We start from the raw sequence: 251,634 nt of genomic DNA on the forward strand, positions 1-251,634 counted from the left end.
TAAATCAATAGTTTAATATTTGGATTTGATGAGGATTAAATTCTATTAGTTCAGGTCACTTAAGCAACTTCGTAAGGGCATACTAATGATTAATGATTGCTAGAGCAGAGGTTAGAACAGAGTAAACCTGGAAATAATAAATTTTCTCTTTTATTTATCATTCCATGATGAACTTCCGTGACATTTCTTATTATATTAAATATATATTTGAAATGTATGCTGCTGTTATACTCGTATACATGTTTCGTTGCTCATGCAGACGAGTCAAAATACCTATTTTCTACTCAGCCATCCATAGAAGTGGCTGGAGCTCATTATCTGATATTTGATATAGCACGTATCATGCATCGAAACTATTTCAGTGTATTGACAACTTCGTTGGCATATGTGGTTAGAACATCCGCCTCGGATGCGAGAGGTCGCGAGTTCGAACATCGGCCAAATCATACCAATGACTTATAAAAATGGTACACGCTTGGCGCTCGGCATTAAGACGGTTGTTTTATGACTGGTCGTCCTGGTGTCAGGGTAATGTGCTGGTTGGGACATGATGCCACGTGTCTGCGGCATGACGATGCAATGCTAAAACTGTCACACTGCAGACTTTTTTCATAGCGATATGACTCAGATTGTTAAAGCTACGTTATAAATCCAAAACAGACACACACTTCAGTGTATCTCATATATAACACTTGTCAAAGATCAATAGAAAATCGTAGAGCCATTGAACAGACCTGAATACTACAAATAATTTTGTACCGTGGTATACGGCCGTATTTCTGGACATACCGCGATACGGAATATCCCATTTAGATTAGGGAACGACACTTTCTTTCAGAAGGGCAGGGTCCTGACACTTGTCTGTCAATAGGTGGAATAAATATCTAGCTCTGATTTCTATCAAAATAACACCGTATTGAACCCATTAAATTATTCCAAGAAAAATGAATTATCTTGCGATAAAAGAAAATAAAACACCTCAGCTCAAACGAAAATAGACCCATCTTCTCCCCCTCCCCCATTAAATGTTCAGATCCAAATAGTATTTTTTTCTTGGTAAGCCTATGTTAATTGAATTGTTGTAGAGGTTGTGATTTAAAAGTTGCAGGTAAGGTAGGATGTGTGACCTTGCACTAGAAAACTGTGCTGACATTTGAGAGCTTGTTGATAAAAACAAGAAATGTTGCAACTGAAGCGTATAATTTATTAGCTACGTTATAATTATATATGCAGGGAAATTGGATACCAACACCATGGCTAGATACGTATCAGAGACAGCCAGTACATAGAAACACACTCAACAAACGAGAGAAGAAAAAACAGAATATATATATATAGAGAGAGAGAGAGAGATAGGGGGTCCTTTCCTATGACAATACCGACTTTCTTGCATCGTGAATTAACAAATAAACGTGATATTTGAGCTTATATATACATATATCATTTTTTTTTAAATCCGCAGGATAAAATACTGATATATTGTTTATTGTCATGGGTCTCAAGTTTCGAGGTTTTGAAATAAATAAAAACAAAACATTATTCTGGGTATTTAAATTTATGGTTTTAAGCCTGTCAAACTTTGTATTATTTGTGGATATTTATTTTCATGGAATAATCTATACTAAATTCCCAAAATATAAAATAAATAAATAAAACGAACAAAACTTTGCCGACAGAGATAGTCGGTCTCTTCAGTGATTAGTACCGTCTGTATGAGCTTAAGTCAAACCTTTCCGGATCAATCAACATCAAAAAGGCAGCCGAAGCAACGAACGCTAAGGTAATCAGCTATTAAAGTACATTTGTATCATCTCTACCGTTAAAAACTGTCCATAAAATTGCACCATCAATTACGCTCTAGCGGCTACGGAGGGGGCTGACCTGAATACGCACTACTGTAGGTAGGGACAAACGAAACATATACATAGATACATACACATATACACATACACACACAAGCAAACGAACACACAAACCTACGAACAAAATATGGCAATATAACAGATCTTTTCAAGGCAATGGAGTGTCCCTGAAAAGGGCCTTTGGGGGCGGGTACTTTGTGAGCAGCTGCTACTGCGGCTAAAGAGGAGGAGGGTGTCACCGCTGGAGGAGAAGTTTTTGGAGACGACGGTTTCCATTGTTTCATCATTTGAGGAAGGAGTGTCAAATTGGGTTTGGCTGGCATCACCAACAACGGAGAAGTGGAAGACCCTGATGATACTGGAGACGCGATCACTGTGGCTGCAGGTCGTGGTTTGCGAATATAAGATTGCGTCCTGGCCGAAGTATCTCTCTTGCGGGTAGAAGCTGTTTTCTGAGGGATTTTCATTCTCTTGGGCCTTTTCTTTTTCTTTTTCTGTGGACTTTTCGTTTTCTGGGTTTGTGACCTGGTCGTAACACCCTTGCTTTTTATTTTCTTTTAAATTCGTTGGACTTTTTTGGGAGTGTTTTCTTTTCTTGGGGAGAACTTTAGGGCATTAGGATCCCATTTTAAGAGGGCGCGAATGATGACATCTCCTAGAGAACCGCTACCTCCAGGTTTCAAAATGATTTCCTTTTTGGTTTGAGTGTCAATGCGGGGATGGTCCAGTTGCGTTTTCATCTGAATACTTCTCGGCCTCTACGGGAAACAAGATTCGTCAACTTTTAGCTACTGAAGATGTGTATGACGATGTGCGTGTAGCTTGTGACTTACAGCATTACTGGACAGATGTACGTCACTGGAAAAATTGAGGTTTGGACCAAAGAAGTGGCAAATTATGCCCAAGAGTTCTGATCCTCAATTTAAACGTCCAGGAGAAAAAGTAACTTTTAAACCTGTGTTAGTGACAGTGCTAGAAAAAAACCGTCACCAAGGACAACCACTCCCTTCAGGCCAGGACAGTCATGGACATTCCCGAAAGGCCATTCCGGGAGGACACCTGTGTGACCGTACCCAATGTAGAGACTTTAAGAACATTACACACTGTCCCTAGGACACATTGGTTACCAAAATCTTAATGTACGGTCGCTTGTTTATATTCCACTTTGAATGCAATGCTTTTGACAAAATGAGTTTCTCGTGGACATTAAATGGATCACTTTCATGTTTTATTTGGTGACAAGTACTGTTCGTAAAGAGCCCACAATGAATCGGCTGGTAAACGAAATCTCAGAAGGGAAGTCACAAAGACACACATCTCACGTCGACCCCAATTCATGGGACACAGTTCATGTAATAAGTGTTGGCAATCTTTCACCGTCTGAATACTCTCATGGATTTCCTTCCACGGAACATTTGAATCGCGAGTGATAAAGATTGTGGCATGGTAGCCCGTTTTTATACTATATTTTGTCGGAGGTAATAAATGTACTTTCAGCACAGAACTGATCATATGATCAGAGATGATTCAGTGGCTAATCTAAATGGTTTAGGCACTAACTTGCACGTTACACATCGTTCAGAAGTTTCCTATTGAACTAAATTTACGTTGTGTGAAAGAATTTGGTAACCCTCTAACTCTTCTTCTGGAATCCGTTGCAGTAAGTCCACCTTGTAGCAAATAGAATCAGCAGTAACAAACCAATCCTTGGTGCCAATGGGTAGTTGATCACTGTCTGACCGCTGGAACACTCTCTTCTGAATCAGTCCTCTTCTAACATTCAGGTACCAGTGGTTTAAACACCGATGACGTCACGGATGCAATTGTTCTTTGCGTTTCACTTGTATTTTGACCAGCTCTCGGTAAATACGTTCTCTCAACTCCACAGACAAACCACGAATGTTCTCTTGTAAAGTATCAATGATCATATAAGTCAGTATTATTTTATTTAAAATCTTCTCTAGAGCGAAAGTAATGGGCATAGTGAGTAATTTCTGACCACTGCCATTCAGGGTAACGGTCACGAAAGTCAATAACGTCGTCTGATGTAATCGGTCTAAAGCGAAATAATAGGATAAACGCACACTTGATCCAGAGAAATCTGACGCGTTTATTCACTTTTTCACTTTCCTCTTGTGAATTTCCCGATACAAACATTCTACAGTCACCAACTGAGATTTTGCTCTGGCAAGTTCCTGCCAAGCATCCTTGTAGATCTTCTCTTGCAGTTAGTTTGGTAATCCTTGAATATTATTTTTAAATGGGTTTTAAATACTTGTCTAGGTGTTATCCAACGTTTGACTTCTATCCAGGCTGGTTTCTTAAACCATATGGTATACCACTTCAATGACGAGGTCCCACTAAAGGTAGGTAGTGATAGTCCGTAGACCATCGAGCACGTTCCAGGTAAGCCGAATATTTCTGCTACCACTAGTGAAGTGATATAGCAACTAAAGCACTTGACTTTATACCCTTCGCCCAAGTAAAAACATCTGGCTCTGGGCAATTCTTCTGGGGTAGGTCGTTCCAGATATTTAGGTCATTTTCCTTGGAAGTTTTATAATCGACTTTCGCAGTTGCAGTATTCAGGCAAACGCACAGGGAACGAATATTCGTCTTTCACGGGTTCATTTCGATGAGGGTAGAGTGCAATCTGCAGCATTTGGATGACATCCGTAGGGTGATTGCTGCATGGTGTCACGTGGAAGATGACATCCACCATAAAAACCGGTAAAAACTCCACGATAACGAGTGGCATCGCTTTCGCATCCGTCAGGTTCGACACATACACCGTATCTTTCCATGGTAGGTATTGTTGTAGTAGTAGTAGTAGTTATTGCGAAGTTCCCGTGATGTGGTACTGCATCATTGAGGTCACAACGTACGGCATTGCTCTCATCGCAAGGTACAGCATCGTATTCCACTTGAGAATCCCCAAACTTGAATGATGTCTGTTTAAAACGATTCATCTTTCTCGCTTGGTCTTGGTAGTTGCAATGAACTATCGGTCTTGGAAGGTGTCCCTTTTTATATGCTGTCCAATATCAAAGTGACCGTACGATAATGTGAAGTGATTGGGAAGCCGCACTCCCCGCTAGTATACGATTTGATACACTTTTTCTAAAGGCCGACTAACAATTTGGTGTGTGGGAAAAACGTGCAATCTTATGCGGTTCGTAGTTGGTCACTCTAAAATTTCCATCCTTTCCAGTCTTCAAAGCTTCTTTCAATATCCCAAAGCTCACAACTCAGCTGGTGAGATAACTGAGAGTCAATCATTTCACTTTACACTCAGTGTGCACTTCTCCTGGTTGGTCTCGGTATTTCTTATTCGTAATTTTTAGGACCACCAACAGTAAAAGTTAGAATCTTGTCGTCGGGGTGTTCATCTGTCCAGGCTCCTAAACGGTCTCCTTCGATGTGAGGATGACGTTGACCCGGGCGATCGATGTCGATGCAACTGTCCGTGTCAAAGTACAGGACACACTCTCGTAACAGTTCTAAAACTTCATAAAATTTTAAGCGAGAACGGGCTGTCGCGTAAGCCACAATGATGACATTTCCAAATTTGTCAGCTTGTACAAAGCCCAGTTTTTCTTCGTAATTGACTAAGATCAAGTCCTCACGAACGACGCCCACGTGTTTCATGTATTTAGTTTTGTCGTGAATCATCTGGAAGTATCGGGAAGGTTCTGTCAAATACTCTCTCTTAGGTAAACACGGTCGTTGTGCCACGTTGCCCCACAAGCAATTTAACATCGCCTTCCTTCGTTTTTCTCGACGTGGTCTAAAGTGATGCCTTCCTGCTCCCAGTATTTCTCTTTCAATTTCTTTTGGTCTTCGGGAGTTTGGCACCAGGAAGGATAGTCGCTATCTTCTTGTTTCAGTTTCAAAAAGGCATCCGCGTAGTCTGGGAAAATACCTTTTTGAGTCTCTTCGCCCTTGTGGTATTTTTGTGTCTTAGGAAAGTGGTAAATTTCGTACACTTCTAACAGTTGTTATCCCAGATCAAGAGCTTTGAACAATTCCACGCTGACCCTCGTTCTCGTCAAGGCACTTTCTTGCTGGGTGTGCTGACAAGGTCTGTCTTGGTTGCACGTTTCGGCACGAGTACGGCACAAGGGAAACATCAGTTTTTATTGGCAATGGCGATCAATCTTCGTATTGTCGAATGTTATCCAGGTCAATGTGTTCCGTCAGCAATTGTGGATGCCCTGCGGCAATGTGACAATATTTGCACACGTAAAGATACTGCGAACACACGTCCAAGTATTTGATTTCTTCTCCACTTTTCTCGTCGACTTGGTAGAGCAAACAGGTGGCATTTTCCCGTCCTCGGTACAAACTTTCCACGATCCGTTTAAACTCGGGATCGGTTTTCAAACGGTAATCGTATTCGTGTTCCTACATTTCCACCACATGGTATCCTTGCTGTTCTAACTTCAATCGCCGCTGACAAGTGGCCTGGTACAAGTCTTCCATGGTCCGTTGTAAAAACTGACTTTTGATGTCACGTTCAGGGTAACAGAGGGGGCATTCGTGAAATAAGCAACCGTTAAATTCTTACAGGATCTTGGGGTTTTCTAAGTCCCAATCATCCACAAATACGTTCCGATGGTCTTTTCGCCTCCTCTGCTGCGGGCATATTGAATCCATTTGTCTTCCTTGTCACACAAGTAATGTAGTTAGCGTAGGGCTTTGACCGAGTATTGACGTTTGGCAAAGTTTATTCGTTTGAGGGCTTGATGACAGCCAGTGTGTTTTCGAGCAAGAATCGTTGGCAGTACACTAAGGAACACGCTTTCGCAATGGTGTAGGCTTCTTTCGAAGGATAGACTCCTCCGTGTTCCAAGAATAGTTCTCGAAATTTTTCCACGGCAACGCGTCTGGTACCAAGCGTAGAAAGCTTCTCGTGCGGTACGCATGTTGTCAGGGTCGTAGTCGTGAGCCTCAGGCAAATGGGATATAATGACATGTTGATTGGTTTCGGTATTGAAAAAGTGCGGGAAAATAACAGTATGTCATTTCTGTCATTCCAAACGTTTTAGGCATTTGACTCAAAGGCATGGCCAAGTAACTCATCGAATCTTTAAACTGTACTTGACCCACTTGCATTGAAATGATTTTGGCTCCGTTCAAAGTCACTTTCAGACGCTCGGTGCTTTGCTTCGTATAACATCTCATAAGAAATTGCCCATCGTATCCCGAGAAATTGTGAGCAATCACCGTGGCATGGCTATGACAATCTCCGTAACGTTCGATGTCCTATTGGGTCCACATTTCGTCGATGGGGTCTAACATCCATTGGGCGAAATCGGCTAGCGTGTTCGGTTCCCGAAAGATTTGTTCACGCTCTCCAGTAATCTTGCTGCAGTGAGGACAGTGACTAAACATAGGCTCTTGGATGCACTTATTGCACGCTCGATGAGCCGGTCTGTTGCGTGCATTAGAAATCGAAAAAGATGAAATTCCCTTTCTTTTTATCATCTTCCTCCTCTAGTTTGGAATCGTATTTTTGAATGTAGCATTTGTGTTACAAGTCCGCCATTTGGCGACGAATATAGCATGGTTTCTTTTTAAGGCAAACGTGTAACTTGGCACTATTGGTACGTATGCTTTGTCCACAAGTGGGGCACAATATCAGGAGTTGACAAGCACTTTTCGTCTGTGAATCTTGCGTCTTCAGATGTTGTTGTACCTGGCAGGGCTGACAAAAGTGCGCTGACAAGCAGGACAATTCTTCTTTTTGTCTCTATTTAAAATCTCCGACGTGTTGTAAAGAAGGAGAAGGTGGCGAAGGTACTGTTTCCGGAACAAATTATTGCGAAGAAGAAAAAAGATCGACTAAATCCCAATTAAAATCGACCTCTTCTGGAAGTAGGCCTGTGTTGACTTTTGTAGCCGCTGATATACCATTGCTTCTCGTCTCCACGGCCGGTACACCCCAATTCATTGTCTTCTTAGTTTGCGTCATGTTTGAAAATTGTGTCGTATGGAATGACTGCGCACAGACGCTAGCACATCTATACATGGAATGTGACATCACAGGCTGCTCTCTTCGGATTGGAAGACAGACTCCGTGCTGTGACTGAATTTGTAACGCGTGTTCGGATTGGTGAAAAACTCAATTCGTTTCGATCCGCTCTTCCACTATAAATAACCACAGTTCACTGCATTCCCTTCACCTGTTCTCGTCACAAGATGTGGACAAACTTAGAATCATCTACCCTCGTATCGTCGATGCTGTTCCGTACGGACTTACCCCTTATGTTAGATCATCATGGACAATTATCCGGATCACCGATACGAGTGTTTTGAAAAGAAGAGTCTATGTGGAGTGACAAGGCTGTTTGAACAGAGTTCTCATCTACGGTCCAGAAGTCAGAAGAAGTTTGACGAAGAGAAGTCATATGCGTTGCCCTCTATGTTAGTGGAATGAGTTTAACAAAAAACCAAAGGTCCTTTTCAGGGCCACTCATATGTCTTGAAAAGCATTGATTTCTTGCCTAACATTTTTGCTAGTCAGTTGTATAATTGTTTATATTTGTATGTTTTATGTGTTATATATTTCTCACCCATGAGACAGAGAAATCTACTTGTTTTGCTAACCTTACTCTTCTTATCTCAGTCTAGTCATCTCAGACCAGTCGTCTCAGTCAAGGTGTCCACGCGTTCAGAACCACTTTTTAAAAAAAAGAAACCCTTGCTGTCTTCTGCTGTGCCTGACGTAGTTGTACTAAAATTAAACAACAGCAACAAATATATAACAAAAACATAGTAACTTAAGGTAAATCCATCTTTGAGAACACCATAAAAACATTTCGAGAGAGAGACAAAGACACAAACGCATACAATGCCGAGCTTTTTTGGTATTATGCTAGTTCGTTCCACACAGCATGGTCAATTTTATCCTATATGCAGGCCTAGCTCAGTACATTTTCAGGTCAGCGTCATTAAATGTACATAAAGCTACCCAACTAGTTTTAAATACTTAGTGTGAAACAAATTATATACTGTTAGCTACATTTAATGACGCTGACCTGAAAATATTGTTAAGCATCACCATTGTGCCCCGGTTGAATAAAAAATATACCTACAATATTTAATGACAAATAATGCACGTACCAGCCAGAAGGAATCATTTATCCGTCAACACATTAATCCATAAGCAAATTTCACTGTAGCACTTGCAATATTTCCAGGACAGAAAAATAAATGTTTAAAGAATCCGTGAACTTGAAAGTTTATCACATGGTTATCCGCTAGAGTCCGTTTTTTGAGGGTCTATTATACACGGGAGTAATTTTACAATCAATATTAAGGACAACACTAGTATGTCACACGCAGTTTTACCTCCTCCAAAGGAAAGAATAGTTATATACGATAGTGACACATATTTATAATTACCCATGAATACTCTTAAGAAACATGTTACTCTTCGTTGCAGCTTGTACTAAGTATGACTACAGTAGAGCCGAGTGGCCAATATCGTTTATTATTTACAATATAACTTTTCAAAATTGGAACTGATGAAAATAAAACAGTTTCTTGTAATAAATATGAATTATTTATTGTCAACATTCATATAACATCCATATATTAAATGTGATAATATCTCATTATTATGAGACGTTTCATGTTGTTATTTTTGTTTGCTCACGCGTATAAACTGTGTACGTCGGACGCAACGGTCACACAACAGCCCTCATTAATATATTTATATTCATGCGCCGCATGTAAACATCGGACGTGAACACTAGTGAAGAATTCTTTTTACTTTATAGGAAAATATTGGGTGAGAAAAATAATCAACGATGGGGTTTGGACCGAGACACGTAAATCCCAGTCGTGGGTTTATATTATGTCTCTCCACTCAGGCAAGCCTCGTGGAGAGACAAATAATATAAACCCTTGACTGGGATTTCCTTGTCTCGGTCCAAACCCCAAGATAAATTCTATATGTCTATGTCCTGCTAGGCGTTTTATGTTTTTTCCCGCTCTTTGGTCCGAATGACCTCAGCTCCTTGCAACACTGTTACCAATCTTTAGTACCGTGACGTCACCTCACCTATTCCATTCTTATTGTCCCTATATTAATGATAAATACCATTGTAACTATACAGGCCCACGACCTTTTTGACTGGATTTTCCATTGTCCCTATAAATCTTGTCCCTAAACAGGCCCACGACCTTTTTGACTGGATTTTCCATTGTCCCAAAAGCACTCCCTATTTCTACTTACCAGCCCCCTTAGACAAGAAAAATAACAAAATTTAATCAACAACAGTTAATAGCAGCAACTCCAATTCAATCTAAGTTATGCCAACATAATTTAATAACAGTCTAATTTGGATTTATTTTATCATAATAATGAGTGGTGAAAAAAGCTAAATGTTCGCGACTGATAGCACCACCTTCCTCCCTTGACCGGATATCAACGTTTTCAGTTCTTTCTGGACTTCCGAGTCCATTATTCTGAACTTGTCTCTTTTGTCTTTCTTTTTTTTTTTTTTTTTTTTGACTTACGTCTTCGGACTGTCCCGTCTCTTCCCAGAAAGCTGTTCCTTAATGCTGTTCTCTTTCAGAAATTGTGCGTCTTAGCACGAAACCCTGTCTTTTCTTACAAGACAGCCACCTGTCCCATTTTCTTGTTCAACGAGGAAACCACTATTCTTTTCAGGCTTCCCCGAGTCAGACTTCTCCTCTCTCGGGATGTTTAAGACTAAAGAATTTCGACCAGGGTGTCACTTTAAATTCACATTACTTTCAAAGTGTACGCCTTAATTTACTCTGGCCAATGGTAAGCAGCGGTTCCAAAATGTTTCCCAAGATAATGATTTCTTTCGTCAGATTTAGAGAGCATATAATCTGTGAACTACGGTGCATATCAATTTCCCTTTGAAAATGATACTTTGACATGGATTCCTATCAAGCAGTTATGGTTGGTACCTCAAATGTTTACTTTTTCCGGACAGCGTAGCAATGCCCTGTCGAATCTCACATAGTCATAAATGCTAGCCTTTCAAGTTTTAACACTGACTAGGGGGGAGAAAAGAAGAAAGGTCGAAGTCACCCTGCACAAAGACTTTTCTGGCTTAAATGTGATAAAATTGTAATGCTCGATGCATTCAATTTGAAGGTTCAGTACAATTCCAAATTCGGCACTTTACAGTGTACAATCGAGACAACTCCTTTGTGCCTTCCCGATCCCGAGCCCGCTTATTGTTACGAGTCTATGCTCTTAAAATAAGGAAGAGAAAGGGTGAAATGCAACAAGCTTTGTAAAATTTAACAAATATATTTATTTCCCTAGAATACAAAGTGAAAATGAGAAGAAAACCAACTTACGGTACTGCAAATTAAATCCCAGAATTATCCAAGAATTACAGACACAAGTCTTAGTAATTTAAAGTCCTAAAAATAGTCCGTTAAAGTCCAGAAAATATCCAACACCTGCAGTCGACGGTGTGTCTGTGGTAGCTATTTTAGTGTTGATGTGTCAACGGAGTTTTGTTGAATCATATAAATATAATTCCAGGTTCGAATTCAGTGTAAATTCCAGTAAATGTCTCCATCCAACAATTTTATCAGAGCATTTTTGTATTTCCAAAGAAAATAATCACTTGAATTCAATAATGTGAAGAAATTAAAATTCATCCCAAACTGGTCACAACATAATACAATTGAAAGTGCTAAATGTTAAAGCACGAGTGACAAAGTCCTTCCAATTACAAGATTATATAGTTCTCTACTTGACCTCGGGTCACAATTAGCATTTTCTATAATTTAAAAAAAAAACATTACCTAATGGAAAATAGCCTTCTAGAATAATCTAATGTTTACAAAACAATAAACTAGATCATATAAAATTCGCTTAGGAAACTCCAAAACCCTGACCCAAATAAACATATATACTTCTTCTACTAATAAAGATCCTGATATTAAGCTTATAAACATCGGAAATAATTTAGCTTCGTATTAATTTTTGACACAAAATGAAATTTAAAATTTTTTAAAAGGTCAGCCAGAAATGAACTCAATTTTGGACAAGGTCAAGTCCAGCATACAATGTTACATTACAGTAGCATGTAATGAAATAAAAATTGGAAAAAAATGTAAAGCAACAAACAAACAATTAAATTAATTATACATAATATTATCATCAGAGAATCCTCTATGTGTCTTCTCTTCGTTCGGGTTTCACATATTTTCAGACCCCGTTCGTTCCTTGGACAATTTATTTAACGAGAAGAGTACTTTCTACTGATCTCTTAGCCAGCTTTCCCTTTCGGCAGAAAAACTCGGACTGACTAATATCGCAAAGGGGTTAGTTTACCAGCCTGAATTCCGTCTGAGAACAAACCCCCTCGTTCAGCTTAGCAAATCAGGATTACCTCATTAACCACCAACACTTTTAATCACTCCCATCGAAGGCAGAATATTCCTCTCTAGACCGCCTTTATTTATAAATATTCTGGAAAATATAATTTAATGACACCTGTTTCAAATGGGCCACGAGTTCCTAAAATTGTCCCTAGTTCGTCTCAAACTCATATCATTTACCGCTATTAATCATGCGTTAGCATTGCATAATATCTAGCTCTAACAGTTAACCGAGCGAGTCCTAATTAAAATTCAATTCATGGCCCAAACAGCAGATTTTATTTCTCAGAGTCAACACTTTACGGCGAGTCTAACCCATATGTCAAACTTAATGTTTACGTGTCACGCTGACTACGACATAACGCACTGTGAAATATTCTACAAAATTTTGAACCATTACACTTCAGGCCAAAATTATGAGGCAAAATTAACAAATGAAAGGATGACTTTGCTCTACACTTCTTGCACCGGTTTTGGATATAAAAGTTTACTTATTTTATTTTTTATATTGACCACAATCTGTTGCTAAATTGCTTTTAAAATACTTTATCTCCGAAAAATGTGCCAAGCTCATGGCTATGAGTTTACAAAGTTTAAAATATTCGATTAAGGTATTCATATGATTATCGTTTTGCAATGGGGAGAAGAAAAAAAAACAAATCGATAGGTAACATAACTAGATTGACGGATATTCAACCTATAAAAGTTTCACCTTTCTGGAAAATTGATAGCTGAAGATAAAAATAAAATAAAACAAGTAGGACTACAAATTAAATTTCTCTTCATTGTATTGACATTGAAAATGGGAAGAAAAGAAAAACGAAAACAAGTGATTTATTTTAAAACCTGCTGTCAGTGGATTTAGTTAAAGTATTACTGTCTTTCTCTCTTCTTTTCTTTGTTTTGCTTTGTTTTTATTTTTATTTTGAGGGGTTGGGTATGGGAGGAACTATAGATAAAATGATCAATTGGGAAATTACAGATGACAAGAATAAACCACCATACAATTATGTAATACTTTACCTCTCCCTCGTGTTAAAACTCATGCACACATGTATGACGATTGTTCCAATCCTAGCGTATAATCAAAGACAAACTTTATTTCGAGTCGAAATTGCATTTACATAATAATTATAGGTTACTGCATTTGTATGGGAAAACATAAACGAGTTTTTCGGATGTAAATACTGCACGAGCTTGGGAGTGCAGTATAAGTAGTAAATGGGGTCACCCTAGCGACAATGGGAATTAGCATTACAGAGACCCCTGGGTCACTCTAGCGACAATGGAAATTTAACATGGAGAAAAATCGTGGGTCACTCTGGCGACAAGGGAAATTTAACATAGAGAAAAATCGTGGGTCACTCTGGCGACAAGGGGAATTGAACATGGAGAAAAATCGTGGGTCACTCTAGGGACAAGGGGAATTGAACATGGGGAATAGAGTTTGGGTCTGTCTAGGGACAAGGGGAATTGAATATGGGATTTTTTTTTTATTGATTTTTTTAAATTTAAATTTAAATTTAAATTTTAAAAAAAGGGGTAGGCAATTGAAAGGCTATCTCTTTTCGAGAAATATGGCTGGCCCTGAAAAGGGCCTTTGGGTTTATGTTAATATTAACATAGATGGCATCTGTCACATCTTCTTCTTCTTCTTCTTAAACTCCTTCTAACTGCCGGTCCATACACAAGTACCCTCTTGAGACATCCTTGTCTTTCTATGTAAACTCTCCTCATCCATTGACTAGTATCTGTCCTATCAACAACAGTCCACTTGGACCTGACATACATGAGCATGTCCGTCCTAAACATCATGGAAGACACAAGGGTGGATGACTCAACTGTGGTCCACATCTTGAAGCGACGAGAATAGGTGAATCAATGCAGTGAACTGCGCTTATTTATAGGTACAGGAAGGATTAAAACGGATTGAATTCATTCACCAATCCAAACACGCGTTACAAAATTCAGTCAGCTCGCATCCAATCCGAAGAGAGCAGTCTGTGACGTCACGTGGTCTATATAGATTCGTTAGCGCTTGTGTGCAGTCAATCTATGCGACAGTGATTCAACATGACGGAAACTCAGAAAACGATCCATTGGGGTGCACCAGCAGGGGAGACTGCCCAAGGGAACCCGGACTTACTTTCAGAAGATGTACATTGGGATTTTGTGGATTTTCTTACCTCGCAAGAATTTGTTCCGGAACCTTCGTTACCTTCTTCATTACCGCAAGTGGAGAATTTTAGACAGAGACAGAAAGAAGAATTGGAGAAATTTATGCAACGACAAAAGGAAGCGGAACAAGCTTTTCTCCTACAGCAACAGCAACAAGAAGAGGTAAGAAAAAAACAACAGCAACAACAGCAAGAAGAAGTAGCAGCAAAGAAACAAGAGGGTGAAAATCAAACGGCTACGGTACTGTTGGACATTTTAGCGGAGTTAAGAAGTCTGAAACAAATGTATCAGACTTCTTTATCACGACCGAAGAGAATACGACCTTCCCGAGCTAAACACGCCAACCCTGTGACTAAGCCTATCGTACCACCCTTAGTGATTTCAACCCAATCATCAGAAGTAGGCCTTGGCCGTGGCAAAGGCTTAAGGCAGTTAAAGTTGATTGCTTAAACTCACCCCTACACCAAAAAAAGGCCCTTTTCAGGGCCACCCACATTTCTCGAAAAGAAATACAATTTCAATTTGCCAATAACTCAAAAATAAACCCCACCCATTTTACCCTTATAGTACGTGTCTGTGTATGAGTGCGTGAGTGTAGCTTCTTATTTTAAAATCAAAACTCAAAGACACTTACCTTATATCATTCATGTATTCTTTTCTCCATTTTTTACAATCCAATTCACAATTCACAACACAACACTTTAATAAAAAGTTCATTGACTTCTTCTTTCTCCTTATTTAGTCTCTCTGTTTTTTTAATTTCTTCACCGTCTTTTCCTCTTCTTTCTCCTCATTTTCTTCCCTTCTTCTTTTCTTCTCCTGTTTCTTTGCCTCTTGTAAATAGAATTGTCTTTTTTCTTCCTCTTCTTCCTCTGAAGAATCCCTCTCTTCTTTCGAAGAATCCCTCTCTTCTTCTGAAGAATCCTTCTTTTCTTCTGACTCCTCTTGTTTCTTTTTTGGGCAATCTGGAGACCCATGTCCTTTTTCTTTACAATAATAACAGGTATCTTGACTTTTGTCTTTTTTAGCCCCTGTTTTTTTTTTTTTTGACGGTCTGGACACTCTGAAGACCAATGCCCTTTCTTCTGACAGATATAGCAAGTATCTTGACTTTTATCTCGAAAGGAAGGAGAGTAGTCCGTCGGCTGGTCTGAAGAGAATTTTCTAATGACCCCTCGCAAAGCTCTGACGAAACGTTCCATCTGGGTAGTCTCTTCCATCGTTCTCCTCGGTTTGAGAGTGAAATGAATAGTGAAAGGACAAGACACAGCCTTTTTATATACGCTGGTTTGCCATGACTATAAATTAGTCTATGGTGTTTGAACTTGAGTCATTTGACGTTTTGCACTCAAGATGAAACGATCCTATTCATTCGAGAAGAAAGAAGAAGAAGAAAGTAAGAGGCAGAAACGTGATCTATCGCCTCGTACCAGGGCTGAAATCTTGGCACAAATTCATGCCAGTGATTTTGAAGAGGACATGAGTGAACCAGAATCCGAACCCTCTAAACCAAGTTCACCACCCTTAGTCAACCCTGAAAAGTACTATTCCATTCGAGAGACGGAAAAGCGCTCCTCTAGAAAATTTAGAACCACGGCTTACACCTACACGGTGAAGTTTAAAGATTTCAAGGCCGACGTACCCTTGGAGAAAGCAGAAGGGTTTATCACCGAGATGTGGGATTCTTTGCTCACCGCACTCAAGCGACAATGTCAACCCAAAGAAGACGATCGCTTGACACTATCCATAGATCACGACGGTTTGAAATCCCCTGTTTGGATCGAGTTTAGCAGACCCGCAGAACTAACCCCTTCCAAAATCATGGACAAGATTCAACACGTACAACAATCTAATGACCAGTTTGACATCACCGATGGTAAAGCCACACTGGATATGGCCCACGTCTCTCTTCCTCAAGGGACAGGACGCAAAAAGATGTTATTGGTGGACGACCTTCGCAACACCAAAACAAGTCTCGTCCGAATTCACAACCCTCAAGACCAGATGTGTTTAGCCCGTGCCATCGTGGTGGGACGAACCTATGCTAACAAGAACGACACGGTAGAATGGAAAAGAACCTGGAAAACTATTCAACGATCGGACCGAGCCAAACAACGAAACGAAGCAGAACTCCTGTTACAACAAGCCGGACTGTCCAAAGACACACCCTGTGGCATTCCTGAGATGCAAAAATTGCAAGATGCCCTAGCTCCACGCTACACCTTGAAAGTGCACCCTCAAGAAATGCGTGGGTCTCTGTTGTTTCGAGGCCAAGATTTTAAGGACGGAAAATACATTCATGTCTATCATCACGATGAACATTTCGATACCATTACCAGTATCACCGGATTCCTGGGATATGTTTATTATTGTGAGAAATGTGACTATGGTTATAACAATCGAGAGCAACACAAACATTGTGGATGGAAATGCCCAGGATGTTTAGCCTCTCCACCCTGTCTGAGCGAAGAACCAGTGCCTTGTTCAACTTGTCTGCGCACGTTTGTCAGTCCTACCTGTTACCAACAACATTTGAAAACACAAGGTTCACAGAAGAAATGTGCTTGTCAACTGCTGAGAATGTGCCCTACCTGTGGACAAGGCATACGTACCAATAGTACCAAGGCACACGTATGTCGAGGAAAGAAAAAAATGTCACATTTGTCACCACATCGTGGACTTGGAACACGAATGCTACGTGCAAAAATACCAACCCCCACCAGAGAAAGAGGACAGTCACAAGAAGAAAGGCAATTTTATCTTTTTCGATTTCGAATGCATGCAAGAGACTGGCATTCACATTCCTAATTTCTGCGTGGCTCATCGAGCGTGCGAGAAGTGCATTCAAGAACATATCTTCAGTCATTGCCCTCACTGCAGCAAGATTCCTGGAGGGCGTGAAAAAAATCTTTCGGGGACCGAACACGTTAGCTGATTTTGCCAAATGGGTCTTAGACCCCATCGACAAGACGTGGAGCCAAGAGGACATCGAACGTTACGGAGATTGTCATCGTCATGCCACGGTGATGGCTCACAATTTCTCCGGATACGATGGACAGTTTCTTTTGAGATACTATACGGAACAAGGCACCGAGCGTCCTAAAGTGACTTTGAACGGAGCCAAAATCATTTTCATGCAAGTGGGACAAGTACAGTTTAAAGATTCGATGAGCTATTTGGCCATGCCTTTGAGCCGAATGCCTAAAACGTTTGGAATGACAGAAATGGCTAAAGGGTACTTTCCACACTTTTTCAATACGGAAGCCAATCAACACGCCGTTCTACCCCATTTGCCTGAGGCTCACTATTACGACCCCGACAACATGCGTACCGAACAACGAGAAGCTTTCTACGCTTGGTACCAGGCTCACGCCTCGGACCCTTTCGACTTTCAGGAAGAAATGCTAAAGTATTGTCGTTCCGACGTGGACATTTTACGACGTTGCTGTGGAAAATTTCGAGAACTGTTCATGGAACACGGAGGGGTCGATCCTTTGAAAGAAGCTTGCACCATTGCCAAAGCGTGTTCCTTAGTGTACCGCCAACGATTCATGCCTGAAAACACCGTGGTTGTCATCAGTCCTCAAACGACCCACTTTGTCAAACGTCAATACTCGGTCAAAGCCCTACGTTGGTTACATTACTTGTGCGACAAGGAAGACAAATGGATTCAGCATGCCCGCAACGGAGGAGGCGTAAAGACCATCGGAACGTATTCGGTCGATGGCTGGGACTTAGAAAACCCCAAGATCGTGTACGAGTTTAACGGTTGCTTATTTCACGGATGTCCCGTCTGTTACCCTGACCGTGACACTAAAAATCAGTTTTTACAACGAACCATGGAAGACTTGTACCAGGACACTTGTCAGCGGCGCCTAAAGTTAGAACAGGAAGGATACCAAGTGGTGGAAATGTGGGAACACGAGTACGATCACCGTATGAAAACCGATCCCGAGTTTAAACGCCTCATGGAAAGTTACCAGTTCATGGACCCGTTGAACCCGAGGGATAGTTTGTACGGAGGAAGGACCAATGCCACCTGTTTGCTGTACCAAGCCGACGAAGAGAAAGGAGAAGAAATCAAATACTTGGACGTGTGTTCGCTGTATCCCTACGTGTGCAAATATTGTCGCTTTCCCGTAGGGCACCCGCAATTGCTGACGGAACACATCGACCTGAAAAACATTCGACAATACGAAGGCTTGATCAAGTGCAAAGTTTTGCCTCCCACGAACCTATACCATCCCGTCTTACCTCACCATTGTCAAGGCAAACTGATGTTTCCCTTGTGCCGTACTTGTGCCGAAACGTGCAACCAGGACCAACCTTGCCATCACAGCCAGGAAGAACGTGCCTTGACGGGAACCTGGGTCAGCGTGGAATTGTTCAAAGCTCTGGACATGTGATACCAACTGTTAGAAGTGTACGAAATTTGCCACTTTCCCAAGACACAACAGTACCACAAGGGTGACCCTACTCAGAAAGGCATTTTCGCCGACTACGTGGATGCCTTTTTGAAACTGAAACAAGAAGCCAGCGGCTATCCTTCCTGGTGTCACACTCCCGAAGACCAAATACAATTCAAAGAGAAATACTACGAACAAGAAGGCATCTCTTTAGACCACATCGAAAAAAACGAAGGCAGGCGATCGTTTGCCAAAGTGATGTTAAATTGCTTGTGGGGTAAAATGGCACAACGACCGTGTTTACCCAAGACGGAATATTTGACAGAACCTTCCCGCTACTTCCAGATGATTCACGACAAAACCAAATACATGAAACACGTGGACGTCGTTCGAGAGGATTTGATCTTGGTCAATTACGAAGAAGATCTGGACTTTGTACAAGACGACCCTTTTGGAAATGTCATCATTGCGGCTTACGTGACAGCTCATGCTCGCTTAAAATTGTACGAAGCTTTAGAACTGTTAGAAGAACACGTCCTGTACTTTGACACGGACAGTTGCATTTACATCCATCACCCGAGTCAACATCACCCTGACATCGAAGGAGACCGTTTAGGAGCCTGGACAGACGAGCATCCCGACGACAAGATTCTAAGTTTCGTCAGTGGCGGCCCCAAAAATTACGGCTACGAATACCGGGACAAACAAGGAGAAGTGCACACGACGTGCAAAGTGAAAGGACTGACTCTGAATCATCGTACCAGTCGAGTGGTCAACTTTGGGGTATTGAAAGAAGCCTTGCAATCGGGAGAGGATGGAAACTTTAAAGTGACCACCTATCAACCGAACAAGATTGTACGTTTACCCACTCACCACATCGTCAGTCGACCCTTGGAAAAGGTCTATCAAATTGTATACCAGAAGCGAGTGCGACTTCCCAATCACTTTACGTTGCCGTACGGTCACGTCGGTATTGGTCTGTATATGAAAAGGAACCCTAGGCAAGATCGATAGTTCATTGTTCATTGAAGTAACTTACCATGTCGTTGACGAAGAAGAAACCAGATTGGTTAGGAGTCAAATGTTGGACATCACCGAGACCAGGGTTTTGAGGCTTGGACACAAGAGGTGGCCCAGTATGCACGAGAGTTATTCAAGGAAAAAAGTTACTTTTCAACCCGTGTTAGTGACGGTGCCAGAAGAACCCGTCACCCAGGACGGGACTGTCGTGGACAGGCCTGAAAGACCCTTTCGGGAGGACACTTGTGTGACCTTACCCCCTACTATAGAACTGGTTAGAACTTTACCCAAAACATGTGGTTGTTGTACAGACACTTGTGTTTATTCCACGTTCATGGTTATCATGTGCCTTTTATTCTTGTACTTAAGCCTTTGGCTTATATGTATTTTTGTCTTTCGTATTCATGTTTGAAAAAAAACATTCAATAAACGTGTTCTGAAAAAGTATATAAACTCTTGTCTTGTTTGTTTTTTCGTGTCACAAGTGACATTTCTCACACCATGGCTACCTCTGCTGTCTCTGCTCCCTCTTCCTCTACTGTCAAAGTCATCGACGAACACTTAGATCGTGCCAGTTGGGAGGCTTTGTATCTTCGCCATCCCTTTAACATGCTCATTGCTGGACCTAGCGGTTCAGGCAAAACCGAATTCGTCAAACGTTTGATCGAACATAAACATCATTTGATCGATCGGCCCCCTCAACGGATCGTGTGGTGTTACAAAGAGTGGCAATCGTCGTACAACCTCTTGCGAGAAAGTCAAGGCGATTCCATCGTGTTTGTGGAAGGCATTCCTAAAGAAGACGACGGCATCGTCTCTGACTCCCGTCAAACCCATTTGGTCATTTTCGACGACATGTTAGGAGAAGACGAAGAAGAAATTAAACTGTGGTTCACTCGCAAAGGGCATCACCGTAATGCCAGTGTCGTTTACATCACCCAAAATTTGTTTCAACAAAGTAAAGCCCATCGCACCATCAGTCTCAATGCGCATTACGTGGTCTTGTTTAAAAGCCCTCGAGATAAATCGCAAGTGCAAGTCTTAGCCAAACAGTTAGGAACGCCTTGGCTGACTCAGGCGTACGACGATGCCACTCAAAGGCCACACGCCTATTTACTCGTCGATTTGAAACCTACGACTCCCGAGGATTTGCGATTTCGTACCCACTTGTTTCACCACTGGTGCCAAGACGGAGGGCCTGTCCTGTACACGTCTCCGTCCTCGACTTCATTTCACTCCCCATAAAAAAATCTATAAAAACCTCAGACCCTTTTTCGTCTGTCTCACTCTCAGTGCGAACATGACGTCCCTTCAGTCGCATCTTCCCGTCAAATTGATTCGTGCCTTGTATGGCATCAGTCGAGAAAAAGATCCACAAACACGAGCTCGTGTCTTAGAAGCTAGTCTCAAAGAAGTCTTACGATGGTTCACGGTGACGGCACGTCAATTACTCCAAGGAATCATTCAGATTCCTCATCAAACCAAACGCTTTTTCGATCGAAACAAAGTCGCTTTGGTCCAACTGGCCGATCCCCGCATCGACACTCAAACCAAAAATCAAATCATTTTGAAACCTGGAGGGAGCGGTACTCTAGGAGGGGTCATCATTCGCTCACTCTTAAGATGGGATCCTAATGCCCCCAAAGTTATACCCAAGACAAAAGTCCAACGAAGCCCCAAGAAGAAAAAGACCAGGTCCCCAAGGAGAACTTCTCCAGTGGCAGGACCCTCCTCTTACCAGACACCACCACCACCCCGGAAAAAGAAAAGAAGCCCCCAGAAAAAGAAACAGAGAAAAAGTCCCCAGAAAAAGAAAAGTCCACAGAAGAAAACTAGTCGCAAGAGAGGCACTTCGGCCAGGACGCAACCTTACACTCGCAAACCACGATCTGCCACGGCAGTGACTGCGTCTCCGGCATCCTCACGTTTGTCCACTTCTCCGTTAATGACACCAGGAACTGAAGAGTACTTGGAGACGTTGATCACACCAAGAACTTCTCCGTTGATGACCCCCAAAAGAACTTCCCCAGTGGCAGGACCCTCCAATTTAGTGGCAGTGGCTGCTGCTCACAAAGTACCTTCTCCCAAAATCAAAGTTCAAGAAAGATCGGGCATGTTACAAAGTTTACTGGATTTGTCCAAGCACGAACTGGCTCGATTTAGTCCGTTACGTACCCCTGCACGACGTGTCATGCCTGTCCTCAAACTGATACGACGTCAAGACAATCAGTGGCGACGCGTTCCAGTATAAAAAAGGCCTGTGACCAAGTCGGGTATCAGTGTTTTTTTGGTGCTCCTGAAGACTCAAAGATGTCACCCTCCAGAAAACCCCAAGGAAAGAAAAGGAAAGGACTGTCACCACGTTTAGCCAAACATGGGGACATGTTATCTGTCCTGTCCAAAGCTTCTCCACCCCTACGAAAAAAACTCATTCAAACAGCCTCCAAAGAGGTCATCGATACCGTGTGCGAATGTTGTTTGAACGTTTTGAAAGGCACGATCCTTTTGTCCAAACACCAGAAACAATGCTTAGGCAAACATCGTCACGTTCTTCGCCAAATGGTTCAAAAGAAAATTCCCATTCGTCAAAAAAAGAAGATGTTGGTCCAACGTGGAGGTATTTTACCTCTCTTGTTAGGCCCCATACTGAAAGGAGTCTTGGGAACCATGTTGGGAGGACTGGTGGGAGCAAGATAAAAAGGCCCTCGGAAGTCCCAAGATCTCAGAATCGACCCCTGACAACCCCATGGAAGGACGAAAACTAGCTTTAGTGCCTTACAAACGATGGATGGAATACCATCGGTGGCAAGAACAACACACCCCGCATTTACCTCCCAATCCCAATTTGAGCGAGATGTCCCAGTTACAACACGAATTGCAGTCCTTGATGGATCGCCAAGATTTGTCCGAAACAGAAAAATCGCAAAAGTACGGTCAACTCTTGCAACGACTGCAACTCTTTCACCAGAAAGCTTTAGACGAAACAGCTCTACCCACTCTGAAAGATTTTAAGACCTTGATGAAAAGTCCAGCACCATCACCAGCACCAGTACCAGTACCAGTACCACCAGTACCAGTGACCAAGACAGAAAAAGGAGAAGAAGAAAAGGAAGGGTTTCAAACTCCACCAGAAAAAGTACGCAAGTTAACAACACCACCTACCTCCAGAATTGGATGGATTAAAAAGATGATGGCCACCCCTTCTTCATCACAAGAGAAAAAGAAAGTGAAGACAGAAGTGAAACAAGAACCGATATCCCCCGCTCAGACATCCTCCTCCTCTTCAACACCTATTGCCGGTCGCACACGCAAAGCATTGCAATCCAAGAAAATACCCCAAGAGAAAAAGAGTAGCCTCTTCCAAGAGTGGGTGCCTTATTAAGACACCAACCAACATAAAAAAATGGAAAAAGTCTTAGCCAGCATTTACTACGATCCCTCGCATCCTGCAGGTTACGCAGGAGTTCAAAAATTGTATCGTGCTGCCAAAACTCGACTGAAAAGTCTCCGTTTACCTCAAGTGCAACGATGGTTACAAGAACAAGCTACCTACACTTTACACAAACCCATTCGACGCAAGTTTGCCAGAAGTCGCACCCGAGTGGAAGGCATCGATCATCAATGGCAAGCCGATTTAGCCGATGTCTCTCATTTGGCCAGCTACAATCGTGGCTACAAATATTTGTTTTGTGTCATCGACGTCTTTTCCAAATTTGCCTGGGTCGTGCCCTTGACTTCCAAATCGAGCAGCGAGTTAGTGCGAGCCCTGCAACGGGTGTTGAAACAAAGCGGTCGTCACCCTCTTCGATGGCAAACGGACAAAGGCACCGAATTTCTGAACCAAGCTTTCCAAAAAGAATTAAAGAAACGTGACATTCATTTTTTTACCACCGAGAATCCCGAAACCAAAGCCAGCATCGTGGAACGTTTTCAACGCACTTTGAAAGAACGCATGTGGAAATATTTTACGCATCACCACACTCTGAAGTACATCGACATCTTACCGCACCTGGTGCAAGCGTACAACCAATCTTACCATCGAAGCATCGGACGTGCCCCGCAAGACGTGACTCCCGACAACGAAGTGCTGGTGTTTGAGCGTCTGTTTGGTACGTCCCCAAGAAAAGTGGAGAGTTGGCCGTAGGAGATTGGGTGCGCATTGGCAAAACCAAATGCACTTTTGACAAAGGTTACTTACCTAACTGGACGACCGAATTGTTTCGCGTCACTGGACGAGTGCATGGCCGTCATCCTGCCGTCTATAAATTGGAAGACATGAACGGAGAAGTGCTCAAAGGAACGTTTTATTTGCCCGAGTTACAACGTGTCACCAAAAAAGAAGACGACGTGTACGACATCGAAAGCATTCTCGAACGCAGAACCCGTAAAGTGGGTAAACGACGTGTCAAAGAAGTCAAAGTACGTTGGAAAGGATATCCGCCCAGTTTTGATTCTTGGATCGACGCTTCGCAAGTCATCGACTATAAAAAGAAGTGACCATCATGCCTTTTCACACAGACGCAGCTACGTCGACCACTCCTCCTTCACCCAGTTCTTCTGTGCAAGATTTACAAAAACAACCCTTGTGGGTGTGGTGTGGAGAACGTGTGCCTAAAACGCAAATCGTCTTTTTCTGCCAAACCTTCGTGGTGTATTGTGTCATCGTAGCAGCCATCGCCAATTTGAGTTTGCAACAAGGAGACAAACAATTGTGGACCATTTTATTGAGCAGTTGCATCGGTTACCTGCTTCCTAATCCCTCCCTGAAATTCACCTCGAACGGGAACCCCGGGAACCTTGTGTCCAGTGCCAGTGCCAGTCACCACTCCAATAACAACCAGAACCCCATTTTGGGCGGAGACACGCCTCTGACGTCCACTAACCCCTCGGACAGCCACAGAACTCTGGAATTATGAGTCACCAAAACCAATTTTACTTAACTTTACCCAGTGACAGTTCCATGGAGGTGTTTCCCAAGAACACGTTGTGCTGTTACACGGCCAAATTACCTCAAGCCATCCAGTTAGATCACGAAGCCCATTGGGAAGTGGCTTTAGTAGAAATGATTCACCCGACCCAAGTCCTCAATGTCCTTCCCAATCAAAATTTTTTTGATGTGGAAGTTCATGACGAGCAAATGCAACAGTGGATGGATAGCAATGTCAAATATGACAAGAAAACCCGTACACAAAAGTACACCACCTATCACTTGTTCATTTCCCCAGGCTATTATTTTAGTGGTCAACATTTGGTCAGCACCATAAGCTCTAGGTTTAATGTCGTGTTTCTGAAAGCTTTGGAGCATGTCAACAAAAGTGTCACCATGGAGTACCACAAAGCAGCTCGTCACTTCTTGATGAAATTTGAACGAAGCAAAATCATGTCCATTTTATTTTGTCCTGAATTGTTTGACATGTTGGGCGGAGACATGGACATGAGAAAGGCCATGCTCAAGAAAAACGAATTACCCATCGTTTACGACAACGAGTCTTTTAGCAAGTTATTTCGTGCCCCGGTAGAACTGAACCAAGGACTGAATTTGATGTTTGTGTACTCCGATGTGGTGGAGTACAACGTGGTGGGACACACCTCCGTACCGTTACTGCGTGTCATTCCTTTCAAAGTGGATTCTGCCACGAACGCTGACGAGGAAGGTGGAAACACTTACCACGTCCACCGCGAATTTGTCCATCCTCACTATTTGCATGTCAGTAAGTCGTATTTGGACACGGTCAACATTGCTATAAAAGGAGATCTGGGACAAAATATTCCATTCACCAAAGGAAAAGTCACGGTGAAACCCCATTTTCGAAAACGGTTCTCTCACGACTCGTAAGTAAGTCATGTATCCAGTGTACCGAGGGGTTGCTCGACAGCGAGGACACGGTTTAGGAGACATGTTAAAATCGGCCTTTCGTTCGGTGGCCCCGGTGTTGAAACCGATGGTGACACGCGGATTGCACGCCTTGAAAGATGCGGCACTGACGCAAGGCAAAGAATTTCTCCAAAATGTCATCATCGACAAACAAAACCCTAAAGAAGCCTTCATGAGGGCAGGCAAAAATGTCTTGCTGCAAACGGGCAAAGACATTTTAGGCCAACGAGAAACACCTATAAATGCCCTGCACGCTACCGAGTCAGGCATTCAGCAAGGACAAGGCAGAAAGAGACGACGAAGAAAACACCCTTTCACCAGACTTCAAGCGAGAAAGGCCAAGAAAAGAAGAACCGTTCGAGACTTAGACGTTTTCGATTATTGAGAAAAGAGACAAAAAAATGATGCACCGAGAATCTTGCGCTTGTTCCAAGACGGAACTGGATCTGTTTGCCATGCCCCCCACGATGATGACGATGCAAGAATCCCAGTGGGTGGAATTTCACCCCGTCTCCTCACTGACCGATTCCGCTCCCATCGAGTTTGAAATCAAAGGACAGCCCGAAGATTACATCGATCTGAATAGCAGTTACTTGTACCTGAAAGTCAAAATTCTAGATAAGACTGGAGGTGCTATAGACGATGAAGCAGTAGCTCCCGTCAACAATTTCATGCATTCCTTGTTCAGTGGAGTGGACTTGTACTTGAATAACAAACTGGTCAGTAGCAGCATGGATACTTACCCTTATCGTGCCTACCTGGAAAATCTCTTGACGTACGGAATAGATGCCAAGAACACTCATCTCAATGCCTGTGTGGTATGGGAAGCTGACGAACCTACCAAGTTTGAAATATTGGAAACTGATGAAAAGAAAGACAACAATGATGGATTTCTAGAACGAAGAAAGAGAATCACGGGAGCCGACACAAGTTTAGAACTGATGGATCGTTTGCATTTGGACATGTGGTTGCAAGAAAAGTATTTGCTGAACGGGGTGGATGTCCGCCTGAGACTGAATCGTAGCAGTGCCGCTTTCCATTTGATGGCTGATAGTGACGGTTACAAAACCAAAATCCTAGAAGCCAGACTCTACGTACGCCGTGTGGAAGTGTTACCTAAAGTGGGAAACGACATCAGTCAAACGTTGAGCAGAACGACTGCCAAGTATCCCATACGACGCGTGGAAGTGAAAACCTTCACCATTCCCAAGGGACAGCGATCCATGATCGAAGATCATCTGTTCCAAGGACAGTTACCCAAACGTTTGATCGTTGGTATCGTCGAGAATACAGCCTTCAACGGAGCTGCCGAAAAAAATCCTTTCTACTTTCAACACTTTGGCGTGTCCAAAATCGAAGTCAGTCTCGATGGCAAGACCTTGTGTACCCGACCTTTCGAACCTGACTTTACCAAGAAGAATTACTTGAGATCGTACTTGTCCCTGTACGAAGCCACCGGACAGTTAGGAACCAATACCAGTCACGGTATTACGTACGAGGATTATGCAGGAGGCTACGCTTTGTGGGCTTTCGATTTCACTCCAGACCAAGGCAGCGACGAGGGACATTTCCACCCTATAAAATCCGGCCAGATTCGTGTGGAAATTCAGTTTAAAGACCGAGACCCTGATGAAACGGTGAACGTCATCCTGTATGCAGAATTCGATAATACCATAGAAATCAACAGTTTGAGAGAAGTCATCCTAGATTACTAGAAACCATGGAAGACTGTTATCCCTCTTTACCTAGTGGAGAAACTTTTAGTGTTGGATTATTGTTAAAAATGTTAGAGTTGTTGTTGTTTAGTGTTAAGTGATTTTTGAATAAAAAATGTTGTGTTTTGAAAAAAATTGTTTGATGTTATATTGTTGGATTATTGTTAAAAATGTTAGAGTTGTTGTTTAGTGTTAAGTGATTTTTGAATAAAAAATGTTGTGTTTTGAAAAAAATGCCTTTGTCTTTTGTTTAGCTATAAGAATGTTGGATTGATGCTCTTTCATTTCTTACTATCCCTCTCATGACACTCACTAAACGTTGCGACTCAAAAACCGTGTGGGGGATGTTTTCCTTCACGTCCGCGCTTTGACTTTAAGAACCGGGTTGTTTCCAGTCTAACCATCCATTGTCGACTCATCCTCCTAAGAAGATGTGCTCCAAACTAGCTAAACTCAACGAAGCCTACGTGAATTTGCATAGGGTCAGACACAGTCTGATACCGAAGCCAGAAGAAATAGAGAATGTGAGAATGTTAAAAATCACTGAAGACCTGATAGAAGAGCTCTTCAGAGAAGAAATGAACAGGGAAAAAGAAGAATGGACAGAGAAGTACAGACTTCAGAGACAGCAGCAACAACAACAACAAGAGCAGCAGCAGCAACCTGAAGCTGACAGAGGCTTTGTCGATTGTCGTATCGACACCAAAGAGTTCTTCTTCTCTTTCCGAAGAAGCAGACCTATCGCCAGAAAGTCTATCCTCAGAGGACATCGCATTCTTAGAAACTAAAAAGAATGCCATAGCAAACAAACAAAACAGCCCTTTTCAGGGCTACCCAATACTCTAGAAAAGAAATAACAATCGATTTGCCAATGTGTGTAGGTAGAGTAGTGTGAAAATAAACACTAACTCTTTTTTAAAAAATGTGAGGGTATGTGTTTGTGTGTTTGTGTTTGTAAGTGGTTATGTAAGTTGGTATGGATAGTAGATTAAAATGATGTCTTTTTTTGGTGTTTGAGGTGTATATTTGGAGTTAGATTGGATTGCTTTGCGTATGTGGATAGTCTATTGAAGTGATTTATAAAAAAATTTAAAATAGTGATGGGTAGCATAAAAAAGTGAGTGAGTGTTTCTTTTAGGTCGGCGCGTTGTTTTATGGTCATGATCTAGGTAAGATCAATTTTATGTTTTTAGGGGATGTTTTCGTTCACGTCCGCGCTTTCACTATAAATTGAAACTCGTTCGGCAGTCCAGCTACCCTTGTTGATTGATCAACACCAAAAATGAACACGAGACTGGAGAAACTGTTGGAACTTCATGTGCATCTGGAATATGCCAGGCGCATATTAAATGAAGCCATTGTGGAGGATGGAAGGATAAGAGAGGAGGAGGAAAGAAGAAACAAAGAAGAGGAGGAGAGAAGATATAAAGAAGAAGAGGAAAGAAGATACAAAGAGGAGGAGAGAAGATACAAAGAAGAGGAGGAGGAGGAGGAAAAGGAGAGAAGAAGAAGAAATTTCAGAATCCCAGAGAGCGAAAATTGGGATTCTGAAGCGACATATCCTGCCTCTGCTCTCTCCCCCCAAAAGGTAAAAAGTAACTGGGGGATAAGATGTGTATGCGGCGCCAGGCCTGGAAGGTGCCACCATTAACCAGGTGTCCATGAAGTTCCAAACAAAAAAACAGCCCTTTTCAGGGCTACCCAATACTCTAGAAAAGAAATAACCATCGATTTGCCAATGTGTAGGTAGAGTAGTGTGAATATAAACACTAACTCTTTTTTAAGATAGTGTGAGGGTATGTGTTTGTGTGTTGGTGCTTGTAAGAGCTAAGGTATGTTTGTGTGAATAGTAGATTATGGGTTTCTTTATTGTTTCTTAGCGTAGGTGAAGAGTATAGTTAGGGTTCTGTAAGCGCTCACGTACGATTGTGTGGATAGTAGATTATGGATTTTGTTTATTGTTTCTTAGCGTATGTGGAGAGTATAGTTAGGGTTTTGTAAGCGCTCACGTACGATTGTGTGGATAGTAGATTATGGATTTTGTTTATTGTTTCTTAGCGTATGTGGAGAGTATAGTTAGGGTTTTGTAAGCGCTCACGTACGATTGTGTGGATAGTAGATTGTGGATTTTGTTTATTGTTTCTTAGCGTATGTGGAGAGTATAGTTAGGGTTTTGTAAGCGCTCACGTAAGATTGTGTGGATAGTAGATTATGGATTTTGTTAATTGTTTCTTAGCGTATGTGAAGAGTATAGTTAGGGTTCTGTAAGCGCTCACGTACGATTGTGTGGATAGTAGATTATGGATTTTGTTAATTGTTTCTTAGCATATGTGGAGAGTATAGTTTGGGTTTTATTATATGAAATGAAAAAGTAGGGGATGTTTTCCTTCACGTCCGCGCTTTTCGTATAAGAACCCACAGTATTCGTCGTTCAAACCATTCTACAAAGAATAATCTAGACAAGATGACGCAAGTGACTGATTTATTTCATCAATTGAGGCATATCTATTTCTGGATAATAGATGCAGAATATGCTATAGAAAGGATACAAAAGGAATGGGAGTATGAAGATAAAGAACACTTGGTAACCAGTCAAGTCGAACGTATAAAGGCCGCCAGACATATAATAGAAGGAATGATAGAAGATGAAGTCAACAAATCAAGAGGATTTATTGACCCACCTTATGTAAGAGTGGGGAGTTTGAAGGAAGCACTGGATTATGTCATCCAAGTCCGGTGCTTCCTAGAACATATAGTGTATTGGACGGAGTTGTCATATATGAAGAGGGGACTGAACAGGTTGAAAAAAGGAGAAGAAACAATGAAACAAGTGATGACCCAAGACGTAGAAAACATAAAGGAAAGGTGGACTAAAGAAAGAAAGGAAGAACAGAATAAGAAGAAGAAATTAGAATTCGACCAACTGAATAACAACTGGATGAAAATACAGGCGAAGTTCCGAGCCATGGGTCACCAGGACTGGATACCAGAAACAGAAAAGAAAAAGAAGAAAAGAATGATGGACAAAATAAGAGGATGGTGGAAAAAGTTAAGAAGTTAAAAGAAGAAGAAGAAGAAAAAACCCAAAGGCCCTTTTCAGGGCCAGCCATATTTCTCGAAAAGAGATAGCCTTTCAATTGCCTACCCCTTTTTTTTAATTTAAATTTAAATTTAAATTTAAAAAAATTAAAAAAAAACATCCCATATTCAATTCCCCTTGTCCCTAGACAGACCCAAACTCTATTCCCCATGTTCAATTCCCCTTGTCCCTAGAGTGACCCACGATTTTTCTCCATGTTCAATTCCCCTTGTCGCCAGAGTGACCCACGATTTTTCTCTATGTTAAATTTCCCTTGTCGCCAGAGTGACCCACGATTTTTCTCCATGTTAAATTTCCATTGTCGCTAGAGTGACCCAGGGGTCTCTGTAATGCTAATTCCCATTGTCGCTAGTGTGACCCCATTTACTACTAGTATATCCATCCGACAAAACTAGTACATTTTGAAGACATTCAGGATGTAAAACTGTAAGTATATATTTTTGTTTGCCATTTTTACTACCAGCTAAAGAAGACAGTATTTGTAAGGACCCTTTCTGGCGTCTACTGTATAAGCTAGCCTAAATCCGAAACATTGTTTACAAAGCAAAAGTGCTCGCGTCTGCCTCCATTGTTTGCTTACAATAGAAAGTAGTTCCTTTATGCACGTGGATGCAATATGAAGGTGTGCAATATCGTAAAACACTGAACGATTCTGACAATGTAAAGTTAACGGAGAAAAAAAAATGAGCATATAATAAATACCATTTTGCATGTCTTGTATCAATAATGATGCACACAGGTATAACGGCTGTACCAAAAATATAGCAGATCAATTACAGTTGTAGAGACATTAAAGCGTCTAAATTAAAGGCCAACAAAACAATTGAGGAGAATTTCTTCATTCACATGCGTACAAATACTTTTTTTAACTGCCGTTTAAGTACTATTTCTTTGGATTATCTGGTATGAATACCCCCACACACACACACACATTTTGTATATGCACTCTGTCGGCAATGACATTTCTGAGTTGATAAAGATTCCTTATTAATTCAATCGTTGGTACATTGATACATTCAAAACGTGTATAGGGTTTATAGATTGATAGGAGAGAGAGAGAGAGAGAAAGAGAGAGAGAGAGAGAGAGAGAGAGAGAGAGAGAGAATATTCCTTTCGCAAGTTTCATTTGAACCCAACCACAAAAAATGTAAGTTTATATTAACAAAGGACCTGAATATTTGTTCAGAACAGAGTTCCGTCTACTAATATTGTAATATTTGTAAAATTAAATATTTCGGAGGATTTCAGAGTTTGTTCTTCGTGTATTGTGTTTTGTTGCCGTCTGTGATAGCAAGAATTTTATAAGTGATTGCATATCATATATTTTCCATCTGAGTGAATTGTCATAGGGAATGTGAATGATGTAAGGGGTGCTGAACGATTTTTCACTTATCATGGTTTTGCATATTGAAGCGAAACTAATAATTCTTTTTGATGGAACTTAAGCAATTTTATCAGAGATAAGTATTTGGTTTATGCTAGACTTATGATAAAAATTGTAAAATATACTGTAAAGACCAAGTCCAATTTGTGAGGAATGATAACATCCTTGATATATATAAGCCTTGTAATCACTTTGTATAAGACTATTTTATCAAAAGTTGGCAACAAAAACCATTAAAAGGGCATCATTCAGTGATTGCACTCAGAGATGAAGGGGTTTACCATTCACCAATCCTATCAGAGAGAGAGAGAGACAACAAAGCATTTATTTTAATTATTATATTAAACAAGGCTGTATATAAAATAAAAACAATAGATCAGATTTGATTCTGACAGTTTGATTAGGGTCAAACCATTTTATATTTTTTTAAATGGTGGGGGGGGGGCTAATTTTGGTTAACACGCCCCCAAGTAGGTTAAGAATGTTCTTGCTTTGATTTGAAGAAATCGAAATGAAATTTTTTTTAAGATCCATTATACTAATCATGTCAATTGAAAAATGTACCTTGATGTTAAAGAAACATAAAATACCTTTGTTTGCAAGAAAATCTCATAAATATCCGCTGTTTGCTTTTGTCAGAAATATTGTACTGCACTAGACGGAATTGATTAGATGGAAATAAAGGAACCAGTCTAGTAATGGGTGGACGTAAAATAGAGTATATATCGGTTTCACTGGCCCGGATTGGTTGATAACGAAAGTTAACTTTTACTAAAAATAAGCTTTTGATAGATTATCTTTCTTGTAGCCGAAAAAAAGTAGCGAATGTTTTATTCATGGAAATTCAGTCATTTTACAGACCTGAGTTTGGAAAACTAATTAAAGAAATTAGCACCTGTGTTTTTACGTGTGGAATTAAACACACATGTAAGTTAAAAAAATGCCGCTGCCCATATTTTTCTCTACACAGAAGTTTGCATCAAGGATATATATATATATATATATACTGATAAAAATTGCTTTGATCATGAGCATTCACAAATTCAAAATGATTGCAATTTTAATATCAATTTATTTGTGGGCATCCTTTGACATTTAGCTATAAGCTATGAGCCTCTGGTGTATCACCCACCCACCCCCACCTCCAGCTCTTCCGAACATTTAAAGGATTTTATGTTTTCATGCATTCCCCACCGATGTAGTATGTTGTTTTCTAGTAAAAATAAATCAAAAATAATTATCAGATTAATATTTATTTACATAGCTGTTTTAGTTACAGGGGTTTCTCTGATGTATTATTATTATTATCATTATTATTATCATCATCATCATCATCATTATTATTATCATTATTATTATTAACATTACTATTATTATTATTATTATTATTATTATTATTCAATTATTATTCATTTGGGTGGGTCGTACTCCCGGATCCCCGAATAAGCAGATCACATGTTTCCTTCCCTACACCAATAAATTATAAATTATTATATGACATGTACTCCCACACACTGACATATAGGTAGGTCATTGTTGGTTTCCATGACATAATCTCTAATTCCCAATGACCGTAGCCAACGATCTTCCTAATGTCCAGTGTGTGCTTGGTATGTAGTTTTGTTGTATGGACCGGCCTTTTGTCCAGTCAATTTTTTTTATAGTAATTTAATGATTATATGTCCCTACAAAAGAAAATATTCCTATATGCATATTTTTCCAAGTATTAGATTATTTTATTAGATATATATGCATACATAGTTGCATTTCGCTTTATTTATCCAATGTATGCACACATATATACTGTCCCCCTTCTCGTATTTCTCCTCCGTTTCTTATTTTATTCATTTTTGAAATATAGAAACGAGCCGCATTTGTAAGGGTATTTGCAAAAAATTAAAATTAACTTTTAAAATATACGTTGTGTTTGTGTTATGTTTGTATGAATTGCGATTGGGTACAAATGCGTTTCTTATCTGCTCGTAGCTTATTTAATAAAAATGAAAAAACCTAATAAACACACAATTAAAAATATTACTAGTCTTACTATCCTAATATTTCTAGACAATAAAAAGAATATATTCTTGTTCCCTTGTATTGGTGTAATGTTTGTCCATAATGACTCCACGTTGGCGATTTTCGTTGGCTGCTTCACATGCCTTCGCACCTCGCTTATAGCCTCTTAGCATAGCCCCGTAAGATCAACGCCTTTTGACCATTCCGGTGGCCTAGTGGTCAGAGATTCCGCCTCGGATGCGAGAGGTCGCGGGTTCGAACCCCGGCTAAGTCATACCAAAGATTTATAAAAATGGTAATAATAGCTGCCTCGCTAGGCGCTCAGTATTAAGAGGTTAGTGTTAGGACTGGTCGGCCTGGTGGCAGAATAATGTGACTGGGTGGGACATCATGCTACATGTCTGCGGAATGATGCCCCAGTGCTAGACATCACTATTTACTGCCACATTTTAAATTGTTATTTATAGTAGCTGCAGCCGAGAACCTATTAAAATATTCTCCTCAATTTTTTCATTATAAAGCCAGGTTTTCCAATCCATTTCTAAATTCAACAGTTGTAACATGGCCACATTTTACCATTACATTTATTATAAAGTCCATGGCCTTATTTTTGTATGGTTTTATTCGTCAGCTTATCTAGATACAATACAGCTTTTTCATGAAAATGTCCGCCTTGTATTTTGTTTATACTCCTCTCTCTATTATATTAGACACACAGTATAGTATCACATGTATTTTGGTGGAATAACCCTTCTTACATAACGGGCACTTAGGTAAAAATACGTATTATTAGCATGGCCACTTTCATCCCGATATTCTTCTTTTCTCTATAATGAACAATTATATTACGTATATAAAGTAATTTTCCAGGCGATGCGGTAAGCTTGGTTTTATTATTGTTCCTAAATAGAATCATTATGTGCGAAGCCGAACAAATACCCACCATTTTGGCCAATTCTGCGCGTCGGGTATTTCTGCGCAACGATACGACATTCATGTAAACATTGGATCATGTGTTGCTTTTGGTGGGATATCCAATTTGTATCAAGAAAGAACTATCGTCCTTTAATTGAGGAAGTGATATTCAAAAGTTGACAAAAAATATCCCACATTTCTACCCTAAATGCATATGAAAATGTGATTTCTAAATGCCAACATGAAGACCCACTCCATGACCTTCTTGAACTTGTAACCCAGAAAATTATATTTACTATGTCTCTTTCAGAATCATACAAATAAATACATTATATAAAAGATGGAAATATATACCTTAAAACGATACTACATTTTAATCCGAGTTTCCAATTTTGCAAGTTGTCCCACACGTACAAAATCGTCTGCTAACCAAAATGTCAACTTGCCGCTAGTATTATTCAGTAATTTGTTTCCCCCATAAACGAAGTATTGTAAACACATTACATCCTAATCTGTGTTGTTTCTCTTCAACATAATATCATTTTTATTATAAAATATTGAACTTTACTAATTTGTTTGCAAGATCTGTTTAGTTTGCTTAATATATCGTGCCATTTATTTGTATTCTTACGTTAAATTTTGTAAAACCAGCTATAAACCTGACCGAATTACTCGAATGAATTGCTGACAGGATCAATCCAAAGTGATGGATTTCATTTCCATAGCCCGAAAGATAAATACATGTTTTTAATTCGATATGCGTTTTGCTTGAGTATTGGCAGGGCCGGTTTATCCATAGGGCAAAGTGCCCAGGGTCCCCGAGGCTCCGTATATTATCGTCTGATTTCACAGGGAGTGTTGTTAATAATAATGTAACCATATCTATGGACAAGGCAGGATAGCTATGGCTCCCAAAAGCCTTAATCCGGCCCTAAGTATTTGTGATGGAATCTTATGTACACAATAATGCCCGACAGCAGTGTATATATGACGAGCTTCCCAGACGTAAGTCGGTCGGTCATTTATATTCCTTAACTTGTTTAGTTGCTATCTTTTAGTATTCTAACGAAGGCATATTGTTATATCATGTTGTATCTAAATATTTTAATATTTAATACCATCCTTCTTCACCTGTAATTTTCTTTTGCTTCTTCGCTCAGTCCCATCATATGGGTTTCAAAAATTGCACCCTGACCTACACTTACGCGTAAGCGGTGCGTTTTTCAGTACTTGACTGTGTTGTCAGCAGTCTTGCTCTCACTATGCGATCCTTGAGCAAGCTCGCAACCCAAGATAAGGACGGTTAAATTTGTCTAACCATGTTTATATCCTTAAGTGTAAAAAAAATAATTTTTTAAAGAGTGTGTTTTAATTATATGTCAAAATCTTAAAATTACTTTAGTACTTTTCATTATTATTGAAAGAAACTTTTTAACTTCATATTATCCTTCCTTTATATTTTGAAGATTTTTATATTTGAAGCCTATTTTGAAATTTGATAATTACCTTACTACAGCGAATTTCCAGTTTCACTGTTTTAATATTACCAAGGGAATTAATTGTTGAAGAAGTAAATGCTTATGTAAAAAAAAATAGTTGTCTCCCATATATGAAATGGTGCATGCTCCACAAAATTGCAGTTACTCCTAGGGCAGTTTTAAAAGGAACCGAACATTACATTTAGACACGTATCGGTTCTAGTCGCTCTTGCATAGCGATTAAGTTCCCTTCCATAATTCCACTGCAATCCATGGACTTTTAAACTTTCTGTTTTAAGTCTCTATCCCCCACCCTCTCTCTCTCTCTCTCTGGAATTTCACGATTTCACGCTATGTAATCACGACATCCGTAATATGAATATGTTAGGCCTGCTTAAATTTTGTTGTTGTTGTTATTGTTGTTGTTGTTGTGGGCTCAACGCTATTGTCAGCACATGATATGATACACGTGGCGGCCAGTATATCTAGTGGAGGAAAAATCGAGGGAAGATCCACCAAACCACCCTGCTTCAATGTAGCTAGTGTTTTCCCTTTGTGCCACCTGCGAGTGACCTCAAAAAAATTGCATTGATAAAGTTGTGTTGTGCTAAGTTCTATTTGGAACTGTTTAAGCTCGTTTTTATTTCTTTTGAAATTGTGTTTGGAAAACAAAGTTTATGGTGCAAATAGAAGTTTACGTGTTCCACTTAATAAGCTCTCTTTCCTAATTTTCGATGCCATTTAGTTCTGTTCAATCCGCAATGCTAGGGATAATGGATGCCCAACTGTCCATAAAACTTTTTTAATTATTATTTTATCGGTTGATTGTGACCAAATACATTCGTTTCGTTAAAGACAACGCATTCTCTCTTCAGTACAGAATAACTGCAAGATTTGTTTTAAGATAAAGATCGACATGTACACATACTTCATCGCGTTAACATATCTGCCTATCCATGTATCGTCCATCTATTGACCTATCTAATTATATGACTGAACCAAGGAACAACATAATAAACAAACCTTGTTTTGTCACTGCCTTGTTTGACTTTCGTCACATCCTAAACGCTGACTGTTACGGGTGTGATTTATTCACTATCAGTGTCAAATGGCGGTAATATGGGGATTCTTATCTTACGTATTTAGGGTTGAATAAACAGTAAGACAAGAAAGAATGAAAACAAGATTTGAAAAATATAATAATTTATTTTCCTGGAAAAATTCTGTAAAAATTAAAAAAATATGAACTTACGGTTTTAAGATTCAAATCCAAAAATAATCCAAGAATAATCCACGAATAAATTTTGTTTAAGTCCTAATAACAGAATGTACTACTGATTTCAAGCTCGAATCACGACGAAGAATCCATGATGGAAGACGATGATATATGCTGTAATATGTAGCGTTGAAGTCTATAGTTCCTTGTAGAAACGAGAATTCTCACTCCGTTTTGGAAATCTGAACAACTTTTTATAAAAGTTGTCCTTGTTCAACAATTTCACATTAGCACACGTAATTTCCAGGAAAAAAGAATTAATCCTTTTTGAATTCAAGTAATCTGAAATAACCCTAATCCAAGTAATTTGAAATAACTCCAAACAACACAGTGTACGAAAACGCCCAGCTTCTACCGAGAATATCTCTCCAAAACGAAGGTTGTATCGTATTCCAAAACGCAAAAAGGAGGTTACGTGATCATGTTCCAGAACCTCGTAGAAATTAGGTACTTGTTAAAGATCACGTACACCCAGGGTGGCCCTGACAAAACCAATCATTTTACTCTAAGAAATAAAAAATTAAAAAATTTGTTTACATCTTAAACACGTAGTCCATCGTGACCTCGACAACAACCAATCATTTTAAAATAAAAAATAGAACTTATTTACGTGGTTTCTACTAATTTTCAATCAAGGTCAGGATCTAGATGAACACCTGGTGTTTATGAAACGAACGATCAAGGTCAAACTATTTTCTGGAAAAAGTATCATCTCCAGTGAATAAATTTACATTACAATAGCATGTAATAAAAAATATTGTAAAAAATTAAAACTGACAAACAATTATATTGAAATAAATATATATTAAATCAGATATGATTAAATCAAATATACATAACAGGATAATTAACTTAAATTACCCAAGGTCAATCAAACTCCAGTATATGCTACCCATGGCCCTCCGACCAGTAATGGTGCAAGCAAAGGCGTGATACCTTACGTAACATTAGACTGTCGGCCTGTCAGTCATTCTGGCACCACCCCAAAACTGTATTTAACACTTTTAGTAACAAGTGTTACTCAGCATTTGGAATACTTTTAACTGACAAATGTAGTCTTTTTATTAGTCAGAAAATTTTCTATTAAGATTTGAAGTCGAGTAAAGTTGTATTATTGGATGGACGTTGGCGTGGAGCTCTACCCGTGACACAGTTGACTATTATGTATAAATCCTATACGAATTCAAACAGACATGACTTCAACATTTTTCAACGATTTTGCATAAATCCTTCAGTATTTACCCTGACTTCATACTAATTCCTATAGAAGTAATGCTGTCAAAATTAATTTTAAAAAAAATACGTGACATGATATTCTAATTGATAGGCGTGGTTATCCCCGTCCTGGTAATAAATAGGTCACTTAGTTTCTAACCCCAAACACCAAAGTGACACCTGAAGACACCATTGACTCCAAGTGGTCCCATATCCGTGACTCTGTGTACAATTCAGCCATCACAGCTTACGGGAAGAGGGAGCGAAAGAATGTCGACTGGTATGAGGCAAACTGGGAGGAGATGGAGCCCGTGACTGAGGCAAAGAGGAAAGCCCTCCTGGCATACAAGGCTGCACCTAGCCCCAGAACACTACAAGCCCTCTCGATTGCAAGGAACAACACCCAGAAGACCGCCCGCCGATGTGCTAGCACCTACTGGCTGAACCTTTGCAACAGTATACAGACAGCTGCCAACACCGGGGATGCAAGAGGAATGTATGAGGGTATCAAGAAGGCGAGAAAGCTATATGCAACCCAAAACAATGTCACTGGAACTGCCCTGGACGCCATTCCAGACCTGCCTGTCATGGAGGAGTTAGACACACATCCCAGCCTGGAAGAGCTCGGAAAAGCCATCGATTGCCTTGCCTGTAGAAAGGCTCCTGGAAGCGACGGCATTCCGCCTGAAGTCATCAAGAGCGGAAAACCAGCACGCTCCAGCCCCTACACATACTCCTCTGCCTTTGCTGGGAACAGAGATACATCCCACAGGACATGTGTGACGGCAACATCGTCACTTTGTACAAAAACAAAGGAGACCGTAGCGACTGCAAAACTACCAGGGCATCTCACTCCTCAGCATCGTCGGAAAGGCTTTCTCCCGTGTTGCCTTGGCGCGCTTGCAGATCTTAGCCTCCCGCGTCTACTCATAGTCCCAGTGTGGATTTCGAGCCGGCAGGTCAACTGTAGACATGATCTTCTCACTACGTCAGCTGCAGGAGAAGTGTCGCGATTAGCAGATGCCCCTCTACATTGCCTTCATAGACCTGCCGCAAGCGTTTATTTGGTTAGTATGAGTGGACTCTTCAGACTCCTGCATAAGATCGGCTGCCCCCCACATCTGCTTGCTGTCATCATGTCGTTCCACGAGAACATGCACAGCACAGTGTGCTTCAATGGCGCAACACCTGAAGCCTTCCCAGTCATCAGAGGAGTTAAACAAGGCTGTGTCCTTGCGCATACGCTCTTTGCCATCTTCTTCTCCATGCTTCTCCAGTACGCATTCAAGGACTGCAGCGAGGGAGTGACGGCAAGCTATTCAACATCGCCCGTCTCTGTGCTAAGACTAAAGTCACAGAGGTACTCATCCGTGAATTGCTCTTCGCCGACTATGCAGCCTTGACATCACACACGGAAGATGGACTTCAGCAGCTGGTATGCCGCCTCTCCCATGCTTGTAAGGAATTTGTGACTGACCATCAGTTTGAAGAAAACGAACGTCATGGCGCAGGACGCAGACTCCCCTCCCTCTGTCACCATTGATGGGTACAACTTGGACGTTGTCGAGAACTTCACATACCTCGGGTCTAACATCTCCAGCTCACTCTCCATTGACTCTGAGGTGAATGGCAGGATTGCCAAGGCAGCAGCAGTGATGGCCAGACTTAACCAGAGAGTCTGGAACAACTCCAACCTCACCGAGAAGACCAAACTGCGTGTCTACCAAGCCTGCGTACTCAGCTCACTACAGCAGCAAAACATGGACCAGCTATGCAAGACACGAGAGGAAACTCAACAGCTTCCACCTGAGATGTCTGCGGCGCATTCTGCACATCCAGTGGCAGGACAAAGTACCCAACAAAGAGGTTCTAGAACGCGCCAACATGAACAGGATGTTCTCCATTCTCAGCGAGAGGCGCCTTCGCTGGCTGGCCATGTCAAGAGAATGGACCCAGGCCGCATTCCCAAGGACCTGTTATATGGGGAGTTAGCAGAAGGTACACCACCAACTGGACGACCACATCCGCGCTACAAAGATGTTTGCAAGAAGGATATGAAGACGGCAAACATCAGTGTCAACGACTGGGAGAGCTGTGCAAACAACCGTTCCAGCTGGCGTCTAGCTGTCAGGCAGGGTGTTCAAAACGCAGAGGAAGAGAGAAAAACAAAACAAACTGAAAAGAGAGCTAGAAAGAAGGATAAACAAAAGCGTACTTTGGAGCTACGGCATGTCTCCAGTAGACGGACGGATGCCAAGAAAGGAATGAGTTTATAACGTCATGTACCAAAAGAGCAAACAATAAATTAGCTTTAAGTTTTTTTACACCTTGATTGATACATGCAGAAAACTAAATGTCACCTACCTAGAACGGAGTGACATGCTACCTCATCTCACCTGTTCAGAAACTCGGCCTTCCAGCTAGTCTTTGTCACATTGTGTTAGAATATTTGTTAACAATTCCTGCTTCATGTTATAAATGTCTTTTGATAGAATTCGTAATTCAAAGTACTTTGAGTAATGTCAATCCGTGTTATATAATATTACGATTTTAGTTGGATTCTGCAACAAAGAAACTACCTGGCCGTGAATTACCCATTTCGTTACGGTTGAATTCACGGTTACTTCCTTTGAAGAACCTTGCCGCGGGTCGAGAAACGGTTTGTTTGCAATTAGCTGTGATGTCACCGGTCGGCTTAGGCTTAGTGGCCGGAAACCCGACATTGTAACACCTCATTGATACTACCCTCAGACTGTTTTCAAAGAGACCACCGATATCCAGTCAGAAGTAAGATAATCAAATTTTCGGCGGGTTTTTCACGCAGTCAGACATTATTCTAGTACATCTATTTGTGAACAGGTCAGTACACGTCTGGACACTGGCGAGAGCAGGTCATAGGGAAGTTGGAGACTAAACTGCGCTCTGAGTGCCGAAGTTGCATGCTCGTTAAAAGGGCGGGAAAGGGAGTTCAAGAAACTTCAGACGAAATTGAAACAAAGGCTTCTGAGGTAAAATATCTTCGCCCGAATCTGTCTCCCTTCCTAGCTAGGTGTCGTAAGATTTATGCGTCATTATGTGCATTTAATTTAGTAGAAATTTAATCTTACATGTATAGATGAATTATTAACGTGTCGTAATGTAGCGTATAGCGAACTAGTAATATTCAAGATTAATGTATGTAGTTGTTATGATAAAATCGAAGTGGATGGTTTAATCTGCTACGATGTTGCATCGTGATGCAGAATTGAATTCAATAGGGAGTAGTGTTAGACCTTGTAGTTGTCTGTATTTGAATATATAGTGTGGATTGTGCAGAGTTAGGCGTTATTGTCCTTGTGCACGTATAATTAGGCATTTATATTTGTATATGTCTTTTATAATTTGTAAGGTAGGAAGTGCGTAAGAATATTGTTGATATTGATAGTTTGTTATATATAGAATTACTGATATGTGTGTATGTATCAGAAGTTGTGATAGTATTGTTGTTGTTGTAGCCTTCATTATACAACAAGCTTTGTGGAATATTTGGATGTGGGTGTATGAGATGACCTAATGATTTAATTGCCATTATGCTCATGAAAGGTCTGTGAGAGTGTACATTATCCTGTGTTCGAACAAGGAGGCACCATTGTACGTTCCTTCTAATCCACAGAAAGCTCTCCTGGTGGGAACGGACGCCATCCGAAATTTAGAGGAGAAGACGTGGAGAGCACGTAGAGAGAGAGGCAATTATGCGAGGAAGAAGGGCCCGAGTCGGAAACTAGGATACCGGAAGTATTGACAAGGAGGCCGAGAGAACGGAAACGAGCGTACCGGAAGTACCAACAAGGAGAGCCCGGAAACGGAAAAGGGTACTGGAAGTATCGAAAGGAATACAAGGCGGAAGTTACAGATTAGTAACATAGAAGCGACACGGGAAGGAAACCCTCTCACCTTTAATTTCGCGGGATGGAAGAATTGTCGATATGGATAGGTCGTGTAGTGATTGGAAGCAATTGTTAAAAATTGTTCTGTGATTGTGGAATACCGTGATATAGTTTATTAAATTGTAATACCTTTCACCTTATTAATTTTATATTATAACACCTAGACCATCGGCTTTGCTGACTGGGAGCTCTGAGCTATTTAACCTTTAAATTGTCCATCCTTCTCCGGGGCTAGTAATAATTCCGTAGGGGCACGTTACAGTCTTTTAATCGTCTAAAATGATGACATTCACTGTTGTTTTCTGTAATGCCTACCTTACTTTTTCACATTCATTTGCTGCTTGAACATTATTTTGTTGTCTTACTACCCCCCCCCCCAATCAAGTACCATCATCCTACCCCCATTTATGTGCATCCATATGCTTCCTCGAGACTAATGCAAGAGGCTCTCAGAAAGATACACAGTTATTTTCTACTAGACGACAGAATGGGTAGATGATACTGCAGTTGACACTACCTGAAGCGAGCACAAAATGGCACAAACGGGCTACGAAACATGTACGAGTAATTCGACGTATGTCTAACATTATGTCACAATACGCAAAGTATGTTTACTTGTGCATGTGTCGGTGTTCTCAAGTCACATCAAGTAAATTGGGCAGTTATAGAAACTTTTCCTATGAAAGTTCCTAACTTTATATACATTCAAACCATAAGAAACGATCGGTTATATTTATAAACCTAACGTCGTTATTTTCAATGTCTCTGTATTGTCTCTGAAATGAAAAAAATGAAATCACCCTTTTCAATTTTTATACGACCACAAAGTTCATACTTTCATATACATATATCAGTGAAGCTTCTCGTTGCACAATGAGCACCAGTTATTTAATATATGCAAGCTTCGCTATGGACCTGTCAATATTAGGCAGTCAAATCAATGAACTGTATTATCGATCTATCTTCGTTTGAATTCGTTAAAGCTGTTAGTAGGCACACAATTTCTGTCATTGTGTGAAGATACCTGGTTATAATACAAATGAAGGAATATGTATACAATAGCAGAACTGTGTTATCTGTTTGACAAGGTGAGGATAAAATAATTGGAATCCACCTGTTCAGTTTAGGAAGACTGAACTACTTTTGTTATGGGACTGTTCAGTACATGTCTGAGTAATTCGAAACTGCGTGTTTGACATTGTTATACAACATACAAAATCTCTATATATGTGCCTGAGTTCTCAATTCAGATAGAGTAAACAAGCCAGTTTTAGAGGCTTGATCAATGCTAATTCATTTGGGAGACGTGTGTTTCAAAAACGCCAGTTGAAAGAGTTCGAAGGAGTCGGTTGATTCTGATAATGTATATGCCGATTGTTGCAACAACAGGAACGCCGGACGATCGCGAGAAATGAAACCTGGCCTAGCAGAAGAGCCTTTCATTGTAATACAGTAACGAAACAGCAAGACTGTTTTTGGATTACCGTGAGTGACTATTAAACCAAAGTGCAACTTAAGAAATTTCAGCAGCGGATGAAAAATACCACAGGATTATAATCGTGGTAATAGTTACAGGTAAAACATATCTGTGTTCAAAATAAAGGTAGCAACACTGTAATTGCCGACATCCCGAAACTGAGGAGTTTATTTCAGCAAAGACTGGGAACACAGATTGGTTGACGTGATAAGTTTAAACGTTCAATGCGTTAAATACAACTTTACGAGCTCATTGGATCTGTTATGAATCTTTTCATTCTGTTCAACATGTTTTTCAGACCAGTCTAGAAGTAGCTGATCCTTGAACCCCTAACGTCATGTGGACTATTCCTGCATGTGCCAATATACACATTTTATCTGGAACTGTTATACAGAAACGTTTATTTATGTTCACTAGTCCGTGAATTGTGTCCTATTTGGGTATAGCTTTAGAAAGACATTGTTCATACTTTGTCTAATATAACAATAAAAACAAGCAAGATTTAGATATGAAATAAGAAAATGATGCATGGACTACTGAAATTGAACGCAGACATGAATCACAGACTGTAGAATAAATGCACCTGACAAGAAGCCAGTCCAAACCACTGATAATTTAATATTGTGGAATAAAGCTTAAGTCTAAATTATGCTTTGATTTCACATGCAGTAGAAAAGAGTGGTAGTAACCTAATTATCTTTTGTTTGAGGAGCGCATACCATTTGTATTCTTTGCCGGTGAAGCACAAATTTAAAACTGAACAGAATCATCTTCAGTAATGGTAAGCATTGGCAGAGATAAAGAAAAGGCAGATTTAGCAATGGAGCTTTTCTCTGCAATACTGCAAGACGACGATAAAAAGGTTCTCGAACTACTGAATATGAAGGCAGATCCAAATTACACGGTAAACGATCTAGTAAACGGACGAACCACAGCAATCCATTCTGCGGTCCTCCGAAATAACCTCGGTATTGTAAAGCACCTGTTGGAATTTGGAGCTGATGTAAATATGGCGGACGAAGATGGAGATACCCCGTTGTTTTCGTCACTGACTGAGAACTGCAGCCAGAGTATACGAGAGATCTTGTACAAATATGGCGCGGATAGGAACATACTAAATATAGCGGGGAAATCACCGCTTATGAAGATGTTTGAGAATCGTCAGCTGTATAATTATAAATTTCAGTATACCACCTTGGTTGACCTTCTGAATCACTGCGATGATCTTCATCAAACAGACGCTCACGGTCAGTCATTGGTCCATCTTGTAGCCCTCGTTCATCCTGATGAGAAAGGTGACTTTATAGAAGCAGATAGACATCACTGTCGAGATTACCTTCAATGGCTGTCTGCGCGAGGTGTTCCAGTCGGTTTGTTGGATTCTGTTGGTCAAACGCCGCTCCATAAAGCCGCCTCATCTTGCTGTTTTGAAGCTGTTCAATTCTTAATTGATTCTGGTTGCGACGCCACAACAAGGGATTTGCAGGGTAAAACTTGCCTCCACTTATTGGGCTTGAATCCTCATCGCTTTGGTTTCAAGAAAATTCTTGAGCTCCTGTTGCGTGAAGGATGTAAAATTGATGAAGCAGACTGCATGGGGAGAACCTTGCTTCACTATGTGACGACATCAAACGAAACGTGCAAATCAGCTGTGGATGCAGTGCTTCTAATGGAAGCTAACCCGAGTCTTCAAGATAAATGCGGTCTGAATTCTCTCCACTTTTGCGTGTTGCCGTCATTTTTCTCCGAATACAGTGAGGAAGAGGAAGACGATACGAAGAAAACGTCGGTGTCGGACATTGTGGAAACGTTAGTAAGACATGGTGTTGATATCAGTTCACGCGATTATGATGGATTCACGCCATTGCATTATGCTGTCAGACAAAAAAAGCTGAAAGTAATAGAAACATTAATTTTGTTAGGGAGTGACCCAAATATCAGAACAAAAACCGGCGAAACAGCCATACATAGGTCAACAATTAATGCAGAAATACTAGAAGTTGTGTTGCAGACTATACATGGTCTGGGTAAAACAGTCGATTTAAATGCAAAAGATATGTTTGGATCTACTCCATTGCATTGGGCAGTTAATTTTGTTATGACTGGTTCTGTACGTATATTGCTGAAAAACAATTGTGAACAGTGTGTTGACGGATGTGGAAGGACACCAGCAGATTTAGCGTGTTTCTTGCGTTTAACTTCCTTGTATGAGGATCTAGGCATAATCTATCAGCGAAGTGTTTATCCCATGCAGGATGATGCCTGTGCCTCTTTTAGACGAGAACAAGTGATAAATGTTGCGTTTGATGGAAGTGAGAAGGAAACTGTAATCTCTTTAATGTGTGATTTTATGAAAAGTTCAATGGACATACCTATTGGGTTAGATTCACCCGAACCAGAATCAACTTTCACAACAGACGAAGCTGAAGAAGAACCCTCAACGATGCATTCAAATAGCAACGAGGATGGTTTTGAAACAGAGGACACTGAAAGGAGCTCTAGCACGTGTGGGAATGCCTCTAACTTTGCAAAAGAGGATGAAACAACAAGGTATACCCTTTTTAACGGCAATCAAAGTAACCTTGAAATTGAAGATGGCAAAACTGTAGAAAGATCATCCCATTCCGTTAGTGATCAGGATATATTCGATAGTACTGAGTTAGAACAGGGCATGGATAAAGAAAGCAAGTGTGAGGATCACTTTGATTTAGATCAAAGGAATGAAGGATCAGTTTACTTTGTATATACAGAGTCCGACATATGTCCGGGAAAAGATGACATGTTTGTTGATTGTCCCCTTCTTCAAACAATTTACAACGAAAACAAAGAGATATTGCTGCTTCCTTGGCAGATGCATTTAGTATATCATCAAGAATCACTTTCAAAATATGTCCATATGATCCTAGATTCTTGTGATATGGGCTTGGAGAATGAAACACAAGAAAACGTGGATATAGCATCCCAAATTTCAAACCTAATAACAACAACTGCTGAGGAAGTTGGGAGGCGTCATCCCCTATTGAAGTGCGAGGTACGACCAGCTGGAAGCAGGAATGAAGGAACAAAGGTTGGATATCAAAATGAGTTTGATTTTAGCTGGAATTTAATCAACTTTAATGACGCATTTATTCCAAAAGAATCATCACTGTTTCCACCAGAATATGTCCGCCTACATTTGAGAGACGGAGCTGAGAACAGGTCTTTCATGCAGTTTGTTGACTCTGATAAAATTCTCGATGGGAGAAAGGTTATTCGAGCTCTGTACGCTGCTATCAATAACGTATTGCTTGAGCAGAAAAATGGATGTTCAACAAGGTACATCTATCTAAGAAAATTTCTGAACATTGATAAAGGTTCCATCGACAGACTCTCAGTTCGCTGGGTAGGTGGTTATTTGTTCAAGGACGTTTTAATAGATATAGATATTGTCCCGGTAATCACTCCACCAGACTGGACCCCAACTCAAATAAAAGTGAATTCCAGACTCCTTGAGGAACTCGAACAGAAGCCTTCATTCTCCATCGTTTTAAAAACGCCAGATGCTAGATTTGTACGTGACTGGCATACGTTTCTTCGTATTGATGTCGCACATCTGGAAGCTTTGATTATTAAAAATGTACCAGGACCTTTTCGCAAGGGGTACATCTTAGTGAAGGCCTTGGTGGATACTGCTTACATGCCTCAAATATATGACAAAGACAAAACAGATTACTACATAAAAAGTTTTCTGACAACTTACATGCTAAAGACTTGTTTCTTGCACGAGCTAGAGGAAGCCAATATTGTCAAAGATGCCAGTATTTCAAACGACGAGGATCCAAAGAGAGTTGCCGTTGACTGGGCAACTAGGATTATCGGTCGTCTTGAGAAATCGCTGGATGAGTGCATCCTTCCTTCATTCTTTGCACCAGATGTTAACCTTCTGGTAAATAACAGTGGAATGATTGTCAATGATTCATACATGATAGAGGCTGAATGTTGTTGCCTAAAGCACTTGCTGAAAGTAGGGGCTTTTGACATAATAAATGAATGAAACAATTTGCGTTTCAACTCAGTCGTCAGTAATGCAGTAGGTACATATGCATATATGAGGTGGGAACTCCTAGAAAATATACGCTTTAAAGTTGAACTGTTCTGAGGACTCTACGAACTTGGCCTGACATGTTTATTTGCTTTTGTTTATTAATTTAAATATATGTACAAAATTAGTTTCATATTACATTTTTATTTCTAATTTTTCAAATACAAAATGTCCAATCTATTCAATATTAACTAATACTGATGTAGAATCAGTCTCATTGTTTTGGCTAGATTAATTTATTTAAAACATTCACTGGAAATCACTATTATCCCTGGACTAAAACATTAATTTTTAATTATAGTGAATTCAGAAAAGTACATTTTGATTATATTAATGTGATGATCAAATAATTTAGCACATCATCGCATCGCATTCTAGTCCGTTGGCACATTAGCATATTCGAAACTACATACACAACAATACATTTGAACTGAATTTTTGGACACACTGTGCGTGGACCATTGAAGTTATTGAAAGAGAAACTTCTTTCTAATGAAGATTCTTAAATTAATCTTCTTGATTATATTTCTAATTTTAAATATAAGTTGTCAAAGGCTTATAAGGTCGTAAGAGAAAATCTGCACTCTACGCAATCCAAAATGAAGTCAAAATATGGTAAAAACTCGGAGGAAAGGAGTTTTCAGCCTGGTGATAGAATCCTGGCTCTCTTGCCCATACCACAAAATCCTCTTCCGGCCAAGAATTATGGTCCCTACACAGTTGACAGGAAAATAAATGATTTAAATTACATCATAAATACTCCTCGGAGTCGTAATCAAAATCAACTTTGTCACATAAACATGCTAAAAGAGTATATTGAAAAAGATATACAGGTTAAACATGCAATTAATTTAGGTGTACCTGCCCCATTCAGCGAAGATTTATTTGAAAGAATATCATCGGAGTCTACTGATATTTGAGTGATAAATCTTCACAATTCAGAACTTATGAAAGATCTGGACCAGAAACTTTCACAGTTGCAAGAGCAAGAAAGAAATGAACTTAAACAGTTATTATTTGAATATGAGCACTTATTTTCAGATGTTCCTACAAGAACCGACATAATTTTCCATGACTTGAAACCTGTCAAACAACACCCGTACATGATGAGGAATAACTGAGGGGAAAAAATCAATATTTGCTGGAGAATGATTTTATAGAGCCCAGTGAAAGTGACTGGAGTTCACCATGCATACTTGTTCCAAAACCAGATAAACTTTCCGTATGTGTACTGATTATAGGAAGGTGAATAGTGTGACAAAAACAGATTCATTCCCATTGCCAAAAATCGATGACTATATTGATAAGATCGGGAATGCCAAGTATGTCACCGAATTTGACCTTCTGAAAGGATTTTGGCAGATTCCACTAATGGAAAGAGCAAAGGAAATTTCGACATTAGTTACTCCAGATGGACTTTACCAATGTAAAGTAATGTCGTTTGGGATGAAAGGGTCGCCAAGTACATTTCTACGCCTCATGGATATGATTACCTCTGGTCTAGACAATTGTGATGTTTACATTGATGATGTCAGTATTTACAATTACACCTGGAAAGAACATTTAGCAACAATTCGGAAATTCTTTGACAGACTCACAGATGCATGTTTGACAATTTGTCTAAAAGTAATTTCTGCCGTGCTAGTGTTATATTTCTGGGACACATCGTGGGACATGGACAAGCTAAACCTATAGATGCTAAGGTCAAGGCTATCTCTGAATTCCTCATGCCTGTTAATAAAAAGCAACTGATGCGATTTTTGGGTATGGCCGGATACTACTGAACATTTTATTTGCTGAACCCCTGACAAATTTATTGAGTAAGAAAAACAAGTTCCTTTTGACAAGTTGAAAGCCATACTTAAAAGCGCGCCAGTTCTTACACCTCCAAATTTCAGCCAATCATTTAAACTGTCTGTAGATGCAAGCGATGCTGTGGTTGGGGCAGTTTTGATTCAAGAAGATGAAAATAGTATTGATCATCGAGTGTGCTATTTTTTCTATAAAAAAAAATTAAATAAGCTCCAAAGAAATTATTCAGCAATCGAAAAGGAATGTTTGGCTTTGATATTAACATTGCAACATTTTGAAGTTTACCCAAGTTCAGCTCCTTCTTCGATTATTGTATTTAGTGACCACAACCCCCTTACTTTCATCGGCAAGATGAAAAGTAAAAGTCAAAGACTACTAAGGTAGAGTTTATTATTACATGAATATAATCTTGACATCGGGCACATCAAGGGAAAAGATAATTTAATAGTAGACGCACTTTCCCGTGTAAAACAATGTATTATTTCCTGTACACTGTGTAATTTATACGAGTTCGTTTAAAACTCAAGTATAATTAGTCTGTGGTAACAAGAAAGCTTTATGTAGACATCTTTTTTTCCTTTATGGGGGAATTGTTATGTATATTTTATTTAATTATATCTGATTTAATATATATTTATTTAAATTTAATTGTTTCGAGTTTTAATTATTTTTCATAACATGATATAGTAATGTATATTTATTCACTAGACATGATACTTTCTTCAGAAAAAAGTTTGACCTTGAATGTTTGTTTTATAAACACCAGGTGTTTATCTAAATTCAGACCTTGTTTCAAATTTGTAGCAAACATAGTAAACAAGTTCATGATGGGACTTCGCGTTTAAGATGTAAACACATTTGATTTTCTTAGAGTAAAATGATGGTTTTCGTAAGGGTCACACTAGGTGTACGTGACCTTTAACAAGTACGTAGTTTCTATAAGCTTCCAGAAGATGATCACGTGACCCCTCGTTTACGTTTTAGGATACGATATAACCTCTATTTTAGGGAATTATTCTAAGTAGAAGTAGAAGTTGGGCTGTAAAATTAGAAGTTGTATGTTGTGCTGTTTTGGAGTTATTTCAAATTACTTGGATTCAAAAGGAATAATTGTGCTATTTTTTTGGGAAAATAGATGTGCTTATGCAAGTTTCTTAATCAAAGACAGTTCTTATAAGAAATTTATTTTGACTTCCAAAACCGGAGTGATAATTCTTGTTTCTACAAGGAACTGTAGACTTCAACACTACATATTGCAGCATACGCCATCGTCTTCCATCTTGGATTCTTCGTCGGAATTTGAACTTGAAATTAGTAGAACATTGTGTTATTAGGACTACTAACATTTTATTCTTGGATTATTCTTGCATTTGATTATTAAACAGTAAGTTCATATTTTTTAATTTTTACAGAATTTTTCGAGGGAAATAAATTATTGTATGGCCAGCATCGCAGCCGTCATGGTCAACTTCTGTGGTCAGCTCTATAGCTGGTACCCCATCAATCCTGACCATCATGGTCAGCTCCACAGCTGCGAAGGTCAGCTTTGATCACCATGGATCAGTTCCACAGCTGCCGCGGTCAGCTCTGATCAGCTGAAAATAAATCTAACACAGTGTACTAAGAATGACACGGGTATATACGATAACACGTAATAACGTTATATACGGTAAACTATACATATTGCATTATCGGCACAACATTACAAAACAATAAACAGGTTCAGAACCTACTGGTGTCCGATAAGAATCCTATGGTACTAAACGTTTCTTAATCAAAATGCAACTTTATTGCTAATTTTAAAAAAAAAATCCTCTTAAGTCACATATGAGAATAGAAAATATTTGCATTATACTACGCAAGCCGAGTTACATTGAAAATATACAAAACATAATATATATATAAGAAATTAATAAATAACTCACATACCTCTACAGCTGAAGATTTGTAAGTCCTTAAGTAGACTGCTCACTTACAAGACGTTCAGTAACGTAATATTTCATCCTACGGTGATGTATTTATATACACAGACGATATAGCCCTATATCGTCTGTGCCCTCCATGAATATCGGTTTTTCCAATAGAAAGCACTTCGCACGTGCGGCATAGGATGAACCGAACTCACAGTTTCGAAATATTTGTACAATATACATAAATCACCCTCGGGTATCGTTGTACACAAGAAAAAAAACCCGAGTATATTTATTTAATATAAAGAGATTTATACAATTCCGTAACAACATTGATATATAAATCTTGTGTAATATGAGCATGTCCGTAATATAAACAGACGATCGGAGTGTGCTCAGTTTTAATATTAAGCATATCTCTGATGAAGAGTAACGAATCTCCTCGAACTCCTGCCTCAACCCTTCACCCGTGAAGCCAGCCAGCAGATTTAAAATCGCCAGATAGCTTAGAAACAAAACTGACAAATCTTATTACAATTCATTCTAATTTGCCATCTAAAATGGTGGGCTGAAAACCTGACATGTTTATGTTATTTCTATCTGATTTCCATATATTAATAGCCTCCATAAAGGAATGCATATACACTCAATTTTGACTAAGTACCAAGCGTTAGGGACCGACTATTTAGTGATCAGACGATGATATTGTGTTTTTCCGTTATCTTAAGATAAACAATATTCGTAAATGACTGGTTTAGATGTTTTAGAAACCAAAGCAAGAATACCTTTTCTCAAACTTTTTGATGGTCACATTCCCCCCCACCCCAATAAAATGACAAAAAAAAACCCCCCCCAAAAAAAATAACAACAACATAAAACCATAGGAAAAGTGAATGATCAGTTCTGACAGTACTGATATTTTGCTTCAGCAACATCATTATAATGATGATGGTTATGACAATGATAATAATGATGATGATAGCAAAATCAAATTGATATTAGGTTATGCTGATTATTCTGTCGACTCGTTGTCCTTCGATATTTTCGCAACGCCGTGTGGTCTCCGCTATACTGATTGTTGACTTGTACCTCTCGTGGATACACGGATGTAATGCGATGACGACACATCTTTTCCTAAAGCGCCCATTATATTTCCCGTTCCAATGAACGAAAAGTTGGTAGTTGCACCACACAAAATAATATCTTGCCGATTCATTTTATTAACCTTGTGTCAAATTGCGTTTATTCAATAGTTTATCAAAGCTTAACTTTGGTTCTAAAATGTGTTGGTTGTTAAAATAGCGTAACTACATACTGTTTGAAATAAATATTCAAAGGATATCTACGTTTTATTGAGCTAGATATAAGGAAATATCTAATATGTAAGGTGGAAACTTTCTGCTGACCAAATCAAATGTTTACACGAGTGAAACGTGTTTGGTTTTTCGATTACATGCTGTCGAAGGCAAAATCCGGCGATTTCACGTTTCCACCCGACCCACACCCACACACTTCTAAGTCAATGAGGTTAACGACTGCAATGCTACAACACCTGAGAGGAGGAGTTCAGAGATTTTAGAATAAAGATGCAGGACAGTGACTTTTTACAAGTTTATTCTCTGCAATGTCTTAAAGTGTGTACATTGTCAAATTAATATCTGTTGTCAAAAGACTTTATTTTCGTTGTTACATTTCTTGTGCGGATTGATCCAGAGAACATTGTTTTGGTGATGGTAATGAAGAATCATTACAGAGCGGTTGTATCCGACAGAGTGAAACATCTTAAGACAAACGACTTTAATGATTGTGAGTCTACCAATTAGGATTTTGGAATGTCGACCTTTCACTGGGGTAACAGACGCTGCACCCATATTTCTATATGCTTCAAATTTATGTCAGCGCAGTAATTTACAGTTAACACATATTATTTTAATCGCCGGAAATTTCTCCAAAAGAAAGAAACAATATATTTCGGACCAACATACTATTTCTACTTTTTGATTCACTGTAGATGGACTGCGAGGTTACGAGTGAAATAGTTCAGTAATTCACGACTTCACGGTTAATATTACATTTTTAATGCTATTTATGCATCTAAGACATATACAATTGTAGCTAGAACGCTTTAGAACGATTCACGCTATGACGTAAGTTGATCGGGCATGAAGGGGCATTATGCATTACAAACACATTATACTCTGATGAAGGGACATTATGTATTGCAAACACATTATACTCTGATGAAGGGACATTATGTATTGCAAACACATTATACTCTGATGAAGGCACATTATGTATTAAAAACACATTATACTCTGATGAAGGGGCATTATGTATTACAACCACATTATACTCTGATGAAGGGGCATTATGTATTACAACCATATTATACTCTGATGAAGGGGCATTATGTATTACAAACACATTATACTCTGATGAAGGTCATTATGTATTACAACCACATTATACTCTGATGAAGGGGCATTATGTATTACAACCATATTATACTCTGATGAAGGGGCATTATGTATTACAAACACATTATACTCTGATGAAAGTCATTATGTATTACTACCACATTATACTCTGATGAAGGGACATTATGTATTGCAAACACATTATACTCTGATGAAGGGACATTATGTATTACAAACACATTATACTCTGATGAAGGGGCATTATGTATTACAACCACATTATACTCTGATGAAGGGACATTATGTATTACAACCATATTATACTCTGATGAAGGGGCATTATGTATTACAAACACATTATACTCTGATGAAAGTCATTATGTATTACTACCACATTATACTCTGATGAAGGGACATTATGTATTGCCAACACATTATACTCTGATGAAGGGACATTATTTATTAAAAACACATTATACTCTGATGAAGGTGCATTATGTATTACAACCACATTATACTCTGATGAAGGGGCATTATGTATTACAACCATATTATACTCTGATGAAGGGGCATTATGTATTACAAACACATTATACTCTGATGAAGTGGCATTATGTATTACAACCATATTATACTCTGGTGAAGGGGCATTATGCATTACAAACACATTATACTCTGATGAAGTGGCATTATGTATTACAACCACATTGTACTCTTAATGTACGTACATCAAGCTATAAACCGTGCACTGGAATTAAAACACAGTATACTCTGTAATGTACGTACATCAAGCTATAAACCGTGCACTGGAATGAAAACACAGTATGCTCTGTAATGTACGTACATCAAGCTATAAACCGTGCACTGGAATTAAAACACAGTATACTCTGTAATGTACGTACATCAAGCTATAAACCGTGCATTGGAATTAAAACTCATTGTTCTTATTTTCTGAAGGAATAATGGCTCCCATTGTTCCCAATTCAACATAAATTTTACTTTCTTTTCAAATTAGATTGCGATATATTTTTCCATATTATAGTTGTCAGTAAGAAAAACTTTCGACCCCTCCAATCCAAGCACATTCCTTTTCATTTTACATATGCAGATGTAGCATTTGGTCCGAAGAAAACAATTAATACAAAGATTGCTCTCATATTCCAACTGTCCTTATATCTCCCACTTTTACAGTCTTTGCTCTTGGTACAATATATATGTTCTCTTTATTCAGCAGAACACACCATTCCACGGTCTGATTATCACATTAAGTCCAAAACAAATTCATTATTGTTTCCGGGATATTTTTATATACAAAAAATACATTTATCGGTATCAGAAATTATTTTATTCAAAACTGAATTCCTTGGTAAAATTCTGTGAGTAACACGAAATTGAAACCATTTTATTTTTGAGTTTCTTGTTATTGCAACAACGTTAACATGTATGTTAGGCCACACATTCCTATTCAAATTGAAATTTTTATTCAATTTTTTTTCACTACTGGGTATAACATCCGTTTTCAAAGTGGTTTGCGAAGATCCTTACATCCTTTATTATTACGAAATATAATTTCCAAATGGAAAGGGATAAATGATCTATCCGGTGTAGTCACATGTAACTGTAAAATTTTAGATAAGAACTTTACACATTGAATTATACCTTTAAAAGTACGGAAATTCACGTTGAGACCATATCTAGCTTTAAAACTATCAAAATAAGTAATAGTTCCCAGATCTGTTACCGTGTCAACAATACAGATTACATTATATTCAAATCATTTCTTAAAAAGAACTGTTACCTTGTTACCCTTATCAGTGAATTCATCCATAAATTTGTTCTCATAAGATTATTTCCTGTCCGGTGGGTATATAGGTAGAAGAACTCGACGAATCCATTGTATCTGCAAAGCTAATATAAATGTTTCAATGTATCATCGCCAAGCCTGAAATAAGGTTTGATACATAACATCTCTTTTAACGTTGTCCACATCTGACTGCCATATAAAAATGAAAAGTACTTAATTTAATTTACGGATAAAAATTTTGCAGAGGATACAGTAACGTGATGAACAACTGATTACACTGGAATAATTCAAGTTTTCAGTAATGTTATTTTACCAATTGGTGTTTAAATCCTGTGTATGTGAAGGCAGTGGTTCTAAATTTTCTGAAAGTAACTTTTTCGGTCTCTCGAATGTGAAAATAATCTTCAGGAGCTAACGAACGACATTCTTTCTTGGTGAATATTTACTCTCTAGGTCTTGTGGTTGAAATTACTGGCATGCACTTGTGCTATTAGCGTACGAGGCACAACCTAAGTCATGATCTATTGGTTTCTTCCAGTTTCTTCGATTCAAAACTGTGTTTGACTTTTGTTTTCTATACCCTGTACTTAATTAGAGAGGGCTCGCCCTAGAAGAATATATTCATTCAACTTTCAGCCTGTTAAGAAGATGGAAGACTCTAAAAAGCTCGCCTTTCTTGTCTGAGATTTATGGAATCATTCAAAAGTACACTTCAGATATGACTATGGACTGCTCTACTGTAGAAATAAGTAAAGATACTTGCTATATCGATCAGGAAAAGGACACAGTCTATAACATCAAAAAAGACAAAAGAAGGAAATCACGAAGAAAAAAACAATCCAAAATTTAAAAAATGTGTTAACATCGTCAAGAAATGGGATATTGGTCTTCAGTATCCCAAACGGAAAGAGAACAAACAGGAAGAATAAAAAGAAACAGGAAGAATAAAATGACGTGTTCTTTAGAAACAGGAAGAACCTCCAATTCCAGTCAAGAAATGTAGGAAGGCATGGCCAATATAACACAATGAAACTGATGAGGAAGAACAAATGCCAGTCAAGAATGTTTTCTTTCAAAAGAGACAGACAGTGAAACAAACCAATAAGAAAACTGACTTTGTGTGTTAATAAATTTGTCTCCATGCTTTTCCATTAACAAGTCTTACTCCTCCTGCTGATGTTGTTTTGGTAGCAGTAACTACTTAGATGTAGTTGTATCAGATCGTTTGCACGTATTGGCCTATGAAAATCTCTTTCTCTCGTGTTGAGCCAAAGAAGTCGGTTACATTTTTCTCAGATACTTGAACTATCTAAAATCTTATTTTGCCCACTGAGCATTTCGTTTAAACTTGATTGCTTGTGCAGTTCATTGTTTAAAGTTTTCTTCTCGCTTTTTTTTCTTCTCTCGTTCTAGAATTCTTTTGCTTCTTTCCGTCAATGCAAAAAAAAAAAAATGTTCTTCAATTCCTCATGTTGTTTCTTTCTTAAATCATCATGAACAGGCATTGATGGAGGAGGTGAAAATATTACTATTGTCACATGCAAATATTTTTGCGGAGAGTATAGGTAATCCCCCAAAGCTAAATTGAAGCCATCCTCTTCTGGATGGATACTAGCTACAGATGCAGTAGTATTCATAGTTACGGTTCCATCACTGAGTGTGCAAGGTATTCACGGCAGGCACACCCAATGCTTTTTGTTCTTGTTGTTGTGGGGTTTAAAACCATTTTTCAGCACACGATAGGCTATACATGGCGGCCAGTATCAATGGTGGAGGAAGAACCCCGGAAAGAACCACCGACCCACGAGAAGCTACTGGCAAGCTTTCTCACATACCCACACTGGCTGAATCCGAGAGTCGAACCGGCGCAGAGGTGAGATGGACGTGATCAGTAACGGAGAGCGCTGTAGACCACTCGGCCCCCCCCCCCCCCATGCATTGTCTTCATATTATCAGCCATATGTACTGTACTTGAACTGTTCTGCAATGGTAAACTGGTATAAAATTTCAGCCCATTTTGATCTCGTCTCAGATTATTTATACACGTGCATTATCCCATGGTTTCACCAATTCTCAAGACAACGCAAGATGTGGGCAAGTGTAGTCATCAACCATCGTTCCGGGCATGCTGCTTAACCTGAACTACCATATGTCTGTGAAGTGTCATGTATAAGTGATATGAGAAAAGGGTGTACGAGGCAAGGGTTTCTGGACCAGGTATAAGTTTATGAACCAGCAAAGGGACGAATTTTGCGAATTAGATGCCACTCGTCGTAACCCTTTGCGAGGTCACAAGATGTCCAGGAAAAAAGAGACATACTAATAATTTGCCAAAATTGTTTTTGTTTGTGCACATGTCTCCCACAAATATAAAACTTAAAACCCCTTCCCCATCTTTAGTGTTTCTATGTACAAGAGTGGTGTCTATAAATACTTCTTACCCTTGTGTGACAGCATGTTTGTATGGAAATGTCTCTTTCATCCAGCTTTAATATTCTGCTCCCACTTGTGTGAGCTAGTTTGTCTACAAGTCAGCATGATGTTAGCGTGTATAAACACTCTTACACTTTTTGTTAAGAGTGTTGGGATGCATGTTTAGATAGTAATCAAGAACCGGTTGCTTGACAGTATATATTGTGTTGGACTGTAGCTAAATATTTTTAATATTACCATTCCTGTCGATTCCAGAGTGCCTCACGACATCTCTAACTGTTATCATATTTATATTATTTAATATCCTTGAACTGTGCCAACAGTTTTCTTGCAACTTTCACGTTGCAACAATATAACTTCAGGAAGTTAATTTTTCCTGATATTGTACTTCAGATGAAATCCACAAAGTGCAAACAGGAAATTGGGATAATTTTGCATGTAATATAAAAAAAAAAAACCTTAAATTTATTATTCTAGTATCAAACAGGCCAAAGATAGCCCCACCCCCACCCCCGGCCTGAAAGTAAATAAATGCCATATTTGAACAACTCCTGACCCAAGGATGGATGGTTGGACAAGGGTTACACTATACTAAATGCAAAACTAGAACTCCTGAACCAAGTATGGATGGTTGGACAAGGGTTACACTATACTTATCGTTTACATGGTAAGGCATAAAATGACTAAAGAAAAAGGTAACACAGTGTTGATGAACATGAACTTTACTGATGGTTCAGATGTTTTGTGTACATTTCAATGCATGGTACAGTATATCTACAAGGTCAAAGGTCACTAAGCATAAGGACAAAGGAGAAACACACTTTTAAAGAGGATACAGAATAAAATCTACATAACAATTTCAAGGATCATTGCTAGGCAATGAGCAAACTTATATAAAGTTATAACCCTGGTATTTGTTTCTTATACCCCTCCCCCTTTACAACTGATGAAAGATTGAAGGCTATTATCAAACCTACTTTCCCGTCCAGTATATAAACTGGACAGATTTTTGTAAAACATCTCTTGAAAGTAAACTTTTTCATTTATGGGATCAAAACATGGGGAAATCAAGGTCTGAGCATTTTACACGCAAACACACACACTGAAGAAAATGATCACAGCTATCCTTCTATGGAAACTGTAGGTGCATTACAGCCACAGGCAGTTTCTTTTCACACATGAATACCATATCCTGTATTTTTTTTTTAAATTTTGGGGTTAACCACAGCTAGTCTTAAATGCTCACATCAACAAAGGCAATCCAAAGCTTCCTGATTATACTGATTGGAACATAACACTTCAGTCACCATAACTGCTAAAACAAATGATAGTGACAGTTCTCTCCCTTTCCTTCCAACCACATTTAATATAATTTAGGATTTGTATATAATTTATAACACTATCATTGCAGGTCCAACTGTTCAACATAGGTTTATAATTCTTCTGCAATGTACATTCCGAGGTACAATTCAGACCTATATCCAGATGAATATCTTTGCAGTTTTAAAACAATTATAAGCAGCTTCATGACCACATGAACTTCTTACGAACATAAGCAAATTACATATATGATAATGTATGTTTAGAGCAACAACCAAAAAAAAAAAGTGTTTTCCTTCTCATCTTCTGATAATTGAACAATTATCTTCTTCAATATAAGAAATTACAGACTTAAAATTATACCAACATATGTGTACCCTTATCAATACATGCATGTTTGTTTCCCTCAATGTCTCTGAGTAATTCAATAAAAATAAAAAAGGGCACAAAAAGAGGGTAAAACTGCATATGAAACAAATAAATTATAAATTCTGGTTAAAATTATGGAACATGCTTGATAATATTGAAGTGTCAAAATTTTGGCATGATTTCTTAACTTAATCATAATATTTACATCTTTTATAAAAATTTCATCACTTGTCCTAACAGCACATATTAAATTACAAACTAGAATGCAAGTGTCCCTTACTACAACAAAGCCTGCCATTATCTTTTGTTCTATGACCAGTTTCTTTACCTTTTAAACCTAAATATTGCTTTCCAAAAATACAAATACATACCAAGGATAATTTATTATTATCATCCCTTTCATTTTCAGATTGCAAAATTTTGCATTTCAAACATTTACACTTTAAGAACATAAATTACAGTTTAGTATTTATTTCAACAATTACATGAACAGGACCGAGATTTTCTTAATGCAAGTTTGCAGAATACTGCAGGAATATAATTACACTGGATCCATAATAAGCGAACTAAAATTGACAAATTTTATGGTGTCACTTCAAATGAAACGGACTATAACCTTTTTGGAATGCAATATACACCTCCTTTAATCTATAGGGAGGAAATAAAATTGTAAATTTGCAAGGGCTCTCCAGATCAAGCAAGAATAAATCCGTCAACTTCAATCCCTGTCAATTCTAGTCACATGTGGTAATTGCTTCTAGACCAAACAAGGTTCAATTTTCTTTTGAGGTCCATTTTAATACAGCATATTTAATGCAACACGAAATGCTTAGAATTGGGATCCCACAAAGAATGGATATAGCCTTACTCAACCAACCACTCATTTCAATTCCCCCACCCCCACCCCTGTAACTGTTGTGTAATTTTTTTGAATAGGAATGACCAAAACTCAAGTCATTTTTGCTTGCAGAAGAAATTGAAAAATTGATACCCACAAAAGAATTGAATTTGAAAGAAAAGAATCCTCAGTATCTATTTTGGCATCACAAAAATGCCTTCACTTGTACCTTTAATGGCATTTGTGATGTGAAATTTCCTCCCACTTGCAAATCTGGGCATCCAAATTCTACACCGCTTGCTAGCTTTCCTGAATTAACTTTATCCCACCCCACCCTGTGAAAGAAAAATGAAACAAGGGAATTAAGGTGTCTGCTTCAAAAGATACCAAAATGCTTATTTGTTCCTACTCCCCTATTTTTGCACTGTGTCATAAACTCCTGTTGTATCTTCTTTCATTGAAGGTTATGCATCCATTAATGAATTGTCACACGATTTATGATGATAGATGAAGTTAACCTAACTAAATTCAATTCAAAGCAGTATGATAATGTCTGTACTCATGGTGTGGTTATGATAAAATAACGTGAAGATAATAAGGTTACTGATCGGAACTATCATATTATTATCATCTCAGTGGAATTCCCTAGTGTACATATATATCATGCATGCTAATTGGATCAGAAATCAAACAGTACACTTAAAAACTTCAACAAAAAAAATAAATACAACTTTTGTAATGGCCAAGGAGATGAAAAACATTTTGTTCACAATTAGCACGTGTGAGTACAGATCAACTTCTCCCACCACATCCAATTTTGACTCACATTTATAAGAGAGTTCCAATTTTCTTCCCTGCTGTTGTGACCAGATATGGTAGATAATGTCGTCCTTTGTAACTATAATATTAAAACAAGTTTATGATTATTATATCCTGAGAAATGACACCAACATCATGTAAAAATTTTAATGTATATATTAGTTTAAAAATTTTGGGGTTATAAAAATTTTTCATGCTTGTTCCAACATCTATATATTTATACACGAGATTAAAATTTTACAACCAGGTTTGTATTAAAATTCACTCTTGTCCTATGCAAATTAGAAAAGAACATGAACAAAATATTGTATTCATTATTTTAACCATTCCATCTTTAAATTTTTTTTAAAAACCCACCCAAAACAATGAAGGACAAAAACATTTGGTGCTTAATGCTGTATATTCTCTGTAACCTATTACAGGGTACTGGTCTGTTTCAATTACAAAGACGAACCGTTACAGCACTAATGTAAATTAAAACCCTTCCAGATGGTGGTTATGCAAGCAACAGTATTTTGGTTCATTTAAACCAAATTGTTAATGCATGAAGAATTTTACTCTTTCAGAAAGAAAAAAAAAAAACCATTCAATGGAGTTTAGTTTCCACTTTTTGAACAAGATAAATGACTTAGCTGATCAGCACAAACTGTATTAGTCTCTTGTATTTTCATACAGACTATTTCTACTACACAAAGGGGTGTCCTTTCTGTTTCTTCAAGGTAAGAGAATTAGGAGACCATTAACAGGAAATGTCATTGATGGAACAAATGCTAGACTTCACCAACAGAACTAAATTCTAGTCTTGTTAAAATTGACTGATCAAAATATTGCATGTATGTACTTTACTTAAAACTTATGTTAGTGAAATTGAAGCAAGAATTCTTCAGAAACTTAATATCATAACCAATTAAAATGTAAATGAACAACAAAAAAAACCCAACAAAACAAAAAGAGGGTCCCTTGAAGGGATTTACGCACTACTGGGCAAAAAGAAGTTCCAGAAATTTAATACAAGGCCTTTTCTTCCTGCCAGCTGTTGAAACCATTTTTGATACTCTTCAGCAAATAACAATATTTTCAAATTAGCTGCTGTGGTACACACAGTGGAAGCCAGCTTTGTACCATTTTCATTTCAGACAAAGTGTACATCAATTAGAAGTCTTGGTGAAACCCCATGTTATGATCATCATCCATTTAGGGAGAATAGTGACCAGAAGATTTTAAAGACCAACATCCTGGCAGCATTATTGGATGCACAACTGGCACCATTTTCACTTAGGAACTAGGCATCATAAGAAGTTTCTTGGTGAAAACCCCATCTGGGAGAAGAGATAGTAGTTTCAAGAAATGATTTTCCATTCAGCTGGAGTACCATGAACAAGATTTTCAAGATGGCTGTTGTGCTATCCATATTGGACATCTGATCAGTACAAGTGTGACTTAGGACCAACTAGACATTATAAGAAGTCTTTCAGTGAAAACCATATGTTGATATGACCATCCATTCCAGGCAATTGTCAATAACAAGATTTTCTAGATGGCTATTGTTGCAGATATAATGGACGTTAGATGGGTACCATTTTCATTTATGACAAACTAATCATTATAAGAAGTCTTTAAGGGAAAATGTCATCTTGACACCATTTTCATTTAGGACCAACTAGACAAAATAAGTCTTTTTTTTAATGAAAGCCGAATGTTCATATCACCATCCATTCAAAAAGAAATGTGATAAGATTACCAAGATGGTCACTGTGGTGGCCATACTGGATATCCAAGCAGCAACAGTACACTATGGGATGAATGTGAATATAAAATTTCATCACAATTTACCACGTAGTTTAGAATTGGCGATAACAAACCGGTGTAACCATATATTCAGAAGGAGTATCAATAATATTTTCAAGCTGTAGTGTCCATACTGTAATTCAGATTGGCACAGTTTACATTTTGGACAAACAAGGCATCATAAGGAACTTTTAGTAAAAATGCCATCTTAATATGATCATTCTCTGCCAAGTGGCACCCCAATTTTCAAGAGGGATACTATGGTGGCCATACTGGATGTCCAATAGGTACTTTTTCATTTAGGACCAACCTGCATGTTGATATGACCAGCCATGTAGCAGTAATAACAAGATTTTCCAGATGACTTTGGTGTCAGCCATACTGGATGTCAGATCAGCACCAATTCCATTTTGGATCAGTTATAACATTTCCAAGATAGCCACTGTGGTGCCTGGCTGTGTGAGTGCCACCATTTACATTAAAAACCATGGTATATAAATAAAGTTCAACCTTCCAAGTAGTTTCAGAATAGCTTTACAAAACTTATGCTAACAGATGAAAAGACAACAGACCAACCCATAAGCCCTTCTCGTCTATGACCAGTAAAGCTAAAAATCCTTTGTGAAAAATTGCAGCATTTTTTGAAGGGGTCAAACTAATACAATGTCCATTTTGTCTCTAAGCAGCTTCAAATTTCCAGCTGCACTGAAACAATGACAAAGTTTCTCTGTGCTATTATTCCCAGTGAAAGTTGTCTCCCCTTGTCAACAAAGCCATAACATCTTTAAAATTTGTCTCTATTGTCTCTAACAATGACTACAGACTTTTTCTACACTGAAGGCCTATGACACATTTGCCCAGGAAAACTGGCTGTATAATATTTATCAACAATTTCAATAAATAATTTCACAAAATATTCAACAGTAATGTACAAATGCAATTTACAAATACATTCATTAGCATTGTAGAGTAACCTACAAACATGTACACAACATTTTCATCTCTTGTCCACATTTACATGTCTAACAAGATTTCATACCAAATGCAACCAGCAGCAAATATCCAACATTACTAATAAAAACTTCTCTCCCATAATCCTTCCAGCGAGCAAAACGTTTCTTTTTTCACAATCAGACTGCCATACCACAGCAAATCGTTATTGAAGTCTGAAAACTTTTTCATTTATTGATAGATAAACAAGACTGACAGCAAATCTAAATTAATTTTGATTGTTTTAAAGTCAAAAGGCTTCTTGTGCCGACTGTGAAGTATCTTATTCTCATTATGTAGTTTACAGCTGTGCCTTAAAATAAATCCAGAGTTGAAGAAGCAAGGAACTGTTTGATCAAACTTATCTCCTACTGAAGTTGCTATATGAATATATCACATTTTTATGCCAGTTGATAAACTGAGGTTAATTGTTGCATAACATCCAATGTGTATTCTGAATCAACAAGATGCATGATTTACTATTTTATTTTCCCAAAACAGGAGAATTTATGCATGTAGTTGCAAATTTAAGATCAACGTACAAGAAGCTACATTTCCTGATTTTCACATTATATCATTTTGTACATACACAGAGATGCTGCCATGTGCTTAGATGCCGAGGTGCCTCCAAGACTACAGATTAATGGACCAATTTGTTACACCCCTCTTAGGACAATTCAATCTGACCTCTAGAAAGTTTCTGCATAAACAACATCAGATCTCAATTACACGCACATAAACATGTCTACCTGATCAATCCAGACCAATGACATGAAGGTCATAAACACATTAGATTAGAAACTTTCTTTTTAATATTAAAAGTTTTCTTTTAAAAATCAATTGGTAAAGCAAACTGTGAGAGACACCGGTATTTTGCACCATCTTTCCCCCAACTGACTTTTAAAAGCTGCATGACCATCAATCGTATTTTTTAAGAATTCTGTCCAGGCAATATCCCTGTATGTAAGAATAGTTAACTAAATCTAATACACTTTGCAGCTATTTTGCTTTTCAGATTAAGTTATGTATTACTGCTTCAAATAAAGCAATATCGGCAAAATCACAAGCACCTGAAACTCATCAGTGTATGTACATTTCACTGCAAATAATGAGTAAAGCATCGTGAAAAATGTAATAAACTTCATTGAATCTAGTCAAGAATCTTTACCGTCTTTCATTAAAAGTTTGTACAAACAATAAATATTTAAATGAAATATTACCCAACTTGTATTTTTTTGTATGTACCTGACAAACATTACAAAATAAATGTAGTTTGTGCCCAATGTACAGGCTCCAATAAAACTCAACATTAATACATGACATCTGATCTTGATTAATTGCAATAACAATATATTAGGCAACTGTAAAGTTAGAATTACAAATTAAAGATTCATTAAATCCATATTTTCTTGCATACATTCTATTAGAATTTTTATCGTAGATCCTGTTAATACTTTAACACAGCCAAAATGCAAATATATGCTCGTGCCAATAGGTATTTTTTCCTCAAATTGATGATCAACACACTTTAGGCTGACTTTCAATACATTTTCAATAGCAGAGACTTAATAGCTTTGTGACTTTGTAAATGGGGAGCATAATTAACAAACTAGCTCATCTTTACTGCTACTAAAGTTTTTGTTTTCAAGGTAAAAAACATTTCCAGTTATTCAAGCTACATATTAATACCAATGTGTTCCCTCGACTTCTTCACCCCTTACAGCTTTCCATAAACAAATGCAAATGGTCTCCCTTGAACTGTTATGTGTTATTTAATCTTGAAACATGTACCATTTCTGTGCAGAGCACAATTTTATCTGCTCCCAAATATGTAAGAAACATTAAATATATACTACTTAAGAAGTACGAGGGGGGGGGGTATTTTCAATTTGTTCTGGATGTTTCTGTTTAAGTATATAATTAGACATTTTTATAATTAATTTATGTCCTTTTATATGTACAATACTTGTTTAAATGTTGAATATACTGTTAATTAATATCTATTACACTTTTTAATATCATGGCAAGAAATTCCATTTGCATTTCCCAAATAATTCATTCTATTCCTTCAGTAGATAAGTTTATTTTCCTTGCAATAACAGTTCCATCCAGGTTACAAAACTTTTCCATGGTTGTTTATCATTTATCAAGAGCATAAAGGTTAACTAGTTCAATATTCCTATTTTGTTATACAATGAGAATTTACATATCTCTGATTCATGGGCAGAAATATTGTCTTAGAAAGCCTAATTTTAACAAGTATGAATCTTATTTCAGATAGTAATTTTATCTAAAACATTTATTAAGTTGTAAGTCGTATTTCATTCTTGCTATGTTCTGTTTCAATCCAGGTTGCTGGAGTTACATCCCCTTTCTCGCGGCTTGCTAGCCTCTCTACTCGTTTCCATTGTGTCCCTAAAGCAATCCATCCTACACCTACTCCTCTATCTTGTATATATTTACAATCAGATGCAGTTCCACCTCATCAAAGCTCGACTGCTTTATGAATCTCCCACTGGAACGCAAGTACAATCTATCTGTTGCACTCGAAAGGCATTCATCTGCTCAGGACTTCAGGAAATTATCTGATGATTAACTGGCTATTAGCATGATGGCAACACATTCATCTGGAAATTTTACAGATTCCTGTCCATTCATCGACTACACTGATGAGACAAGAGCTCACAAATCACATGCATATAGAATATCCTGTTGCTTGTCTCATGTGCAAGTCCAACAGAGAACATTTCCATTGCTGTCCTGAGCTAAATTGTGTTGTCCCTGTACTGAACATATTCATCATGACCCAACTACAACACAACTGACATACAGCTGCAAACAACGAGCCATCATAGATAATATGATGAAACTTGACAGAGCTACATCGAACACGTGCAGTGAGCAATATTTTTTTCCACTATAGCAGAACTTTAACAAAAGCTTTGAGGAGTTAGGTGCATGTAAACTTTGGCCAATAGCTTCCATGGATACTGGTACTATTGAACAGACAATTTCTGTAGTGGAATTATGTTACCATCAACTCACTTGCCATGGGCATACATAAATAATGCGCCTAATCTTTCCACCGACGTTAATGGCTTGCAACTGGACTCTGCTGTACACAGACCCCGACCATTGGAGACTCTTCACCCCTATCTGCTGAAGGAGCAGCAGTCCTACTGTGCTGGGGCCGAATATCATGTCCCACAAGTGTTGCTGTTGTTGTAGTTGCAAGGGCAAATGGGAATGCAGAGCCCTGCCAAGTCTGTTGTGAATATTGTCCATACTGAGATGAGTACCCTGGGAGTGGCACATTCATTGCAGCACCTACTTGTCCAGAATCTATACTGCCTTGTATAAGTGCTGGCCCTGCGATAGTTGGAGGAACATTGGTCATGTCTACTGGTAAGCCCATATTGGGCATTGTCATTGCACCCCCAAGCCCAGTTGCTTGAAAACTATGCCCTAACAATATATTCTGTGAACTTCCATGACCCATAGTCTGTGCCTGTCCTTGTGCCGAGGGTGGCGACTGGTGTCGGTGGTGTGAAATGTGAGGTCGGTGTGACTGGGAATGTGAGTGGGATGATCCAAGTCCACTATCGTTGCTATGACGACTATGATGTGATTGGTGTGTCTCCCCACCATCAGGCCACCTCTGCAATGGTGCAACAACATAACCTTGCTGATGACTATGGGCACTTGATCCTAATGACTGGCCAAGGCCTCGAAGCTGGCCATGAGTAGATTGTGGACTCTCACACTCCATTGCTGTGTATGCAATTCCATGGCCTTGATGGGCTGAATGCGAGTGTACATGTAGGTTGGAGTGATGCTGGTGGGTTGGATCTGACCGGGCTCGTCCACTACTTGAAGATCCTACTGGGGGAGAAAAAAAGAAAACCAATAACAATTTAATCTCACTTAATGGAACAAAACTTGTCATGTCAGCTGAGATAAGTTACTGTATACTTAGGGTCTCATTATTGCACTCGTCGTTTTTCTTTTCCTTCTTGAAATCCAGGAGTCCTTTCCTATTTTCACTTTACTAACTTTACAACCAAAAACATTCCATTTTATTTAAAGTATGGCAAATTTGCAGGTATCTTTGCTTAATAAGGTACAAACATAATGAAATATAGTATTAAACTTGCTACTTTATATTCTTCTAAATACACTTCAATTACAGAAAATGTGCTTTTCCAGTAACTCATGAATATGTTCTCCATTGATGTATTTACACATTTGCTGTTTAACTATCAAATGAAAAAGGAAACCTTCCTAAATATGAATCCATGGCCAAGAAAACAAAACCACAGATTACACTGTCTTGCTCCACCATGTTCCTGCAGCCATCATATATATGAGAAGTGCTGCTCAAAATGTCCATTTCAGAGGCAGTTCTCCCAAAGGGAAGTGGGAAGAGTGAAAACATGTAAACATGTAAAGTATTTTTGTGCTTTCTTGTCGGCCTGAACAATGGATCTTTATGCATCAGCACTGATGTCTTTATGAACTTGCCTATATTAAGTTCTGATGACTCATGGCTGCTTATGATCTTACATTGTCCAGAAATTACTTTTATAGCAATCCATAGATCAATTTACTATACCTCTCCAAGAGACAATTCAATAGAAATCCTTGCATAGTTTCTGCGTAAACCACACCAAATCTCATTCAGGCAAGTGCCTCCATGCAAACAGTATGTTTACATCAAAATGCAGATTAACTGTATTTTGGACAAAGGACATAAACATGATAATTTGATCAACATTCACTCTGAATGAAAATAAGAGGAATTCACAATGTCACTGTAAATCACAGAAATGTTTACTTACGACCGATTTTTTTAAATTGAAAAAGCTTCAACTTGTTGCTCAAACAGATCTAAATTCACTTTAAACAGTGACATCTGCCTAGTAGCTGAATGCAAACTTTGCAAAGAAATCAGAATCAGAAGTATGGTTTTCATGAAAATTTCTTCCAATGCTGTTGATGACTGTGTCAAGAAAACAACTGTTCCAAGATTTCTTCATTTCTTATTTTTTCATTTCAGCAAAGTTGTCAATACTGAACAGCCTTTAAGCTAAGATGCTTTCTGTTTACATTGTTCAAAGGTGTTTTTGAGAGATATTTGAAGGTTTTTCCTATGTTTATTAATGGCTGCCATGTGTGTTGGTGGATTGGCAGCATTTATACAGATCTGAAAGTCCTACAGGCCAGGTTGCCTTCTGTCCTAAAGGTTTTCCTATTTTAAGTAATCACAGCCACATCTGAAGGTGGTTTGGTATCATTTATAAAAACTTAAAATGTGCTCAAGCAATGATGCTTTGATTTCAAATTTTGTCACTTTTTCAGTGTTTTCCGAGTTATTTCAAGATTCCTAATTTTAGTAACAACAGCCACAGCTGATGGTGGGTAAAGATAACATGTACCATTTATTTAACGCTTTCTGTAAATAGGTCAAATTTTGTTTAGTGTTAAAATTTTTTAGTTTTAAATAAATTTGAAGTTTTTTTTAATAACAACTGCCAACTTTGATTGTGGATCATCAAGTGTTCAATTTTTAAATCCCTCATGCTAGGATGCTTTCAGGTTCTTTTTAGCAGGTTTTGAAAACGATTTTTCTAATTTTAGTAATGGTGGCCATATTGGATGATGGATCATCATCAGTATAACAAAATATTAGAAGTCATGTCAGAATGCCTCCTGTAATCTTATCTGCAAACTGGACAAGAATCTTTTGAGAAGCAGTTAATGACAGCAAAAGACTTAAAACAATTCCCTTAAAGGGACTAGTCAAACAGAATTTCCAGCAATTCAAGATAAGACCAATTCTTCCTGTTAACTGTCAAGTTGTTGTTGTTGAGTTTAATTATAGTGGCGTGCACACAACTGTGCATGTGCCACTTTTTTCTGACTGCACTGCAGCCTGCTAGTTGTTCCTGGGGAAGGGAATGGTGCCATCTCCCCCAGGCTTTTATGGATTCAAGGAACCCTGATAGTTTGGCCTCAATATGTGGGTCCATTAAGGTCCCTTACAGTTGAATGGTTGGCTGTCATTAGTGGGAAGGAAAGCTCGGGAACGGTCCTGCTTGCTTTACATCGCTGGTTTCTTGTTGCATTTGCCTGGTGTTTCTTGCGATTTTTTTTCCAATTTTTTTCTTCTTCAAAATGTTCTTAAAAGGTGGGGGGGGGGGGGGGATGTTCTATGCTGTTTATAGAGGTTCTAAGTAGAAATCATGTATGAAGAGAGATTTTCAAGGTTATTATAGTATTACTAGTCGAGGTGTTTAGGGTGTGCTTCCTACGTTATGTTATTTATACGTTTTTAGATATTGCCCCTTCAAGTTATTTATTCATTAATGTTTTTAGAGTCTGAATGTTATTTATACTTTATTTAGCAAGAGACGGAGTCCTAGCCGATTATACGGTTCGTTAAGGACATCTAGGATTGGAGTCCAAGCTGATTACTCGGTTCGTTAAGGACATCTAGGACATTCAATTTTGCGGTTTCCTTAGCTTTTTATAGGTGCTTCGTAAGTGAATTATTTATTAATACTTTTATAAAATTGAATGATATGTTATGGGTTTTTATGTGGTGGCTTCTAAATTTATTTAGCTAGTTACTGGGTCTTTTGGTTTTGTGGGGATAGTAATTATATTTTGTTCCTAAGTCCTGCTGAGTCAATGAATTGATTCATATTTTTATATGCTGATTGTTTATTTTTATTAGAGTCCATAAGTAACTCTGGGTATGTGTGTGGTGATCCAATCTCCTTTTGGTTTTTGATAAATATTTTCCAAGCGGGTTGATATTTTGGGCATGTATTGAATACATGGTGTAGATCTTCGGTGGTGTGGCAGTTAAAGCAGTTAATGGTTGCTGGTTTGGGTCCTATAAACCTTCCAAAAACTGCTTGCTAGTTTAGTTTTTCCAGTTATTATCCTGTTTATGGTTTTCGGTTTGTTCTAAATAGGGACCCTTAGGTAGCTGTATGTTCCTATCTACGGGTTTTGGGGTTTCATGGTGCTTTTTACCTTTTGTGGAGGAGTTCCAAAAATCTTGCCATGTTTGGTCTATATATGTTTGTGCAAAGCTTAGTGCTTGTGTAGAGCTATAGTTGAGCTTGATAGAGTTAACTGTCAAGTGCTGAAAACATCTCCAATATTCTTCAGTCATAAGAAAATTATCTACCGTGGTAGACATATTCAAGTCACATTATAGCCATTTTTACTTGCAACCAACACAAGATAAGAAGTCTTCTGGTGGATTGGTTTGGTTTTGCAGGTTTAGCGACTTTTTTCAGGACATGATAGGCTTTACATGGCGGCCAGTGGTGGAGGAAGAACCTATGAAAATCCACTGGAAGCTACTGGCAAGCTTTCTCGCATATTCAAGTGGACAGCGGTGAAATGTCAGTGTAAAGACAAGCACATGAGACTACCTGGCCACAAAAACAAGATTTTCAAGATGTCTTCCATGTTGGCCAAATTAGACATGACATTTGCACCATTTCTATTTAGGACAAAGTTGACATCATGAGAAGTCTCGGTGAAAGCAAAACGTCAATATGGCCCGCCATCTAGAAGTAGAGATAAAAACATTTTCAAAAATGGCCCTTGTTGCAGCCATATTGGAAGTCACATTAGCACCATTTTCATTTATGACCAACTCCACATCGTAAGTCTTGTAGTCAAACCCTATGCTGATATAACCAGCCATTCAGGACAATCAGTGATAACAATATTTTCAAGATGGCCATCGTGGCGGTCACACTGGATGTGCGAGCAGCATAATTTTCATTCTGGTCCACCAAGACATCATAAGATGATTGCTGTGACAGCCATATTAGACATCAGACCAACTTAGGACCAACCAGATATCATAAAAAGTCATTATAGTGCCAAATTAGCAACCCAAATTGTGTATTAGAATCCTTCTTATCATTCAGCCATGGTAAGTTACAGTGGTCCAATGACACTGACAACAAATGCCCTATTTGTGTTGCCACGATGTAAAACACTAAACCAAACTAAATTTTTAGGAAAAACCAATGATGATATGGCAATAATTTAATAGAGATTGCAACTGCTTTAGTGACCTTTATGGACATCAGATCGGCACAATTTTCATGCAAACCAGACATCATAATAAGTTGTCAAGTGAAAACCCTGTCTCAATATGACTTTCCAGTCAGGAGAAGTGATAAAGAGACTTTCAAGATGGCTGCTGTGGTGACAAACTACCATGTGATTAATGTAATATGTAAAAGTTTCATAGCGCTGAAGTAGCAATAACAAATTTGTGTGAATGGATGGATCGACAGTGGATGACAGATAACAGACAATACCGTAAGCTCTCTGGGTCTATATCCAATCTAGATAATAAAACTAATTTGTAAATAAGTCGAAATAATAGAAAGAAATGTTACCAACTGAATTGATCTGCTCAATAATAATGACGAAGCTATTGTCACAAAAATGATACCCATCTCTTCATTCATTGGCGAGAGACAAAAATCTCTTACCCTACTCACCTGATGGACTCGCCACGTTGTGTTGCTCCATTGCAGGACTCGTAGATGTGCTGTTTGATGTATTTGTGCTTTCATCTGTTGTCTTTTTGAAAAAATTATGCTGCAAAGCATAATACGGTGTTATCCTGGTCTTTGGGTCAAAATCTAACATTCTAAGAATCAAGTCCTTGAATTTAAGATAGTCTGCAACAGTGTGGCCAGGTTCACCTGCTCGCCTTCCGCCAGGTCCTCCAGTCTCTGCCCCAATAACATCGTGAAGCTTCCGTGTCCCTGGATGCTTGTACTGCAAGGTAACACATTGTAATATTATGTTGAATGTGTTATTAATAACATCAGATGCATGTTTTATTTAACCTTTAATACAAAATCAAAGATAATCATATATTATTAGGTCATAAATTCCTCTTCAAACTCTAGTTGTTTCCCCTCTTTTCAGTATTGGCAACATTCTGATTGTTGTAATATTTTCAACTATCAAAAAAATCTGGCTATTATCAATGTACACTAGCATATATGATATTCTGAATACAAAATACTATTAGCAGTAAACTTCCTAGTTCATTTTTCATTTTCCAGCAAGCAATTGACTGGCATATCAGAACTGTAACTACTCCATCTACTTGCTTTCAAGTTGAACTGTAAATGTATGGCATCCCACCTGCTGTCAAATTAAGTTCAAGATGAAGTTTAGTTTTATAGTCTTCAAAATTACACACAAATACAGGACAAGTAAAATATTTGCAGGAAGCGTAAAAGTTCCAAGCTACATGCCCTTTAGGGCAAGTGGCTCAATGAAAATTAGTAGAACTGGCAAATGCACATTTCCAAAATATGAAATGAAGCTGATTTTGGCATCAATTCCTTTACTGTGCTGTTTAGGTCATGCCTAACATTATGGTCATAATATGCCTACTGATAATACACTGAGGCACAAACATGGCTTTTTATGGGAAGCAGGATACCACATCTGCACCCTACCATTTTATTCATGAATATATTATATTCTTAAGTATTTCTCTCCAATATTATCTTTACTCTGGTATAATCTCCGACTATGCATCCTCTGCCGTCTTGCTGTTAGTATTTTTTTTTAGCATGTTGACATATCAGATTAGAGCTACTTGTACATATAATCACACAATATTCCCTAAAAACAGAACCATTGTTGCCAAGTTGCATATCAGTGAAACACTTCATTACACCCATTTTTAATATCTGTTTGATATTTACTTTTGATACTTAGTGTATCATTTAATTATGTTCTTCCAAGATACTTGGTGATGCTGTGTTAAGTCAGTGATGTAGAGCAATATAATTTATTTACATAACAGTGTAGACTTTTTCTGCCCAAAAGTGGCAAAAAAGTGAAAATTAGCAGGCTTTGATGATGCTTCAGATGTGAGGAACTAAACAGATGCTTCAAGTTTGGTAAAATTCAACCTACATTGTCTTAATGTATAAAGCTTCACACAAAACATTGCTTTAAAAAAACAGTATTTTGGTTGGAAGCGGTTAGTACTTATAATCCTCCTGTGAAAAGTGGCCTTCAAGCATACCTGTTTCAAGCATCCCACACCGCTCCAGTAGCCTAGTGGTTAGTGTGTCTGTCTCAGAAGCGGGAGGTCGTGGGTTTGAACCCCTGCAGTCAAACTAAAGACTTACAAAAATGGTACTAACAGCTGCCTCGCTTGGCACTTTGCATTAAGAGCTATTGTTAGAACTGGTCGGCCTGGTGCCAGGATAATGTGACTTGGTGGGACATCATGCTACGTGTCTGCGGCATGATGCCCCAGTGCTAGACATCACGATAAACTGCCACGCGGCAGACATTGTAGTGACATGACTGAAAAATTGTTAAAGCTACGTTACAAATCCTAATCACACACATAAACATCCCACTGAATTGAAGTTTAATTATGACACCTATAGTAAAATCTGGGACACTAAAATTGTTAAAGGACAGTTGTTGTCGTTCTAGGGTTTAACGTCATTTTTCAGCACAAGATAGGCTATACATGGCGGCCAGTATAACTGGTGGAGGAAGAACCCTGGAAAACCCAGAGAAGAACCACCGACCCACGAGAAGCTACTGGCAGGCTTTCCCACGCTAGCCGAGCCTTGGACTTGAACCCACGCAGACAGAGGTGAGATGGCAGTGATCCGTAACGGTGAGCGCTTTAGACCACTCGGGGCCCCTTAAAGGACAATAAATCTTAAATAAATTAACAGCAAATCTTTCATGAAAACATTCATCTCCACCCACCTCTGCCCTAACTTAACACAATTAAATAACTTGCATGTATGCATTGAGTTTAACAGTATTTCAGCATAATCTGGCATTATAATACCGATGAAAAGTTGACAACTTTTGAAAGAATGCAGTCAGTATAACAGATCTGATTCTACATTATAAGGACTGTTTTAAATTAAAAGTTCAAATTTAAAAATGCAAAGGATGCATTTGCAAAATAACTTTAATATAATAAGATAAACCTTTCCAAATTAACATAAGCATTTAGTGGTACAAGATGAAAGAACAAAAAAATACTATCCTGAAAATACAAAATCAAATCTGTTATGCTGACTGCATTCTTTTCAAGATCTCTGGTGATGCATCAACAAAACGATTTTCGATTTAGGTCACATTAAAAATGTTTCATCTCACAGAAAGAAGATATACAATTGCCAAAGAATGTGTTCTGCTGTCAAAGGACACAGGTAAGGCATGCACTCTGGTCAAGGTTCAAAGGATATATGTAAGGCATGCACTCTGGTTGAGGTTCAATGGACACGTGTATGATATGCACTCTGCTGAAGGTTTAAAGGACACAGGTAAAGTATCCACTCTCTTCAAGATTCACCTGTTAGGGGTGTCCTGTAAGCAAGCAGCACAATACAGCCTCATCAAAGCAATTAGTTCTCTAAGACAAGTGCCCTTCTCTAATGATGGGCTTGATGTTCCAAAGCTTACCTGTAGTTTCATTCCACACATTTTCCAAGTATACACAGAAAATACCAATTCAAAAACACCAAAATTTAACTTGTGTTTTACTTTTGGTAAAATTTTATTACATAAACTGTGTGTGGTCAAATGGTCAAGTGACATTCAAATTCAACTCCAGGGATTCTATATTTGTGAAGTATAAAACTGAGTTGTCAATAGCAATAATGAGCTACATTTCCCATAGTTGTGGGAGTGTAGTAATCACTACTTACCTTTTTCCCATCCTTTGGTTTTTTACATACATAGGCTCCATCTGGTAACTGGTCAAAATATTTCCTTGCCTTAGGAGCCTGGTCTAAGAGTTGTTTTGGAGGTATGCCTAAGACTTCAACAATTTTCATCATCTGATCAAACTGAAAGCATAAATGTTAGTGGTCTTTGAAATTAACAAGTAAAATAATGGAGAATGTTTCGATAACAAACAGTTTATAGCATAACCTCATTTTAAGTCAATACTGTCCCAAAAACTAAATATCTTGCATATCAAGGAATTCATGCACTAGTCTGAGGTAAGGCAAAACTTTTGGGCTGTTCCATTTAAACGCACATGGTATCAAGGTTAGGGTAAGGTCTAATTTTCCTTATATTTTGATTTGGCAATTCTCCTATATCCAGTTAAATGTACAAGATCCAAAATATCCCATATAAAAAAAGATCACAAGGAAACAAGAAGAATCAAAATAAGAACAAAATTATTGACCAGCCAAGACAAAGGAATGGACTGTTTCTGCCATGCTATGACTAGACAATTCCACTTTAACAAAGTTAAGTGGATATCTATGTTAGGAATGCAATGTCCTACAATACCCCTGTAAATAATGAATTTTACTAATTGCCCCTGGACAATTCTGTTATTCAAACTGGCTTCCACTTTCTCTACAGCAGACCCCACACAAGCTGGGATTTAACCATTTGTATTTGAAAAATCCTGGGTGTGTGGGAGAAATACAATGTGCATACATTTGTATAAATTATTCTACTAATGATTCTGACCATTACAAAATGATGATGAAATTAATTTAAAATCTTCAATGGCTCATTACATTTATACCAATCTTCTAAATAATAATAATAATAATAATAATAATAATCCTTTGAACAAGTTGTCATAAATCCAGTCCGTTCTGAGAAACTGCATCTTAATCCTAAAAAAGCGACTTATTATTTATCAGCAATTGCTTTTTGTTGTTCAACACCATTTTTAACACAAGAGGCATTGAAAACATTATGGCTATCCAACACAGTAAATTTGACATTACACAATACATTCACTCATACGCCAGTGAATCTCGATATTGTGACTAAAATCAACAAATTTTCCCTCAACAAATTTTCAAATATTTTTCATTTGAGCCTAAAATAGTACACATTTCTAAACAACTACCTCAACTGAATCTGCAAAAAGTGGATATTTCTAAAACAACTACCACATTGGAACAGGCAAAAAAGTGGTAGTTTCAAAACACCTACCTCATTTGAGCCTGCAAAAAGTGGTTCTCCAGTGTGCATTTCTACAAGGATACAGCCTAGACTCCACATGTCTATAGCCAGATCGTATGGAATGCCAAGCAGCACCTCTGGAGAACGGTAAAATCGACTCTGAATGTATTGGTATATCTGAAAAGCAAAACAATTTATTTTCATTTATTCTCCAAATTCTCTTCATAAATAACCAGTCTGAAAAACTCATGCAATCAAACTCTGCATCAATCAACAACAAAAAAATTCTTTAAAAAATCTAGAACAAATCTCACTCATCTTTGAAATTTAAAGACAAATAGGTCTGATGATTTATAATACAATGTTTCCTAAAAAAAAAAAAAAACAGCACAATAGTGTTCTGCTCATTTCCTTACATACCAAATATTACTCATTTTCTAAGTCTCATCTTTACAACGCAATTCCTGAAAATAATGAATCCTCACATTTATAGGGCTCCCATTAACAATGTATTTATCTGAAAAGAATAATTATTGTACATTAAAATAGGCTACTTTTACTTGAAAATGCTTTATCTTGTCTCTTAATTCCCTTGGAAAACTATTTAACAAATCTAATGTAGAATATAATTATAAGATCTAAAGACTTGTACAAATACCACTTAGTAGATGGTCTTCATAGCTAAACATTTACAACTGCATTTTATTCAAATAGATTTTTCTTTAAAATAGCATAAATTCAGATTCAACAAGCAAAATTAATTGTACAAAAAAAATGGATACCAGTCAACTGAATAAGCATAAGAAACACAGACTCCAAAAGAATACTGTATGTACTCGTGTCCATGCATGGTCCAACTCCAAGCAAGACTGATTCACCAGTACATTATGAGATGTGTGGTTTAGCATGTGATAGGCCATACATAATGGCCAGTATATTTGGTGGAGGAAGAGCTCAGGAAAAACTACCAACCCACACTGATCAAGCAGAGATTTTAAGCCACATGGGCTGAAATGAGATCATAGTGACCTGTAAGGGAAGTACCTCACACCACATGGCCACCCTGAGCTTACCACATAATGGAAACCACTCCCAGTGAAATGATCTGGACGCCCAACTTTACATTTTGCTATTTATTACTAGTCCTATCAAGCCAAGAATTTCACAGATTCAATGGAATGTGAACAATCAAATTTTAAAAAAAAGACTTAAAAATCTAGATTTTTGACCAAATTAGTCACCTTTTTTACTCTAATTGAAATAAATTATCATCTTCATACCATTATACACGAAGTAATGAACAGCTGTTATTTATAATGCCCGACTTAATGAAGAAAAGCATAAAGATGGTAAAAGACAAGAGTACTCACCCTTTGCCCTAGCTGGCATGAACTTCCAAAATCCACTATCTTGATTGCACTTCGTTTAGGATTACACAATAATATATTTTCTGGCTTTAAGTCACAGTGAATTATATTTAGTTCTGGTGTGGCTAAAAATAGTAGCGCTGTACACAGCTGCTGAGCAAATTTTCTAGTCAAATTCAACGAAACTCCTCGAAAGTTTGTGTTCCGTAACAAATCATACAAATTATATGATAATATTTCAAACACTAAACACAAGTGGTTCCTGAACATGAAATGTCTCTTCAATTTCACTGAAAATAAAAAAAAGCATAATTTATTAATGACACCAAATTAATAAATAAACTGACAGTACAGCTTGAGAAAGGTACTGCAGCAAGGAATATGTGGATCAATAAACAAAAGAGCTAAATTTCAGGCTTATCAAAACAAATTATTTTAACACACATCGTAATTATCAAAATAATGTGTTCTGTCTGTAAGGCAGTATGGAAAAATTACTACTGACAGGTTTGATGACAATCTGAAATAGACTCCTACTTTCTACAGAAATAGCTGGAACTTTTTCATATGCTTATACTGTACTGATCCATATCATATCCATGACATTTCACACTTTTTTTTAGGGGGGAGGGGGCAGTTATTGATAAGCAAAGCTTGAGCACATGATAGATTAAATATGAACTTAAACTGGCTGCAGAAGAAAGCTAGTTTGCTTATAACAAGGAGATCAACGAAAGCAACAAAAATGCAAGGGTTTTCGCACCTTACTTTGATAAAGGTAGAGAAGTTCACACACCTGAAGGAAACCCAAGCTCCTGTGAAGTATATGTTACCTACCTTTACTTACCTGAAAAATTTATATGCAACTTCTTACCACAAGTTTACATTAAAATCATGATGATACCAAACCTGACCTGATACACCATTTTAAAAAACTTTTTTCATCATAACTGAACAAATATAATTACTTAAATGCAAAGAATGAATGAACATGTGAATAAACTAAACAATCATCAGATAATTATCAGTTTGCAAAGAGCTGCATCTTTCAGTGTGCTGAAACTTTGGTACAACTTGTCGTATGTATGAACACATCGGGTTGAAACGCAAACATAAACCCTGATCTGCCATTCCACAAGACATTGGCAGATCAGGGTCAACATCTTCTTTCTACTACCGATTAGTCGTAACAAACTTCATGGAGCTCTGCCACCAATCTAGACGATAGCAATTATGGGGTCTATGCAGTTAGCGGTTAGAGGTGAGTGGTGAGTATATACAATAAGCTGTTTTCATGTCTGCATATCATACAATTTTACAAAACATGTTACCTATATAATATTTGTTTTCAGCATCGTGTTTATTCATAAGCTCCAGGAGTTTAACCTCTATCTGGGCCTGGTTCAGGAAAGGTTTTTTGTTCTTGATGATCTTAATTGCAACCTGTTCCTGGTCCCCATGATCATAGGCCTTTACAACCTGCATTAAGACAGAAAAATAATTACATACACAATGAAGCAGATGTAATAGCTGTTTTCTTCTTACGTTGTCTCCCTGAACGACTGACACATCACTCCATTTGAAGCAAAGCCCCTCAAAGAGGGGCATCATCTAGATAAAAGGTCTGACCCCTCTTAAGACAGGCCATCCCTATTTTGAGACCAACTTTCCACTGCCTGAAAGGTCAGCTTTAAATATCTTAGAAATGTAGTCCAAACGTATGCACTTAGTGATACAACTGAAGATCTCATCGCAACAAAACAAATCCATGTTGCAGAAATCTGTAATTAAATCAATAATTTACATGTAAACTAGAAAAGGTTTGCACTGAACAAGAATACCAATCCCAAAAAACTAGGAAGACGTATCTGTAGATATCTGGCAGATTGGAACACAATATCCCCATCCAACATTCATACAGGAAAAAAATATAACAGAAAGTCTTCTACCTTTAAACATGCCAGAGGTACGTGGAAATAAACAAAATGTAGGATATATTCTAGAATTATCTTTTAAATACAAATTAAACTGAAACAAAACTGGCTGAAAATTAGTGTTTCCCTTTACCCTCATTTATGCTTCAAGAACACCCAAATTTTGTATTTGACCCCCAGTTTTGATGCCAAGTTCATTTTTTTTACTCAGTCTGACCCCCTAGTTCTGACAACAAGGGGAATTTTGACTACCAATTTTGCATCCCTAAGGGATTCACTGAAAATAATGTATTAGTTGCAATCCCTACCTTTATTTGTTCAATAAATACCTCCTATATTTAGAATATTCCCCCCACACACACACACACAGAGTTTTTGTCAGATGCTCAGGGGGTTGGGGGTTGTTTTTGTTGCAGCTTCAATATCATTGCTAACAACAGACCCTGTAAAGGACTTAAAATCTGTATTGACGTTCTTGAAAATCAAAATGTAAATGCTCTCCCTTTGTAAAAAGGATTTATATTAGAATCCATATAATTCCACATCAGTGACATGCATATTATCCAGGGTCATGATTATAAAAAAAATAATTGTTGCTTTCTTCTAAAACTTGTTGAGCTAATAAAAAGAATTTCCATTGTAAAGGAATCTCATACATTGCCCACTGACAAGAAATTACATTTTAGGACAAAGAGATGACTGTGTATACAGACAGCTGCTGTACAAAGAACTACCTGATGCCACTATAATATAATCATAGACCAGACTGTTTTAATACTACCCTGAATCTGTTTGATCTGAACTTATCAAAATCATTCAAAGCCAAAATAATAATTGAGAAAATATCAAGAAAACTGGAGCTAAGGAAGCTATTCTTACAAATCCTACCAACAAACAAGACATGCATTTTTTTTAAAATTGCAATAAGAAGCAATATGCACCTAATTTAAATCTGGAATACAATGTTCATCTGTAAAAAACGATTACTTTCTTGATTCAAACTGTAAGATTTTTAAACTGGACATATTATCTCTTTTACTTCATCAAAAGCGGGAGTAATCGTAAATATCTCACAAAGTAGGTGATATTTATGTTGAGATCCACAGGTCGATCAGTTGAAGACCATCTCCAGATTGAAAAAATCTTTTGCTAAATTTGTTGAACAAGCACTAATTCATCAACAGCCCTTTGAAGTTGGTCTGCGTTTTTTGTCAAATCAAAATGTTATGGTTATTATTATGTCCCTTTTCATTATGTTTACTGTAGCACTATAAACTCTTAGAGTGAATGGACATGATACGATTGCAACAAATTTCTCTGATTAAATAATGAAAAAGAATAAGTCTTAATTTTAGTAATTGCAACAGAAATCCTCTGAAATTACAAAACACCAACAAGAATTATACAAGGCCTTTTGTAATCTTTTTTAATTAACGGCCTTGCTGTTGTGGAAACAAATGTGATCTCAAGCACAATGCACCCACAGATTAGAGTGTATGTTGTTTCTTCTATTATTACTCCTAATATATTGCACAGACCCAGATCTGCAGGTGCATTATGTGACAACAGATCTATGTCTGTGCAGTTTGCAGTTGGTCTGGACTTATAAGTATAGATGGTACTTCAGGAATAATTTTTCTGAAATTTATTAATAATTTACAGTTCAAAAGCCGACAAGTCTTAAAAGTTAACTTTTCAATTCTTTGTAATAGAATTGCTACAAGATCTAGTCTGCACAAAATACCCACAATTTTTTTTCTCAGCAAATTATAGTTTCTAAAATTTCGCATCTTTTAAAAATACCACAAAACTTCTACAAGTTTCATGCAAGAATGAAATCTAATTTTATACTTTAATCCTTTTTTTTGTCCATCAAGAGCGATTAATTAGTACAGGCATGTTTTAAAAAGGTCGATTATACATCACTTTCACGTCAAAGGGATCCGTGTATATTGTACCTCAATAGAAACAGCTTGTATTGTACACCATTGCAATTGGCATGTATTTCTTTTACACCAAATCAGTCTGCATATAATGTGTAAATTTACCAGCCTGTATAGTATCTATATATAATTATCTCTAACTGTAGCTATGAAACTACCACTGATAATTAAAGCCAAGAATTTCCTGCACTAGCCTAAAAATACAACATTAAAAAGAAGAAATAACATATCTACCGTAAGCAGAACTTTTTTTGTACCTCTGTAAAATGCAAATGTCTTGTCCCAACGTCATCCCTTTTTATTACCCCCCCCCAGGTGCATTGTTAATTATTTCAACAAGATCACATCTTGTCATATTTTTGTGATATTCATATAAAGGTGTAATAAATAATATTTTCGCACCTGTCCAAAGGAACCTTTCCCTATTAAGGAGTCAATTTCATATCTTTCCATCCACTTCTCTCCTGGATTAACTATGTAGTCATGATTAGCATCATCATAACCATCGTTATAGACATGCACATTGACTTTTCCCTTCTTGTGACCGCTCTCATCACCCTGGGCACCACCAGGAGCAGCTCTACGCTTCTTTTTTGCATAGTAAACCTACAAATAAAAACATGGTAATCTTTTAAGTAGCCTGTATATTCTTTAAAGTAGCCGAAGTATGCATTCTATTTGGGTTTAACCCTTTACCTCAAAGAGCATAGTGACAAAGTGCAGCTTGCTATACATAGAACACAGGTTACCTAGTCGACCGCATACGCATAGCTTGCCTGTGAACTATTAAGCAATGTAGTGTATGTTACGTTTAACAGCAATTTTAACCATTTTACATTTTTGGTACACATCTATTACATGTGGAACAATTTAAGAGTAAAGTCCGATTGTTATAGCTGTGTAATTATTTATCACGGAAGAATCTGTTATGTGCTTTAAAATCTGGAGAGAATTCGTTCACTGTCATGTCAGTGAGGCCGTGTGACCAACCGTAGAGCTGCCCTTTCTCATACTCGAAATTTACAAGTTTTTCATCTGTGTCTACATCACTAAGTCATCTAAATTTGATAATTTATAAAAACTAATTGCAGCCTATATCAATATCAGAGCCTTTACCTAGGTTATTGAATCTTTCATAGTTGTGATTCTAATCATGAAAACTTCGTAAGTACTGAATGAAATCCGCGACCGCCATTTTGGAGAGTGAAGATTACGACCCAGTTACTTTAAATAGCAGATATCGACCAGTACATAAACAGTGACCACGTGATCTGACGTAATTGTCATTCACAGAAATGAATGTAGTATCTAATAAGGGGTTTTCCCCGAAGGTGGCACTACGAAAACCGGCTTAAAATAGCTGATGTTTACAGCAGATGTCAAAAGGCGCTTCTATGGGACTTTTGTAGAAGCGTCAAAAGTCACTTAGATGCGACTTTTGTAGAGGCGTACAAAGACAGTTGTATGAGGTAAAGGGTTAAAGGCAATCATATGTGGGATTAGATGGCTTAAATGATACTTTTTTACACTAAACCTGCACTGAGAAACCACCTGTCTTGCCAGACCAAGTTCAGATGCAGATTTATTGATTATACATAGCTGCCAACCTTCCAGGCTCACAATTAGTGAAAGTAGGGATAAAAAGTCGTGAATTTAGACAAGAATTCGTGAAAAATACCATGACAATAACTCCATCCACTCTGACCACTCCGACCGTCAATACTACACTATATCAAGTTCGCAATATAAAACTAAAACACTACATATATGCAGAAATATTTATTTATCAAGACATGATACTGTGACAGACTTAAACTTCCTCAACTGCTTGATCGTAAATTTGTTTTCTAAACAGTTCAGACTTCTTGCTGGCTAAAGTCTTATTTTTCCTCACATGAGAAAATACACTTCGCTTGCACTGTTACTGTGAGGAATGCACAGGGGCTGCAGCACTTTTGGTCCTTCCACAGGAAAATTTGGAATCGATTTTCAAGTCTGGGTTCATTTGTCAGAACAAATGTTTAGCATGGTCTCCAGCTGATAAAGGTAGATTGTGTTCGACAAGAAAACTCACAAATAATGCTTCAGTGTTGGTAGCCTGCATTTCCTCTGCCAACTGTTTAAAATATTCCGGAGCTGAAATCTGCGAATTCTTAATTTTCCCAACTTCTATGTGTTTTATGCAACCGACGTGCTTCCTCACATCGTCTTTGCGATGGCGCACTGATTGCAAAAAGCATGATGAATATCAATGTTTAATGGCAGAATGCACGGCCAATTTTTGATTTATTCCAAATTAAACTTCACTTTTTGAGTAATAGAGTTCTTTTTTCTTAGTGGTGAAGACGTTTTCAAAATCGTACATGCAATGCTGAACCGTAACTCAAATCAGTGTTAGTGACGCTTGCGCGGAGCAAAATTCCGGTTAGGCCCTGGTTTCTCTCAAAAGCATTTGTAAAACTACTCTTATACATACAGATTAAAATAGGCTAAAATGCTTGCTACCGGGCCAACTGTACTAATCGGCTGTAGATCTACTAATATCGCGTCCAGCAGTACCAGACCGTTTCGGCAACTGCAAATATCACGACTAGCGCTTAACGGGAAATCGGTTATTTTATTAAAGATTTAAAATAATTGAGGATTGGAGAATTCGTGAATTTTTGGCTTGCAGCGTGAATCCGTGAATTGCTGAAAAAGTCGTGAAATTCACACCAAATTCGTGAGGGTTGGCAGCTATGATTATATTGTGCAAAGACATTTCACAAGACATCCTGTCCGGAGATCATCAATATTTTTTTGCAGAAGGACGGGTCTTTCAAGGCATGTTCTACTGTATACTGAAAAGCCAATTTCGTTTGACCAAGATAGAGTGAGGCCTCAAGAAAGGTTTCTGAAGGAAAACTTCTAAACCGTGTCTGTGATTTGGAGTTTTATCATAGCTTTAGAAAACTGTCAGTCATATCGCTATATCTGCAGCATGGCCATTTATAGTGATGTCTTCCACATGGGCATCATGTCCCACACAGACATGTTATTCTGACACCAGAATGACCAGTCCTAACACTAACCTCTTAATGCTGAGTGCCTAGAGAATGGTTTCCATGCTTTTCCAAAGATAAATTTGCAGTTCATTGCCAGGGTTTTTCCAGGATGAAATTCATTTTTTCAAGGTTCAAATGTGATCATTACTGAATGGAATTAAAGAACATTTTAGATTGTGAAATATGCATTTTCTAAATCTGAATGTTTCTCTCTCAAGACTCTCCAAATCATCTAAGTCGGAAAATATGATCATCTACAAACCCACAAAATATATCACACAAAAGTTTGATTATATTCCTATAAAATGGTATGTAAAGTCATTTCAATGTACAGAATAAAAATTCTAACATTATTTTGCTGACCTGCATTATGTTGCCAAGTGGGAACAACATAATGAACATAAATTAGTTTCGCTTCCTCTCAAACCTTTAATTCTAAAGAATTCTATAGCTCTGTAGTGTGACAGTTAATAGTGATGTCTAGCACTTAGGCATCATGTCGCAGACATGTAGCATGATGTCCCACCCAGTAATATTATCCTGACACAAGGCCGACCACTCCTAACACTAACCTCTTAATGCTGAGCGCCAAGCGAGGCAGCTGTTAGTACCATTTTTGTAAGTCTTTGGTATGACTTGGCTAGGGATCGAACCCACGACCGCCCGCATCTGAGGTGGACACACTAACCATTAGGCCACCGGAGTGGTCAGCGAAGTTTGAAAATAAAAGTCTACTAAATGAATCTAATCCATGGAGCATTTATGTTTATTGCAAGCACCCAAAATATCCATACTGCACCCTCTGAATATTCTGGTTAGAACTTAACAAATTTAATTCACTATCAGTTTAGATATTCCTCAATGACGTGATTGTTTTGGGCATCAAGTAGTGGCAGAAAATTCCCAGGTTTTCCCAGACTTTCGTCAATATTTGCAAAATTCAAGGACTCTCCCCCAGTCAGGAAAAAATTACCATTTCTCCCAACTTTTTCCCGGAAGCATGGGAACCCTGCAAGAGAGGCAGCTGCCACTACTAATTTTATAAGTCTTTGGTACAACTTGGACGGGGATTAGAACCCACGACCTCCAGCATCTGCATTCGAGTAAAAAGACAGTCTCTTTTCTACGACATGGTAGTGATAGCAGTTTTTTGGCAGATCTTGCTTAATTGTTAGCAAGTGTTCTGTTAAACCCAACAACTCAGCTACATTCATGTGTCAACGCATAAGGTAAAGGGGGAAATTTTTTTTTTCTTTCTGGTAACCCAACCAACCTTCTGATCCATGTCAAATCATATTCTAAAGCAATCATTACTTTATCAAGCTGTCACATCTGTCCTTCGCCAGATCTGTTGTCTTTTCAATATACAGTATTGGCCACTAGAGATAGTTCCTTAGTCTGAGCTAATGGAGAACAGACAAAACATATTAAATAAAATTGTTACTGACAAACCAGTGGGAAAAAAACAACCTACTATAAACATTTTTCAAGCCCATACATAACAAACAACAAAGATTTATTTTATAACTGACAGAAGCAGTAGCTCACCCCTGCCAACTGAGATATCTAGTTTATTTACTATGCTTTCATTTCCACATCTCAGGTTGTCCTTCACACCATCCACAAATTTAATTTTTAATTGTTAGCATAGTCATTATTGTTTGACGGTGGCAACTGAAGTTAAAACATACACACTACTCAATGGACATTTTTGTCAATTTCATCGGGGGAATGCAAAGTATGCAAAAAAAGTCAGGTGCATATATACATGTCACAGGACTGCACGTATAAATTTCAAGGTGACTGCTTACCAATCCCCACTATCACTGAATAATGTTTTTCCTTGTATAGTACTACCACATAATTAAGAGTAGCACATTCACTTTTATATAGTGATGAAATCTGATGGGAGTGTTCACCTTTGAAATTACCACAGGCAAAAGGTACATGTAGGTAGAAGTGACATGCAGTTGCTTTCCCATTATCTAGTAAATATTATCATTCTGTTAATTATATGTACCCAGTTTTGTTGTTGACTGCTGCATGTGTGCTATCACTATCATCACCACCAATGTCAGTATCAATAAACAGTAAATTGTAGTTGTAATTACCAGTTTTTTCCGCTAAAATGATTTTGGGGATTATGTACCATTAACCATGGGAAACCGCATTCCACAGAATTTCTTGCTGGTTCATTTATAGTACAGATCTCCAACTCTTATCAATTATAAGCATGAAAGATGAGAGAAATCTTTAATCTGGATCAATTTTATACATAGGAAACACCCGCAACGACTGTTTGACCAGTCTCACTCCTGTCCTTTAATGGTACTTTTCTTTAGTACCAATGTTATTGTTCTAGTTATGGTACTCGTCCAAAAAGCACCAGTGTTATTCTAGTTTTTAAATAATCATGCAGCCAAAGTCGCCCAGGGGCAAACGGAAATGCCTTTGGAATGCCATTGTTAGTGTTAAGGATAAATATATAAATTTTGACTACGAAGTTGTTTAATTAAAAACAAAGCATTAACTGTAAACAGGACCACCTAAACCTGAACAAATCAGTCCCAGTTCATTAACTTAACACAATTAGGTCAATGCTATTTAGTCATATTATATGGTGAATGAAAGTCCTTCTTGGAGCATCATACATTGATCACATGCCACATAACATCATTATACAAAATCCAAAAAGCCTGCCACAAAATTAGCAGTCACTCTAACCTCAGCTATTATCACAGACTACTGACACTGAAAGGAGTGTTTTGACAATGCACCAATTCAGTGACAAGGCTGTCGGACACCATGGAATTCTGTGACTTGGATGCTCTCAACTCAAGGATGTAAGAATGAAATAGGTGATACTAAAATAATCTTAAGTAAAGGTTTATGATTCACAGCAAAGCATTAGATATGCATTACTCCATCAGCCATCTTCCATACAGAGAAAAAAAAAATCAGTCATGTCTATAATTTTGTTATAAGTCCAATTGCTAACTACACAGATCTGCCACCACATAATATGCCAGCAGATCTGGGTCTATGCAGTTTGTTACAAGATATCAGTAGAAAGAAAAAAATTCACTTTTTAAGATCTTAATGGCTAAATCACGAGAATGAAATGATAGCTAAGTGCCATTCCCAAGGACACCAAGGCTTGTCCATCTGGACTGTCTCTCCTGGTCAGGAGTTGAACTCATGATGCTTGGATTACAAGCCCAATGCCCTACAAACTAAGCAAATGTGGTTCCCTTTACAAGGTAACAAGCAGAAAATGATCATGGATGTAAAAATAAAAAAGTACAACTACATTCAACAGTAATCAACCCAATACCAACATAAAATTGTGCACCTTGATTTCTGGATATTCCTTTCAAAAGGAATTTACTTTTTTTAAAATAAAAATTATACACTGTATTGCTGTGAACTGGTGGTTGAAGTATCAAGGACTGGTTCATAAAAACAAAACCATTCAACCAACCCTTGCAGTAATTTCCCCCATGGTATTTTTTCATTTAAAAAAAGCAACCTGCCTACCCTAATTTTAAAATGAGCACACTAGGAAAGACACATTCCCATTTTTTGTGATAAAAATATTGCAAAATTACTTAATTTTATGCATTTATCCAAAGTTTTCAATGTGTGTTACTCCCGTCAAAGGGACTGCCCATGGTTTATGAGGTCAGGTTCAATCGATATAAACCATGCAATAGGTACAAGTTTTGGATATTTGTGTATGTTTGAATAGTACTTGATCATTCTAAGAACACTTATTCAAAAAGAGCCATAAAATGAAATGCACCTTGAATTCTGGTGATCTTCATTACTAAACAATGACACATTCAGAAAGGCATCATTATACACCCCACCCCACTATGACTTTTTTTTATTATATACAATTAAAGAAATAAAATACTGAACATGTCATTTAGCATTTTCCACTTTGATTAAATGTCATTATATAGTACCCCACTAATACAGTGATAGAAAGACCTAAATTCTGGTGCAAAATAAAATATGTTTACCTGACAAAACTCTTATTAAATGAATGCTAACACATATAAAGTATTATCATTATCATTGATACAAAGAAAAGCAAGGGCTCTTATCTCATGAAGCAATCTGCACAGACAAATCCAAATTTGCACAGTGATGGCATTTGATGTGTTCAGTCCTGCAATTTGTCAGGGCAAGGTTTATCAGCAAACAAGTTATTACACGATGAAGATTTAAGAGTCAAAACCCCAGAGGAAACTACCTGAAAAAAATAATCTCAAGTAGGAACACCATTTTGATACAGTGTATACTTTCTTACTAAGGTCCAGAACAATAAAATTATCCAACTCCATTCAGAAACAGGTCCCTTTTCCATTACAAGGGAAATATAATTAGCATTATGTCAGTTCTTTAATTTCCTAGTTTGCTTTTTACTTTTATATCTAGGATTTTTAAATGTTTTTAAATTTAAAAACAATGCAAGTCCTTGTGAATAAATTTAGAATAATATGTTTGAAAGTACCTTATGAAATTTAGACTTTTAATATTTGATAAAATTAGGAGTCTCAAGATAAAAATTGTTTTAACTAGGTATTGTACTCCCTGGTTTGGAACTAACCACATCTTTGATGGTCCAAGACATTTTGTAAACACCACAAAATGTATGTGTGCATGTTATTTTTAACATAGCTTTAACAATTTTTCAGTCATATCACTTTGATGTCTGCAGTGTAACAGTTTATAGTGATGTCTAGCACTGGGGCATCATGTCGCAGACATGTAGCATATGTCTCACCCAGTCACATTATCCTGACACCATGCCGACCAGTTCTAACACTAACCTCTTAATGCTGAGCACCAAGCAAGGCACCTGTTAGTACCATTTTTTCAAACCTTTTGGTATTACTTGGTCAGGGATCGAACCCACGACCTCCCGCATCCAAGGCGGATGCTCTAACCACTAGGCCACCAGAGCAGTTCACAAAACTTGTTATGTTTTACAGGACATGTAGACAGTTATCTTGCCTTTTTTAACGCACCCAAATTGTTCAGGATGCGCTTGTTTATGTGGCTCTGCCAAAGCAAGTGTCTCTATAGTGACAAAGTAAGATCGATTCAAACATGGAAGAGGCATTTGAATAAGGACCAAAAACAGTTTATATCTATCAAATGTGCAGTACTACAACATGGACAAATTGAAAGTACTAAAAGCTGATAAATCTGGATCAAATGTTTCAAATGGAATTGTTTTGTTTAATCTTCAAATAGTCAAATTGCCTGTGTAAAATACAATGCTTGTGAAATGTTATCTAAAATTTGATAATTAAATGCTGATTAATCAATATAAATATTGGTAACACTGCTACAAATTAAAAAAAATTTAAATGACAAAACTCGTCCGCTGTTTTCAGAGAGGCTAGTATCATTCTAATTTTTTGTTTACATGGTCAACATACTTTGAAATTCAAGGATCTGTCACAGAATTGATAATAAAAAATCTTTATCATCCCAAAAAATGCATGATACAAGAAAAATAACATTACAAGAAATCAAACAATCAGCACATAACTCTGCTGTCTTATTCTGGTTTTAAAAATATTAAAAACTTCTGATTATAAAAAATTAAACTTGTGTACCTAATGGACAAACCTGCACACTTTTAATAAACGTAAACAACACATAAACATGGTCTTATTCAAGGCAAATTATTTTATTTCCCCCCTCCCCTACAAACCTGACTATAGCTGGCCACAAGTAAAAACCTGTGAGGTTACTGACACAGCATTCCCAATTCAGCCCCCCCCCCACCAGTTAAGCTCCCTATGAAGAAGATAAGCCTGTCATCACACTTCATCCTGATGTTCAGAACTATTATGTGGTATGCCTAGACTGATTCTGCCCTCTGTGTCAGTGACCTTAATCAGCTGACAAGAAAAACAATCTTGGCCAAGGGAGCAAGCAGACTCTCTCTCATGAAGTAGAATTCTATTAAGAATATGAGCACACACATTTTAATTCAATGAAGGAAAATTTCAGACCGAGATCATTCTTCCAAACAAGTGATGTTTTTTTATCTTTTTCTTACTCCATTCAGTTCATGGAGCCAGTTCTACACAAGTTGACTTACTTAACATTAGCTAGTTACTGATGCCTGGCCTCAATCCCAAGGACTGTTGACTCCTAACTGGCATGTCTGAATCTCTTGGCACTATAGACATTTGATGAAATAAAATTCCTAATCTGCAGCCAAGGAGTGTATTTTGGGGTGGGGTGGGAGCAAGGGGTTAACAGCACAAGTTCGTTGCTGACTTCATTAGATGATATTCAGTATTGTAAAAGGTTACATCATGAATCATGCACATATAATATTACCAGAACTCAACTATATGTACTACTGCATTCTCACACCATCCAGTCTTCTTGTAACCCCTACCGATTTAATAAACAGAAGGCATCAAAGATATAAAGTATGCACAAAACTTGGTCAATTCATTTACTGATTAACAAGTTTTATCCTGTGTATTGCCGGGGGGGTCCCAAACGCCGTTACTTGTTGGGGTTTGAAATTAAACATTTTTTTTTTAGCAACATGGTTGACGTATTTGGTTGGGCCAGTCTATGTTTGTAAGCAACAGATGTGATGTAGTTCAACATCTTTAAAAATCTCAATAATTATTTAAATTATGGATTTAGATCTCTTTGAATATGTGTAAACACGAGTCTGTCCTATTTATTTCATAAATATTAAAACTAGACATTGCAAACATTGGATGCAGACGACACAGTTGTTACTGAAACAGACTATTACAGACTATTCTAGAAGCCAAAAAATGGACATTGACATTGTTTGTTTACATCGGAAGAGTTCATCTGCATCAAAACTCCATTGATTTGTTAGTGATATGAACCCTTTGGTGACAATCAGGTTAGTAATTATATATCAAGGAATGAAATTACCAAGTTTTGTCCATTTTTTAAAATCTTTTGTTAAAATTGGAAGGAGGGTTCAAACAAAATGGAGGATGTGTGAATAGTGGGGAGAAACAAGAAAACGGAATGCTCTATCATAATGACCTTTTTTTTTTATGTAACATTCAGGTACTCACTAAGAGGCATCAAAACAATGTTGCAAAAACTATGTTCCAAATCTTGACCTAAATTAAAGGAAGGCCACACCACACCTTAGAATGATTGAACGCTATTTACATCTAGCTCTGAATGATACAAGTATATGAAGGAATGGACTGCCCTGGCATACATCCTGCTGGTACTAATGATACAGTAGTGTGGTTCCAAGTATATGAATGAATGGACTGCCCTGGTATACATCCTGCTTGTACTTATGATACAGTAGTGTGGTTCCGAGTATATGAAGGAATGGACTGCCCTGGCATACATCCTGCTGGTACTAATGATATAGTAGTGTGTTTCCAAGTATATGAAGGAATGGACTGCCCTGGCATACATCCTGCTGGTACTAATGCACTATTAATACAATGAAGCTATTCCAATAATAATGGCATCCTCACTGTTTCCCTATACAGCTGGACTCGCCCAGCCAGCAGCAGATTTCTGACATAATACATGTGTACCAGAATCATCTACACTCTCTGGACTCAGCAAAATATCTAACATAACGACATGGGAGATGCTCAATATTTTTAAGTTATGGCAGGAAAATAAAAAAGAGATATTCTACTCTATTAAAAACACGCATGCACCACAAAAAATCCCCACATTTATGGTGTATGTTTGGAGAATACCAAGTGATTAGCTTCTCCAAACACAAACCATCAGATAACATATGGCTATTTCCTATCTCATAAAACTTACTCCTTTCCTGAAATATATTTTAGATCTCATTCCACTTCATGACCCCAAGAAAGTAAAGCTAAAAGATTTCCACACATATGGTGTTTGTCCTTTTACAGTATAGCATCACAAGTAGGTTATTTAGTGCCAAGTTAACTGACACAACAGTGTCTTGCTAAAGGACACATCAAAGCATTCAATTCAGGCTGATTCCTGGTCTCTTAGGTGGGCTCCAACCAACACACACATGTTTGTATTGTGCTTCCATTTGCTTACCCACCCTCACCCCCATTTTATGCTGGTAATTATGTGGTGGGGGGGTGAAGAAGAGTTGAGGCTGACAGTAACCATCGTGATGAGAAGTTAATTGCACATCATTGATAATGTCTTTTAACTGCAGTTGCAAGTCCACCTCGGATAAACTTTCTGGGCTCACAACTATGGTTGAAAGATGTAAAATGTAGAAACTAAAATAGGATAGTAAGGTTGGAACTCTACATCCAGTTGCTGTTTGTTAACATCACATCATTTTATGAAATATATAATAAAGTTTAAAGAGTCACTCAAACAGGGTAAGTCAGGTTACCAAACCACACATTTTTTTTATTTTTATAATACCTTAAAATGATGATGAACCACCACAGATGTAGTGGTCACTGCAGTTCTGAATTACACAGTGGATATCAACTAAGGGACTAATGTACTACGGACACATTCACCACAAAACCAGCAGTATACAGGAGCGCTTTATATGGTAAATTTTATGTCCACCCAATTCTTAACAGTCCTCTGTGTAGATAAATGAAATTTTTATGTAGAAAGTTTTAGAATTTCAGTCCCAATGTTCCTTGAAATCTGAAAACAAGATTTGTAGGCTTCTTAATGCAAATGTAAGCAATCCAAAATGTTTGGAAACTCTAAATGGCAGAGAAATTGAGTTATTGTGCAGAAACTGTTTCTTCTTTCTGTCAGTGACCTTGACCATTAAGCTGTCGACCCCCAAATTAATAGGGTTCTTGCATAACTCAAAAAGAAGCCATCCACATGGTCTAGTAAATGGTGGAGAACTAAAATTATTGTGCATAAACCATTTTCTCTTCTTTCTGTTAACTGACCTTTAACCTTTTGAACCAGAAATTGATAGGGTTCTTCTTGAAGCAAGTACAAGCAATCCACAGTGTTTGGTAAACGCAGGAACTCAAGTTATTGCGTGGAAAACATGTCTCTTCCTTCAGCAATTGCCTCAACCACTGACCGTTAGACCCAAAAATCAACAGTATTCCTTCTTAACCATGTGCATGGCATCTGCAAAGTTTGGTGATGTTGATGGCGGGAAGTAGAGTCATTTAAAAGAAACCATATTTCTTTTTCCAGTCAGTCATACACACAGCGACATGGACCTTTAAACTTTGGAACCTGAAATCACTAGGGTTCTTCCTTACCACAAGTGCAGGTCAGTCACAAAGTTTGGTAACTGCTGATGGTGGAAAACGAGAGTTATTGTGCAGAAACCAAGCTGGTAACAGATGGAAAGACAACATATCATCAGTATGCAACTATGGCGGGCATATAAAAAGAAATATATTAAAATACATATCAAACTTCGTAGAAAACCCCCCAAAAAACTGAAAGAATAGACAAATGTGACATTGCAGTGCACGAAAGTGGTAGTCTGCTAGCCTGAGACTGAACAAGTTACTGCCAGTCAGTGTTTATTTATGCCATCTCAGGTAATTTTTGAAAATCAGAAGGATTGAATAGACCAATGTTCTGTCAGAGCCAACTGCATAAATCCCAAGACTGTTTTCCTGCAAACGGTTAGAAAAAATTGGATTACATTTTTTCTACTTCACTTTTAATGTTGCCAAATTAAACTTTTTATAAAGTTTATTCTTAATTCCCCAAAGATATTTAAGAAATAAAAGTGTTATTAACCTCTACGTGTCTAACCTTGTTTTGTGGGAAGAACTAGTAAATTCTTACATCTACCAGTCCTTAAGGCTACAAAGACATTAATGTTAAATTCTAGGCCTGCAAGCAAAATATAAAGTTCAAGGAAGAGTTCAAAGGAAGATATTTTGTTTTGTCCCCTTTCATTTCCACACTAAAGTGATAACAGATGTACATAGCAGGTGTAGGACAGAAGAACTCCACCAGATGCATTTAGTCATTTATGTTTCTGGTCTGAACTTGTTGCCTTGACTTTTTGTATACTATGTTGTCTGCCCAAGGCAAAATCCTTGCACAGATAAACAGACTCATCCTGCCATATTGTAGAAAATGGCAGAAAAACAACCAAGAGAATGAGCATCATTACTTGCAAGAGGCACATTCTCTGAAATATCTGTACTCTGCCCTTTAATATAAAACATAAGAATTTTTTTAAAATAAATATAATTTGCATGCTGAAATATATTGCAACATATGTTCATGAGTGACATGACTGTCCCAATTTTTTATTCATGTCTGCAAGACCAAAAGTGTGATTGCTTACACAGGTAGAACTTTGCTGAACTGCTTGCAAATTCTGGGATATTACACAAGCAAAACTGATCAATTTATGAAATCAAAATGAATTCCAGTTCTCTCAAGTAAACAATGTCTGCACCTGATATCTGCATTTTTGCAGAGAAACAGCTGTGCATGGCCAAGTGACAAGTTTACATCATCAACAATTCAAAAGGCCTCCTGAGGAAAGGCATTATTTTATTATCTAGACTACAATCATCATCAAAATTCATAGAATACGCCAAGGAATAACTTAGACACCTAACTCCAGTCTGAAGTCTGGTTACTATGGAAATGAAGAAAAATTATTCCCCTTATTGATCAAGTTGGAGAATATGTTTCAGCACAGTACTCTTGTAATATGTGCACTTTACATGGTGGTCCACATTTTTAAAAAAATTGATGCTGTGAATCAAGTAAAATTCAAATTCAAAGGTAATAAATGTTAGCAAATATATTTTGAAAAGGAAATTAAACAAGACACGGGCATATCATTCAATATTTATGTACAATATACATGAAACAAGAAAAGCTCTAAACTGATCTAACCAGTTTCAATGTGAAATTCCATAAATTGAGAAATAACCTAAGAAAACAGCAGCACGATAGTTCTCAGTAAAAATCAAAAGGGTGCAAACTAACATCAGTACCCTATCATAAAAATGTCTAGATCATCTGCCATCTAGTGAGCTATCCAGACTATTATTCATAAGCACAGTCATCAAGACCCATGATTATCATTCAAAGTGGCAAACTTCTCATTGGTCAAGATTACTTCATGATTTGACAGAGCTCAAATTAAATTGTATGGTGGCGCTATACAGTTTTATATTTTGCATAGGGTTAGAAGGGTTTTTTTAAAAAGATTTTCACCAGCTTTCCTCACTGGTTATACTAGCTATTAACTAAAAGAAAGACCATATATATCTTGGGTACAGTTTGAAGAACTCCCTTTATTTTGGTGTATAATTGATGGGTGTAATATGGGTTATAGAGTATACAGCTTGGCCTTACTCCAGATGTACATCTTTCAAAAAATATGCTAGCTCCACTTGGTCATTTTCACTTCCTGAACTGAGGTAAACTGCATAAAAAAGAGCCCATAATGTTTTTTTTTTTATATTTTATATATTTGGCAATTCATTCATTGCACTTTCAAAAGCTGGTTTCGTCTAGTCTGGCAAAATTCATTTTCCCAATTTTAATAGCTACTATGGATTGTGTACTTTAGACTAATTCATGCTGATTTTGTTAGCACAAGGGAGCAGTCATTTTAGTTAACAGCGTGCTTATTTGATCATGTACAATTTTTTAAAGTACAATATCCAAAGAAATACCATCAAAAACATTCTTTTAAATGCAAACAACTTCACCTTACATATGTCACTCTCTCAAAAGTACATGATAACTGGTGAGCTCCCCCTGAGGAATTAAAGACTGTATAACTTTTTTCACACTGAATACTCAAGTCACTGAAGATGGAAGTGACAGAATCTGATATCAATTACAATGAAGTTAGAGTCAATAGGAAATGACTAGTGCTATTATTAGTTATGGCAGTTCTGTCACTGAAGTGTAAAGAATACACAAAAAAAAATGTAACAATTACGCTACTTGTATCCCAAATAAAAGATTGGCTTAAAAAGGACAAAGTTTAAAATAAAATTTCATTTGTGCAATAAAACGACACTGGACAGAGCTACTGTACCTGTGTCATACACATTTTTATATTCAATATGAACATGAACAGCAATAATAACAATTTTGTGTCAAAAAGAACTGGCATGAATTTACAACAAAAAAGGAAGAAACTTCATGCAATGTTCGAAACTATGGTGATATTATTAATAATGAATAAAAAATAAATAAATGATCAAATAAACTCTGGATAACGGGACCTAATAATGAACACATGTCCACTGAAGTTCTACAAAGCAAAAAAAATTCCAGCAATTCACGAAACAACTATTTCTTGCTACCAACTGTTGAGTACTGAAACCACCTCTGATATTCGTCAGCAATAACAGGATTTTCAAATCAGCTGCTGTGTTCATTCAGGGTAAAGTAGCGACAAGAAGATTTTTAAGACAGACATCATGGCAGCCTTAACAGACGTACACTTGCAACTTTTTAATTTAGGACCAACTAGGTATCATAAGAAGTCTATTGGTGAAAACATTGATTGATTCAGCCATCCATTTGGTGATAAGTAGGGATAAAAAGACTTGCAGGATACGACTTTCTCACCCAAGCGACAAAGAAATCTAGCTGTTTTGCTAACCTTACTCTTCTTATCTCAGTCTAGTCATCTCAGTCAATGTGTCCACGCGCTCAGAACTACTTTTAAAAAAAAAGAAACCCATGTTGTCTTCTGCTGTGCCTGACGTAGTTGTACTAAAATCAAACAACAACAGCAACAAATCTATAACCAAAAACATAGTAACTTAGGTAAATCCATCTTTGAGAATGCACCATAAAAAAATCATTTCGAGAGAGACAAAGACACAAATGCATACGAAGTCGAACTTTTTGGTTTTATGCTATTTCATTCCACACAGCATGGTCAATTTTATCTATATGCAGGTTAGCTATGTACATTTTTCAGGTCAGCGTCATCAAATGTAGCTGAAGCTACCCGACTAGTTTTAAATACCTTGTGTGAAACAAAGTATATACTGTTAGCTACATTTAATGACACTGACCTGAAAATGACTGTGCTACAGATAGGATAAAATTCTAAAGACTATAGACCTATACATTTCATAGCCTCCCAACTCTCTTAACAACTATGGAACACTTAGTAACAGCCAGAAATGTGTTAAGCCAGAAGGAATCATCTATCCGTCACTACCTTAATCCATAAGCAAATTTTACTGTAGCACTTGCTATATTTCCAGGACAGAAAAATAAATGTTCAAAGAATCCGTGAACTTGAAAGTTTAAGTTTAGCACATGGTTATCCGCTGGAGTCCGTTTTTGGAGGGTCTATTATACACGGGGGTAATTTTACAATCAATATTAAGGAAAACAAAAGAACATCACATACAGTTTCACCTCCTCCAAAAAAAAAGGACTATTTATATAAGATAGTGACACAGAACTCTAATTACCCATGAATAATCTAAAGAAAGTTGTTATTCTTCGTTACAGATTGTACAAAGTATAACTACAGTAGAGCTGAGTAGCCAATATCGTTTTATTATTTACAACATAACTTTTCAAAATTGGAACTGATGCGTATAAACTGTGTACTTCGGATGCAAATGGTCACACCACAGCCCTCATTAACATATTTATATTCATGTGCCGCATGTAAACATTGGATGTGAACACTAGTGCAGAATTCTTTTTACTTTAAAGAAAAATATTGGGTCAGAAAAATAATCTACGTTGGGGTTTGGACTGAGACAAGGAAATCTCAGTCGCAGGTGTATATTATATGTCTCCCCACGAGGCTTGCCCAAGTGGGGAGACAAATAATATAAACCCTTGACTGAGACTTCCTTGTCTCCGTCCAAACCCCAACATAAATTCTATATTTCCATTTAGAAGGATTAGCAATAAAAAATATTTAAGATGGTGGCCATGATAAATATACTGGATCATAAGACATTTTCTGCTTTAAAAAAATAACTAATGGATTGATGTACAGCAAGCCAACCAATAAGCTATTCTGGTTTGTAACCAGCAAAACTGAAACTTGAGTCTGGAAATGCCATGTATGGTTTGTCTTTATTTGTCTTACCTCATTTATGTGTTTGTAGGTTTTAATAAGATCAACACTAAGTTTGCGAAGTGGGGCCTGACACGGGTCACGAAAGTTTATGGGAATTCGGTTTTGCATGACAGCCATCTCCTGCTGCTGCAGGCTATCCGCCATGATCACAAACTGCTCTGCCTCACCTAGTCGCCCGTAAACCATCGGTACATGTCGGCTCTTTGACAGCTGACCTGAAATTAGAGAAGAATCGATACACCAAAAAATCTGGCATTTGATGTCTCATTAACAAATCATAAATAAAATAAACCACAAATGTTAAACTGTATCCACTTGCTACTGAATATATATATATATATATATATATATATATATATATATATATATATATATATATATATATATCCCCCGTTATACTGCAGTATTAAAGTGGCTTTTATATCACACTTCTATAGACTATACTATTCTTAATATCATGTGTTCCCAAAATAACACGGTTCAGTACATGACACAATCAGTAGCAATGGACCGAGACTATCACAATACAATGGGGAGAGCTAGCTTGTTTAGTAAACTAAACACTCGCCTGAAAATGAAAATCACAATTCACTATACATGAGATTATCATTGTTCACTGTGATCAAGGATTTGCGTATGTCTCTAAGAATTTTATCAGTTCTAAAATTGTTATGATTTTATCATCCGTAATCGTTGCAGCTGCCACTGTGGTTAGCATATTGAGCATTGTGACCAAATGGGTGTAGATACAAATTCCAACATCTGATCAATGATGGACATCTGCACCTGAAATCTTTGCCCACCCATCATCGGACAAACTGCCTGATGGGTCAGTCTTCAAATGCACTGGAACAGCTGAGGCTGACAACCGTGACAAGTCCTTGGACAAGTCACTTTGCTCCAATTGCCTCATATCTAAATAACATGCTTGTATTGATGTGCCATTAAACTCCAAACAAAACCAAATTATTTATAGCCAATATGTCTCCTTCATGTACAAGTAAATTTGTCTTGTACAAGTCATCAAATCTAATGGCATCAGTTTGGCAAACTATTACTAATACAGTGCCTGCCTGCAGACAACCTAGAAGTAACTACAACTTAATGCAATGTAGTGACAAAGTTACCAAGTGCAATTTTGTAGAAAAGTTTTGCAATTTTTTAAATAATTTAACAGAAAATATACTGGTAAACAATGTCAAGGCATCTCACATGTAGACTTTCTGATACATCTACAGTAGAACTATGATGATATGTCACCCTATTAACTGTCAGGGCATTGTATGTCATTATTAATGTACAAATTCTAATCTCTGTCATGGCCTCCTTCCTGCACCCTGACGGATAATCGAAGTCCTACTGTACTTGCAATGAGAGGGTTCAACAGCATTTCAAGTACCTTTCAAACTTGGGAAATCATGACGGAACCTAGGCTGCCAGAACTTAATAATTTGGTTACAATAGAAATTAAGAACAGAAATCAGCTCAGTGGTGAATGAATGGAAGAAGATGACAAAAAGAGGTTCTTGTTTAAAGCAAATTAAAGAACAATTCTGACAAAAGAATAATCTCAACTTCAATAACACATACACTGCATACCAAATCACTTTCTATTCAAAACTGCATAAAAGTCCAGTCATACTGCAAACAACACAGGTCCTGATTTGCTATTGTAAAACGTTTCCAAGCAATAAGTCCATGTTGTTTGCTCTAGATATTACTCTTAACAAACAGGGTAGACAAAAGATCTGCCAGTGCATTATGTGATAGCAGATTGAGGTCTGTGCAGTTTGCAGCTGGATTTGGCTTTTAAGCAAGTACAGTACAGTAAATTGTCAATGACTGGGAGGGTAAACCAATGGGGCGTGGAGCTTGCAGCATGATACAACTTACAAACATAGGCTAAAATCTCTGTCACTGATTATCTCTTCCATCTCTTCCTCAATCACATCTAATGCAAATTAATATGTTGAGTGCATAAAGAGAACTGTACACAGTCACAGTCTGATTCATCTTCAGGCAAGCCACAGAAACTCACTCACCATTCTGGCCGTATTCAGTAATAAAGGACATTTACCTCCATTTAAACTTCATTTTTCAGGAGTGCAAATAAATGGTATACAGAAGAAAAACTACATCACACACACACACAATACAATTTGCCATGAAAGACCAGTGCATTGTGAATACCTGTCCCAGGAGACCATGATCTTTTGGGAGAAGAGGTTGTCTTTCAAGACAGGTTGTACTGTATGTGTGCATGTGTGTATTTGTACACACTTAGCAGAACTAGCGTAAGCATTAATATCAGTTATGATGTAATTTTATATATGATCAGCAGCTACACATTCAGCTGATTTGATGAAATGACCTACCATTGCTTGCATGCTTGATTTATGTTCTATATAATCAACTTGACCTTAATATTATACTAGGAAAAATGACAAGTGAAGATCTTGGTAAAAACATTATTATTGGGGGTGGATGTGGGCATAGTAACTATCCATATCAAAACAAGTATATGATTGACCTGCTACTTGATACCCTTTAATCCATTATTATACAGCAACAATTCTAATATTGACCAGAAACTCAGTAAGGTATTGAAGTTGCCCCCAAAACACATCAGATATATATAAAAAATGCAGCTAACTGAAAATTTACTAGATCTAACCAATGATAAGGTTAGTTGGGCATAGAAGCCACCCCACCCCTACTGTGGTTAACCTGTAGCTCCTTGAAGTAATGATGGGTGTTCCCTCATAAATTAAAGTGCTACTGATTACATTACAGGAAGGAAGAACCTACTTGTGATGTAAATGGGACAACCCATTTCTCATCCCTGCAATACCTGTGTCCTCTATCTTTTTAGGCTGTGAATAAAACATTGTACATAAACATGAATGGGCAAGTGTAACTGTTCGGGGCTGATTGATTTCAAGTTGTGGCACAGTACATGTATCAGTCGACTATCTGGACTATAGACACAATTAAAGACTTATCAGGTATCCATACTTTACCTGCATATATGAATATGCCAATCCAACTCCATACGAAAAGTAAGGAAAAAATACCCTGTCCTACCCACCCACTCACCAAAAACTGCATATAGCATGCTAATGTCCACAGTCCCGTAATGTTTAAAGATCCATATGTACTAGGGATAAAAAATTCATTCCTTTTAATTAAAAAGGACGTACCATTTCTTTTGTCAACTATGTATACATTGTGCCATCTATCTATATTACCTGTTCATGGAAAGCAATTAATAAACAAAAGTTTGATATCCAAAACTGAGCCATGCAATGTGAACCATAGTCCAACAGGCAAGACTGGACTTGCTAGCAAGTAGGCAGGGAGACTTCCTCCCAACACAGTGTATTATTTACAATGTAATCAATGATGCATTGTAAATGTTTAATCTTACTGGAAACCATTGGAAATAAAGATATCTTAACTTCCTTATTATTAAATGTTTCACATGGAGTTTAAAGTTGGGCAAAATTAGAACAAAAGGATCGTGGGATAAGAGCAATATATATGATACCATCCTTTCAATTCTATCAATCTATAAATGGTACAGTAAAAATGTACTTTCAAATACAGGTAAAAACTGTAAAAGAATTCCTAGGTATTTGAATCAGTTAATTTTTAAAAAAATCTATTATTTTAAAACAGCTCCTAAAGTATCTATTAAAAAACTTCCTTAATTGTAGGGTAAACTACCTTCAAAATTGAAAAGGTCATTGCACTTGTCATTTCAAATTTTACATCATCAAGCCATAGTAATTTGGTTACATGCATATAGAGAGCTGAAATTAGTTGGGTGGGGAATTAACTATAGATGACATAAAGTGAAAGAAGGATTCAATTTAAGCAGCCCACTTACACTAGAAATCTCAACTTTCTTCCCAGGTGTAACAAGTCCCATCTATGGATCTAGGTCTGTGCAGTTTGTAAGGAATAATCAGTAGATCAAACAACACAGACCCTGATCTGCATGTGCACTGTACTATGCCATCAGGACCTTGTTTGTATCAAAATACAATTTTCAGTAACTATGTAGTCCATTTGAATATGCTTAAAAAAATATGCAAAAATCAATCTTAAAGGCTTCCTTAATGCAGATTAGCATTTGAAATATAAACTTAAAAGGGATCATTCCATGGATGCTCTTTGTTCAATTAGTAAAAACAGATATTACAGTCTGTCAAGATGACATTCTAACACACCTTCAAATGTCCCACACATTCCGATTGGATGAACATCAAAATACGTGTCAGTAAAATCCATGATGTTCTCTCTGAAATTTTCACACCATTGTGATGTCACGACTCTCCATGTAACGTCCTGCCAAAGAGAATTACATTTTCTGCTATATTTTGAGCAAAATTTTCAATTTAAAGTTTGCATTAATGGGGAGGTCTTGTGTGTCTGAATATGAAGAGACTAATGATGACCTTACTCTTATAGCTACCGTTTATACTCTGTCAAGTTGAGTCCAGCTGTAAACTGCACAGACCTAGACTTGCCATGTGTTGGCAGATCTGATCTATTCAGTCATCAGTAGAACTAATAGTTTATTTCAACTTTTAAGCGAGTATATACAGTATATTTTACAAGCATCAAATGGCCTTGGTGGTAAAACTCAATTTCTGACAATAAAACCAGCACTAACATTTTCACATTCTTCAAACCAAGACCTTTATTTGAAAATGTATACATTTTAATGCTTTCAGCAATAAAAGCTGACAAGATGAGATCAAGAGAAAGAAAAAAAAATATCTTTCGGAAAATTGTTTTCAGTGCCTATAAAATTGCTACTTTAGGGAGAAGGCCACATGTTCAGTTGTATTAGAAGCCAGAATAATAAATGTGTTCACGGAATATGGAAGCCCCATCACAAAGCATGAAATGACCCAAACATAAAACGTATTATGACATACAGACTGAGAAATCACATACACTCACTAGTCGGGTCCAACTAAACAATGCATAGACCCAGATCTAATGTTGCAAACTCCATCTGCAGAATTGGGTCTATACAAGTTAGGAATATTCAACATATACCCTTACTTGATCTGTTTCTAGCTGAACCAAACTTACGAGTATACAAAAAGATGCAAACTAACAAGGTTGGTTTGTGGTATTACCAACATTTTTTGGCACAGGATAGGCTATCCATTTTGGCCAGTAAATTTGGAAAACACGAAGAACCACCAACCCAAAGGAAGCTACTGGCAAGCTTTCTCACACTCACATTAGCTAAGCTGAAACTCAAACCCAAGAAATAATAATAATGAGGACTTTGTATGGCGCCTAATCTTTAGAAGCTCCAAGCGCTTTACAACATTGTCCAAGTAGACAGAGGTGAAATGCCAGTGATCTGTAAAAGCAAGAGCCTTAAGCCTCTTGGTTACCCGGATATCCCTACAAACAATGGTTATACTATCACTGTTCTTACAAGGGTGGGGAGTTGTTAGATTTACCCAATTCACACAGTACTTACCTAAATCATATCAAATATTAAAATTCTGTCAACTTTTATTTTGTTAATTGTTCATATTTTGACATCACTAAATCAGCATCTGAATCTGTAATGGTTGCTTTGTTTGCAATTAAAAGAAATTTTTAAGAAGAAAAGAGGAAAATAATCTTGGAAATATATGTGGACAAGGGTAATCATATTTACAGGCCAGTAATAATCTTTTTGATTTGTTCAGGAAGGTCTTAATGACTACATGATTTCATATACAAATAATTAAGAGCTACCAAGCTGTCTTTGAAATGCAACCAACTGCGAGATCTACAACCACTGGTGCAGCTGCTAGGACTCAATGTGAGAGAGCCTGGACTCCTGGTTGTAAAGGTGTGGGTTTAGAACTTGAAAATAAAAATTCCCACACCTGCAAACTTTAAGTATTTACTAATGTTCTAGCATTAAAATTAATGGAGTTAATTCTTCTGCATAATGTCATAAACTTGCATGCTACCGGAAAGTCACAGCAACCCTGACTACACGCTGGCACGGAATAATAGTTTATGCTGTTCTTGTATAAAATTGTCCAAAATGTGTTTGGAATGAAAACAACAATCTAACAGCCGAGAAGTTCTCACTTGAAAACTAGTGCCAGCACAAGACTAGTATTCAATGCCATCGACAAAAATGGTCTTTAATTGTATGGTTAGTTTAGTGGTCAAAATGTCTGTCTGTTCTTAATATATTAGCATTATGGTGACGGTAAATCCAAAAGAAAAGGTCCTCTTAGTCCCTACTTTTCTCAAGGACTTGGCACTGGACCCAGGGTTCTCAACATAAATCAAAGCTGATGAGTCATTTGACCCATTACACCAAAGTTACGAGTCAAAATGAAAACTGGGTTGAAAGTGAAATCCTGAGGGTCATTCTTTTACAAGTCACAAGTTCTTAGCTGGGATTGTTCCTTATCAGTGGTGTAAAACAATGCTAAGGATTTCTTCCAACATTAAGGAGATTTAATCTTGAAAATGTTATTAGCTTCCAGCATTTTTGGCATCCGAAAGTAGAAATGATCACTGCTGGCAGGTCATGTCTGCGACTGACACAGAAGAAAATGTTCTTAGTTGAGTTGTTGTGATTACTATGAGCTGGTGAAAAGAATTAAAAGCTATTGCCACACGAGTCTCTTGACATACAATCAAACACGAATACTTGATCAAACATTAATCCAATCATGTTAGAATTCTTCCCAGGGTTGTCATACACTAAAAATATTAGCTGCCAATAATAACCCATCATATGCTGAAAGATGGTGTTAAATCCATGAAGAAAAAAAAGGCAGCCATATTTGCAGTCAGATAGGCACCATTTTTGTCCAGACCCAACTAAACGTCATAACCAGTCTTCACATTAAAAGCCCATGCTGGTAAGACTTGACATTTAGGAGGAATAATCAAAATGGTCACTCTGGAGGCCATACTGAATGTAAGATATTCACTATTTCCATTAGTAGCAACCGGAGATGCCAGATCAGTACTATTTTCATTTCGTACCAATTAGACATAAAAAGTCTTCTGGTAAAATCCAAACACTTATGAACTTCCATCAAGAAGGAATAGCAACATGGACTTTGTGGCCGCATTATTAGACATCTGATAGGTTGATATGACCATCCAGTCAAGCAGTAGCAATAACTAGGTTGTCAAGCTGGCTAATGTGCAGCCATATTGGCCAAGCAGGTAGTATTTCGTCTAAAGTCAACTGGACACAGATTAATACCCATTTCATGGCAATCCTCCAGGCAAGTTTAGGAGAAGCAAGACAGTTTGCATTCACAAGATTTTTGTTGTATGCTGCATTCAGCTGCTCACTAACCTGACATGCCAGCACTAACAAGATCGTCTCAGTAAGGCTGTTGATTATTTTTGCCCAAGTTTGACCACTTTTCAGTAATGTGTAACAAATACCATGCACTGCTATTGTAAAGTTGGAAAACATGTAATTTAATATATTTCATGTTCTAAATTGATGCAGCAACAGTAAACACTGTTCAACTGCAAAGGCTGTAAAGCATATGTACAACTTCAGTTCCAAACCCAATACAGCTCAATGGCTTTTTGCTATCTTGCAACTTTAGGTAATAACTGGAAACAATTTCAATTTCACATGATGGCAATCATATCTCCTGCCACAAAACACAGTCAAATCAATATGTAATGTCCAATGAACATAACTGTATCTCATCTTGTTTTTCTTCACAAGAATCTAAATATTCCTTTTTATTATTCTGTATTGAATATTAACTCCTTTTACGTGCCTATATTTCCCTATTGTGTTCTTATTGGATGCCATTTTTGTTCAATAAATTATTTTATCATTAACAGTTTTGCAATGAAGTTTAGCATGAAACGATGCATGAAGTTTAAAAGGTCTTAAGTACTTCTGTAAAGTTAGTTTGGTTCCCTGATCAACTCTGCCAAATCTAATACGAAACCCAGATCCAAATAAAGCAAGGAAGATGAGCCAATTATTTAGATTTAACCACAACAACCATAGTTCCAAAATTTCTGCTTATATTTCCCAAGTCCATATTTTAAGGGTCATTTTTGTAAGACTTGCAGCAAAATCCTAAGAGCAGGCAGGTCTAAAGGGTGACAACTCTAAAACAAAAACAGCAGAAGCCAAGAGAACCCACTGATATAAGCATCTTTAGGCCATGACAATAATATATACCAAACTTCACCAACAGCAATCAAAACATGCAGCATTAGTTACACTTGTTAAAATCTTGTGCTCCAAGTTAAAAAAACGTCCAACTCGCACAAACAATTGTGGGAGAAAATTGTGAACATGCACTTCTTCAGGTGATACTATTAACCAACTTTCACGAAAGTCACTCAAAAACTGATGCACTCGTGCAACGAAATTGTGACAGATGGACGAACAAGCACATCCATTACTATATCGTAGCAGAATAAAAAATTTCAAAAAGCCTTATCTAAAGGTACTGAAACCGTCTGCTAGTATCCACGCTGATACTAAGAAGGATAAAGGCTTTTTTTTTATTCCACTTTATCCACAAAAACAATCCTACACTTAAAAGTTAAAAAATAAAAGAACCAACAAAAACTGGGGGGGGGGGGCACAATAAAAAAAAATTGGCATATAACTTGGATCTCTGATAAGAAAAATTGATTTGTCTTAACCAGATATACCAAATATTATCACCAACATATATGTCCAAAATTTAACTAAAATGGAAGATATCAATATTTTTTTTTCTTTTACAAAAATCATAAACTTTGTTCATGTTGTTGGTGTTGACGCTATTTTTTACAATGCTGCCAGAAGATAATGATGGTAACTAACACAATCTCATTGTTGACAGAATCTAGTGAGGACATGTTCGAAGCAAGTGCTTATTCTCATTAATATTCCCCCACATACACACACACACGTCAATAGCTAGCATCATCAATGCAAACGGAAATATTTTTTTGTTGTAATTAAATCTTCACAAAGGAAAAATACAACTCCGCCCCCACGATTCCCTTTGTTTACAGTTCTTCGAGACCTGATCGGAACTTCAATAATTTATAAATAGAACAGTCAGTTCATTGATGAATGAGAATTTGAATTGGTTATTTGCACACGCGTCAAAATGAAAATCAACTACCTAAACAGTACAAACATTAATAACATCTACAAACAGTGTTAACATTAGTTTACAACAAGTAAAATAAACGACATTAAATATGTGAAAAAAATGACAAACCTTGAAAAGATACATGGATAACCATGTTTGACTCGGCCAGCTGTGTTTGGTCACATGACTTAATCAACGTACATGCTTTGTCATGTTTGTAACATGTGATTCACTCCAGTAAACCTTGAACTAGCCAACAGCCAATAAGAGTTTTGGAAGGGTGATCTTAATCTGTCTGTTGCTGTGCAGCCAAGCTAAAAATAGCACAACCTATAAATACAACCATGTGATCGCCTGCGAGTGTACATAGGCTCTGTTTGTATCACGTGAACACGGGTCAAAGGAGAAATGATGGTAGAGGTCACTGGGAGAAAAAAATCTTCAATATGATAGGAATTTTCTGGTTTATCAAGGAAGGGGAATACACTAGCAGTGCATCACAGGATACCTTAAGCAATATACATTTTTTTTCAGCCCAAATTAACAGTGACACGACATTCAAATATTTTGCAAAAATGAACTGTAACTAAAAAAGATGTTTTTATCATGTGATGATCTACACGTGAATAATAATAATAATAATAATAATAACAATAATGATAATGAGATTTTGCTAGAGAATAACCATAATGCTAATATGGGTAGGGATTTGCATCAAAAGTGTGCATTCTGTTATATTTGTCTATGACAGCCTTCAGTTTCAAATCAATAATATGTGTGTGTGTGTGTGTGTGTGTACTGTGTGTATGTGTCCTTTTGAATAATGTTTTTTTTTAACTGGTTTTTAGCACCATACAATGCCACAGATAATTGGCAAAACTGTACCTGAACCCATGCTGAACTATGGAGATCTTAAATAACTGAAAACACCCATGTACAGTTTCATTGATGTGTACCTTTCGAACAAAAAAAAAATATGTAACTATTGGATATGATTTTTTAAAAATCAAGTTTGAGTAAGAACAAAAGAGAACTGGTATCACAAGTCAAATAAATATATGCAAATAATAGGGGAATATAAACAAAATATTTTAAATATCATAAGTTTTGTACTTAAAGTAAAATGTTTCAATCAAAATGTCCGAAAAAGTACTGAAATAAAAATAATTTAAAAAATAGCAACTATGTCACATCCTGAAAACTAAATTGGACTTGCTGATGTCCATCAAATATTGTGTAAAACTGTAATTATGTTGAACAGTTATTTGGGATAGGCACCTGGTCACACCCATGGACAGCAGCAAAACAATATGCTAATACCTGACAAGCTACATTCAGTAAGTATTTAATGAGTTACTGGACCATGGTTACTTAATCCCAGTAAAGGCCATCTGTGACATTCTTCAGATGCCACACATTCCTATAAACCAGTATGTCATGAAGACAGCCTGCGGCAAACATCAGGTATGAGTGGTACACTGTAGGCAATGTAGGTAAAAGTTATCCCAATACAATGTATATAATGTAACAATATAGGTAATGAAAGGTTTTCTCTCTTGTTACACCTGACTAAGCCTAAACCCCAAGCTGTCACAGAAATTACCTTGTTTCCAGGTAACTTCTCTATCTATAGCTCTATGTGTCCAGCCTAATAGGTAACTATGGCTTTCAGATGCCATTATATTTACATACACATAAAAAATACATTACATATAAATAAAACAATAAAATCCACTTTCCATACCGGTATTAAAAGAATGTATAATTAAGTTCAACAACATTACACATCACTGCTACAAACACAGCAATATACTAACCTGTGCGTATTTTAATTATGTACCAAAATTTCATCCACAAATATCGTGGCTCAAAAATGACATTAGCAAACCAGAAATTTACTTGTTACAATTCTGTAATTTATTGCTGAAGAAGAAAAAATAGATTTTAAGTTTTTTCCTGCTTGTGATATTTTGTACATTTTATTTCACAATATGAAATACACTAGTAGACATTGAAATTGGCTACATTTTTGTTGTTGTTGTTGTTGTTGTAGTGTTTAACGCCATTTTTCAGCACACGATAGGCTATACATGGCGGCCAGTATTAATGGTGGAGGAAGAACCCTGAAAAACCCAGGGAAGAACCACCGACCCATGAGAAGCTACTGGCAGGCTTTCCCACGTACCATTTTTGTTGTTGAAAATATTAATCCAAATGCTGCTAGTACTGAAAAATGTTACCTTTAAGACATGAATATTAATACTGTATAACATGCGTATTATTCAATACAGACATACTGCCACTATCATCAAATGAAAAGTGTTACCTTTACTGTGTATTCTCCATATTCCTCAATTGAGCAAATCCCACAAAATAATCAAATGGAGAAAAATTTCACTTGACTTTCCGTGAGCATAACAAAACACATAACATCCATCAATATTAACACAGTTCACCCTGATCATTAAAGTGCTTGATTTCTAGATCAACCAATATAATCATGTGCTTACTGACTTTTTGCATAACTGATGATTACCAAAGCTATTAAAAGCATTTTCTAAACTTCCCCTGATGAGTTAATGTCTCTGATTTACATACAGTTATACTGTTTTCATAACATAGTTTGACTGAAATGGCCAATGCACCTTTAACGAAGATAAAGCTCCATTAATTTAAAGTCACTTTCTGTTACAGAACCACAAGCTACATGTATAACATCATCCATTCATAGATAATGCCCCTTTCATCCCACCTCCAAATTTACTCAAAAATTAACACAAAAATCTCACAAATTTCAGCATCATTTTCTCTGCTTCATTGAGAAACCTTAGCAGCTCAGTTGCAGAGCATTAAAAACCATCCTTGGTCTAATGTGTCAAAACTGGAAGTGTCACCCAATAAAACCACACAAATGACATAGTCAGGTCTGCTTTTAATTGGTCACAACAATACAACAAATATAACCCCAAATCAGAAATCAAAATACAGTTGGCAGTTAATTAGGTTCTAAAAGAAACAGCCTGCAGACATAGCTGTAATGGTAGATTGACATTTTTTGAACAAGTACGAGAGGGCATATCACAATTATGATGACTACACTGAAACCAAATTAAAACAGACAACTAAAACACAGATTTCGCTTGACAAAACTTGTTTCATTGCTATTTATTTCTTCAAGTGCTGCCGTCCGTAGGCATTACTGACATTTTCACTGATCAAAAGTTTATTAAAGATTAACTGCGTAATGAGAATTTTTGGAGGTAAAGAAAATGTAAAACAAGTAGAGGACTTGTTATTAGAAGTTAAGAATTTCATAATGTTGATTAAAATTTCTGGACACTAACAGCGATTTCAATGACAAAAAGAGCAGTATATCAGGTTTTGTTTGACCATTTTTATCATGATTCTCTTCTTGTTCAACAAATAAGGTCGATTCTTTTGACATTTTCTAAGAAGAATAAAAGGGGATCCATTCCTGCCTCCATGTATAAGCAGGTTCATGAGTTATTATGGCTTGAGTTATTAAGGGATTTGGTAATGTGTGTGTGTGTGTTTTGGATTTTTAATGTAAAAATTTAGCAATTTTTCAGTCATATCGCTATGATGTCTACAGTGTGGCATGTACCACAGACACGTAGCATCATGTCCAACCAGTTACATTATACCGACACCGGGTCGACCAGTCCTAACACTAACCTCGTAAAGCTGAGTGCCAAGTTTTGCAACTATCAGTACCATTTTTATAAATTTTTGGTACAACTTGGCCAGGGTTCACACCCGTGACCTCCCACAGCTGAGGCAGACACTCTAACCACTAGACCAACACTGTGGTTGCTGTTGAGGGACTGGTATATCTTTTTATATTTATTAGTAAGGTAGCCATACAGATCACTCAAAATGAACACTTGAATGTTTACATATAAACTTTATGACTGCAGTACACAGATCAATCACTTGTTGGCACCCTATTTTTGTGTCATGTGTATGACCAAAGACAACTGAGTTTTGAATGACTTCTATTTGCAATTATGACACCTGCAAACCTGGAAAAATGGACAATATTTTGTATTAGGAAAAGTGTCAAACTTAGGCCTGCAAGAGGTGCCAATCATCTTTTTCTCCATATTAGCACTGTTCTGTTTGTTGTATAATTTCAACTCGTTAAAATATATAAAATTACTAGTGAGGAACTTTTATTTAATGAGGGCTAGGGGAGCTACAGGCCACTTACTGACATATCAGAACTGTAACACGCATGTATCAACTACATTACATAACTAAGTTCTGAGTAAACTACATTTTATGTAAATGAATGACTAAACAATTAGGAACAAATTTTCAAACACATTCCAGTTACACACAAAAAAATTTGAACAAAAGAATATGGTCAGCCACAAAAGAAGTAACCTTGCTAGTAAAATCGATTTATATATAACATTTGTAGAATAGTTTCATTTGTTTTCAGAAAAAACAACAGGAAATATGATCTAAGCATTTCTAAGAAGAAGAAAAAAAAGGGAAAAATGCAGTCTATTTCGGTCTACAGGTTAGTAAAAAATAAATGCTTCAATGCAAGAAGTCATCCACTCTTAGAAATCTGATAAAGAAAGACCATATTAAATGAAATTTATCCCCTTCCCTCAAAAAAAAAAATGAAATTGTAAATAAAGGCTACAATGAATCTTTGTACATTCAATTAAAGATATCTGTATAATGAAGGGCTTCATGGAAGACAAGTCTTTTTTTAAACTAAATGTTACCCTGTGAAAATAAAGGCATTATTATTAATGTTACTATTTTTATTATTATTTATACAGATTGGGGTGTATTTCTACAAATACTCAGTACAGAATAAACAAAACCTCAGCCTTTTCTGGGTTGCATTTCAACATCTGCATTAATTTTCTAAGGACTCTTGGTACTCACTTATCTTAATCATATTTACGATCAAAATCTTTATTAATATCTAATTTCTGATATTTCAGTCACCTCACAATGCACATTAATCATTAATGACCTAAAAATATTATGGAATTTTGTTAAAGTTCTGCTTTATTCGTTAAATCAGCCAACACAACCATGTCTGATCGGCCAGGTTTTGACACAAGTCGATCTTTATCTGGATCAGAGTTGCATGTTTGCAAAATTCACCATGTTTGACTGGCTCCAATGCAATACCTTACATAACTGTATACCACTAGTACTGAATTCAGTGCAAAGGTCCAATGTACAAGGCATGACTGGTGTGTTGTCTGACTGTTTCACAATTATCTCCCTTATTTACTTGATGAGTGGAAGACAACAAGGCCATTTCTGCCATGGACATTCATTGTAATTCTTCAAGTGTAGTCTTGGCAGTTACTCATTTAACACAAATTTATACATATCAATTAAACACGAAAAAGGCATGCCTCTCAATCTTTCATTTCATACCCATACATTGTACACAACACCACTTGTTAACTCAGAATGGCAGCTGGTAGAGATCTTAACTGATGCAACAATTTTTGTGAGGACTTGGGTTTTCCCATTCTCGAATTAGGAGACTGGCATTAATTTGGACCTTTGTGATGTCTGGTTACCACATTAATGGGTCAAATACCCCCCCCCCTTACATACAGTTTTATTCACCATGACAATGTTGCTGGGATCGATTTAACACTTATTTTTCTATTGGTGAGCAGGGCCAGTAAACTAGCCCTGCATAAAATCAACTCTCCCTGCCCCATACAATCACATAAAAATAATTCATTAACATGTTAAAATTGCAGTAATCTTAAATATACTGCATCTCAAAGTGAAGACCTCCCAACAGACGATTTATTCTTTCTTTGTCCTCTTTAATGGTCTTAATGGCATTTTCAACACATTATTGGATACAACATACAGAGGGTATGAGAGGCAAGTGATATCCCCCCCTCCCCAAGACACCAAGACAGCCAACCCTGGATGGCCTAGATGGGTACTGAACCTGTGACCTTTTGATTATCAGACTCCTGCTCTACCACCTGAGCTTACCATGGGTACCCTAACAAAGAATATAAAGTTAAATCTTCTAACATGTACATACATGTGATGGAGTCATTGTATTTGAAAGAATGCTTGCATTAGGTTAGATGGGAACACTGTAAAAAGATGTGGAACTAGGCATCAATATACAGTCAAATGTGTTTATAAAGACCAGTCAGGAATTCCTTAAACCTGTTTTATGAGGAGGATGCTATTACATACATATGAAAACTGCACAGATGTCTGTTTAAATAGAATCAATTTGTATACACAGTAGATCCTTCAATGAAGGTGATAGTTTGAGTTTGCATGTCACTCACCTGAAATAATAACACTCAAATTTTCACTTCAATATGGATCAAGAAAGTTCATAACATGATAGCAATTTAATTTGCTCCATATACTATATAATACTGTACATAATAAGTATAATGGAGAGCTACAGTAACAATTTTTAAGGCATCCCTCGCATTACACACCACTAATCCATCTCACATGTTTCAACAACAACAACCAAAAAAAAAACATGCAAGCTCTGGGATGTAGAACTGACTTTATGCCAGAAGGTAGATCGCTCCACCTACCAAACACGTGACTTGACACCTCTTAACCTCCGACAAACATTGTGAAAATGGTGGGCGTGAAAAGATTAAAAGATATACCAGCCGATATTGGTGAGCAATATTTGCCAAATGAAACAAAATTGAGAAAGAGACAGAAAGCGAGAGCATCTATCCATCGCTTGCACTTCTCTAAGTTACTTTGGTATGCGGAGAACTCGCCCCCATGTACCTGGAGAAGCTGCCCCAGAGTGGTTGGAGAAGTCGCCCCAATTGGTTGGAGAAGTCATCCCAAAACTTGTCACCCAAATAACCTTTTTATAACACAATTAAGTCATCTTTTATGTGATTCATATTTATAGTTTTATATTTATTTGATCACAAAAGAGATATTAACTAAATTAAAGCAATATCATAGTAATATTTATAAGGACGAAATTAAGTCTGTATATAATCTAATAAATGACGACAGTATAGTGATTAAAAAGGATGATATGTCCAACACTATTATTATTGTGAATCAAGATGATTATGTTAAAGAAGTTGAACGTCAATTAGAAATTAAATAAAAAATTTCAACATGCATTAATGAGATCGCTAAAAATAATAATTCTGTATGTGAGGAATTTGATACTTTCCCTCTTAACATACGTACACCTCAAAAATAATTCTGTATATATGAGGAATTTGACACTTTCCCTCTTAACATACGTATACCTCAATTCTACATATTACCCAAAACTCATACAAATCCTGACCATAACCCTTTGCCTCATGCAAGCGCCTTTGGACACTCCTACTCCATTCGCATGGAAGCGCCTTTTGACATCTCTACTCCATTCGCATGGAAGTGCCTTTTGACGTCTGCTGTAAACATCAGCCATTTTAAGCCGGCTTAACAGTTATCAGGCAGGCCTATGCGTATGGAGTCGAATAGGTAACAGGTGTTCTATTTATAGCGCGCTGCACTTTGTAACTATGCTCTATGAGGTAAAGGGATAATTTACCTTTCAATTTTCCAGGACGACCCATTATATCAGGTTGTAATTCATATACTGAAAGCCTATCCAAATTTATTGATAGTGGTTAACAACCTTTAATGAAATCACTTCCATCACACATTAAAGATAAAACTACTTTCATTAAAAAGTCGAAGTCTATTCCACATCTATCTAATAATTTCAAGCGTGCTATCATTATATGTAACATCACTATATACCAACATTCCGCATGCAGATGATATTGAAGCATGCACATATTTTCTTGACAACAATCCTAATAATAGCACACTATTTAGCGAAGATATTTGTAAAATAATAAAAACTTATCTTGCAAAATATTTTTTTTCAATTTAATAATACGAAAAACATACAAATAATGAGTATTAATATGGCTCCTATATACTTTTCCCTTTCATGGGTGAATTAGAGAAGGATTTTATTCAAAACAAAAAGTTTAACCCATCTCTTTGGTTCAGATTTTTAGATGACATATTTATGATCTGGAAGCATTCAACTGAAGAACTGAAAAAACTTGATCGCCTAAATCATTTTCACCCGACGATTAAATTTACTTATATTGCATCTGGTATGCATGTTTCATTTTTAGATCTAAATGTAATAAAAAAATATTGACAACACTATCTCAACAAATATTATTAAAATGCATCTAATATACTGAAGAGCAGAGCAAAACAGACAGATAACACTTATTTTTCGTTAAGTACAGAAATTGAGTTGATCAAATGGAAAAGTTGAAAAATTGCAAATTTATAAATTGTATAAGTTACTAAGCTGAAGAAAAACAACAATAAATAAAGCCATGTGGCAACATCTCAGAATTACTAAATATGATCCTTGGGGCGACTTCTCCAGGCGAAGTGGGGCGACTTTTCCAAACCATTGCGAAATGTGTAAATATATACAATAGCCGAGTCGATATCGACAGAACCAGCTTGTCAGAGGAAAATGGCGAACAATAACAGTGCCTGGAGGTGTGTATAATAGCGCTCACTGATTGGTCAATTGAGCAGAATGATTGACAACTGGCGATAGGTCAATTGGCCAAATAGATTCTCCTGCAAGTCACAAGAGGCAACTGATGGTGTATGAGCTGCAGTGGCTTAGTGGTTTGCATGTCAAAAAGAGTGACACATATTCGAATCATACTCAGATCAGTGTGTGTTTTGAATTTTTAATGTAGCTTTAACAATTTTTCAGTCATATTGCTACGATGTCTGCAGTGTGGCAGTTTATAGAGATGTCTAGCACTGGGGCATCATGCCGCAGACGTAGCATGATGTCCCACCCAGTCACATTATCCTGACACCAGGCTGACCAGTCCTAACATGAACCTTTTAATGCCGAGCACCTAGCTGTTAGTACCATTTTTGTTAGTCTGTGGTATGACTGTCAGGGTTACTCAGATCAGAGTGGATTGGCCATTATTGTCTCAGCACTTAATAACATACTTGTGTTGCTGTACTGTAAATTCTAAAGCCAATGGGGAAAAGAAGAAAACCAGATGAAGAAAAAAATTCCACTGCACAACTCAAGTAAACTAAACAGATTGTGCACAATGAACTTCAGCCATAAAATGCATAACAGCTAACCCCGCTGGCCCTCACTAGATCAAATGTAAGTAAGGAATTTGATACTTAGTGTACAACACTGCAACAAAACAAAAAAAAAACAGAAGTAAACCACTGATAGATCCAGAACTGTCTCTCACACAGCCCACCCCCCCCTCTTTTTCCCAATCTATGTTGCAAAATGAAGGGCAAATATTGGAACATTCCTTATGCAGAGTAATGGAAACTACATCCCACAATATGCTAGCTGCCCAGGCTACATCTAGTGGAAGTGAGGCAGTTTGTGAAGAAGCACTGTCAGCTGCCTTTTGTTAATGCTACATTTTCTGGTCATGCTACTATTGCTGCTGCTGCTTTAGCTGCAACATAAAAATCAATTGGTCTAGACATCCAGGACTTCAGGGTCTGGCCTTGATGTTTGATTGTGTGTGTGTGTGTGTGTGTGTGTGGAGAGAGTGTGTATTTCCATCCAGTGTCATATTTTTATCTTGTGTGCCTAAAGAATTTGCATGTTAACTCCTTCCACACTCCCCAGGTATTATTTTCATTTTCACCTGAAACGGGGGAGTGGGAAGACTTTCGTCAGTCACCTTTGATTGCTTGCACATCCATTTCAGAGATTTTGGTTCTGATAGATGCTTAGATGTTTAACAGATATTTATTTAAATTAGATCTTTCACACATTATTTTTGTTGCTTTTGTTTCATAGCTAACAGCATCAATGATTTTTATGTCCAGGCCCCACTTTATTTTAAATCTCAGAAATATTTTATTTTTTACAAAGGTTCAATTGTCATTGTACTGTTCTGACCTGATCTGCTTTGGATCTAACACAGTGTATAAAATTTTGAATGGAAACTCCAGTTTTGACTCCAGTTATGGAAACAGTAATGTTTGACATAAAAAAAAGTATCTAAAACATGATATTTAGTCATATTTAACAGGAGTAGGAAATACCCTGTATCATCGCAGAGTTACATCTTTCCCCTTTTCTGTAATACTTGTGGCTTTGCTGTATCATAAATCATGCCACAAGTCAGAACATGGGTTGTTCCTTTTCATATAAAAATATGACTGCTGGGATAACTAAAATACTTACAATAACTAGTTCTCTACCAATTTGCAAGTTGTCATTCGAACTAATAAGCGCCGCCATATAATATTACATACACATCTATTTAACATTAAGATTTTTTTCTTCATATTTTATGTTAAGTGATCACAATGGGCCAAATAAAAATGTATACTGGCTTATAATTAGATTTCCAGTCAGCAAAGGTAACTAAGTCCCTCAAAGTGACTGAAACAATGTTGGCAAAAACGAATTTCTGGGAATAAACAATATGCCCTGAACTGTCCCTTGAAGGGATCAACGCTCTACTGGCCAGATGAATGACCATAAAAGCATGATAAGATCCTTACTTCTAAACTTTCACGAGTTGAAATGATCTCATATTCTTGAGTGATAACAGAAATTTTAAGATATGGCCAAGTTAGATTTAGAATGAAATGGATATCAAAGAAGTGTCATGCTGAAACCTCATTCAGTTAGCAGTAGCTCTGAGCAAGAGATTTGCACAATCGCCCTAAGCAGCCATAATTTGATGTCCAATTGTCAGTTTTTATTTAACACATTAAATTCTAGCGACGACAAGGGCAGGAGGTAGTAGCCTACTGCTGAGCTCTGTAGCATCATGGTCATGCATGATACACTAAAGTGGGTGTTTTATAGAAAGGCAGACTGATGTAGCTCTACAATGATACCAAATAATCTGGAATATCTAGTTACAAAATACAGATATAAAAAAAACTCACTTTTTGAACCAGACATTTTTTTTTACCCAAAATTTGACCGTGGTCAGAATTCGATTATGTGCCCGGATTTTAGACTTTTTGGTCTCAGATCTAAGGCAAACAGGCATGAACTGCAAACAGACAGATGAGCCTTTGCAAAAAGTAAGATAAGATGGGCATTTGGAATACAAAAATAATGGCTCCATTTAGCAAAAAAAATTCATAAAACCACAAAAACTTTTACCCTTCTGCTCATGAGCAAGTCAAATAGCCAATGAAAAATGATGTTTCTAACACAACTAGGCAGTATGTTATTGAAAGATGACCGGGGATTTGGTGTTTTCGAGTATTTAGAAATAGCTTTCAACATGTGTTTCCTACTCGATTTTCAGGCGAAAATGACAAAAAGCTCTAGGGGTTAATGTGTTAACCCATTACCTCATACAGCATAGTTACAAAGTGCAGCGTGCTATTCAACCCCATACGCATAGGCCTGCCTGTGAACTGTTAACCCTTTACCTCATAGAACATAGTGACAAAGTGCAGCGCGCTATAAATAGAACACCTGTTACCTAGTCTACCACATACGCATAGGCATGCCTGTGAACTGTGCAGCAATGTAGTGTATGTTACATTTAACAGCAATTTTAACCATTTTACATTTTTGGTACACATCTATTACATGTGGAAATATTTAAGATTAAAGTCCGATTTTTATAGCTGTGTAATTATTTTTCACAGAAGAATTTTTATGTACTTTAAAATCTTGAAAACTCATTCACCGTCATGTCAGTGAGGCCGCATGACCAACTGTAGCTGTCATTTCTCATACTCGAAATTTACAAGTTTTTTGTCTGTCTACATCACTAACTCATCTGAATTTGATAATTGATAAGAAGTAATTGCTGCCTACATCAATATCAGAGCCTTTACCTCAGTTATTGAATCTTTCATAGTTGTGATTCTAATTGTGAAAACTTCTAAGTACTGAATGAAACCTGCGAACGCCATTTTGGAAAGTGGAGATTATGACCCAGTTACTTTAAATAGCAGATATCGACCAGTGCATAAACAGTAACCACGTCATCAGAATAATTGTCATTCGCAGAAATGAATGTAGTATCTAATAGGATTTTTTTCCCCGAAAGTGGCACTATGAAAACCAGCTAAAAATAGCTGATGTTTACAGCAGGCATCAAAAGGCACTTCCATGCGAATGGAGTAGAGGCGTCCAAAGACGCTTGCATGAAGTAAAGGGTTAAGCAATGTAGTGTATGTTACGTCAGCAATTTTAACCATTTTACATTTTTGGTACACATTATACGTGGAAATTTTTTAGAGTAAAGTCCAATTGTGTAATTATTTTTCACGGACAAATTTTTTATGTGCTTTAAAATCTTGAGAGAACTTGTTCACCGTCATGTCAGTGAGGCCGCGTGACCAACCATAGCTGTCATTTCTCATACTCGTAATTGTCATTCGCAGAAATGAATGTAGTATCTAATAGTGGGTTTTCCCCAAAGGTGGCTCAACGAAAACTGGCTTAAAATGGCTAATGTTTACAGCCGACGTCAAAAGATGCTTGCATGAGGTAAAGGGTTAAGACCAACAAGAGCTTAGAATGTGTGCAATGTTTCATGGTAAACAAGTGGCATGAGTGTCCTAAGTAGCCTACATCTCCTTGTGACATATTGAAAGGCTGAGAAAAAGGAAAAAAACATGAGACCAGAACATATTTATGGCATGTAACTCCTACTTTAACACTGGTAGACATGTAAAAATTTTAGGAAACTTCTACCAGTACCCATGAATCCTAAAGATCAGCCACCTGCATAACTGATCAAAGGGAAATTGAATTAAATGTGAACGTGAACTACTTTATTGTAGGTTCATACATGCCAACCCCCAAGTAAGACAAAAGCAGAATAATTATTAATATAAATGGCAATAAAGCGTCCTCTGAGTATAAAAAGAGTGATCTGTATATTTCACGTCATACTTACAGAAAACCGCTGAAGAAATAATTTTCTTCATCCCTTTCTTCTATTAGCACATGAAAATTATATCAGTACAATTAATGCAAACTAGATAATTTATTATCCATTTCTGTCATTCTTACAGATAAACTATTACCATTCATGTTCTTTTTAAGTGTATCAATCCATGAACAGCAAAGTTTTGAAATTATCCTTAAACCAGTAACAGTAAGTTTTATTTTACCTTTTAAACGTAATGTGTCGGTAACGATGTTCATGAAACTGGACATAGAGCATGAACAGAGACTGCAAAGTCTCCAGTACTTGAAAATTACACTCGATCGGCTAATGGATGGTAATTCTCACCCTGAAGTACGTATGATTTTCATAGTGACTTAAGAATCAGCTTTATTGCACATTACAGGCTGATTTATCTATAAATGCCAATCAAATTTTGTTTTCAAATAAATTTGATAAACACTTTTGTTAATAGAGCTTTGTTAATAGAACCTTGCCTAAGTTGTGGCTTTAATGCCATTTCTCAGCACAAGATAGGCTATATATGACAGGAAGAACCCTGGAAACATCCAGTAACAAACACCAGCTTATCGAAAGCTAATGGAATGCTTAGAAACTTAGCAATTTAAAGTTGAAAAAAAATCAAGATTTTAAGCCACCTTTCAGTTCTGTAGTCATTGCAGAATCTATGAAATCTTCCTTTCATTTTTTTATTTAATTTATTTACGATCAATTAAATAGATATTAATGTAAATTCTATTGTTCTGTTCATAAATGACAGTCACCAATCTAAATGAAGATTTATTTGTAAAAATTAGCATTATATGGATGCAAAATTGGGAGTAAAAATTCCTTTGGTGTCAGAACTAGGGTTCAGCCTGAGTAAAAACATGAACTTTGGTATCAAAACTGGGGGTCAAATAAAAACATTTGGGGGTCTCTGAAGCATAAATGAAGGTCAAGGGAAACACTGAATTAGATCTTACGGCCACTTACAAGATCAATGTTATAATGACCTCTGGAATTCACAATTGACTTAAATTTAGCATCCAATCAGACCCAGCAGTGTACTTCGTGTTAAGGAAAGTTATTGTTAGAAATATTCCATATTACCTTTTACACTCAAAAATGTGAAAGATGCAATTTGATTGGTTAAATGAAAGATCAACAGAACACAATCTTGTATCAGTCTGTCAGACTTCTATCATGTTGAGGATCTCAATTTTGATCAGATTGAAGACCTGTCAACACTAACAAGACCTCAGTAATAGCCTCAATTTTTTTCTCTCACAAGATTTACCAGTTTTCAGCAAAATGTAACAAAACAGCATGCACTGCTATTGTAAAGATGGAAAATATGCAATTAAAATGTTCAGAAAGTATATCTGAGACTGATGCAGAGATGGTAAGCTATGGTCATGTGAAGCTGACATGGACCTTAATTACCTCTTGCGAACTGCAGTTCCAAACCCAATGGAGCTCAATTACTTTTTGCTAACTCTGAACCTGAGGCAATTCTTGGGGTGGGATTCCAATTACACATAAAATGAGCAATCATATTTCCTGCCAAGAGACACACTCAAATCAACACATGTCCAATAATAAACATAACTGGTACCCTTCCTGCTTCCCCCCTCTCCCCGACTATCTGAATATTCATTTATTTCTTCTTTTTATCAACACTTTTTAACTTGTTTATTTTTCGTTTTGTCTTGAACATGTACAGTGCAACCCCGCTACAACGCGCCACGCTGTAATGCAAATTCGGAAATAATGTAGTTCTGGCGTGGCTCCCGAAATTTCGTATATTCATTTGCATGAAATAATGTTTACAAAATGTATTATCATTATGGGGAAGAGATTGTGCATGAATTTGAATTTAATATGATCATGGACTGATTCCTGAAATTTTAAATACATGTGTATTTTTCTCGTACCGGGATTACATTTTTTTAAGAACGAGAAATAATGTGTAAAACGTTTATTATCATTTTTGTGAAGAGTTTGTGTATGAATTTTAATATAATACAGTCGTGGCATAGCTTCTGAAATTTAACAACATCACAAGGTTCTTGAAGTGTTATGCCAAAATAAACATTATCGGAAATGTTACTTATTACTGGTCCATGAGTAAAGCCAGTAAGTCGTCCTTGTGATTGTCTTCAATTAATTCTGTTTATAATCGTTGCTCAAACAATAGCCAACATGTGTTTCTTCTTTAACTGCATACACAACCAAGAAGCAGACAATTCGATGGTTGATAAAAGATTCTCACAATTTAATAAACATCAAAAAACAAAAGCCACCAACATGTTTGCTGGGCTTGGCAGTGTTATTAGAAGCAATTAGTTGACCAGTAAATAATGTCCACTTTATTAGCTGGAAATTGAAATGATATGAAATTGTACATGCATTCAGCTTTAAATTTTTTTTATAAAAGTGACTCATGACCATTGCAGGCCTACTGCACTTAGTTCTCGGGTTTTACACGTGTATGGGGTTTACTTATGAACTCGTTATTAGTTTCCTAATTTTTTATAAAAATATCTTACCATTATGGAAAAGCGAGTTCACAAATGCAGGTCGTTCTCTGCACTTTGCACAACTATTACTATATTAGTTTTAACACGTTTCTTTCTATATTCACAAAATCTGAAGTAAATGTTATATGCATGCTGAAAGCACATGTTGATTGGTGGTTCTTCTTGCTGTAGTCGTTCAAAATGAATAGGCGTACAAGCATTAATTATTGGAAATTTGCAATGGATAAATGTACACGGAAACACATATGAGAATTTTAGCAGTATGAAATTTGTACAGAAACCGTTCATAGACCCTGGAACGTAATGAACCATACACATGCTGCATCTTTCTTAACCTAAATTTGCTGTTAATTTTCCCAATCAATTCATACACATAATGACCTGTGACAAAATTATTGAATAGTTTAAATATGTATGCAATTTTTGCAATGGAATTACATATTTTATGGATTAATTTTAAGCCCCGACGGTACGATATCAGATGGCAAGTAAACGGTGTTGATACCCTATTCATCATATACATTAGACGTTAATACTGTACATGTATATGTGCCAATGAGTTGTTCTCTGAAAAAAGTAAAATACTGTAAAATCCTGCATTAATGTAACCCAATTTTTTGGACCCCAATTATCGCATTATAGCGGGGTTCCACTGTATCATTTGCTGAATGCAATTTTTCCAAATTCTCTATGCAACAGCTTGTTCATGCACACATTTTGCATGAAAAATTTGTCCAGTTTAATGCATCTGAAGTACTCCTGTAAAGTTAGTCTGGTTCCCTCAACAACTCCACTAAATCTAATAAGAAATCTTTGAATGAAAATCAAAACTAAGTCATCTTTCCAGATTTTTTTTAGTGCAACAATCATATTTCTGTAATTTTTGCTTTTATTTTGTAAGTCAGTATTTTTCTGGTCATTTTCATAAGACTTGTGGTTAAATCTTATGGGCTGGCAGGTTTGAGAATGCAGTCATCAGCTCTTTTGCTATTTCTGGAAACATAACATTTTTATAATATAGAATTCTGTGCCATATTATATAATATTTATTTGGAAACAGTGTGCAAGGTTGCCATTTATGAAGTCATGTTTACTATTAATGTCCAGCAGGAACTTAAAAATACTGTCAGAAATATTAAGCATTTTCACGAGTGCAATGTTTTAATACTTTTTACTTATGAACAAAATGAACTCCTAACTGGTCAAAACATTCAGAAAATCCAAAATTCATAGTTAGTTCACCTGGTGAAAGGTCAGTTTAGCCTATGGTGTGGCTTGTTCTATAAATAAAGATCCCAATGGGTACCCGGTTATGCAGGTACCCACCTGTTGATAATACCCCTGGTAATAAAATGGACACTTGGGTACCCCTTTTAAAAACAATAATAACCCAGGTAATAAAATAGACAACTAGGTACCCTTTTAAAAACAATAATAACCCAGGTAATAAAATGGACAAATAGGTACCCCTTTTAAAAACAATAATAACCCAGGTAATAAAATGGACAACTAGGTACCCCTTTTAAAAACAATAACCCTGGTAATAAAATAGACATCTATGTACCCCTTTTAAAAACAATAATAACCCAGGTAATAAAATGGACAAGAGGGTGTCCCTTTTAAAAACAATAATAACCCAGGTAATAAAATGGAAAACTAGGTACCCCTTTTAAAAACAATAATAACCCAGGTAATAAAATAGACAACTAGGTACCCTTTTAAAAACAATAATATACCAGGTAATAAAATGGACAAGTGGGTACCCCTTTTAAAAACAATAATAACTAAGGTAATAAAATGGACAACTAGGTACCCCTTTTAAAAACAATAACCCTGGTAATAAAATAGACATCTATGTACCCCTTTTAAAAACAATAATAACCCAGGTAATAAAATGGACAAGAGGGTGTCCCTTTTAAAAACAATAATAACCCAGGTAATAAAATGGAAAACTAGGTACCCCTTTAAAAACAATAATAACTAAGGTAATAAAATGGACAACTAGGTACCCCTTTTAAAAACAAAAATAACCCAGGTAATAAAATGATCAACTAGATACCCCTTTTAAAAACAATAACCTAGGTAATAAAATGGACAACTAGGTACCCCTTTTAAAAACAATAATAACCCAGGTAATAAAATGGACAACTAGGTACCCCGTTTAAAAACAATAATAACCCAGGTAATAAAATAGACAACTAGGTACCCCTTTTAAAAATAATAATAACCCAGGTAATAAAATGGACAACTGGGTACTTCTTTTAAAAACAATAATAACCCAGGTAATAAAAAAGGCATCTAGATACCCCTTTTAAAAACAATAATAACCCAGGTAATAAAATGGACAACTGGGTACCCCTTTTAAAAACAATAATAACCCAGGTAATAAAATGGACAACTAGGTACCCCTTTTAAAAACAATAGTTTCCAAGTTCAGATCGAGATACAGAATAATGACTACAGTTCAAGGCTCGTGTCATATGTGCATTTATTCATCGTCACAGGGGCTTGCATCACTGCTTAGAATTTACTTGTCATACATGTACTATGTAACAATGCAAGGGAGGACACCTCTCCTTTCTCGCATGACCTATTTAAGAATCAACGCCGACATTTCACGCTAGATCTTGCATAGCATAATAAATCTGGTACCGATGCTTAGTTCGGGCATTCAACTTTGTATGCCTGTCCAAAGTTTGCCTTACTATCATACCTTAAAGGAATGGCAGACCTTTTATACCACCCTACCGTTCGACATGACTATTATCGCCACCGCTTAATATGCAAGTGCAAGTTTATGAATGGAATACTGCCCTCTCACTGGCCAAAATAAACTGACATACTTCACCTATTTAAAACTAAGTTTTGTTTTATTACATAGTATATATGACTAATTGTTAAATTGGAAACAAAATGAGCCCCAGTGTAACTGGTTAGACCTCAGTCAAATTTCATTATTTTCTAATTATCAAGAGATTCATTCTATTTTGATACCGTATACATAGAAGACCGTCAAAACTGAAAATAAATGGCGCCAGGTATCACAATAAGCAGTCTTTATCAATGCGACTGACGGAGGTTATATGACTGAAAAATGTTAACAAAGATATTTTGTTAAACTTAAAAACATACTGCACTGGAAAAGGACAAATCAATAGCACTTTAAAAATTTTGAAAAAAGAAATACAACAGTCATCATTTGTGGACTTGACGACTGCTTGCAAAAATTACTGTAGACATATGGATTAATTCAAGTGAGTGTTATGCATAAATAATTTATCAATTTCTTTTGTTTGAAAATCCAGGTAAGTAGCAAAAATAACTATGAACATTTTTCATATAGTTTTCTGTCATTATGGCATGTTATATATAGATTGCTCCTTTACGCTGAGATTACACTTTTTGTGCCACTTATATTAGTAATTATGCTTATACCTCTCTTAGGGGTTGGCATGTGTGAACCTTCAACAAAGTAGTTCAGGTTCACATTTAATATAATTTCCCTTTGATCGGGTACCTGGGTAACCGATCATTAGGACCAACGGGTACCCGGTAAATGTTTTGCTAAGGTTTTGGCATCTGTATCAGCAACACTTGCTTATGAACTCTCTAGGCTTCATTGCTGGTATGATTTAAATCAGATCTGGTAAATATGCTTACATCACTGAGATCCTGATAATGAACAATATCCCCTCACATTAATGAGGTAACCTTACATCTGATTGGCTGAACTTGTGAAGTCCCAAGGCCATACTTTTTATAAGATTTTTATCACATCTGGAATGTAAGCTAGTTCCAGTGAGATGTCAGATGGTTTCAATCATAAGCAACAGTATTAATAAGGTAATCGCAAGAGGCCATATTTCAAGTCAGATTTTTACCAGTTTCAAATAACTTTGTTTCTTTCTTCAACCCCCCCCAAAAAAATTCAAATATTTTTCAAAATACTGTATTCTGTAGTAGCTAAACCATATATATTCATGTCTAAGTTGACATTCAATCACAAGTACAGAATATGCAAAAGACAATGAACAACCATTCAAGGAACACAAGTTACAGCCCTTAAAGTCTGTAAGGTCAAAACAAAAAATGTTTCTTGTTGGCCAAACATGCTTTTGTTGCTGACTGTAGCACTTTTTTCCTCCAATAGTAAAAGAAAAAAAAAACCAGAAAACAATTTTTTTCTTCCTGAAATTGATTTGTGCATCTAATGGGGCCCGATTAACCCGTTGCTGTAGGCATTATACGTACTAGTCATTATATATATATATATATATATATATATATATATATATATATATATATATATATATATTGATGGTAGAGATAATCTGATTACTTATAAATATAATGTTCAACAAACAAAAAAACTACCTACCCTAACTTTACAACTAGTGCAATGGGAAACAGATTTTTTTGGGCCAAAATAAATGTTCACAAAGCTCTTTGGACTTTGGTTATTTATTCGAGTAAATCATCTAATGTCCACTAAGACAATCACCTGTTGAAATTTTAACCTGCTTAGAATATCAAGAAATATATCCCTGTTCATTCTTCTTGTTGCTGAAGAATGGGACTCATATCATATTACAGTAGAACCTGTCTTGAAAGACCACCCCTTCTGCCAAAAAATAATGGTCTCTCATAACAGGTCATAACTTTATATAAACAATAAATTTGGGCATGGAGATCCTGGTCTCTCAAAACAGGTGGTCTCTCATAGCAGTGGTCTCTCAAGACAGGTTTTACTGTAAAATAAAAAAATCAGATTGGAAAAAATCCCAAAGCCGCAACCAGCAAATAAGTTCCAATTGGTAATGTGTGACAGCTTCCACTTACTCATGCAGCTGATACCAACAGTTTGCTCCATTTGTTTTCTGATCTGCATAAAGATTTATTTGATCTATGATCAAATGCATGAAATCATTATTTTAAAAAAGGGCCTGAAATCATTAGTTAAAAGAAAGGCCTGAAATGGTATACAGGCTTGGTATTCTCCATGTCTACGTGATTTCTGAAACATCTGAATAGGGCTGTTATTGACTGGCATGCATTCTGTTTTTGTCAACCCAGCATGTAACTCACATTCAAAATCATTTCTAGGTTCAAAATAACTCATTTGTTGGTATTTCTAGTAAGACTTTTTCAGCCCTAATAATCAGATATACTTTAAAACTTTCGAAATCATCTTCCTCATTGATATCATCTGATGATGAGCCACAGAGGGAGTCAACCATTTCAGGTTTTTTTGTAGTGCAGTGGTTCTTAACCGATAGATTTGACACAAAACTGCTTTGAGTGGTTCACCAAGATAAAATAAAAATGAAATAAATGTAACAAGTATTTCCAAAATTTGAAGATCCAAATACAGTCAACACATGGTTAGTTTCACAAGCATCACAGTGATAGTCGATTGATACACATTTCAGTATAAATGGGAATAACATACAGTAAGCCCCCTCTTATATGGCAACCCCTTCTGCACCGGGTAAGTGGCCTTATAAGACGTGTGGCCTTACCAGCGGACAATTTTTTTTGTTAGAAGTATATGCAATATATGTAGTAAGAAAGCTACATACCTCAAAGTATTTAATATCTTAGTTTAAAAGTAACATTAGTTATTAAATGGTTCTTCTTGTCTTAAGAATAGACTATTTCAACTGAATATACATTAACTCATTAACCCCTGGTGCCGCGTTTATGTGGCAGGTGGTAGTAGCCTACTGCCGAGCTCTGTAGCATCAAGGTTATGTAAAATACACTAAAGTGGATGGTACTATAGAAAGGTAGACAGATGTAATTCTACAATGATACTAAATAATCTGAACGTTTTAGTTGCACTACAAAAATACTGAGGGAAAAAACTAACTTTTGGACCCTTTTTTTCACCTCAAAATTTGCCTGTGGTCGGAATCCAATTTTGTGTCTGGATTTTAGACTATTTGGCCTCAGATCTAAGGCAGACCGGTCTGAACTGCACACAGACAGGTGAACCTCTGCAAAAAGAAGGATAATGTGGGCATTTGGAATAAAGAGTGGTCTCTATACGAAAATGATGGGTCCGTTAAGCAACCAAAAAGACTCCAACTTTTAACTTTTACCCTTCCACTCATGCGCGAGCAAAATAACCAATAGAAAACAATGTTTCTAACACAAAATAACCATGGGTCAATGAGTTAATAGTTCTCATTTATGACATAAGTGTGATATGCAAGCGGGTATTGTTGTCATGCACATTGCAAAACCATTCAAAAATGTCACTTAAATCTTGGTACATACTTAATTCTCTTTCCACTTGCTCCATTTTACCACTGCTGCTGAATAATCCCCTTATCGGTTAAGACATTATTTATTTGAGTCTTTGCAGCATAAAAGTGCTTTATTTGAATCTTTTTTTAAAAATAAAATTGTTTGCCAAGCCCCCCGCCCAATGTTGACGAGTAGAATAAACGACTTTCTTCTAAAGTAATATGTCTCCATTTACATGATGACATGTTAACATTTGGTAATGATTTATTTGGATGTTACTAACTGTATGAGATTTAATTAGGCAGAAGAAACTTCTGTCGAGTGTACAAAATGTCTTCTTCATAAAGGAAGACGTATTGTCACATGATTTTTCTATCTTTTTCTGGTACCCTGTTTTGTTCAAGTTTAATTTCTCTGTGCGCGTTAATCCACAAAAATCTATATTTAACCTATGCTGACCATGTTTTGATACTGACAATTACATCTGGTTGTAATCATCAAAGAGAAGAACTTGACATATGTGTGAAGCCCAAAACTCTATCACAACACTGTTGGGCCCGTTTCCTATAAACGTCAGCTTTTACAGAAAATGATATAATATTAATCTTAGTGTTACGTGCACATTAGCCAACACTTCTTTCAGGGAGACAGGTATTGATGGTAGAGATAATCTGATTACTTACCTTACGATATGAATTAATTATTGGTTCTGGACACATTTGAAATAAAAAGTGTCCGCTTGTGAGGGGAACATTTTATACTTTTGCATTAATATGCTGGCCACTGGTCGTGTTAGAAGGGTGGCCATTCTTGAAGAGTACTTTCGAACACAAACTATGTGCCAAGGGATTCAGGCAGTAAGAAGCAGGTGGACGCTGGACTGGGGGGCCGTTCAAGAGGGGGAACTACTGTATAATGATATGCTGATTCAACTGGACTGAATTAAAAGGTAAAAGTGAAACATGACTTTCATTTGTCAAGACTTAACTTAATTGGCATTTATTTTTTGACTTGTTGCAATAAGCAGGTATCATCAATATTTTAACTTACTGAGTGCTTTTTGTGCCACTTTTCAGCACATGATAGGCTCTATATGGCAGACAGTATATTTGGTGGAGGAGGGTCCCAGTAAAAACCATCAACCCATAGGAAGCTAGTGGCAAGTTTTCTCACATACCCATGTTGTCTGAGCCAAGACTAGAACCCAAGCAGACATGGATGAGATGTGAATGACTTGTTAATGCAAGTGCCTTTGACCACTAATTGCCCATTTTAATATTGTACATACTTTGTGTATTTTTATGGACTGAATAATAAAAAAATAATTATACAACTTCTAAAGATGCAAATTCATTATATAAATTTAACTTTGTTCAATGACCTCCATTTCAACAATAAAATAAGTAATAACATGGTTTCAGTTATCAAAATTAATGATTCTGTGCATCTTCAGCAAATAGGTCTATTTTGGGGGTATTCCTTAGAAAATAGGATCCATGCCTGTTTCAATGAGATGACCTTTAGAGCTAGTTATTTGTGAGTTGATATGGCTAGCTACAAAATCTTTAACATTGTACTTCCTGCAAATATAGAATATTTGGTGTGACCAGACACTCGTTCCTGTCAGTGAAAAAGGAAATTACTGACAACAACCACTTCCTGTCCATATCTTTTGACATACTCTTCCCCCATTACCTTAAATCTGCTAATATTTTTTTATCCCATTAGTATATTTAGCAACTAATAACATAAAACAGAGTAAATGGCGACATTCCAAACTTGTTCCCCAAGCTTCTCTCAAGTTTGTTATCTATTTGGTTTGAGTTTGCATGCAAATACTTCTGGTGTGTCTCAATGAATAAGCCACAGTTCTAATTGGTGGTTATTGTTTTGTTCAAGCCATGAATAAATAACAACCAATCAGATCTGAATGTAACACTTTTTCACAGCATGAGATTGCAAGTATAAATCTCAAATTCAATCAGGCAAGGTGCAAAATAAACTGTGCTTAAATGTGGTTATTTAACTGTCAGTCAGGTACTTCAATCATACATTGGGGAAAAAAGCTGTAAAGTCTGATTTACATTCATATATGTTATCAGTGACAAAGCATACAGACAGGATAAAAATAATCCATATGGACTTGGTGAGGGTGGGGTGAGATTTCAAACCTCATGAGTTAGTCACCTTGTTTGTTAATTGAATGAGTGTAGTCAAAGTTTTTCTTTGTTACTGACAAACATACATTCATGTGCCTGCCAGAGATGTTTTATGACTTAGATGAATTCACAATTTAAAGAATAGTAAGGCAAACAAATATATATATTCAAGACTGCAGATGATTAAAGTACTTTGCATTGGGTAAGTATTGTTTTGTATCATTTTGTCATCTTTTGTATCGATATGGAAAAAGTATCGATACATCAATTAATCATTTTTAATTTTCTCCATTAATAAAAACAAAACAAAAAAAAAACCAAGTTACTTTCATATGCATGATGCCTAGCCATGTTGACAATTATACAACAATTGATTTACCTTTGAATCATACCATCCATTCACATACAGAAAATTATTCTGTGTACTTTAACAATTATACATAATGTAGTCAAAAGAAATATGCACAATACATGTATTCGTATTTGTAAGGAATCCAGCCGAAAAAAATTCAAAATACGCATAACAATGCATGGAACTCGACTTTCAATCAAATACTAAATATACAATCATTGTATTTTCACCATTTCTTGTTGAACTCATTATGCCCCGAGTTTCACTCACACTGGTGCAGAAGGGTAAACAACTTTTACTTGTCTTTTTGGGCATACTGGACCCACGATTTTAGTATCCTGACCACAGTTTACTCCTACGTTTTTGCAAAGCTTCAACTGTCAGTGTAAAATTAAGACCCAATGGCTTTAGATCTCGGACCAGAGTCTAACATATGGACTCAAAACTCCAATTCGAAAAACTTAGGTTTTCCCCGCTGTATTTTATATTGTGAGTAGAAAGTTTGTTTTACCTGGTGTCATTGTAGAACTACAGCTGCCAACCACCCACTTTAGTATATCATAGATGATGTTGACAGTCTAGAGCTCATAAGTAGAGCAAAAACTCCTGACGCGTAACTGTGGCATGCGAGGTTAATGAGTTCATGTGTGTTTCACATTGTAGTTGTACTACTAAAACATAATCTTGGCATAATTTCTTGTTATGCCAAAGGTCAGTGAAGCAGTGTATCTCCTACAGGTGCAAGACTGAGAGTAAAAAATCTCCTTGGTGTCAAAACAGGGTCAGACTGAGTAAAAAACTTTGGTATCAAAACTGTGGTCAAATTAAAAATGGGAGGGGGGGTCTCTGAAGCGCAAATGAGGGTAATGGGGAAACAATGCTGAAGAGATTAAATTGGGCATCATCAAACGCACATGTTCACTAAAGGTTGAGAGAAACAGCAAAAAGAAGGTGAAATTTTTAGCAAAACCACTGCCACATTTATTCCGGAAGCAGCATCCCCAGAGGAAAAAAATGGAGACTTGAAATGTCCAAAATGAACTCAGGACAGGAATGCTTACTCAAGGACCATAACTTCGATATGGAATGCTCTCTACTTTAAAGAGCGATAATGATTGTCACACAAACCCATCAAATTAATTGTGCAAGGATAACGTTACCAAGAATGATTACAGAATATGTTCAATAAGCAATACTGATATTACCATTTTAAAGCACAAAAAAATGTTCTTGTTAGACACCGGTGCCATGCGGAAAGCATATCATACATATGTTGAGGTGTTTTGGGAATATAAAGCAGTGTAGGTTCAAATTTAAAATGGGCTTGGGAAAAGTACAGATGTACAAACATTGCCGAGTGATTTGCCAGTGAAGGGGAGATTTGAAATGTGAGCAGGAAATGCAAAGATATAGTGTTGTATTCTGCAACAATGATTAATACTGAATCGTGACCAAATTTAAATGTCAATCTGTAGAGAAGGGGAGTTCGTGACAGTGAAAACAGGTCCACAGGTTGTGGATTTATTCATTCATGCAATAATTATTCACTTTTCCAGCATTACATATTTTGATTAGTTGCTATTGAGTCGGACTATATATATCATATTTTGCTACTTTCCTTGCCCACTAAAAACAACTGTCATAAAATGTGGAGGGTCGTTTAAGCTAACAAGAACACACAGAAAACTGTCCCAATCATCATGCAAATTCAAGGGGTACCATACCTATATACTGGATTACAGACCTGCCAACCCTGATGAGTCGTCTCAGTAAGGCAGTTGATTTTTTTCCATAAGATTGACCAATTTTCAGTAAGGTGTAACAAAATATCAATAAATGCTTTTGTAAAGCCGGAAAACGTAAAAAATGTTTGACACATTGACGATAAACATTATGTTCAACTGAAAAGCTTGTAAAGTAAACGGAGACTTTATTTACCACTAGTACAGTTGCACAAAACTCTAGTTCTAAACCCAATCAGTTCAATGGCTTGTTGCCATCTCTCAACTTGACACAATCCTTGGAAATTCTTTTCCATTTCACATGACGACGGCAGTCATATCTCCCACCATGAAACATTCTCAAACTGGCATGTGATGTCCAATAAACGTAATTGTGTCCTTTCCAGCTTTTATTCAAAAGAATCTAAATAATTCTTTTTTATTCTTCTGTTTTGATTATTAATACTTTTCTAGAATCTTATTTTCCCTTGCGTCTTAAACATGGTTCGTTTTCTGGATGCCATTTTTAAAAGTCTATAATCAACAGTTTGATCATACAGATGCTTCGCATGAACAAATAGGTGCAGTTTAAAGCATCTGGGGTGCTGCTGTAAAGTTAGTCTGGTTCCCTGACTAATTTCACTAATTCTAAGATGAAATCCGGATCCAAATAAAACATGAATGAATTATCCAGATTTTTCTACCACTTTCATTTTCCTGTAGTCTTTGGCTTATATGCCTTAAGTCCGTATTTTAAGGTGATTTTCATAAGACTTATGGCAAAATCATAAGAGTTGGCAGGTCTGGGATTGTAAGTCCAGTTCAGCTGAAAATAATAAAGACCCTGTCACTAGGATCCATGTTATTTGTTCCACATATTACTCCAAACCTGCATTGATCCAGATCCGATAGCTCATTATGCAATGGTACATTTGGCTTTCTATAGAGCTTGCAGCTGCACAGAACTTGAAAGTATGTGTGGTATTTTTAAAGCACCCTGTGTTTATAACTTGACTACATGGTTCAAATAAGTGATCTTCACCTACTTATTCTAAGGATGCAGATCAAAGGATACTGCCTTCATCCAGGTTGGCCTATTTCACCTTACTTAAACCTAAGTGGTTTTCTGTGTCAGTTTATTGTATAAACTCTTAATCACTTGTGAGGCAAACTGCAAACAATAACTGACCTGATCTGCCAATGTATAATATGTATGCAGATCACGGTCAAACTTGTTTGTTCTGGTGACTGCTCCCAAGAAACTGCACAGACCCACATCTGAAAGCATATTATGTGACAGTAGATCTGGATTTGTGCAACTTGCAGTTGGAGTCATCTGATAAGCATGTATATATGGTAATCATCAATGAAGTAGCAAAATCTCTGATGCATGTAAATTGTCCTTATCCCAAAATATATGACAAGTATTAAGCTGTTCACTGAATGTATTTTCTTTTTCTTTCAGAAATTCTGAGCATGGTCTTTGTAAGTAGAACTTTACAAATTGGCATTAAAGTCTTTGAAAAACTCTTTGAATTCCAATTGTTGTTCTAAGCATTCTTCGAATATTATGATTCCTTTCTTTCAAAGACTGCAGCAAAACAAGATCATTTCAATGTGAGCCCTGGTTTGGGTTGGTGTTTATGGTATGGCAGCACAAACAGGTTATTTAGTGCCAAGGCCAGTATACTATCCACTGAGCCATTGAGGTTGCAATGCGGAAGAGTCATTGGGGCCAACTCTTGCTGCCCAACAAATTAGTCAAGTATGGGTCAGCTAATTGTTAGGAAAGATGTCCCAAGTAAACACAAACATCCTTAAGCAACAACCTGGATACTAAGGCCACCTGCTCAAAAAGTTGTTGTAGGGTTTAATGCCATTTTTCAGCACACGATAGGCTATACATGGCAGCCAGTATTATTGGTGGAGGTAGAACCCAGGACCCCCCCCCCCCGGCCTGGAAAGAACCAACGACCCATGGGAAGCTTTCTCATATACCCACATTGACCGAATCCGAGACTCGAACCCACGCTGACAGAGGTGAGATGTCAGTGATCTGTAACGAAGAGCATGTTAGACCACTCGTCCCCCTGCTTAAAAAGAACTTTTCATATGTAAATCAGGGTAAAATCAGGGTCAACTTGTTTGAAGATCAAGTATTAAATATATATATATATATATATATATATATATATATATATATATATATCCTGAAGGATTGTTGGGTGGCATATTTTTGTCTTTCTGTATACATATATCATGATATGTGTTTACACATAAGATTGATGCAAGACCTGAAAAGTGCATTTCATGTTTATATCTATATGGAATAGTCAATTTAAATTAAGCCAATTACACCCATCCTTAAAATGTTCCTGCTTGGGTAATGATACACCAAGGGCAAGTTGAATGGGCAATAAAAAATAGAAAACTTAATAGGAGGCAAGAGTGGTGCCAATGGTCAGGAATTTTTTAAAATGGCTTAATGTGGTTTTAGTTAAATAAAGATTCAGTTAAATATTTACAATCCCCATAAACAAAATGAACTGAATTAACTAAAATTATAACTAATATGTACCAAGTAACAGCTACACTTGCATGCCATGACATGACACTAATTGGTGTCAACTGGTACTATTAAACAAAATATAGGCCATTTTTAAACAAGTGGAGGGGGGGGGGGGTTGCGCACGTTTTATCTCAGTCTATTTATAGCTAAGCTATGGACTACCCCAGCTTGACAATGCATGGCACCATTCATAAACATCGTCAAAACATAAATGTAATACTACTACTTTGGGACCACCTATTCCCATGCAAGCTGGTTCAAAATTGAACAAATTGAAAAAAAAAACAAAAGGCAAAAGAAAAATCACTGACGTTTCAGCCGCACGGTCTGCATATATGATTCCTGCTCATGCTTCAACCAAAGGGTCCGGTTTGTGATCGGCAGTGGTTCTTCTATTCCACCACCTGATGTTTCCATGTCAACCATATTTCCGTTGCTCTCAGTTTCCTTCCCGCAAACCATTAGCATAGGTGATCATTTGGATTAGTCAAATCTTCATGAATTCTTCAAACAGATTAATCTGTCACATTAATGAATTCCCTTAATGCAAAATAAACTTCACAACATTCTTGTTCACTTCCTTAATCATCCATGTAGTAATTTACTCGCCAATTATCCCTGCTCAGACAAAATGAAAGATGAAACATAGATCAACAGGTCGATAAAATGCAAGTTCATTAAGTAGAGTATCTCATCATCTTATTCATTTACAAGTCCTATAACCTGTAACTGAAACATATAGCTGCACAAAAGCAATAAGTAGTAAAACCATTATCACTTTTTCACTGATTTCCTCTAAATGGGTAATGGGTACTTCCTGTTGTACACAGCACACTATTTCCTCAAAGGAAATGACACATCCTGCAAAATCTTTTGATACAATAAGATAACAAGCACTTATACATGGATTGTGAATGAATTCCTTGTACTGTCTAGATACTGGTCCACTGCTGCCCTCCAGGCTTGCTGAAAAGTAGTTGGAAGATGGCCCCTGTATTTCCTTATAGCCTAGTCTTTGTGATTTAACACACTTGGCAGCTAGGACAATGTTATTGTCTTCAGGTGGATGATAAAACACATCACAACAGTTGAATATTCCACTCGATGACCCCAATCAGCTGATGGTGATAGTTCCTCATTGCACTCAGTATGAGTAACCAGACAGAAATCTGCCTCCCAGACAGCAGACTGGTCTACATCAACCTGAGGTAATTGGATATTTACTTTACACTCCCTACATGTATCTAGTCAGCTGTAAGTAATAGCAACAGTTTCAGAAGTACCTTAACTTTCATTTACTCAACTGTATAATAAACAGAGAATGGTCTTTTGCACAAGTAAAATCTGCCGTCCATTCAATAACAAGCACAGTGAATAAACTAGAGGATTCAGAGTAGACCACAAGAAAATGTGGAAATACCTAAAATATGAAAGCAGGTAAAAAAATATTCAAGTATTAGATTCCCATGTATTGAAATGGATATCTAAAACATAGGCATCAAATATGATTGAGCATCTTAAACAGGAAAGTGTCCCACTCAGCTGTCCATGGAATTTCACAAAATTGGTAAAATTTCAAAATATATATATTCTTTTTCCATCTGAATAATCAATCCTGTACTTTACAGCATCACTGTATCTGCACTACATCCAGTCAAACTACAGTTCTGTTGTGGAAAAGTCCCTGATAGGTCTACAGTTACAGAGTTAATTAGGAACTTTATTCCCAACTATCTAATCCATAAAGCAAATCCAAATGTACTACACTGTCTCAAGTGCCTAAATGTCACCATCAATGAAATAGCTGGTTCCTATTCAACACAGTGCTGTGGGGTTTCCACATCAGCGAGTCCATTCAGAAGACAGATATCCTTGGGGGTGCTTTCCCTGTCAACTGTGGTATGTCTGGCAGGTCAAATTGGATGAGCAGACCACATGTTTATGTGAGGAAGTGTTCATTCCGCCATACATCTAAGCACACATAGCCAATGAAATAGTAGCATCATATGAAAGAATAGCGAGGGTTATGATTACAGCTCAAATATGTTCCAACATGAAAATTCCACTCTACTTGTTCAGTCTTAACACTAAGTGCTGGTGTCCCACTTTTCATCTATTTGTGCCATATCTCCATTACAAAGAAAACCTGTGAAAGTAGGCCCTTCACTTGTAACAAAGGGATCCAAATTCCATCATGGAAAAAAGGGGTTGCCCTTGGGATGTGCTGCAAGTGCACATATTCAGACCCCTTTTATAGATCAATGCAAAAGTGCCAATGGCTACTTATCCCTTTGCATAAGAAGAGATTTTCTCAGGCTCCATAATTGGTCCACCAACAGTAGACATTTTAGATAATACAACAGTCTGCCAATCAGATTGCAGCTAACAGCTACATTTGGGTGTGTACTGTCTGTCTAGTCAATATGTAATGAAGTGCTTCAAGTTATTTAGGGGGCTCCAAGTGGGGAACTAGCTGCATGTATACAAAGGCAACAGGCTGGATTGACAGTTAAAAGCTACAACTATACAGTGCATTAGAAAGAAATTATAAGAGAGCAGAAGCTGACCCAGCAATACAGATGAGATTATGGCAAGTTAGTTAATATGCAATGTCAAGGGTTTTAAAAATCTGACACTCTTCAAACTTTCTTATTTTCTGCTAATTACATAAATAACAGTTTTGTGGATTAAACCACACTCTTTGCCTTGCTCCAATATTTTTTTAATGCTAAACAATCACCTACTTAAGAACTGTATCACTCAGTTATTTTCATATTCCACCTGCACATTCTCGCTGTAAAAATAGGTAACAGTCATTAAATTTACAGCAAGAAACATCTTCATTCACATCTGGGTAATTGTCATAATATGTTCCCACAAGCACACCCCACCCCAACACCAAATTTTAATGGCATTGACCCTATTAGGTATTGTCAGGTTTCAAAAATAGCAGCACCAACCATGCCCATGTTTTCACCTCCAAACCAGCAACTTAGAATGGAAATTGTCATAAGCTAACACAAGTTCAGGGCTTTCTGACAGGAGCCAGGTGATTTATCAGGCCACTTTTACTTAGGTGGCAGGGTCCAGTTCCGTAAATTGACCCCTAGCAAATTTCTTAACTTAAGACTATGGTGTGACTTTTTCAGCTATTATTGTTTACTATTTATAGATATGTATATATTTGTGAACTAGGTATTTCTGGCTTGTGTTGTTCTTTAAATTGATGTCAGGCATGTACACCTTCCACAGTTGCTCTGCAGTATGTTGATAGTGAAATACCAATAGTCGGCCGCAGCCCCCTTACACACAGGTACTTCAAAAAACTATATACCCTGTGGAGTAGGTCCCCCAACCCTGCCTACTTAGGCAACTCATCTCCAATTTTAAATCTAATGGAAGGCCCTGCAAGATAGATAATATATATATATATATATACACACAATACACACCAACCAAATTTTTTCACAGCAGAAATAAAAATCCACTTTTTTGGAGGGCCTAAGCAAAAATGTCATAAAACTGAGCACATAAACTGAATTTCAAATTCAAATCTACAAAATTGGCAAGAGTATGGCCAAAAGCGCAGTATAAATCCATCCACGCTGAATGGTCTTTTATGCAGAACTAGAATAAGGCGCAGATGACTGGCAATTATTGACCAATGCATCTCAACGTATATGGTTTTGAAGTTACTCTGCAGAAACCATCATTTTTGCACAGATCTTACCATGACTTCTAACCTATGGACTCAAAATCTCTGTTTACTTTATAAACACAAGTGCAAGGCATGCACAAAGTCGAATTAAGAAACCTATTCCAACATAAAAAGTTAAATCTGCAATCCAATTTTTCTTTGAACCATATCACCGTTAACTTTTTACTGTATTGCTAAAAACTAAATAGGCCTTCTCCGGGGCTGGTGCTGGCTTTAAAAAGTTGTCACTAAAAAAATCACCAACCTCAATATTTTGCTGCCAATTTTTACAATTTGTCGCCATTTTCATAATCCAGTACTATCTGTTTATGTCAACATCCTCAGGAACAAAGTAATACTGTTGACATAAGTGGATGTTTAGAAATTGAACTTTCACATGCAAGTGAAATTTTTGAGGTAACCTGTCGTCAGCAACTAAGATTTTGACAGAAGAAGAAAAACACACAAAAGGCATGGAAGTTTTGATTAAATGAAGACAACTAGTCTGAAATGGACTTGTATTTTGCAGTACACCCCCCCAATGCATTAAATAAGGTCCATGTATATGAAAAATCCACGAATTCGATTATTAGATCATGTAAGAAATTCATGTATCTGTCAAATCCTATACAACTAAAACATAAATATATACAAGTGCAAGGCATGCACAAAATCGAATTAAGAAACCTATTCCAACATAAAAAGTTAAATCTGCAATCCAATTTTTCTTTGAACCATATCACCGTTAACGTTTTTACTGTATTGCTAAAAACTAAATAGGCCTTCTCTGGGGCTGGTGCTGGCTTTAAAAAGTTGTCACTAAAAAAATCACCAACCAATTTTTACAATTTGTCGCCATTTTCATAATCCAGTACTATCTGTTTATGTCAACATCCTCAGGAACAAAGTAATACTGTTGACATAAGTGGATGTTTAGAAACTGAACTTTCACATGCAAGTGAAATTTTTGAGGTAACCTGTCGTCAGCAACTAAGATTTAGACGGAAGAAGAAAAACACACAAAAGGCATGGAAGTTTTGATTAAATGAAGACAACTAGTCTGAAATGGACTTGTATTTTGCAGTACACCCCCCCCCAATGCATTAAATAAGGTACATGTATATGAAAAATCCATGAATTCGATTATTAGATCATGTTAGAAATTCATGTATCTGTCAAATCCTATACAACTAAAACATAAATATATACATATATATAGATATAAATAAAATGGTAGTCCTTGTTTAATCTATATCCCATTGTCAAGAAACAAGTTTCACAAAACTATTCCCTCTATTATTCATTATCCTAGTAGCTGTCTTGTTGTTTATATGATAGATGTACATATAATTAAATTGGCCTAAATTTTGGTCAGCTGTAGACAACTACCATGACGCCAAGGCTACCAAAGGGGATGAGACTATTCAAATGGAAATGAAAATGAGAAGAAATTAAAAAGCTAAACAAACATTCAAACATGTCCAACCTTCAATTAACTTGAGGGCCAGATATCTATTGTTTCAAAATATTAGAGCTTTAATTTGGGTTTAACAGCCAAAAAATGTTGTTGCCCATGAATTTGCTAGATGGTATATTTTATCACAAATAAGGAAAAAAATTGCAATTTGCTACATTGGCAAAGCTCTCCAATACTCCTCGCTGCAAAGATTATATTTATATTTCTTAGCTTGTGAATGAAATTAAAAAAACTTGTGGATTTTATTTTTAAAATATCTTGGCAGTGAACAAGGTATCAACCTTTTCCTTCCTGATTGAATTATCCTCCACTGGCTCATATTAATTAATCACAATAGCTCAAGAAGCATATTTTTGTTTTTGCCTCAGTCTCAGAAATTACCTGCCAGTGACGATCATTCCTAATCTCCGGCTTCAAAGAAACAGCAAGTTAGTAAGTATTGTGAGGAGAATAAATCTCCTGAAGTTAGACATCTTGAGCATCAGTTACAAAATAATGTAAAATTGTTTCCCTTTAACAGTGTATCCCCTAAGGCATTGGTTCTTAACCCAATGGATTGCCACCGTTTTGAGTGGGTTGCCAAGATCAACCTTATTAATATGAAATTTCATACCCAAATGGGTTTTCTTTGCATTTAATACGTCACAAGGCTAATACCACAAACCTAATCTGGCCGATCACATAAAGGTTACAATCTGATTAAAATCAGATCTCCACAGTTCTACATGAAGATCTGACAGCAACAGCTTAGGGGTCATGTTATGGTAACCTGTTATAACCATAATTGTATCAACCAATCAGTTTGTAAGGATGCAGATTTCTGTCTATGAAGGGTACATTAATATGAGCCAGAGAACAATTAATGAGATTTACATGGACAGGTGTTAAATCGATATACTGCAATGATTTCTAATGTCTGTGTCAGAAGAGAAAGTACTTCTTAATTAAGCCATCATTTACTTAACTGTTAGACAAATTGAAAAGGAAAGGGTGCCTTCAATTTTATACAGAAACTGTCAGATTTGAAATTTTCCAGATCTGTTGCTGGAATTATTTAAACCTTTACCTCATGCAAGCGTCATTGGATGCCTCTATACCATTCACATGGAAGCGCCTTTTGACGCCTCTACTCCAGTCGCATAGAAGCACCTTTTTACATTCATTTCTGCGAATGACAATTATATCAGATCACGTGGTCACTGTTTATGCACTGGTCGATATCTGCTATTTAAAGTAACTGGGTCGTAATCTCCACTCTCCAAAATGGTGCTCGGGGATTTCATTCAGTACTTACAAAGTTTTCATGAGTAGAATCACAACTATGAAAGATTCAATAACTTAGGTAAAGGCTCTGATATTGATGTAGGCAGCAATTACTCTTTATAAATTATCAAATTCAGATGACTTAGTGATGTAGACACAGACAAAAAACTTGTAAATTTCAAGTATGAGAAATGGCAGCTACAGTTGGTCACACCGCCTCACTGACATGACGGTGAACTAGTTCTCTCATGATTTTAAAGCACATAAAAAATTCTTCTGTGAAAAATAATTACACAGCTATAACAATCGGACTTTACTCTTTAATTTTTTCACATATAATAGATGTGTACCAAAAATGTAAAATGGTTAAAATTGCTGTTAAACATAACATACACTACATTGCTGCACAGTTCACAGGCATGCCTATGCGTATGTGGTAGACTAGGTAACAGGTGTTCTATTTATAGCATGCTGCACTTTGTAACTATGCTCTGAGGTAAAGGGTTAAGTCATGTAATTTTGGCACCTAGTTATAAAAAGGCAGTAAATATATTCAATCCTGATTGGTTACACTAAATAAGAGCATGGTTCCCACACGAAAAATCCTTGGGGTTAAATTGCCCTCATTGAAAAATCTAATCAGCCTGTAATTTGCCTGAAGAGTGAAAATATAAGGGACTCGAGACTGAATTTGGAATAAATTCTCTTGTAAAACATTGGTCAAAGTGACCAGATGTCTGGAAAGTCAACAGACACAAATTTGGCGGTAGAAGCAAACAAAGCTCAAAAGCACAAGGGATTTGCATCAATTTCATGAAGTACGTTGATACCAATATAAAGATTTGTTTGAACTTAATTGTTTATATTTGCATGAATTTATTTGTTTAAATTCGTAGATCAATATTCTTGATATGTGTATAACTGTGGTGGGTTCAGATATCTGAATTCATACAATGAACTTCTTTATATAAGTTGATGATTTGTTTGAATTTTGTCGTCTTTATTGTCATAGGAATCTAAGAAATTCATACATGACTTTAGTTGATATGAGTTACGAGAATCTGTGTGAATTCACCAATCTTAGATGATTTCATGCATAATAAAGATCTGAATGTGTGTATTCACTGAAAATAATGTACCGTATATAATCGCATATAAGCTGAATAATTTAGGAAAAAATAAAATCCTGGAAGAAAGGGGGTTGGCTTATCCGTAGATCAATGTCTAAACAGTTTTAGGCCTTTTTCTTTACTACTGTAATGACTGTAAATCTTGGGACACGAAACATTAATATTTTGTGTGTCCTAAGACATAGGCATGTAAAAAAAAGTAACTTTCGGTGACCCGACAATTATTAAACTATTATAAAGTACTATGATTGATTTTGTTATTATTTTGCATGTGCATATTTTCTATTTCTCCAACATGAATTTAAATAAAGGTAAATACAGACCTCAAGATTTAAAGCACATAAAAATTTCTTCCGTGAAAAACAATTACACAACTATAACAATCGGACTTTACTCTTAAATTTTTCCACATATAATATATGTATACCAAAAATGTAAAATGGTTAAAATTTCTGTTAAACGTAGCATACACTACATTGCTTAACAGTTTACAGGCAGGTCTATGCGTATGGGTTGGCTAGGTAACAGGTGTTCTATTTATAGCACGCTGTACTTTGTAACTATGCTCTATGAGGCAAAGGGTTAATATGGATGTATGGATATGTCCGAGCATGGATATTTGAATATTTGTGTACTTGTTCGAGTTATAATGGAAAGAAATGCATATGACTGCTGTGATATTGGTTAGTATAATGGGATTATGAATATGTACTGATGTGATGCAATTTATTGATGTATGTATGAGAAGTAATTGGTACTGTGCTTTTATTATGATTTTTTTTACCATACAAGAATGTATGTGTATTTTGATGTGAATGAATGCATGACCAAAGAAATTTAATAGCTGTTATCTGATGGTAGGCTGGGTGTAGTGTAGAGATGAGAGGCTAAGGATAATATTGTACTGTCCTTGTGTTTTCACAGGAAGTTTTGGGGGAAAAAACTTCCGATTCAGTAAAGTCCTGAGTCTCTAAAAGCAGAGACAGAAGAGAGACTAGCAGAGCAGTCAGAGCTGACAAGTCTAGTCAGTGGAGAGAGTAGAGGAAGAGGAAAGTACTTGAGGAGAGATGAGAAGAATACACTGATGAGTAGAATACAATGACATGTGGAAAGGTATCTCACACTACTAATCAAACGATGCAATAGGCTATCACAGGGTCAAGCAGAAGGAAAGTACTTGGGAAATTTTAATCATTTGACTACTGAATTCTCATTAAATTGTTATCCGATGAATTTCACTTTTTTTTATATTCAGTTATTTAATTGTTGGCATTGGTGACTGGGAGCTCGGAGCTTTACATCTATCTTTCACAAATTTAACTTCTATAATAATTTAGATAGAATATTGGAAGTACCCCACCCCAACCATAGTGGTGGCATAGCAACCCATCACATCACGTATGTCCAGATGAAATGTAATAAGGAATAATGCAATTTGGTAAAAACAATCAATAAAACAAAATCAGCATCAAAATATTTCAGGGAATAAACAAGGATATAAGTGCTACTAAGTACGATTCACACTAAAAGTACTGTACATTATAGTAAAGCCTGGTCTCCTGGGTAACTCCCCCATGAATTATAACATCATTATTTACCTTTACTTCAAGCTGGACAAATCAGAAAATATGCATACACCAAGAAAAAACAAAAATAGTAGCTTATAACAATTTATTGACATTGTTAATGAAAGAACTGACCATTGCTGTGTGACCCATGATTTATAGCTATTATGGTACAAAGTGAAATTTTGTAAGAGGCACTTTTATTTGCCATCTAATTAAAATCTTTTTTCAAACTGCACATGGCAATGTTGATCAATGATAGACATGCAGCCTTTGGTATTTGATGTAATGTTTGTGCCATTATGCAATACTAATGCACACAAAGTGATACTGCTGAAACACATGAGGATGAAAATATTAGCTGTGAGTTCTATACTTATTCATTACAAAGTCGTTAGCAAACACACCTGCCAACGCATATTATACGGACAGTGCTCAAAGAAAATCTTTTTTAGACACAGGCCCAGTACATGACTTCAAAAAATCCATAAAGCCATGGCTCAAATTTCCACAAGCCTAGACTCCACTTTACATAAGCCCAAAATGTCCATAATTTAATAGTATCTTTTGTCATACAATGTTGCACTGTTGTACTTCAAATGTGAAAAGAAACACAAAAATCATATTAAAAAAATGTTTTACTCCAGGTCTCGATGTCAGCCATTGTATAATTGTTCTATCAATACCTCCCGTGTTCACTGGATCAGCAGAGTTTATGTTCATTAGCATCTGAAGTGTCTTGCTTTATACTGTATCTCTTTACACTTTTGATGTTATTATGCCACCTAACATGTTTAACCAGTGTTGCATTACACTAGTGTAAGAATGAGAATGGGATAACTCACTCAATCATTCATTAAAATTTTACTTGAAGCATTTTGAACAAAACAGCAATTGAACAAGACAATAAAAAGTGTCACAATGTGAAGACAACCCTCGTTTACACAACTTACCTTGGGTGGAGAACGTCGCCATGACATTGGTGACTGACCTTTGTTGCGCAAGATTGCGGCTTGAATCGGCACTGGATAGATAGACCTGCCAACCCTGACGGGTCCATCTCAGTAAGGCAGTTGAGTTTTTTTCTCCGTAAGATTGACATTTTTTCAGTAAGGTGTATCAAAAGATCAATAACTGCTATTGTGAAGCTGGAAAACGTAATTAAAAGTTTGACGCATCGATGATAAATATTATGTTCAACTGAAAAATTTGTAAAGTACGTGTGGACTTTATTGACTACTAGTACAGTCGCACAAACTCTAGTTCCAAACCCTATGCAGCTCAGTGGCTTGTTGCTATCTCTCAACTTGACATAATTCTTGGAAATTATTTTCCATTTCACATGACGACATCAATCATATCTCCTGCCATGATACATACTCAAATTGACATGTGATGTCCAATTTTTGTAATTGTTTCCTTTTCCAGCTTTTATTCACAAGAATCTGAATACTCCTTTTTATTCTTCTGTGTTAATTAGTAAAACTCGTCTAGAAGCTTATTTTCCCCTTAAACATGCATCGTTTTCTGGACGTCATTAAAAAAAATTCTATAATCAACAGTTTGATCATGCAGACGCTTCACACGAGCAAATAGGTGCAATTTAAAGTGGGTGCTTTTGTAAAGTTAGTCTTGTTCCCTGACTCATTTTACTAACTCTAAGACGAAACCCTGATCCAAATAAAACACAGATGAACCAATTATCCAGACTTTTCAGCAGCAATGATTTTTTCATAGTTTTTGCTAGTATGCAGCAATTCCATATTTTAAGGGTAATTTTCACAAGACTTACAGCAAAATCTTAAGAGTTGGCAGGTCTGAAGGGAACAAAGGGGCAGACATCTTCGAAGGGATGAAGTAATTGGTAAAACCAGAAGCTGTTTATTCGCATCAAAGTTTCTGCCTAGCCACGGGACAAAGGAATGTGACAAGGTCATGAGAAACTAGGCAGACTACATTTCAAAAAAAAACCAGTATGAAATCAGGGCAGAGTTTGGGAAATATGGGTGGGGCACCTCTCTAAAGCAGACATTTATTCTACAGGTCATTTTACAATCACTTTAGTTCTCACCAAGAGTTTGACCAGCGCAGAGTTCTAGTAATTCAGGGAGTGAATTCTAAATAGGTATACTCCAAATGCATGGCATTCGTAAAAGGGCGAGTCGGAATTCAGATTTGAAACGATTCTTAAAGGTAAGAATTCTTCTCCCGAATTTGTTGAACATTACAGTTGTAAGTTTATATGTAATATGTAGAAACTGATTACTAGAATTGTGTTGGTATGTAGAAGCTACCTTTATTAGAGTTAATCTCACCTACGTATCTGAGTTATTTACCTATCGTAACGTTCTATAGAGAAATAAATAGTATACAAGACTGAATTATTTATTTGTGCATGGTATTGAATTATTGCATTTATTAGTGAGTTATGTTAGAATGTATACTTGTTTGAATTTTTAATCTGAATACATAGTTGTGAACTACACAGAGTTAGTGATGTTGGAATTGTGAACATATTGTGAAGCATCTTCATATTTGTATTTGAACATTGTGTGTACCTCTTAATATTTGTATGGTAAGGAATGCGTCTGATGTTTGTGATGTTGGAAGTTACTATATCGAGAATTCAAAATGTGTATTCATGTCACCGAAGTTGTGGATGTATGTATCTGGAGTCATTAATACCGGTGTTACATTATTACCCGTATTGTATCATACAAGCATGTATGGAATATTTCGATGTAAGTGTATGCATGACCTAATGATTTTAATTACCATTATGATGATGAAAGGTTGTTTGAGGGTGTGAGATTGTGTAGGTCAAAAGGGAGATTAGACTATAGGTTCCTTATTATTTCTGTACTGTAGGAGTTGTTCGCATTGGACCGAGTGCCATTCAAAGTTGATAAAGTAGAGAGAAGATTTGATAGCAGTCACAGGACCGGAGAACAGAAGTGGAAGGGTGAAGGATGTAGTCAAGGGACGGAAGGGGTACTACCAGTCAGAGAAAAGCAAATAATACAGATGAGTACATGTACATGAGACAGGTGGAAACTCTCTGATCCGAGATGCAGAAAATAACTGAGGCGGGAGTCCTCTCTACGCATGTAATAGGCGTGCGGCAAAATTCAAAGACTTGCCAGTCCTGCTTTGTGGGAAGATGTGTTGATCCAATTAATTAGCTGTACTGATATTTACAACAATCGAATTCAGTGACTGAAAGAACCCTTGATGTACATATATGTTGCCATTATAAGAGTACATCAAAAAAAACATGATGCAATAGTTGGGTGGCAAGTTTTCAAGTGGGAAAATGTACTGATATTTACAGTGATTGAATTGAGTCAGAAAGACCCAGAGATGTACATGTGGTCATTTATAAAAGTACATCAAATAAACAACTTTAGCTTTCATTATGGTGTTCATTTCCGAATGTATCGGAATAAGTAGTACACAAGAATCAAGACATGTTGAGACTTAGACAAAATGCCATTCACAAAGGCCTAGTTTTGATATAAATTACATTGACAAACTCTTACACATTCACAAGCATCTGTTTTGATAGCCGATTGACGATTAACCCTTTTCGGATTAAGGTAGCAACTATCAATATCCTGCATGACACCCTTTGATGATAAAACATACAATCATGTGTTTTAAGATCAGAATTGGTGATCTGGATATATCTTAACTGCCTCATGTACGCTATTTCGTCATAAACTTAGTTTTACAACTTTAAGTGAACCAGTAGGCCTAATGGGAAATAATGGTGGACTTCGCTAAGTCTGGGATGTACCCATTAATTAGATTGTCTGTTTTCGTAAATTATCAGACAAATATTTTCAGAAAAATATAAAAATCACTGAAAGCAAAGCCAAATTATTATTTTATTAAAGATTTAACTTTAAAATGCAAATTATGTAGGTCAGAAACATGGGACAATGCTATGTTGTGGAATTCGCGAGATGCGCTTTAAAGTCTAACTGTTTTCTGACTTGACATGTATTTACAAAAATACGGGGAAAAAACAGCAAATCAGATACTATTTAACCATTGCCTAAAATTACTACAAGGACATAGACAAATAAATGAACCATAAATTTGCAATCCTGTCAATGGACTGATGCAATGAAGCTATATTAAAGTGAGTGATTACATTACAAAAACCTCTCCATCTAAAAATAGATACACTCACAGCTGCGTTGATTCTGTAGGAAAGAAGGGACTGCAACTTTTGATGGTGGAACTCCAATTTTTACCAGAACGGGAGTCCTCGACTCCTAGTTTTAAAACCCCAGCAAGACCTCTTGTTACAAATTTGTTTCTCTTGCATGAATAGCTCATAAAATCCATTATGAATTCACACTGAATAATTAACACTATCAACACATAAAATTCATTCCATTTCATGTACATAAAAATTCCACTTGTCATCTCTCTTGCAAACTTAGCCTCATGTGACTACTCTATCCGAGTCTTTAAGTAAAAGTCTGCTCCCAGCGGCTGATTCTCAAATTTTTCATCATTTTATAATCTAAATATTTCAAATCGATTCCCTTTTTTCAACAATGTTCACTTCATGTAAGCTAAAATTTTACTAGTTAAAATGCCTGCATAATTAGGAAATGGCTTGAAATCAACTAATTGTTTGTGCTGATTTAACTCATGCCGGATACGAGCCTAGACTAATACTGCCACTCAGACTCAGCGCTCAGGAAACAAGCTAGGTTAACTATGCCATGTTTTTCGTGGCGCTTTTGAGATGAGGAAGGTAAAGTACAATGAGTTAAAGTGGCAGCAGGGGTTAACGAGTTAAATTGTTATTCCTCAAATTTTATTTGTTGTATATTATCCACCTAGACCGTCGGCATTGCCGTCTCGGGGTTCGGAGCAATATATCCATCAATTTAAAAAAAATTAAACTGAACATCCAAGATTAGCAATAATACCATAGGAGACAATGTTAGTTTCTACCAAAACCATTTTTAGGCAGACTTTTCCCTGGTATCTCACTTCTGCCGAAGAAGGAAAGCTGAATTTTAGCACGCTCAAAAACTGCCATAAACCACTTTTGCTCCTTTTATTACTTATAATATCTCAACAAGAAAAAAAATCAAGCAATTTGTCTACACCTAACAGATTACAGCAATAAAGTAATCCATTAACAGCTTGTTGTGTCTACATTCCAACTTTAACCCTGTTACTCAATAAGGCATCATTGCACTGTCTGTAACAACTGCTGGAACAGTTCTGGTATACACTACATTGTTTCTGGCTGGTTTCTATAATGCACATAAATACCGAAAACAATATTTTGTCTTATTTCAGATAGAATCACATGTATTTTTAAGCCTAGTGAGCATTACACCTCTCCCTCGATAACTCGCACACTAAAGGTTCCACAAACAGACCACACTATAAACAATTATTTGAATCCGTTTTTCTTATCGAGCTCCATTATGGACAAATGATTACCCAATAAGCAGAATATGGTGGAGATTGCAAGCGGAAGGTCAAAATCTGACTCCCTATAAGGGATCTGCCTTTGGAATATCCACCATAAACTCTGATTTTATAAATCCAAACCCAAAACGTTTATATTGTTATCCATATATACATCCATACAAAAAAGAATTCAAACATAATTAATTCAACCATATGCTACGGCATAACCAACTGAAACCTGATAAACATGGAATTCTTCATATATGCCTTCATAATGAAGAATTCTATCCTCATTTGACAAACGCCAAGTGCTAAGGCACAATCAATTAAAACTAAAACAACATAACACATGTACCTTTCCACCACTGTGTGTGGAAGAAAAAAAGTATTTTTTCTTCAACCCATGATATGCTAAGGCATATACAGACGCACTCAAAAAACAAGAATACAAACTCAAACATTTATTATTCTTGGGATACATTAGATAGAAATATAACTTGTAAATTTGAAATAATTATGCTGTCCGACATCGAACATACACAAGACACATCTCTCAAAAAAAAGAGGAAAATACATCATAAAAATAGACATATGACTCTGGCAAAGTCACTTCAAAAATAATAAACAACACAAGGGAAAGGGAAGGAAATTAACCCATGGCTAGATTGCCTTTGGGGTAATAGTACAACCCTAAAATCCGAAGCTAAATTGGTAGAAATCAGGCCCACTGTCAGCCTGGACAAAGGGAAGAAAGTATACCAATAATGCTTCCTTATGGGATAAATGGAAAAACTCTAAGAACTCGATGGATAAAAAAGAAATCAACCCTTAAAAAGAAACCCACTTTGGCATCAAGAAAACCGTGGGGGGGGGGGGAGTGGCAATAGGGAACTGGGCTGTTTATTGACTGAATCCTCTTCTTTTTTTTACAATTATGTTGATAATTTTTAATAATGCATTTTTTAAAATTAAGTTGTTAGTTATTTTGTTTAAATAACATTTATTTTCAAAATGTCCAATGTATTACGTCACTGCTTTTTCTGTTCTTGATGAGTCTGGTTCCTGTAGTGGTGTTTAATATTATTCAGCCAAATCGTGAGTGGTGTACTTATACATAATCCAGGCAATCATCTTCGCTGGCCAAAGTTCCGATATGATAACCCTCTCTATACCTTGGCATATTGAGCAGATATTTCCGTGCTCTGAGTGTGAATTTCATTGGATGTGGCAGCAAGCCACTGCATCCATCAAAATTATGTTGTTCAAATTTGAAAACTGTTCCAGCATGATCGAGACAAGGGAAGCAATTTTCTAGTGTCGGTTCATATTAGCACAATTACACCTGTAATGGCTTCCCTTTGGTACAGTCATACACAGACACAGCTTAGTGCTTCTGGGGCATAGCAACAGAGATACTGATAACAATGCTGGGGCTGAGCGAGTTAAAATTAAACAACCCACCCCCTTTCAATAACGTCAGTGGGTGAAACTCCAACTGCATAATAAGTCTGCAGTAAATCAGCAAAGAATATCCTACCACAGAAACATGCAATGAAGTCTGTGATGCTTGTTTTACACATATGGGTTTATGTGTGTATTTGTGAAGTTAGTAAAATAACTGGTCCTACTATAACACATATTGTATAAAAGAAAATCACCATGATGGAATCCTCTCACCAGTATAAAAGACATTTGTAAAAAAAATGCAAAACTTCTTTTTGACTGTCCAGAGAAAGTCACAACTCAAAATGGCATTTCAATGCAGTCTTGAAAAAAGTCCCTTGAAAAAGTGTTCGCCTCATTTGCTGTATTACAAGTAACTGGCACAAGTCATGAAATGGCTTATTCATTCAAACAAAAAAATGTATTCTGATCTAGTTTCAAAAGAAATGGGTTAGAATATTTACATCTGATAATGGGATACATTCCTTAATAATACCAGTAAAATTTACCAAGATCCTGAATGAAACAAACTAAATTACAAAGCACTACAATGACTCTGAACAAATGTCATATTTAATCAGAAATATGAGTTACGATTATTTTGCTCCTACATTACCTCACCATTATTTTGCTCCTGCAATACTACATCAATAAATATGAATATTAATAGGTAATTAATAATTAAATAAGAATAATAAAATCTTCATCACAAGGTGAATACAAGTTACAAGTCATTATGAGTGAGCATATCAGATATTTAAAATTGTCTAGAAGGAGTTATACTGGGGACATAACTAAAACGACTCCTAATAGTAATACAAGGTACACTTTTGTCAGTCAAAACAAAAAGCATAAAAGGCTATTTTCTGCAAATTCATGTTATGATATCAATTTCTCAAGATTTATTTTTGCAAATCAGTTTTCTTCTTTCTATTGTGAGCAAGATTCGCAGAAATCTGACTTGGCGGGTGATCAAGCCAACGTGTAATCGTGTTCATTCATGCACACGTGTTATACCCTCTCACAAAAAAAAACAACGCTTTGAAAGAACAAAACAAACTCTAAAAAGTATTATATACATTTAATATTTTTCCTGCGATATACAGCTAATTCACCCATCTTTAAACACTTATTTGTAAAAGTATTTCTTTCTAACGCATAGAAAGTTTGAAAGATTCGATTGAATGACATTCGTCCGCCATGTGCAATGATCACATGCTTCATGTTTACAGTGATACTGGCTCCCTCTGATGTAACAGGAGCCATTTCACCGATTTAGAACATATGTATGCATATGCGTTTCACAGAGATTTTTGAACAGGCTTACTTGGGGGGGAATTTCGTAAACAAATCTGCCCAAAAAAATTTAACTCCATATTCCGCAATTTTGGCATTTGCGCATGTATTGATACGTCACTAGTCATTCATTTTCGAGGAGCAAAAAGAAAAATATTAGACCTCTTCTTATGCGATTTTCGATACAAAGTCAAATATTTTAGACTTACCTTTTCTATATACATCCGTTCTGTGTTTCAAAATTAATTCAAGATCAAAGGAGAGGTGGCGGAAGTTGAAATTTTATACTGTCACCCCCAATAATAAACCTAAGCAACCCAGGATGGCGCGCAAAATGTCGATTTGAAATTGGGCCTACCTTATGTAGAAAATGCAAGAAGCTGATTGGTTATATTTGCATTCCTTTCCTGTCAAGTACAAAAACAAGATCTCAAAAAAAAAAGAAACACCACCATATACATATTTCAGAATTAATAGTGTTAAATGCATGCAAATCTTTGATATTTCAAGTTTAATTAAAATAAGCCTGGATTTATTTTATCGTACGAGACTAATCCGAATGCGAAGCTGTTGCTATAGTGACGTCATAAGCTTGAGGTATCCAATGGGGTATAGTTCCCGATCTGTGTCAAAATCACCAATATCATTGAGGAAACAAGTAAATTTCGTCATGTATATTTTGATTTCTACTGGCCAAATTGTTTCACTTGAAATACAGTTGTATATTTTTTACACTGATGCAAGCTGTACAAGTGGGAATTTTTGTCTTTTCTTAATTTTAGGGTTTCTTTGTTGTATTTTTGTGGGGGGGTTTTATATAAAAAAAAATACGTTTAAATTATGATTATGTTAAAGTGAAACCCATCGATTCGTAATAGCGGTAGTTAAGAGAGGCTTTGTATCCCAAACTATGATAACTATGTGGATTGCTTTTGACTATTTCGTTATTACTTCCTCCATGCAAAGTGTATTTCTGCAAACAGAAACCCTATTCCTTTTTTGACGTTATGTTTTGTTTCCATTTTATAGAATATTTTCTTCTTTTTTTTGATGGTTATAAATTATCTTGTTTAAATGACATCTACTCATCGTCATGATTATAAACATTATATAAAATCGATTTCTTTCAAAATACGATGTTGAAGAATACAGCATTGTATTTCGTTCTTATTTTCAGCACACAACTTTTCAGTTGTTACCCATGCGCGTGTTTGCTATCAGTTTAATTGTGAATTTAATCCTCCTGAATGATTCACATAACTAATCTCTTTTGTTGTTGTTGTTGTTGTTGGTGTTGTTGTAGGGTTTAACGCCATTTTCAACACAAGATAGGCTATACATGGTGGCCAGTATTAATGGTGGAGGAAGAACCCGGAAAAACCCCAGAAAGAACCACCGACCCATGAGAAGCTACTGGCAAGCTTTCTCACATAACCACACTAATCTCCTTTAAAAGATTTGCTATTGTATGGTCAGATACTTTAAAAGATTTGCTATTGTATGGTCAGATACTCCAAAAAATTACAAGCTAATTAATTAAAAGCAACTTTTATTCCCACTATTGCTGTCAGTGTACGAAGTATGTATGCATATCACAATGTATGAATTAATGCGTCTAGCTAGCAACAAGTCAGTCGGCCTGCACAAATATCAAATCCATAATTAGGAAATAGATATAGGCATCCATAGCATAGACCAAACATGAATACACGTTTTTCTCATGATGACAAATACATGTGGCCGTTCATATACCGTTTGGTCTAAACGCATGCATGGCACATCCAGGATATATTTGTAAGAGTGTTCAATTTTGATGATGATAGCTTGTTTTTTAAATGGGAAACCTCCATTTTTTATTTATCTATTGTGTGTACGTCTGCATCAACCGATGACATTGTAATGCACTTTTTTACCCAAGGGAACCACTGTGTCTCTAGTACGCATAACGGACTCGTAACCAAAAGGGCGCGAGTTGGAGTTTTATCCAAACCAGCCTCCGTCATATTGTAACCTGCTCACCCAGGCTTAATTTCACACGCAAGCTCACTTACTTTTTGAGAGTTACTTCCTGTTTCTAGACATAGCAAATCTTGAATTTAATGCAATATTATGATGCAGTGTATAGAAAGTCGTCCGATAACACTGGTCAACAGTGAAATCATTACTGACTTGAAAAGGCCCTAATCTGTAGTATTTTGGTGTGCCGAACACGAATATAACCGTGAAAAATTTGTATTGGCTCTCGTTTTGAAGATATTCATATACCTCATTTTCTATGTTTCACTGTGTAAATTTCTCCAGTAGGACTGCAGCAACATCCGGAATAATGATGTAACATTGCATAATACCATCATGCTCACATCATCCACAGTTGATTGCATCATTTTCTGATGCAATGCAATACTAATGCCATGCGGCTGCTGAAGTAAGTTGACGTCAGCAGTGTACTATACATGTGTAGGCCTATTATACTAATGCCAGGCGGCTGCTGAAGCTGACGTAAGCAGTGTACTATATAAAGCCCAATCAGATAGGTTCAGCATTTAAAATATTTTAGACGTTGTGCGAGACAGTTCAAGCTACTGTTACATAAAACTTATTATTTTATCCATTTACGTACAATAAAGAACAGTAATGCCTCGAAAGTGTGTTAATACCGCGGACAATTTTTGCTATATTTGTGGGGAAGTGACATTTGCCAACCAGAAGAAAAGTATCAATTCTCAAGTGAAGAAGGCATATCATCTTTACTTCGGATGCAAGGTTGGTGACCAAGACAAGCCTTGGGCTCCGCATATATGCTGTGCTACATGTACAACACAGCTTTCACAGTGGTTGAATTGCAAAAGGTCATCAATGCCGTTTGCAGTCCCAATGGTGTAGAGAGAGCCAAGCAACCACCTAAATGACTGTTACTTCTGCTTGGTTCCTCCTCTTTCCGGCGGAATAACGAAGCGAAAGAAGTCGAGAATAGTCTACCCAAACATTCCGTCTGCATTGAGACCAGTTCCACATGGTGAGGGACTTCCTATTCCAGAACCTCCAGCAGAATATTCTCTTGATTCATCTGACGAAGACAAAGGTGAGTCGACCTGTTCTTCTCCTGGTCCATCAGCATGCAGTGATCCAGATTTTCACTGTGGTGCATCATCAACCCCACACAGAATAACACAGGAAGAACTAAATGACCTGATTCGTGATTTGGACTTATCAAAGAACAAGGCAGAATTGCTAGGATCAAGACTCCAACAATGGAATCTTCTAGAAGAAGATGTCACAATTACTGCATATCGAAAGCGCCACCAGCAATTGGAGCCTTTCTTCAGAAAGGAAAGTAATCTGATATTCTGTTCCGATATTGAGGGCCTCATGAATGCTTTAAAAATCACTCATGACCCACAAGAATGGAGACTATTTGTGGACTCTTCGAAACTGAGTCTCAAGGCTGTGCTTTTGCACAATGGAAACATTCTTCCATCTATTCCAGTAGCGTATGCTGTCCACATGAAAGAGACATACGATAACTTAAGGCAGCTACTGAATTCCATTGAGTATAACAAGTACAGCTGGCACCTCTGTGGTGATTTGAAGGTAGTTGCCCTTTTAATGGGACTGCAGCAAGGATATACAAAATACATGTGTTTCTTATGCGAGTGGGATAGCCGAGCAAGGGAAATGCACTACATGAGGAAGGAATGGACTCACAGGCAGAATGTAGCCATTGGAGAGAAGAATATCCAACACCCAGCTCTGGTTGAGGCTCAGAAAATCTTGCTAGGTTTGATGAAGAACTTCGTGAAAGCCATTGACCGGACTTTGCCAGCATTCCGATACCTGCATGAAAAATTCCCTCGACTCAGCGAAGCAAAGATTAAAGAGGGAGTTTTTGTGGGTCCTCAGATTCGAGAGCTTTTCAAAGATGACCGGTTCAACAACTTGCTGGAAGGTGACGCGAAACAAGCATGGAATGCTTTTCGCCTAGTTTCTACAAACTTCCTCGGAAATGTTAGGGCAGAAAACTATAAGGAACTAGTAGAAGACATGTTGATGAAGTATAAGAAACTTGGCTGCAATATGTCTCTAAAGATTCACTTCCTTCATTCCCATTTGGATTTCTTTCCTAGCAACTGTGGTATTGTTAGTGATGAACACGGCCAACGTTTTCATCAAGATATCGCAACAATGGAACAAAGATACCAGGGAAAATGGTCCACTACAATGCTGGCTGACTACTGCTGGACACTCCTCAGAGATGCTCCCGAACAGCTGTACAAGAGACAGGCGAAGAAATCTAAGATGTAGTCAATGACTTGATTTTTTTATAGGTAGGCTATTACAGTTGACCTTTTACTATTGGAATGCATTTCGTTATGTAAACATTAATTTCTTGCAGATTACAAAAAAACTAGAGCCAATTTTGCAATTTGACTGTCATATTCGTGTTCAGCACATAAAAATTGATAAGAATTGAATAATTTTATTTCAGTAACATGACTTTTGTAAAAATTTGTTGTCCAGTGTAACAGACGAAGTCCCCGTAGAAATTATGGCTTGTTACATTATATACTTATATGTGATGAAACTATATATCTATTCAAGTATATTGACAATAGAAACTCTAAATGAGAAAAATAAAGGATTTATTATAGTCGTCAAATGTCACTAAATTAATTCAAATAACAGAATGTGTAGATTCTTTTATTACGTTCCCTCTATTTCATTACTTGAGGGTATGACCAACAGTCTTAACAGTTTTGTATTAAATAATAATATTTATCATATAGAATTTACTATTAAGATTTTAGAATATTCTATGGAGCAACATTCAAATTCCGATAACAAACGAATTCAAATAAATATAATTATCGTACGAAATCGAAAACCATTGATGTTACAGTAAAAATATAGTCCTACAAAAGTACTGAAATATCTACACTTTATGGAGGCCTAACTCAGTATATCCCTACGTAAAAAGTATTCTACGCTGTATTTTTTGCTTTATTTTCTTTAGTACCGAAATGTACAAAATATTTATATTCCAAATGAATGTATATTTTCAAATTTGTTTGCTTTAAATTAATTTGTAACGACAGAATGATAACATTTCCTATCACTTTTGGAAGCCAATTTGCAAAAATAGGAATACAGTATATATTACATTTGCATGACGAACCCGATCTCGCTCGAAGGATGAGATCAACACCCTAGTTATGATTTTCGGATACATTACACCATGTAACACTCCGCATAAATAGTGCATATAGCTAACATGTATTAAAGAGATAACAAATGTTAACTAGTGTTAACATATTGTGATTCAAGACAAATATTGAATGCTAATTATATTATTACACTTTTAATACAAATGTATGACCAAACACTAAAATCATTGTCAGTTATATAACATTAAACATTGGGCTCCAACTAAGTTGGTGGTGCGCGAAACTTAGAACACACACGATGCGAATGTGTCATCTTTGCAAGGGATGGTAATTGCATTGTTGGGTTGTTAAGTATAACTTATTCTACGTAAAAACCTGTTATATAAACTGTTTGATTATGTTAAATTATACTTGCACATCACGCATAATGAAAACTGGAAGTGCTTCCAATCAATGGTCTCCAAAATAAAAATGGCGGACATTGTAAAATACATCGAACGTAGCGAATAACGTCAAGATCAATCTTATATAGCATTCTTAGGCAAAACATCGTACTTAACATAGTACTATCTGTACATGAAACTGTTTTATTTGTAATTTACAGCATTCAGACAACGTATACAAACTATGCGAACCGAAAGTGGTTACGGTGCTTTTTGTTGTTGAGTTTAATTATAGTGGCGTGCGCACAATTGTGCACGTGCCACTTTACCGTGCTTTACAAAATACACAAGTAATGTTTCAACAAATCACAACAAATTTCTGCCCCACCCCCACCCCACCGAAACAGAAATAGTTTGTTTCGTGTAAAATTTGTAACAATGTATCTCTGGATAATGCATTTTACTCCAGTTGCCTCGATACGGTAGAACCTTTCAAGCTTCTGATCAGACCTACGATTTTAATTCGTTTCTTAAACAATTTTTGAAATAATAATTTAAAATCAGCATTATAATGTAATATGTATGATTGTTGACCTGTCATATTTCATCGAATCGATGGTATGAAACATTCAATATTTTCATTCCTGTCTTCCTTTCAGCTGTCTTTCTGTGTCTTCATCTTTCTTCTTCCTAATATCTCATTCTCACATTTCACAATTTGGCTGTATTTGTTTTTTTTTTCAATAGTAAAAAGTCGGATAACAAATATTTCGTTTATTGTCAATATCCATGCAGTGGCACGTCATTTGTGTAATTTATACAACTAGAAACAAATTTATATATTCTGTACCACACAGTTAATTTACCTTTATTATAAAGAGTAGCCATGGTACATATATTGGTATTGTATCGAACATGTTATCTAATGGTCGAGTTCAATACTCGCACTGCCTCAGCGTGTCCTTGAGAAATGCACTAATCTCTAATTACATCGGCAATCATACTATTACCAAGTAAAAAGCTGAAATTGCATCTTGAAAAGAAAAGAAAAAAAAACAATTAACATAACACAAATATTGCAACATAGAGTGTAGATCTTGTACCATGCTTGGCAATAATTTGGAAAGAAACGAAAACGAGCACTTTAATCGACAATGTTAGTATCATTTATATCATCGATTACTCTGATAAAGAATTTATATTAAAAAAATTGACTAATATTGCAGTGAGTGACTTTTCCTTTTAATCAGAACATTAAATTTATTCATTTATTGTTGATTATTCTACATAAATATTCTCCCATGATTACTATTCCCCCAACCCCCCCCACCCCCCACCCTACCCCCCCCCCAAAAAAAAAAAAAAAAAAAAAAAAAAAACAATTATCGTGCATTTATTATTATAGGGTTTTGGACAAGCCGTGTCCAATTCGTATCAACTGTATACCGGTGCAGATATCAGTAGTGAATGGGGATACCCTAGCGACAATGGGACCTTAATGTTAAAATAGGGGGGTTGTACCCTGGCGACAATGGAAAATTTAACATTAGAGAAAAAAGTTTGTACCCTGGCGACAATGGGAATTTAACATGGGGAATAAATTTTGGGACTGTTGAGCGACAATGGGAATTTAACATGGGGAATATATTTTGGGACTGTTGAGCGACAAGGGGAAATGGAACAGGGTCGGGGCCCTGTTTTAATAGGGTCCCGACCTGATGGGTCTATGGAAATGGAAAAGGGGAGAGGGATATAAAACACACACACACACACACACACACACATAAAAACTGAAAAGGACCTTTGGTTTTATGTTAATATATCCTTAATATTATATCGTGGATAAACACCAGTGTATCTATTTATAGCTATAATCAGCTTAAATTCCTATGAAATCTCACTATCTATTTATACTACAACATGTGGGTTATTCCTTTGGAAAATCCCACTATCTTTTTATAGCCTCAGCTTGAGTGACGTTCCTGTTTATGAACTCTAATACATATGTATAGCTACAACCTGTGGAAATCCCCAAGTCCATATTTATAGTCTCAAAATTTCCAGCGTCAGTGACGTCACTGTATTGAACACTAGGGGATAAATGGCAACAGTGTTGCAAGTGGCTGACCTGAATACGCGCTACTGTAGGTAGGTAGATAGAGTGTATTTGATAGGGATAAAGTGAGTTTTATAGGAACAAACAGAGACCAATACACACACACACACACTGTACGCGCGCAGACATACGCGCGCGCACACACACACACACACACTATAAAATGGATAAAATTAGTAACTACTTACAATATCAACTTGTGTGACGATCGTGGATAAATACCTATGTAGCTATAATCAGCTGAAATTCATATGAAATCCCACTATCTATTTATAGCTCCAACTTGTGGGTTATTCCTTTGGAAAATCCCACTATCTTTTTATAGCCTCAGCTTGAGTGACGTTCCTGTTTATGAACTCTAGTACATATGTATAGCTACAACCTATGGAAATCCCCAAGTCCATATTTATAGTCTTAAAATTTCCAGCGTCAGTGACATCACTGTACTGAACACTAGGGGATAAATGTCAACAGTGTTGCAAGTGGCTGACCTGAATACGCGTTACTGTAGGTAGGTAGGTAGAGTGTATCTGATAGGGATAAAGTGAGTTTTATAGGGACAAACAGAGACCAATACACACACACACACACACACACACACACACACACACACACACAGGAAAGAGGAAAAAACAAAACCAAACATACTATCCATACAAACGTACGCGAACGCATACAAACCCCAAATATACTATCCACACAACGTCGCTAACGCATACAAACCCCAAATATACTATCCACACAACGTCGCTAACGCATAAAACCCCAAATATAATATCAACACAGAAGGGAGATAATACAAACCCCAAATAAACTATCCACACAAACGTACGCGAACGCATACAAACCCCAAATATACTATCCACACAAACGTACGCAAACGCATACAAACCCCAAAATATACTATCCATACAAACGTACGCGAACGCATACAAACCCCAAATATACTATCCACACAAACGTACGCGAACGCATACAAACCCCAAATATACTATCCATACAAACATACGCGAACGCATACAAACCCCAAACATGCTTTCCATACAAACGTACCCGAACGCATTCAGTTCCCAAATATACTATCCACACAACGTCGCTAACGCGGACAAACCCCAAATATACGATCTACACTCGGGAGGAAGAAGAAAAAAAACAACCAAATATACGATCTACACAACGTACGCGAATACGCACACACACACAGAGACACACGCACGGACACACACACACACACGCACACACACACACACAGAGGGAAGAGGAAAAAAACAAACCCCAAATATACTATTCACACAGAAGGGAGATAATACAAACCCCAAATATACTATCTACACATGGAAGAGGAAGAATACAAATCCCATACCTACTATCCACACGGAGGTGAGATGTAAATAAAATAAACCCCATATCTACAATCTACGCAGAGGGAAGAAATAAATAACCCAATATACACTATCCTCAAAGAGGGAAGAGGAAAAAGCCATAGTATACAAACCACACAGAGGGAAGAAGAAAACCATTATACACTATCCACACGGAGTGAAGAAATAACCCTTTATATATACTATCAACATAGAATGAAGAAAATAACCCATTATATTCCATCAACACAGTGAAGAAGAAAAAGTTTTTTGAAAGCACCTAAGCCCTCACCTGCAATGACCAACTCTGCCAAGCACCTACACCCCACCCCACCCCCAACACTACAAAACCCATTTAACCCGTTATTTTATGGCATCAGTGTGTGATTTAGGAAACATCAAGACACAAAATGATGGATGAATAGACTGACTATTGTTTACCGACTTGCATGCCTAAAAAGCGTGCGTGAAGGAAAACATTCTTTCATTTCAATTCAACTTTTGTCTCTCTTTCTTAGACGAAGCAGGTATTCTGGAGACAAATACCCATTTACCTTTGCAGATATAGCAAACTTCATTAGCACTTACACACTTTCGTATGACTCTCATCAAATCAACGACCAAAAGAGTATCTTTTGTTGCCACTTTCGCCTGTGAATTATGCTTTCGTATGACTTTTAGCAAATATTTGACCAGCAGGTCGATCTGTGCTGACTCTTCCATCTTCTTGATCGTTTGAGAGTGGAATGAATACTCTGACGCTAAGATACTCTCCCTATATACAGGGACCTGCTGCATATGAAACCTAGTCAAATGTAATTTTGCAATAAGATGAAACGATTTCATTGAGAAAGTAAAAGGCAATGATGTACCGTATCGCCTCACACAAAACCTGAAGTGTTACTGCAAATCCGTGTCAGGGATTTCGAAGACGACATAACTGAGCTTTAATCAATGCTCTCCATTTATGCCACAAAACCACGAGTCCTGATTCACGCCAAAAGAAATTTCGTTCGGTCCATAAAAAATAGTATCACATCTGAGAAACGCAAAAACGAACTTCCAGAAAACTGAGAACGACGGCTTACACCTACAACGTAAATTTATGAGTTCAAGTAGTGCGTAAAACTTAGTCAAATTAAATTTTTGTGGTCAAGACGAAACGATCTCTTTTCGAACAAGAAAGCAGACACCAAGCGACAATGGCGATCCGTGTCACACAACACTTTTCAAAATGTATATTATCAGAGGTTTGTTCTAGCGATCTGCACGGTTAAATTAAATGTTGATGTATTTTGCAATAAGACGGACACAACTTCCATGGGATCGCCCATGGTACGATTGTTCGTGCATTAGTTTAATTTTTTAAAATATTTTTTATATAAATCGCCTATAGGATAGACCCAGTAAAGCATGGCCATTCTCGTCACTGTCTGAATAGCTACTCAAGTCAATTCGAAGTGAACGCGGTAAGAAAATAAGTATAGCCAATGAAATGGCTTACAACGGGTGATGCATTGTTTTGTTCTAGGACTGTGTGACATAATAATCCCTATGTTCTTGCGTTGTTACCATTACAGTGCAGACAGATTGAGATGTGAACTTACAAGCCCTCTTTGTGTGTGTTGTACCATTTCTTCTTACCACATCAAAATACTGAGGGTCACGGTATTGGTTCGCGTTTTCAAGCTGACCATTATTTTATATCTCACTTAAACATTTTAACATAAACACTCACACTCACATCGGTAGAGTCAGAACAGACGTGTTACAGTATTGAGGGGCATGTTATCTTTTTTTTCTTCTTCAAACTAATAAATTTGGGGTTTGTATGAAGTAAAGAACCGAAAGTACAGTGAACCTCAAGGATGATGACCCAATCTGTCTGTCTATTGATGCGTGTATTTACTTAAGAAGAAATATGACCTCTAAAACACAAAGAGATACGGCAAGCATGATTTGGATGAACACAACGATGTTTTCCTTCACGCCCGTGTAATTTAGAGTTTCAATCGTCTTTGAAGACAAACTTGGTCTCCTTTTGTAGGGCTTGAAATAATAAAAAAAACTGAAAAATCTTAAGCACTTTGCTATAGATAATTTCATCAACAGACTAAACAACATAAATACCGTTACAACAATAGAAAGCCTTAAATCTTCTATCAGAAAGAAATGCATCAAAAAATTAAAGATTAACGATAACTAACCAATGAAACCGAATTTAACAAAGGCAATGACATGTGAAGAAATGCCTCTCACTTTGGAAAGGTAGGCGAATGTACTCTGTCATGCACCATCAACTTGAAAAAAATTATAAACAGAGAGAAACCTGAATTCAAAATTCAGTTGTTTTTTTCTTCAAAATTGTTTCGTTTCTTTTTTCTTTTTTTGGAACAAATCTAAGCACTAATATAGAGTGGAAAAGGGAAAATGCACATACAAGCTTTGATAGTTTTGAAAAAATGAGGGGATATTCCTAACGTTCATAACCACCTATATATGCTTGGACTTGTCTGTGACTTATCCACAAAACAAGATGTACATATTTCTGGTCAAGCTGCAAGTGTGTGCGTGTTTTTGAAAATGGTAAAAATTGGATATACAATTTTCTCGTGACACTTATAAAGTGAAGAGTCTGTGCAGGTGTCAAAAGCCAAAATCATGTAAGTTTTGTATTTTGTATGGCTTGTAAAGATTTCCACTTTAGAAAATGTGAAGTATCACAAGTTATTATCACAAACAGAAGTGGAACATAGGGGCTTGCAAGAAAGAAAATAACCCAGACGGTTGGTGTCTCTGCGCGTAGATTTTCTGCAAACTGAAATTCCACACGCATCTGGCCGGATTTTATAGAGTGAAAATGTCCCTCGTCGCTGTCTTGACTTACAATTCGTTAGAGAACCGTTTTCGAAAATGGAGTTTCACTGTAACTTTCCCTTTGGAGTATGGAATATTTTGTCCCAGATCTCCTTTTATAGCAATGATGACAGTGTCTAAATACGACTAACTGACGGACAAATAGTGAGGATGTACAAATTCACGGTGTACGTGATAGGTGTTTGCACCTTCCTGGTCATTGTTTGTGGTACTATCCACTTTGAAAGGAATGACTCGCAGTAACGGCACAGAGGTGTGTCCCACCACGTTGTACTCCACCACATCGGAATACACAGAGATCAAATTAAGTCCTTGGTTCAGTTCTACCGGGTTTCCAAAAGCTCTGTAAAAATCCATATTACTGTTGATCTTGGGGCTCAAATTGTTTGCGACCATTTCAGCATGTCCACCCAAAATTTCAAACAAACTACCATTGAACCTGAGGGACAATGTGTCCGTATCTTGAAATTTGATCATGAGACGATGAGCCACTTTATGATACTCAATCTTCACACTTTTTTGACTCTGTTCAGTGCTTTGCCAAAGGCTAAGTTGAACCTGTCCGCAATAGTGTCCACCAAATGTTCACCACTAAAATAATAACCTGAAGGAATTTTCAAGGTGTAGATAATGAAGGCTGGTATGTTGGCTGGTCTTGTGTCCCTTAAAAACCCGATTTTATTGATTTCTTCCTCCAATTGGGCATTCAGGATTTCCACCTCGAAAGTGTTTTGCTTTTCGGTGATGTTTTTGATTTGTGTTGGGTGAATGATTTCCACTAAAGCCACTTCCCAATGGGCTTCGTGATCTAACTGGATGGTCTGAGGTAATTTGACCGTGTAACAGCACAACGTGTTCTTGGGAAACACCTCCATGGAACTGTCACTGGGTAAGGTTAAGTAAAAATGGTTGTTATTGCTCATAATTCCAGAGTTTTGTGGCTCTCCGAGGTGTTACTGGAAGTCAGAGGAGTGTCTCCGCCCAAAATAGGGTTGTTGTTGGAGTGGTGACTGGCACTGACACTGGACACAAGGTTCCCGTTGTTCCCGTTCCAGGAGAATTTCAGGGAGGGATTAGGAAGCAGGTGACCGATGCAACTGCTCAATACAATGGTCCACAATTGTTTGTCTCCTTGTTGCAAACTCAAATTGGCAATGGCTGCACCGATGACACAATACACCACGAAGGTTTGGCAGAAAAAGACGATTTGCCTTTTAGGCACACGTTCTCCATACCACACCCACAAGGGTTGTTTTTGTAAATCTTGCAGAGAAGAATTGGGAGAAGGAGTGATCGAAGTAGCTGAATCTATGTGAAAGGGAATGATGGTCAATTCTTTTTATACTCGATGACTTGCGAAGCGTCGATCCCAGAATGAAAACTGGGCGGATATCCTTTCCAACGTACTTTGACTTCTTTGACACGTCGTTTGCCCACTTTACGGTTTCTGCATTTGACAATGCCTTTGATGTCGTACACGTCATCTTTTATGGTGACACGACTTGATTTGAAATAAGTACGGGCTAGCGTTTTGGTGAGTACTTAACATCCATGGCTGTCTTGCTGAGCACCTTTTTCCTCCTTTACCACGCTCGGACAGAAAAATGAGTGTGTGGTGAGACAATTCCCATTCATGTTTAAAGCCTTTCAGTCAGGTTGTTAAGGACTAGTTAGTCCTACACCTGAGTGGCTAAATTTAAAAATATTCTGTGAATACATAAAAGCCTGGGGGACGAGGCTCTCTTTCCTTCCCCAGGAGTAATTAAAAATCACGCGGTGCGTTATTAAACCAGTGATACATGCTCCATTAGAGCGAAAATCACTTTAATTCAAGTAAGCAAGCAAGCAAGTTCGGGTACCGTCTCTAGCACTCTTGATGACACCAACCGTCTGGGTTATTTTCTTTCTTGCAAGCCCCTATGTTCCACTTCTGTTTGTGATAATAACTTGTGATACTTCACATTTTCTAAAGTGGAAATCTTTACAAGCCATACAAAATACAAAACTTATATGATTTTGGCTTTTGACACCTGCACAGACTTTTCACTTTATAAGTGTCACGAGAAAATTGTATATCCAATTTTTACCATTTTCAAAAACACGCACACACTTGCAGCTTGACCAGAAATATGTACATTTTGTTTTGTGGATAAGTCACAGACAAGTCCAAGCATATATAGGTGGTTATGAACGTTAGGAATATCCCCTCATTTTTTCAAAACTATCAAAGCTTGTATGTGCATTTTCCCTTTTCCACTCTATATTAGTGCTTAGATTTGTTCCAAAAAAAGAAAAAAGAAACGAAACAATTTTGAAGAAAAAAACAACTGAATTTTGAATTCAGGTTTCTCTCTGTTTATAATTTTTTTCAAGTTGATGGTGCATGACAGAGTACATTCGCCTACCTTTCCAAAGTGAGAGGCATTTCTTCACATGTCATTGCCTTTGTTAAATTCGGTTTCATTGGTTAGTTATCGTTAATCTTTAATTTTTTGATGCATTTCTTTCTGATAGAAGATTTAAGGCTTTCTATTGTTGTAACGGTATTTATGTTGTTTAGTCTGTTGATGAAATTATCTATAGCAAAGTGCTTAAGATTTTTCTGTTTTTTTTATTATTTCAAGCCCTACAAAAGGAGACCAAGTTTGTCTTCAAAGACGATTGAAACTCTAAATTACACGGGCGTGAAGGAAAACATCGTTGTGTTCATCCAAATCATGCTTGCCGTATCTCTTTGTGTTTTAGAGGTCATATTTCTTCTTAAGTAAATACACGCATCAATAGACAGACAGATTGGGTCATCATCCTTGAGGTTCACTGTACTTTCGGTTCTTTACTTCATACAAACCCCAAATTTATTAGTTTGAAGAAGAAAAAAAAGATAACATGCCCCTCAATACTGTAACACGTCTGTTCTGACTCTACCGATGTGAGTGTGAGTGTTTATGTTAAAATGTTTAAGTGAGATATAAAATAATGGTCAGCTAGAAAACGCGAACCAATACTGTGACGCTCAGTATTTTGATGTGGTAAGAAGAAATGGTACAACACACACAAAGAGGGCTTGTAAGTTCACATTTCAGTCTGTCTGCACTGTAATGGTAACAACGTAAGAACATAGGGATTATTATGCCACACAATCCTAGAACAAAACAATGCATCACCCGTTGTAAGCCATTTCATTGGCTATACTTATTTTCTTACCGCGTTCACTTCGAATTGACTTGAGTAGCTATTCAGACAGTGACGAGAATGGCCATGCTTTACTGGGTCTATCCTATAGGCGATTTATATAAAAAATATTTTAAAAAATTAAACTAATGCACGAACAATCGTACCATGGGCGATCCCATGGAAGTTGTGTCCGTCTTATTGCAAAATACATCAACATTTAATTTAACCGTGCAGATCGCTAGAACAAACCTCTGATAATATACATTTTGAAAAGTGTTGTGTGACACGGATCGCCATTGTCGCTTGGTGTCTGCTTTCTTGTTCGAAAAGAGATCGTTTCGTCTTGACCACAAAAATTTAATTTGACTAAGTTTTACGCACTACTTGAACTCATAAATTTACGTTGTAGGTGTAAGCCGTCGTTCTCAGTTTTCTGGAAGTTCGTTTTTGCGTTTCTCAGATGTGATACTATTTTTTATGGACCGAACGAAATTTCTTTTGGCGTGAATCAGGACTCGTGGTTTTGTGGCATAAATGGAGAGCATTGATTAAAGCTCAGTTATGTCGTCTTCGAAATCCCTGACACGGATTTGCAGTAACACTTCAGGTTTTGTGTGAGGCGATACGGTACATCATTGCCTTTTACTTTCTCAATGAAATCGTTACATCTTATTGCAAAATTACGTTTGACTAGGTTTCATATGCAGCAGGTCCCTGTATATAGGGAGAGTGTCTTAGAGTCAGAGTATTCATTCCACTCTCAAACGATCAAGAAGATGGAAGAGTCAGCACAGATCGACCTGCTGGTCAAATATTTGCTAAAAGTCATACGAAAGCATAATTCACAGGCGAAAGTGGCAACAAAACTTACTCTTTTGGTCGTTGATTTGATGAGAGTCATACGAAAGTGTGTAAGTGCTAATGAAGTTTGCTATATCTGCAAAGGTAAATGGGTATTTGTCTCCAGAATACCTGCCTCGTCTAAGAAAGAGAGACAAAAGTTGAATTGAAATGAAAGGATGTTTTCCTTCACGCACGCTCTTTAGGCATGCAAGTCGGTAAACAATAGTCAGTCTATTCATCCATCATTTTGTGACTTGATGTTTCCTAAATCACACACTGATGCCATAAAATAACGGGTTAAATGGGTTTTGTAGTGTTGGGGGTGGGGTGGGGTGTAGGTGCTTGGCAGAGTTGGTCATTGCAGGTGAGGGCTTAGGTGCTTTCAAAAACTTTTTCTTCTTCACTGTGTTGATGGAATATAATGGGTTATTTTCTTCATTCTATGTTGATAGTATATATAAAAAGTTATTTCTTCACTCCGTGTGGATAGTGTATAATGGTTTTCTTCTTCCCTCTGTGTGGTTTGTATACTATGGCTTTTTCCTCTTCCCTCTTTGAGGATAGTGTATATTGGGTTATTTATTTCTTCCCTCTGCGTAGATTGTAGATATGGGGTTTATTTTATTTACATCTCACCTCCGTGTGGATAGTAGGTATGGGATTTGTATTCTTCCTCTTCCATGTGTAGATAGTATGTTTGGGGTTTGTATTATCTCCCTTCTGTGTGAATAGTATATTTGGGGTTTGTTTTTTTCCTATTCCCTCTGTGTGTGTGTGTGTGCGTGTGTGTGTGTGTGTGCGTGCGTGTGTCTCTGTGTGTGTGTGCGTATTAGCGTACGTTGTGTAGATCGTATATTTGGTTGTTTTTTTCTTCTTCCTCCCGAGTGTAGATCGTATATTTGGGGTTTGTCCGCGTTAGCGACGTTGTGTGGATAGTATATTTGGGAACTGAATGCGTTCGGGTACGTTTGTATGGAAAGCATGTTTGGGGTTTGTATGCGTTCGCGTACGTTTGTATGGATAGTATATTTGGGGTTTGTATGCGTTCGCGTACGTTTGTGTGGATAGTATATTTGGGGTTTGTATGCGTTCGCGTACGTTTGTATGGATAGTATATTTTGGGGTTTGTATGCGTTTGCGTACGTTTGTGTGGATAGTATATTTGGGGTTTGTATGCGTTCGCGTACGTTTGTGTGGATAGTTTATTTGGGGTTTGTATTATCTCCCTTCTGTGTTGATAGTATATTTGGGGTTTTATGCGTTAGCGACGTTGTGTGGATAGTATATTTGGGGTTTGTATGCGTTAGCGACGTTGTGTGGATAGTATATTTGGGGTTTGTATGCGTTCGCGTACGTTTGTGTGGATAGTATGTTTGGTTTTGTTTTTTCCTCTTTCCTCTGTGTGTGTGTGTGTGTGTGTGTGTGTATTGGTCTCTGTTTGTCCCTATAAAACTCACTTTATCCCTATCAGATACACTCTACCTACCTACCTACAGTAGCGCGTATTCAGGTCAGCCACTTGCAACACTGTTGACATTTATCCCCTAGTGTTCAGTACAGTGACGTCACTGACGCTGGAAATTTTAAGACTATAAATATGGACTTGGGGATTTCCATAGGTTGTAGCTATACATATGTACTAGAGTTCATAAACAGGAACGTCACTCAAGCTGAGGCTATAAAAAGATAGTGGGATTTTCCAAAGGAATAACCCACAAGTTGGAGCTATAAATAGATAGTGGGATTTCATATGAATTTCAGCTGATTATAGCTACATAGGTATTTATCCACGATCGTCACACAAGTTGATATTGTAAGTAGTTACTAATTTTATCCATTTTATAGTGTGTGTGTGTGTGTGTGCGCGCGCGTATGTCTGCGCGCGTACAGTGTGTGTGTGTGTGTATTGGTCTCTGTTTGTTCCTATAAAACTCACTTTATCCCTATCAAATACACTCTATCTACCTACCTACAGTAGCGCGTATTCAGGTCAGCCACTTGCAACACTGTTGACATTTATCCCCTAGTGTTCAATACAGTGACGTCACTGACGCTGGAAATTTTGAGACTATAAATATGGACTTGGGGATTTCCACAGGTTGTAGCTATACATATGCATTAGAGTTCATAAACAGGAACGTCACTCAAGCTGAGGCTATAAAAAGATAGTGGGATTTTCCAAAGGAATAACCCACAAGTTGTAGTATAAATATATAGTGAGATTTCATAGGAATTTAAGCTGATTATAGCTATAAATAGATACATGGGTGTTTATCCACGATATAATATTAAGGATATATTAACATAAAACCAAAGGTCCTTTTCAGTTTTTATGTGTGTGTGTGTGTGTGTGTGTGTGTGTGTGTTTTATATCCCTCTCCCCTTTTCCATTTCCATAGACCCATCAGGTCGGGACCCTATTAAAATAGGGCCCCGACCCTGTTCCATTTCCCCTTGTCGCTCAACAGTCCCAAAATATATTCCCCATGTTAAATTCCCATTGTCGCTCAACAGTCCCAAAATTTATTCCCCATGTTAAATTCCCATTGTCGCCAGGGTACAAACTTTTTTCTCTAATGTTAAATTTTCCATTGTCGCCAGGGTACAACCCCCCTATTTTGACATTAAGGTCCCATTGTCGCTAGGGTATCCCCATTCACTACTGATATCTTCTGACTGAATCCAAGGAATTATGTTAGAAACTCTGCAAGCATACCTTTATGTCCAAGGAAGTAACATTTTAACCAGTCTTAAAGATTAAGTCTTTATTGTACTGTATGTACCGGCTTTCAGCTAGATTAGTTACGACATGCTTTTACCCTCTAGAGTCGACTGTCATAGAAACTTCAGTCAAATGCCGAACCAGAAATTCAGTGCAAGTTTAATGTATACGCTTACATTTTGGCCAGTTTTAACGTTTTCATAGGCACAATAAAGTATTCAGACTCCTGCGGTCGTTATCATTTAACAGAAGTGTTTTAACCTGAAACATAAATAGAAGCACCTGCATAGTTAACTTTTTAAAAGGAACTAATTTATCTTTGTGAAATATGTGTGCATGCATTTGCATGAGAGAGAGAGAGAGAGAGAGAGAGAGAGAGAGAGAGGGAGAGAGAGATCTTGTTATTATAGTATGTACATGATGTGATATTATTTTAGGAGAGCAAGTCGTGATATGTTACCATCCTTTGCACCCTCACTGCCTATTGCATCGGACAAGTTTATGTAATGTCTCTAAATATAGGGTTTATGGGTTTATGAGACAATGTGGATTCACATAATGAAAGCCTACCCTAAATAGCAACGTATTTTAAGTGCACCTCCTGCCAGTAGACTGGCCTGACCATTATTTGAACGATCGAACGGAACACGACTGTATAACTATTTTTCCTGTAACAATGCCCTGATTTGTTGCTATAATTTATAAGAAATTATATATATATATATATATATATATATATATATATATATATATATATATATATATATATATATATATATATATATATTGTGTGTGTGTGTGCTTCACATCCCTGTATCAGTTAACGTAAGAAATCACTAAAATACGGAGTTCATGTAATATTGTAATTTATATTTAATGACGTTCTTTCAAACGTCCGGTGTATTAAAGCTTGAGTCGAATCTTAAAATTCAACAGATTTGAACTTACTTGTCATTTTTTCATTCATGACATTGCACCACCATCGAAATATTATTGTAACAAGGAGTGTCCGGTCCTTTTAATAGAACAGCGTTCTAATTCTGGCCATTTTGTCGCAAATAAAACTTTTTCCTTGCTATTTTTAAAAGAAACATTCTTTTTAATATTCCATTTTCTGTGGGGTTTTTTTTTCTTCTTTCTTTCTGGACATCTGCGGCATTAGCTGATATAAACTACAAACATGTCAACGGCAAGTCAATTAATCATTTGGTAATGTTTCAGTCAGGTCCAGAACAGATTTTTCACCAACTCCGTTCTGTCTCACTGGCATTCCTTTGCCAAAACGAAAGAAGTCATTAGTCAACTAAATGAGATATATAAGAGTTAGTTCCCTTGCACAGAGCTAGCAGTCGCCAGCATTTGCACCGATTATAGATTTAATATATTGCAAAACGATTGTAAAAGAGCCGGATACGACTTACTATCACCGTACGACAACGTCGGCTCAGCGTGTATGATATAACATTCCGTGTGAGACAGGACTATTTTAGTTGCCACTGTTGTGTATACAGACGAGTGTTAAGAGCATTTAGCAATCAGAATATCCTCTGCCTTGATTTGTCAGATGGAGAAAGCAATCTCTGACCGTATTTCGAACGTATGTCGATAATGATCGGAACATCACTCGGTTATTTCCGTCTGGTGGTGAAATAATATCGGAGGTGGCTGTAGCAATACACATCAAGTTGATACGTTTGTGATTCGCTTCTGGCGGCGTGCATCACATACAGTACGACAGCAAAAGCCGAAGCTGTTCTCGTTATGACGTTTTGTCCTTCCGCCGCCATTGTTGTATGTGAACGAAAGTAGTTCGGAATATTGTTCTAAATGCAAAGAATACTTAAGAAGTATTTATCTCGACTTGACGTTAGAGGCTGAGAGGGGCCTCGAGTGGCCGAGTGGTCTAAAGCGCACTCCGCCACGGATCACTGCCATCTCACCTCTGTCTGCATGGGTTCGAGTTCGGTAAATGTGGATATCGGAGAAAGCTTGCCGGCAGCTTCTCGTGGGTCGGTGGGTTTTTTTCGGGGATTTTTCGGGTTCTTCCTCCACCATTAATATTGACCGCCATGTATAGCCTATCTTGTGCTGAAAATTTCTTTAAACCCTATAACAACAATAACAACAAAGATTGAGATGGTTCCATTTGTGATGCGGTTCGGATCACATCAGCTATTTACGACACAAGAAATGACCGAAAAGTTAGGAATAATTTAATTATATATATTCTATATTCGTAGCATCACAGTCAATTCTATTGTAACTCCAATCGTAAAAATAGCTGAGTATTTTAAACAGACTGAGTTTCTTTTATTGCGTGGAAATTTCTAGCGAATAAAATTTCTGTAAATTACGGTGAATGCATGCATTATTATTATTATTTTTTGGTTTTGAAGCTTCGCTCGGCTGTTTCCGTCAGATCCAGCAACATTATTGGAAGTAGTTGCAGGAATACACACCAATTTGATGTGTCTGGTGATTCGCATCTGGCAGAGTGCGCCGCGTGTGTTAAGACATCAAAGGCTGAACATATTCTAATTGTGACTTTGTCTCCTTCCGCCGTCATATTGCTCTATGTGAACGAAAGTCAATGCCGACGAATTTACATACAGTGTTTCTTCGTGTATTTAACGGAAAAAGCCGGAGATGTTTCGATTGCACAAGACACAATCATTCGAAAAATCGTTGTCTCTATCCTATTCGAGTCGAGAAACTTTGATACTGTGAAAGAGATTGGGAGATTATGGACGTGAAACTTTCCGAATGGATAACATTTTGGCAGATGAATATCGGCTAAATGTACAAAGAACAGTCTCGTAACATGATAGGTCTTGAAAAAGAAAACACTCGACAATGTTCCAACTATGAAATGCACGCACATTTAACCTTTAATGATATTACTGTAATGTTGTAATTAACAAAAATGGAAGAAATCGTTCGGTTTCAATTGTCTCCAGCTAGTAGCTTAAGTATATTTTATTTTATAAGTTTGAAGTTGGAAATTACAAGAGGCACTGCCTAGAAGGTAAAAGATTAGAACGAAAGCAAATGGATTATAATGTTCTTCTCCTTTTACAATATTAAAATAAAACAACCTATATCTATGAAAATATTGCGAATGATATTAAGTTTTAGAGACAAAACAGCCTCTTTAATTGTGAAAGCTAGAAAGTCTCTTGGTTAAACATCAGCAATCAGCCAAGGTATACAAAGCAGGCGGAGATAGAATGAACGAGTAGATGAAAGACGATGATAAAGAAAAGAAGAAAGATAAGAGGTAAATTGTCAATTAAAATGTGTTTAGAAAGTTGACGAAATATGGAAAAAAGAAAGGAGAGTCAAAACCAAATGCATAAAAAGGAAAGGCAAACGAGTTTCAATGTCAACAGTGCTTCCTTTTAAAGCGAGTCGTTGCAAGTGCGATAGCGAATCATTTGGAAAAAATGGGGAAACTGCTATTTGCAACTGTTCATGATCGGTGGAAGAGCCTGCGTGATTGTAACATGTGCGCTGTTCTTGGTAATACAATCAAGGGAAAGAGAAGCTTTTTTGAAATAAATACTTTCTGCACATGCACGTCTGTAAAGAGGTGATCCAATTATAATCGTTGTAAATAAATGTTTGAACTGCAGTTTGTTCTGAATATAGAATGAAGAATTTTAAATTTTCTTCTGCCCTAATAAAAGTGTCTGGGAATGTGCATGTCGCTAGTATTCAGTGTACTATTAAAATTGTTAATGTTGGAATCAGGTATTTGAGCTAAGGAGGGATGAAAGTTGAGAAAATAAATAAATACGTGAAAAAGAACCAAAATAAGCTGGATTTATTCTTTAGCGAGTGGCCATGGAGGCGATGGCGAATCGTTTGAAAAAATAGGGGAAATGGCAGTTTGCAGCTGTACATGATATTTGGAAGCACGTGCGTGATAGCGCTTTGACTAATAACGAATTGCAGTTCACTTAATCCACACTTATTTACAAAGAATACAATCGAATCCCCTCTTTATAGATGTGTATCTGTAAAAAGTACGCAACACCACTTCTCATCTTTCGTTTATTACCAGGAACAACGCATCGAGCTGTTTTTTAATCCCTCACCCCATATGGTAATTTAACTTTAAATACCATCTTCAGTGTTGATAGAAACCTTTCGAATGAATTATTCATTTGTAATTTTGATACCAATCATAAGTTTATTGAAAAGTAAAATATATTTACTTAAGAGTACATGTTACTATCACGAATGCAAATTCCACGGGTCATGAACAGCTGCAAACAGCAATTTCCCCTATTTTTCCAAATGTTTCTCCGTCGCCTTCGCAACAACTCGCTCCAGAAAGAAATCTGTTCACTTTCAATCTTGCTTTTTGTTCCTTTTAATTTATTTATTTTTACTCATCCACTTTCTTTTATCTCTAATTCTCAACTTTCTACAAAATAGTTTATATATTTTATTTGAAAATTTCTTATTTTAACTTCTTTTATCATGCTCGTCTTTCACATACTCCCTCGTTCTTCATACTGCTGCTTTATGTACCTTGGTTAATTGCTAATATTTAACCAAGAGACTCTTCACTTTGAATTTTTTTATTTTGTTGTAATTAAAACTTAATATCATGCGCCATATATTCATATTCATAAATATTTAAAATTGTGTATTGTAAAGGCGGCGCTCTACAATTTTGTATTTGCATAGGGTTAGAATTTTAAAGAAAAATAATTTCCCATCAAAAACATTCCTTCCATTGTGCATGTTTTAAATTCAAACAACTTCACCTTACATACGTCACTCTCTCAAAAGTACAAAATAACTGGTGAGCGCCCCCAAAAGGACATGAACGTTATACGCCATTGGCTTTCATTTTAACCCAGTACCTTCTATATTGTACCGTTTGTGAATATATTCCAATTACAAAAATTAATGAGTGGCCGAGTGGTCTAAAGCGCTCACCGTTACGGATCACTGCCATCTCACCTCTGTCTGCGTAAGTTCGAGTCTCAGGCTCGGCTAACGTGGGTACGTGAGAAAGCCTGCCAGTAGCTTCTCGAGGGTCGGTGGTTCTTTCCGGGGTTTTCTAGGGTTCTTCCTCCACCAATTATACTGGCCGCCATGTATAGCCTATCTTGTGCTGAAAAATGGCGTTAAACCCTACAACAACAACAACAAAAATTAATGAAATAGAATACTTATAAACTAACACCTATCATTTTGTTAAGAACCTGTCTCAGATCTAACTCTCCGCTAAACACTAACCAATAGTGTAAGTATCACAACGATAAACTCATGAGTTTTATTTGGACTCGCAACGGGAAGATACGTGGATGTTCTGAATGGTGGGGCAATATGGAAGCTATTCGGACCACCTCAGCTATTTCTGCGAGACTTTAATATGCCTCAGATGTAAATCAGCGAAATAATTTGCAGAACAATCATATCTTTTATTCACTAGAAATATCTTCTCAAGAAAAAACAAACGGCAATGTATTCGGATCACTCGGCTATTTTGATGTATGATTCACCTAGAAGTTGATAGGGACAACATTTCTATGCATTTGCAGCTTCTCAATCAATACATATTTAGTAAGTTCCTAGGAGGTCTAAATGGCAGAAAATGACAGTATTGGCATACACTCGAGATACAAACCACAAGACTGACTCAGAAGTTGGAAATGTTTCGCGACGAATAGAGCCAAAGCCACAATCGGAACAGCGTCGGCCTTTTCTGTCGCAACATAATGAATCTGGTCACAATTAATTTTACTATATATTCTCAACGGGTTTCTCACTATTGAATTCTCCATTGTGTCCAAAAGATAATAAATACTATCTTACTGTACAGTACCTTCAATGGTGAACTCGGTGTGTAGTTTTTGTCATAGGTTATCTGGCATTTTGTTTGGCAGGCTGAACTATAAACAAAGCACTGTGCATTGGGTTACAGATTTCACTACCAGATGATCAATGCCTCATTACTCATTGTGCAATCTCGCCGAAATACACATTGACAACCATAACATAATGCTCAAATTCTACAGAATAAACAATTGCCTTGGAATCAATACCGAGAATGCTTCAATCTAACTCTTGTATCACCATTGAAAGGAAAGAGGAAAATAATGCTCTTAAAATAGACTGGGACTACATTGGGTACTGAACCAGAAATAATAAAAGTGACCCGATTCCATAAGTGGTGCATTCCGCCGGAGGTGTCTCACCAAGCCCTCAAAACACTGCGACGTAGCCGCTAAATAAGCTATCTGCTATCTGTTGAGTTACTATCCTCGATGCTAAGATTAAAAAAGTAGTTCCAATCATTTGGCTCTATTCCTTCATTTATATTTATGACTTACTAAGGTCATTTAATATATCTCTTGATTGCTATATATACACTAGGTTCAATTCTTTGTAAAAATAAATGTGTTAACATGTGTTTTTGCATAACGTAAACTTGGCAATGTTTATTGAAGCACTTCCTTTGTCAAATCTTCAGTTTCGGAGGTGCGTGGTCTTGTACATTCTTATGCGCTTCAATTTCGGAGGAAAGAAAATCTTGCATGTAGTCCTCATTCACATAACGCCTAAATAGAAGTGATCAGTTTTGAAAACACCGGAACTTGTGAAATTTGTCCAATCAAATTTCTGTGTATTCGGATAACTAGACCGGAGGTTATTTCTCGTCTTAATGGAAATGGTCGAAACATCTTCCAGTCAAGCACACCAGTTGTAACAGTTACCTCCCTTGGTCCGAAAAAATCCTGTCAGCCAATATTCGTAATTACAGGAGCACTGCCATACTCAGTAATACTTTTTTATAAAAAAAATAATAGAGAAAATGTTTATCGTTTTTAAAAAAAATCCGGCACATGCTGTACATGTAAACGTTTGGTCTTAATTAGATAATCTAAGTCAAACGTTCAGATCTGCAATGTGGCGAAGTCGTTTTGAATGCACATGGAAATTGCGATTGTTAGCATGGAAGCTAGTGACTCCCTGTAAGCATGAGTTTGTCAAAAACCTGTTTCCCAGAAGAAATATGCCTTGTGGAAACACCTGGCTATACAGATGGATTAAATTCACCAAGAAGATGAAGAAAGAAGAAATAGCCGACAGGACAACAGATAAATCGGAGTCAGACGCTTCTAACCAACTGAATGTCGCTTTAACTAAGTTGACACGAGATAAATAGGAGTATCTTAAAGTATTGAACTAAAAATGAAGGCCTCTTAATGGTCTTGTTGATAACATGATTTTCAGCAACATTAAATCACATTGACATTTGCACACACATGATGGATGGAGAAATAGATACGCATTTAATACGATGGATTAAGTTATCGTTTCTGGACAGAGATTTTTCACATGTAATCATGTAAGTTTGTTGTTGTTGTTTTCTTTATAGTTTTCTTTTATTTTTTCTTCTTTTTCTTTCTTCTTCGGGAATTTAACATGTTACGTTTTAATCCTGACTTAATCAGGTGCTTGCCAACGATAGCTTGAATCTTTCCAGTCATCAGGTAGTCATTTGCTCGCCAATGCTGGCTTGAATCTTTCCAATTCTGAGTTAGTCACGTGCTCTCCAATGCTGGCTTGAGGTGGCGCTCTACAGTTTCATATTTTGCATATGGTTAGATTTTTAATGAAAAAAATTTCCCCGGTTTTCCCCACTGGTTATACTGGCTATTTAAAAAGACATTGCATATTTTAGGTATTGTTCAAAGAACTTTTAATTCCCTTCAGTTTGGTGTATGACTGATGTGTGTAATATTGGTTATTCAGTATACAGCTTGGCCTTAATTCAGATGTGCATCTTTTTTAAAATTGGTCATTTTCACTTAGTCATTTTCATTTCCTGGACTTGAGAGGTCAATTGTATAAAAAAAAGCCTATAACTTTTATATTTATTTTTTTGGTAACTCATTGATTGCACTTTCAAAAGCTGGTAAAGCCTAGTGTGACAAAATTCGTTTTATTGTTTTAGTACTTGCTAAAGATAGTGTACTTGATACTAATTCATGCTAATTTTTCGAGCACATGGGAGCTGTGATTTTGGTACATGTATAATGTATGTATATGCATATGATCATGTATAAACTCCACAAATGCAAATGCAATATCCAAAGAAATTTCAGCCACAGGACATGAAACTAACATAGAGGTATGTCTAGATTCTCTCCATTGTGCATTTTATTTTAAAATATAATCATGTGCAAAATACGAAACTGTAGAGCGCCACCTTCAACAAATATGAAAATTTGTGCAAATATTTTTCTTCCTTGTATATCATCATGCATGATGTTTTGTATAAAATGGTACACTACCATTGATGTTATACATGAATATAAGCTAATTATGCTTATTTTGCTGCTGCTTGCAGAGTATCCTTGTGGCAGTGCTGTTTGTGCAATGATCTTCATTATGGGCAAATTAGAAGCCTTAAAACACTGGAGTGAAGTCAAATCTAAAACTGTTGCATTAAGTGAAAGATATATATAGTGGAAAAATGTTTCTTTTCATTCATTTATAATGAAATAAAGATAGAAATGATGACAAAGCAAATTTGCATATTCCCATATTATAGTGTTAGAAGAATAAGCAAACAGTCTAACCTTTGATATTTGAACTCCATGAACCTGATATTCTCCGTCCTTTTCAAACTGTAAATTTGTTCTCAGAACTAATTATGCCAAGTTTCATGTTCCTGTTTTTCAGCATGCCATTGGTTGTCATGTGGTGAAAATGCGATGTGTGTTTTCGAAATAGCTCACTTTTCATCATAAAAAGAGGAAGCTGGGCTTGGGTTACACTTTCCTACTGATGAATACAGCAAAAAAGGAATAGCAAGTTCTTTAAGCAATACCTGAGTTATATAAGGCATTTTTTTAAAAAAAAAAACAGTCTGGATATCCAGTGAGGAAAACTGGGAAATTATTTTATGTTGAGCACCAAGTTTCTTGGTGACAGTTAAGGTGCAGATCATTCAATAATCAGGATTGAATAGACTTTGATCAAAGAAAATTAGTGTTACATTTTAAAAGAACAATTTATATTTAATTTCAAATGAGTACATGCGCACACATGACCCATGTGACTTGTACTATAATAATATAATATTACTGCGATTGCTGTAATGGACTCAACCAGCATTAAAATAACAAACGTTGTTTCGTTTTAATTATCACCACCTTTTTTTTTCCCTTACAAACATATACACCCATGTTTAGAAATTAAGGAAATTGAACAATATCACCATGTTTTGGAAAATAAAAATATAACACTGTAATAAACTTTTAGAGGCATTTAGAGTAGTTAAGAAAATGAGAGAATGTTCATTTTAAAAAATGAAAAGCATATTAGTAATGCATTGATTTATAAACAAAAGAAATACATTCGGATGAATGTCGCTTTTGTTAATGGAACAAAATGATACAGATTACCCAAATGAAAGTGAAAAGTTTCAAATAAATGTAAAAAGCATGAAAAACATGAACCATTTTTTATTCACATAGATTACCTCCTCTCTGTTTTTACAATGATCAAGATTCGTGTTAGAACATATACTGACTTATTTTGGATAGGATTTTGTTGTGTGTTTTTGAAATTTTAGAGAAATTCTTATTCGAAACGAATCGCGTAAGACACGCATACACCCAGACACACACATTATATATATATATATATATATATATATCACAGACAACCTATTCACACAAATTCTATCCAAAGTGTGTTATGTCTTTGTATGCAACATATAAAATATAGTTATGAAGCAAAGCAAATAAGGCCAGCCGTTTTAGTAAAGAATTAAAATTTACTGCTGTACCCCGTACCATTTGAAAGTAAGAGGCTAGTGGTTTTGTTTGTGCTATGCAAGCGATGTAATCTTTTAGTGATGCAATAGTTCTCATGTCTTGCGTATAGACCAAAACAATCTGCACCTAAGTGGAAATAAAAATCATTCATTGTATGAATAAATTCTGAATCGCTGACGGATCTTTTTGAAAATTCAAGATCAGTGTGTTGATCATGCTACCATAGATAGTGAGGATGACATATCGCAAGAAAAAGATGAATGAATGACACACGTGACCTGACAATGGATTATTGTGCCTAAATCACAACTGGCCGACAATAACGCTGGTAAATGTCACTTAAGCCACAGAGAGATTGAATTATTTTGTTTTGTTTTGTTGGGTTTTGTTGTTGTTATTGTTGTTGTTTTGTGTTGTTGTTTTTTTTGTGTGTGGGCGTGTTGTTTTGTTTTTGCTTGTTTGTTCTGAAAGCAAAATGTCTGGTTCGTGCATGGGAACATTTGAGAGAATCTTATATTTCCATAAGAGTTAACGCAGCTCCAACACATTAAATTACCAGCCAAACAGACCTAAAATCTTCCATTGTTACTTTTCTAGCAAGACATGCTTATTATGTATCATGTGAAACCTTTGAACCATTTTTTTTGTTTTTTATAGACATTACCGCTTAACGCTATAAACGCACAAAATGGCAGCGAAATGCCGAGTTCCGTTGTGCTCAAAATCTTTAACCATGTTTAACGTAACGCTCTTGCGCCGGGGCTCTTCAGCCAGTCCAACGATCATTTGTTTTAGCACACCCCCTAGAGCTGAGCCCACTTTTCTGGCTAAATTGAAAGTTCCTGCTTTTGTGCTTAAGGTTGAACCCTGTGCTATAGTCATGCCCGATGATGTAAAACGGCAGACCGATCCGACGCATTTGTAAAAGACTACAGTACTACCTTGCCCGAAAAGGTCAAAACCGACGCATTGGTATGTGTTAATGATATGGAGCTCAGGAACCTTCACAGTCTGAAGTCCAGCCTTATGTGGACGGCACGGTTTGAGAAAGCCAAACCTGGCATAGAAAATGTCTACAGCGAGGAAGCTGGGCAAGCAGGCAACGTAGAACTTACGACCTCCTTTCGTGGCAGTCAAGCCGCTGTATTTCCGCATTGATAAGATTAAGCAGTTGGTGGCTGAAGCTACTGAAGCCATACAGGGGCGCTTTGAAAATTAAAAATTATACGTGTGTCCAGTCTGAATCGATGCCTGTTCGCTGCCAAGTGGTCAGTCTCAATGTGTCGCATTTCCACCGTTTCGAGAGTAGTCTAGTGGGATGCTTTAGCGTCAATGGGAAAATACATTACAGATCCCCTTTGGGAACGTTTAGCGTCAAGACTTTTTAGCACACCCTGGGAACGTTTAGCGTCAAGGGGAATTGAACATGGGGACTGTATAGCGACACGGGAAAGTGGTGTTGTTGCATAGGGTAGCGGGTAGCGGGTAAGTTCAGCTAGTTCATAAGCTATACCAATAAATAGCGCTTGGCATGGCGGGACATAGAACCTCTTTATAGACAGGGACATATATACGACACATACATAGCTTGATGAACATCAGTCTGTCACAAAAACAACAATACAACCGACTAGAAAAAAACAATAGGCAAGAAAGCAAATGTTTTCGAGGCATATGAGTGGCCCTGGAAAGGGCCTTTGGTTTTCTTCTTTTTTTTTACTTCTAATTTAGCCTGTTTTTCCACCAGCTTCTTATTTTTTGCCCTACATTCTTTGTCTTCCTCTTTCTTTCATTTTTCTTCCTCCTGTTTCTCCTTCTCCTACACTTTCTTTCTCTTCTCAAGTTCCTTTTCCTTTTCTATTTTTTTCATTCCATTATTTCATCCACTTTTTGACCTCTTCATCCTCCTTCTCCTCCTTTTCTTATTTAAGTAGATCTCTTATCATTTCCTTTCACTTTCTTAAGTTGGTTATTTCCATTTTCACTCTAGGGAGGGGGGTATACGGTTAAAATTCTTCATCCACTTTAACCAACATTTCCTCTATCATCCACAAATTGTCGAGGACGTCTTGCAATCTCTTCATCTTGTCAAGGTGGTTTGAAGCCATTTTGGTTAATTCATTGTTGAATGGCGCGAAGGTCGGTCGGTCGTTTCAATTAAAGTCGTGTTAACCCTTACGGGCATGTACGACTAGTTAATGTCCCGTTTGGAAATAATTGATTTTTTCGAGGGGGAAGGAATGGTGCCATTTCCCCCAACGCATTAATACGCTTAGGAAGTGCTATTTGATTAGTCCAATTTCGAGACATTGCTGTCTCACGGGAATCATGGTGAGTGGGAATGGCCCACACACACTCACTTAAATGGTACATTTGTGGCAGTGGCTAGGGTATATCGGACTGAGTGGAATGGATGCTCCCTACATCCGGGATCGATATTTTTGTACCCCAGTTTCCGAATAGTAAATTGGGTCGTTTCCCCGTATTTGTAATTTGGAAAATAATTTGTGCTCTTTGTAGAATAAGGTAGAGATGGCAAGATGAATCTCCTAGTGCAGCGGACCCTGATGGCTGATTTAAGCCACCTTATAATATATAGGTTTGTTGGTCAGTTTTAATTCGTATATTTTAAGACGATTCATCATGCCTTAAGTTGTAGGACAGAGTAGATAGATATTAGTATGAGCATGATCGTTATTTAATTACCGATCAGCTACTGCATTGCTTAATTGATTATACATTTGGACGACTCAGGGCGCTGAAGTGGGTGATATGTGCAGGTGCAGCATCAACCTGCTGCATGCGGTACACTCTCCTACTTGGGCTGTAAACCGTATGCTACTCCCGCCCCTAATTTTCCCACTCAGTCGCTCCAAGAAGGATGTCCGGTGCTGTATACATGAGTATTTCTTAAGTCTTGCTTCTGAAACTGTGACACAATTGGCAACTTGAATGGTTTCTTTTCTAGAGTATTGGGGTAACCCTGAGAAGGGCTGTTGTTTTGAACTCCAGATGTACCTGGTTAATGGTGATACCTCCCATGCCAGACACCGCAGACAACGCTGACTTCAATCGTTGTCCCAATTGATTGTTGAGCTGGAAGCGCAGAAGGGGGATGAGTGGCCTCATCATCCCAGTTTTCACTTTGAGGGATAGTGCAAACTTCCCTCCTTCTCCTATTCTGCACCCGTGGATGATGAGGATTTGGTGCTGGTAGTGTCTGCGCTGCTGGTACTGGTTGTAGTGGTTGTTGTGGCTGTGGCTGGTGCTGACGTCGTACTGGAGGTATCCTTGCTTCAGGCTTGACCTCACACAGAGGCCTTATCACGAGGTGAGGCAGGATTCTTTCTTCTTCTCTTTCTTCCTTTCCCTCTACCCCTCCTCTTCAGTTTCTTGCACTTTCTGCAATCGTCTCCATGGCCAGCTCGTCCAGGAGGCGCCTGGCATGCTCCAGGTGCATCTGAAGTTCCAGAAGCTTGGCGAGTCTGCTCATCTTCTTTCAGGTGACGAATCAACGACGGTTAGCCATACTGACAAAAGCTATGTTTGTAAAGCGCGGACGTAAAGGAAAAAATCCCCATACATCAAAATTCCCAATTTTCATATGATCACCCCAAATACCATGGAAAGCGCGGACCTAAAAGAAACACCCATTCACCTTTTCCTTGCAAACACAGACAGATTATTTTTTGACAAGACACGGAAACGAACTGCTTATAGATAGACTTCTAGTTTAACATAAAACAAAGAAACTAAGTACTTATAGACACACTTCTATTTTTAACTTACTAACAAATGGCAATTGAACTAGTTTCTCTTTTCTAGAGCATTGGGGTAGCCCTGAAAATGTTTTTTGTAGTAGTGGAGTTATAACAATCTTTTATCGTCTAAGATTGCGTCCCCGTCTGGCGACATGGTTTCCCACAGAATAAGGTCTGCTTCTTCGGAAAGAGAAGGAATACTCTTTCGTGTCTACATGGCAATCCACAAATCCTCCGTGTGGCTCCTGATGTTGCTGCTGCTCTCTTGGCTTCTGAAGTTTGTAATTCTCCGTCCACTCTTGTTCTTTCTTGATTTCCTCTCTGAAGAGCTCAGGTCTTTGGTCACTTACAACATTCTGACATTCTCTATCTCTTCAGGTTTGGGTGTCAGGCTTTGCCTGACACGATGTAAATCCACTTAAGCTTCGTTCATCTTGGCTAGTCTTGAACACATCGTAATAGCAGGATGAGTCAACAATGGATGGTCAGACTGATGATGATGATGATGAGATTTGATTAGCGTCGCTTGCGCACATAATGCATGCGCGACGATTTAAATTCCGCAATAGCGGACAAATTAATTGTTCGAGGGGGACGGAAAAAATCCTCATCCCCCAATGCTTTAATGCACACAAAGTGTTCTACTTAGTTGTGTCCGATTTCGGGATAATGTAATGCAACGAGGCAAACGACGAGCGGGAATAGGATCACCCAAGCTCGTCGTTTTTAGTTTGTATCAATTGGTTCGCATGTTGGGGGAATTACACCCCACTTATAGCGCTACCCCAGTACCATAATGGCACGTTCATCGGGGTAGTAGGTTTAATACGTGCTAGCATAGTATGACTGAATGTCTTGTTGAAGGTAGGAAGGTAGGGGTATAAATATGAAGGGACCTGTTTCTGACATCCAGAGTTAATTTTGAATCCAATTTCCAGAGTAAATAGCGTCCTGCTGAATTTTTAAAGATTGTGTATGTGCTGTTGGATATAGTGATAAAAGAAAGAAAGAAATAATAATATTAAAAAAATATATTTCTATTTTAATATTTTTATATTTTATTTGTTAAAAAATATAAATTGTTTTGTTTGTGATTAAGCTCTACTTTATTTTCATAGGGTTTTTATTTGTATCATATGATAGTTTATGGTTCTAAGTGGAGTGGAGGGAGGGGATGATCATAAAGGGTTTAATTTTTCCTTGTTTGCCAATTTCTTTCAGGAAAAATAGGATATTATTATATGTAGAATTGATGTTAGGGTTACGGGACGACAGGAATTCCTAATAGGTAGTTTGGGATCCTATGTGTTTTTTATTTGTCCTAAAGATTTCACGTTGTGCATGATATTTGTTGCACTCATTAAATACATGGTGTAAATCTTCTGGGGCAGGACAATGCGGGCAATTCACACCTGTAACATTGCTAAATGGACGTATTTTTCGAAACTGCTGGCCAATAATGTATTTCCAGTTTTGATTCTGTTGATAACTTTCTGGTTTTGTTTGGTGTCGGAGCCGGCGCTTTTATTTTCCTGGATACTTCCTTTTGTATGAGGTAACGTGTGCGACCTTTTGTACTATAGTCCCATTCCTGCTGCCATTTCCCTATAATTGTATTCCTGCTTATGATATAGCATTCTTTGTAGCTGTACTGGAGTATGATATGGTTGCTTTCTTGAAGTTTGCTTTTAGCTGCTTGGCCAGCTTTTTCGTTTTCTGGGATATTGATATGGGATGGTACCCACATAAATTCGATTATCGGGTCCTTGTTTTATATTTGTCTCAGTAACAGGTTGGTTTCTTTGACGAAATTGTAGCGGCAGGTGGATTTCAATGATTCTTAATACACTTAGCGAGTCACTGATAATTAGTGATTTGCGAACGTTTGTCGATTTCACCCATTTAATGGTTTCAATTATAGCCCAGAATTCTGCTGTGTAAATAGAGCAGTTATCAGGGAATCTAGCTCCAAGCTATATGTTTTTTTTTCTTCTTCCGGTACTACTATAGCGGCTGCTGTTTTGATAGGATAGTTTGTTTTTGATCCATCGGTGTAAATCTTAATATCATCTTGATATGAGGTTTCTATGTTAGAGAGTATTGTAGATCTTATCTCTAGAGGTATGTCATTTTTAGATCCAATCCTGGTTACTCTGAAATTGATATGCACTGTGTTGTATGTCCATGGTATGGGATCAGGGTATGCGATTTGTTCAGCTTGTATGTTTGGAATTTCAAGATTTTTGGTTAATTCGTGAATCTTCTTTTCTCCTGGTGTCTCCGGGACTAACTTACGTCTGAAGGGGATGTTACATTTTGTTACACAGATCTTGGTTGGTGTGAGTTTTCATGGATCGATAATCTGGAGGCATTTCTCAGTAATAGTTCTTCTCTCCGTAGACGAAAGGGGGTGGGTGTGTTGTTCTCCTATTAAGATTTATATTTCCTCTCTTGTGGTATTGTTATGCACACTTGTGCATATGCGGAGGGCTTTTGCATGAATGTTATCTATCTTTTTTAATAGGTACGACTTCGACGAGGCATGCACCTGGCACCCATAATCCAACTTAGATCTCATTAATGATCTGTATAGGATTAAGAGGGTATCCTGGTCTGCTCCCAATTTAATCCTTTAATGGATATTATTTCTTCCCGTTCTGGGAATGCTTAAGGTAGCCGCTGATGAGAGCGCATCTAAAACATTCTGGTTATATTTAATGATATCCACCTCTTGAAGTTCATCTATTTTTATGTCTTCAAGTGTAGTCCTAACTGTGAGCCAGTTTGCCTTATCTAATTTCCATTTAGGAATCCTAGCTGAGTTAGTGATGGGGATAGTTAGGTTTAGGGTGATTTATTATTGGAAAATGGTCACTCCCTAGCGTACTGGTTTGGTTCACTTCCCAGTCTGCTATTTCAGCTAATTTGGGTGTAGAGATAGCGAGGTCTACAGCTGCTAACGAGCCGTTTTACGGATTACTTCATATTCCGGCTCCGCTGTTTAAAATGACTAGATTTATACTAAGCACCCATTCTTCTATTAGTTTCCTTCTTTTATCCCTATGACCACCACTCCACCCACCCCCACCCCCGTTTATCGCTATGGGCATTAAGGTCTCCACATATGATATAGTTTATTTGTATATTAGTAAATTGGTGATAAGTCTTGATTGTGTTGGGAGTTATAATCCCTAGATCACAAACACTGCTAATTTCAACATCTGTTTGGGTCAATCCTAATGTTGTACTGGGGATAGAGTCATGAATATAAAAGGCTAATCTTCCTCCCTTTTTCCATTTGTTCTGTTTTTGTAAATAACTGGTTGTATAACCTGAGTAGTAAAGTGGGGCACATTAGGGACAATGGGACTTAGCATTAAAAAGACCCCTGGGGCACTTTAGGGACAATGGAAATTTAACATGGAGAAAAATCGTTGGTCACTTTAGGGACAATGGGAATTTAACATAGAGTTTGGGTCTGTCTAGGGACAAGGGAAATTAACATGGGAATAGAGTTTGGGCCTGTCTAGGGAAAAGGGGAATTGAATATGGGATTTTTTTTTTAAAAGTTTTTTTAAATTTAAATTTAAATTTAAATTTAAAAAAGGGTAGGCAATTGAAAGGCTATCTCTTTTCGAGAAATATGGCTGGCCCTGAAAAGGGCCTTTGGGTTTCTTCTAACACTTCCACTTCTTCAACCATCTTCTCACTTTTGTCACTGTTCCTGTCTTCTTTTTCTCCTTTTCTGGCATCCAGTCAGGATGACCTAGAGCTCTAAACTTTTCCTGAACTTTTATCCAATTCTGATTCAACCTCTCAAACTCTGCCTGTTTCTTTTTGTTTTCCACATCTTTTCTCTCTTCCCTCCATTTCTCTTTAATCTTCTCTACTTCTTCCTCCATTACTTTTCTCATCAGATCTTCCCCTTTCTTCACCTTTTCCAATCCCCATTTTACATTTCTCCACTCTGTCCAGTACAATATTTTTTCTAGGAAGCACCTGACTTTGATGACATTATTCAGTGCTTCCTTCAAACTTCCCACTCTGAAGTAAGGTGGGTTGATGAAGCCTCTTGACTTATTGACTTCTTCTTCAATCATTCCTGCTATGATATCTCTTGCTGTCATTAGGCCTTGAACTTGACTCGTTACAAAGTCTTTCATATCTCCATGCCTCCATTCCTCTTTTATTCTTCCTAAAACATATTCTACATCCATTATCCAGAAATAGATGTCTCTCAATAGATTAAATAGAACTGATACTTGAGTCATTTTGTCTCAGTTATTCCTTAGAATGGTTCCATCATCAAACTTTGTGGGTTCTTATACTTAAAGCGCGTACGTGAAGGAAAACATCCCCCTAAAACATACAATTGATCTTACCTAGATCATGACCAAACAACGCGCGTACGTGAAGGAAAACATCCCCACTTTTCTCATTTCATATAATAAAACCCGAACTATACTCTCCACATACGCTAAGAAACAATAAAGAAACTACTATTCACACAAACTTTACTTGAGCAGTTACAAACACAAACACAAACACTCGCACTATTGATAAAGAGTTAGTGTTTATATTCACACTACTCTACCTACACACATTGGCAAATTGATCGTTATTTCTTTTCTTGAGTATTGGGTAGCCCTGAAAAGGGCTGTTGGTTTTTTTGAACTCCAGATGCACCTATCTAATGGTTGCACCTTCCTGGCCTGGCGCCACACACTCATCTTCTTCCCCAGTCTTCTTTCACCTTTCTTCTTGGGAGTGCAGAGGCAGGATATGTGGCTTCAGAATCCCAATTTTCGGTTTCTGGGATTCTGAAATTTCTTCTTCTTCTCTCTTTTTCCTCCTCCTCCTCTTCTTTGTTTCTTCTCTCCTCCTCTTCTTTTCTTCTTCTTTCCTCCTCCTCCTCTTTCATTCTTGCTTCTTCGACAATGGCCTCCGCGGCCAGTTCATTTAGTATGCGCCTGGCATATTCCAGGTGCATCTGGAGTTCTAACAGTTTCACTATTCTGGTGTTCATTCTTCTGGTGTTGATCAATCAACAAGGGTAGCTAGACTGCCGAGCGAGTTTCAATTTATACTGAAAGCGCGGACGTGATGGAAAACATCCCCCTAAAAACATAAAATTGATCTTACCTAGATCATAACCAAAAACAACAACGCGCGGACCTAAAAGAAACACTCACTCACTTTTTATGCTACCCATCACAATTCTAAAAATTTTTTATAAATCACTTCAATAGACTATTTACATACTCAAAGCAATCTAACCCCAAATGTACACCTCAAACACCAAAAAAGACATCATTTTAATCTACTATCCACACCAACTTACGTGAGCGCTTACAAACACAAACACAAACACACAAACTCACAAACACATACCCTCACATTTTTTAAGAAAGAGTTAGTGTTTATATTCACACTACTCTACCTTTACACATTGGCAAATGGATCGTTATTTCTTTTCTAGAGTATTGGGGTAGCCCTGAAAAGGGCTGTTTTTTTGTTTGTTATGGCATTCTTTTTTAGTTTCTAAGAATGCGATGTCCTCTGAGGATTGACTTTCTGACGATAGGTCTGCTTCTTCGGAAAGAGAAGAAGAACTCTTTGGTGTCGATACGGCAATCGACAAAGCCTCTGTCAGGTTCAGGTTGCTGCTGTTGTTGTTGTTGTTGCTGCTGGTGCTGCTGTCTCTGAAGTCTGTACTTCTCTGTCCATTCTTCTTTTTCCCTGTTCATTTCTTCTCTGAAGAGTTCTTCTATCAGGTCTTCAGTGATTTATAACATTCTCACATTCTCTATTTCTTCTGGCTTCGGTATCAGACTGTGTCTGACCCTATGCAAATTCACGTAGGCTTCGTTGAGCTTAGCTAGTTTGGAGCACATCTTCGTAGGAGGATGAGTCGACAATGGATGGTTAGACTGGAAACAACCCCGGTTCTTAAAGTCAAAGCGCGGACGTGAAGTAAAACATCCCCCACACGGTTTTCGAGCCGCAACGTTCAGTGAGTGTCATGAGAGGGATAGTAAGAAATCAAAGAGCATCAATCCAACATTCTTATAGCTAAACAAAAGACAAAGGCATTTTTTTCAAAACACAACATTTTTTATTCAAAAATAACACTTAACACTAAACAACTCTAACATATTTAACAATAATCCAACATGATAACATCAAACAATTTTTTCAAATCTCAAACATTTTTTTTATCAATTGGCAATCTACTTTAAACAGGGCTGACAACGTTGTGAATGAAATTGTGATTTCCACTGTTGGAAATCATTAGGCCATTGATGGACACTACGTTTCCTAGCTTGAGACAAAAGATAAGCATAATGGTCACAAAACCATCGATCTACTTTCACATCGTTTCTAGAAGAAGAACGAGGATCAAAATGAGTCACTAAATGTTCTAAGGAATAGCCTAGGCTGCGATGATGCAGAAAATACACACAGTACTGTCCACACACCAAGGAATCTGTGCCTTTTAATTTCACGTTATTGAATCGGGTGGTTTGAGCATTTCTTCTCATAAAGTCAATGATATCGTCTTCCAAAGGGGGCAATCCATACGAATCGAAATATTCCACACATCCTTCTTGAGGAAAGTAGACGGCTACCCAGTGGGTTCCTGGGAGATGACTGTCGTCCGTGTTGATCACGTAAGCTTGATGGTCTTTAGGTTTGCGATGAGGGAGTTCATCTTTAGCACAGACGACAGGATTCCAAGAAGCCGTATACGAACTGTGGTTCAAAAGGTAATAAAGTTCCCAGGTATCCATTGATTTGTGTGTGCTTTTTTCTTCTTCACAGGTAATAATAAGTCGTCAATTCGATCCTGACTTTTTGCTTGAAAATGTCTGACGAATAAACAGTTATTCGTTCTGTTTCCTCACTCTGATTCAGGAGAGCTTCGATACGATGGATCTCTTGAGTGGTTAATGGTGGACAAGAATGTTCACGCAAGTCTTTATACCACTGGTGCAACACGTCTTTGTTCGAGATGAGACTCCAAGCTTCGTCCAGATACTCGTCCAATTTTTCTTCTTGACTAAACATTAGGCATTTATCGTGTTGAATTTGACTGGGATGATCGTTTTGACATCCATAACAATTTTTCTTGATCAATTCCGTCATTTTTTCCACCAAGTGTTTGGCAAAACAGGAGACTAAATGGGCTTCTTGTTCTGGCCATCTCGATTTCATCATGATCACTTCTTCGTCTTTGTCTTGGGATTCTCCTTCCACGGTCTCCTCACATTCCATGTCTAAAGCTTCTCCACTAGGTAAAGAGGGATAACAGTCTTCCATGGCTTCTAATAATCTAGAATGACTTCTCTCAAACTGTTGATTTCTATGGTATTATCGAATTCTGCATACAGGATGACGTTCACTGTCTTGTCCAATGGTTCTGCAAACTGAAGTTCCACACGAATCTGGCCGGATTTTATAGGGTGGAAATGTCCTCGTCGCTGCCTTGGTCTGGAGTGAAATCGAAAGCCCACAAAGCATAGCCTCCTGCATACTCGTCGTACGTAATGCCGTGACTGGTGTTGGTTCCTAACTGGCCGGTGGCTTCGTACAGGGACAAGTACGATTTCAAGTAATTCATTTTTTTGGGATCAAAGTCAGGTTCGAAAGGTCGGGTACACAAGGTCTTGCCATCGCGACTGACTTCGATTTTCTTCACGTTGAAGTGTTGAAAGTTGAAAGGATTTTCAGCGAAGGCTCCGTTGAAGGCTGAATTCAGCACCATACCAAGGATTAAACGTTTGGGTAACTGTCCTTGAAACAGATGATCTTCGATCATGGAATGATGGCTAGCGGGAATGGTGAACGTTTTCACTTCCACGCGTCGTATGGGATACTTGGCGGTCGTTCTGCTCAACGTTTGACTGATGTCGTTACCTACTTTGGGTAACACTTCCACGCGTCGTACGTAGAGTTTGGCCTCCTCGATTTTGCTTTTAGGATTGGCAGCAGTAGTATCAGCCAACAAATGGAAAGCGGTACTGCTGCGATTCAGTCTCAGGCGAACATTGACCCCGTTCAGCAAATATTTCTCTTACAACCACATGTCCAAATGCAAACGATCCATCAGTTCTAAACTCTTTTCTTTTAGGATTTTGCTTCGTCTTTCCTCAAAGCCGTCATTGTCAAATTTGTCAAACTTGGTCGCTTCGTCAGGTTCCCACAGCACACAAGCATTGAGATGAGTGTTCTTGGCATCTATTCCGTACGTCAAGAGATTTTCCAGGTAGGCACGGTAAGGGTAAGTATCCATGCTGCTGCTGACTAGTTTGTTATTCAAGTACAAGTCCACTGAGCTAAACAAGGAATGCATGAAATTGTTGACGGGAGCTATATTCTCAGTGTCTGTTACTTCACCATTATCCTTATCTAGAACTTTGACTTTCAAGTACAAGTAACTGCTATTCAGATCGATGTAATCTTCGGGTTGTCCTTTGATTTCAAACTCGATGGGAGCGGAATCGGTCAATGAGGAGACGGGGTGAAATTCCACCCACTGGGATTCTTGCATGGTCATCATGGTAGGGGGCATGGCAAACAGATCCAGTTCCGTCTTGGAACAAGCGCAAGACTCTCGGTGCATCATTTTTTTTCTGTTCTTTCTCAATACTCGAAAACGTCTAAGTCTCGAACGGTTCTTCTTTTCTTGGCCTTTCTCGCTTGAAGTCTGGTGAAAGGGTGTTTTCTTCGTCGTCGTCTCTTTCTACCTTGTCCTTGCTGAATGCCTGACTCGGTAGCGTGCAGGGCATTTATAGGTGCGTCTCGTCGGCCTAAAATGTCTTTGCCCGTTTGCAGCAAGACATTTTTGCCTGCCCTCATGAAGGCTTCTTTAGGGTTTTGTTTGCCGATGATGACATTTTGGAGAAATTCTTTGCCTTGCGTTAGTGCCGCATCTTTCAAGGCGTGCAATCCGCGTGTCACCATCGGTTTCAACACCGGGGCCACCGAACGAAAGGCCGATTTTAACATGTCTCCTAAACCGTGTCCTCGCTGTCGTGCAACCCCTCGGTACACTGGATACATGACTTACTTACGAGTCGTGAGAGAACCGTTTTCGAAAATGGAGTTTCACCGTGACTTTTCCTTTGGTGAATGCAATATTTTGTCCCAGATCTCCTTTTATAGTAATGTTGACCGTGTCCAAATACGACTTGCTGACCGGCAAATAGTGAGGATGGACAAATTCGCGGTGGACGTGGTAAGTGTTTCCACCTTCCTCGTCAGCGTTCGTGGCAGAATCCACTTTGAAAGGAATGACACGCAGTAACGGCACGGAGGTGTGTCCCACCACGTTGTACTCCACCACATCGGAGTACACAAAGATCAAATTCAGTCCTTGGTTCAGTTCTACCGGGGTACGAAAATACTTGGCAAAAGTCTCGTTGTCGTAAATGCCTGATGGTTCTGCTTTCTTCCTCAGCTCCATGTCACCGCCCAACATGTCAAACAATTCAGGACAAAATACAATGGTCACGATTTTACTCCGCTCAAATTTCATCAAGAAGCGACGAGCTACTTTGTGGTACTCCATGGTGACACTTTTGTTGTTGACCTGCTCAAAAGCTTTCCCAAACACGCCATTAAACCTGGAGGGTATGGCGCTGACCAAATGATGACCACTAAAATAATAGACTGCGGGAATGAACAAGTGGTAGGTCCACGTTTTAGTGCTTTCATCATAGGTTTTCTTGTCAGGTATGGTTCTCTTATTCAATTCCTGTTGCAATGGCACGTCATGAACTTCCACCGTAAAAAAATTTTGATTGGGAAGGACATTGAGAACTTGGGTCGGGTGAATCATTTCTACTAAAGCCACTTCCCAATGGGCTTCGTGATCTAAGGGGATGGCCTGAGGTAATTTGGCCGTGTAACAGCACAACGTGTTGTTGCGAAACACCTCCATGGAACTGTCACTGGGTAAGGTTAAGTAAAATTGGTTTTCGTGACTCATAATTCCAGAGTTCTGTGGCTGTCCGAGGGGATATTACTGGACGTCAGAGGCGTGTCTCCGCCCAAAATGGGGTTCTGATTGTGGTTGGAGTGGTGACTGACACTGGCACTGGACACAAGGTTCCCGTTCGAGGAGAATTTCAGGGAGGGATTGGGAAGCAGGTAACCGATGCAACTGCTCAATAAAATGGTCCACAATTGTTTGTCTCCTTGTTGCAAACTCAAATTGGCGATGGCTGCCCCGATGACACAATACACCACGAAGATTTGGTAGAAAAAGACGATTTGCGTTTTAGGCACACGTTCTCCACACCACACCGACAAGGGTTGTTTTTGTAAATCTTGCACAGAAGAACTGGGTGAAGAAGGAGTGGTCGACGTAGCTGCGTCTGATGTGTGAAAGGGCATGATGGTCACTTCTTTTTATAGTCGATGACTTGCGAAGCGTCGATCCAAGAATCGAAACTGGGTGGATATCCTTTCCAACGTACTTTGACTTCTTTGACACGTCGTTTGCCCACTTTACGGGTTCTGCGTTCGAGAATGCTTTCGATGTCGTACACGTCGTCTTCTTTTTTGGTGACACGTTGTAACTCGGGCAAATAAAACGTTCCTTTGAGCACTTCTCCGTTCATGTCTTCCAATTTATAGACGGCAGGATGACGGCCATGCACTCGTCCAGTGACGCGAAACAGTTCGGTCGTTCAGTTAGGTAAGTAACCTTTGTCAAAAGTGCGTTTGGTTTTGCCAATGCGCACCCAATCTCCTACGGCCAACATTCCACTTTTCGTGGGGACAGCCCTCGTCGGGGACGTACCAAACAGGCGCTCAAACACCAACACTTCGTTGTCGGGAGTCACGTCTTGCGGGGCACATCCGATGCTTCGATGGTAAGATTGGTTGTACGCTTGCACCAGGTGCGGTAAGATGTCGATGTACTTCAGACTGTGGTGATGCGTAAAATATTTCCACATGCGTTCTTTCAAAGTGCGTTGAAAACGTTCCACGATGCTGGCTTTGGTTTCGGGATTCTCGGTGGTAAAAAAATGAATGTCACGTTTCTTTAATTCTTTTTGGAAAGCTTGGTTCAGAAATTCGGTGCCTTTGTCCGTTTGCCATCGAAGAGGGTGACGACCACTTTGTTTCAACACCCGTTGCAGGGCTCGAACTAACTCGCTGCTGGATTTGGAAGTCAAGGGCACGACCCAGGCAAATTTGGAAAAGACGTCGATGACACAAAACAAATATTTGTAGCCACGATTGTAGCTGGCCAAATGAGAGACATCGGCTAAATCGGCTTGCCATTGATGATCGATGCCTTCCACTCGGGTGCGACTTCTGGCAAACTTGCGTCGAATGGGTTTGTGTAAAGTGTAGGTAGCTTGTTCTTGTAACCATCGTTGCACTTGAGGTAAACGGAGACTTTTCAGTCGCGTTTTGGCAGCACGATACAATCTTTGAACTCCTGCGTAACCTGCAGGATGCGAGGGATCGTAGTAAATGCTAGCTAAGACTTTTTCCATTTTTTTTGTGTTGGTTGGTGTGTTTATAAGGCACCCACTCTTGGAAGAGGCTACTCTTTTTCTCTTGGGGTATTTTCTTGGATTGCAATGCTTTGCGTGTGCGACCGGCAATAGGTGTTGAAGAGGAGGAGGAGGAGGATGTCTGAGCGGGGGATATCGGTTCTTGTTTCACTTCTGTCTTCACTTTCTTTTTCTCTTGTGATGAAGAAGGGGTGGCCATCATCTTTTTAATCCATCCAATTCTGGAGGTAGGTGGTGTTGTTAACTTGCGTACTTTTTCTGGTGGAGTTTGAAACCCTTCTTCTTCTTCTTCTTCTTCTTCTTCTTCTTATTCTTCTTTTCCTTTTTCTGTCTTGGTCACTGGTACTGGTACTGGTACTGGTGATGCTGCTGGACTTTTCATCAAGGTCTTAAAATCTTTCAGAGTGGGTAGAGCTGTTTCGTCTAAAGCTTTCTGGTGAAAGAGTTGCAATCGTTGCAAGAGTTGACCGTACTTTTGCGATTTTTCTGTTTCGGACAAATCTTGGCGATCCATCAAGGACTGCAATTCGTGTTGTAACTGGGACATCTCGCTCAAATTGGGATTGGGAGGTAAATGCGGGGTGCGTTGTTCTTGCCACCGATGGTATTCCATCCATCGTTTGTAAGGCACTAAAGCTAGTTTTCGTCCTTCCATGGGGTTGTCAGGGGTCGATTCTGAGATCTTGGGACTTCCGAAGGCCTTTTTATCTTGCTCCCACCAGTCCTCCCAACATGGTTCCCAAGACTCCTTTCAGTATGGGGCCTAACAAGAGAGGCAAAATGCCTCCACGTTGGACCAACATCTTCTTTTTTTGACGAATGGGAATTTTCTTTCGAACCATTTTCCGAAGAACGTGACGATGTTTGCCTAAGCATTGTTTCTGGTGTTTGGACAAAGGGATCGTGCCTTTCAAAACGTTCAAACAACATTCGCACACGGTATCTATGATCTCTTTGGAGGCCGTTTGAATGAGTTTTTTTCGTAGGGGTGGAGAAGCTTTGGACAGGACAGATAACATGTCCCCATGTTTGGCTAAACGTGGTGGCAGTCCTTTCCTTTTCTTTCCTTGGGGTTTTCTGGAGGGTGACATCTTTGAGTCTTCAGGAGCACCGAAAAAACACTGATAGCCTACTTGGTCACAGGCCTTTTTTATACTGGAACGCGTCGCCACTGATTGTCTTTACGTCGTATCAGTTTGAGGACAGGCATAACACGTCGTGCAGGGGTACGCAACGGACTAAATCGAGCCAGATCTTGCTTGGACAAATCCAGTAAACTTTGTAACATGCCCGATCTTTCATGGACTTTGATTTTGGGAGAAGGTACTTTGTGAGCAGCAGCCAATGCCGCTAAATGGGAGGGTCCTGCCACTGGGGAAGTTCTTTTGTGGGTCATCAACGGAAAAGTTCTTGGTGTGATCAACGTCTCCAAGTATTCTTCAGTTCTGGGTGTCTTTAACGGAGAAGTGGATAAACGTGAGGCTGTCGGAGACGCAGTCACCGCTGTGGCAGGTCGTGGTTTGCGAGTGCAAGGTTGCGTCCTGGCCGAAGTGCCTCTCTTGCGACTAGTTTTCTTCTGTGGACTTTTCTTTTTCTGGGGACTTTTTTTCTGTTTCTTTTTCTGGGGGCTTCTTTTCTTTTTCCGGGGTGGTGGTGGTGTCTGGTCAGAGGAGGGTCCTGCCACTGGAGAAGTTCTCCTTGGGGACCTGGTCTTTTTCTTTTTCTTCTTGGGGTTTGGTTGGACTTTTGTCTTGGGGATAACTTTGGGGGCATTAGGATCCCATCTTAAGAGAGAGCGAATGATGACCCCTCCTAGAGTACCGCTCCCTCCAGGTTTCAAAATGATTTGTTTTTTGGTTTGAGTGTCGATGCGGGGATCGGCCAGTTGGACCAAAGCGACTTTGTTTCGATCGAAAAAGCGTTTGGTTTGATGAGGAATCTGAATGATTCCTTGGAGTATTTGACGTGCCGTCACCGTGAACCATCGTAAGACTTCTTTGAGACTAGCTTCTAAGACACGGGCTCGTGTTTGTGGATTTTTTTCTCGACTGATGCCATACAAGGCACGAATCAATTTGACGGGAAGATGCGACTGAAGGGACGTCATGTTCGCACTGTGTGAGACAGACGAAAAAGGGTCTGAGGTTTTTATAGATTTTTTTTATGGGGAGTGAAATGAAGTCGAGGACGGAGACGTGCACAGGACAGGCCCTCCGTCTTGGCACCAGTGGTGAAACAAGTGGGTACGAAATCGCAAATCCTCGGGAGTCGTAGGTTTCAAATCGACAAGTAAATAGGCGTGTGGCGTTTGAGTGGCATCGTCGTACGCCTGAGTCAGCGAAGGCGTTCCTAACTGTTTGGCTAAGACTTGCACTTGCGATTTATCTCGAGGGCTTTTAAACAATACCACGTAATGCGCATTGAGACTGATGGTGCGATGGGCTTTACTTTGTTGAAACAAATTTTGGGTGATGTAAACGACACTGGCATTACGGTGATGCCCTTTGCGCGTGAACCACAATTTAATTTCTTCTTCGTCTTCTCCTAACATGTCGTCGAAAATGACCAAATGGGTTTGACGGGAGTCAGAGACGATGCCGTCGTCTTCTTTAGGAATGCCTTCCACAAACACGATGGAATCGCCTTGACTTTCTCGCAAGAGGTTGTACGCCGATTGCCACTCTTTGTAACACCACACGATCCGTTGAGGTGGTCGATCGATCAAATGATGTTTATGTTCGATCAAACGTTTGACGAATTCGGTTTTGCCTGAACCGCTAGGTCCAGCAATGAGCATGTTAAAGGGATGGCGAAGATACAAAGCCTCCCAACTGGCACGATCTAAGTGTTCGTCGATGACTTTGACAGTAAAGGAAGAGGGAGCAGAGACAGCAGAGGTAGCCATGGTGTGAGAAATGTCACTTGTGACACGAAAACAAACAAGACAAGAGTTTATATACTTTTTCAGAACACGTTTATTGAATGTTTTTTTTTTTTAAACATGAATACGAAAGACAAAAATACATAAAAGCCAAAGGCTTAAGTACAAGGATAAAAGGCACATGATAACCATGAACGTGGAATAAAAACAAGTGTGTGTACAACAAGATGTTTTGGGTAATGTTCTAACCAGTTCTATAGTAGGGGGTAAGGTCACACAAGTGTCCTCCCGAAAGGGTCTTTCAGGCCTGTCCACGACAGTCCTGTCCTGGGTGACGGGTTCTTCTGGCACTGTCACTAACACGGGTTGAAAAGTAACTTTTTTCCTTGAACAACTCTCGTGCATACTGGGCCACTTCTTGGGTCCAAGCCTCAAAATCCCATTCTTTCCAGGCACGGACATCTGTCCAATGAGGATGTAAGTCACAAGCTACACACACATCGTCATACACGTCTTGGGTAGCTAAAAGTTGACAAATCTTTTTTTCCTGTTGAGGTCGAGAAGTATCCAGATGAAACCGCAAGGCTTTGAGCAAAAGGAGTTTTTCGTGACCATTTAAGGCCATTGAGGTGGTAAGTACTGATCGTAAAGAGTCCACAAAGAATCGGCTGGTAAACGAAATCCCAGAAAACAAGTCACTAAGACACACACCACTTGTCGTCCCAAATTGAATGGATAAAATTCTTGTAATAATTGATGGTAATGATCCACGGTTTGAATATGATCATTGAGTACCTTCCACGGAATCTGTTGAATGATATGTGACATAATCCGTGGCATGGCAACTTGATTTTATAGTGTCTTTGTTTCGGAAGCAATAAAGGTAATTTCTAACCAAACATGTTCGTTCTCCAGTAGGGAATTTAAATGTTACATACTGTAACTGAAACGTCAGAGTTTGTCTAGATGTTTCGTCTTTTTCTAAGCAGATTCCATGTAACAAATGTTGGTAATCCTTTAACTCGTCTTCCTCAATACGTTGCAGTAAGTGAATCTCGAAGTAACCAAAATTACGAACGTCTGGTCCATCATCATTCACAAACTGAAAGTGTTCAACAAGGTCTGACCACTGAAAAAATTTCTGACGAATCAGTCCTCTTATACCATTCAGGTACCAGTGGTTAAAGATCTGGTGACGTAACGGATGCAATTGTTCTTTACGTTTCACTTGTATTTTCACCAGCTCTCGGTAGATCCTTTCTCTCAACTCCTCAGGCAAGCCCAAAATGTTCTCTTGTAAAGTATCCATAAGTATATACACTGTTTTTGGAATCGTTGGGTGGTGGCCAATAGCCTCGTTTAACTTTGTGCCTAATGTAATATCCACTCATAATCAGTCTTCTTGTACTTTGGAACAAAGCATAATTTAAAAACGGATGAATCACTTTGAGTTTGCGTTTCACTTGTATTTTGATCAGTTCTCGGTAAATGCGTTCTCTCAACTCCACAGGCAAAGCACGAATGTTCTCTATCAAAGTATCCATGAATAGGTCAGACTAAATCCTCTTTGGTCTGACACAAGAAATGTACTGTTTGCACAAACATGGTTTTACTTCAGTGTCGAATTTAAATCGTTCAGTCACTAATTTGCACATTACAATTCGTTCAGAAGTTTCCTTTTTCACCAAGTTGACATTGTGTTCAAGATGTTGGTAATTCGTTAACTCTTCCTCTGGAATTCGATGCAGTACGTTTACAATGATGTAGGTAGAATCGCCCATACCAAACCAATCCTTTTTAAAACTAGAGGATCGTTGATCAATGTCTGTCCGATGGAACACTTTCAATTGAATCAATCCTTGTATAGCCTTCAGGTACCAGTGGTTCAAACACCGGTGACGTAACGGATGCAATTGTTCTTTACGTTTCACTTGTATTTTAACCAGCTCTCGGTAAATGCGTTCTCTCAACTCCACAGGCAAAGCACGAATGTTCTCTTGTAAAGTATCCATCAACAGATTATGGTAAGAAGTTATTTCAGTGTCTCGGTCCCACTAAGGGTAAGTAATGACAATTCGGTGACCATCGAGCATGTTCTACGTAGGCCGAATCTTGCGGTTCCCAGTGGTGAAGTGACACACCGCAACTGAAGCACTTGACTTTATCTCCTTCGCCCAAGTAGAAAAATCCGGCTCTGGCTAATTCTTCGGGGGTCGGTCCTCCCAGATACTTAGGCCATTTTCCTTTGAACGATTGAAGACGATTTTCAAAGTCGCAGTATTCCGACAAACGCACAGGAAACGAATATTCGTCTTTCACAGGTTCGTTTCGATGACGGTTGGGTGACATGAACAGGAGTTTGCTCAGGGCTGGATGACATCCGTAGGGAGGTAAACGTGAAGGTCGACATTCCCCTTTAAAACGAAACTCAGTAAAATGTCCAAGAGGACGAGCGGCATCATTTTCGCATCCCACAGGTTTGACACGCACAGCATCACTTTCCATGATAGGGGTAGGGACACTAAAGTTCCCATGATGCTTTACGCCATCGCTCAGGTCACAAGGTACAGCATCGTACCCATCGCAAGGCTCACAATCGCACTCGTCTGCAAACTCCGTTACGCAATTACAATGTTAACCACATGTACAATCGCAGTTTCCTTCCGGACATTTTCCGTCGCAATGCCGGGGTCTTATCCATCCAGTATTAGTCACACTAGAGGAAGATACAACTTTTTTACAATCCCCAAACTGGAACGATGTCTCTTTCAAAGTATTCATCCTGTTCGCTCGGTCTTGGTAGTCCCAATGAACTATCGATCTTGCCTAGGGTTCCTTTTTATATACAGACCAATACCGACGTGACCGTACGGCAACGTAAAGTGATTGGGAAGTCTCACTCGCTTCTGGTACACGATTTGATAGACTTTTTCCAAGGGCAGACTGACGATGTGGTGAGTGGGTAAACGTACAATCTTGTTCGGTTGATAGGTGGTCACTTTAAAGTTTCCATCCTCTCCCGATTGCAAGGCTTCTTTCAATACCCCAAAGTTGACCACTCGACTGGTACGATGATTCAGAGTCAGTCCTTTCACTTTGCACGTCGTGTGCACTTCTCCTTGTTTGTCACGGTATTCGTAGCCGTAATTTTTGGGACCGCCACTGACAAAACTTAGAATCTTGTCGTCGGGATGCTCGTCTGTCCAGGCTCCTAAACGGTCTCCTTCGATGTCATGGTGATGTTGAATCGGGTGATGGATGTAAATGCAACTGTCCGTGTCAAAGTACAGGACGCGTTCCCCTAACAGTTCTAAAGCTTCGTACAATTTTAAGCGAGCATGAGCTGTCACGTAAGCCGCAATGATGACATTTCCAAAAGGGTCGTCTTGTACAAAGTCCAGATCTTCTTCGTAATTGACCAAGATCAAATCCTCGCGAACGACGTCCACGTGTTTCATGTATTTGGTTTTGTCGTGAATCATCTGAAAGTAGCGGAAAGGTTCTGTCAAATATTCCGTCTTGGGTAAACACGGTCGTTCTGCCATTTTACCCCACAAGCAATTTAACATCACTTTGGCAAACGATCGCCTGCCTTCGTTTTTTTCGATGTGGTCTAAAGAGATGCCTTTTTGTTCGTAGTATTTCTCTTTGAATTGTATTTGGTCTTCGGGAGTGTGACACCAGGAAGGATAGCCGCTGGCTTCTTGTTTCAGTTTCAAAAAGGCATCCACGTAGTCGGCGAAAATGCCTTTCTGACTGGGATCACCCTTGTGGTATTGTTGTGTCTTGGGAAAGTGGCAAATTTCGTACACTTCTAACAGTTGGTATCCCATGTCCAGAGCTTTGAACAATTCTTCGCTGACCCAGGTTCCCGTCAAGGCCCGTTCTTCCTGGGTGTGATGGCAAGGTTGGTCTTGGTTGCACGTTTCGGCACAAGTACGGCACAAAGGAAACATCAGTTTGCCTTGACAATGGTGAGGTAAGACGGGATGGTATAGGTTCGTGGGAGGCAAAACTTTACACTTGATCAAGCCTTCGTATTGTCGAATGTTTTTCAGGTCGATGTGTTCCGTCAGCAATTGCGGGTGCCCTACAGGAAAGCGACAATATTTGCACACGTAGGGATACAGCGAACACACGTCCAAGTATTTGATTTCTTCTCCTTTCTCTTCGTCGGCTTGGTACAGCAAACAGGTGGCATTGGTCCTTCCTCCGTACAAACTATCCCTCGGGTTCAGCGGGTCCATGAACTGGTAACTTTCCACGAGACGTTTAAACTCGGAATCGGTTTTCATACGGTGATCGTACTCGTGTTCCCACATTTTCACCACTTGGTATCCTTGCTGTTCTAACTTTAGGCGTCGCTGACAAGTGGCCTGGTACAAGTCTTCCATGGTTCGTTGTAAAAACTGATTTTTAGTGCCACGATCAGGGTAACAGACGGGACATCCGTGAAATAAGCAACCGTTAAACTCGTACACGATCTTGGGGTTTTCTAAGTCCCAGCCATCGACCGAATACGTTCCGATGGTCTTTTAGCCACCTCCGTTGCGAGCATGCTGAATCCACTTGTATTCCTTGTCGCACAAGTAATGTAACCAGCGTAGGGCTTTGACCGAGTATTGACGCTTGACAAAGTGGGTCGTTTGAGGGCTGATGACAGCCACGGTGTTTTCAGGCATGAATCGTTGTCGATACACTAAGGAACACGCTTTGGCAATGGTGCAAGCTTCTTTCAAAGGATCGACCCCTCCGTGTTCCATGAACAGTTCTCGAAATTTTCCACAGCAACGCCGTAAAATGTCCACGTCGGAACGACAATACTTTAGCATTTCTTCCTGAAAGTCGAAAGGGTCCGAGGCGTGAGCCTGGTACCAAGCGTAGAAAGCTTCTCGTTGTTCGGTACGCATGTTGTTGGGGTCGTAATAGTGAGCCTCAGGTAAATGGGGTAGAACGGCGTGTTGATTGGCTTCCGTATTGAAAAAATGTGGAAAGTACCCTTTAGCCATTTCTGTCATTCCAAACGTTTTAGGCATTCGACTCAAAGGCATGGCCAAGTAGCTCATCGAATCTTTAAACTGTACTTGTCCCACTTGCATGAAAATGATTTTGGCTCCGTTCAAAGTCACTTTAGGACGCTCGGTGCCTTGTTCCGTATAGTTCCTCAAAAGAAACTGTCCATCGTATCCGGAGAAATTGTGAGCCATCACCGTGGCATGACGATGACAATCTCCGTAACGTTCGATGTCCTCTTGGCTCCACGTCTTGTCGATGGGATCTAAGACCCATTGGGCAAAATCGGCTAACGTGTTCGGTCCTCGAAAGATTTTTTCACGCCCTCCGGGAATTTTGCTGCAGTGAGGGCAATGACTGAAGATAGGTTCTTGAATGCACTTCTCGCACGCTCGATGAGCCACGCAGAAATTAGGAATGTGAATGCCGGTCTCTTGCATGCATTCGAAATCGAAAAAGATGAAATTGCCTTTCTTCTTGTGACCGTCCTCTTTCTCTGGTGGGGGTTGGTATTTTTGCACGTAGCATTGGTGTTCCAAGTCCACGATGTGGTGACAAATGTGACATTTTTTCTTTCCTCGACATACGTGTGCCTTGGCATTATTGGTAAGTATGCCTTGTCCACAGGTAGGGCACAATCTCAGGAGCTGACAAGCACATTTCTTCTGTGAACCTTGTGTTTTCAAATGTTGTTGGTAACAGGTAGGGCTGACAAACGTGCGCAGACAAGTCGAACAAGGCACTGGTTCTTCGCTCAGACAGGGTGGAGAGGCCAAACATCCTGGGCATTTACATCCACAATGCTTGTGTTGCTCTCGATTGTTATAACCATAATCACATTTCTCACAATAATAAGCATATCCCAGGAATCCGCTGATAGTGGTAATGGTATCGAAATGGTCATCGTGATAATAAACATGAATGTATTTTCCGTCCTTAAAATGTTGGCCTCGAAACAACAGAGGCCCGCGCATTTCTTGAGGGTGCACTTTCAAGGTGTAGCGTGGAGCTAGGGCATCTTCCAATTTTTGCATCTCAGGAATGCCACAGGGTGTGTCTTTGGACAGGCCAGCTTGTTGCAACAGGAGTTCTGCTTCGTTTCGTTGTTTGGTTCGGTTCGATTTTCGAATGTTCTCCCAGGTTCTTTTCCATTCTACCGTGTCGTTCTTGTTGGCATAGGTTCGTCCCACCACGATGGCACGGGCTAAGCACATCTGGTCTTGAGGGTTGTTAATTCGGACGAGACTCTTTTTGGTGTTGCGAAGGTCGTTCAAAAATATGACCTTTTTGCGTCCTGTCCCTTGAGGAAGAGAGACGTGAGCCATTTTCAGTGTGGCTTTACCATAGGTGATGTCAAACTGGTCATTAGATTGTTGTACGTGTTGAATCTTGTCCATGATTTTGGAAGGGGTTAGTTCTGCTGGTCTGCTAAACTCGATCCAAACAGGGGATTTCAAACCGTCGTGATCTATGGATAGTGTCAATCGATCGTCTTCTTTGGGTTGACATTGTCGCTTGAGTGCGGTGAGCAAAGAATCCCACATCTCGGTGATAAACCCTTCTGCTTTCTCCAATGGTACGTCGGCCTTGAAATCTTTAAACTTCACCGTGTAGGTGTAAGCCGTGGTTCTAAATTTTCTAGAGGAGCGCTTTTCTGTCTCTCGAATGGAATAGTATTTTTCAGGGTTGACTAAGGGTGACGAACTTGGTTTAGAGATTTCAAATTCTGGTTCACTCATGTCCTCTTCAAAATCACTGGCATGAATTTGTGCCAAGATTTCAGCTCTGGTACGAGGCGATAGATCACGTTTCTGCCTCTTACTTTCTTCTTCTTTCTTCTCGAATGAATGGGATCGTTTCATCTTGAGTGCAAAACGTCAAATGACTCAAGTGTAAACACCATAAACTAATTTATAGTCATGGCAGACCAGCGTATATAAAAGGGTGCGTGTCTTGTCCTTTCACTATTCATTTCACTCTCAAGCCGAGCACAACGATGGAAGAGACTAACCAAATCGAACGTTTCGTCAGAGCTTTGCGAGGGGTCATTAGAAAATTCTCTTCAGACCAGCCGACGGACTACTCTCCTTCCTTTCGAGATAAAAGTCAAGATACTTGCTATATCTGTCAGAAGAAAGGGCATTGGTCTTCAGAGTGTCCAGACCGTCAAAAAAGAAAAACAACAGGGGCCAAAAAAGACAAAAGTCAAGATACCTGTTATTATTGTAAAGAAAAAGGACATTGGTCTCCAGATTGCCCAAAAAAGAAACAAGAGGAATCAGAAAGAAAGAGGAATTCTTCAGAAGAAGAGAGGGATTCTTCAGAGGAAGAGAGGGATTCTTTAGAGGAAGAGAGGGATTCTTCAGAGGAAGAAGAGGAAGAAAGAAGACAATTCTATTTACAAGAGGCAAAGAAACAGGAGAAGAAAAGAAGAAGGGAAGAAAATGAGGAGAAAGAAGAGGAAAAGACGGTGAAGAAATTCAAAAAACAGAGAGACTAAAGAAGGAGAAAGAAGAAGTAAATGAACTTTTTATTAAAGTGTTGTGTTGTGAATTGTGAATTGGATTGTAAAAAAATGGATAAAAGAATAAATTAATGATATAAGGTAAGTGTCTTTGAGTTTTGATTTTAAAATAAGAACGTACACTCACGCACTCATAAACAGAAACGTACTATAAGGGTAAAATGGGTGGGTTTTTTTTTGATTATTGGCAAATTGAAATTGTATTTCTTTTCGAGTAATGTGGGTGGCCCTGAAAAGGGCCTTTTTTCTTTATGGTGTAGGGGTGAGTTTAAGCAATCAACTTTAACTGCCTTAAGCCTTTGCCACGGCCAAGGCCTACTTCTGGACTGCGTAATGTTGATGATGATTGGGTTGAAATCACTAAGGGTGGTACGGTAGGCTTAGTCACAGGGTTAACGTGTTTAGCTCGGGAAGGTCGTATTCTCTTCGGTCGTGATAAAGAAGTCTGATACATTTGTTTCAGACTTCTTAACTCCGCTAAAATGTCCAACAGTACCGTAACCGTTTGATTTTCACCCTCTTGTTTCTTTGCTGCTACTTCTTCTTGCTGTTGTTGCTGTTGTTTTTTTCTTACCTCTTCTTCTTGCTGCTGTTGCTGTAGGAGAAAAGCTTGTTCCGCTTCCTTTTGTCGTTGTATAAATTTCTCCAATTCTTCTTTCTGTCTCTGTCTAAAATTCTCCACTTGCGGTAATGAAGAAGGTAACGCAGACCACGTGACGTCACAGACTGTTCTCTTCGGATTGGATGCGAGCTGACTGAATTTGGTAATGCGTGTTTGGATTGGTGAATGAACTCAATCCGTTTCAATCCTACCTGTACCTATAAATAAGCGCAGTTCACTGCATTGATTCACCTGTTCTCGTCGCTTCAAGATGTGGACCACAGTTGAGTCATCCACCCTTGTGTCTTCCATGATGTTTAGGACGGACATGCTCATGTATGTCCGATCCAAGTGGACCGTTGTCCACAGGACAAACACCAGCCTGTGGATACGTAGGATCTACGTTGAAAGACAAGGATGCCTGAAAAGAGTGCTGATTTACGGACCAACAGTGAGACGTAGCCTAAGGACAAGAAGAAGACCAATGCGATGCCATTTATGTTAATGAATACATTAACATAAACCCAAAGGCCCTTTTCAGGGCCAGCCATATTTCTCGAAAAGAGATAGCCTTTCAATTGCCTACCCTTTTTTAAATTTAAATTTAAATTTAAATTTAAAAAAACTTTTTTTAAAAAAAAAATCCCATATTCAATTCCCCTTTTCCCTAGACAAGCCCAAACTCTATTCCCATGTTAATTTTCCTTGTCCCTAGACAGACCCAAACTCTATGTTAAATTCCCATTGTCCCTAAAGTGACCCACGATTTTTCTCCATGTTAAATTTCCATTGCCCCTAAAGTGCCCCAGGGGTCTTTTTAATGCTAAGTTCCATTGTCCCTAATGTGCCCCACTTTACTACTAACCTGGGATTTTTGGTATGAATTTAGTAGCAATCGACAGGTGTGTTTCTTGCAGACATATGATGTCAGGTTTAAATTTTTTCTTTATTTAGTGAAGGTCATGTTTCTTTAATTCTTTTTAGAAAGATTGGTTCAGAAAAGATGACACAAAACAAATATTTTTAGTCACGATTGTAGGTAGCCAAATGTGATGTATCGGCTAAATCGGCTTGCCATTAATGATCGATGCCCTCCTCTTGGGTGCGACTTCTGGAAAATTTTTGTTGAATGGGTTTATGTAAAGTGTACGTGGCTTGTTTTTGTAACCATCGTTGCACTTGAGGTAAATGGCGACGTTTCAGACGGGTTTTGGCAGCACGATACAATTTATTTGGTCCAAGCCTCGAAACCCCAACTTTTCCAGACACGTACATGTCAAGTGAGGATGTAAGTCACAAGATGCACACACATCGTCGTACACATCTTCAGTACCTGAAAGCTGACGAATCTTATTCTCCCCGTAGAGGTAGAAAAATATCCAGATGAAAACACAAGGCTTTTAACAAAATGAGTCTCTCGTGGACGTTTTAAGGGACTACTTTTATGTTTTATTTGGTGGTAATAATGTTCGTAAAGAGTCAACAAGGAATCGACTGGTAAACGAAATCTCAGAAAGCAAATCACTAAGACACACATCACACGTCGACCCCAATTCATGGGGCACAGTTCTCGTAATAAGTGTTGGTGATCCTCCACCGTTTGAATATGAATACTCTCATTGATTTTCTTCCACGTAATCTGTTGTATCACCACTGATAAAGATCGTGGCATGGTAGGTCGTTTTTATACCTCTTTTTGTCTGAGGCAATAATGGTACTTTCTGCATAGAGATAATTGCATCCCAGTGACGAATCTAAATGGATTAGTCACTGACTTGCACATCACAACACACCGTTCAGAAGTTTCCTCTTGAACTAAGTTTACGTAGTGTAAAAGACGTTGATGGCCCTCTAACTCTTCCTCGGAAATTCTTTGCAGTACGTCTATCTTGTAGTAAAAAGAAGCAGTCACAACAAACCAATCCTTCTCTCCTACGTTCATTTTAACAATATCTGACCACTGGAACACTTTCATCTGAATCAGTTCTCTTATAGCATTCAAGAACCAGTGGTTTTAACATCGATGACGTTACGGATGGAATTGTTCTTTGCGTTTCACTTGTATTTTGACCAGCTCTCGGTAAATGCATTATCAACTCCACAGACAAACCACAAATGTTCCCTTGTAAAGTATCCATGATCATGCCAGTCAGTACGTTAGGGGGTCACTTCTAATTGTCTTTATTTTATTAAAAATCTTCTCCTACAGCGATGGTAATGGATATAGTGAGTAATTTCTGACCACTGCCATTCAGAGTTATGGTAAAAAAAATGTCAATAAAATCTTATAATGTAAATTGTCTAAAGCAGAATAATTGGATGAACACAGACTTGATCCAGAGAAATCTGACGAGTTTGTTGACTTTTTCACTTCCCAATTTCTTGACACAAAAGTTCCACATTCACCAATTGAGATTTTGCTGTGGCAAGTCCCTGCCAAACATCCTTGTAGATCTTCTCTTGCAGTTCGTTTGGTAATCCTTTAATATTACTTTTCAAATGGGGTTTAAAAACTTGTCTCGATGTTGACCAACCTTATATTTTATGTATGCCACTTCAATGACTAGACTCACTAGAGTCACACTAAAGGTACGTAGTGACAATGCGGAGACCCTCGAACATGTTCCAGGTATGCCGAATCTTTCTGCTCTCACTCGTGAAGTGACACTGCAACTGAAGCACATTACTTTATTCCCTTTACACAAGTAGAAAAATCCGGCTCTGGATAATTCTTCGAGGGGTGATGTGTAGGTCCTTCCAAATATTTAGACCATTTTCTTTTGAAGGCTTGAAAACGACTTTCAAAGTTGCAGTATTCAGGCAAACGCACTGTGAACGAATATTCGTCTTTCACAGGTTCATTTCGATGAGGGTACGTGAAATGCGCAGACGTTTTCTCAGTTTTGGATGACATCCTTAGGGTGGTATCTGCATGGTTTCATGTGGATGATGACGTATCCGTCAGGTTTGACACGCACAGTATCCTTTTCCATGGTTGGTGTAGTAGTGATAGTAGTAGTAGTATTAGTAGTAGTAGCAAAGTTTCCATGATGTGGTACTGAATCGATGAGGTCACAGCGTATGGCATCGCTCTCATCGCTAGGTACAGCATCGCACTCCAATGAGAATCACCGAACTTGAACGATGTCTGTTTTAAAGTAGTCATCTTTCTCGCTTGGTCTTGGTAATTACAATGAACTATCAGTTTTGGACGTTGTCCCGTTTTATATGCTGACCAATATCGACGTGTCCGTATGGCAAAGTGAAGTGAGTAGTGAAGTGGGGCACCCTAGCGACAATGGGAATTAGCATTACAGACCCCCCCTGGGCAACTCTATCGACAATGTAAATTTAACATGGGGAAAAATCACGGGTCACTCTAGCGACAAGGGAAATTAACATGGGGAAAATTGTTGGGTCACTCTAGCGACAAGGGAAATTGAACATGGGGAATTGATCGTGGGACTGTTTAGGGACTAGGGGAAATGGAACAGGGTCGGGACCCTATTTTAATAGGGTCCCGACCTGATGTGTCTATGGAAATGGAACAGGGGAGAGGGATATAAAACACACACACACACACACACACATAAAAAGGGGTAGGCAATTGAAAGTCTATCTCTTTTCGAGAAATGTGGGTGGCCCTGAAAAGGGCCTTTGGATTTATGTTAATATGCCCTTAACATAAAGGGCATCTGCGGCATCATCTTGTCCTCAAGCTGCGTCTTACTGCAGGGCCATAAATCAGAGTCCTCTTGAGACATCCTTGTCTTTCCACATACACTCTTCGTATCCACAGACTGGTGTCTGACATGTGGACAACTGTCCACTTGGATCGGACATACATTAGTATGTCCGTCCTGAACATCATCGAAGAAACAAGGGTTGATGATTCGACTGTGGTCCACATCTTGAGGCGCCGAGAAAAGGTGCATCAATGCAGTGAACTGCGCTTATTTATAGGTAGAGGAAGGATTGAAACGGATTGAGTTCATTAACCAATCCAAACACGCGTTACAAATTTCAGTCAGCCATCGTCCAATTGGAAGAGAGCAGTCTGTGACGTCACGTGGTCTATATGGATTCGCTAGCACCTGTGTGCAGTCAATCTATGCGACAGTTATTCAACATGACGGAAACTCAGAAAACGATCAATTGGGGTGCACCAGCAATGGAGACCACCCAAGGGAACCCGGACTTACTTTCAGAAGAGGTAAATTGGGATTTTGTGGATTTTCTTACCTCGCAAGAATTTGTTCCGGAACCATTGTCTCCTTCATTACCGCACGTGGAGAATTTTAGACAGAGACAGAAAGAAGAATTGGAAAAATTTATACAACAGCAAAAGGAAGCGGAACAAGCTTTTCTCCCACAGCAACAACAGCAAGAAGAAGAGGTAAGAAAAAAACAACAAGATGAAGAAGAAGCAGCAGCAAAAAAGCAAGGGTGTGAAAATCAAACGGTCACGGTATTGTTATACATGTTAGCGGAGTTAAGAAGTCTGAAACAAATGTATCAGACTTCTTTATTACGACCGAAGAGAATACGACCTTCCCGAGCTAAACACTCCAACCCTGTGACTAAGCCTACCGTACCACCCTTAGTGATTTCAACCAAATCATCATCATCATCAACAGTACGCAGTCCAGAAGTAGGCCTTGGCCGTGGCAAAGGCTTAAGGCAGTTAAAGTTGATTGCTTAAATTCACCCCTACACCAAAAAAGGCCCTTTTCAGGGTCACCCACGTCTCTCGAAAAGAGGTAGACTTTCAATTGCCAACGTCCATTCAAACTCAAAAGAAACAACAAAAAAATCAACCCATTTTACCCTATAGTATGTGTATGAGTGTGTGAGTGTACGTTCTTATTTAAAATCAAAACTCACAGACACTTACCTTTTTATACCTAATTTATTCTTTTATAAATATTTACAATCCTATTCATAATTCACAATTCTCAACAGTACACTTTAAAAAGTTCTTACACTTCTTCTGTCTCATTGTTTAGTCTCTTTGTTTTTTAAATTTCTTCACCGTCACATACATTTCCTCCTCTTCCTCCTCACTTTCTTCCCTTCTTCTTCTTTTCTCCTCCTGTTTCTTTTTCTTTACCTGGCTGCTTTCCTCCTCTGAAGAATCCATCTCTTCTTCTGAAGAATCCCTCTTTTCTTCTGACTCCTCTTGTTTCTTTTTTGGGCAATCTGGAGACCAGTGTCCTTTTTCTTGACAATAATAACAGGTATCTTGACTTTTGTCTTTTCTAGCCCCTTTTTGCTTTTTTGACGATCTGGACACTCTGAAGACCAATGCCCTTTCTTCTGACAGATATGGCAAGTATCTTGACTTTTATCTCGCAAGGAAGGAGAGTAGTCCGTCGGCTGGTCTGAAGAGAATTTTCTAATGACCCCTCGCAAAGCTCTGATGAAATGTTCAATTTGTGTAGTCTCTTCCATCGTTGTGCTCGGTTTGAGAGTGAAATGAATAGTGAAAGGACAAGACACACACCCTTTTATATATGCCGGTCTGCCATGACTATAAAATAACCTATGGTGTTTAAACTTTAGTCATTTGACGTTTTGCTATCAAGATGAAACGATCCAATTCATTTGAGAAGAAAGAAGAAGGTAAGAGGCAGAAGCGTGATCTATCGCCTCGTACCAGAGCTGAAGTCTTGGCACAAATTCATGCTAGTGATTTTGAAGAGGACATGAGTGAACCAGAATCCAAACCCTCTAAACAAAGTTCACCACCCTTAGTCAACCCTGAAAAATACTATGACATTCGAGAGACAGAAAAGCGCTCCTCTAGAAAATTTAGAACCACGGCTTACACGTACAGGGTGAAGTTTAAAAATTTCAAGTCCGACGTACCGTTAGAGAAAACAGAAGGGTTGATCACTGAGATGTGGGATTCTTTACTTATCACACTCAAGCGACAATGTCAACCCAAAGAAGACGATCGCTTGAGACTTTCCATACAACACGACGGTTTGAAATCCCCTGTTTGGATCGAGTTTAGCACCCCTGCAGAATTGACTGCTTCCAAAGTCATGGACAAAATTCAACACGTACAACAATCCAATGACCAGTTTGACATCACCGATGGAAAAGCCCCACTGGACATGACCCACGTCTCTCCTCCTCAAGGGACTGGACGCAGAAAGATGTTATTGGTGGACGAGCTTCGCAGCACCAAAACAAGTCTTGTCCGAATTAACAACCCTCAAGACCCGATGTGTTTAGCCAGGGCTATCGTGGTGGGACGAACCTATGCCAACAAGAACGACACGGTACAATGGAAAAGAACCTGGAAAACTATTCAACGATCCGACAGAGCCAAACAACGAAATGAAGCATAACTCCTGTTACAACAAGCTGGCTTGCCCAAAGACAAACCCTGTGGCATTCCTGAAATGCAAAAATTGCAAGATGCCCTAGCTCCACGATACACCTTGAAAGTGCATCCTCAAGAAATGCGTGGGCCTCTGTTGTTTTGAGGGACAGACTTTAAGGATGGAAAATACATTCACGTCTATCATCACGATGACCATTTCGATACCATTATCACTATCACTGGATTCCTAGGATACAGTTATTACTGTGAGAAATGTGACTATGGCTATAAAATCGAGAGCAACACAAGCATTGTGGATCGAAATGATCAGGATGTTTGGCCTCTCCACCCTGTCAGAGCGAAGGACAAGAACCAATGCATTGTTTCACTTGCCTGCGTACGTTTGTCAGCCCTGCCTGTTACCAACAACATTTGAAGGCGCAAGTTTCACAGAAGAAATGCGCTTGTCAACTGCTGAGATTGTGCCCCAGGTGTGGACAAGGCCTAGGTACCAATAATGCCAAGGGACACGTATGTTCAGGAAAGACAAAATGGCATATTTGTCATCACATTGTGGACTTGGAACACCAATGCTATGTGCAAAAATACCAACCCCAACCAGAGAAAGAGGATGGACACAAGAAGAAAGGCAATTTCATCTTTTTCGATTTCGAATGCATGCAAGAGACCGGCATTCACATTCCTAATTTCTGCGTGGCTCATCGAGCGTGCGAAAAGTGCATTCAAGAACCTATCGTGAGGCATTGCCCTTACTGCAGCAAGATTCCTGGAGGGCGTGAAAAAATCTTTCGAGGACCGAACACGCTAGCCGATTTCGCACAATGGGTCTTAGACCCCATCGACAAGACGTGGAGCCAAGAGGACATCGAACGTTACGGAGATTGTCATCGTCATGCCACGGTGATGGCTCACAATTTCTCCGGATACGATGGACAGTTTCGTCACAGATACTATACGGAGCAATGCACCGAACGTCCTAAAGTCACTTTGAACGGAGCCAAAATCGTTTTCATGCAAGTGGGACAAGTACAGTTTAAAGATTCGATGAGCTATTTGGCCATGCCTTTGAGTCGAATGCCTAAAACGTTTGGAATGACAGAAATGGCTAAAGGGTACTTTCCTCACTTTTTCAATACGGAAGCCAACCAACACGCCCTTCTACCCCATTTGCCTGAGGCTCACTATTACGACCCCGACAACATGCGTACCGAACAACGAGAAGCTTTCTACGCTTGGTACCAGGCTCACACCTCCCACCCTTTCGACTTTCAGGAAGAAATGTTAAAGTATTGTCGTTCCGACGTGGAAATTTTACGGCGTTGCTGTGGAAAATTTCGAGAACTGTTCATGGAACACGGAGGGGTCGATCCTTAGAAAGAAGCTTGCACCATTGCCAAAGCGTGTTCCTTAGTGTACCGCCAATGATTCATGCCTGAAAACACCGTAGCTGTCATCAGTCCTCAAACGACCAACTATGTCAAATGTCAATACTCGGTCAAAGCCCTACGCTGTTTACATTACTTGTGCGGCAAGGAAGACAAGTAGATTCAGCATGCCCGCAACGGAGGACGATCGGAATACATTCGATCGATGGTTGGGACTTAGAAAACCCCAAGATCGTGTGCGAGTTTAACGGTTGCTTATTTCACGGATGTCCCGTCTGTTACCCTGGTCGCGGCACTAAAAATCAGTTTTTACAACGAACCATGGAAGACTTGTACCAGGCCACTTGTCAGCGACGCCTAAAGTTAGAACAGGAAGGATACCAAGTGGTGGAAATGTGGGAACACGAATACGATCACCGTTTGAACACCGATCCCGAGTTTAAACGTCTCGTGGAAAGTTACCAGTTCATGGACCCGCTGAACCCGAGGGATAGTTTGTACGGAGGAAGGACCAATGCCACCTGTTTGATGTACCAAGCCGACGAAGAGAAAGGAGAAGAAATCAAATACTTGGACGTGTGTTCGTTGTATCCCTACGTGTGCAAATATTGTCGCTTTCCTGCAGGGCACCCGCAATTGTTCACGGAACACATCGACCTGAAAAACATTCGACAATACGAAGGTCTGATCAAGTGCAAAGTGTTGCCTCCCACGGACTTGTACCATCCCGTGCTACCTCACCATTGCCAAGGCAAACTGATGTTTCCTTTGTGCCGTACTTGTGCCGAAACGTGCAACCAAGACCAACCTTGTCAGCACAGCCAGGAAGAACGGGCCTTGACGGGGACGTGGGTCAGCGTAGAATTGTTCAAAGCTCTGGACATGGGATACCAACTGTTAGAAGTGTACGAAATTTGCCACTTTCCCAAGACACAACAATACCACAGGGGTGACCCCACGCAGAAAGGCATTTTCGCCGACTACGTGGATGCCTTTTTGAAACTGAAGCAAGAAGCCAGAGGCTATCCGTCCTGGTGTCACACTCCCGAAGACGAAAAGACATTCAAAGAGAAATACTATGAACAAGAAGGCATCACTTTAGATCACATCGAGAAAAACGAAGGCAGGCGATTGTTTGCCAAAGTGATGTTAAATTGCTTGTGGGGTAAAATGGCACAACGACCGTGTTTACCCAAGACGGAATATTTGACCGAACCTTCCCGCTACTTCCAGATGATTCACGACAAAACCAAATTCATGAAACACGTGGATTTGATCTTGGTCAATTACGAAGAAGATCTGGACTTTGTACAAGACGACCCCTTTGGAAATGTCATCATTGCGGCTTACGTGACAGCTCATGCTCGCTTAAAATTGTACGAAGCTTTAGAACTGTTAGGGGAACGTGTCCTGTACTTTGACACGGACAGTTGCATTTGCATCCATCACCCGAGTCAACAGCACCCTGACATCGAAGGAGACCGTTTAGGAGCCTGGACAGACGAGCAACCCCGACGACAAGATTCTAAGTTTCGCCAGTGGTGGTCCTAAAAATTACGGTTACGAATACCGGGACAAACAAGGAGAAGTGGACACGCAGTGCAAAGTGAAAGGATTGATTCTGAATTATCGTACCAGTCGAGTGGTGAACTTTGGGGTATTGAAAAAAGCCTTGCAGTCTAGAGAAGATGAACACTTTAAAGTGACCACCTATCAACCCAACAAGATTGTACGTTTACCCACTCACCACATCGTCAGTCGACCCTTGGAAAAAGTCTATCAAATCGTGTACCAGAAGCGAGTGCGACTGCCCAACCACTTTACTTTGCCGTATGGACATGTTGGTATAAAACATTGGTTGTAAGAGGATAGCCACCCACCAGAAGGATCACTTCGCCACAGCAAGAATAGAGTGAGAAACCCGATGAGAACTCCAAGTTCAAACCCTACCATTTTCCGGTTTTCTTGCCTGACTATTGTGATTGTGCCCGTCGATTGGACACGTTTCAAGCATGGCCTACGGATAGGAAAGGATTACCTTCTTCGCATGTTTTAGCTAGAACAGGATTTGTCTACTTGGGACCTGAGTCAGGATTGGGATACGAAGTACAGTGTTTCGCATGCGGACTGAAGTTACGAATGGATCTATGTATCTATAAAGATTCAGCTATTCTGGAACATACTCGATGGTCTCCGCACTGCCCTTACCTTTCTATAGCCTTTCCACCCATAACATTACGGTACAACGATGACGGCACCTTAGAAACGGTACCTTCCAAAACTAAACATAAAAAAGGAACTATGTACAAGCTTGAGACTACATTGCGACTAGTATAAAAAGGGACTATGGTCAAGATCGATAGTTCATTGTGACTACCAAGACCAAGCGAACAAGATGAATACTTTTAGAGAAACACAAAACAAGTTCAGACAGGTACACTTCAAGTGTGGGACTTCTGAAGTGGAATGCGATTGTGAGCCTTGCGATGGGAACGATGCTGTACGCTGTGACCTTAGCCATGCCGTAAAGCATCATGGGAACTTTGTTCTCACTACCCCTATCATGGAAAGTGATGCTGTGTGTGCCAAACCTGAAGGACGAGAAAGCGATGCCGCTCGTCCTCTTGGACACTTTACTGGGTTTCATTTTAAAGGTGGATGTTCACCTTCACGTCTACCCCACTACGGATGTCATCCAGCCCTGAACAAACTCCTGTTCATGTCACCCAACCCTCATCGAAACGAACCTGTGAAAGACGAATATTCGTTTCCTGTGCGTTTGTCGGAATACTGCGACTTTGAAAATCGTCTTCAATCGTTCAAAGGAAAATGGCCTAAGTATCTGGGAGGACCAACCCCCGAAGAATTAGCCAGAGCCGGATTGGTCTACTTGGGCGAAGGGGATAAAGTCAAGTGCTTCAGTTGCGGTGTGTCACTTCACCACTGGGAACCGCAAGATTCGGCGTACGTAGAACATGCTCGATGTTCACCGAATTGTCATTACTTGCCCTTAGTGGGACCTAGACATTGAATTAACTTACCATGTCGTTGACGAAGAAGAAGAAACCAGATTGGTTAGGAGTCAAATGTTGGACATCGCCGAGACCAGTATTTAAACTTCATTTCAAAAACGATATTGAATCATTACCTAAAGAACTGCAAGAGAAGATTTACAAGGAAGTTTGGCAGGGGTTTGCCAGAGTGAAATCTCAATGGGTAACTGTAGAAGTTTTGTGCCGAGAAATTCACAAGAGGAAAGTGAAAAAAGTCAACCAGTGTGTTAGATTTCTCTGGGTCAAGTGTGCATTCATCCTATTATATCACTCTAGACCGTTTACATCAAAAGAGTTCAGTGAGATTCTTGGACGTTACCCTGAATGGCAGTGGTCAGAAATTACTCACTATGTGGATTACTTTTGAAGATTGTGAATTGTACGGACTGACCTATTCATGGATACTTTACAAGAGAACATTCGTGCTTTGCCTGTGGAGTTGAGAGAACGCATTTACCGAGAACTGATCAAAATACAAGTGAAACGCAAACGCAAAGTTATTCATCCGTTTTTAAATTATGCTCTGTTCCTAAGTATAAGAAGACTGATTATGAGTGGATATTACATCAGGCACAAAGGTAAACGAGGCTATTGGCCACCACCCAAGGATTCCAAAAACAGTGTATATACTTATGGATACTTTACAAGAGAACATTTTGGGCTTGCCTGTGGAGTTGAGAGAACGCATTTACCAAGAGCTGGTCAAAATACAAGTCAAACGTAAAGAACAGTTGCATCCATTACGTCACTGGTGTTTGAACCACTGGTACCTGAATGGTATAAAAGAACTGATTCGTCAGAAATTGTTTCAGTGGTCAGACCTTGTTCAACATTTTGAGTTAGTGAATGAACGAAATGTTCGTAATTTTGGTTCCTTCGAGATTCACCTAGAGCAACGTATTGAGGAAGACGAGTTAAAGGATTACCAACATATTTTACGTGGAATCTGCTTAGCGGAAGACGAAACATCTAAACAAACTCTGAAGTGTAGGTTACAGTATGCAAGATTTAGATTCCCTACCGGAGAACGAAGATGTCTAGTTAGAAAGTACCTTTATTGCTTCAGAAATAAAGAGACTATAAAATCAGGAATCCATGCCACGGCTTATGTCACAAGTGATTGAACAGATTCCGTGAAAGGAACTCAATGACAATATTCAAACCGTGGATCATTACCATCAATTATTACAAGAACTCTATCCATTCAATTTGGGTCGACGCATAGTGTGTGTCTTAGTGACTTGTTTTCTGGGATTTCGTTTACCAGCCGATTCCTTGTGGACTCTTTACGAACAGTACTTACCACCCAAATGTCCTTAAATGGTCACGAAAGACTCCTTTTGCTCAAAGCCTTGCGTTTTCATCTGGATACTTCTCGACCTCTACGGGAAAAAATGATTCGTCAACTTTTAGCTACCCAAGACGTGTATGACGATGTGTGTGTAGCTTGTGACTTACACCCCCATTGGACAGATGTCCGTGACTGGAAAAATGGGGGCTTTGAGGCTTGGACCCAAGAAGTGGCCCAGTATGCACGAGAGTTGTTCAAGGAAAAAAGTTACTTTTCAACCTGTGTTAGTGACAGTGCCAGAAGAACCCGTCACCCAGGACAGGACTGTCGTGGACATGCCTGAAAGACCCTTTCCGGAGGACACTTGTGTGACCTTACCCCCTATAGAACTGGTCAGAACATTACCCAAAACATGTTGTACAGACACTTGTGTTTATTCCACGTTGATGGTTTTGATGTGCCTTTTATCCTTGGAAAGGATATCCGCCCACTTTTGATTCTTGGATCGACGCTTCGCAAGTCATCGACAATAAAAAGAAGTGACCATCATGCCCTTTCACACAGACGCAGCTACGTCGACCACTCCTTCAGCTAGTTCTTCTCTGCAAGATTTACAAAAACAACCTTTGTGGGTGTGGTGCGGAGAACTTGTGCCTAAAACGCAAATCGTCTTTTTCTGCCAAATCTTCGTGGTGTATTGTGTCATCGGGGCAGCCATCGCCAATTTAAGTTTGCAACAAGGAGACAAACAATTGTGGACCATTTTATTGAGCAGCTGCATCGGTTACCTGCTTCCCAATCCCTCCCTGAAATTCTCCTCGAACGGGAACCACGGGAACCTTGTGTCCAGTGCCAGTGTCAGTCACCACTCCAATAACAACAACAACAATCCCATTTTGGGCGGAGACACTCCTCTGACGTCCAGTAACCCCTCGGACAGCCACAGAACTCTGGAATTATGAGTCACCAAAACAAATTTTACTTAACCTTACCCAGTGACAGTTCCATGGAGGTGTTTCCCAAGAACGCGTTGTGCTGTTACACGGCCAAATTACCTCAGACCATCCCATTAGATCACGAAGCCCATTGGGAAGTGGCTTTAGTAGAAATCATTTACCCGACCCAAGTCCTCAATGTCCTTCCCAATCAAAACTTTTTTGATGTGGAAGTTCATGACGAGCAAATGCAACAGTACTTGGATACCCATGGCAAATATAACATAAAAACCCCTGGCACACAAAATCAAAAGTATACCACCTATCAATTGTTCATTCCCCCAGGCTACTATTTCAGTGGTCAACATTTGGTGAGCACCATAGCCTCCAGGTTTAATGTCGTGTTTCTGAAAGCTTTGGAAAGTGTCAAAAAAAGTGTCACCCTGGAATACCACAAATCAGCTCGTCGCTTCTTGATGAAATTTGACGGGAGTAAAATCGTGTCCATTTTATTTTGTCCTTAATTGTTTGACATGTTGGGCGGAGACATGAGAATGGCCATGCTCAAGAAAAACGAATTACCAATCATTTACGACAACGAGTCTTTTACCAAGTTATTTCGTTCTCTGGTAGAACTGAACCAAGGACTGAATTTGATGTTTGTGTACTCCGATGTGGTGGAGTACAACGTGGTGGGACACACCTCTGTGCCGTTACTGCGTGTCATTCCTTTCAAAGTGGATTCTGCCATGACCTCTGACGAGGAAGGTGGAAACACTTACCACGTTCACCGCGAATTTGTACATCCTCACTATTTGCCGGTCAGCAAGTCGTATTTGGACACGGTCAACATTGCTATAAAAGGAGATCTGGGACAAAATATTCCATTCACCAAAGGAAAAGTCACGGTGAAACTCCATTTTCGAAAACGGTTCTCTCACGACTCGTATGCGATGTATCCAGTGTACCGAGGGGTTGCTCGACAGCGAGGACACGGTTTAGGAGATATGCTGAAATCGGCCTTTCGTTTGGAAGCCCCGGTGTTGAAACCGATGGTGACACGCAGATTGCACGCCTTGAAAGATGCGGTATTGACGCAAGCCAAAGAATTTCTCCAAAATGTCATCATTGACAAACAAAACCCCAAAGAAGCTTTCTTGAGGGCATGCAAAAATGTCTTGCTGCAAACGGGCAAAGACCTTTTGGGCCGACGAGAAACACCTATAAATGCCCTGCACGCTACCGAGTCAGGCATTCAGCAAGAACAAGGCAGAAAGAGACGACGAAGAAAACACCCTTTCACCAGACTTTACACGTCTAAAGCTAGAAAGGCAAAGAAAAGAAGAACCGTCCGAGACTTAGACGTTTTCAATTATTGAGACACAGAAAAAATGATGCACCGAGAGTCTTGCGCCTGTTCCAAGTCGGAACTGGATCTGTTTGCCATGCCACCCCACCATGATGACGATGCAAGAATCCAATGGGTGGAATTTCACCCCGTCTCCTCTTTGACGGATTCCGCTCCCATCGAGTTTGAAATCAAAGGACAGCCCGAAGATTACATCGATCTGAATAGCAGTTACCTGTACTTGAAAGTGTAAGTGATCAAAACGGACAACACCAATCCAGGAGGTGATGCTAAGGTAGCTCCTGTCAACAATTTCATGTATTCCTTGTTCAGCGAAGTGGACTTGTACTTGAATAACAAACTGGTCAGCAGCAACATGGATACTTACCCGTATCGTGCCTACTTGGAAAATCTCTTGACGTACGGAAAAGTAGCCAAGAATACTCATCTTGATGCTTGCGTGGAATGGAAACCTGACACGGCAGGTGTAGGCACGTTTAACGACACAGCCCTAACAGAAGATGACAATCCTCACAATGTGGAGTTTAACGACCGTCGTAAGAAAATTCTGCAAGGGCGAAGTTTAGAATTGATGGATCGTTTGCATTTGGACATGTGGTTACAAGAAAAGTATTTGCTCAACGGGGTGGATATCCGTCTGAGACTGAATCGTAGTAGTGCCGCTTTCCATTTGATGGCCCATGCCAATGAATACAAAACTATCATTCAAGAAGCCCGACTTTACGTGCATCGTGTGGAAGTGTTACCCAAAGTGGGAAACGACGTCAGTCAGACGTTGAGCAGAACGACCGCCAAGTATCCGATACGACGCGTAGAAGTGAAAACGTTCACCATTCCTGCTGGACAGCGATCTATGATCGAAGATCATCTGTTCCAAGGACAGTTACCCAAGCGTTTGATTGTTGGTATCGTCAGAAATTCAGCCTTCAACGGAATGTACAACGAAAACCCTTTTGAGTTTCAACATTTTGGCGTGTCCAAGATTGAAGTCAGTCGTGATGGCAAGACGTTGTGTACCCGACCCTTTGATCCTAACTTTGGTGCCGCGAAGAATTACTTGAGATCGTACTTGTCCCTGTACGAAGCCACGGGACAGTTAGGAACCAACACCAGTCACGGTATTTCGTACGACGATTATGCAGGAGGCTATGCTTTGTGGGGTTTTGATTTCACTCCAGACCAAGGCAGCGACGAGGGACATTTCCATCCTATAAAACCGGGTCAGATTCGTGTGGAAATTCAGTTTGCAAACCGAGACCCTGATGTAACAGTGAACGTCCTCCTGTATGCAGAATTCGACAATACCATAGAAATCAACAGTTTGAGAGAAGTCATTCTAGACTATTAGCAGCTATGGAAGACTGTTATCCCTCTTTACCTAGTGGAGAAACTTTGGAGATGGAATGTAAGGAGACTGTGGAAGAAGAAGTTATCATGATGAAGTCAAGATGGCCAGAACAAGAAGCCCATTTAGTCTCCTGTTTTGCCAAACACTTGGTCGAAAAAATGACGGAATTGATCAAGAAAGATTGCTATGGATGTCAAAACGATCATCCCAGTCAAATTCAACACGATAAATGCCTGATGCTGAGTCAAGAAGAAAAATTGGACGAGTATCTGGACGATGCTTGGAGTCTCATCTCGGACGAAGTCGTGTTGCATCAGTGGTATAAACACTTGCGTGAACATTTTTGACCACCATTAACCACTCAAGAGATCCATCGTATCGAAGCTCTCCTGAATCAGAGTGGGGAGACGAAGCGAGGAAACGGTTATTTGTCAGACATTTTCAGGCAAAAAGTCAGGATCGAATTGATCACTTATTATTACCTGTGAAGAAGAAGAAAAAAACACACAAAACATGGATACCTGGGAACTTTATTACCTTTTGAACCACAGCTCGTACACGGCTTCTTGGAATCCTGTCGTCTGTGCTAAAGATGAACTCCCTCATCGCAAACCTCAAGACCATCTAGCTTATGTGATCAACACGGACGACAGTCATCTCCCAGGAACCCACTGGGTAGCCGTCTACTTTCCTCAAGAAGGATGTGTGGAATATTTCGATTCGTATGGATTGCCTCCTTTGGAAGACGATATCATTGACTTTATGAGAAGAAATGCTCAGACCACCCGATTCAATAATGTGAAATTACAAGGCACAGATTCCTTGGTGTGTGGACAATATTGTGTGTATTTTCTGCATCATCGCAGCCTGGGTTATTCCTTAGAACATTTAGTGACTCATTTTGATCCTCGTTCTTCTTCTAGAAACGATGTGAAAGTAGATCAATGGTTTTGTGACCATTATGCTTATCTTTTGGCTCAAGCTAGGAAACGTAGTGTCCATCAATGGCCTAATGACTTTCAATAGTGGAAATCACAATTTCATTCACAACGTTGTCAGCCTTGTCCAAAATAATGTGTTAGTTGGGAAAAAAATGTTTGTGTTTTGAAAAATATGTTTGATGTTATATTGTTAAAAATGTTAGAGTTGTTTGTTAGTGTTAAGTGATTTTGAATAAAAAAATGTTGTTTTGAAAAAAATGCCTTTGTCTTTTGTTTGGCTATAAGAATGTTGATTCATGCTCTTTGACTTCTTACTATCCCTCTCATGGCACTCACGTCCGCGCTTTGACTTTAAAACCGGGGGTAGCCTCCAGTCTAACCATCCATTGTCGACTCATCCTCCTACGAAGATGTGCTCCAGACTAGCTAAGCTAAACGAATCCTTTCGTGAATTTGCATAGGGTCAGACACAGTCTGATACCGAAGCCAGAAGAGATAGAGAATGTGAGAATGTGAAAAGTCACTGAAGACCTGATAGAAGAGCTTTTCAGAGAAGAAATGAACAGGGAGAAAGAAGAATGGACAGAGAAGTACATACTTCAGAAACAACAGAGAGAGCAGCAACAGCAACAACAGCACCAGCAACCTGATAGAGGCTTTGTCGATTGTCGTATCGACACCAAAGAGTTCTTCTTCTCTTTCCGAAGAAGCAGACCTATCGTCAGAATGTCTATCGTCAGAGGACGTCGCTTTCTTAGAAACTAAAAGATTGCAAACATAAAAAAGTCCTTTTCAGGGCTACCCAATGCTCTAGAAAAGAAATAACAATCGATTTGCCAATGTGTGTATGTAGAGTAGTGTGAATATAAACACTGACTCTTTTGTGGAGTGATTGTATGTGTTTGTGTGGATAGTAGATTATGATAATGTTTGTTTTTTTGCTGTTTGACGTGCGTGGAGAGTAGATTTGGGGTTTGATATTGCTTTGCGTATGTGGATAGTATATTATTTGTTAAATGAAATTTTTTAGAATAGTTATAGGTAGTATAAAAAAGTCAGTGTTTCTTTTAGGTCCGCGTGTTGTTTGGTCATGATCTAGGTAATATAACTTTCGTTTTAGGGGGATGTTTTCCTTCACGTCCGCGCTTTCACTATAAATTAAAAATCGCTCGGCAGTCTAGCTACCCTTGTCGATTGATCAAGAGAATGAACACCAGACTAGCAAAACTGCTTGAACTTCATGTACACCTGGAATATGCCAGGCGTATAGTGAATGAGCTGGCTGCAAAGGCCATAGTAGAAGAGGCAAGGATAAAGAAAGAAGAGGAGGAGAGAAGACAGAGAGAAGAGGAGGAAAAGAAAATAGGAGAGAGGATGACTTACAAGATACCAGAGACAGAGGATTGGGGTGCTGAAGCCAATCATCCCGCCTCTGCACTCCCAAGAAAAAAAGTAAAAGGAGACTGGGGAAGAAGATGTGTGTGTGGTGCTAGGAATGGAAGGTGCCATCATTAACCAGGTGTCACTGGAGTTCAAAAAACAAACAGCCCTTTTCAGGGCTACCCAATACTCTAGAAAAGAAATAGTAATCGATTTGCCACTGTGTGTATGTAGAGTAGTGTGAATATAAACACTGACTCTTTTTTCTTGTGTTTGTGTGTTTGTGTGTTTGTAAGCGCTCAAGTACGTTTGTGTGGATAGTAGATTATTGGGCTTTGTAAGTGATCACGTATGTTTGTGTGGATAGTAGATTTGGGTTTCATTTTAATGCTTTGAGTGTGTGAATAGTAGATTTGAGGTTTGTTTATTGCTGCTTCACGTATGTGGATAGTAGATAATATGAAATGAGAGAAGTAGGGGATGTTTTCCTTCACGTCCGCGCGTTGTTTGGTTATGATCTAGGTAATATAACTTTTCTCTTAGGGGATGTTTTCCATCACGTCCGCGCTTTTCGTATAAGAACCCACAAAGTTCGTCGTTCGCACCATTCTAAGGAATAAAAAAAAGAAGATGGAAATGTCGCAACTGTTTAATGATTTAATGCATGTTTATTTTTGGATGGTGGATGGTGAATATGGAGTTGAAAGGATTGAAAGAGATTGGAGGTTAAGAACAAGTCTGCACTACGTGAACGGACTAAAATTAGCCAGGGAGATGATAGAGGGATTAATTGAAGAAGAAGTGAAGATATTGAGAGGGCTGATAAATCCCCCTTATGTCAGAGTGGGGACAATAAAAGAGGCCATGGAGAAGGTAAAAGAAGTAAGAAGGTTCTTGGAAGAGATAGAAAAAAGGTCAGAGTGGCCCTTTGTCAAAAGGAGTGTTGAACAATTGAAAAAGGGGAAGAAAAGATGAGAAAGGTGATAGATGAAGAAGTGGAGAAAATAAAGGACAGGGGGCAAAAGATAGAAAAGAAGAAGAAAATAGAAAGAAAAAGTAAGAACTAGAGAAACTAAACGCTAACTGGATGAAAATCCAACAGAAGTTCCGAGCCAAGGATCACCCGGACTGGATACCGGAAACAGAAAAGAAGAAGAAGAAGAAAGGAATGACGGAAAAAATAAAGGGATGGATAAAGAAGTTAAGGAGTTTGAAGAAGAAGAAGAAGAAGAAACCCAAAGGCCTTTTTCAGGACCACCCACATTTCTCGAAAAGAGATAGACTTTCAATTGCCTACCCCTTTTTTTATGTGTGTGTGTGTGTGTGTGTTTTATATCCCTCTCCCCTGTTCCATTTCCATAGACCCATCAGGTCGGGACCCTATTAAAATAGGGTCCCGACCCTGTTCCATTTCCCCTAGTCCCTAAACAGTCCCACGATCAATTCCCCATGTTCAATTTCCCTTGTCGCTAGAGTGACCCAACAATTTTCCCCATGTTAATTTCCCTTGTCGCTAGAGTGACCCATGATTTTTCCCCATGTTAAATTTACATTGTCGCTAGAGTTGCCCGGGGGGGGGTCTGTAATGCTAATTCCCATTGTCGCTAGGGTGCTCCACTTCACTACTGAAGTCGTTGGGAAGCCTCACTCACTTAGATGATTTGATATACTTTTTCCAAAGGCCGACGAACGATTTTGTGTGTGAGTAAATGTACAATCTTGTGCGGTTCGTAGGTGGTCAATTTAAAGTTTCCATCCTGTCCAGACTGCAACGCTTCTTTCAGTACGCCAAAGTTCACCACTCGACTGGTGCTATAATTGAGTGTCAATCCTTTCAAATTACACTCCGTGTGCACTTCTCCTTGTTTGTTCCGGTATTCGTATCCGTAATTTTTGGGACTTCCACTAGCAAAACTTGTCGTTGGGGTGCTCGTCCGTCCAGGCTCCTAAAGGGTCTCCTTCGATTTTAGGGTAATAGTGACCCAGGATATCGATGTAGATGCAACTGTCCGTGTCAAAGTACAAGACGAGATCTCCTAACAGTTCTAAAACTTCGTACAATTTTAAGCGAACATGGGCTGTCACGTAATGATGACATTTTCTAATTCGTCGGCTTCTACAAAGTCCATTTCTTCTTCGTCATTGACTAGGATCAAATCCTCGAGCACGACGACCGCGTGTTTGATGTATTTGGTTTTGTCGTGAATTATCTGGAAGTAGCGGAAGCTTCTGTCAAATACTCCGACTTGGGTAAATACCGTCGCTGTGCCATTTTTCCCCACAAGCAATTCAACATCACTTTCGGAAACGGTTGTCTTTGTTCGTTTTCTCCACCTGGTCTAAAGTGATACCTTCCTGCTCCCATTATTTCCCTTTGCGTTTATTTTGGTATTCGGGAGTGTGGTACCAGGAAGGATAGCAAATGGCTTCTGTTTTAGTGTCGATAAGGCATCTGCGTAGTCTGCGAAAATGCCGTTCGAGTTTGGTCACCCTTGTGGTATATTTCTGTCTTGGGAAAGTGGTAAATTTCCTACACTTCTAACAGTTGATATCCCAGGTCCAGAGCTTTAAACAATTTCAATCTGACCCACGTTTCCGTCAAGGCATGTTCTTCCTGAGTGTGCTGACAAGGTCGGCCTTGATTACATGTTTCGGCACAAGTACTGCACAAGCGAAACATCAGTTTTCCTTGGCAATGGTGAGGTAAAACGGGATGGTACAAGTCAGTTGGAGGCAAGCTTTTACATTTAATCAATCCTTCGTATTGTCGAATGTTGTTCACGTCGATGTATTGCGTTAGCAATTGCGGTTGCCCTGCGGGTAAATGATGCTATTTGCACATGTAAGGATACAGCGAACACACATCTAAGTATTTGATTTCTTCTCCTTTCTCTTCCTCGGCGTGGTACAGCAAACAGGTTACATCCGTCCGTCCTCCATACAAAGTGTCCATAGGGTTCAGTGGGTCCACCATCTTGTTACTTTCCACGATGCGTTTAAACTCGGTATCTGTTTTCAAACGATGATCGTACTCGTGTTCCCACAATCCACCACTTGGTATCATTGCTGCTCTAACTTCAAGCGTCGCTGATAAGTGGTCTCGTACAAATCTGATATGGTCCGTTGTAAAAACAGATTTTTAGTGTCACGTTGAGGATAGAAGAGGGGACATGCGTGAAATAAGCATCCGTTAAACACCTACACACTCTTGGGGTTTTCCCAGCCATCCACCGAATACCTTCCTATGGTCTTTTCGCCTCCTCCGTTTCGGGCATCTTGGATCCATTTGTCTTCCTTGTCACACACGTAATGTAGCCAGCGTAGGGCTTTGGCCGAGTAATGACGTGTGGCAAAGTTCGTCGTTTAAGGGCTTATGACAGTCACGGTGTTATCGAGCATGAATCATTGGCGGTACAGTAAGGAACAATTTGGCGATGGTGCAGGCTTCTTTCACTAGATCGATCCCTCCGTGCTGCATGAATAATTATCGAAATAATCTACAGCAACGCGTAAAATGTCCACGTCGGAACGACAATACTTTAACATTTCTTCCTGAAAGTCGAAGGGATCCGAAGCATGGTACCAAGTGTTGAAAGCTTCTCGTTGTTTGGTACGCATGTTAGGGTCGTAGTAGTGAGCGTCAGGTAAATGGGATAGAACAGTGTGTTGACTGGCTTCGATATTGAAAAAGTGTGGAACATAGCCTTTGGTCATTTCTGTCATTCCAAAAGTTTTTAAGTAATCGACTCAAAGGCAGGGCAAGTATCTCGCCGAATCTGTAACCTGCACTTGTCCCACTTTATGGAAAAGATTCTGGCTCCGTTCAATGTCATTTTAGGATGTTCAGTACTTTGTTCCGTATAGTGTCTCAAAAGATACTGTCCATCGTATCCCGAGAAATTGTGAGCCATCACCGTGGCATGGCTATGACAATCTCCGTAACGTTCGATGTCCTTGGGGTCTAGGATCTATTGGGCGAAATCGGCTAGTGTGTTCGGTCCCCGAAATGTTTGTTCACGTCCTCCAGGAATCTTGCAGCAGTGCGGACAGTAACTAACGATAGGCTGTTGGATGCACTTCTCGCACGCTCGATGAGCCACGCAGAAATTAGGAATGTGAATACCAGTCTCTTGCATGCATTCGAAATTGAAAAAGATGAAATTGCCTTTCTTCTGGTCATCTTCTTCATTGTTGGGCTGGTATTTTTGAATGTAGCATTCGTGTTCCAAGTCCACGATTTGGTAACAAATGTGACATCGTTTCTTTCCTGAACCTACGTACACATTTGCAAGTAGGGCACAATCTCAGGAGTTGACAAGCACTTTTCTACTGCGAACTGTGTGTCCTCAGATGGTGTTGGTAACAGGCAGGCCTGACAAAAGTGCGCTGACAAGCAAGGCAATGCACTCGTTCTTGTCCTTCGTCAAGACAGGGTTGGAAGGCCAAACATCGTAAGCATTTTGATGCACAATGCTTGTTTTACTCTTGATTGTTATAGCCATAGTCACATTTCTCACAAAAATAACCGTATCCCAGGAATGTGGCGATACTGGTTGTGGCATCGAAATATTCATCGGGATGATAGACGTGAATCTATTTTCTCTCTTTGATATCTTTGCCTCAAAACAGTAGAGGTCCTCGCACTTCGTGAGAGTGTAATTTCAAGGTGCATCGTGTAGCCAAGACTTCTTGCAATTTTTGCATTTCAGCAATGCCACAGGGTGTGTCTTTCGATATTCCCGCTTGCTGTAACAGGAGTTCTGATTCTCTTCGTTGTTTGGCTCGGTCGAATTGTTGAATATTTTTCCAGGCTGTTTTCCATTCTAACGTGTCGTTCTTGTCGGCATACGTTCGTCCTACGACGATGGCACGGGCTAAACACATCTTGTCTTGAAGGTTGTTAATTTGGACGATACTCATTTTGTTGTTGCGAAGGTTGTCTACCAATAACACATTTTTGTGTCCTGTCCCTTGGGTCATGAACAGTCTCGCTTTTCCATCGGTGATGCGAAACTTGTTGTTGGATTGTTGCAAGTGTTGAATCTGGTCGATGACTTTGGAAGGTGTCAATTCTGCTGGGCTGCGAAACTCGATCCAAAAGGGGGACTTCAAACTGTCGTGATGAATGAAAAGTCTCGAGCGATCTTCTTCTTTGGCTTGACATTGCCGTTTCAGTGTGGTTAACAAAGAACCCCTCACCTCGGTGATGAACCCCTCTGCATTCTGCAGCGGTACTTCGGACTTGCAGTCTTTCAACTTGACCGTGTAAATGCAAGCCATACTTTTAAATTATATAGAGGAGCGCTTTTACTCCTCTCTAATGTGGTAGTAGTTTTGAGGGGTAAATGGTGGTGGACTTTGGGTGGGTGTAGAGTCTCTGGGTTTGGACTCTGGCGCACTCATGTCATCTTCAAAATCTCTGGCATGGATCTGAGCCAAATCTTCAGCTACTGTGCGAGGTGATAAGTCAAGTTTCTGCCTTTTACCGTCTTCTCCCTTCTCCACAAAATGACTACGAAAGGTCAAATTACATCTTAAACGTCCCTTTATATCCATGTCAGACCTGTGCATATATAAAGGGCCAGTGTCTTCCCTTCCAGTATTCATTTCACTCTCAAACCAACAAGAAAGATGGAAGAGCCAACAGAGATCGAACTTCTCTGATCAGAGCTTTGCGAGGTGTCATGCGAATGTTTTCTTCAGACAAGCAGACGGACTACTCACCCTCCTTTTGAGATAAAAGTCAACATACTTGCCCTATCTGTAAGAAGAAAGGGCATTGGGCTATAGAGTGTCCAAAATAGCAAGACATGTATCAGAAGGGACAAATGTTAAGATACCTGTTCGCATAGTCAAGAGAAAGGACTTAGGTCTTGAGACTGCCCTAAGAAACAACATGAGCAAGAGGAAGAGAGGGGATCAGAACAGGAAGAAGAGGTACCCTCCCAAAAGGAAGAACTCAGACACGTACAGAAAGAGGGAAAAGAGAAGAAAAACAGACGAGGAGAAAGTGAGGAAGAAGAACAGGTAAAAGCAAAGTTAGTGAAGAAATTTAAAAAACAGAGAGAGTAAACAAAGACACGGAAGAAGTCTATGAATATTTTAAAGCGTCGTGTTGAGATATTGGAATATAACATATGTACCAGAATAGACAAGACAGAAACGTAAGTGTTTCTTCGTTTTGATTTTTATAATCATATTAAGAACCTTCACTCACGCACTCACTCACTCAAACACGTACATCATGGGCAAAAAAGGAATTTTGAGTTTTAACTGATTTTGGCAAAATGAATGCTGTCTCTTTTCGAGAGAAGTTGGTGGCACTGAAAAGGACCGTTGGTTGTTGTTTTGTTATATAAACAAAACAGGAACGGGACGGAATCAGCTTTAACTGCCTTAAGCTTTTGCCACACACAATTTTCAGCACGCAATATTTTGAGTGTAAGCAAATATTTTTTTAATATTTTACACACATTAAGAAATCGTCTTTTTCAGTTTTTGGGGAGTTCTTCATCAGTCGGGCAGCATTTGTCTTTTTTTCTACAGGACATGAGGTAAATTTATTGGACATTGATCCTATGTTTATAAAGTTGTCTAAAAAGACTTTACTGAAAACGTGGAAGAAATCACAGGTTAGTATAGATCTGATAATTGATTTTTCCTCGTTGTAGAAGTTCATGGGTTGTTTTCTGGAATAATTAAGAAAGCATTATAATAGATTTTTAAAACATTTTTCCTTGGTGCAAGCAAGACAAAAATATTCCAAATATCAGAGAGGCTGTTTTAAACAGTGAGGACTATTCCAGTGGAAATATGTGATTTTCCAAATGAGATGGGGAAAAATATCTTCAGTTCAGTGAGACAAAGACACGCCATTATCTTACCTACACGCCATTTTTTTTACCTACCTTGAGCGTTTCAAATAATAACGCACAAGATTAACGTGTAACTACTTTCATGTTACGAGTTTGTGTAAGAAAAAGAATTCAATAGTAACAACTCTATCGTTATATGTTTAAATTATGTATGTATGCATGTATGTATGTATGTATGTATGTATGTATGTATGTATGTATGTATGTATGTATGTATGTATGTATGTATGTATGTATGTATGTATGTGTTTTGAGTGGTCAAATGCGTGCGTATTTATGTCTATACTTGCCTGCATACTTGTAAAATCTTTAGCACATTTTTACATGACACTTACTTTACCCTTCCATCAGGATACTCCATTTCTTGCCGTTTCGGGATAAACTTGAATGGGGCTGTTAAGGGTTCGTAGAGGTAGAAAGCATCAGGCTGTTGCTGAAGAATGTGCCCTGTGAGAGGCGAGCCACTTCCATAGTGGGTCTGGATTATCACAGCTGTACAATTAAGTTTACGGTCCCTTTTCTGTTCCATTAATTTGCTGATCTCCATTAAAGTATTGGGGTATGAGTTTGAAATGTTTTCTAGGCTCAGATGGTTTAAATCTCTGTGATCTGAAATTACAATATAACCAGTCTAAGCGGACATAAAGTACAATATAACCAGTCTAATCAAACATCGGCATATAAAGTATAATATAAACAGTACCAGTGGACACATGCATATAAAGGATTCCAGTTCTTCAAGGAAACAGGAATCAAAACCTTTCTTCATTTTACTTGCAGACATAATCTCAAAAAGAAACACGATACAAAAGACAAATATCAATGGTCGCATGTAGAAATGTTATCACTGTAAAAATAGTTTCTGTTGACCTGAGAATTGCAACAGCAGTATGATTCCGATGTAAGCAAACGAGCGAGCGAGCGAGAGAGAGAGAGAGAGAGAGAGAGAGAGAGAGTATATCATACAATTATCATGAGGGGGAATAATAGCGGCCAAATACGAGCTAAAGATAGAAAATGGGCGCAGGATATAATTTTCACTTCAAAATTGACTAGTTTTATGTATATTTGATTTAATATATATTTATTTCAATTTAATTGTTTGTCAGTTTTAAAATTTGTTATTTTTCATTACATGATATTGTAATGTAAATTTATTCACTAGAGATGATACTTTTTTTTAGAAAATAGTTTTTGACCTTGATTGTTAGTTTATAAACACCAGGTGTTGATATAAATCCTGACCTTGATTCAGATTTTGTAGCAACCTTCGTAAACAAGTTATATTTTATTTTAAAATTATTGGTTGTTTCCAAGGTCATGATGAGACCTGTCTTTAAGATATAAACTTAATTTTATTTCTTAGAGTAAAAATGATTGTTTTTTTTCGTCAGGGTCATACTGGATAAACGTGATTTGTAAGAAGTACTTGCTTCTATAAACTTCCAGAAGATGATCACATGAACACTGTTTACGTTTTAGAATGACCTTATAACCCATGTTTTGGATAATTAATCTCAGTCGAAGCTGGGCTGTTAAACTGTTAGTTGTATGTTGCGCTGTTTAGAGTATTTCAAATTACATGATTGGGAGTTATTCCAAACTACTTTGATTCAAAAGGATTAATTCTGTGGGGTTTCTTTTCTTCTGGAAAATACGTGTGTTATGTAATATTGTGGAACAAAAACAGTTATGTTTTTAAAAATTTGTTCAGCTATCAGAAACCGGAGAGATAATTCTTGTTTCTACAAGGAACTGTAGACTTCAACACTACAGATTACAATATACGTCATCGTCTTCCATCTTGGATTTTTCGTCGGGATTCGAACGTGAGGTCATGATGGACCTTCGTCTTTAAGATATAAACAAGGATTCAAAAGGATTAATTTTGTTATTTTTCTGGAAAATAGGTGTGCACATGTAATATTGTGGAACAAGAACAGTTATTTTTATAAATATTTATTCAGCTGTCAGAAACCGGAGAGATAATTTTTATTTCTACAAGGAACTGTGGACTTCAACACTACATATTGCAATATATGTCATCGTCTTCCATCTTGGATTCTTCGTCGGGATTCGAACGTGAGATCAGTAGAACATTTTGTTATTAGGACTACTAAAATTTTATTATCGGATTATGTTTGGATTTTTTTTGGATTTGATTCTTTAAAACCGTAAGTTCATATCTTGTTTTTATTTTTACAGAATTTATCCAGGGAAAAAATTATTGTACTTTTCAAAGCTTGTTGTTTTCACTCTTACTTGTGTTACTGTTTATTCGAGCCTAAAAAAAATGATATAAGACCAGAAAAAGCAATGTTTAGAGTTGTAAGAAAAGACGCATGAAATCGCCTGTCAGTGACAAAGTACAAAGATAAGCTCAGGAGAAAGAGAACTAAAGTTACAGTAAATGGTATCTTCCTATCCCAATAAGATACTGTGGTTTCACCATATTTTACATGCAAGAGATAATTTTGCCACCGCGTCCTAATTTGTTGCTACCATCCCTTAAACCTGGGAAATTATTATCAGGATTGTATGCCATTTATCAATGTTATTCACATGGTTACTTTAGCTTTTTTATTATTGCCAGAATCAGTTCCAGGACCCATCTATCAGTTATACTGATTACGATTGGAATAACTCTGTTTTCTGTGTGTATAAATCTCAGTACGAATTATTAAATCTACACAAACATTGCTGAACTGCATGTAATTGTTAAATTGGACCATACTATATAGGTCTCTTGGCTAGTACATAGTGATTGGACCATACTATATAGGTCTCTTGGCTAGTTCATAGTGATTGGACCATACTATATAGGTCATTTGGCTAATGCATAGTGATTGGACCATAATATAAAGGTCTTTTGGCTATTACATAGTGATCGGACTATACTAGATAGGTCTTTTGGCTAGCACATAGTGATTGGACCATACTATATAGGTCTTTTGGCTAGTGCATAGTGACTGGACCATACTATATTTGTCTCTTTGCTAGTGCATAATGACTGGACTATACTATAAAGGTCTTTTGGTTAGTGCATAGTGATTGGACCATATTATAAAGGTCTTTTGGCTAGTGCATAGTGATTGGACCATACTATATAGGTCTTTTGGCTAGTACATAGTGATTGGACTATATTATAAAGGTCTTTTGGCTAGTGCATAGCGATTGGGCCATACTATATAGGTCTTTTGGTTAGTGCATAGTGATTGGACCATACTCTATAGGTCTTTTGGTTAGTGCATAGTGATTGGACCATATTATAAAGGTCTTTTGGCTAGTGCATATTTAATAGAAACTAACATAAAAAATTAATATAGGATTTGTCTTCCAAACAGATAAAATGTACATGAACTTTTACTTTTTTACTCCATATATACGATCAGTTCTTTTTCAGTTGGTTTGTTTTCTGCGAACCATATCATTAGTTCGACTCAAATGTCGGTTTTCACGTACCGATGAAATACAATTTTCCGTTCGTATCTGCGATGAGAGTGATTTTTATCAATAAATCGTAACATACCTAAACCACAAAATATAAACATCAGTTTTGAATCGATCAAACATGTTGAACACATTTTAAAATGTTTTATAAGTCATCAAAACACCTGAATGCTTAAAAAAAAACGTGAGGTGCATGCATTAATTTTTGTAAGTATTAAAGACTTTAGTATTCCTGCATCTAAGATGATCAAAACTGAAGAAGGAATGGAATGCGAGCTAGTGCCCTATCCTGTTGTTTTTCTTTAATACCCTCTTGAATCAAAAACAAAATACCCGTCTTACAATTAACTGAGAAATACCCAGCTTATATTGATTGAACAGCCGTTTTTAAACAAAATTAAATGAATGCAGAATAATACAAACTAAACATTACAGCCGCAAAGATAAGGGACCGGATTAGACAGGTGCTAGTTTCATATACGAATAATGACCAAAGACGGTTTTGAAACGTTTTAACCTTTATCGATCGCTCTGGTAGACTTTAAGTCCTTGGGCATGCTTCACCTTCGAAGTCACTTTTGCTTGATATTTACCTACACGTCAATATATGAAAGTTGATACCGTGCCAAGGTAATTGAAATAAAGAAATTTCTTCTAATGCACTAAATTTTTCTGTCATCGAGTCTAGCACGCTAACCAATTGAGCCTCAGCGAGGGAAATTTTTCCTTGTGTTCTGGCGAACGTTTGACTTCCGCAAACAGCGTATGATCTTCCAGTAATAATTTTACCATCTCGTAGATATTGACAGTTTAACATTGACCCAGTAAATACATCTAGATTTATAGCTAATTGTGGGACTAACTTATATTTGAACTACCATATAAGTGGTTTTTAATATGACCCACTTGAGCCGTGTGCAGGCAGCATATGGTTCAGCAAATATATGAATCGATAAGAAGCACGAAAGTTATAAAGATTTCTTGTCCAATATAGTCTTCATATATTAACCATGCAGCTTTAAAATTTGTAATAATCTGCAGTTTGCGTAGTTTAGCGTTGTCACAAACTTTTTTGACAGTTTCTGAAAGGTTTTAATTTTTATCGTAGCGTAGTTCAGTTAGTATTTGAACTCCCTATCAACATTTTACATCTACCTTACATCTTTTCTATAAATATAATGCAGATCATGTTTACGTTTCCAGAAGTAATCCTTACATAATTTTTTAAAATAGAGTACAACCTGTAATCATGTGAATGACTAATCCTGTACGTTATCAACAGATGCTTAAAATACCAATAGAAAATCAAAAGTCTATCTGTCATGAGCAGTTGTTCATCTAAATCAATAGTTAGGAAAAGCTCAATTGTGTCTGCTTCTGTCAGAAATGGATGATGCGAATGTCACAATCGAATGACATAAACGACTTTTCAACAGCCTTACTTTACTTGGCGCTATGTAACCAGGACTGTTCGTATTTGACATTAAACCCATTGCATACCCGCATACATACAATTTTTATAAAACGTGAATGCTGTGGTAGATCCGAATAAACAGAAATAGATTTGTTCTCCTTTGCTCCATGTGCTGTAGTTACACATGTAAAAAATGGAACCAGTCAGTAATAAATATAATGCGCATCCAACTGCAAATAACACAGACATCTCTGGCGTCGCATAATAATTACAAATGTATAGAAGCCTTCGTACCAGACATTTAGGTCGGTTACCATAACGCCACGTGACGCAGGAAAATAGAAGTGCATACTACGAAAAAGAACTACTTAAGTATTTAAGCGTCCTTCTTGTCTGCTAAGTCATCAAGATGGAAAATCTATCACTCATAATGCACTAGGACATACGACTTGTTATAGTCATCAAGATGAGTAATGTTTTGCCTATAATACACTAGTACATACGACTTGTTATATTCATCAAGATGGGTAATGTTTCGCTTATGATGCACTAGTACATACGACTCGTTTTAGTCATCAAGATGGGTAATCTTATGTTTATAATGCACTAGTACATACGATTTGTTATATTCATCAAGATGGGTAATGTTTTGCGTATAATGCACTAGTACACACGACTCGTTATAGTCATCAAGATGAGAAATATATTGCTCACTATGTACAAGTACCTACGCCTCGTTAATGTAATCAAGGTGGGAAATCTTTTACTCACTATATACGAGTGTCTACTCCTCGGTACAGTCATCAAACAATGCAATATATTACACCTTATGTACGAGGGCCTACTCTCGTTACAGTATTGAATGCAGTGCATGTATTCGATTTTCAAAACATAACGACTTGGTGAATTCTAAAAAATGACGTGAACCTCAATTCTTAAATATGAATTCCATATAAAGTGTGAAGCTCAATTCTTAAATATGCCACCATACCAATGTGGTCACTGATCATTTAAAATAATATGTAGATCGACCAGAGCTTACACTGAAATCATATCTGCGGCATATATTTTTTATGCTTAATTTGTTTTCTTCAATCTTTGAGCTTCTTTCTGCAAACTTTATATATTTATTAATGTGTGTGTGTGTGTGTGTGTGTGTGAGAGAGAGAGAGAGAGAGAGAGAACTTTACCATCAAACCTCTTCCCATGTACATGGCAGTGCAGAGTACGAAGATCAGCAGTATCACCAATAATATAGTAATTATTCCCTTCCTTATTTTTTTTTAACCATGGCGGTTATTTTTGTTTGTACACGGTTACAGCCTGTTGAAATGTGGTTATTGTTTCTATCTTACGATGCAGATGATATACAGATTCCTCCTGTTCTCGGAAATAGGACGAAACCATACTATTTCTATACAAGTAAATGTCTCAATACATCCCCGCTATGTGACGAGAAAACCAGAGGTTTTAAATCGCTGTTCGTGTAATATTTTTCTGAATTTTCTTTACTGCATATGTAACTAGAGAATTTATATTAGCAATTGAAGCATTAAACGAGAAATTAATATTATACTGTAATTTAAAGAGTATTACCACAGATGATACAAATTCCAAGGGAGATACCTTTTTGGGGATCTAAGCTATTACCCATTAGAGTAACCTCAGCCATTCTTATCAGTCAGAATAAGCACATGAAGCAGACTGCTTTCCGCATTTGGGGGGAAAACGCAAATTGGAACAGCACAAATGCTTGTACAAGAAAGTAGCACAGGTTGCTATCTGCTTTCTGAAAATATATGGACTCAGTAACAGGTCAACAATATAGATAAAATGAGGGCACATTGTGACTATGCTTTTGGATCTTTTTGTAACAATGACAGTTTTAGAAAAGTAAGTAAAATAATCTGAATGTCCTTTAAGTTAAAAGCTCCCCACTGATACATGCGTACAATCCACTCATGTTGAGTAAAAAGCTTCCGCCTGACACATACGTACAATCTACACATTTTGAGTCTAGAGCTTCCCACTAACACATTCTTACAATCGTCTCATTTCGAATCTAGAACTTCCCACTGACACATACGTACAATCCGCTCACTTTGAGTCTATAGTTTCCCACTGACACATATGTACAGTCTACTCATTTTGAGCCAAGAACTTCCCACTGACACACTCGTACAATCCAATCATTTTGAGTCTAGAGCTTCCCACAAACACATACTTACAATCCACTCATTTTGAGTCTAGAGCTTCCCACGGACACATACGTACAATCCAGTCATTTTGAGTCTAGATCTTCCCACTGACACATACGTACAACCCACTCATTAAAGCAAATATAAAAATGTATGCAATTATTTTTTTTATCTTCATATAATTATGTATGATATGCTGTTTAAATGGTACATTCAAATTGATGTTAAGCATGAAAATAAGTTAATTATGCTCATTTTGCTCTTGCTTACATAATTTGCTATGAGCCATGTTTGTGTGAGTAGTGACCTTACTTATGGGGAAATTAAAAGTCTTAGAATACAGGAATACAGTTGCAATAAGTTAAAGAAATATATAGTGAAAAAGTTTCTTTTCATTTATTTGCAATGAAATAAAAAACTAAATGATGAGAATGTGAATTCGCTTTTACCATATTAAACAATAGGCAAATATTTTACACACCTTTGACCTTTATGAACCTAATGTATTCCATCCCTTTTCAAACTCTAAAATTCATTGTTGATATCTTACAAATAATTCTGGCTAGTTTCGTGTTCCTGTCATTCAGCATGATTTTGGTTGGTATGTTTGCAAAATGTAATGTGCATTCTTAAAATGGGGGGGGGGGATTGACTTGTTAGAAACTCTGACGCTCATAAATACTGTCCGGTGGGGGGAAATGCAGGAGAATCATTCAAAAGGACTGTTTTGATGCTTGCGACTTAAATGTTTCAGCCATAAAATCATAATTAAATCATACAATAATAATACCTATATTCTCTTTATGGGGGCGCTCACCAGTTATTATGTACTTTTGAGACAGTGACGTATGTAAGGTGAAGCTGTTTGCATTTAAAACATGCACAATGGAGAGAATGGTGGCACACCTCTATGCTACATTAATGTAATGTGGATGATATTTCTTTGGCTATTGTACTTTTGGATTTAAACACATTGCTAACTAAAATGAATGCTCCCTTTTGTTAAAAAATCAGTCTGAATTAGTCTAAAGTACACTATCCATAGCAGCTATTAAAATAGGGAAAATTAATTTTGCCAGACTAGGCAATACCAGCTTCTGAAAGGGCAAGGAATGAATTATCAAATATATAAAATGTAAAAAAAGTTCTCGGCTCTTTTTTATACAATTTACCTCTGAAGTTCAGGAAGTGAAAATGATCAAGTGGAGCTAGCACGTTTTTTTTATAAGGCCAAGCTGTATACTCTATAACCCATATTATACCCATCAATCATATACCAAAATAAAGGGAATTAAAGGTTATTTTAATTATACCTAAGATATACAATGTGTTTTATAAACAGCCAGTATACCCAGTGAGGACAGCCGGGGAAATTCTTTTTCTTTAAAATCCTAACCCTATGCAAAATATGAAACTGTTGAGCGACACCTTAAGTAAAGAGCTTCCCCCTGACACATACGTACAATCCACTCATTTTGAGACTAGAGCTTCCCACTGACACATACGTACAATCCACTCATTTTGAGTCTAGAATTTCGATTGACGCATACGTACAATCCACTCATTTTGAGTCTAGATCTTCCCACTGACACTTACGTACAATCCACTCATTTTGAGTCTAGATCTTCCCACTGATACATACGTACAATCCAATCATTTTGAGTCTAGACCTTCCCACTGACACATACGTACAATCCACTCATTTTGAGTCTAGATTTTTACCATTGACACGTACGTACAATCCACTCATTTTGAATCAAGAGCTTCTCCCTGACACACACGTACAATCCACTCATTTTGAGTCTAGATCTTCCCACTGACACATACGTACAATCCACTCATTTTGAGTTTAAAGCCTCCCATTGACATATACTTACAATCCACTCATTCTGAGTCAAAGTTTCTCCCTGACACATAAGTACACTCCACTCATTTTGAGTCTAGAGCTTTCCACTGACAAATACGTACAATCCGCTCATTCTGAGTCTAGAGTTTCCTCTGATACATACGTACAATCCACTCATATTGAGTCTTGAGCTTCCCACTGACACATACGTACAATCCATTCGTTTTGAGTCTAGAGCCTCACATTGACACATACTTACAATCCACTCATTTTGAGTCTAGAGTTTCCCACTGACACATGCGTACAATCCACTCATTATAAGTATAGAGCTTCCCATTGAAACATGCGTACAATCCACTCATTGTGAGTCGAGAGCTTCCCATTGACACATACGTAAAATCCACTCATTTTGAGTCTAGAGCTTCCCACTGATTCATACGTATAATCCACTCATATTTGCCATAGTTCTCATCCGTGTAATGAATGTAAATTTAAGTTTCATAATTTCGTACGTGTCAGTGTTCACAACATTTTGATAACGGAACACTGAATCACATAACTCATCCGTTTTGACGACGCAGGCAGTGTGACATCATACGCTTTCAGTACATATTACTTAGATTCATGTGGACATTTGGATTACAAAATTAAACTATATTTATTTAACGTCCATTATGAAATACGTTTCATTATCTGATCCGAGGCGGGCTCGACGGCTCAGATTTCGTTGTGATGACACCAGCATCCAATAAATTTTGTTGAATGAAAAAGAAACTCCAGCTTTTAAGCTCAAAACCCGAATTCTTATACTGAAAGCGCAAATTCTAGGTAAATTAAATTCAGCGCGTTGTTGGAGACATCAAAATAAAGCAGCTGCTTGATGTTCAATGATCTTAATTTGTTTCGAGTTCGATAGGAACTTGAGTTTTTTCCTTACATAAGTTAGAAATGCATGACATGGTCTTTAATGTGGAGGAAGATGTAGAAGTACGAAGAACCCATCGTCTTTTTATTTGTATGGTTGACCATCACAATTCTGCTACCTGTCGAAACCAGGGAATCGAACTAACAACCACAGGAGTACATAATAATTGTGCTGCCCTCCTGCCATCTGGTCCCAAATGAAATAAGAAACCCAAATGTTATAAAAGATGTATATTTCTATTTCATATTAAAACGACTCTAACTTGATATTTGAAATCCTTCAAGAAATGTAAGCTATAAATATTATAATGAAAGTTTCTTGGTAAAAAGTCAAAACCAGCAGAAAACGTTACTGCATATCAATGTCGTACCATTGTAACATAACCCTCCGTTCCACGTATATAATAACTTAAATTTGTATGTATATACAGAGAATGCTTGATAAATTATGACTAATATATGAAAATGACAAAATATAAAGTTTGCTTTCTTTTTGTCTTTTTCTTGGGGGTGGTGGTGGTGGCAATGGCATCATAAAAAGTATTAAAATGGGAAACGTTAACCAAGAAAGGCACATCTGGACAACTTAGAAAACATGATTACCTGATTAAATAATACGTTCCGCACAAAGTCATATTGTTTGGGTGATAGCTTTTCCATCTACAACAGGCATTGATAACGGTTATAAAGCGCACTACCACCATCTTCCCAAAGGGTCTCATCAGCATCATAATAGAATGAAAAGTTTTGTCTCATCAGATAACAATTTGTTTATATTTTGACTTTCTGGATAAGTCTTCAAGCTCACCCTACGATTACTCCCTACATACTTTTGAATAAATCAATATATCCTACCCGTAACTGGCATCCACACTCATTCGATAGCTATTTTCTTGGTCATTGTTTACCAAGGGTTGCCTAGCGAACTAGTTTTTAATTTTGTTATGATCGATCCAGCTCGCACTATGATTACTCCAACTGACCTACGATTATTTCATCTCTCCCCTACGATTACTTAAGTTCACCCTATGATTATTCAAGCTCGCCGTACGATTACGTCGGCTCACCCCACGATCACTCCTACTCCAGCTCAACCTACGATCTCTTGGAATTGCACTGAACGCTTTAGGATAATTTAAGATTTAGTTAATAATACTGTAATTTATTCTCAAATTTTCATTTTATTATTTTAGTAATTAAGTTATTTATTGTATTTTACAAAACTTGATGGTTTTGTTTCTTTATGTTACTTAGTTTATGACATAATTAAACAAAAATCTACCTTTATAATATTTTCAAGTAAATAACCATAAAGGCTCAATATAACTCAAAAAATTGTCTTCTGTTCATAGAGGCTCTTCAGCTTTCACGCTGTGTATATCTTACTAATCGTAAAGTTGGTGATTTGCAGTAAGACTATTACGTTGAAGGAAACGTTTTTTCTTCATTTTTTCTTCATTTTTCTAATTATGTCTAAACGTTGTCCATCTTATATTGAATGACCCCTGCCCAACAAGGACCCTACCCCTATTGTATGCATAGTTACGATGGCAACCGAAGTGCCAAATCATATTTGCTCCTATACATCTCTTATTGGAAGATAACCTGTGATCTAAAAGTTGTAATCTTAGGAAAATAGTTAAGACTGGCCCAATAAATCAATGGTTGGCCATTATGCTTGTAACGTTTGCAACAAACACGGAAGATATAATCAATTGTAATAGGGATCATTGATTAAAGTCACGAGGACTTAGTAAATCAAATCAGAAATTAAACACATTGGGAAAGGGGCTAGGTTGTAGACTGTCATAGTCCGGTCGATCTTATAACATGAATTTTTTCACGTTCTGTTTGTATTGATCCTTTATAATTATAAATCAATCCATTTGTATGGAAAAATATGAACGAGTTTTTTCTCAAAAATAGAAACCTTTTTATCATATGCTCATTTTGTTTAACTACCAAAGGCTTATTAATAAAAGACATTACAAGAAATAATGTAACTTAATTTAGGCTTTATTCCAAAATAAATTCACAACCGGACACACAATAAGAGTATCCATGCCCACGCTCAACGTTCTTTTAATTTAGTCGCGCGATCTACATCAGTTTCAAAAAGAATTGTCGCTTGTACTTAAAATTGAAATTTCGAGTCATATTGTGAATGAATACACGTGGATTTTGTTTCTTTATTGATCCAACTCATTTCTACTTTTATGATGATAAAGGGCTGGATTATCTATCCAAATCCAATGCAGTAAGGTGAACGGATTTCGTCCGAAATGTAGCCAGTCAAAATTTCAGTAAGGCTTCTGTGTGTATTAAGTTTTGCAGGGACATGTCAGTCGGATTAGAAGAACTAAGAAAGTACAATTTGAGATAATTCAAGATGCATAAATGTAACTATATTTTTACCATTGTTATTACCAGTTAAAAAATGCTTATGCCGTCACATGATCTCGCTGTTGGAGGGACCCAAGCTATGACGTGCATCATACAATGTCTTCCATCGCTGACCTAACATTGTTTCAAATTAGTTACACAGGGAAAATTGAAAACCAGCTGTTGTGTGACAGTTCACTTAACCGCAAAAATAATACTTTTTCGTCGTATTGGCTCTGAGATTCTAAGTTTTCTACCAAAAACTTCAGTTGCATTTTTTCTCGAATCTAGTATTTTGACAGACTTGTAAAATGGTTTGTCTCTGATAGATATGTGCTAGCCCTTGGCCTCAGTTTGCTTTTCTATGGTATATTTTTTAGACCCTAGAGAGCAATCGTCATAGTCTACACCATCTATTTGCGAAAAGATATGAATATTATCCTAAATAACTTTTCAATGATTAGAACATTATTTTCAATTACTGCGTCTCTAACTTTGTTGATGACATTGCAAATATCACATTAATTAATTTGCTTCTTGAAAGTTTCGTTTCTGACTCACTGAACTCGTCCAAATTGTTAACTTTATCGTCTTTACTTTCATCAAATGGACGAAACAGTTGCTTTAGTTCATTCACAAACAAGTTTAATAAATCAAAATCTAAAGCGTCTACTACACGAGTGTACATGGTTTGTTTGCAAAGTAGTTCCTAATACACTATACTATCATCAGGCACACGTGTCCTACTCGTGCGTGCAATATGAGGGTGTTCAGTATCGCAAAATACCGCACATTTCTGACAATGTAAAGTGTACTGAGACAAAACTCAGCATATAATAATTTAAATTATTATTTATATAACAGTGTATATAATATACTGTATGAGAATGAAAGATTGAAAAATCCAATAAGTGTCGTCCATTTCTCAACATAATGTATAACTCCATGCAAAATGTAACGGCTTAACTTAGGACCTTTAGGCAACAATACTCATGTGGAAATCTCCTTAACTAGGCCCCTGTCAGCTACATACTGGCATAATATCTACCTAACCAGATGGCATTTAGCTACATAATGATATGGGTACCTCCTTAACTAGGCCCCTTTCAGCTACATACTTGCATAATATCTACCTAACCAGATGGCATTTAGCTACATAATGATATGGGTACCTCCTTAACTAAGCCCCTGTCAGCTACATACTGGCATAATATCTACCTAACCAGATGGCATTTAGCTACATAATGATATGGGTACGTCCTTAACTAGGCCCCTTTCAGCTACATACTTGCATAATATCTACCTAACCAGATGGCATTTAGCTACATAATGATATGGGTACCTCCTTAACTAGGCCCCTTTCAGCTACATACTGGCATAATATCTACCTAACCAGATGGCATTTAGCTACATAATGATATGGGTACCTCCTTAACTAGGCCCCTTTCAGCTACATACTTGCATAATATCTACCTAACCAGATGGCATTTAGCTACATAATGATATGGGTACCTCCTTAACTAGGCCCCTTTCAGCTACATACTTGCATAATATCTACCTAACCAGATGGCATTTAGCTACACAATGATATGGGTACCTCCTTAACTAGGCCCCTTTCAGCTACATACTTGCATAATATCTACCTAACCAGATGGCATTTAGCTACATAATGATATGGGTACCTCCTTAACTAGGCCCCTTTCAGCTACATACTGGCATAATATCTACCTAACCAGATGGCATTTAGCTACATAATGATATGGGTACGTCCTTAACTAGGCCCCTTTCAGCTACATACTTGCATAATATCTACCTAACCAGATGGCATTTAGCTACATAATGATATGGGTACCTCCTTAACTAGGCCCCTTTCAGCTACATACTTGCATAATATCTACCTAACCAGATGGCATTTAGCTACATAATGATATGGGTACCTCCTTAACTAGGCCCCTTTCAGCTACATACTTGCATAATATCTACCTAACCAGATGGCATTTAGCTACATAATGATATGGGTACCTCCTTAACTAGGCCCCTTTCAGCTACATACTGGCATATTATCTACTTAACGAGATCGCTTTTAGTATGTACCTCCTTAACTAGGCCCCTTTCAGCTACATACTGGCATAATATCTACCTAACCAGATTGCATTTAGCTACATAATGATATGGGTACCTCCTTAACTAGGCCCCTTTCAGCTACATACTGGCATACTATCTACCTAACCAGATGGCATTTAGCTACATAATGACATGAGTACCTCCTTAACTAGGCCCCTTTCAGCTACATACTGGCGTAATATCTACATAACTAGACTCTTTTCAGCTACATACTGGCATACTATCTACCTAACCAGATCGCTTTTAGGTACATAATGCCGTGGTTACCTGCTTAACTTGGACGTTTTGGCAACATAATCTTGTGGAGACCTACTTAACTAGGTCCCTTGTAGCTAATAATGGCACAGTATCTACATAAATATATCCCTTTTAGCGACATACTGGTACAGCTAACTATATTTATTCTGCTTTTAGCAGCAACTATTCCCATTTTACGGGTACTTTATAACTAGACTCCTTTGTCACCAAGCTTGTATGGATAACTGTTTAAATATTTTTTGTAGCTACACACTCCTTAAGGATACCTTCGTAATTAGGATCCTTTTATTTATGCCTGTTATACCGCTGGTATAGGTACCTCCTTAACTTGATCCTTTATTTGCTATATACTGGTAGGTGCACCTTCTTAACTAGGGCCTTTCTAGTTACACAACTGGTATGAGTACCTAGTTAACAAGGGTCATTTTAACCGCATACGAGTACGAGTACCTCCTTAGCGAGGCCACTTTTACCGACATACGGGTACTTTTTTTATCTAAGCCACTTTCAGCTACATATTGGTATGGGTACTGATGTAACTAAATAGCTTTAAGTCAGATATTGTTATGGGTACTTCTATAACTAAGCCTCTTTCAGCTACATATTGATATGGATTCATTTTTAACTTAAGTCCATTTTTAGCTACATATTGATATGGTTACTTCTTTAACTAAGTCCAATTTTTAGCTACATATTAATATGGGTGCATCTTTAACTAATTCCTTGTTAGCTACACATTTATATGGGTACTTCTTAACTAAACCCCTGTTTACTGCATATTGATACGGGTACCTCCTTCACTAGGACTCTGTTAGCTAGCTATATACTAGTATGGGTACGTCCTTAACCATGGCATTTCTTAGCTACACACTCATACGAGTATCGCCTTAACTATGTCCGATTAGCTACAAACAATGCATCATGAAAAAGGAAACTTGATAGAAGGATGGACAGATTAAATGTCTGTTTCACAGTGAAAATATATAAAAGCGCTTTTAATTTACAAAATGTTGCACTTTGCTTGACCCGTGAAGACGTCATTACACGTCCCCCTATCATGATCAAGATTTGGAAATTCATAGAATTTAGGGGAAGACTGGCAGTTTCGGGTGAGAAAATATTTCATGGGCTCGTTATAGTTGTAACATTGTTTCAGTTTTAAAGAAAGTCTGAGGAACCTTGAATATAAATGTACCATTCTGAGTTTTAATTGCGATAGTTTTGAGTAACGACGACAATGTTTATATTATAGTGACAGTTACTTCCCAATATTTAAAGAGGATACCCTAGGAACCCTGAGGACTTAATGTTAAAACCGGGGGTTGTACCCTGGGGACGAATGTGAATTTCGCATTGTGGGACTGTCTAGGGACAATGGGAATTTAACATTGGGATGCATAGCGACAATGTATTGGGACTGTCTAGGGACAAGGGGAATTTAGCATGGGAGACGGTACTGGACACTGGGGAAACAATGGCAACAATATTGAAAGTGGCTGACCTCAAACGGGCAGATCAGTGAGGAACAGTGTTGCAAGTGGTTGACCTGAATACGCGTTTCTCTATGTAGGAACAAAAACAATAGAGACATAGACATAGAGATATGGTTTGATACATGTATAGAAACTATTATCATCTATGTTGGGGTGTGGCCCGAGAAATGGAAATCCCAGTCAAGGGGTTACATTATTAGTCTCCACATGAGGCTTGCCGAGTGGGGAGACATATAATGTAACCCCGCGACTGGAATTTCCTTGTCTGGGTCCAAACCCCAACGTAGATTATTTTTCTCGCCCAATATTTTCCTTCAAAGTAAAAAGAAGTCTTCACTAGTGCAGTATAGTTTACGTCCAAATTAGGGACAATATATAACAGTATATAATGTTTCACGCGAAGTATTTCAAACTAGATAGGTGGCTTTAGTTACACTTAATGACGCTGACCTTAATATGTACTGAGTTAGGCCTACATATAGGATAAAATTGACCATGCTATGTGGAACGAACTAGCATAATGCCCAATAGCTCGACATCATGCGCGTGTGTGTTGGTCTCTCTCGAAATATTGTGTATGGTGTGTTCTCACAGATGAATTGACCTTAAGTTACTATGTTTTTTATATATATTTCTTGTTGTTGTTGTTTGATTTTAAAACACATACGTCAGTCACAGCAAAAGACAACAAGGGTTTCTTTTTAAAAAAGTAGTTCTGAGCGCGTGGACAACTTGACTGAGA

The 251,634-nt window shown here is 38.0% G+C and overlaps 2 protein-coding genes, 1 long non-coding RNA gene and 1 other non-coding gene across 9 annotated transcripts; 2 read left to right on the top strand and 2 right to left on the bottom strand.

Moving 5' to 3' along the window:
- Positions 1–36,026: 36,026 nt before the first annotated feature.
- On the bottom strand, positions 36,027–36,158 carry LOC149794291 (U4atac minor spliceosomal RNA). Its single transcript, XR_016423108.1, has one exon. It is a non-coding gene; the product is annotated as a U4atac minor spliceosomal RNA (small nuclear RNA).
- Positions 36,159–43,783: 7,625 nt separating this feature from the next.
- On the top strand, positions 43,784–50,767 carry LOC149794292 (uncharacterized). The gene has a single exon (XM_089968444.1). The coding sequence runs from the start codon at positions 45,005–45,007 to the stop codon at positions 48,257–48,259; it is 3,255 nt and encodes a 1,084-aa protein (XP_089824570.1). The 5' UTR covers positions 43,784–45,004; the 3' UTR covers positions 48,260–50,767.
- Positions 50,768–59,389: 8,622 nt separating this feature from the next.
- Positions 59,390–155,469, bottom strand: LOC149794293 (dual specificity tyrosine-phosphorylation-regulated kinase 1B-like). 6 transcript variants are annotated; one of them, XM_089968449.1, is made up of 10 exons: positions 138,109–138,539; positions 104,365–104,482; positions 100,142–100,347; positions 83,438–83,641; positions 80,490–80,637; positions 79,162–79,448; positions 77,822–77,968; positions 76,564–76,704; positions 73,348–73,630; positions 59,390–68,689 (listed from the first exon to the last, which is right to left on the bottom strand). In XM_089968449.1, exons 2-10 carry the CDS (start codon positions 104,423–104,425, stop codon positions 67,899–67,901), a joined length of 2,268 nt encoding a protein of 755 aa, XP_089824575.1. In that variant the 5' UTR covers positions 104,426–104,482; positions 138,109–138,539; the 3' UTR covers positions 59,390–67,898. The 6 variants fall into 6 exon arrangements, with proteins under 6 accessions (XP_089824575.1, XP_089824573.1, XP_089824577.1 ...); XM_089968447.1 differs by lacking the exon at positions 138,109–138,539 and adding an exon at positions 109,387–109,468; XM_089968451.1 differs by lacking the exons at positions 104,365–104,482; positions 138,109–138,539 and adding an exon at positions 155,323–155,469.
- Positions 138,744–150,342, top strand: LOC149794294 (uncharacterized). The gene is made up of 3 exons (XR_016422993.1): positions 138,744–139,005; positions 146,289–146,477; positions 149,798–150,342. It is a non-coding gene; the product is annotated as an uncharacterized LOC149794294 (long non-coding RNA).
- Positions 155,470–251,634: the final 96,165 nt, after the last annotated feature.

Source organism: Sinohyriopsis cumingii, chromosome 8 (genome assembly GCF_028554795.1).
Source record: "Sinohyriopsis cumingii isolate HCF-2022 chromosome 8, ASM2855479v2, whole genome shotgun sequence".
NCBI lineage: Eukaryota > Metazoa > Mollusca > Bivalvia > Unionida > Unionidae > Sinohyriopsis > Sinohyriopsis cumingii.

Coding starts and splice junctions, on each gene's coding strand:
- LOC149794292 (XM_089968444.1), top strand. CDS start 45,005: ATGGTAAGCATTGGCAGAGATAAAGAAAAGGCAGATTTAGCAATGGAG.
- LOC149794293 (XM_089968445.1), bottom strand. CDS start 138,265: ATGCTAATGGTTTGCGGGAAGGAAACTGAGAGCAACGGAAATATGGTT. Junction 83,642..100,141: donor CCTACAAACACATAAATGAG/GTAAGACAAATA, acceptor TTTTATTTGTAG/GTTTACTATGCAAAAAAGAA. Junction 79,449..80,489: donor TGAAAACAAATATTATATAG/GTAACATGTTTT, acceptor TTTTATTTTCAG/TGAAATTGAAGAGACATTTC.